The following is a 286,048-nucleotide window of genomic DNA, read 5'->3' as shown; positions in this document are numbered from 1 at the left end:
TGAAGATGCGTTATTCCAGAATAGCTAATTTTGGAATAACAACTCCAAAATAAACTATTCCAGAATAACTCTGTCATGTAGACATGCTCTTATTGGTCTTCCTGTGAAGGCTTCTCCCATTCTATTAGCTTGTCTGTCGTTCTCAACAATGGCTACATCTACATGAGAAGCCTCTGTTGACAGAAGTGACTGTTGAAAGAGATCTTTTGGCAAAACTTCCGTTGACACACTGCGCCCACACACAAAAGCAGATTGAAAAATCAATCTGCTCTGTTTACAGAGAGCAGCCACACTTCCCGGTCACTCTCTCAACAGAACGGCCAACTAGAAGCACGGTAGACAGGTTTGCCTGGTGTCCCAGAAGCCCTGTCTGTCAACAAAAGGGGCCTCAGAGCATCTACACAACTTTTTTGCCCACAGAAAGCTGTTGACAAAGGCATTATACCTGCATGCGGAGAGCTACAACACTGCCAGCAGATGTGCCGAGTTTTGTTGACAATTTTCAATAAATCACATTTTGCATGTAGATGCTCCGTGGGGTTTTCTGACAAAAGGCCAGTTTTGCTGGAAAAACCCTCTCACATAGACATAAACAATATATCCTCCTCTCTATGTATTTGATCCAAGACCCATCATGTCGATGGAATGATTCCTTTTGTTCAAGTCCTATGTCTCGTTCTTATTGTGTCTTCAATTGTCCCTTTCTTCCACCATTTCAACACATCAAAACACACCATATAGTCCCACCCCTCTTCTCCTTTGCGCTATGTCCTTTCCTCTCAAGTTCTTTGCAACATTGTTTTTTGTTCATCCATTTTTAAATGTCTTAAGTAATGTGCTACCATTTTTTGACAAAAGTTATTTCACAGTTTAATAGAGTGCAAATGGAAAGGAGCCTGGAGCCTGGCTGCTGCCTGGTTCTCAGCTCCCCTCCACTGGCTGGAGCCAGAAAATTGACCAAGGATTCTGCCCTGGTCAGTTTCCTGGCTCTGCAAGGGGAGGGGAGCTGGGAGCCAGGTTGCTGCCTGGTTCCCAGCTCCCTGCTGTTTGTGGGACCCAGGAAACTGACCGGCTGGTCAGTTTCTCAGGTCCCCCAAGTGGCAGGGAGCTGGGAACCAGGCAGCAGCCCAGTTATTGGCTGACCTGCACTGGTGGGAACAAGGAAACTGACCAGCCATGAGCTGGTCTGTTTCATGGGTCCCACAAGCAGTGGGAAGATGGGAACCAGGCTGGCTCCTGGTTCCCAGCACCCTGCTACTCTGGGACCCAGGAAACTGACCAGTCCTGGTGGGCTGATTAGTTTCCCAGATACTGCAAGCCCAGGGGAGCCTGTCTTCCCCTCTTCCCCCCAACGCACAAAAATTTCAGTTATGCAGGGGTTGCAAGAATACAACCCCCACGTAACTTGAGGGTTTACTGTATATGAAAGATTATGAGACTACACTGTCAAAAGGTCAACCTAAGAAGTAGCAAATATGAGCACATAGTTCCTATAATCTGAATCCCAGTCTGGCCCTTCGATTACATATCCATCCTTTCTGTATACTAGGTCCCTTCTAACCCACTCTAAACAAGTCTCTTTTTATAGTTTATATAAAAAACTCTTTAGTGTCATTTAATAAAACTTGATTTAATTTAGCTCTTTTGATCTTTCCTCATAAGTCAATCCTTCAAAACCATTAATCATTTTTATGGCTTTTCCTCTACATTACAATATTACATAAGTTATAGGACCAGAAGCAATGGCTTAAATTGCAACAAGGGAAGTTTGTGCAGCAGCAGTCAAAAAAGTAAACAGAATTCTGGGAATCAGTAAAGTAGGGTAGAAAACAAGACAAAGAAAATCATATTGCTGCTATATAAATCCATGGTACACCCACAATCGTGAATATTATGAACTGATGTGGTCACCTTATCTCAAAAAAGAGATGATCTTGGCATTGGAAAAAGTTCCAAAAAGGGTAACAAATATGACTAGGGGTTTGGAACTGCTGCTATATGAGGAGAGGTTTAAAAAGACGTGGGGTTTTTCAGCTTAGAAAAGAGTAGATGAGGTGGGGAACATGACAGAGGTCTACAAAATCATGACGGGTTTTGAGAAAGTAAATAAGAGAAAAGTTATTTACTTGTTTCCATCACAGAAGAACTGGGGGGGCACCAAACAAAATTAATAGGGTAGCATGTTTAAAACAAACAAAAAGAAGTATTTCTTCATGCAACGCACAGTCATGCTGTGGAACTCCTTGCCGGGGGATGTTGTGAAGACCGGGGTTCAGAAAAGACCTAGATAATTCATGAAGGGTAGGTCCATCAATGCCTATTAGCCAGAGTGCATAGAAATAGTGTCCCTAACCTCTGTTTGTCAGTAGCTGAAAATGGGTGACAGAGGAATCACTTGATGATTACCTGTTCATCAGTGTTTATTTCAATTTTTTTTTTTTTACCTCTGTGCTACACAACTGAGTCTGGACTGGAGATGCTATAGATCTGATGAAGTGGGTCTGTCCCACAGAAGCTCATCACCTGATAAATCATTATGTTAGTCTTTAAAGTGCTACATGACTGCTGTTTTGTTAGCAGACAGACTAACACAGCTTACCTTTCTGGTACTCTGGGACACCTGGCATTGACCACTGTTGGAAGTCAGGATACTGGGTTAAATGAACTTTTGGTCTGACCAAATATGTCCATTCTTATGTTCTTAGTTTGACATTAGGAAAAAGTTCTTAACCATCAGGGTGATCAGGTAGTGGAATAAATTCCCTAGGGAGGTTGTGGAATTTCCACCACTGGAGATTTTAAAGAGCAGGTTAGAGAAACACCCACTAGGGATGGTATAGATGGTGGTTGGTCCTGCCATGAATGCAAGATACTGGACTAAATAACCTCCCAAGGTCAATTCCAGTCCCATGATTATAAGATTATCAGCATCTTTCAATTACTGAAGTATTGCCAGGTACACACAGCGGTCAGTGAAAGTGTATTGACAGATTCTTTATTCTTTCCAATTTCATTAAACTTCATCTAATAAATTTTTGGAAATAAATGAAATTTTACATAAAAGGAGCAAAGCACATTCTGCTTGATGTGCCTTATGTATGATGTTTATGTGCACAAAGACAACTAAGATAGTATCGTGTTAATTCACAACTATATATTTAGAAAAAACAAACACTGTAAAGTGTATACTAACATATTATTGGGTTGCATACTTTTTAAATTATGTACAAGGTATGTAGCATATAAAATAGAAATATAAGACAAAATGCCAACCTCAGAACTTGATGCATGTTCAGGTAATGAGAGATTAGGGGCTTGGAATAACATTTCAAATATGATAATTTATTCTTATCATGTTCCTTCACAAAGATCCAGAGAGAAATCCCCAATCTTGTGGAAACCATATGCCTGTCCATTAACATAGTAATGCACTTCTTCCAGTGGAGCAAGCCTGCAAGTATGTGCAAGCCAGGATTTATAAGCAGGATATTTATTAGATTTTCAAACCTTGTTATGTCTCTTTTTGTGGATAATAAAGGTAAATTGATGCATTTCCATAAGCACTTGTCTACTGTGAGTTTGCTTATGTCCATGAGTATAAAAATATTAGGGAAATAAACTGATTGGTGCATCAGCCACCTGTCTTAATGCATTTCCTACTGCCTTCCAAAGGTTCTCAAAATGACAATACACATCATGTTCATCTCTGTGTTATCTGATACTGGACATCTGGCGCATGTTGATGAGGTCTCACCATGAAATATGGCACTTTTGGCCAATGCATAATAGGAATGGTGTAGCCATTTATAACACATATACAATGACTTGATTATTTAGAAACTACTGGATGGACAAAACATTTATTATTATATTGAAGATTTAAAACAGGGGTGGCCAACCCACAGTTCTCTAGACACATGCAGCTCTTTGAGCAGTTAAATACGGCTCCTCCCCGGAGCTGCACGTTGGGAGTGCAATCCACCACTCCGTGCACGTGCCCCAGTGCTTGGTGGGAGAAGCATGTGGTGGCGGTGGCGTCTCTGGTGAGTTGCCGGCGTTGAGTTGAGCAGGGGACAGGGCATGCCTGGCTCTGGGAGATGGGGAGAGCATTGAGTGACAGCAAGGAGCTGGGGGTTTCCTGGCTCTGGGGGCGGGGAGGAGGATTGGGTTAGAACAGAGGACTGGGGGTGCCTAGTTCTGGGGAGAGTTTAGGCATTGAGTCATGTATTATGTATTTATTTTTACCTATCTGTAGATAGATAGAAATAAATATAGAGTACGTGGCTCTTTGCACCCTATCCATGGCTCTTAATCCCTAAGTGGTTGGCCACCCCAATCTAAAACCTGGGTAGTCAATAGGTGGGCCTCAGGACAAATCCAGACAGCCAGATACTTTTGAACAGACCCCAAAATCTTTTCATTAACTTATTATTATTATTATTATTATTATTATTACTATTTCTCTGTATACTTGACTTGGACTGTATCTGAGCCAAGACACTTGATCCTGACAAAAAATTATTGATTACCCCTGTCTAATTATTTTGTCAGCTAAAGTGCTTTAGTAAGAATTGATTTACAATGGTACTGTTTTTTTCCTATTTGGAAAAAATAGGAGATAATTTTCCAAAAGTAACACAGGACATCCAACTTACTGTAATTACATAATCCATTCATGAGAATCAGAATAATTCTGTCCCAATTTTTCGCCAGGGACTATATGGCAACAGCTACACTAGAAGCATCTGTCTACAGAAGTTACTGTCAGAAGAGATGTTCAGACAAAACTTCTGTTAGCAGATCCCGTCTACACATAGAAGTGGATTGATCTTTTGATCCACTCTGTCACCAAAAGGGCCCCCCAGCATGTCTGCACAGCTTTTTTTGTTGAGAGTTTCTGTCAACAAAACGCATTTAGTGTGTAGACACTCTGGCTACGTCTACACGTGCACCCAACTTCGAAATAGCTTATTTCGATATTGCGACATCGAAATAGGCTATTTCGATGAATAACGTCTACACGTCCTCCAGGGCTGGCAACGTCGATGTTCAACTTCGACGTTGCTCAGCCCAACATCGAAATAGGCACAGCGAGGGAACGTCTACACGCCAAAGTAGCACACATCGAAATAAGGGAGCCAGGCACAGCTGCAGACAGGGTCACGGGGCGGACTCAACAGCAAGTCGCTCCCTTAAAGGGCCCCTCCCAGACACACTTTCATTAAACAGTGCAAGATACACAGAGCCAACAACTAGTTGCAGACCCTGCATATGCAGCACGGACCCCCAGCTGCAGCAGCAGCAGCCAGAAGCCCTGGGCTAAGGGCTGCTGCCCACGGTGACCACAGAGCCCCGCAAGGGCTGGAGAGAGAGTATCTCTCAACCCCCCAGCTGATGGCCGCCATGGAGGACCCCGCTATTTCGATGTTGCGGGATGCGGATCGTCTACACGTCCCTACTTCGATGTTGAACGTCGAAGTAGGGCGCTATTCCCATCCCCTCATGGGGTTAGCGACTTCGACGTCTCGCCGCCTAACGTCGATTTCAACTTCGAAATAGCGCCCAACACGTGTAGACGTGACGGGCGCTATTTCGAAGTTACTGCCGCTACTTCGAAGTAGCGTGCACGTGTAGACGCAGCTTCTGTGAGTTTTGTTTACACAACTCTCTAGGGAAGACTCATGCTGTACGTTTAAAAAAACTCATTTTTTGGTATGTTAATGACTTTTTAGGGCCAATATTCAGATGGGATTTTTTCTTTAAAAATTTCCACTGTTCCTGAACATTGCTTTAAATTCACCAACGGTTGCAGCAATGGGAGACCCAGTGAACTGGCCATCAGCATTTTAAGCATGATTTGACTGTGTCAGAGCAGGTTCACATGACACTGGGCTTAAAGTACCAATGTCTGCTGGACTTGTGGTAAGATGAGTAACAATGAGATATTTTAGGAAGAAATCCTGGTGTAATTAAAGGTTAGAAGTAAAACCCCTATTTACACAATTTCAACTTATGCACTACTTGGATTAAAGTGAGTCAAAATCGTGAGTGGTGGAGAGCTTGGAGCCAGGTGGCAGCCTGCCTCCCAGCTCCCCTCTGCTCCCAGCTCCCCTCTGCTTGCAGGAGCTGGGAACCAGGCTGCCACCTGGTTTGCACCTCCCCACCAGCCCCAGGAGCCAGGAAACTGATCAGCACAGCAGTTGGCTCCCCCAACTTACACATGGTTGCCCAGGAACTCAACCTACACGTAATTCAGGGGTTCACTGTATATCCGTAGCTAAGACATGAAGACTCATAATATCATCAGAAGGTGAAAAGAAAATGTCAGCACAATAGAAAAAAGGACTTGTGAATGCTCAGATATCTACAATGAAGATGAAGGAACAGTGGACAGTAAAGAAACTCAGGTGCCATTACTGAGGTTGTTCACAGAAACTAAAGTCACATCTCAAACATTTAAAAAAATAATTAGAAGATGCTCACAGAACAACAGAATAAACACAATCATTGCCATAAAATGTGCTGAGTAAGCAAGGCAGAAAATATAGACTAAGCCTCGCTCCACAGCTCACATGTAAATAAAGGGAGGCTATGAGCACACATCATCAGTGCCCCCCCCCAGGTTTATCAACGATGCTGCCCAGGTATGTGAAGGTATATGAGCACACAGCACAAACTTGAGCTGTTCCAAACAAAATCAAGAAACCAAAGTACATGAAGAGCAGAAATTCTGCATTTGAGGGTCTAGCGTGACCTAGATGAATTGGAGGATTGGGCCAAACAAAATCTGATGAAGTTCAACTGGGAGAAGTGCAGAGTCTTGTGTGTAGGTTGAAAGAATCCCATGCAGTGTTAGAGGCTGGGGACTGATTGGCTAAGTGGCGGTTCTACACAAAAGGATCTGGGTAAGACAGTGGACAAGAAGCTGTATGTGAGAAGGCTAATGGCATGTCAGGTTGCATTAGTGAGAGCACTACCAGCAGATCGAGAGAAGTGATTGTTCCCCTCTATTTGGCACTGGTGAAGCCACAGCTGTACTGTGACATGCAATTTTGTCCCCACTACAGAAGAGCTATAGATAAATTGGAGAGATCCCAGTGGGGGCAATGAAAATGATTAGGGGACTGGGGCACATGACTTATGAGGAAAGGCTGATGGATTTGTCTTATTTAGCCTACAGAAGAGAAGAGTAAGGGGGAATTTGATAGCAGCTTTATCTATAGGAGGGTTCTAAAGAAGATGGAGCCAGGCTATGCTCAGTGGTGGCAGATGACAGAACAAGAAGCAATGGTCTCAAGTTGCAGTAGGGGAGGTCTAAGTTGATTATGAGGAAAAACTATTTCACTAGGAGGGTCACAAAGTACTGGAATAGGTTACCTAGGGAGGTGGTGGAATCTCCAGCCCTAGAATTTTTTAAGGCCAGACTTGATAAAATTCTGGCTGGGGTGATTTACTTGGGGTTGATTCTGTTTTGACCAGGGAGTTGGACTAGATTACCTCCTGAAATATCTTGCAACATCTGATGATATATTTCAATATATTTCATATTCTTTGTGGAAATATGCTTAGGAATATGGATGTGCTTAACTCAAATAAGCTTTATGTAAAATATTGCATGTAAACGTGTCATTTTAAAGGTTAAAATCAGTTGAATGTGCCTATTGTATTTGCGTGTATCATTCCTACATTTGAAGTTAAAAATATGAATCGTAAATCTGATCTAGGCCTGCTAAGTGAGGGTAATTAGTGGTACTTAAGGAATTTAATGATCTAGTATTTGGGACAATGTTCTGTGACTATTTTTGCCTCTCCTATAAACAGAGACTATGACTGGTCCTGCAAAGACATGTGACCAAGCCACCGGATAGAGGAAACCGTTTTGCATTCTGTACTTTTTTACTCAAAGTGAGAAAAGTTTGAACTGAACACAAAGGATTCTCGCATCAGCAAAATATAAAGGCATGAAACCAAACAATAGGGGTCATTGCCAGATGCCAGGAGATCCCTAGTTACATCTAAAATGACTGCCAGAAACATCTAAGACTGAACAGGTAGAAAGATTGGACCCATGCTGGGAGGCTGCCTACCCTGTGAAGAAAAGGTGATTAGAACTAATGTTAGGGTAAGATATTGCATGTAGGAAGTTTCCTGGGGTATTAAGCTTAGCTGGAATGATTTGTTTTATTTTTGCTTAGTAACCTACTTTTACTTTATTTACTTACTTTACTTGCAATCTTTTAAATCCTATTTTTATACCTAACAGAATTACTTCTGTATACAGTACAGTCTCAATATTCACAAACCTACTGTTCACAAATTCAATTATTTGTGAGCAGCTGGAGCTGCCACTTCCCCGGGGCTCCACGCAGGAGCACCAGCAGCTGGGGGCTACCTTATTCCCAAAATTTAACATTCGCGAGGGTTCCCAGTATGGAACCCTCGTGAATGTTGAGACCCTACTTATTTACCAGCTGGGGGGAGAAGGATAACGGTTGTGCATCTCTAGCTTTCATTGATGAACGAGGCTAACAACTTTCTTAAACTTTATGCATAGTGAGATGGATTTATCTGGGATTTTCATCCCACTGGGTTTATGCATCTGAGTGCTGCATAAAGTCATTTTGCCCTTTCCTTGAGCTCAGTGGATTTCTGGTGTCTGTCTCACAATGCTGTGGGATGTGACCCCAATTCTACCATTGTTGCAGGACACCTGAGCCGTGTCTACACGTGCACGCTACTTCAAAGTAGCGGCACTAACTTCGAAATAGCACCCGTCACGGCTACACGTGTTGGGCGCTATTTCGATGTTAACATCGACGTTAAGCGGCAAGACGTCGAAGCCGCTAACCCCATGGGGGATAGGAATAGTGCCCTACTTCGACATTCAACGTCAAAGTAGGGACCGTGTAGTCATTGCGCATCCCGCAACATCGAAATTGCGGGGTCCTCCATGGCGGCCATCAGCTGAGGGGTTGAGAGACGCTCTCTCTCCAGCCCCTGCGGGGCTCTATGGTCACCGTGTGCAGCAACCTTTAGCCCAGGGCTTCTGGCTGCTGCTGCGGCAGCTGGGGATCCATGCTGCATGCACAGGGTCTGCAACCAGTTGTTGGCTCTGTGTATCTTGTGTTGTTTAGTGCAACTGTGTCTGGGAGGGGCCCTTTAAGGGAGTGGCTTGCTGTTGAGTCCGCCCTGTGACCCTGTCTGCAGCTGTGCCTGGCACCCTTATTTTGATGTGTGCTACTGTGGCATGTAGACGTTCCCTCGCAGCGCCTATTTCGATGTGGTGCTGCGCAACGTTGATGTTGAACGTCGACGTTGCCAGCCCTGGAGGACGTGTAGACGTTATTCATCGAAATAGCCTATTTCGATGTAGCGATCACGTGTAGACGTAGCCCTGAGGTTCTGGCTCAGCAGGAAAGGGCAGATAGGCATCCCCAGAGGGCAGATAGGCAAGTTCACTGGCATGATCGGCAAGTTCACTGGCATGATCAGCACACGGCTTACGGTCCCAAGTGGACCTCTGTGATTGAACCTGTCACACAACCCTCATATTTTACACTTCTAAGAGCTATAAGGATAGTTAACAGATTAGAAAATCTGTTTCCTCTTGTTAGATTCAAGGGTCACATCTACACTACAGTGATCTTTCAAAAGATGATCTTCTGGAAGATCTCTTCCAGAATTTCTTCTTTCGAAACAGCACATCTACAATCAAAAGAGCAATCAGCTCTTTCAATAGAGAGCACCCACACGGCCCCTGCTCTTTCGAAAGAACAGGCCAGGGATCGAAAAATCCAGCACTATGAGGACCACTCTTTCAAACAAAGGGCCTCCGGAGGGCCTATGCATGCTTTTTTCCAAAACAATCTTTTGGAAAAAGGTGCTCTTCCTCATGTGGGAGGGGAAGAGGGCCTCCAGAAGAAGCAAGGTGCTCTTTTGAAAGGGATTCGAAAGAGCGCATTTTGTGTGTGGGCACTCCGCTTGTTCTTTCGGAAGAGGGCCTGATTTTCTGAAAAGACTTACTAACGTAGACATGGCCAAGAAGCTCTATTTAGCTTAATAAAGAGAAGGTAAGGGGTGACTTGATAACCATGTGTAAGTCCCCACAAGGAGAACAAATATTTAATAATAGTCTCCTCAGTCTATCAGAGGTCGGTCTGACATGATCCAAAGGGTGGAAATTGAAGCTAGACAAATTCAAATTGAAATAAGGCATACATTTTTAACAATGAGAATAAGTAACCAGTGAACAATTTACCCAGCATTGTGATTCTCTATCCGTGACAATATTTAAAAGAAGATTGGAGATTATTCTAAGCACTATGTTCTAGGAATGACTTTGGGGAAGTTCTATGGCTGGTGTTCTACAGGAGAACAGGCTAGATCGTCACAGCAGTCCCTTCTGGCCTCAGAATTTATGAATGCCTAACAGTCTCCGCTGGTTAAGAGAGAAAACAAGTTGGAATGTGAATGAGGACTTTTAAATTTTTAATGCATCAAAAGAATGACTAGACTGATGGAGCAATCAATATGCAACACAATTCAAGTGACAGCATGATGAAAAACAAGGCACCGATGAATTAGTGGTTGAATAGTAGGTAATAAAGGAAGATTTGTCTGATCTTAAGGGAGACCGTAGACCAAAAAGGCATCCTCAGTACAGTCTCATACAGTTCTGAGAAGTGTCGGTGCTCTCTAGTGTAAAGAAGCTTTTGGAACAAATGCAGAGTAATGTTACTGCTGATAGAAAATAGGGATTGCAGTGATCATCTTTTCATTGCAGTAAAATGTAAATTAAATATTATTTAAAACTGTAGAACCATTGTTTGGGCCACATGATAATTTAAAAAAAATGCAGAGATGACTAGAAAGATGTAGAAGAACTAGCTAAAACTATTATCTTAAAGATACAATATACCTAAGCTTGGAACAGTAGTATTTTTATTGGTAAATGTCAGTAAACAAAATGCTACCAAACACAAACAGACAAAAAATATCTCAATTGATAATCAAACTGTACAGATAGGGAAAGTTAAAAATTGCTGCTTGAGAATACAGCATTAATTTAAGGATATTCACTTTGTGTAGTTTGATGTAGTGTTGACAACTTGTCTTTTTAATGGTGATGTAGTTTAGTAGTTATTTAATGACAGATTAAATATTGAATATTTTGTATCTCAAGGTGTTCTGTCATTAAATAACTGTTGTCAGACACTTATTATCTGACCTCTCTAAAATTCTGAGCTGTGAAAATTTAAATAGATTAAAAATAAAAAAAAAGTTTAAAAGTGAATATAATTCATCAAATTACAAGCTTAAGTATACCATAGGTAGAAAAAAATGCAGGTATTTTATGACTGTTACGTAGCTCCTACAGATGCAGATTTTCTATTTACCAATACCTCTCCCTGCACCAGCAAACTGGATACTGGCAGTTGACATAACTAATTTCAAGAGTATTCTTGGTCCCTTATTTTTTCCCAGGTAATGCGCATTGTTGATGCATGCAATGACGAAAGCACTGCTGTATTGCAAAGACTCTGAACTTGCTAGATTCCTGTCATTTACAAAAGACTTGGAATTGCATCACAGCCACACCATTACAAATTCCAAGGGCAGGTTTTATTACTGCATCTGGTAGCACAATATGCAGTGGGCTATTATTGATAGTGATCTATATGTGTATGTTCCCTCCTCCTGGAATGGCATGACAAAATTTTGACTGCTATGTGGAGATTGACAATAGGATTGCTACAAAAGGGGGCAGAGGGAGCTGATTCTGAACTATGATCTGCATATCAATCTTCAAACAAGTTCCTTTTAAGCTTTGCATGACTCTAGCATCTTATGAAGCGTTTTATAATATTCAGCTGCTTATTCCTGCATGTTTCTATGGTAATATCATGCCACCAATTTTACACTAATGTGTGAAGTTCAAAATCTGTTATAATCCCAGAACCATACTATTTCCTCTTTATAAAAATGAATCTGTGGTGATGGTAAGATGCAATCTGCTTTATAGCACCATACCTTGAAACAACTCACATTCAATGTTTATTCACTAGACTGAATTAAATTGAGCAAGGGGATGCAATGTAGGGGTTTTTAAATTCTATTTTTACCTTTGCTGCTTAAAGTGTTAGCAATGTAATGTAATGCAATGCAACGCAACATCTGCAATACTTTTGAAATGCATTTAATATTTATTTTGTTAGTCTTTATAGTGCTACTGGACTGACTTTTTGTTTTGATTTAATATGTAGTAGGTTGCTTTTAGAATAGCTATAGTATATACTAACGACTTTAGCATCCCCAGAAAACCAGCCAGCCAGCACCACCTGAACAACATGGTGTCATGGGTTCACAAGCTACTGCAACTTTTTAAATCTTTCCTTCCCCTTGCACTTCATAATTTTTACCACACATTGTCATTTACCCAGAGCTCTATTTTCAAAGCACAAGAACGTGGGAATAGCCACACTGGGTCAATCTAATGGTCCATCTAGCCCAGTATCGTGTGTTCCAACAGTGACCAATGCCAGGTACGTTAGAGGGAATGAACACAAGAGGCAGTCATTGAGTGATCCATCCACCATCATGTACGCCCACTTTCTAGCAAACAAGCTAGGGACAATCAGAGTATGGTGTTGCACCCCTGCCCATCCTGGCTAATAGTCCGTGAACTTTTCTAGGGGGGGGTTGGGTATTTTTTTGTTTGTTTTTTTAATCCTGTTATAGGTTTGACTTTCATGACATTCTTTGGCAAAGAGCTCCACAGTCTGACTCTGTCATATTAAAAAGTATTTCCTTTTGTTTCATTTAAACCTAGTGCCTATTAATTTCTTTGTGTGGCCCATAGTTACTGTGTTTTGAGGAGGAGTAAAAAACACTGCCATATCCACTTCCACCACATAAATCAAGATTTTATAGACATCTATCATATCCACTCTTAGTCATCTCTTCTCCAAGCTGCAAAGACTGAGGCTGGGTTTATACTGCAGAGTTAAGTCAATGTAAGGATGTGGACCTAACTTTGTGAATGTACACTCTACAGTGGTGTTCCTTCCCATCTGAGTTGCCCACTACATCAGCTTAATAACTCCACCTCCACAAGAGGTGTAGTGCTTGGCTCAATGTAATTAGGGTGATGGAATGTCTGAGTAGATAACATGTTACTATATCATCCATTGGCTGCCAATTCCCAATAGGCCTCATTGCTGGAGTCTGCTCCCACCCCCATGGCCAACACTCAGAGCAATTGTTTAATATTTCATATCCAGACATCAGCCTAGGGATGGGAAGCTTCAGCAGTGAGCCCCCCAAACTCCAGTTTCCAGTGCCCCACAATGCTGCACGTCAGATACTGCAAGCAGCTCTCACGAGGCTGTGCGCCACTGGCAGCAGGGTAATGTTGGACTCCAACAGCCCATTTAATACTGTGGTGCCCATAGGTAGACATAGCTTAAGACAACTTAATTAACAGGTCCCCAATAGTTTTAATCTCACGTCATACCAAAGCTGTTCTATACCCCTAATAATTGTTATTGACATTCTCTGTATCGTTTCCAATTCTAATACATTGTTTTAGATGGACCAGTCAAAGCTGCAGGCTGTGTTCAAGATGTGGGCATACCATAAATTTATACGGGGCAGTCTGGTATTTTCTCTCTGATTATCCATCCTTTTCTGAATGATTCTCAATATACTGTTAGCTTTCTTGACTGCCACTGTATATTGAAGAGACATTTTCAGAGAACTGTCCACAATGACTCCAAGAGCTCTTTCTTGAATGGTAACGGTTAATTTAGACCCCATCATTTCCAATGTATAGTTGTAATTACGTTTTCCAATGTACATTACACTGCATCTGTCAACATTGAATTTCATCTGCCATTTTGTTGCTCAGTCACACAGTTTAGTGAGATGCCTTTGTAATTCTTCCGCAATCTGCTTTGGACTTCGCTATCTTGAGTAATATTGCATCATCTGCAAATTTTGCCACCTCACTGTTTACTCTTTTTTTCCAGACCACTGATGAGTATGTTGAATAGCACTGGTTCTATGAGGGCACCACTATTTACCTTGCTCATTTCTGGAAATTGATCACATATTCCTAAACTTTGTTTCTTGTCTTTTAACCAGTTACTGATCCAAGAGTGGATATTCCCACTTATCCTATGCCAACTTGCTTTGCTCATGAACATCTGGTGAGCGGCCTTGTCAAAGGCTTCCTGAACAACTAAGTACTCTATATCACCCTTGTCCACATCTTTGTTGAGTCCTTCAAAGTATTCTTGTAAATTGGTGAGGCATGATTTCCCTTTACAAAACTATGTTGACTCTTCCCCAACAAATCATGTTCATTTATGTGTCTGATAATTCTGTTCTTCACTATAGTATCAACCAATTTCCTCCATATTGAAATTAAGCTGACCAGCCTGTAATTACGAGGATTGCCAGTGGACCCATTTTTAAAAATTGGCATCATATTAGCTATCCTTTGATCAACTGGTAAAGAAGCTGATTTAAATGATAGTTTATATGGCACAGTTAGCAGTTAGGCAATTTCAGATTTAAGTCCTTCAGAATTCTGGGCTGAAGATGATCTATTTCAAGTGATTTATTACTGTTTAATCTATCAGTTTATTCCAAAAGCTTCCCTAATGACATCTTGGTCTGGGATAGTTCCTCAGATTTGTCACCTAAAAAGAATGGCTCATACGTGGGATTGTCCCTCATATCCTCTCCAGTAAATATTGGTGAAAAAGAATTCATTTAGTTTTTTCCACAGTGGCCTAATCTTCTTTAAGTGCTCCTTTAGCACTTTGATGGCCCAGTGACCCCACTGATTTTTTTGGCAGTCTTCCTACTCTTGATGTGCTTAATTTTTTTCCAGTTTGTTTTTGAATCTTTTGCGAGTTCCTCTTCAAATTCATTTTTGAGCTGCCTAATTACACTTGACTTGCTGGAGTTGAGTCTGCTTTCTGTTTTCCTCAGTAGGATTTAACTTCCAATTTTTAAGGGAATCACTTCTCATGAACTGCTGATGGGCTTTATAAAAACCCTCTGCATCCTGCATCAGCCTTACCATTATTAGGACACTTGAGGGATCTACAGTCAAACTTAACCAGCTAAATTGTGATAAAATGTATTAACCCATATCTGCTCTAGTTTGAGGTCAGCTAATACATTTGCATTACGCCCAATCTTACTTTGACTTTCTTACCTAATTTTGTAAAACCCGTAGTAAACACCCAGGGAAATTTTGAGCTAACTGGTTTGCTCAGTATCACACAGGAACTTTTGGGCAGCAGTAGGGATAAAACATTTGTTCTGGGTATCATTCAACTTTCTGAACCATGGGGCCATCCTTACTTTTCTAGACGTGCCTGTCCTTTTCTGTAGAAGTTTTCAACTTCTAAAATGAATGTGTCAGGAGTCTAACAGACAGCCACTTCATTCACTGAAGAACTTTGATTCCTTTACTGAGCACAACCCAGCCTGTGCCTTGAATGAGACTGGGGTCCTGGCATTAAAAATAATGTTGAAATTAGAAACTGTATCATGCTTCTGACATACAAACAGCTGGCATGTTGCATGGGCAACCTTAACACTTGCATTTCCTATTGTCTAGCTGCTTGATTTTGCAATCCTACTGCTCTCAATACCCTGATGTATTCTTGCACGCACACTTCTAAGTTTTAAATTTAAATGAAAACCCAAACCCCCATGTTTGTCAGCATCCAGGTTTGAATATCCTTTTCATCCAGATCTTGCCAAAGGGCGGTCTAGCCCAAAGCTCAGAGCAGGGTCAAATGTGAGGCTGGGAGCAACAGCAGAGTTTCTAGTCAGTTTCCAAGCCAGCATGGACACCAAACATCAGACTCCAAGTCAGGAAGCAAAGTCCAAATCAAGCCAAGGTCAAAGTCAGGCATTCAAGAGCAGGAATGGTCATGGTGCACCTACAGGAGACCCACATTGTCACCCAGACATTTCCTTAACCACTGCTTGGGTTTCCATAATGCAGGGAGCCAGTCAGGAGCCATTAGGCTTCTTTCTGGCAGACGTCTAACAAGGGGACAGCCCATGGTTTCCGGTTAATGGGGCTCAAGCTGCTCACACGTGCTGCTAGGTAACTGTATGGAGACATCTGCTCCTTAGGGTTCTGTCGGCATGGGGTTCTAAACTCTCTAACCGTCACAATGTTTCAAGTATTCCATATAATATTTCTTCAGAACTTCTGCTACTTCAACTAAGGGATTAAGACCCTTAGCTAGCAGCAAGGTTATTATCCTATACGAACTAGCCCATAGAGAAGGACAGTGAAATTAGGAATTATTCTGCATAAATAGCCTCATCTTATAGGGAATATAAATGAATTCATGTCAGGTTCTTTCTGAGATGCAACATGATGAAGTGGATGAGGTTTGGATCAACCATAGGTAGGTCCTCTTCCCTTCTTGTGTAACTTCTCTGTGGGGCATAAGACTTGTTTATTAATAAGAGCTGTGAGAAATACAGAACTATTAGTACCACTCAGTAGAAGAATTGAATCAAATCTCAACTCCTGTGTTTCCAAGGCAGTAAACATCCCCGACAGATCATACATGTATTTTGATCCAGAAAGCAGGAGGTGGACGATACTCCATTTTGTCTGTGTCTCCTCTGAGGTTTAAATTCTTTGTGACATACTGGAGTTTTGCATGTGGAATATGAAAGGTTTCTGCATGCTGGCAAAAGTCAACCTGTACCACAACCTATAAATGGGGAATGGCAGCTTCTGAAATCTGAGAACTTGCCAACATCTGAACGAATTTTCATGAGGCCAGCCTATGACATCTCCCTGACTTTAGGACAACCCCATGCCAAATGTTAAGATCCTGCAGCAAACCCTGCAGGAACTGGAGTGCTTTAAAAAGAATGATTATTATGGAAAGAGTTAAGCGACCTAAAAATAGGGGTCACTGCTGTTTTTTTCCTACAATGCAGAGCACAAAACTGTATAACAGAAATGGTTGAATCATTCAAAAAGAAACTTCTGCTGGGCTGTGAGTGAGCTTGGAACATTACAGCCCAGCAGAAATTAATTTACCAAAGTTATGAACAACTGAAATGAGGTGAGAAGGTGCTAGAACAGAAACTGCATTTTGCCCTCAGCTATAACAGTAATTGTCATGATTATTATAATAAATGGCTGAGGCATGAATCAGATACCACCAGGTTTTTGAAACAGTTCAGCATCTAACATGTAGATGCCTAAATTACCAGCCAGAGTTTCCAAGGTCCTAAATTCTGAAGATAATCTTGTCCCACTTGAGTATGCTGAGCACTTTCAGTGCTTGGCTCGGGTACAGCAAATCTCAAATGCAAATCTAGGGGAGTGCCAAACAAGAGCCTGCACCATCACAGTGAAAGGTCAGACTGAGAAATTGTAACCAGGGGTCACATCTGTTGATGCATTAGGATTTGCTGCTGATTGGATGGACAGGTCTTAGTACAGAGCTTCCTATTCCTGTCTCATCCGTTGTCCGAGCAATGAATCTCATAAGCCTTTTGCTATCCAGACAAGTTCTGGGACCAAACTCCTACTCCCCAAAGCCAGTTTTCTGACCCATCTGAGCCCCTTGCCTGCTTGTTCATCACCTTTCTCCCCTGGACTGACTGCTGAACTGCTGAACCTGTCTGCACCTTAGCCAGCATAACCTGTTCACTCTCCAGACAAAACCCTCGCAACAATCTCTTGGTGAGACCACTGCACAGCAAGCACATCAACTTGCCACCTGGCTTCAACCCAGGTCTGCACTCCTTGGACCAGCCTGCTCATAGCAGGCACTGACACAAAATTTGGGAAAGAGTTTTATAGGTTGTAAGCTCTCAGACCAGAATTCTGTTTAGCAACGTATTACATGAGCCTCAAAATCAACAATTACATCCTCTGCTTATAGTCATACTTCAGAAATCTCTTGTGTTATCAATCTGAAGGAAAAGATAAAGAGACCAAAGTCTCCTGCCAATATAAATAACTAGCACTTTTCATTGTTATTTTCTGGTTACAACTTAGAATTTCATTAAACAAGTTGCAGTCTAATAATTAGCTGGAGACATGCAAATAATAACCCCAAAACGTTAGTTGTTTCTGAAGACATGAGTCATTGTTTAAAAAGATAAATCTATTAAAGTGTACTGGTATTAATTGGAAAGATGTAATAGTAATATGTCATTATGATTGTCGTCATGTATTGGGAAAAAAAAAAAGAAAACCCATCTCATGGAGCAGATTTCTTCCTTTGAAGAAGAATGATCTTTTGTATCTCAGAAGTTGGCAAAATCAATAAATATTTCCTGGAACATATAAATGACATTTACATATTTTATAGTGTCATATTGTAGTTTATTTACATCAAATTTCATTAGCCTGTTATATTTCCACCATGTAAAAATGATTATTTATCCCTTGATATAGTTCTCATTAGCTCACTGGTCATATAACTCACTGTCATAATTAGGCCCTTGAAATAGTTGTGCTATGCCTTTGTTTTATTGCGCTTATTTTTTTATTTTCTCCTGTTGTGGAATATGCCTCTTCTATATTAATAATTTACTTGCATTTGTCTTGTCATAAAAGAAGAACTTTCTGAACCAAAAAAAGTCATTCCATTTTATTTTATAATTTATGTCAGTTCTTCTGCTTTTTCCATCATGACAGTTTGCATTACATTCTCTCTAGGTCTCATAAATTATCAGGTCTTTTATTATTTCTCCCAATAATTCTATTTTAAATGAAATAAAGTCAACATGATACTTTCCTTCTTCAGAGCTTGAATATGTGTGATGCAATAAGCTAAAACAACTAGAAGAATTCATGTATCACATCTATCACAGCTATTCCTAAGGTGCCACTCAATTTTTTATCAAAACACTGTGGGAATTGGGGATTTTTTTTTTTAACCTGGCAATAGTATCATCCTTCTGGGGGGAAAAAAGTCTTTTGTATACTGAACATCAACCAGCATAAGGGCTGGTTGTACAGACATTTAATACGTGTCATAGATCATAAACAATTCAGACTCTCAGAATGAAAGGATTTTTATTTGCAATACTGTAAATAAGACAGTCACTGGTGGGGATTGCTTTATCACCAGAATATTTGTTGCCTGTAGGAATCAGTAGTAAATAACTGAGATATAGTTCTAGTTTTCTAATATAAAAAATGTTCCTGGACATCATTACTATGACTACAGTGTTCTTTAAAGTTCTGGAGCGTTCTTTTCAACCTCAAATTGAAATAAATGTGGGATGTTACAAATCAACTTCCTAGCAGATTTGCAGAATGCTGAATACATCAGCTAGACAAGAGTTATGGGCCAAATTCTGCTCCGCCAAGCTGCTTAGGAGAGTCATGGGGATGATCAAGGAACCATTTATGGGTCCCTCATCCTCTGCTCAGCCACAAATTCAAAGTATTTTTGCTAGCTGTGGATTGACAGTCTGTGACATTACTGGATTTTGGGATGAACATGCAAAACATAGTTGTAACAACTGGTCTATGTTTGTCCCAAATCTTGTGCTAAGTGTAGGGTGTCCATATCTTCCCCAGCCGAATATGAGACACGGGGAATGACCCCTGTCCTGACCAAAATGGGACGGATGATCACCCTATCTGGGGCCCCGGAAACAGGGCTGCCACCCCGCCAGCAAAACTCCTGTTTTCCCCGGGCTGTGGGTGTCAGCCAGGTCCACCGCAGAGGTCCAGCTCCCAGCAGTCCCAGCTGGGGGAAGCCGGGTGGCTCCGGCTCTAGCTCCAGCTCCACTGCAGCCACGGTTCACCCCACTCCACTCACCTGCCCGCAGCTCCAGCTCAAGCCTCCACCAGCCATGGAGCCAATGGCCCCACTCCCACTTTCCACCGCCCCGGATCTCGCTCCAGCCTCAGTGGCCTGGGTCAGCCCCCCATGGCTCCAGCTCCAACCCTGGCTCCTGCTCCAACCTCTGCTGCCCAGGCCTCGGATCCATCTCCACTGAAGCCCCGGCTCACTCCTCCCCCTGTGACTCTGGTCCCAACCCCAGTGGCCCTGCTCAAGTCCCTGGGCTCCTGCTACAACTCCAGTGGCCCCAGCTCTGCTCCAGCCCCCATGGGCGGAAGCCAGGCAGCAGCTAAGCCACCTCTTGGTCTGGCTCCCAGCTTCTGGCTCCCCGAGGTGGGGGAAGCTGGTGAACCACTAAAATACAGGGCATTTAGCCCTTTTTGCAAAATAAATCAGGACACCAGAATGGTGCCCAAAATATAGGTCTGTCCCACCGAAAATGGGACGCATGGTCACTTTGCCTAAGTGGGCCAAATGAGATGCCTATTGAAAGCTTATGATTTGCTGAATCTGTTTACACTGCTCATATGCTTGTATCATTTTTATATAAGTATTGGCTGTGCACTTGTATTTGAAATTTTTGTTTCTGGGAGACCTCAGTAGGAGGTATGGCAACCTATTGTGAAAGGGTTCCCAGCCAAGCAAAGCAGTACTTGACAGAGAAAGGGCCTTATCAGATTCCAGTCAATATCTGAGGGATTTGACTGTGAATGTGTAACTCAGCAGAGAAACAATGGAGATTGCCTAAAAAGGACTTTGACATGTGACCTGCCCGTGTGACAGGCTCCATCTCTGACCTGTTTCCACACAAGGAGAACAATGGAATTCCCTTCATGTGAGCAAGGGCATAAGAGGACCTTGAGGGCTCCATTATTTGTTTTCATTCCAGTTCATCACTTCAGGACCACCTTTGCTATGAGCTGAGTCCAGAAGGATTGATGACCCATAGTAACCAGGAAGTATTCCAGATCATGCTCAACCTTTTCTTTCTTTCTTTCAATTCATAAACTTTAGGTTTTAGATTCTAAAGCATTGGCACAGGGTGCTCTTTTGGATAATATCTGAGGCATATATGGGCCTGGGAATGTGGCTGGGACTGTCAGAAACTGTTCAAATTGAAGCTGAGTCTACACTGAGATAAATTCAGATTTCAAGGCTTTAGCTTGATATTAAAACACGACTGTCTTCACATGTTATATTGTTAACTTGATTTATTGAGCCATAATGCTGATTACAGAATACCAATATTACAAGACGGCTTATAGCATCTATCTTGAATTTAAAATCTCAAATTAAGGCTAGTGTGGACGCACCATGTCCTTAATTTGAATTTGTTAGCCTCCAGAAGTGTCCCGCACGTACCCCACAAAGCTACGCAGTGACCCTTCAAGTATGGCCACTTCATTGTGCGCTGCTGTCAGGTGTGTAGGAAGAAGGTCAAAGTAAGCCCATGAGGTTTGGATTGAATATGAATTGGAATTGGAATATAGTGGCCCAGCCCTGCAAATAAAAGGAGAGTCCATTATGAAAAAATCCCTTTGCCCATCACATCGCACCCCATCGTTAGCCCTGTACTGCAGTCATGAACTCTCAGGGTAGTGATCTGACAAGCACTTCTCAGGCTCACACAAGAGAGCCCCAGCTTGGACCCACCAGGAGATTCTGGATCTCATTGCCATTTGGGGAGACCAATCAGTTGCGAAGAGCCTTCGGGTGGCCAAGAGAAACGTGGCCATCTATGATCAGATGGTACACGAGATGGCAGTCAAAGGTTACTCCCAGGACTCTATACAATGCTGGGTGAAAATTAAAGAAATCCATCAGGCCTATCAAAAAGTCTGGGAAGTCAACCAGTGGTCGGACCAGTTCCACAGACCTGCCACTATTATCAACAGCTCCACGTGCTTTTAGGGAGCAACCCCACCATGGAATCCATACTTGTGGGGGCCCTGGTAGGGATTCCAGGTTAAGCACAGAAGAGCAGCATGGCCTGGAGGAAGAGGGCAACAGAGAGGATGAGGAAGGGAGCAACAAGCAGGGGACAGAGGAAGTTGTTCTGGACAGCCCTGACCTCTTCACCATAGATCTGGAACCTCCACGCCAGTCCCCAAGCCCTCTGGAGTAAGCAGTTCGGGTGAGTCTTTATTCTGCATGCTAGAAGCAGGTTAGCTCTGGGCATTTGCTTTTCATAACAAAGTTTTGTAACAAAGAAAATTCTAACCCTGGGAGTGAGGGGAAAGGTTAACATTTTTTTCTGTGGAACTAATCAATTAGAGGAAAAAATCTCCATATTGGCCACTTCCAGTCTTCTAATGCATTGAAGATACAGACCCAGATTTTTATTACCATATGCGCAAAATTTTATTTGCATGCCTGATTTGCACACACAACTATGGCAGTTATGCATGCAAATGTGCAGTCATAATGCTGAAAATCTAAGTTTTATAATGGCTGGACAATCTTGAAGTCTAGCTGATGAGTTTTGAGAGGTGCACTGTTGGAATGTGACTCCACACTGGTTTTATCATTACAGATTATAAAAAAGAGAAAAAAAAAATCTGGAGTTGTATCTGGAGGATTTGAAAAAATTCAACAAATGTGAATAACCAGGAAAGAAACTTGAATAACAGGTGTCCACATATACTCTATCAAGGTTATAGAGTGTTTTGGATCAGATGAGCTGCAATTTCCTTCAGCTATTTCCATCTGAGGGTTTCAGAACTAGATAACGGTGTGTATATTGGCTACATAGTCTTGTATAACATGCTTGCAGGCTCCAATAAGCAAGGACAGAAATACCCTCGCTCACTACACAGTTTACATGGCCTTGTACTCCACAGGCATACACACCAGATGGGACTTATCAGGTGGCCCTGACCGCTTTACTGGCTGCTGCTATCTCTAGCTGGAAACCAAGCAACATGGTAAACCCTGGCCCCTGCTTCAACTCTGTAGGAATGTTAAGAGTGTCACTGAGCCACTGTGCGCACAATCAATAAACAGCGAAAGGATAAAATCATTGCGAAGACCTGTCCCTGGTGAGTCTCACCAGTGACTTCAGCCTCCAGGGTGCCCCAGCTGGAGTCACATCCACTGCAGCCCTGGTGTGAGGCAATCGGGATGGGACTCCCCACGGTAGAGCAGGATGTAAGCATTCCAAGTGCCTTTTACTCCTGCTATGCACTGCTCAGTAGTGTTCGCTTGCTCATGTGTGCCCAGTCATAGCTGTGTAACCATTCGACAGCATTAACTCTATTGTAGCAGTGAAGCAGCAAGCTTAATAAAGGAAGCTATCCCTAATCGGCTCTGTGCTGAAGTGAATCCATAATCCTCTTTGAGCTGACACACAGTTGCTATACCTTCTAGTTTTCTGCAGAAAGCACCTTTGAACCTTGACCATCACTGGTCTCTGTATAGACGAGCAGTCATAACCAGTTCAATATGGCCGGACGTATCATGGAGACACAGATACACCCTCTGCTCTCTCATGGGGTCTTTTTTTTTTTCTTTTTAGCCAGTCTGGTTAACCTAAAATAAGGCCTTCGTTATTTGTGAGCTCAGACACATAACAGTGATGTATTCCATAATGTCCACTGACCCTGGGAGAGACTCTGGTGTCCTTACAAGCTGTGAGGAGTAACAGTGCCAACAGCCACCACAGGCCCTGGGGCAAGGCAAGAGTGAGCCCTGCGTCTGTTCCCCACAAGGGACAGGGCCAAGGCTGGAAGGGGCAGGGCCTAGGACAGTCAGCCCTTAGTGCCACCCAGAGGGCAGCGCTGGACTTCCCTCCACAGCCACCCGGAGTGGTGCTGCCGCAGCAGTTCAAAGAGATCCAGACCTCAGGCCACTGCTGCTGAAATAACAGTGGTGGTGGCCAGAGCTCTGGGGCCCTTTGAAACACCAGGCGCCTGTGCAACTACCCCCCCACTCTCCCTGTCCACGGGCCTGCTGAGAAGTATTCACCACTCACTACTGAATTGGAGTAATGGTGTCAACAAAGGGGCCAGTTTCTTCCTTTCCTGGGAGTCCTCGACTACCGCTCAAGTCCAGGTACCACCCCCACTCCATCCCTTTCCCCAGGTCCCCACCCTGCCTCTTCCCACCCCGCCCTACTTCTTCCTACCCAGAGCCATCCCCTTCCCTGAGTGTGACCCATCCCCACTCCCTCCCAGAGCCCCCTGTACAACATGGCTTAGCTGCTCACTGCAGGCAGAAGGAGTCAGGAAGGAGGAGGAACTGATCAATGAGGTCACTGGCAGGTGAGGTGGGGGGCTAGTTGCCACAGTCTAAATTCTTGGTCAAGGTACTGTCAAGGCCCACGCTCCAAAGAAAATAATCCAAAAAGTCAGTAAATAAAATAAATAAGAAGTAGTAGTAAATAAAAAGCTGTTGCAGTCTGGAATAGGCATTTTAAATGGAGGCTAGATAACAATGCAATGCTTGTATATATTGTTCCATAAAGCTATGAACATTTAATATATTCAGTTTTTACAGATGGTGCCTATTATGAAAGAGGAAAAGAGATGTAGCAATATATTAAACTGGAAGTAAGAAGTGTAAAGTTCTTATTTAAAGAAAATAATCTATTAAAATGGGAAATAGAGCATGGTCAGGAAAAAAAATACAGCGTTATCTTCCCGTAAATTCTGTGACTGGGATTATGTGTAAAGACAATTGAAACAAAAATAGGAGAGTCTTCTGGACAAGTCGTATTACATTTCAAAGAGAAAACTGCTCCTATTAAACAGCCATGTTTAGCTTTTCAAATGAAGAACAATTAAATTATACTTTTGGGAGCATTGAGTAATCACTTATAATTACTTTATTAAAACTCACAGCATGGCTTATGGCACCTAAAAATTAGAGCTTTGCTAGTCTCTACTGGCATTAGCAAGCTGCTAGAAAAAGAAATGTTTGCTTTCCTCTAAAGTGAATGTTTCAGATAAGGAATAGGTCATTCAGCTCAATGAAATTCATCCTTGTTAAAATAAATTTCTCCGAGAACAAGACCAGGTTGTTCCTTAAATGGCATCACACCCTTAGTTTTATCGGGTGTTCAGTTTGAAAGATTTCTGAGTAAAAGGTAACCGAGCTGCTTTCTGAAAAGCGTTATAAGTAAAAGTAATATCCTTCTTATTTAGTTTCCTTGCCTTATCTTTTATTTAACTCCACAAGCCTGGGTTGATGAAACTTCAGATCTGACATTAAATATGTTTGTAATTTTGGTAAAATGAGAATCTTTCCTTTAAGATGTCAGTGAATGTAAAGTTGCATTTTTCCCCCCATAGTCCTAAGATTTCTTTAATTTCTTTGAGCATTCTGTTGTCGTTAAAAGGATGGCCAAAACTGAACATAACGCTCTTCTGACCTTATTCTCATTTCATTAGATTGAGGATTTTCTATATTATAATCTACAAAATGCTGACTGTTGCACCTCATTTCATTGTATCCTGTAATAATAGTATTTCTTTCTTAGAGATGGTGGGACAGAATTCATCTGCATAGTTGTGCAAAATTTCTAGAAGTATTGCTGGTCACCTATTACCAATATTTTTACGCTACTCTTTAACTGCATTAGGATCTGTGAGCATGGGATAGAACAAAGTCAATGTGGGCAAACAAGAACAGGTTATGTACATTCTTTTCCAATTTTGAAATGTTCAGAAAAACTAGATGGATAAAATTAAAGCAGGCCAGGAAACTTCAACCTGCATAGAGCCAAATGCCGCAAGTTCTGCTGGAAGGATGGACGTCTTTGTCCCATGTTATAGTGACAGCTGCAGCATGCAGCTTTAATAATCACGTCTTCAATATCTCAGGCGAACAGATCAGACATCTTCTTCAACACCAGGCAAACTGATTTTTCCAACAAGGCTATTGTACTTCTTGCGGCCACTGGAAGGACAAACCAATTTTCCATTGACACTGATATCATTAGGCAACTTTTTGCAATATCCTTTTGGATGAGTGTCTACAGCAATGGGGAAACTTGCATTTGTTTGGGGAAGAGCAATTTGAATTTTGGTGTTATCTAAATTGGCATTTAAAAATAATTCACAAAACCCCACATCTCAAAAGAAAGGCCCATTTAGTAGAAGAAATAGGTTCCGGATCTTGAGGCACAGTATTGATTCTGAGCCCTACCCTTGGCAGCTTATAATAACTAACATGCACAACACATGTTCTTTATCTGCCAGACTAACCTGATAGCTTTCTTTGATAATATAACTGACCATAGAGGCACGGGAAATGTGGTAGAATTTGTTTATTTGCCCTTTGATAAGGAATTTGAGACAGGATCACAGGGGAAATTATTAGCTAAATTTAATCAGAGAATATTGGGATTAGTACAGGAACTGTGAGGGAATAAACAGGAGAGTATAGTGTATTGTGCTGAAAGAATTATCAGGAGGGAGGTAGGTTAATAGTGGAGTTCCTCAAAGCTTGGTCTTGGGACTGTTCCTATTTAATATCCTCATTGATGATCATGGCACAAAAAGTAGGAGTGTGCTAGTTTGTTGATTATGATGTTAGGAGATACAATCAATGCGGAGGTGGATAGGAATATTATACAGGAAAAACTGGATAACCTTGAGGACGAGAGTAATAGAAATAGGACGAAATTTAAAAGTACAAAGTGCGAGGTTATGCACTCAGGGACTAATAAAACAGGAGGCTTAGAAACGACATTAAGCTATGCCTACACTACAGAGATCCTTTAAAAAAGATGTTCTTCTGGAAGATCTCTTCCAACAAAATTCCTTTCAAAAGCATGTCTACAAGCAAAAAAACAGAGCAAAAGATCAATCCGCTATTTCAAAAGAGAACATCCATGCACCCTCTGCTCTTTTAAAAGAACAGGCCAGGGATCAAAAAATTTTGTGCCATGAGGACTCCTCTTTTGAAAGAAGGGCCCCGCAGAGTGTCTACATACACTTCCTCTCAAAAGAAGGCATTCTTCCTGAACCAGGAGTGGAAGAGGGCTTTTGAAAGGAGCCCTGCATTCTTTCAATTTACTTTCAAAAGAACACTTGTTGTGTGTAGCTGCTCCATGGGATCTTTTGAAAGAGCCACCTTCTTTTGAAAAATCCTTCGAAAGAACTTGCTAGTGTAGACACAGCCCATCTGGTATATTAGTTGACCACTGGGTGATTAATCTATGAGCCACTAATAAGATGCAACAATGAAAAAAAAGGCAAATACTATCCTATGGTGAATCAGGTAAGTAGTTTTTCAGAAGAGACAGAAATTATTAATACAATTGTACAGGCTGTAAAGAGGAATTCTGGGGGCTGGGGGGGACAGAAGAATCAGGTTGAGCTGGACAAGCAGAGAGCAGGAGAGAAATAGGTGATGAAATGACAATGAAGAAACATATGCACATACAGTGCCTTCTAGGCTAAGTATTGTACACATAAAAAGGAACACACAGTTTCTGCCTCAAAGAGCTTACGTGCTAAGAAGATTTAAAAAGTCCACGTTGCCTTGCCTTAAACAAGAAAACTATGCCTGGGCTTAAAATAATCTGAAGCAGTTATAGATCAACAGATATTTTGCCACGCTGCTCTTTTTATTAACAACAGAGGCAGGAACATATTACATCTCTGTGCACAAACTTGTTACTAGTGACTATGGGACAGTGGTTCCTACATTGATTCCAGTGGCTGTGAAAGAGGATTCTGTCTACAGCTGTCTTGCTCCCTGATCTGGCTGATATTGCTTGAAATGCTCATTTATAAAGCTGTTTTTCAAAGGCTTCGTGATCAGCAGTGCTCCCCTTATTGCCCTGGTGTCTGGCTGCTCATAATCATTGGCCAGGTGATCTGCCTCAGCCCTCCAGCCTGGCACAAAAATTTCCCCCTTGCTCTCACATAAATTATGGAGCACACAGCTAGCTGCTATCACGAGAGGAGCGTTCCTTTCACTGAAGTCTAACTGAGTCAGAATGCTCCTGAACCTGGCTTCTGCAGATCCAAATGCACACTCTACAACCATTTTTCACTTGCTCAGTCTACAGTTGAACTGCTCCTTCCGCAGTCCATGTTGTCTGTGTATGGCTTCATGAGCCACGAGACCAAGGATTACTGCTGGCATCTCCCAGAATTACTGTTGGCATGTCCAGGTCTCCAATGGCGATTTTCTGATCTGGGAAGAAAGTTCCATTCTGCAGCTTTCTGAACAGACCAGAGTTCCTAAAGATACATGTGTCATGCACCTTTCCTGACCATCCCATGTTAATGTCGGTGGAACGATCCTTACGATCCACTGACACCTGCCACACTATGGAGATATACCCCTTGAAATTTACGTAGTCTGTGGCAAGGTGGTCTGATGCCAAGATAGGGATGTGAGTTCCATCTATCACCCTGCCACAGCTAGGAAACCCTGTCACAGCAAAACCATCCACTATCTTGCACATTTCTCAGAGTCACCCTCTGTCATAGCAGTAGAGTGTTGATTGACGTGCCCACCTGGATGACAGCAGCCTCCAATATAGATTTGTCCACTCCAAACAATTTGTCCGCTGACCAGTAGCTGTCTGGCATTGCAAGCTTGCACAGAGCTATTGCCACATGCTTCTGAACAGTCAGAGCAGCATTCATTTTGGTATCACAGAATTTTAGAGTCAGAGAAAGCAATTCACAAAGTTCCATGAAAGTGAGCTCATGCCATGAGGAAGTTTTGTAGCCACTTCTGATTGTCCCATACCTGCAGAACAACGTATTCCCACCAGCCTGAGCTTTTTTTCACAGCACCAGAACCAGCATTCCACTGTGTACAAAGCATGAAGTGCAGCCAGCATCTCCCCTTTCCTCCTGTCCAGTGTTTCACATTTGTATATGTCCTTGACCTCCTCAGAGTCTTCATTACTCTAGCAGCTGCTTAAGTTTTGCACATATCCCAGCACAATGTGTGAAGTGCTCATAATACTTGCCACAACAGCTTGAAGCTGGACTGGTTCCATGCTAACCTTGCAATGGCACCTGCACGGAAACCCAGTGAGAAAAGGGTGCAAAAACATTTTTTTGCCATTGCTTTCCAAAGGGAGGGAGAGAACATACGTAAACTAAAGGAGGCCGACGACATACATCCAGAACCACCCACGACACTTTTTTGTCCCATCAGACACTGGGACAAAAACCCACAATGCAATGGGGCAGCAGGAGTTGTGAGATAGGTATCCACAGTGCATTGCTGACAAAGTCGAAGCTGTCAGCCCTAATTGGGACACACACTGTCGGCTTCATGTGACTTTACAAAATCGGGTGCTAAAAATAGAATTTAACAGATCAGACCCAATTTCCTAGTGTAGACATACCCTTATTCTTCTATCATACTAACATCACACACCACACAATAAAAATGATAAAAATCAAGTACTTGGATGCACTACCCTAGATCTAATGGGATTAAATTATGGACTGGCAAATCTAGGCATGAACTCTTAGACTATGAAATAGTCTCCCTAACGAAATAGTAGAAGAGCCTTTGCTTGGCACTTTCAAAATTAAGTTGGACAAAACACAGGATAGTTTATGTTGTAGGAATCAGTCCTAAAGGAACACAGACAAGGTTTTCTCCATCTCTGAATTTGATTGATATGTTTTGCTTTGCTTCTAATTTACATTTTGTAAATTATTGCTCCATAGTTATTATTCTGTTTGTGTCTCCAATGTACAAAGTCATACTTATTATCATGGGTCCCTAAATAATCAGGGTGGATAGCTGAAGTTCGAGGGAGCCAATAAAATTAAAATCTAGAGCAGCTGAACTGTGCTTTGATTACATTAGGAACTATAGTCTATGGATACCAATGAGATTGCTGACTGGAGAAATTAAATTTTGTTATGTGACGAATATAAAAATAAAGATTCTGACACTTAATACTCCTGATTCACACACCTCTGTGAATAACTGACAAAGATGGAGGCAACCAAACAGTTCTATGGGAACTTCAATAATTATGAGACACTTTTCTTCACTCAACTGTAAGCGTGTAAAACTGTTATATGGTGGTGGTGAAGACTGACACAAAAAGGCACTAATGGTGCTCAACACTTTGAATCTGATTTAAGACTTTTGTTTTCCATTTGAAATTCCAGGATCTCAAAGGCATGAAAACCTAATAAAATGAACTAGCATGCATCTAAAAACGAGGTAAAAAATTAGCAGAAAAAAAAAATCAGCAAAATCTATTCCTCTGCGAACAGCACACATGGTAGGCTGATCTCTCCAAGTGTTGTAAATATTTTTGTAGAACACAGGAAAAGTAGCAGAAATATTCTGCAAATCAGACAACTTATCAATGACAACAGTGATTCCAGATGACTAATTTGGATGGTGTCTAGGTCACATTGAAAACCTGTAAAAAAAGAAAAGGATGGGTAAATCAACATCAGTTCTAATGGGACTGCTCAGAAAACACACTCTCAGTGTTTCCATTGCAGTTGCACATTTAGCACCTGTTTTTCATATTAGTCTCATTTAAAAAAAATTAACCCTGCTTACTCTAATCAAAAGTCCAATTTGCTAGTTGGAAATGTAATTTTAGCGCTTTCGTCTCTTGAGAGAAACAGGCCTCGTCACCAAATGACCTCATTTACATGAAAAGAAACCATGAATCTTTTGTTAGTGAAAAAAATTGGGAAAATAATGAGGGAGAATAATGTATTCCATTGTTCAAATTTGAATACAGTAAAATTCATAGGCAATGACCCCTTTGGCTTATGTGACCTGGGCAGTCTCATCTCGGCCTCCTATCACCATAGGAATAAGTGACTCTAATCTATGTGTTGGCATTGCCTTGCCCTCGCTGCCATAGAAAAGACCGATTGATACCTTAGTCTGTTTCTCCTCCACTTTCCTCTTCTGTCTAACTGTAGCTGGGTCACAGTTTAAGCATCCTAGTCAGAGAAATTTCTGTACAAATTCTATATGAATCTTGTATAAGGAGGTTGTGGAATTTCCATTGCTGGAGATGCGTAAGAGCAGATCAGATAGATATCTATCAAGAATGGTCTAGACTGTGCTTGGTCCTGCTTGAATGCAGGGGACTGGACTCGATCTCTCGTGGTCCCTTCCAGTTCTAGTGTTCTATGGTAATGACTTATATAAATTGGATTTTCTTCCATGGGCAAAGACCCACTTCATTAGATGCATGAAAAATTATGCTCCAAAATACCTGTTAGACTATAAGGTGCTACCGGTCTCCTTGTTGTTTTTGAATGTATACTAACTCGCCTACCTCTGATACTTGGATTGTCTTGTTACTTTTCAAATTGCCCCGCAAAACTTAAAATCTGTCCTGACTCCAGGGCTTTGCATAAGTGTATCTGTGAATCTGGCAGAAAGGTGACTAAATGTGTTCCTCTAGGCCCATTCAAGAGCAATGAGGCATGCCTGCAAGCATGTGTGCTGACTCCATGTGTGCTTTGTGACTCAAGCACCCTCAGAAAAGAAACTGGTGGCGCTCAGCACACACTAGCCTTAGCAGTTTGGTTGGCTCTGAGGCTGGCTGCCAATCCGCTGTTCAGTAGCTGGTGGGAGGTGCTTAGGAGATGGTGGAAAGGAGCCAATAGGAGGCAAATGGAGGCATGGCCTTGAGGAAGGGGGTGGAGTGTGGGCAGGAAGGCAGGGCCTTGGGTTGGAGTAGCCATTGGGAAAAACAAAAGTCAGCATCTGTAACAAAAGTCAGCATTTGTGCTTGCAAGACTTGTTCTGCTGAAGGAGGAGGGCTTAAAGATGGATAAATCTGCTACAGGAAAGGACACTGAATGGGGTGGGGGAGGCTGCCCTACCTAAGGCAATCGACATAGGCTCAGCCAGAGGGAGACAGTAACAAGCCTAACCACTCCATGACCCAACTGCAAAGTATCATGCCTCATGTGTTAGCTCAGAACAGTTAGATGTATGATTTTACTGGTCAGAAGATGGCTTTCCTGCAGTATCCTACCCCTTCTGCATCTATCATCAGTGTTTAAAGTAGATAAGATGCAGGCAGGTTAGATTAAAAACAACCAAATTTTTATTGAATAACACAAGGAAACTAGAACTCTCTGTAATATAATAATGGCTTGGATGTTAGCACAGATGTCATTGTAGGGGGTGAACCCCAGAGTCATACAATAGGAACCAAGATAGTAGGGAAAACTATACCATGGCCTGGAGATACTGAAATGACACAGGGGAGGACACAGGAACACCAGGAACTGGATTCTAGGAATGTCTGGAATTGGCGAGTGAACTTCCCTCAGTCTCTTGTTTTCTATTCTTTATGCACCACCCTACGTGTGGTGTGCAGACAATCCCTATCTGGTTTTGTGAATGGAGGCAAGTTAAAGGGTCCTTCCTACGTGTTATTCTCTCTGGGTATGTATACACAGCAAAGGTTTTTTTTTAAATAAACAGCTGTTATTTCAAAAACAAAAACAAAAAGAACAAAAAACAAAAAACTAAGCTAGGCTGTGTGTACACTACAAAAACAACTTTGAAGTTGCTTACTTCGAAGTACAACTTCAAAATAAGCAATTTCGAAGTAGAGTGTCTATACACACCCTACCCTGAAGTTAAACTTCGAAGTAGGACACTACTCCATTCCTGGGAATGGAGTAAGGACTTCAAAGTTGGGCTCCCTAACTTCAAAGTTAATTTTGAAGTAAGGGAAAATGTGTGTAGATGCTCTGTTGTCTACTTCAAAGTAGCGCCTAACTTCAGAGTTGGTTCCTAGTGTAGATGCACCCCTAGTGTCTACACAAGGCAACCACTATTTCAAAATAATTTCAAAATAGAGATTGGCTTATTTTGAAATCTGTAAACTTCATTCTACGAGGAATAGAGCCTATTTCGAATTAGGTGCTGTTCAGACAGGGAATAGAACCTATTTTGAAATGAGTCATAGTGCGTCCAATGATGCTATTTTGAAACAGGTTCTACTGTGTGTAGATGCTGTATTTTGAAATAGGTAAGTGCTATTTCAAAATGCATTTTTTGTGTAGCAGCGTTATTTCAAAATAAGCTCTTCCAGAATAGCTTATTTCAAAATAACACTTCTGTGTAGACATACCCTCAGGCTCTAGCTCTCAGCAAGCCTCCTTCTCTGTGGGAGGTCTCCGTGTCCTACTGGGACTATCTGCTTGTACAGCATCCAGAGAGACAGAGCACTGTCAGAGTGACAGACACTCCAGAGAGTAGGCAGATTTGCTGTCACATGGAACTCCATGTCCCTCTCCCCTCCTCCATTTTGGTGCCAAACAGGAAAAAAGGCACCAAAAGCCTGGAGAAGGGGTACCAAGATAGAGGCCAAGGTGTCCTTTTGCCCATTCAAGATGGCATCACTCACCAAAATAGCAACCGTATAAATCAATCATGCATTTAACTCATTTCTCTCCAGCACATGAGGAGAGTCTGGAAGTGGACCCAGGAAGCTGGATCCAACTGGCTGACTCCAGAAGACTGCCTGAGTTGCTTCTTTTTAGCTTCTGGGTGACTCCACTTGCCCATAAGCGAGGAAAGCAGGGAGAGGACTTTTCTTTTTCCATTTTTCCTTTGTTTACTTCAAGAACCTCCTGGGTGTCTCCTCAGGGATGTGTGGGGAGAGAGAGAGAGAGAGAGACTGTACAAGAGCCTGAAGTGGGGTTCGGAGGGGACTTGTGGGGGAGGGAAGGTGCCTTCTTCTTGCATCATCCAACAAAGCTAAGCTATATTTTTTTTATATTTCAGTATTTTACACATAATAATATCTCTGTTTACCAGCAACACAGAGGCAGCAGGACACCTTTGAGGGTTTAAATTTTTGATAATGTCAAAATTGGGAGCAGTTTAATGCTTTGTTTGATGTATCAGAAACAAACACTTGAAAGCTGCATGTAGAAACAATAACAACTAGTGCTCACACTTCAAAGAGAAATGCCACCTCTTCAATTTTTGCCCACTGGCTGGGAAGTTCAAAATCCAAAACCCAGATTCCCTTGGCTTCAAGGTTTTTTGTGTTTTCAGTCAGAGGTTTAATCAAAGCTTTGGTTAGCTTTTCCATTAAAAGAGTAAAAGCTGAAAGGGCCCTGCAAGTGTTAGAAACTAAACTCAGAACATAGATGATAACATTAACTGGGTTTTGAATTTGAGGAGTGAGAAAGTTAAGCAAATGATTCTGAACGTAGACTATCAGCACACATGTCCTAATGGCAACATCTGCTAAAGCCTGGTGTACAGGCTTCTCATAGAAAAAGATAAAGCCTCCTCACCTTCAGTCATTTAAAACTGAACTAGATAGGCATTGAAAGATAGACTGCAGAGAACAATGCCTTCACTCGCAAATGGCCAAAATTTATTTTGACTTTAGTTTCTAGTATCATTTCCTCATTCTTCTATAGAACATATATTCCCTACTTTAAGAAGGTGATAAAATTAGAAAGATATTTTGGTAAAAGACACCATTTTTAAAAATAGGTTCAAATTTGAAGTGCTGGTGATGGAATGGAAACCACCAGAGGATAGAAAGGAGTAAAGAGACAGTTACACTGGTTGCATCTCTGCAAGAATTAATTAATTAAAATTGCTGCTCAGATAGAGGTCAAAGAAGCATAAGATGTTAAGGTATCAGGACAACCTGGCTGCATAAGAGGAGATTTCAGGTGAATGGGAGAAACCCTACAGAGTAGAAGGACCTTGTGAAGGCCAAGCCAAAATCTGTAGGTATAAGACTCTAATGTAACTAAAGAGGACACCAATGAGAGAATCTAGAAGTAGGCTAGAGTGGTCAAGAGACTTTTTTTTTTAACATTAGTTAAACTTCTGTTGCACCCAAGGGTCCTGGAGCTTAGGGCCCCATCCTGACTATCTGCATAACAATTAAACAGCCCCTTAGCCCAAACTCCAGGTGCCTAAGGCAGGTTGGCATGGCCCAGCTGCTGGTTATTTGCATTGTAGGCTTGTCGTTTGTTAGCTTTAAAAAGTATTAGGCAGTTTTACTCTGGCCATGTCTACACTACCACTTATTTCAGGAAAACTAAAGTATCTTGGGGTATGAAATAATTTGGTGCTGTCAGATTTGAGACAGTTTGTATTCATATTATATCTTTACCCTAAGCATCCTACAGTACTTGCTACTTCAAGGTATGTTATACATTTTAGATCAGTGCTGCCACATTCCAGAACTGGAAGACAAATTAATTTCTTGGTTTCTATATGGATATGATTAAAAAACACTGAAATAGCAGCTGACAGCTACTGGATTTGTGGGCAGCTGAGTGCCTGGATACTGTACTTTCCTCCAGATATCATAAGATTATTCACAAGCACTGTTGGTTTTTATAGAAAGCAAAAAATTTAAAAACTAAATATAAACAAGATATCAAAACACCAAAAATACATCAGCAAAACAAGGGCTCCAGTTCTGTTTTGAGGGCAGAATGGGGAATTCCTGCAGTGCAGGAGAGCTTCTTTGAGTAATGATGTACCACCTTCCTGCACAGCCTCTACTAAAGGGGCATGGCGCAAGCAAACTGGAGACGGAAGAGGAAGCATAATCTGGCCAGTCATTCAGGCTGTGAAGTAAACCTTACACAGCCATGCAAGGCTGCCTTAACGTACATCAGTAAGCCAGGGGATTGCTTTCATAGAATCATGGGGCTGGAAGAGACCTCAGGAGGTCAAGTCCACCCCCCACAAATAGAGCCACTGGGAAACCAGGCTCCTGCTGTTACCGCAGATCAGCAGAGAGGGGCTGACCATCCGTCCCGTTTGGCTGGGACAGTCCCCCATTTAAGGCAACTGCACCCAGGGCTTTTTTTTAAAAAAAAAAAAAAAAGCCAATTGTCCCTTATTTTCAGCTCCAGCGCTCCCCCTGCTGGCCAGCCGCGGTCAGTGCAGCTGCAACAATCTCCTGTTGCGACTGGCAGATGACTGCAGTGCAGGCGGCGGCCAGCAGGTGGCGCTGTCAAGCAGGGCTCAGAGATAGGCGCACAAAGCCAATCGGAGGTGAGGCAACCGTGTGTGTGACAGAGGGCGGGGGCGGTGTTCGTCACCCCTCCCCATGCACCCCCTAAAGCACCATTTCTCAATAGGGGTGGGGTCTGCCAGCCCTTTCAGGCTGTGGAGCTGAAGCCCTGATCCCGGTCACCCCTCTGCCCCCCCACTGAAGCTGAGACCTGCAGAGCTGAATGCCCAAGATGGTGACCCCATGGGGCTGAGGACAGGAGCAGAGGGCAGAAGCCCTGATCCCCAGTGTGCCCATCCCCACAGGCTGGAGTCCTGCTCCCCAGTGCACCACTTCGCCCACTCCCCACTATGCTCCTGGCTCCGGGCTGAAGCCCTGACCCCTGCTGTTCTCACACTCTCCTGCCAATGAAGCCGGGAGCTGCAGGACTGAATGCCTGAGCCCTGGAGACCCATGTGTGTTGTCTTCACAGTCATAACATGTGTCCCCACAAAAAACTCAAAAGTGCAGGACAGCCCCAGAAACTCCTCTCTCCCTGCCTCTGACCAGCTCCCAGTCCCTTTTCCCCACACAGCTGCAGGGGTGGGGAACCAGGGTCTATAGCTAACAGAGCCCTCAAAAAGCAGGGGCTGCAGGGGACCCCTCCTGTCACACAGACTCTGGTTAGCCTGTCCCTTCCCCCAAGCTATCCTCTGTCCACACACAATCTCTAGCTACACCTGCCTGCCCACAGCCCATAGCTACTTCCTGCCTCAACCTGAGCTACCCCCTGCCTGCACATAGCCCCTAGCTACCCCTTTCCCTGCATCCTGAGCTACGCCCTGCCTGCACATAGCCCCTAGCTACCTGTTTCTGAACCATGAGCTACCCCCTGGCCACATGTAGCCCCAAGCTACCCTCTGCCTGTTCCTGAGCTATCTCCTGCCTGCATCCTAAGCTACCCCTGCCCACACCCTGAGCTAGCTGCCTGTATGCACCCAGCCCCTAGCTACCCTTCCATGAGCCCTGAGCTGCCTGCACACATCCCCTACCTAGCTCCTGCTCACACACAGCCCCTAGCTAGTTCGTGCCTACACACAGCCCCGGCCCTTCTTCCTTCCACACCATGAGCTACCCCTCTCTGCATCCGGAGCTGTTTTCAGACTGTTTGAGCTGAGCCTCCCTGCCATCACAGCCAAGCCAGGCTGGGTGGTTGCTGGTGCGAATGGGGTGGAGGTGGCGCTGCCTCCCTGGTCCTGCCTTATAGAGCTGGCTTGAGTCCACTGGGCCCTGCCCCAAAATAGAAATCACAATACACCTATACCTGAGATTCCCCTCTGCCCAGACCCTCAAGGCGCCCTTGCTCCCCTGCTGGGCCCTGGAGCTTTTAAAACATGTTGGGAGCAGGGCCTCTCACAGGACCAGAGAGGCCGGGACCACTCCCAGCTTTTGGGAGGCTCATCTAAAAACAAAAAATGATGATGCATGAAAACAATATAAGATTCCAAAAAGAATGAGACAGAATTGGAATACTTTTTTTTTACATTTAACAGCTGGTTTTCTAGCCTATCAAATGCCAAAAAATTAACAAGTGTCAATCTGAGGTCCCCTTTGAGCTTGAGGTTAAAGTCAAATGGTGCTTCACACACACACACACCACTGCCTCCGATTGGCCAGGTGTCCTGTATTCATCGGAGAAATATGGCCACCCTCAGCAGGGAAGGCCACAGCAAGGGCTTCTCATGGATTTGAACCCAGGATCTCTCCCACTGAAAGTGAGAATTCCACCTTAGTTATAAAGGGGATTTCCCAGCCATCTTCGTCATGGTCAGTTTTATTCACCCTGAACAAGATTCTGTATCAACCCGTGGGGTCTGGACTGTAGCATGTCACCTTGCATCAAGTTGCAATCCCACTGCTTGATAGAAGCCAAGGGAGTGACCTCACTTTTCCTTGACCATTTCAAAGCACTTGTGAGGAAGGCATCTCACTCTAACAGGTTTCAGTGCACTAAAAAACACTGTTTAATTTCTCTGCAATACTTTTATGGCATCAGTAGATAATTTGAATTTTTTCTTAGCGGTGGACACACTAATTAGAACTATGAAGAGGTCTGTGTAAGTTTCAGATGGATTTATAATAAGAAACCACTGTCTTTGCTCCATATTTATGAATGTCTCTTATCAGTAAATTCATCATCTTCATATTAGTGAATAAATGTTAGGAAATTTGCATGAGCCTGATTCACAAAGTTCACATCTTTTAAAACTAGCAATTAATATTCCATCAGTTCTGGTAAAGTTTTATAATCATGTGTTACTTAATTCACAAAGGCAATATTATAATATTAGTAGAAGCACAGAGGCCATGTACATCTCATTCCCTATTCATCCAGTTTTGACTTATGGCTTCCCTGTGCATAAGTAGTTCATTTTTACAGAGAGCATAGACAAAGAGCAGAATATGGCAGGTGCTTTCTAAGAGACAAAGTGGCGAAGTAGCTGGGTTAGGTTTCTGCCGTAGATTTGTGCTCTAGTCCTTGTTGATTTACCTTCTCAGGCTTTGCTTATTCTAGAAGCTTGGGGTGTGATTTTCTCCCCTCTGATCCGATACATACTTGCACTGTTATTTATACTCATTCTAACAAGATAAAAGCAGCGTAATCATGGTATCACTGGTTGTGGTGGTGGAGACATAGCTGAGCTGTGCCAAATTCAAATGGTTTCAGGCAAGTTTGGGCTCAGCACGGCTCAAGAACAGTGGCAACCCTGCTATTTACATGCACCCCCTATTTCCATAACAGCTAGTGCACATAAGTATATGGGAGCAGGGTTGTGATAAGTGCAGGATTAATAGGGAGGATTAAAAGCGAGGCTAGAACGCATCCCCAGTGCTCATTAATTTAGGTTAACGTATATTCTAGAAAGGGGAGGACCCATTTTGTTTGTGAGCCATCCAAGGTTTGACTTGAGTTGTGAAATACTGGTGCACGTGCTGCCAGTATAGAACGTTGAGGGTTTTGACAGTGAGCCAAAAAACAAGATGTACTACTAACTAAATAAAGCACAGAAGAAATAATTATTTTGGACAGGTTATAACTCAATCAAGCCCAAACAGATTTTCTAGAGGCTAATAAAATGCACCCCAAGGACTATTCCCCTTCCAAGCTCTGTTGTAAATCAAGCAGCCACAACCTTAATATTGCTGACAGGTTTCAGAGAAGTAACTGTGTTACTCTTTCAGCAAACAACAGGAGTCCCAGTATCACCTTAAAGACTAACAAATTTATTAAGACATCAACTTTCACAAGCTACAGCACACTTCCTCAGATGCTTGATTCCACATGAAAGATAATCATGAAGTGTCTATAGTCAGCAACTGTTTCTAAACGAAAACATACAATTTCAGCATACTTTATCCTAAATAATCCAGTCCACAGTGAAAGCTGGGTGCCTCCATTAAAATTTGAAATTAAGTTTATATTTAATTTGGTAAGACACCAAAGAATCCCAAACTTGGACCTAGATCTTGAGAACGGCTAACTGAAATGTACATCTCTAACATTCTGAAACAAGCCCATGGGTCCATCTCTGAATTTTACAATAGCATTCCTATTATTAAGGCATCTGTTTTTGGGCTGTCTCTAAACATTTTTATCTTCATGTAATATAACTGAGGACCATGGTCATCATGAGGCATAGCTGATTTAAAAAATCACTGTGTCAAGTTTAAAAGAAGAGCTTGAAAAAGGTAGAATATAATTGGGATGGAAAAGTAAATAGTGCCATTTATAGGACTCTAAATTCTGTTGTAGCCTTGCATAAAAACCATCAACAATGAGGAAATAAAAGCAGAACTGAGAATTTAGATTTGGGCCAACGAACAGCCCACTATGGCAAATTATTTCTTCAGGGAGTATATTGTAAGTTGAAAGTAAATTAACAATAATTTGTTTCAAAGAGGGTATGACATTCACAGGATTAAAAAACATATCAGACCTCCAACAATAATATTTTGAAGTATCCTCTTGTAGGAGTAGTAGCAAAGGAAATGTCTTTAGAAGGGAGAATTATTTCAGATCTTAATTCTGCAACTGTGGAAGAAAACATTCAGCTCAAGTGATGGTTGCAAATGTATTTAAAGAAACTGCAGGTAAATTGTTTTGCACACATTTGTAGGGAGCACTGAATAATAATCTGTACAAGTTTGCAACAAAGGGCTAGTAAAAATTCTAGAACAACACAGCCTCAGAACAAATTAAGTAAAGGAGTATTTTACGCTCCTTACTCCTGTTTCCTTAGGTAGTAATATCTGTACTACACATCATTTTCTATAAATAAGCCTCCCATAAAACAAAAAATTAAGGGGTCAGGAATTCATTGATGCCCTAGCCGCTCACTTTTTAAAATTTGCCACATATTTGCCGCTTCTTCCCCTACTCTCACACTCCTCCTGCAAAAGATGGAAGATTTGATTTAACTTCACTTTTAGTTTATTAATTTTCAGCTCTTGTCTGCTAGTGAGATCCCTCCACCCCACTCCACACCCCAAGAAATTTATATATAAGTACCATGTCTCTATCAGTCTCTAACAACATTTGTGGCTATGGGGACAATTTCAATTATAATATCATACGATTCAAGAGGACTTGTCTGTATTAAATAGTAATAGGCTGTATAACATGATATTGCTGCTACTTTCTCAGCTGCTAGGTATTAGAATTAATAGTACAGTATATAAAGAATAACTTCAGAAGCTGTCCCTAGTTTGTGCCTCTTTTCAGAATGAGTAACATCCCATTTCAATTTTAGCTGCAAAATAAGAATCTTCCCACAAAAATGTCAACACACAATACAGAAGTAAAAATTAACTTGCTAGCCTGCGAAAAATCCATTTCTTATAGTTAATCAACCTGCCTTGAGTGCAGACTAGAAGAGTTCTCAAAGTCCCTTCTGGTCCTTTGATTCCATGATAATCTACCATAAAAAAAAATCAGAAACCTAACTTTCTTCTGACAGTAGCAACACAGGAAGAATAAATGAAGATTTGCTATCAGAAGAATGTCTTCTAGCAAGTATTAGTATTGCCTATTCCATTCATTTTTCTATTAACATCAGGATACTGTTGTACGTTGCTTTAAGATTACTTTTGAATGCCGGGCTGCATGGCCACATCCTGCTGTTGTGTGTTGAGCAGTGGTGCGGACAGCTGCTGCGGGCCAGAGGGCAAGGTGTGGGTCAGGGTCGGCCAAGGGCAGAAGGGGCATTGCTAAGGGCAGTGAGCCCTGCCCCACCCTCACACACGGCGCGCACGCGGCCCAGGACTCCACAGAATGTCAAAGGGGCCTGGAGCTCCAGCTGTTGCTGCTGCTACTGTGGTGGCTGGAGCTCTGGGTGCCTTTGAAGTGCCAGGCCTGGGGGCAATCGCCCCTTTGCGCTCCCCGTTGGCAGGCCTGGTGTTGGGTGTTTTTAAAAGGAATTCAGATAACAGTAAATATACCACAGGCACAACAAAGATCATTTTAGTACCGTGCAAATGCATACATGGAGCTTGACCATGGAAACTGCTGATCTCTGAAGGCAGCTATGTCACCTCTAGGGACACTGTAACATGCTCACATAACACCGACAGATCCCGCTCATCTGCAGGCAGATTAAACCTGGAATCTCTGGAACATGGTTTCCCAAAATGGGGGGGCGTTATCCCCAGGGAGGCGTGAAGCAATTTCAGGGGGTGTGTGAGGCGACCCAGCCCCCCAAATCATTCTCCTCACCTGAAGAAAGATCCGGCCTTTGCTTCCAGCTCTCAGCCCCTCCCATTTTATATGGATGACCCAGTGCAGCAGTTCTAAAAAGCAGGCACCTGACGAAGATCCACATGGAGCTAGCTGCCTCCTGCAAAGGGGATTGAGTGTGGGTTGAGGTGGGGAGGAGGCAGACGATGGGGTTAGATGTGGGGCTGGGGGTACCTGGCTCAGGTGAGGGGGATGGGGTAAAAGTGGGGGGCTGGTAGTGCCTGGCTTTGTGGGAGGGGAGGGGCTCAGGCAGGTGGCTCACAGGGCTTGTGAGGCTCAGGCGGCCGGCTGGCTTGCAGGACTCACAGGGCTTGGGTGCCAGGCCCTGGCATCACAGGGCTCAGGCTGGCCCCAGCAGCACAGGGCTTGGGCTGGCGGGCAGGCAGCTGGCCCTGGCAGCACAGGGCTTGGGCGGCTTAGGCTGGCAGGCAGCTGGCCCCAGTAGTACAGGGCTTGGGCTAGTGGCTCGGGTGGCTGGCCCACAGCTGGGGCGGGCAACTGGTGGGCAGGGAGGCAGCTGGTCCCAGCAGCTGCCAGCTTGGGCAGGCAGCTCAGGTCTCAGGTGGGTGGGTGGCAGCTGGCCAGCTAGGGCTGCACCAAGCAGCCAAGAAAAACTATTTGTATTTATTTTTAAATAACATTTTTATATCAAGTTTTTGTGTTTGTTTTAAATTATGAATTGAATTTTTTGTTGAAGGGCGGGGTCAGATGATGGTAAAGAAGAGGTGGGGGGTGAGGGCTTCTCAGAAATCAAAGGGGCAGGGCATGATGCCAAAAAGTTTGGGGATGTCTTAGCCACTCTCACATGAGCTAAACGCCAGCTGACTAGTAGCTAAGGCTGTAAAGCAGACGTGTTATTCCCTGTGTAAGAGGTTTGGGTGCCACTAGACGGGACAGTACGCCACAGCTAGCAGGTGTGTGACTTGCACTGAGTGAATACAAAGTTACTCTTGGTTCAGCTTCCTGCTTGCCTTGTAAAGGAGACTCACCCCACTGACATCTGTGCCACTGCAAGTGCTAAATGAGACGGGAGTGAGTTATGTGCAGCTGTCATTACCTTCCCCTTCCTCACACCCACTCAGCTCAGTGCTTTGGTAATGCACAGGCGAGAGTCCCTTCTTTCCACAAAGCACAGCACATCGTTCAAACCCCAGGGCTTATTATTCCCCCACTCCGTTCCTATCTGCTCTTAAGTCCTCCTCAGTAGATGACTGACACACCCCAGCTTGCGTGTTGTATAGGACGATCCTGCCCGTAGCCAAGGCGACTCAGGTGTTAAGACAGTGCAAGGTCAGAATGCCTACTGCCTATCTTCTGCTGCCCAGAGCTCAGCTTTCAGGGAGACCGCAGATGGGAGGACAGCTCGTCCACAACGGAGGATTTCCATGTGGCTTCAAGCAACGTACAGGACAAGAGCAGTTTCACGCTCTCTCTGGATGCTTCTGGGCACTCCCAGCTGAGTCTCAGCCCCTGCTGCTTTTGTGCGTGCCCAGACACAGCTAATTCTGGCACATCCCTTCCTTCTGCCCACCACCACTCTCAGTTTCTTTCAACAGAAAGAAGCCCATGGACATAATTATAAAGCCTCTGGCTCACGCATGAAGTGGACCCGGTTTGTACCTCCCCTAGTCAAATGCTGCAGGAGGAGGGAGTGGAGCCTCTCCCCCAGCACAGGCTGTGCTTCGCAGGCACCAGAGGTTACAGATCTCAGGAACTGACATGTCTGGGAAGTGAGACAAATTGGTGACGGGTGCAAATTTTTAACCCTGCCTGGGGGAAACCCACTTTGATTAGCTGCTTTCCTCACTTGCTTTCCTCCTGGGGAAATCAGCACTGAGGGCTGCTGCTACAGAGGGCAGCCAGAGTCTGCTCTCCCTGATCCCTGCAACATCCTTATCATAGGAGAAGGGGATGAGCAGAGAGAGCACAGCAGCTCAGGCTGACTAGGGCCTTCCTTCAGTCCTTCCTCTCTCACTGCAACACTTGCCCAGTATAGAGCCCAGGGAGCTGTGGTGGGGAGGTGAGGAGGTTGAGGGAAGAACAATTGAAGACAAAATTGATGGAAGGCCGATGGGCAGAGCTAATTGCTGGGGAAAATGATTCTGCTTTCATTCTCACCGACTAAGTCAGTCCCTGCCTCTATGGTTGTATGAATTTGAAGTGCTGTAACACCAAATGGCAAATCAAGAGGACTCAACATTTATCATTTTGGCACCTGATTTGTGCTTTTCGGACACTTACAATTGACAATGCCTGGCCATTTTCTTTGCCTTTTAGGTGTGGAGGGGTCACGCTTCCAAACTGTTCTCTGACACCCTCAGGCCACACACTTTTTTTTAAAAAGGAATGAAAGCTGAAATGTTCACAGTCCAGGATTCCAGGACCAGAGGCTTCAAGAACACCATTAACTGTCAGAAACGCATGGTACGACGGTGAGAGTTGATACAATCCGAGCATGTCAGCACCAGCACTACTTCTAGTATGGGCGCCCTGGTGCCAGCAGTATCCTCCTAGGAGTGCTCACGTCTGTCCCAAAGCCACATGAAGGGTTAGCCTAGCTGGCACAATGACGAATTGTACCATGACTGCTAGGGAGACAGAGACAGAAGAATGCTTAGGGGAAGAGTGGGCTCCAAGCCCCGGGTGAAAAGACTAGAGTGAATCCCAGGCCGAGGAGGAATTTCTCCTTCCCTGCTGCCCTCCCACCACTTTTTTTCCATTTATCTTATTTTGATTTCCATCTAAAACACCATCCCTTGAGAAGAGTCCTTTGTGGAGTGCACATGTATTTGTTTCTAAGACAGTGAAGGACACAGCAGAAAGGGGAGACAGCCCAAGATTTTCAGAAATAAGCACTTAACGTAAAGCCTTAGTGAAGTTCAGCCATGGCAGAGCCCGGCTCCACCACGCACACCGCAGGCTCCCTGCCCACCCAACACATTCTCTTTCCCTCTTGAGACCAGGAAGGGGTGGGGAGAAGTAGGTGCCATAGGCACCAGCAACTCCAGACACGTCAGCTCTTGCAGTCTAGAAATCATGTCTCTTGTGGTCAAGTCAAGTAAGCCTCACATCATGATCTCACCATCGAATGCTCAGATGGGAGGATTTTTTTTTTCTGCTGCAGATGGGTGGAAAAAAATGCTGACAGTGAGAGTTCTAAAAGTGAGGCTGACTTTGACTTGGAAAGCCACTTAGCTTCAGGGCTTCTTGTTGGCAGCTCCAGACCTGAGTGCAGCCAAGGCTCCCCTACCAAGTGGGGAGCAGACACCATTGCGGCCCCCTCCCACACCTGGGGAGGGTGAAGAATCATAAGAGGAACAAGGGTGTGGCTGGGAAGTCTGCACTCTGGCTTGAGAGCTACAGGGCAGCTACAGTGATGAGAGTGGAGGATGATGGGAAGAGGGCTGTATTGATGGTGGGTTCTGAGCAGATGGGTGAGGGCTGGAAGGTCAGTCAGGGTTGAAGAGGTGAGGGAACTGAACTGATGGGATCTCATGGATGGAAGTGAAGGGGACGGAACTGAGGGGGGCAAGGTGGTGACAGAACTGATGGAGCACAAGATTAATTGCTGGACAGGAGAGGGCAGATGTGGGCTGACCAAATCACCTTATCCACTACACGTGAGAGAGTGAGCAGCAATAATTGTCACATGCACACACCCTGAGACTGGGCAAAACAAGAGACTGGCCTGACAAACACAAGAACCCCTATGATTTGTGGAAGGCTGACTCATGATGTTTGAGCACTTGAGGTTAGCACTTCTTCAGTTCAAATCTCTAGCCTTGGCCTCAAGTGATCTTAGCTGACTGGAGAATCTGGTCTCTCATGTTAGCTTTCTTCTCCAGGCATTACGCTATGCGTTGCTCTGAACCACAGGAGGGGTGGCTGAGCTATTCCCCATGGGCCTGTTATATAAAATACATTCTGACCTTAGAGAATGGAACACGTTCCTTGACAAATAACTGCCACCCCAGTTATAGTTGAAAATACAGAGAAACTTGAGAAGGAAAAAAAAGTTACTATCACAGGCACTCTCCAGGGGCTTTTGTTTCTCTTTGCTTCAAAACAAAACACCACATAGACTAGCCCTAATATTTTTAGAAGTTCCACAAACATTTGAAAACACGGATGGTGACAGAACATTAATTAGGGAGGCCATATTTCCTTATGCTGAACACTTGTTAAAATTACTCTTATTCCAGCTAGTTCAATGACAATCAATCAGAGCCATGCGGGGGGAGGGGGGGAACACCATTCAAATTAACATCAAGTTGCCTGCGCCCTTGTTCAAAAAGAACACTGCATGGTTGTATTCTCTTTATTCACTTTCTTATATTTAAAGCTTCAGTGTTCACCCGGGAGGGGTGACATTCTCCCTTACAAAATAACCAGAAGTCCTGTGCCCACGAAAACTTATGCTCCAGAAAAATCTGTTAGTCTATAAGGCTAGTCATTGTTTTTGCAGGTACAGACGAACACAGCTACCTGTCCGATACTAATCTCCCCTACGTTCTCACACACAGAGAGGTGACACACACTCCCTCCTGTACGCCTCCCTGTAATACATGGCAGGTGACCGACTGATTCTTCTCTCCCTGCTCTGTGCTCTCCGCCCTTCATCCCTTATTTGGCCCCCAGGGTCAACCTGCCTCTCCTGGCATATGGTGCCACATCCTCCTGTAGCACTACATGGTGGGGAGAATGTAGGGTCAGACATCTCCCCCGCTCCCCAGATTTCTGCCAGGGATCACACCAGAAGGTGCCCAGCAGCATTCAGCCATCAGAGGGCAGGCAGAGCCCACCCCTGCAACACCATTCCCATAGGAGGAGAGGGGCAAGCAGAAAGAGCACAGCAGCTCAGGTTGACTAGCCCTTTCCCGCTCCTCCTCCTCCTCCTCCTCCTCCTCCATCACCTGCCCCCTGCAAACCCCCAGGAGCTGCACAAGGAGCAGAAGTGGGGATGTGGGGAGATTGTGAGGAGCTGCTTCCATCTGCCTGGCTCGCTTCCCCTACCCACCTCCTTCACCTGTGGCTAAAGCAGCTTTGCCTGTCCTGCCTGCGCAGTGTGGAAAGGCAGCCATCATCTCCTGGCTGCTGCGGGCCACCAACGTAATCCAGCTGCCTCCTGTCCTCTGGCCACAGCACAGTGGGGGAAGAAGGTGAGCGCTCAGAATGCATTGTGCACCAGGACTGAGGAAACCTGATTGCAGGGGCTTCAGCGAGCCTGGCCCAAGAAGTGGCTCAGCAGTGGAGGATGCCCAGGGGTCAGGGCAGCCCTGTGCTCCCTGGCAGTAGGAATCACTGTGGTGGGGCAGGGGAAGAGGGTGCTAAGCCTCTGCACTAGGGGCTGCTATGGAGCCTGCAGGGTTGGATCACAAAAAGCCTGTAAATTGTTTCCCCTGCCACCCTAGAGCTTAGCTCAGGGGTGGAGAGAGTGATATGTGCCTGCACTGTGTGGAGGCTTTGACACATAGGGAGCTCCACTTCTGCGGGCCGGCAGCCCAGGCTGGAGGATTTCAGGCTTTCCCGGAGTCAGGCACACCCCAAGGCAGGGGGGAAGGAAGCAGCCTGCTGCGTAGGCTGTGGGGAGTTGAGCTCTCCAACCAGAGGCTGGTTTGCTGCACAGCACCAAGAGCAGGACTCACCCACCTAGGGGATATGAAGAAGCAACGGGGCAAAGCAGGGAGAAGACAATGAGAGGGGGATCGTGTAAAGTGCTGATGAGTGTGCAGCAGAGGTAACACATAACCAGCCACCGCCTGATGCCTACCTACACTCACCCACTCCTGCAGCTTGCAGAGTGCAGAAACAGGATGGAGGACAGGGTCCTGCTGGCCGAGAACCAGCATGCAGCAGGACCGCGATGGGCCAGCAGGGGGCATGGCCAGCCCTACACGCTGCAGCTTTGCCTCACCCTACTGTTGGCCACTGAACCCCCACACTCACCTCTTGTTGGAAGGGGGGCAGCTGATGAACAGGGATCTGGCCAACGGGAGGTCCCGCCAGCAACGTTCCCTGTAAGCTGTGCACTTGTGTGGCCGTTTGGGAGAGATTCGAGGCGGCGTGTCTGATTAACAGAGTGCCCACAGGTGGGTTGTGTGTTTCAACTGGTGCTGCACAGTCACACTTGTCTCACTGCACATAAAAACTGTTCTGCACAGGCATGAAAAAATTCCACCCATGGATGAGAATGGCAGGCAAGGCTCCCTCTAGCCTATCCTGATCGGGGAAGAGACAGAACCTACAGGATAATTCGCCTATTTTGAAGAACAAGTCAGGACACCAGCCGGAGGACTTAAGCACAGGACATCTGGTCACCCTACTTTTAACACTGCAACCTGGGGAGTGGAAGGAAGGGGGAAGGATTAGAAACGCTGGTCATGTTTACATATAGGTACTCTAGCAGCATAGCTAGGACACTGCAGCTTGGCTGCTGTAATCCTGCCTGGTAGATGCAGACTGCAGCACCAGAAGGAGGTTTTCCATAGCTGCAGGAACTCAACTTCCCTGAGCAAAAGGAGAAGCACAAGCATTCCTCCATCAATCCAACTGCAGCTACAGTGGAGGTTATGTCCTCACAGGTACTGTGCTCAGGGGTGTGGCTTTTTCACTCTTCTTTTAGTCTGAGCTATGTCAAATAGCACCAGATTGACACTCACAGGTCATCAACAGGGTTGGAGCCTTTAGATCCACTGAACAGACCTTGGCCCAGTGAGCTATGTGATGAAAATGAGCTCAGTTTGCTGTTTAACGCCCCCCTCCCCCCCCCCGCACACACACACACCCTATCTCTAAAAAGAGCTTTACAGTTCCAGAGTCAAACACTCACAAAGTTAGGAAGTGCCAGAACTAAGTCTACTTCTGCAGCTTTAATTCAGCCATCTTAAAGTGTTACAATATACAGTAGGGTCTCAACATTTGTGAGGGGTCTGTGTTGGAAACCCTCACGAATGTTGACTTTCGCAAATATGGCAGCCCCCAGCTGCTGGCGCTCCCAGCTCAGGGTCCTGGGAGAAGTGGCCACTCGAGCCACTCACAAATAATTAAATTGGCAAACTGTAGGTTCATGAATATTGAGACTATACTGTAGTCTTGAATGACACGATCACATACTTTTCCCCCCTACAGGCCCTATCTTAATCAGTGCCCAGGATTGACCTGCTCTAAAGATGAATTAAGACCACGTAATGAAGGAGGCTGTTGTCTGAGGCAGAAAGTGTATGAGATATAGTGAACGAGCCAGGGGAAAGTCTCATGACTAAAAGAGTTGAATGGAGCCCTGGAGAGCTGCATACTAACCTTGCCTCTGCCACAGAGGCCTCATGCAATGTTGAGCAAGTCAGACTTTTCACAGGTGATAAACAATTGTGTGTGCTTAATTTTTTTGGTGCCTGACATGAGACCCGAGATGTGATTTATCATTTGTACAAGTGCCGAGCACTCACAACTTCATCTGAAATTAGAGAGAGCTACACTTGAATATGTAAAGTGTTATATAATGCTAAATACTCTGGAAGAAAAATCAGGTTGTAGGTTGTCAGACTGAGCTCTGAAAATTAGTGAATACCTTTACTTTAATCTCTTGCTGCTTTAGTTCCCCTTCTGTAAAATGATAATAATACCCTTTCACTTCAAAGGATGTTAAAATTAATTAATATTTTTGAAGCACTGGAATTCTATCTACAGTATATGAACAAATTAATAATACATTCCTGGTAACAGCATTTGAAAAGTGTGCAGTACATAAGGCCTATGGCCACACATTGAACAACACGTAAAAAGTAAAATATTGCCTAGCTGTTCATCAACTGAGCACCCTGCATCCTGAGTGAAGCTGGAGTCCTGTGGGGAAAAAACAGTCCAGTAAATTCCGTTTTAAACAGTATTCAAACAACCGGAATTCTCAATTAACCAGCATTCCATCCCACCCCAGCCTTCGACTCCACTTCCCCGTCTTACATTGGCGGCCTCCATGCTGAGCATGTGTGCAGTCAGCGGCTCCTCTGTTCTCTCGCCCAGTGGCCACTGCCCAGGGCAGCTCCCCACGCAGCCATGCGCAAGCAGTTCCCCGACACCCCCTTCAACAAGGTAACAGGGCAGTGGTTGAGCGGGAGCCAGCACTGGGGTGAGAGGGAGGAGGCTCTGAACTTTTTTATCCAGCATATTTTAACATCCAGCAACCTCCCAGTCCTGGGGCTGCCAGATATAAAAGAGCTAACTGTATGTGAGCACGTTGTTAAAGATCGTGTCATATGGCATAACACATAAATTAAGGTTGTACAGGAAACCTCTAACTCTGACAGTTCCTAATTTGAAGTGCCTCACTTTGCAACCTTAATTTTAATGTTGTGTGTGTGTGTGTGAGTGAGAAAGAACACACCATGTCATTATTTCTATGCCCAGTTTCCAATATTGATCCTATTCTCTTTTTTCATGTATACCAGTCTTGGAAAATAAGAGACATAGGAATTAGTGTCTCCTAGCACTATCCCATAATTTTATCAATTAACCACCATAATTTTTTCATGCAAGTGTATCAGAGTATTCCTAAATATTTTTGTACATGTTACTTTAAGGGTTTTGTGATGTCCTTTTCAGGTAGTGCAGAGGCAACTGCGTTCCCAGGTGTTGGTCCCAAGCTGTGTGCTCTCTGACCCAATAGAGCAGGGGTGAGCAAACTTTTCACATCAGGCCCCACTCTTCATCCCAGCAATTAGCAGGGCCCACCAACCTGTCTAACGTAAGCCAAACCGATGGACATTTTGGTCACATTCATATATTAAAAAAAAAAAAAAAGTCTTTTGGGGCACGGGTAAGGAAATAAGTCTGTAGAATGTAAAAACTTTATTAATCAGTATAGAAATGTGAATACACAGACATAACAGTAACATTTCAACATTATTAATGAGATGGATGAGCCTGACACACAGCAGCAATCATGCTGTGCCCCCCTTATGAAATTTCATGCCCCCCCGAGGGGGACAACCACCGTCCCCAGTTTCTTCACCTTTACAACAGAGGGATCCCAGTAACTGTAACCTGAAAGAAGTTCCTCTTTGAATGGGAAATCTGGTAATTGTTGACATTAGAAACTAAAGAAATAGATTTGCTTATAGTTATTTCATGGGAGAGGCTGAGGAATCTGGAGAGATCATCTGAAGTATAGTAAGTAAGGCCCCAGTGACATAAAAATGTTGCAGAAATTATGGATTCCACAATATTAAGCAATTTTGATAGCAGGAGCCCTGCTGGCCACAGGATCCCCACCCTCAGCCCCAGGCTACCTGCAGTGGAAAATTGAGGAAAAATAATAACAGACTTTATTACCTTAAATAAGCTCCATTAGTTACCTTTCCACAATTTTCCATGGCCTGTATGCAACTCAGCCGCAATTTTTTCCACATGCACTTCACATTTCAAGTAGGGCCTTAGAAATAAGGGATGGATGCAGGAAAGCAATGTGAAACAGGGACGTTTCTTGTCCTGAGTTCACATGAAGCCGTCATGCCCAGAACCAGGAAAAGCAATTAGCTGGTCAGGTTCCCCATAAAACCAAGACAAAAAACAAAAGCCCAGAGGGAAAAAAGCCACAGGCTTGGCAGGTCTGTCTTACCATGCAATGCTATTAACGTAACTTAAAATCTTGTCATTTACAGGGGTTCTGACTCTCACAAGTTTAAGGGGCAATAGTTTGCGTTTTTAATGAGTCAGCTGACTGTCTATTTGCATGAAGTTCTGAAGTGCTAGCTAGGGACTTCCCTGCCACATCTACAAGCTAAGCAAGAGCTACAGCACTTGACATTTCTGATATTAAAAGTGCCCGTGTACCTTATGCCTGTGACAAACATGGTTGCAACAACCTTGGACTGCAGAACAGCAGGTTTAGCTTTAGTACTTCAACACAGCTATCTGCCACCTGCAGAGAACCAGTTGAAGTTAGTACAGCACAATGTTTAGAATGCTGTTTTACTCAATGACTGATACACCACTTTGTATTGCACTGTGTTCTTATTGTCATTGTTTGGAAACAAGATCATTTGTTTTAATGACCTTCTGCCATCATCTGAAAACAATAGGTTTTGTGACTATACAGTGTGGTAAAATGAGGAGCTCATTGGTATTCCACAGAGTGGCTACAGTAGGTGCCTTATTGTTCCACTGACAGCATCTGATAGATGCTGCTTCAAGTGCACACAGATTTAAAAGAAATTAGCCTGATAGAAAAAAAATTGCAGTAACCAATTTTCAAGCTATCCCATACTGTTCTGTGTCACACAAAACATTATACCGTCCAAATTTAATATAGGGTAGGAGGAGGAGACTGCAATGACCCTAACATTGCACATACTGTGGCACCTGTCAAGTGTCATATCATGGTTGTTGAGCTACTGGTATGAAAACAGCTTCAACTTTAACAAGCATGATGACTTCAAGCATGTTGCACTGCAGTCAGTCTCAAGGCTGACACACTTCCTACACGTCTCAGTAATTGTAGGAATGACTAATTCAGTCATCATAATCCCCCTTCATTTATCTTTTAAAAGGTCTGGTGATCAAATCTGTGGCCTGCCAGTCAGATCCAGTTTGCTTCACATGTAAACCTAATTCCCATGACAAAAGATGATTCTGCAGAACACATTCTTTTATTTTAATATATTAAAAACAACATTTTGAAACAAGAACCCTAACTGATAAGAACCCAGATTCATATTTAGCCACTTAACTAGAAATGGTTTATTTGAAAAGCACTTACATCTGTAAAGTTTTGACTGCTGTTCTTAACCCTTATGGTGGGGAACCTTTTGAATGTGACCTCAGGTAACTCATTTTGCTCATTTGGCAAGCAGCCTGCAACTGCAGTGCAGTGGTATATCAAGTAATGGTCTAGTGTGTGGTTCACATTGATTGTTTTAGGGAAAAATTGACTGAAACCCTCAACAAACATCACATCCACCACAATCAATTCACTGTTGAGGGAACAGCTATGCAGTCCCTGAAATCCAACCACCGGATAGAGATCAAACCAACAGACAAAGGGGATGCCATCATAGTCCTTAGCTGCCATGACTACATTAATGAGACCAATCAACAACTCTGATACCATTTGTTATAAAGAACTCAAAGACGACCTCCAATCAAAATTCACCACAGAGTTTAAGGATATAAATAAAATTCTTCTTCAGACAGCTCCAAGAAAAACTCTTCAAATTCTTCCCTCACAAACCCTCCAGGAATTTTCTGCATGCATACCAAGATGCACAAATAAGGGAACCCAGGCAGACCCATCATATGGGACAAAGAGACTCTTACTGAAGGACTATCAGAGGTCCTAGAAACTATCCTCAAACTACACACAGCACAATTGAGCTAGTTGTACCTTATCTGCTTCAATCCGACGGCCAGAGACAAACACCTTACAAGATCTTTATCAAACATTCTTACAACGTAAATACCAACCTGGGGTAGCAAGGAAACAGAATGACAGATTCAGAAGTCACCTACATAAAGAAAGGCCCAACAAGGAAAAACAACAGAACACCACTAGTTATAACCTACCGCCTCCATCTTTAACTCCTCCAGTGCATCATTGACAATCTACAACCTATACTGGAAAAAAAACCCTCACTCTCACTGACTTTAGGAGACTGGCCAGTTCTCACCTACAGCCAGCCACCCAACCTGAACAAATACTCGCCAGCAGCCACACGCCACAAAAACCACTAACTCAGCAACAAATCCTGTTGCCAATTCTGTCCACATATCTATACAAGCGACACCATCACTATACCTAACCACATAAATCACATCAGCAGCTCATACACCTGCACATCCACTAACATGATATACGCCATCAAGTGCCAGCAGTGTCACTCTGCCATATATATATATATATTGGCCAAACTGGACAGCCTCTGAGCCAAAGAATAAATGGACACAAAGCAGACAACAGGAGTGGTAACACACATAATCCAGTAGGGGAACATTTTAACCACCTCAGGCGTTCAATAATGGATTTAAAAGTAGCTATGCTTCTACAAAGGAATTTTATCACTGGATTACAGAGGGAGACATCCGAAGTGGAGTTCATTTACAAATATAGCATCATCAATTTAGGCTTGAATAAAGACTAACTGGTTAACATACCACAAAGGCAATTTCTCTGCCTCTGATATTCACATTTCTACATAACTTGCTATGAATGAGACACATACAGCCTGACTTTATTTGCTTCATTAACAACTGGTCCTACAACTCACAGGTACTGCTTTTGCTGCTATATATATCCTGGATTCTGTAAGGTTATGTTTAGTCTGCGGGGTGCTATTTCAGGATACAAAGGTATCACCAGAGCTTTTTGCAGATCTCGAAATAGCACCGCTATTTTGAGTACACTATTCTGTTTCCACTAACCCCGTCATGAAAGGGGTAACAGAACTTTCAAAATAGCCCCTTATTCCAAAACTTCGGTGCTGACTGGATGGCGCCAAGTTCAGAATAAGGTATTTTGAAATAATATACACAATGTGCATTGTACAAATTGGGTAATTTTTTTTGAAATAACAATGCAGCCTAAAGGTAGCCCAATTTCAACTCAACTCATCTGATGAAGTGTGTTTTACTCATGAAAGCTTATGAACTAATAAATTTGTCAGTGTCTAAGGTGCCACAGGACTGCTTATTCTTTTTAATTCCTATCAAGTTCACAAATTCACTTTTTATGCAGTTATTCAATCTGTGATGCAAACTCCTACCTTAAACACATTAATGGCATGAAACTCAGTGTTCCTCTTGTGTCTTCATTACGTTATTAAAAAATCCATATTAAGAACGTAAGTTCACTGTTAATATTCTTATCTTCTATTATAAAGATAATTTATATTCAAAGAATCAATTTTCATAATTAAAATGTTTAATTATTTAAAAATCAAAGCACATGTATTAGCATTGCCCAGAAATCATTCCTTGGCAAATTAATTTATACTGGAAAAAAAATTGTATGCCCTGTCATGGTCATGTGGTGATCAATTCTTGTGCCTGGGAAAGTTCCTTTATTTATTTCAAAATTCCAATCTTGAATTTTCATAGAAGAATGTGGGATTAGAAACTGTTCAGAAAAAGACAGTACTTATACACAACAATTACTTCCTATGAAGAGTGAGTAAGACTTGGACCCAGACCAACAAGACCCTTTAAGTTCAGAGCTTCCACTAGTGGGCAATGGTTCCAAGGGTGGAGGATTTAAAAGACTGGACCCTTCATAGTCTAGCCAATTGCCCAGATTTTTCCAAGTTAACAACTATAGCTTCCATCAGAAATACAGGTAAATACAGCAGTAGTTCCCAACCTTTTCAGTACTTCAATGAGACTTGATAGCAGCTTTCAACTTCCTGAAAGAGGGCTCTAAAGAGGATGGAGAGAGACTGTTCTCAGGTGACAGGTGGCAAAACAAGAAGCAATGGTCTGAAGTTACAGAGGGAGAGGTGTAGGTTGGATATTAGGAAAAACTATTTCACCAGGAGGGTGGTGAAGCACTGGAATGTGTTACAAGAGAGGTGGTGGATTCTCCATCACTAGAGGTCTTTAAGTCCCAGCTTGAAAAGACCTGGCTGGGATGATTTAGTGGGGGTTGATTCTGCTTTAGGCAGGGGGCTGGACTAGATGATTTCCTGAGGTCCCTTCTAGCCCTAGAATTCTATGATTCTATAAGACAAAAATTCCACAACTCACCCACTTTTTCCCTTGTGTGACAACCCACCATGACAGGAGTAATGACGGAAAATTTCAGCAGTTACTTGATTACTTGTGGGGGAGCAGGCAGCTCCAGAGAACAGGTTCCGCTCCCCGCCAGCCCGTTTGAGCTGTGGTTGGTCAATTTTCCCTCCCCCTCCTCTTTGCAGAGACATGACAAGTGGGATGGGGGAAATGATCAACTTGTGCCAGCTGGGGGCTCAAGCCACAAGGCTGCCTGAGTCCCAGCTGGTGTGAGGTCATCAATTTCCCTCATGTAGCTGCTTTGCAAAGCCTCTGGGAAGGGAAATTGACCAGCCCCATACCAGCTGGGAATCAGGCAGTCTTGCTGCTTGAGCCTTCAGCTGGTGTGGGGGTCATCTAAGTGTGCAGTGAAATTTCATTAATACCCCCAGCCCTTGGCTCTGCAAAGACCTGGAAGGAGAGGAAGTTGATGAAATTTCCACAGCACATATACAGTTCTCTCAGCAACCCAGCATGCCACAGCACACATGTTAAAATCTACTGAAATACAATGTAATTCCACTGCAATAAATTGAGTTAGTTCTAGTTTATACAAATGAAAATTAGAGCAGAATTTTGCCCAATATGTTCAGAGTAAATAGCCAGGAAATTTCTTGGAGATGTTGGGTCTATTCTTCCAACTATGAGGTCTTCATACCTAATCAGTTCCAATTAGTTGCAGTGATGAGACTGGATGATTTCTGTCCTGGAAATTTTGAACTACTCAGGAGGACATAGCTCTGGGTTTTATGACACTTTTTTGCGTTTTGAAATATGTCATTTGAGTGGTCTTGGCATACCTGCCTCTGGTGGCACATAAAGTAGCTATTTAAAAGCATCCAGAGGCTTATGAGAGTAGAGATAGTAGGAGTATCACTTTAAATTAAAGTGGAATACATAAAAATGTGAAATTTCCCACTGATTCCATACATTTTCCCCTACGGGCTCTACTCGCTGTTTTTGATGAGCATATCATTATCCCACACACAGCTTTCACTTACTGTACTGTTGGTTAAATATTCTCTTTTTTGTGCAAATGTATCACTTAGCTTCTATATATAGTAAAGATTCTCAGATAAAATTACATCTGAAGTCCTCCCCCACACTGGACATAGAAAGCCACTTGGGGAAATTTAATCACTTACTGTTTTTCACCTGAATATAGTATTCAATTGCAGAACAGGATAAGTGCACCACATAGAGCTTCCTGAGAGTGAGGAGGGGCTGGTTTTTCTGTCATATAAATTGGAGATGGAAAATAAGAGCTCTTAATTCAGCCGTTTATCCTCCCAACAATAACCTTCTCTAAATCCACTCCAGTGTTTGGCATCTTTCTGGCAGAGCTGACTTGCCCAAAACTGAATTGCAATGCACTCAGAGGGATCTTATCAGAGCAATAAAGGGTGAGGATTACTGATAGGATCCATGAAAGAAATTAGATTTTGCAATGTTGACTGTCACGGTGCCTAACTCTTAGGTACTTAGGGAAAAGGAAAAAAACCACAGTAATGCTGCAATCCACAAACCAGAGGTAAGTTCCTAGGCCTGCGGAGTGCAATATGCTGTTCTTTTGCCACATGTGGTGAACGGGATAGTGCAGCGTGGCAAAGCAGCTCGTTAGAGCCACACACGTGGAGCGCCCTCCGCCCAGCTGCGCATGCACCTCACCACTTGGTGGGACAAGCGCACAGTGCCAGCGACAGAGGCAGCTCCTCCAGCGGCTCATTCAGGGAAGCGCAGCTCAGGGCAGTGTGAGGCGGCTTGCGCAGTTCCGGCGGTGGCGCCAGTGCGTCACTGGAAGTTTGCAGTGGGGGTGTGTGTGTGTGTCTGTCTGTCTCCTGGCCGGAAAGGGTGGAGGGGAGGATGCCTGGCTCAGAGGGCGGGTGGGGTGGCACTTGTTGGGCAGGGCAGTAGCTGGCCAGGACTGGGGGGTGGTTGGTGGCAATTCCTACATTTTGTTTGGGACACCACTGTCCTAGGCTCCATATAAAATGGACGGAGAGGAGAGGGGGGTTGCATTCCTCAGGATGCCTGCCACGAAAGCCATCACACTAGACAAAGAACAGCCTACAGAGCCAATGAGAGGGGTCTTTGCTAAGCCCCACCCCTCTCTCAGAGATAGGCACCTAAGTCCTGGCTGCAGGGAGGTGCTTATCTCTGTTTAGTACTACATGAAATGGAACCCCCATTTCCTTGAATCCATACCTGCCAAGTTCCCTCAAAATTATTCTTAACTTCCCTTGCCAGATGGTTTTCGCTTTTCACAACCCTTCCCCCAAAGGATACGCCTCAGACTTTTTCCAGCTCAAAATCCTACTATATAAATCAATAAAATTGAACTAGACACGGTTTGCCCCTCTCTCCAGAGAGAGGGGTTCACCCCACATCCACACAAGTTTCTCTCCAGCCTAAACCAAGGGAACTCATTAAGGGCCCTGTCCCTTCCCAGCACCTTATGCCAGGCTGTACCCGTAGTTCCCAGCAGCCTTGCAAAGTAATACTAGTAGTACTTCAGCCCTGAGTAGTTACAGTCTATACCAGTGTTTCTTAAACTTTTTGAGAACATGGAACACCAAACTATATTTCTATGCTGAACTCCTATGAAAATTCTTTAAAAAATTGTCAGAGCAAAAAAAAAAAAAAATCCCAAATGAACAGCAACATATGCAGCACAAACAAAATGAAGTTATTTAATCAGGTATCATAGCAATGAAGAAGCAACACTATCTGTTTTTAATAACAGAAAGTAGTATTTTCACTCACTTCTGGCTCCTTTACAGCAAATTCTTTCATATCCGGCATTCTATCATCCAGAACTCTCAAATAAAAGGCATTTTAACCATAAGTAAATTTTAGTTACATTTTCCATAAGTACAGTATAGTGAAAGTAAATACAAATGAATACAGTATAAGTTTACAGTGTACAATACTACTGTAGCTGGTAAATAAAGTATTCCGCATTCATTTTTGTTTCTTAATACCTAATCTTGTTTTTCTTTAGTGTTAGGCATTGCTGGGTGTACCTCTCTATTACCTAGAATATCTGAATATCCAGCAACCTCCTGGTCCCAGGGCTGTCGGATATGAACTTTTACTGTGAAAAGAAATGCAACTTACTCTGTTTACTCATATCAGTGGAAATAATAAAGTCAATAAGTCATTACACACCACGCACACATTAGCTGACATCAGTCAGCTGCACGTGTACCTCACATCATTGCTAGTTGCTATGCTGACGTATAGACAGGAGAGAAGAGGGGAGCCTAGCACAATATGAGTCAACCTTTCTGTGTTCCCAGACTACTACCGCTCTCATGAGCTGTAGAAATAAAATTAGGTTTCAATATTTTCCATTACTGTTATCATTGTAAAATGGTTATTTATTGTAGAACTTTGAATTATTTTTCCAAATGCTCATAGCACACCCGTGAGTTGTTCCCAGAACACCAGTGTTCCACAGAACATAGTTGAAGAGACACAGATCTATACCATCCCTGAACTTGGAACTTCAGTCTTGAGCCCTGAACAGAGATTGCAATCTGAAATTTCCTCCTAAGCGCCTGGCTGCCCTCTCGTGATCAATTCTTCACCTTCAGCAGCTTCAGTTTTCTCTCTTTCCCTGTTGTTTTCTGGCACAATGTATGGGGCCCCTCTACCTACCATAATTATCACATATTCAAAAAGGGGAGGCACACATAACTCCCCCACATACACACATACTGCACGGCCACACTATGTTCCCCTCAGCCAGTATGTATCCTTTAAAAGAGCTAACTTTTTTTTTCTGTGCTACCTTACTTTCCCCGTGCTCTCACCAATCATTTCAGGTTATATATTTGCACCTTGAGGCGCTCAGTTCATTATAAAGACTCTTTCTGTGTCATTGCTGGGGCACTGCAGGGGCAAATGCTCAACTGTTTCTTGGACTTTCCATGTGTCACACAACCCATCTTTGTGCTCGTTTGGTAAATAATTACTATTCAGGTCACAGTGTCTTGTTAGCACTCTAAATACAGTTACTTCTTGTTTATTATCGCTAGTAAGTATACTGTTATCGTCAAGCACAGGGCATATTTCACAGAGCCCTCATCCTTTTAGCTCTTTGGTCCATAATTTTTACCGTTCCTTCACAAGGTCCCTCTTCACCAAACTTTTGAAACCCATTATATCAACCTTCTCATTTAAGGCATGTTTCAATGCTTTATCTGCAGTTTCATTGCCCAGCATCTTGACATGCACTAGAATGCAGTCTTATGATATGCATATCCACTTGTACTGTCTCTTGTTGTTAATACCAATATTTCACTGAATAAGTCATTCCTGCTTTCTGAGACTCCCTTTCTAATTGTTATTATATGTGATAGAGTGTCAGATAAGATAACAGTCATAGTGGGGCATGCATCCCTTATCCAGGTCAGCGCCAACAAGATACCCACAAATGTGGCCATTATTATGGTGAAAAGCTCTGTGGTTGTTCCTCCTTGTCAGTCCCAGAGCAAGACCATGACCCCTTACTAGCACGTGGCTGCCCAACAAAAATAGGAGGGAATTAGAACTTTCAGGGCTCTGATTACCTTTAGCTGGACAGACCAATACAAGCCATCTTGGACTCTCAGGCCCTGTGGGCAGGGCTGAGTGAAAACACAGTCTCTGAGGCTCCGCCCTTCTGGCCAGTTGTCGAATTCTGGCCTTTTGGCAGGGCAGAGCAATAAACACCCTTGGGGGCTCTCACTCCCAGGCAGGATAAAGTAACAAACAGGCTAGCGAAGCAGTTCTCAAACTGGGTGTCCACAAGTCAGGCCAGAGGCAGCCAGTCCTATTGACCGGTTCTCCCCACGGTGAGTGCCTCCTGCATGCCTCAGAGCTGCAGTTCAGCAGTGTGCAGGAGGCACTGGGAGGGCAGGGGATGAAAGAGATGAGGAAGGGGGAGGTGGGCCATGGGTGAAAGAGATAGGGTGGGACAGTGGTTCTCAACTTATGGGTCGTGATCCTAAAGTGAATTGAGACCTGATTTTAATGGGGTTGCCAGGGCCAGCATTAGACTTGCTAGGATGAAGGGCTGAAACTGGAGCCCTAGCTCCATGGCTGGGACCACCTCAAGACCCATGTGTGGCAGTGGGACTTGGGCTGCAATTCCCTTTCTTTCCTCCGAAGGGGGACAGACTCATGCTCCAGCCCCCTCCCTCCACCCTCTTGGAATCATGTAGTAACTTTGTCGTCGGAGCAGGCCATGGTGTAATGAAGTTTGAGAACCCCTGGAGCGGGGCAGGGCCTGGGGCTGAGGGGTTAAGGTATGAGCACCCCTGGGAAAAATTAAAGCTGGTTTCTGGGTCTGTGAAAAATTTTTAATCAAAATGAGGATCCTTGGATTGCTGAAGTTTGAGAACTGTTAGACTAGGGAGCTCAGGCCCTTGGGCAAAGCAGAACAACAAACAGTTTTAAAGGGGCCTGACTCACAGGGTAGGGCGTAGCAATAGGCAGTCTTTGGCCTGATCTCCTGGTTCAGAGAGACATCCACAAAGTTTGAAAATCAAAGGAAGACAAATGCAGGCCCTGCATTCTAAGGTGGGTAGGTGGCTACCCCAGGGATGGAGTGGCCACAAGGGGTAGCAGTACCTGAACTCACCCTGCTCCACCAGATCCCAGACCAGAACCCTAACCATTGCAGATTGTTTTGCCACTCAGTCAACAGGGATCCATATAAAACATGCTAACTAGTATTCTGGCCACACAACTGGGCTATTGTCTGGTGTGTCTAGGCTACTTCCTACAACCCATGGCGGTGTGCCTCTGTCTTATTTTGAGCCATTGTCATTCATCCTAACCGCTCTCCCCCACACAGGCTAGCAGCGAGCAGCAGTCTCATCAGAGGTCCTTTACCCAACCAGAGGTCCTTCTGGGTCCTCAGCACTGATGAGCTCATCTTCAAGAATGTGTTTGTGCAGCAGGCATGACATGTCTGTCTCCTTCCCAGCTCCCCTCCGACTGAGCTGCAGGGCCTGGCTTTTAAACTTCCTATCATGCCCCTCAGCTTCTGAGGGAGGGGTAGGTGTGGCTGCTCTGACTCTTCTCGCTGGAGAATGGATGGTGCTACCTCTCCATCATTATCTGCAGGAGGCTACTCCCTCTTGCTACAAATGGCCACACAATTGGACAGTCTCACAGGACTCTTAATTCCAGATTCAGGGGTACAAAATGCTGTTCCCACTGTACTTGTGTTACCTCTAGAGCAGTGATTCCCAACCCAGGGTCAGTGGACCCCTGGGGGCCTGTAAGGTTACTGGAGGGGGGTCAGTGAAAAAAATCATAGTAAAGAAGTTTTAAATAAATTGCAAAAGGTACAGTCAATTATTTTTAAATTAGATGTCTTCCCATAGTCTTATTCATTGCTGTCTGGAAACCTATGTTGGGGTTTCTTTTTTCATTTAATGAAGTGTACATAGCAGCTAAAATTGGCCTTGATGGGGTCTATGAACAGTGTGGAGGGATGATTGGAAGTCCATACTAGTAAAAAGGTTGGGAACCACTGTTCTAGATCTCTCAATATAGATTTGGCAATACTGCCCCCATTTACCATATATAAACACAAGTCAATCTTATTTTATGGTTTTGCTCTTCCATTTTTCTAATCAAATTCCAAATCCACAGCTGTTGAGACAACCATCCACTTACAGTCTAATTTCCCTTGACTAACTATTTTAATTTCTTCTAGACTTTCCTTTTCACCCAAACTTCTGCACACCTTTGACCTGATTAGCATGTGGGAGTTTGTGGTGCTGTTGTTTCTTGTCTATTTCACCCCCAAATGTCTTCATATACTCATAGACTAACATATTTTGGAGCATAAGCTTTCTGACAAAGTGGGTCTTTGCCCACAAACGCTTATGCTCCAAAATATCTGTTAGTCTATAAGGTGCCACGGGACATCTTGTTATTTTTGAAGATACAGACTAACTTGGCTACTTCTCTGATACGTATACTAATTATTACTCTTATCTTCATTATTTCCATTAACTGTAGCTCAGAAGGTTTACTCTAATAATTGTATTCTTAAATACACACACACACACACACACACACACGTCTAGCTGCTGCCTGCAGCATAATCAATGAAGTTGTAATACTTGCACCTGTAGTTCACAGAGCTTGGGCTTGAATTGGCTCTAGTGGTGATTTAAAAGCTTAAGGCTTAGGATCTATAGTCTATACCTCATCCAACTAATTCTCTATACAGCATCAGTGTGTTCCTATTTGCACTCCAATTCTTCCCAGATTCCCAATGTGAGCAAATTCATCCTATCTTTCCATTTAGTTTTGATATTTCCCATATGACCATTCCAAGTTAGTTATGGAACAAAGAATGTAATATTTGGAACTACCAATATTTTTTCCTATATAGAAATGTGTTTTATTTTGACCAATCTTCCTTTTTGAAATGGTCATTCCCTTTTTTTTAAAGGTGAGACTTTAAATCTTCAAGTATATCCCATTCTGAAAGATCTGCGAGTGCTTCATCAGCTCTTTACACAGCTATCTTCAGCCCTCTATGTTTCACCCATATAATATATTGTAACCTTGTGTTCAGTTTTATAAGACTGAAATTTTGTACAAGGGACAACCTTCTGATAAAGTTGTACAAAGTATGCCATATGAGTTATCATTTGAAAACTCATAATCTACTGAACATTAATGTCCTGATAAAACGCACATAGCAACGTTATTGTTATAAGATTTTACTGTGTGAGATTTGAGACAGTCTCCAAATTTAAAAAGCAACCCAAACCAGCTCCCCAGAGACAACATAATCAAGTGGACTATTACAGAGCTGAGAAGCCATTCTTTAGCAGGAAGATGGTTTGAGAGGGAGAAATTTACATGTTGGCAATGGAATAGCTGGATGTTTCTGGGTAAGTAGACTGGCTGTCACCTGTACTCCAGCTGGAGATGGTTCTCAAAGAAGAGGGAGAGATACAGAAATGAGGAACAGAGAACACAGTTCTCCTCTCAGCTCTACTCATGACATCCACAAAGTTTGAAAATCAAAGGACGCATCCATGAGCTGATTAAAGGAATTCAGCCAGTACAAGCATAGGGTAAGAAAAACCTCTCTTTTGAATTCATTTAGCTTGTTAAGTTAGGCTTTAGTTTGAATTTTACCTTTTATTCTTTGCAACTAATTCTGACTTTTATGCCTCTTTACTTGTAATCCACTGATGGGCAACCTAGGCTAGTGAGTGGTCCATATCAGTGGCCACCCTTCATCTCAATGGGCTGAAAGATTGTAACCAGGACCATCTCCTGGTATAGAGTACTTCTGCTAGTTACTCTTTCATACCGAGAATTTGTGGGGTGCAACAACTGAACCATAGCAGTGCTTTGATTTGTACACTCCCTTTGCATCCACTCTTATGGTCCATGTTGTGTGCAATCAGCACATACCTCACTTCATGTGCCCTTGCTTTATGTGCATGTCACTTTAGCAATAGCAATAGGAAAAAACCAGTTATGCAGATGGAAATCAGCAAATCTGGCAGCCCTGCGTGGACAACGGCAAACAAAATGTCTCATAGGCCACACATAGAATCCCAATGGGCCACATGTGGGCAACTACTGTTGTAATCACTTAAAAAAAATCTACCTTTCTGTATATGATAAATTTGTTTATCTAAACCGGTGTGTTTTTGAACTGAAATGTCAGGAACCTCCATTTGAGATAACAAGGCTTGTGCACATTATTTTCTCTTAATAAAATAGAATGCATCTGACAAAGCAGGTCTTTGCCCACGACAACTTATGCTGCAGTATATCTGTTAGTCTGTGGGTGCCACAGGACTTCTTGTTTTAATGAAATTATGGACTTTCTATGAGTTTGTACTGCACAGAAGGAAAGGGCTGGACAGTGTAAGATGCACATTTTTGGAGACAAGTCTGGAACTGGGAATTTTCTGATCTCGCTGCAAGTAAAATCAGGAGCATCTGGTTGTAAGCACTCATATAATTCAACTGGGCGTGCTTTTTCATGCAACAGGCTCTGTGTGAACAGGCCAGGAGTGGGTGCTTTCAGCAAACTAGAGTAAAAGGCACCTCAGTTTGAGAGCTGAGGGGGACACAGCTGTACAAACAGTCCAGATGGCACTTTGGGGAATGTCACATCCCCAAATAGAGTAATATCTAGTCCTGCCTATAGCCTCTCCAGCACATCATTAATCCTAATGTTAAACTGGGGTGAGTTGATACTAACTACCCTACATTGGGGAGTATTAAAGTTTATAAATATTCGACAAAGCTGCCCCACACTGCCTTGTACAGGTCTACCACTTAAGAAGCCTCTGATCCATCAGAACATTCTGCTTCTTATTCTAATTGTGGCTAGTTTATATAGCGAGTGTGCCCTCTATAAAAGGCTACAGTGTGTCATATACTTTTTTAAAATGTCCAAAAAGACAGGTATCAAACTCTGTTTCTCATGGGTATTGGTATTTATTTCCAGTCTTATCATATGATCACCTGTGCATCTTTCCTTCTGGAAATCACTTAGTACAGTTTATAATTTCATACTTTTTGCTTATTTGTATGCCTTACTGCCTTCTTCAACTGCTTCTTTACAATTTCATTCCACCAGTGAACTGGATTTCTGAGCGCATGGCAATTCAATTTTTACATGGAGGTAGGTTGGCTGCTGCAGCTGCTACTACAACTTCCTTTAGTACATTACTGTGAAATTCCTCTAGATTATCACATATAAAATTGGCACATATACAAAGCGTGCTTATTCTTAAAAAGAGTCTCCAATTTGCTTTGCTAAAAATCCGGGTAGGAATTCCTTCACTGTTTTCAACATTGCCTTAGCCTTGATAGGAAATTAGTATAGGGAAGTGATTACTGTGCATTCCATCTTCTTCATAAATTTCCCGACTGCATTCATTTACAATATTGCTTGTTGCAATTCCCAGATCTAAAGATGAAAAGGTTTCAACCACTAAATTAAACATAGCAGGCATTCCAGCACTGAACAATACCAAGATGTGGATGTCAGTGAATTATTCTTGGCATTTGCTGTTATAATCACTTTTCCTGCTTCCATATAATTTATTATGGCTGTTAAGGTCTCCACAAGTAATATGCTCACCTTTGACATCCTCAACTAACTCTTCCAATTCTTGACTGTTTAATTTTTATGTGGATTGAAAACATGATATATTCATATAAAGATGCTATTATTCTGCATAGGATGCTGAACAGCATTATGTTCAATACTTAAATTGTGAACATCTATATCAAAGAAACTAAGGACCTTCCTTTTATAAACATACAGACTCCTCCTTCACTTGCTATGTCTCTGTTATATGATTACATCATATCCTGAAACTCTAAACATAAGGTTTCTCATTATGTTTCTCATACACAGATAACATCAGGTTTGTTTTCCATTTAAAACACTTTTCTTTAATTTGCAAACATGTTATTAAAACTATGGATGCTCCAGAAAAAAAACAAAACAATAAAATCACGTGGCGAAGACTCCATTTAAAACTGCATGAACAGAGTCTGTATACAGATGGCCTATATGCAAATAACATTCTGCTCTTTTGACCGTTTTTTTTATTCTTTCAGTCTTTTTCCATATCTGTAAAGTGCAGTTAATCAATTGTATCTTAAATGCTATAATTTTCTTTTTGCCTACAAGAAGTTCATCACCTATTCCCTTTATATTATTTTTCCTACCTTGAACTGTGCATTGTTGTACCAGTAGCTGTCTTTCTCCTCACTTGTATTTTCTTCCTTCTGCATATTTCTTTGTGATTCCTGTGAATATCTTTTGGTAGCTTCTGCATAGAATATTTTAGGTGTAGTTTTAATTTTCTGTATCTCTCTAATGTGTTCTGGTGCCACACACCCATTATATACTGCATTTTACTTATGCCAATAATTGCTATTTTTACTTCTTTTCTTTCTGTACAATTCATTTATGAGTGGGCAGCTTCCACATGCCTATACCTTTGACATGTATGGCATCTTACACCTCTTGAGAGCCTCCTAGTTACTAGATGGGGAGCTATAATCTATTTTACCTTGTTCCTGTTGTCCTCTGTAGGTTGCTGACCTTGTTAGGCATGTTTTCAGTGGCTCAAACCTGCCATCAAGTAAAAAGCCAGATGGATAAAGCCCTCCCTGAGGATGTCTTCTCTCCTCAGCCACTCCCAAGCTTCTTTAAGTTCAGCCCTCTACTGTGGCCTCTAATGAAACCATATCTCCTCTGAGCTTAGGCTAGAGGGGGAAGCCAGATTCCCCCCACCACCCCAAGTCAGAAATTCTGTAAAGAGCAGACACATCTACTGCATCTAGTCACTGCTGGTTTTTCCTGGACTTTTACCCACTGCAGTGGTATAAGGTCAGAGGGCTACAAGAAAGTAACGGAAATCAAGTATATTAGCTGCAAGTTAAACAAGTCCCTTTTTCCCTGGCTACCAAACAAGATCAACCCTAGTTTAATTAAGATACCTGGAGTCAATCAAGAACCTTCATTAAACAGTGGAGACAAATTAATTGAGAAACCTGGAGGCAATCTAGAACCTTCTAGAACCAGCTGATACCATTAGGTTGATTGGGACACCTATAGCCAATTAAGGACCAGCTGCAACTAATCAAAAGCCTCACCTTTAGTCAGTGTAGTAGCACATCCGGGCTACGTCTACACGTGCACCCAACTTCGAAATAGCTCATTTCGATGTTGCGACATCGAAATAGGCTATTTCGATGAATAACGTCTACAGTCCTCCAGGGCTGGCAACGTCGATGTTCAACTTCGACGTTGCTCAGCCCAACATCAAAATAGGCACAGCGAGGGAACGTCTACACGCCAAAGTAGCACACATCGAAATAAGGGAGCCAGGCACAGCTGCAGACAGGGTCACGGGGCGGACTCAACAGCAAGTCACTCCCTTAAAGGGCCCCTCCCAGACACACTTTCATTAAACAGTGCAAGATACACAGAGCCAACAACTAGTTGCAGACCCTGTATATGCAGCACGGACCCCCAGCTGCAGCAGCAGCAGCCAGAAGCCCTGGGCTAAGGGCTGCTGCCCACGGTGACCACAGAGCCCCGCAAGGGCTGGAGAGAGAGTATCTCTCAACCCCCCAGCTGATGGCCGCCATGGAGGACCCCGCTATTTCGATGTTGCGGGATGCGGATCGTCTACACGTCCCTACTTCGATGTTGAACGTCGAAGTAGGGCGCTATTCCCATCCCCTCATGGGGTTAGCGACTTCGACGTCTCGCCGCCTAACGTCGATTTCAACTTCAAAATAGTGCCCAACACGTGTAGACGTGACGGGCGCTATTTTGAAGTTACTGCCGCTACTTCGAAGTAGCGTGCACGTGTAGACGCAGCTCCGAAGTGGTAGGAGGAGGCTGTCCTGCATAAAAGCAGCAATTATAGAGATGCTGTCATGTACCAGGAGGGAACCCTGCTGGTACAGCGGCAAGAAGATCCCTTCCCAGAGAATTGTCTCTTCAGACTCCAGAAGTCCAAGGGAGAAAAACCCCTGAGAAAGGGGAAGGGACTGGTTAGGAAATCTAGACTCTTGCTTTCATGTCCAGACTGGACACTAAAGACCAAGGCCGTTTCTACACAGGCCCCTTCCTTAGGAAGTGACATGCTAATGCACAGAGTGAAAGATGCTAATGAGGTGTGGATGCAAATTCCCTGTGTCTCATTAGCATAATGTCACGTGATTTGGATTCCGGAAGACTGTTCTTCCAAACTCTAAAACGCCATGTAGAAGTGTGGCCCCGGGGTGGGGGTGGGGGGATGGCTTCCGGAAGGAAGTCCTTCTTCTGGAGGCCCCTTCTTCCCAAAAAGTTTTGGGAGGAAGGGGCCTCCAGAAGAAGGACTTCCTTCCGGAAGCCCCACTTGGGGCCTATGCTTCTACATGGTGTTTGGAGTCTAGAAGAATGGTCTTCTGGACTCCAAATCATGTGACATTATACTAATAAGGCATGCGGAATTTGCATCCATGCCTCATTAGCATCTTTCGCACTGTGTATTAGCATGCCATTTCCGAAGGAAGTGGCCTGCGTAGAAATGGCCTAAGAGATTTTCCCCATCCTTTTCCCCTTGTTCTGCCAATGATGAGAGTGGCTAAATCAGACTACGACATACCCCTGAAGTAAAGGGGTTAGACTGAGAACTCCTTTAATTTTATATCAAAACCATGGCTGGGGACAACAAAAAGCCCTGTGGCACCTTATAGACTAACAGAGATTTTGGAGCATAAACTTTTGTAGGCAAAGACCCACCTCATCAGATGCATGAGTGAGTCTAGAGGAGGGTGTAAATATATAGGTTCATGAAAAGAAGGGAGTCCCAGTCAAGAGGAGGGCCAGGGTTGACAAGGTCAGCTCAGTCACAGAGGGTGTGTCCACTATCAGCAGCTAATGTGGAGTTGTGAACATCAAGGGAAGAGAAACCAGGTCAACTGAGTCAGGGAGGATGTGGCCCATTATCAGTAGCTAATGTAGAGGTGTGAACATCAAGAGAGGAGAAACTGCTTTTGTAATGAGCCACTGAATCCCAGTCTTTGTTCAATCCCAGGACAATTTATTTAGGCACTTGACAGATTTAGAAGGCTATCATTAGGCTCCTATTTTTGAAAATCTAAACCCCCTTGCATGTGGGGCAGTGTGGAAGGTATGATTGAGTGGATTTGGGGAGATGACAAACAGGCAGAGAAAGGGTGGTAAAGGTGTCTGATAATGGGAGACTAATTTTGCTAATCTCAGCACCTAAAACCATAGATGCAAACACCAAAGGTTCAGAAAGAGCTCAGACTTGGTGCACTGAAACAAGGGAAGCCATGAGTGGGATCTGATAAGCTAAAATGATAAGCAAAGAGGCTGATGCTAAAAGCTACATGGTAAATACACTGAAGTGAGTTATGTGTGTCCGATATGAAAGAAAAACTGTTGAAGTAGCCAAAAGTGTCTGAGCTAGAATTTTAGCAGTCCAGAGAAGAGAGAAAAGTTTGGATTTTTGGAAATGTTATGAATAAAGCTAGTCAACTTGTTATAATTTTTAAATCCAAAATAACAGTTTGTGAAATTTGAGTTTTGGTTAAATTAAATGGTTTTAGTTCTTTTTTTTTTTTTTCAATGAAAACAGACGTTCTAATAGGAAAAAATGGGTACACACAGTGAAGCGTTAAAAAAGTACAAAAGAATTAATCCCTTTTTCTTCCAAAAATAATGAAACTTCATTTAGCATTTTTGTTGAAACATGGAAAAATACATTGACCATCCCAGACTTTACTTTGTTTTTGGAATTTTTCACAAAACACATGTACTGTTCTCCAGCTAGCTCTAATTGTGAAGAAAGCAGCAAAAGCTGGATACAAGCTGAATGTGTAGGGCATGAGCATGAAGGGAGCATAATATGACATAAAAGGCTACAAGGCTGAGTGCCAAGCAGTGTGATGGTGTTGTCAATAGTGACAGACAGTGGAGGGAGGAAGAGGATTTGGAATACATTGGGAATTCAGTTTGGCCCTATTAAATTTAGGCTGCTGGCAAGACATTCAGGAGATACCGGACATTCTAGGGTTGGCTACAATGCCACTTTCATGCCTCTGCAACCTTCCGCCTCTTGATCATACTAGAGGAGCCCTCCTATCCCCAGGCTGTGGGGATGTGGAAACAGCATTGAAACTGGTCTCTAATTTATGCTTATTGACATGGGGCTACAGAGAGGAGCTCTTGAAGGAGAGCAGGACATGCAACAACATAACCCAGAACATGCACTTGCTAAGTTTAGGAGAAGTGTGGGTGCAGGTCACCAAGTGGCAGGAAGGTGTTATGGGGGAGTCTGATGCTGGATGGCCAGAACTGTAAGTCACCTTGATACTTCTCTGCCTCAGCCAGAAAGAGTTTTCTGATGCTAACTTGAGTGACAGCTCCCTGCAATCCGTTGGACCCTGCAAATTTCCACTTTGCTTTGCAGGTAATGCTTGTTGCACTTCAGATTCTGAGCTATCTGGAAGAATGTGCCTCTGCAGTACCCAGCCCTTGTAACTGGACACACACAAATTACAAACTCTGCTAATTCCAAAGGAACAGGATACAGTAAGGTCTCAGAGTATGTGAATCCAGAGTACATGATCCCGCTTTTATGTGGCTGACCCCCAATTCATACTTTATGTAGTAAACCCTCCAGATATGCCCAGGTGCGGGGTGGGGAAGAGATCCCCCTGTCAAAGAGAAACAGCTGGCAGCAGCCAGCTCTTCCCAAGTGCCACTGGAGAGAGGGGGAGAAGGAGGGGGAGGGGGCACGGGGACTCTAGCCACTGTCACGTGCCCCAGCTCCAGCTACCGCTGCAGCCCCTGGCCCCAGCCCCCAGGAACCCAGCTCGACTCCACGCCCATCCCCTCGTGCAGCCCTAACCCACCCCAGGCTTAACGTCCCCTCTCCCCTCCCACACCCCAAGCCACTGGTTTACATGAATTTTGGGGTACTCAAGTTGCATGGAACACAACCCTCCTGTATCTTGGGGAATTACTGTACACACCTATTAGCTCTGCTGAGGATGTACTTTTTATTGTAGTATATTGCACTGATATGAACTTACAGTAAAACCAATAATAAATTAAATAATAAAGAACAGTCAGGTGATACTAAGCAAAGACAACAGAAACAGAAACAGAAACTTGTTACAAATAAAAGTATTATATATTTTCTTGTAACTAACACACTACACTTCTTGTCTAAGGCAATTTTCTCACCCAAATTCTCCCCCCAGATCACAAGCTCTGATGATCCAGGACCCAGCATTCACAAGTGAAAACATCTCTTTGATGGATCAGTGATGGATAATTGCCCTGTCTTTCCCCCTTCCTACATTCCAGTAAAACCTCTCAAATGTACGTTTTGAAGTTTATCCACACACCAGGCGAAGTTTCTGTCTTCCTCTCCACTCTGATTTGTTCTTTAGGGAGCAATTGTCTGTTAATTTGCTTTTCTTGTTACCTCAGTGTGTAAATATAATTCTCATTGTGTTTCGTTCACTCTGCTCCAGTTACATTCCAGACCCACGCCATGCTAAATTGCTTTGTATGGGACAAATTTGTTTACCAGCCCTACCTGGTTTCAAGGTTTGAGCATATTCTTAATATATGCACACTTTAATGCCTACACATGTGCACATTACCCAGTGATTATGGTGACCATCATTTATTCACGTGATCTCTTACACCACATTTATTGTAGGTAAATACCGTGACAGCAAGGTGTTACATGTGGTGAGTTTGTCAGGCTTTGTGAACATTGCTATCGCATGATCATAAGAACTTTCCTAGTGGACACTGAGGGGCCCCTAGAATCAGAGGGAGCAACACTTGAGTAGAATCTGTACACCTTATTGGAGCAAAGCACTCATCTGGCACATGAGCCTGATTTAAGTTCTCTGTCTAAACGCTGTAGGTGCTCTGGTATTATGTCCTTGTTCTTTCAGTCTCTGGGAAGTTAGTTAATATGTGGCTTTTCACTTCTGCCAGATCATTAATTATGAGGATAAAACGAGGCACAGCAGTGATCCTGGCAGCATGCTGGTGGATGCCTTCCAAAAACTAAATTGTTTTCTATTTACCATGGCCCATTGTTTACAGTCATTCACCCAGTTTCTAATCCATGTGACAGTGCTCATATACAAACCAATTTGAATACATTTTTCAAGGGACCCTGTATGACGTACTGCTTCAAAAGATTTATTGGAGTCTAAATACGCTGTTGCATTAAGAGTATTTTCATCTCCCACAAATACAATCTGATAAAAAAGTGGTCATATTTTGGGAAAAGAACTGTTGTATGAATAATTATATAGGTTGCTACTAATAATTCAATCTTCTAGCTGTCTGCAAAATGTTTTCCCTTAATATTTGTTCCACAGTTTTACCAAGAATTAGGAAATGTACAGATTGTCTGTATAAAAATAAGTTGCTGTACCACACTTGTTTCTCCCCTATCACCTCCAATTTTCTACACTACAACCACATACACTTTTTTCAAACATTCTATACCTTTCAAACCCCCTAAGTGTTAGGGTATAGAAATAAGAATTGTGGGATCCAACCTATTCTTCATTGACATATCTTTCACTCATGATCATTTCTGGTACACATTGGCTATGTCTACACTACCTCCCTACTTCGAAGGGAGGATGGTAAGTAGGGTGGTGGGAGATTATTAATGAAGTGCTGCGCTGCATTGTAGCCAGACAGAACCCTCCCTTTTCTCAACTCCATTTTGTTTCTCCTGGGTGCTTCAGAACACCAAACGGTTAACAGCTCAGCCCTGGAACGCCTGAGAGCACAGATGTGCTTATCTCAGATACAGTCTTTTGAATGCTCCAGAGCAAGAGACAACGGGCTAATAAACAGCCGAGCCTCAGACTGCCCTTGGTTAATTACCATCAGTTGATTCGCCTACACAAACGTCCCAGATGGAGGAAAAATCTCCAGCCCATAAAGAAAATAAAATGCCCTAAAATTATCTCCAGCCCACAGGTGTGAACCAGCCTTGTGAGAACTAGTGTCTCAGATGAGTTAATTCAATTGGCACCCTTTTAGATAAGGAAGAAGCGTACATGACCCAATGGGTATAAAGAAGGGCCTGGCAGACCACCTAATTGAGCTCCAATTACCTCTACCTGCTGGTCAGCAGGGTCATTGCCTCCCGAGGTCCTCGTTATTTATTGCTTCTTCCCGAGGGACTGAGTGAAACGCTGGCCAGGCCACATTGGTAATGCAGGGGTGAGAATAAGACCTGTCAAGTTTATTGCTTTTCTTTTGTTTTCTTTTGCACATTCAATAATAGATCTATGAATTGTTACATGCTAACTATTGGCAACTAAACAGCAAAGTGTAAACCTTGTAATCAAGTATAAAATCTTGTAAGCTTCCAACAAAGTGTATATATACATACATACATACATACATATATATATATATATATACACATACATATATATATATATATATCTTGTAACCATAAGAGCTTAACTCTTTTAGTTAAATAAACAAGTAATTGGTTAAGTGGTAACCTGACTCTTCCTGTTACTGTGCAAACCGAACACAAAACAAAGAACCCAGCTGCTTTTCAGCTGTAATTGTCTGGTCACTTTTGGGGCATATTGAGAGCTGAGCACTGAGTTGTGCTGCCGCCATGGAGCAGACTCGTGGGGCACCTGTCAGCCTCCCTGGCTGCCTGCTGCGAAGGGACCTCGTCCTAGCAGTTAATGACACGGATTTAGGGGCTCTCAGTACAACCTGTGGGGCACCCGTCAGCCTTCTTGGCTGCCCGCTGTGAAGGGACTCCATCCTAGCAGTTGAAGACACGAGTGTTAGGACCCTGGGGCATCTGTCAGCCTGCCCAGGCTGCCCGCTGCGAAGGGGCTGTCTGTCCTAGCAGTTAAAGACTCGGATGAAAATAAGGGCATAGGTGGTATCTCACCCGACCATCGGCTAACGTAAATTGGCATAGTTGGCAGGATTTTTTGTTATCGGTTTATAATACAGTAACATGAAGCCAGTCATGATAAGCACTGATTTCAGTAAGCTAGAAAAGAGTTTTGCCCAGGAAGCTTGGGACGACCGTAAGTGGGATAAGGAAATGTTAGAAGAGAACTGGGGTGATATAGAGGAACTGTGGTCACAGTTCTGTACATGGAGGAAGGCATGTAGGTTGAAGAAAGCAAAAGGGAAAGGAGCCTGTATTTGGCTATTAAAGAGTGCATTACAGGCAGCATGTAGGAGTCATTAGGAGATAGAAGTGGAGTTGGAAGAGGTACAGAAGGAAAGAGATGAGTTACAGCGGCGGAGCCAGAATTTAGACACCCAGGTACGCATGCTGAGCAAGGATGTGTGCCAACTAGAGCAGCGCCTGGTGCCACTGATAAAGAAGGAAGGAGCAGAGCAGAGAGCAAGGTTAGAGAGCAAACCTAGGAGCATTAATAGAGCTAAGGTAGAGGCTGCTCTCTGGCTAGACCCGGAGGAGCAGGATGGGGACATTTGGGATTCCTCAGAGGATGAGTGTTCCACCAACCTCTCCCATGAGATAGAGAACCCCCCATCCACATGAGACCTGTTGTTACATACCAAAAGGATCTCACCCCCGAGGAAGAGGAGGAAGTGGAGAATGCAGGCAATGGTAAGAAGGGGACTCGGCGGCCCACCCGAGTTACTACTCAGAGCTATGAGCCAGCCGAACTGAGAAAGATTCAGGAGGAGTTTGCCAAACAGCCTGGGGAAGGGGTAGTAGATTGTTTGGTCCGAATATGGGACACCGGAGCTGGCCATATGCAGTTGTCCTCCCGAGAATGTGGAAGGATTAACATGGGGGCAGGAATATTCTTCACCCCCAAAGACAAGGAAGGTCTGAAGTCTATCTGGACTTTTGCCTGTAGATGGGCACAGGGAATTCATCCCTCTGACCGAGGTGAACCCACTAGCACCCCTTGGACCAACGGGGATGGACTTAAAAGAGCCCTGCAGACCGTATCCACTATAGCCATGCTACAGAGTATTGGTTCTGATAAAGAGGAAGAAAAGAGCCCATGGGAGCAGATAGCTGTAACAGCAGATTTATGACCTATAATTAAGGGAGCTCCTGGATTTTATAAGGCTTTAGCAGTAGCTGTGAGAAACCAGGCTCAAGAGAACCAGATTACCTACCAGACCTTACCTGGGACTATGCTTAAGGACCTCAGAGAATGTGGGGAGGAGGAGGTATCCCAAACTAAAGCTAAGGTATGGAGCCCTGACAGGAGACCCTAGGGGTAAGCAAGGAGGCTTTAAGCCTAAACGGGAGATAACCCCTGAGGAAAAGGAATTGAGGACTATATTGTGGAAACAGTGCCTAGATCTCGGGTACACCAGAGGTCTGCTGCATGGGCTGCCAACTGGGAAGTCAAAAATCCTGGCAGCCTCAAAAGGCATTGAGCAAGGGAAGGCAGCACTAACGCCTAGTGCTCCTCCCGGCTGAGACACCCCTTACTCGCCACTGCAGCAGCAATTACATGAGCTGCTGCCCATAGTTGAAATCAACCAGGGAAACTGAATGGCGGGGGTCAAACCTCTCTCTGCATAAATGAACATAAACCAGCAGAGGAGGGACATGCCAGCAATGACCCCCAGATTTTAGTAACAGTTAATGATAAAACCACTGTGTCTTTTCTAGTAGACACTGGAGCCCAACTGTCCATGATTAAAAGAGAAAACTTTCTTGGTCCTCTACCTTCTGGTCGGAGAAATGTGCTAGTCACAGGGGTAAATGGCACTATTGTATCCTATCCCCTGGTTAAAGTGAAATTGGATATCCCTTTGAATCCCTACCGACAGCCCCGGAAACATGAAGTGATACTTGGGAATGCTAATATACTTGGCATGGACATTCTGAGGGGCAAGGAGGGAATCATTAACAGGGAAAGGTGGGCATTTGGTGCTGGCTGTAAACCTAATGCAACAGTTCTAGACAAGGGAAAAGCTCCCCTCTGCAGTGTCAATTTACTAGCCCGAGCTCCTCCCCTCCCACCATCAGCTGTGACTCATGTAAAACAGTACAGTGTTCCAGCTGAAGCTGTGACTCCTGTAATACAATTAATCAAAGACCTGGAGAAACGGGGAACATTAATTCGGACACACTCCCTGTATAATTCACCAGTGTGGCCAGTAAAGAAGCCTAATGGCAAATGGAGGCTCACTGTGGACTACCAGAAACTGAATGGGAACACTGGCCCCCTAACCGCAGCAGTGCCCAACACAGTGGACATTGTGACTAACGTACAGACCTGGAATAAACAGTGGCTAGCTGTACTGGACATGAAGGATATGTTTTTCATGGTCCCCCTACAGCCCTCAGATCAGGACAGATTTGCTTTTACTTGGAAAGGTGTACAATATACTTTTACTAGAATGCCACAAGGATTCAAGCATTCGCCCACTATATGCCACGGTGCATTTTCAAAAAACCCTAGATGGCTTAACTATGCCATCCAGTGTACAAATCCTACAGTATATAGACGACATACTGATTGGCGGGGATTCATGTGAGGAAATACAGGAGGCTATGGACAGGGTAAAGGCAGCATTAGAAAATCTTGGACTAGATTTACCCCCAGACAAGTCCCAAAATTCCTCTCATGAGGTTAAATTCCTAGGCACAGTCTGGATGGGAGGGTGAATATCTGTGCCTGACAAAACTGTATAGGAACTCAGCCAGGCACCATCACCCGAGGACAAAGCCCAATTGAGACAAATTTTAGGTACTTGGGGGTTTTGGAGAAAACGTGCCCAGCTTTGCTGTAATTGCCCGGCCACTGTATAACTTGTTAAAGAAAAGTGCCACCTGGGAATAGACCCCTGCACATGAGGAAGCATTAAGGCAGCTGATAAGTGAGATACATACTTATCAAGCCCTGGGTCCAATCCACCCCGATGCCCCATTCCACTTGCACCTTACTGTAGGATCAACAGGAATGTCATATGCCTTATGGCAAGAGAGTGACGCTGCACCCCGACGCCCCATTCAATCTGGTTCGAAGTCATGGCAGGGGTCACAGGCAAATTACACTCCACATGAGAAAGTGCTCCTGGCAGCCTACACGGCTTTAAGGCAAACTGAGAAACTAACCCAAACTCAGAATATAACTATTCACACTCCTCTCCCAATTATGAAACCCATATTGGAAGGGAAGGAGCTACCGTCAGGTGTAGCACAGAAAATGACAACCCAAAGATGGGCACTGTACGTACTCCACAGGGTAGGTGGTGCAGATACTGCACAAAACCCCACCATGATTAAAGAATCTCTGTGGAAGGTGGTACAACCAATGAATACCACCTACCCCCACAACCGTCTCCTGTTTGAGATGTCACTCCATTTGACCCCTCTCACCCCGAGGGCGTATGGTTCACTGATGGCAGTGCTAAACTGGTTAAGGGAAAGTGGACGGGAAAGGCTGCAGCAGTCCCAGCAGAGAACTCCGCCACACCCCTGACTATGGTATTGAAGGCTTCGCCCAACTCGCAGAGCTAGCAGCAATTAAGCTCACACGTGAGGCTGGGGCTCATACTATATACACTGATTCATATGCTGTGTGGGCAGGCACCACCCAGTGGATAACTAACTGGAAGAATAACAACTGGGAAATAGGAGGAAAGCCCGTATGGGGACTGGAATATTGGAAATGGCTCTATAATCATGCCACCCAGCAACCCCTAAACATAGGACATGTGTCAGCCCACCAAAAGAGCAACACTCCGGCTGCATAGCTAAATAACCTGGCTGATGCAGCAGCCCAGATCTTTACCACCCAGGTAGATTGGGAACGTTTATACATTTGGCTACATGAGGCTTGGTCACACAGGGAGTGATGAACTCGTACAGCAAGCCCATACCAGGGAGTGGCCTATTACCCACCAACAAGCCAGAGACCTGGTACAAGCCTGTGCCCTCTGTGCTGTAACCAGAAAGCACATAACTGAAGGACAACGATTTGCCAGACTAAGAGATGGAAAAACACTGTGGGCAACCTGGCAAGTCGATTACATTGGTCCATTACCCACCACTAGGCAAAGGTGGAAATATATCCTAACTGGGGTAGAAGTCATTTCAGGAATTGGGTTTGCTTATCCAACTCGACTGGCAACAGCACTGTCAACCATTATGGGCCTGAATCGCTTAACAGCAATCGCCCCAATACCCCAAGAAATCCAATCAGACAATGGCTCACACTTTAATAATAAGCTGGTGCAGGAGTGGGCCCTCCAAAACGGAGTTCAATGGGTCTTTCACCTCCCATACCTACCTCAATCCAATGGCATAATTGAACGATGGAACAGGCTATTAAAGCATCACTTAAAGCCCACTGATGGTACATGGGAGAGCAGACTGGACACTATAGTACAACAACTGAACAATCGGCAAACCCCTACGGGTAGCCCGATCAGTAAGGGATTCTTCCCTACAGTAAGAGCTTCTCTGGCTCAAACTGCATTGCTCAAGGATTCTAAGTATGCTCCTGGAGACACTGTTGTGATCAAACACCCTAGCCTGGGTGCACAAACATGTGTCCTCCAATCTTACAGAGGAAAATGTGTATGGACCACCTCAAACTCTGGACAAGTGCCAATAACAATCACTGAGGCTTGGATTGTATCCAAGACCGGCTGACTTTGTGCTTTCTTCCAGGGAACAAATGGCAATTACTACGTCAAGGTAGATGTATCTTATCTGTGTAGCTGACCTCAGCCTGGATAACAGCATGGCGCTTAAACTTGCTATGGTGCTACTGGTGATTACAGCAGTCTCTGCCGTACCTGAGCATCCCCTCAAGAACGCTATCCAGACCATCGCCTCTGCTGCTGGTGCCACGAACTGTTGGATGTGTACCCTGTTAAACTCCTCTACAGGACTGGGAGTTGAGTTTGTTCCGTTAAACCTGAATGACTGGTGGAACAAGAGCGACATCTTCAGATGGCGACCAGCCTGGTTTGATGACAGCAACCTCTACTACCATGACCTTCAAAATGACTCTGGGGAGAGGCCAAGAGGGTTGGCGTGACCACTGGCAACCTATGGTATGGGGCCAACCATTAGAGTATGTAACAGGAACCTCTTAAGAAATGTATCCTATTTCTTTTGAAAATGGTAATGGTACTGGACCCCACCCAGGGTGGCTGGAGAACCAGCAATGCACGCACATTTTAGCTTTTAATGACAAACTGGGAACCTGGGATGTCTACCCAACCCAGGGAGTACAGCCCATCAGGGGCACTTAACCTGTTCGGGACTTCTTGTTAATGCCTCCCTTAGAGGCATTCCTGTATACAGTAATGTTACCATTGTTCCCCTGAATTTTAGCCAGTACCCCAAGAGGAAAACCTGGTATAATAATTCTTTGTATATAATCCCCACTACTGGTCAAATCTACAACCCCACACTGGTAACTAGTAATACTTTGCTTCCAAACCAGTGTGCTAAAACAGATCTTTTTCCAGCAGACCAGGTCCTACAGGACCTACTGCTTGCTTCATATTGCATAGCCACTAACACCAGTTATTGTGTTACCCACCATACCCCAAAGCAAGAACCCACGGGACAAGGGTGGTATAAGGGACCCTATTCTCCCATCCTAAGGAAGGAACCAGGACTATTTTTCATCTGTGGAAGCAAAGCCGATAAGTATCTCCCAGTAAACTGGATTGGACGGTGCTCACTAGGGCATGCTGTCCCCGGGGGACTTACTGTGCACTCCCACATTACAGCTCCAGGTGTCACTAATCTTGGAAGCTTCCTGCATCTATCACCAAGAAGATGATCCACAAACCCCCTTGCAGAATGCCCTACAGGTTTTCACCAGTTTACCCATGCATTCCTGCTCTGGCTCGGAGTAGCTGAGCTCAAGAAAGCTATAGTGAATGTATCTGGGCAGGTAGAGGAAGCGCTAAACCACACTGCAGACACCCTAGGCTTACTCAATCAGCAAATTCAATCAGTGGCTCGTTTTGCCCTGCAAAACAGAATAGCCTTAGATGCGGTCTTAGCCCAACAGGGAGGGGTATGTGCGGTAATTAACCAATCTTGCTGGTTTTATGTAAATAACTCAGGAAAAATTGAATAAGATGTTGTTGCAATAAAAGGTGCAATTAAGGTTTTGCATACTGTCACTGAGGACGGAAGAGCTTCCTGGCTAGACTGGCTAGCCCAACAATTGGGACTTGCGTTAACTCCTTTCCTCCATTCTATCATAACCACTTTGTTAACCATTGTAATCGTTGTGATTGCTTGTTGGGTTATTCTGTGCATTGTTAAACGTTTAGTTAATGTAGCTGTATCCTCTGCACACATTAGATATATGGCATTGGAAAGCGATCCTAACCAATCCCTCAATTGTAAGTCACCTAATGAGGCCATCCCTATGGGCTGATTTTAGTTTCCTCCAGTGAGGGCAAGATGTGCTGGCATCACCACCACCTTGAGGTCTGGGACACAGTGAGGCGAATCAAGGGGGTGGAATGTAGCCGGACAGAACCCCTGCTTTTCTCAACTCCATCTTGTCTCTCCTGGGTGCTTCAGAACACCAAACGCTTAACAGCTCAGCCCTGGAATGCCCAAGAGCACAGATGTGCTTATCTCAGACAGTCGTTTGAATGCTCCAGAGCAAGAAACAAGGTAATAAACAGCTGAGACTCGGACTGCCCTTGGCTAACTACCAGCAGTTGATTCGCCTACACAAACGTCCCAGACAGAGGAAAAATGTCCGGCCCATAAAGAAAAAAGAAAAAGCCCTAAAATTATCTCCACCCCACAGCTGTAAACCAGCCTTGTGAGAACTAGTGTCTCAAATGAGTTAATTCAATTGGCACCCTTTTAGATAAGGAAGAAGCGTACATGACCCAATGGGTATAAGAAGGGCCTGGCAGACCCCCTAATTGACCTCCAATTACCTCCACCTGCCAGTCAGAAGGGTCATTGCCTCCCAAGGTCCTCGTTATTTATTGCTTCTGCCCGAGGGACTGAGTGAAACGCTGGCCAGGCCACATTGGTAATGCAGGGGTGAGAATAAGACCTGTCAAGTTTATTGCTTTCCTTTTGTTTTCTTTGTGCACATTCAATAATAGATCTATGAATTGTTACATGCTAGCTACTGGCAACTAAAGAACAGAGTGTAAACCTTGTAATCTTTGTAACAAAGCATAAAATCTTGTAAGCTTGCAACAAAGTGTGTGTGTATATATCTTGCAATATTGTAACCATAAGAGCTTAAGTCTCTTTTAGTTAAATAAACAAGTAATTGATTAAGTGGTAACCTGACTCTTCCTGTTACTGTGCAAACAAACAAAACAAAGAACCCAGCTGCTTTTCAGCTGTAATTGCCTGGTCACTGGTGGGGCGTATTGAGAGCTGACCGCTGAGTTGTGCTGCCTTCACGGAGCAGACTCTTGGGGCACCTGTCAGCCTCCCTGGCTGCCCGCTGCGACGGGACTTCATCCTAGCAGTTAAAGACAAGGGTGTAGGGGCTCTCAGTACAACCTGTGGGGCACCCGTCAGCCTTCTTGGCTGCCCACTGCAAAGGGACTCCGTCCTAGCTTTTGAATACTCGGGTGTTAGGACCCTGGGGCATCCATCAGCCTGCCCTGGCTGCCCGCTGCAAAGGGGCTGTCTGCCTCAGCAGTTAAAGACTCGGATGAAAATAAGGGCACAGGTGGTATCTCATCCAACCATCAGCTAACATGCATATGCAGCACTTCATTAACCTAATTCTCCCCTGCAGCAACTTCGAAGTGCTGGCTCACATGTAGCTGCAGCTAACCCACCCGTACTTCAAAGTCCCTTTACTCCTCAAAATTTTGAGCAAAGGGACTTCGAAGTGCCTGAGCAACTTTGAAGTACCAGCAGGTTAGCTGAGGCTACATGTGAGCTAGCCCGTCAAAGTTTAACACTTCGAAGTTGCAGTGGGGGAGAATTAGCTTAATGAAGTGCTGCATATGCAGCGGAGCACTTCACTAATAATCTCCCGCCACCCTACTTACCATCCTCCCTTTGAAATAGAGGGGTAGTGTAGACACAGCCAATCCCAAAGAAAGGGGGACATACCCTGAGTACAATCCAGACTGCCGAGTAGCTATGTCACTCCTGCGCTGTAACCATAGGCTCCTTATGATGCTTGCTGAACACGCTTCCCACCGGAGCCACCCACAAACACCCTTCCAGCATACAAGCCGGGCCCTGGTTATCTTTGTGCAACTGCAGCCTACCTGTCACACTGGGGATTACATTCTGGTTCTCACCAGACTTTTTAATGTTACAGGTGATCCCAATATTCCCCCACCCTCCTAGATTTTCACTCTGAAATATACATCCTGTACTGCCCAGGCCTCTCCTAGACAAAATAAGCTTGTATGAAGTCTGTCACTTTATTAGTATGAATAATATGCACAAATCTTGTTACCCCAAATGGAGTTTCCCAAAACCTCAATTCAAACACACTAAATTAGATAAAAACAAGTATACTGATGACAAAGTTTAAATAAATACATGTAATGACCAAGAAAAAGTCAGAAGTGGTTACAAGCAAAATAAAGAGATTAGGCACCAGTTGCACTTCAACAATTACACTAAATTCAAAGTGAAATATTTCTCACTACATGCTCAACAGTCTTACAGGCCACATTTCTTAGGCCAGAACCGCTTCTTTCTTTGTCACTTCCACTGAAGTGACTCAATGGGCACAAAAGAGGAACACCTTGGAGGATTTGCTCCTCCTTTTCATACTCCTGTCTCTCCTTTGAGAAGCATTTCCAGCCAGGAGCAAGACTATGCAGTCTGTTTCTCCACACTGTTTCTTTGCTGTTGTGTAGATTTTTTTGCCCCATCTCTTTTTTGCCAAAGGATGGCCACTTAACCACTTACGTTTTGGGTGTAAGGGAACTTCGAAGTTCTCTGGGTACTTCAAAGTGCCCACGGCTACACGGCTTGTTGGTGCTTCGAAGTTAGCAACTTCAAAGTTTGCGTGGTGAGAATTATACTAATGAGCTGCTGCATATGCAGCGTAGCACCTCATTGCTATTCACTCATCAGGCTCATTTACATGCCATCTTTGAAGGAGGGGGCTAGTGTAGAAGAGCCCAGCACGTTACTGGTCTACCAGCCTAGCTTACATCTGGGAGGAAGAATCAACACGCCCTTTTGTCTTTGACAAACTAATCTGGCCACTCACCGGACTTGTTTGGAAAACATAAGTTTCATGATTCAGCTTATTTATAACTTTACATATAAACATTGCTAGATGCATTTTTGACACTATTAAGCAATTAAATTATGAATTTTAATAGTATCTCACAAGACATATTTTTTAAACAAAGATTATTACAATAGAGCAGCGTTTCCCAAATGGTGTTCTGTGGAACCCCAGGGTTCTGCAAAAAATTCCATTACCAGAGCTAACTCCTCTGTGGCTCCCTGCCCTGCTGCCACTGAAACAGTAGAATTAAATGTAATTGGTTTAACAGCTAGTAGGGCAGAGCGAGGGATCCAGCCATTAAACCAACTGAATTTGGTTCCATTATTTCAGCGGGCACAGGAAGCCACACAGAGCCCCTCATTCCCCTTCTAGCTGAGCAGCCACACCCCTTCAGTAGGTGTGGCTTGAATCACCCCGCCAGTGGAACATCTCCACACCAGCCTTCCTTCTGCTGGGCACATGTGGCTGCCTGGCAAAGGCTCCCCAGCCAGTGCCACAGATGAGTTATTCCTGGGAGCTGGTCTGGGGCTGAGGAGGGGTAATCCTGGGGATGAGGAGGGCGAGTTTGGGGTTGAGGGGTTAAACCTGGAGATGGCAGGGTTTGGGGGACAAGGGGGATAGAGCTTGGGAATGGGGTTCTGCAAAATTCTTTCAAGTTTAAAAAGGTTCCATTGCCAAATGAAATTGGGAAACGCTGCAATAGTGTGTAGGAAGTTAATGCCAATACGTTTCTGTCAATTAGGTAAAAAACCACTTTGGAAAATACACCCCAAGAAAAAGATCATACTGAATACCTGTTTCCAAAATCTCAAGATTAAAGGCCCAAGCTTTATAAAGAACAGGCTGCTCTGCCCAGTCATTATGCTAAGGCTGTTACACAATTTATAACCACAGGAGAAACCTTGTGGTGGAAATTGAAGAACTCTTACTGGAGCTTGGCAGGTGATCTCTGTTATGCTTAGTAGCAGGGATTTTTATCCCCCAAATCAAATCTGAAGTATCCCTACAATAGTTTACCCAACACCCATCCACAGACTTACTGCAGGTCCCTGCTAGTTTGGCCAATTTACCAAGTCTAATGAGGTAACCAGAGGTGGACCGCCCAGGATTACCAGGGATTCTCTAATACTTTTGGAACAAACTAGATTTGTTCCCCTTTTGGAGAATAGGGATACACCCGCCACTCAAAAGTACTGACCCAGTCAGTATTCTTTCAAAACCAAAGGCTGTGTCTACATTACAAAAATAACTTTGAAGTTGTTTACTTCGAAGAACAACTTTGAAGCAAACAACTTCAAAGAAGAGCGTCTACATACACCCTACTTCAAAGTTCAACTTTGAAGTAGGGCACTACTCCATTCCCGGGAGTAAGGACTTTGAAGCTGGGCTCCCTACTTCGAAGTAAGGAAAAGTATGTGTAGACACTCTGCGGGCTACTTCAAAGTAGCCCCTTACTTCGAAGTAAGTTTGTAGTGTAGATGCAGCCAAAGCGTTTTATTTAAACTAATCTTTCCCTACTACAGTTAAACTTAAGTTGAAATCATAGACATAAATTTCTTAGCACAGGTGTACCCAAAACTAATATCATACAGTTAGAATGGCTAAAGTGATTATGTTCTTCGTATGGTAATCAATCACAGGACACTGGCAACAATCTTAACAAACTCTAAATTCGATGCTACAATACACCTGTCTTTATTATTCCAAGTGTGCACATTCATTAACCAACTTCTTTTCTATGTCTTGCACTATGGCTAGCATGCTTACTAACAGGATTTTCCTTCCTTCTGCTCTCTCTGAAGGATCCTTTTCTGCTTTGTCCAACTGCTGTTTCCCTCAGGTCTTCTTCCTTGCTGCTCTTCAGGTTCTTCTGATCTACTCCTAACCTGACTTTTGCCTGCCAGATTTCTGCCTTAAAAACAATTTTTGCCTGATTTGGATTAGTCTATTTTATGTTCCTACTGTATCTTCTATCACCCACATGACCTTATTTGATCTGATTGGTTCATACTTGCAAACCAATTATAGCTACTAAACGCCACATGGATTTGAGGTAAGTCCATCTGACTGGCCACTCCCTTTTTGAACTAAGAATACCCCATCTCTTTCCTAAAGTGACCTGTACGTAACCTCAGTTCAGGCTTTGACAACCACCACATTGATACTGATCACCTCGCTCAAAACAGCCCAGTGTCCCTTTTTGTTGTTGGTAGAAAGACAGTTTCATTGCACTTTTAATCCCTATGCCTTAAAACTTTCTAAACTACAAACCACAATCATATTGTTCCAATATATGTTTAATTCATGTTCCTTAATGTCATAATCTGCTAGCACTGCCCTATTTCTTACCAATTTAGCCAGCTTTATTCTAATTTTGTCCTTAAGTTCAGATAATGGTGGCAAGGCTGTGTTTTTAATGCTGTGCTCAGGAAAAAAATAACAAGCCACAAAACTCTGTATTGAGCTTCAGCTTCTTGTATTGTTTTAAATGTTTTCTCTATAATGCTTACGCCTTCAGAATAAGGCGGTTTCTTAAAAAAGGCTGAATGATAACTTATGAGTAATCATGCTGTTTATGGCATCTGATAAGAAAACCAAAGCAAGCCTGCTTAAGCAGTCTGACTTGCTGTGGAATTCACAATGCAACCACAGAGCTGTGCAGCTGGAAACACCCCAGTCAGGAAGGAGAGAGATGTGCATCTCCGCCTAAGAGAGTTCATGGCTAAGGAGCTGGGAGCTGAAAGTGGGTGTCCTTGCTGTACCACGGGGTGGGGAAAGGGAATGCTGGTCCAGATCTGCTGAACTGTAACATACAAGTGTAACCCTTCTGTTAACGCCAGATGCCTGCCAGAAGGGCCGGGTTCAACTCTTGTGGGGTTTTCCTATCAAGGATACAACCAACCGGCTCGAGCCCCCACCCAGTGGCCTGGGACAATTTCACCCCCGTGCTGGGTGCCTGTAAGGCGGTTCTCCCCCTCCCTCGCAAGCACAGAGTCTGAGATAGAAATGGCTTGTTTAATGACCGTAACCTACCCCAAGGTTACAGCGACAGATGCAGCATATCTCAGCACAGAAGAGACAAAACCCCTTTTACCCAGATACCATCCCCATATGCAGTAGAACCCAGTCTCTTGCTGGGGCTCTTGGCCCTTTTCCACACACACACAGTTACAGGGTGTACCCTCTGCGGTGCAGTCCCAAACTCAAAGCCCACAGATACATCACCAGGGCAATACTAGCTGTCCACTTGTCTGTAGCCTCCCCTTGCTGTCACCAGCCATCTGCCAGTCGCTGTCGTCTGCCGCTGCTCCTACCAGCCGCCCGCCGGTCGCTGTCGTCTACCGCCGCTCCTACCAGCCGCCCGCCGGTCGCTGTCGTCTACCATTGCCGCTGCTCCTACCCGCCGCCTGCCGTCATCTACCGCCGCTCCTACAGGCCGCCCGCTGGTCCTGCTGTTGTCCGCCGGTCCTAACCCCACTGCTTGGGACTGCCCTAAGGCAGAACCCAGTGATTTCAGCTCTGGGTGGCCTCAGCTGCCACTCCGTGATTTCAGCTCTCAGGATCTCTAGTGTGGGGTTTCACAAACACCCTAGTATCCAGCTCTATCTTTTAACAGGTGGGGAGGGTTAGTCAAGCCAGGCTTATAGCTATATGGCCAAGGCACTCAGCAAGCTGGCTCAACCAGTACCCCTCCCCTCTCTCTCACAATGCTTTAAACCAGGGAGCCCTGTGTAATCAATGTCTTACACAGCTAAGGCGACTGCCCTGTCCCCCACAACAACCCAGAGCATTGGTGAGATCTCACAACTCCCGCATTAAGTGTCAGCTTAAATTGTGATTTTACAACTACATGTTTACAATAGACCAAATCTCATAGCTTACTTGCTACCCATTAGGCTTTGCCTGAAAAGGTATCACACATGCACAACTTTTGCATTCTTATGCAGATGACCTCTGGGAGACTCATTCCTCCCAGCCTTCAGCAGCACTGCATTCCTTCTGCCACATTCCCTACATCCTCCCCGCAGCTGAGAATTTGACGTCCCGGCAAAACACTGTTTCGATTATAACATCCACATGAATTCCCCTCTAATGGCCTGAGAAAGCTCACTATGACTTCTACAAGTCTGTGTGCCAGATGTATTACATCCTCCCCAACTACTCCAGGTGCCTCATAAGTTAGTCTGTTTATGGGCTTTATGGCTCTATCTCGCCTATTGAGGATGGGGATAACAGGGGCAGGGTCCTCCTCTGGCAGCAGGGGCAAGTGGCATCCACCCAGGGACTCCCCCTCCACCCGCGTTGGTCCTTGTGTCTCTTGCTCACAGACTGGGATATCCTGGACAAAAATGTCTCCGTCAGCTAATGGGGGTGTATCTGCACATGCCTGGTTCTCCTCCAAACTGTCGGCAGTTGGGGCAGGTTCATCATCCCAGACTAGTCTTGTTGTGGAAGGAGGGTCCCCAGGCCGGGGCCTAAACACTTCTGCTCTGGGATTCAGTGCCAAAGGTGTTGCCCTTTCCCCAGGTTCCTGCAATAGACTCTGGGATCTGGTTCCCACTCTAGGGTGCTCCATGGGAATCTCATTCTCTTCAGAATCACTCTCGAAGGTGCTGTATAAGGGAAGATCATCTCCACTGCACCCACTGCCTGTGTTGGGTGATGGATGTGACCTTGCACCTGGTCGTATGTCATAGTCCATCTCTGCAGATGCACCAACCAACTCTCCCACAGGCAGTAGCAGATTCCTATGTACGGTCTTCATTGGCCCTGATCCGCTCTCAGGTTTAATCTTGTAAACAGGTAGGTCCTTAAGTCTTTCCACCACCAGGTAGGGTGTTGCCTTCCATCTATCGGCAATCTTGTGTTTACCAGCAACCCCTAGATTCCGCAGGAGAACTCGGTCCCCAGGTTGGAGCTCCTGAGGGCGCACTCTTGCATCATACCGGTGTTTGTTACGATCTGTGTTCCTGCGGGCAGCTGCCGTAGCCAAACAGTAGGCATCCCGCAGCTTTTCCTTTAGTCGGGAAACATACTGCAAATGTGTCTCATAGCCTTCCCCATCCCCTGACACCCCGAAACATAAGTCTATTGGTAGTCTGGGCTCTCGTCCAAACATTAGCAAATACGGGGTGGTTCCCGTAGCATCATTCTTTGTGGCATTGTAGGCATGCACCAAAAAAGCAACATGTTGACTCCAGGCCGCTTTCTGCTCCGGGCGCAATGTCCCCAGCATATCCAATAAGGTTCGGTTAAACCGTTCTGGCTGAGGGTCCCCTTGCGGGTGGTAAGGGGTTGTCCTGGACTTCTTTATTCCTGCCACTCTTAGCACCTCCTTTAAGAGTTGACTTTCAAAGTCTCGCCCTTGGTCAGAGTGTATCCGAGTTGGGAGTCCAAACACTGAGAAGTACTTTTCCCACAATACCCGTGCCACAGTGGTGGCTCTCTGGTCCCGTGTGGGGTAGGCCTGAGCGTATCGGGTAAAGTGATCAGTTACCACTAAGATGTTTCCAATATTCTTCCTATCCAGCTCCAGAGACAAGAAGTCAATGCATACCAGTTCCAAGGGTTTGCTGGTCATGATGCTCTGCAGATAGGCTGCTCTAGTGGGCAGAGTTTTGCGTTGAACACATCGAGCACACGTCTCACATTTCCTGCGTACATCCTCAGCCATCCGGGGCCAATAGAACCTATTACGGAGAAGCTCAAGTGTTCTTTCCATACCCAAATGTCCGAAATCATCATGCAGAGCCCTCATGGCCAGAACCCTGTACTCGGTTGGTAGTACCAGTTGTGTTCGTCGATTTTGCAATGGATCTACGGTGACCCGGTGCAGCACGCCTTGTATCAGTCTCAGTTTGTTCCATTCCCTTAGTAGTATTTTACTTCCTGGAGTGGAGGGAACAATGGTTCGAGGGTCTTGCCCCTCTCTTTTTGCGAGTAGGGTGTCACGGATGTCGGCATCTTGCAACTGGGCTTTTTGCCAGTCCGCTGCATTGAGCCTAGGCAATGGCGATTGATCCAACGCAATATAGTTCACAGAGGCCGACGGCACACTCTCGGGTGGTAAACCTAGAGTTTCAGCAATGCAACTCTCAGGGGCCTGGGGCTTCTGATAACTTCCATTGCAAATGGCTCTTACTCCATCTAGAGGAATCTGAGCAATCTCTGGTGGCTGTGGGCGTCGTGACAATGCATCGGTGTCAATGTTGCTTCTGCCCGATCGGTACTGTAGGCTGAACTCGTAGCTGGCCAAGGCAGCCACCCATCTCTGCCCAGTGGCGTCCAGCTTAGCACTTGTCAATACATATGTCAATGGATTGTTGTCTGTCCATACTTGGAACTTAGCACCATATAGGTAGTCACGAAACTTCTCAGTGATGGCCCACTTCAAGGCCAAGAACTCCAGCTTGTGGATCGGGTAACGGGTCTCACTGTCAGACAATCCTCGGCTAGCGAAGGCCACAGGCCTATGTTTGCCGTCCACGTCTTGGTATAACACCGCCCCTAACCCTTCCAAACTGGCATCTGTATGCAAGATAAAGGGTTTGTTTGGGTCAGCAAACACGAGGACTGGAGCATGAGTTAGGCAGTTAATGATCTCTCGGAAAGCTTTCTCACACCTCTCATCCCATTGTGATCCAAAAGGCTCTAGAGGGCCACGGCACTTCTGCCCTGGCAGTCTTGAGGGCCCCCTCTTACCCTTGGTCTTAGCCTTGCTCTTGTTGAGCGGGTATCCACGAGTGAGATAATTCAAAGGCTTGATAATGGACGCATAATGTTCCACGAATCTACGGTAATATCCACTAAATCCAAGAAAGGTTTTAAGCTCTCAGTAATTGTTGGGACGTGGCCATGTGACCAGTGCCTCTATTTTGTCTGGATCAGTACTCACACCTTCCTGGGACACCATGTGACCCACATACTTCACCGATGTTCTACAAAACTGGCATTTGTCAATAGAAAGTTTCAACCCATAGGCCTCCAACCGGTCGAGGACGTTAAGAAGTCTTTCTTCATGCTCCTCCAATGTTCTTCCGAATACGATCAGGTCATCCAAGTAAACCAAGACTTGCAGTAGGTTCATGTCTCCTACAACTTTCTCCATAAGACGCTGGAATGTGGCTGGTGCTCCGGAAATCCCTTGCGGCATGCGTTCGAACTGGTAGAACCCTAATGGGCAGATGAAGGCTGTCTTCTCTTTATCTTCTTCCCCCAAAGGAATCTGATAGTATCCACTTCGAAGGTCTAAAACTGAGAACCACTGGCTTCCTAGCAGGCAGTCTAAGGCATCTTGGATCCGAGGCATAGTGTACTGGTCAGTCACCGTACGGCTGTTTAGGGTGCGGTAATAAATACACATCCGGATTTTTCCATTCTTTTTACGGACCACAACAATGGGTGAAGCATTTGGGCTGCGGGACTCTGTAATGATGCCATTCTCTGCCAGCTCTTGAAGATGCTGTCGCACATCTTCCATCTCAGAAAGGGCGATCTTCCTAGATCTCTCCCGGAAGGGTCGAGAATCATGCAGCCTGATGTTATGTTCAACCCCTTTTGCACATCCCACATCCCACTCATGCAGTGAGAATACCTTTGTTCTCTTGCAAAGCTTTTCCCTTAACCGCGTCTTCCATTCCTCAGACAGTGGTGAATCTCCAAAGTCGAATTTTTCTGGATCTATCGTTGGGGCCGGAGTACCACACTGGGGCTTTACCACTGCATGGGGCTCAAAAAGGTCTGCTATCTTTTGCCCTCGCTTTACAACAATATCACGACTCGTCTCATTAGCGATTAGTATAGTCGCACCTCTTCCTGGGCTTCAGCGGGTAAGTCTATAACTCCACTGGGAACCAGCACTCCTTCAGGAAGGCCTCCATCAGCTGGTTGCTCTACCATAGCTAGAGTCCCTCCGCTGCTCTTTAGCCAGGTACTCCTAGTGAGCACCTCTTGCTCTGTCCTTGCAGGCACTACTATGGGAGTTGTGCCCGCATACCTCAGGGTACCATTGGTAGTTCAGGCAACTCCTGTTTAGAATTCTCAACTTTTTTGTAGGCTTCAGCACAAAGTGCATGAATCATCAGGGTGCTCAGGTATTGGTCCCCGGCCCGTCGTCTGCAATATTCTGCCAGTACTTTAAAGAGACTGGAGTTGGTCCCTATGAGCACCGACACGTCAGAGATCCCCTTGGGGTCAGGGCATATTAAGGCAACTGTGTCCACCTCCTCTCTTACCCCCGCTACATCTTCTGGGAACTCTAGGTGCACGATGATATACCCCTCATAGGGGTATTCATTCAGGCTGAGTCCACACAGGCCAAGACCTGTCAATGGCTGGATAGGCAGGTGCCCAAGCCTTTGTTGATAGAATGACTGGCATATGATCGTCACTTGAGACCCTGTATCAAGGACAGCTGTACATTCCACCCCTTCTATTTTCACATTGACTTCTGCTCTAGGTCCTATTAGTCCTCGTGCGAAAGCCGTGGGTCTGTCTCTTCTAGGGGAGCCCTCGCTTCCCAAGGGTGTGGGTGGCTCCTTTCCCAGACCCTGTAGCCGTTTCCTGACTTTTCCCAGGTGGCCCTCAGCTTTTGGTACACCAGTGTTGGATTTTCCTTATTTCGACATCTTGCTGCAGTGTGTCCTTCCTGACCACATTTGTAGCAGAAGAAGGATCCTATACTTGGCCGGCCTGCAGAAGTAGCTGTCCTGAGCTCAGTCTTATGGACCGCTGCTGCTAGCTGTTCACCACTCCCTGGTGCCTGGGCTGAACCTACAGCACCCCTCAGTTCGTCCACCTGCACCATCAGGTCTTGCACTCTTTGGGCAAGCTCCTCTCTACCGTTCACCATCAATGTTTTGGGGAGTTGCGAGGGGGCCGTGCTGCCATGTTTGGATGGTTGAGTGTCCCCGCTCTCACTGGTGGCCTGCCTTTCTTCCTCTTCTCGGATCCCTTTAATCAATCGAGAATAGCTGGGTGGGGCCGCCAGTCGTTCCCTTAACCAAAGGTGGAATAGGATTGGGTGCTGGTATTGCGCTCCCCTCACAATTTGGGACACTCGAGTTCGATCCATTTGCTCCGCTGTGATGGCTCTATGCAAAACAACTCTCTGCAGTAGTTTCTCCAGCCTCTGAACATAGGTTGATAACTTTTCGCCTCTCTGTTGTCTGGTGCTCAAGAATTTGCAATAAACTTCCTCCGAATCTTCAGTCCTCCCGAAGGCATGATTGAGAGCTTCTAAGCAGTCATTTGCACTAGCCTCCGGATTACCCAGCTTCAACGTGCGAATGACATCCAGTGCGGGACCCCGGAGACTCTCTATCAGTCGCCTTCTCTTCTCAGCTTCAGGTACTGCCCACTCTCGGAGCATTTCAGTGGTATGTTCTAACCAGGGTTCAAACGCTTCTTCCCCGGGTATTGGGACCGCACCACCCGAACATAAGCGTAACTTACGGTATGAACTAGATTCATGATGAGGTTGCAGGACCTTCTCCAATGCTTGTCCCAAAGCTTTGGCCCATACATCCATAGAAGGGCCAGGGGCCGATGGTTCAGCACTCAGTAGACTTGACACGTCAGCCATGGTCTTTCCTTCCTGTGCCAAAAAGGCTGTCATCTTCTCCTCAAATACAGCATGTGAAGCGGGGCCTGTTGCAAAGGCCTTGGCGATCACAACTTTCAAAGTGCCAGTGGGAATCTTTATCTCACTTGGGATCTGCAAAGAGTCCACAGCTACTGGCAATTCACATAGCACCACAAATGCTTTGTTGTCTACTTGAGGTCTACGCCCCCGTATGCGACACCTCGTTAGAGAATCAATGGCTTTTGTTAGAAGGGCCTCAATCGGGCCATCTTCCATACCCTCAGGTATCCCTAAAACTAATAGACAATTTCTAGGGTCAATACCCAACTCCTCACACCACTCTTCTAGCATATGGCCAGCCATGGTATAAACTCTAACTTATTCCGCAACAACAACTGCTTCTTACAATGTTATATATATATATATATATATATATATATATATATATATATATAATGTGTGCTTGTGAGGGGTACTACCCAGCAAAAGACATCCCGGACGAGCCCCCACTTATGTAACCCTTCTGTTAACGCCAGATGCCTGCCAGAAGGGCCGGGTTCAACTCTTGTGGGGTTTTCCTATCAAGGATACAACCAACTGGCTCGAGCCCCCACCCAGTGGCCTGGGACAATTTCACCCCCGTGCTGGGTGCCTGTAAGGCAGTTCTCCCCCTCCCTTGCAAGCACAGAGTCTGAGATAGAAATGGCTTGTTTAATGACCGTAACCTACCCCAAGGTTACAGCGACAGATGCAGCATATCTCAGCACAGAAGAGACAAAACCCCTTTTACCCAGATACCATCCCCATATGCAGTAGAACCCAGTCTCTTGCTGGGGCTCTTGGCCCTTTTCCACACACACACAGTTACAGGGTGTACCCTCTGCGGTGCAGTCCCAAACTCAAAGCCCACAGATACATCACCAGGGCAATACTAGCTGTCCACTTGTCTGTAGCCTCCCCTTGCTGTCACCAGCCGTCTGCCAGTCGCTGTCGTCTGCCGCTGCTCCTACCAGCCGCCCGCTGGTCGCCGTCGTCTACCGCCACCACCGCTCCTACCGGCCGCCCGCCGTCGTCTACCGCCGCTCCTACCAGCCGCCCGCTGTCATCTACCATTGCCACCGCTCCTACCGGCCACCTGCCGTCATCTACCGCCGCTCCTACAGGCCGCCCGCTGGTCCTGCTGTTGTCCGCCGGTCCTAACCCCACTGCTTGGGACTGCCCTAAGGCAGAACCCAGTGATTTCAGCTCTGGGTGGCCTCAGCTGCCACTCTGTGATTTCAGCTCTCAGTATCTCTAGTGTGGGGTTTCACAAACACCCTAGTATCCAGCTCTATCTTTTAACAGGTGGGGAGGGTTAGTCAAGCCAGGCTTATAGCTATATGGCCAAGGCATAGGCAGGGCCAAGGCACTCAGCAAGCTGGCTCAACCAGTACCCCTCCCCTCTCTCTCACAATGCTTTAAACCAGGGAGCCCTGTGTAATCAATGTCTTACACAGCTAAGGCGACTGCCCTGTCCCCCACAACAACCCAGAGCATTGGTGAGATCTCACAACTCCCGCATTAAGTGTCAGCTTAAATTGTGATTTTACAACTACATGTTTACAATAGACCAAATCTCATGGCTTACTTGCTACCCATTAGGCTTTGCCTGAAAAGGTATCACACATGCACACCTTTTGCACTCTTATGCAGATGACCTCTGGGAGACTCATTCCTCCCAGCCTTCAGCAGCACTGCATTCCTTCTGCCACATTCCCTACACAAGGAAGTAGGGTATAATAATATGAATGGCTTAAGTGCCAACAGCAGCAAAAGGAAGTACCTCAGAAGAGGAAAAAGCATAGACAAAAATCTTAATAGTTTTTTTCAAGAATAGAACAGCAAAAACACAAAGAAAAACTGGAATAAGGCCTGTGGGTTGACCTATGCAGAAGACAGCTGAATCCTGATAAAAACACAGCTAATAGACTTGGTATGTACTCAGAGGACATGAAAAGAAACAATGGCCTAGATTCACAGGGAACATCCATCCCACTGGTGGAGCGTCTGGAAAGTTGGTGAAAAGTTTGGATCGAACTCCTTGGAGTGAAACAGGTGGGAGGCTGAAAGAAATAGCAACAATCTAGCCAAATGCATTAGTGAAGCTAGGAAAGGTCCCAAGGTGAACCAACAGAAGATAACGCTGCACAGGTATCAACTGCATCTGGAAATCTGGCAGCATGCAGATCAAGAGCAATAGTGCCAGCATGAGAAAGAGAAGACACACCAGCATGACCACGGGAAGAGAAACTAACATCAACTCAAGTTGTGGAAACTGTGCCAGTACAACTGTAGTCCAATGAGTGAAATCAGACCCAAGATATCTATTTGAGTGGGTGATACAGACTGTAAATTCTTTACTCCCTTTAGGGAGGGAAACAGCACACATACGTTTCTAAATGTTTATGAAACAGGGTGTGAATTAAACCACATAGGGAAGGAGGATATGACATGGTACCAAGCTCCCCTACAGCCAAAGACAAAGTTTTAGACATTTTCACCCGTATGAACTGAGTACTATACAAATTATGAATGCTATAAAGAAGTTTACAGTGATACCTGAAGAGTACATGGCGCACTATTGGGGAGTTGAGAAAAAGCGGTCATAACCTATGATAAGATTTGAACTCACATAACTCCCACTTTAAGAGAAGGGGGAACTGTTTCAGTGGTTCATTGCAGTTTCACTGTCGCACCCATATCTACTTAAATATATTCTTCTCCTAAAGGTCTTCTTTTCCAGGAGGTCTAAATCCAGATCGAAGCCTGAAAAGACCCAGTGCTTTTACACCCCATTTTCAAAAACTTGTCGCTTCGGACAGGTTTATTATCCTTCCCCTCAATTATAAAAAGCACATCTCTGATAAAGGCAAGCCAGACCCATGTCTGGAGAAAAGAACATTTGTTTAACATGGCAGGGGAATGAAATGTGGGAAGATGTCATCAGAAACCCACAACTACTTGTGGGACATTTTTTCCCCATGGAGCACCAGTGGAAATAGCCAGAATGCTGCAGGACTCAGGGAAACGTGGGATAGGTTCCCACAATATGCTGCTGAAGCACTCAATTTAAGCTACTTGCCTGTGGCAGCAATAAGTCAATTTTGTGGAAAGCATGTGGGAAGGTGAGGATGCTCAAACATGAATTGATAAAATCCAGTGTTAATAAATCAATTTTGGCTCATAGTGTAGATGCAGCCTAAGAGGTCATGGGACAAGAAGAAAAATTCTGTCATGGCCCACTAACTGGTTTAAAAAGATAGGTAGAAATAAATGGTCGTTTTTCACAAGGAAGATAGATAGTGAGATCCCCCAAAGATCTGTGCTTCTACCAGTACTGCATAACACGTTAACTGATGACCTGGAAAATGAAATAAACAGTGAAATGGAAAATCTAGAGTTGAAACAAAATTAATAAAGATAAAGATAAATTCCTAAGCTGAATGTTAGTTACAGGACTAGCTTACAAAATTGGGTGCTTGGGCAACAAAATGGCAGAAAAAATTCAATAATGAAAAATGCAACACAAAATAATCCCAACACCACATTTAAAATTATGAGTTATAAATTAGCTAGTAGCATTCAAGAATGCTCTTGGAACCATATCAAATCAATACAATGGTTTTAATAAAAACAAGGGCATGATTTTTTTTCCACACAATGCACAAGTAACCAGTGGAATTGTCATGGGATATTGTGGCCAGAAATATAACAATCTTTAAAAAAAAACCCACAATAGATAAATTCATGGAAGATAGGTCCTCAAAAGGCTGTTAACTTTGTGCTCAGGACAACCCTAGACCTCCGACTACCATAAGCAAGGACAGATGGATCACTACCTGTAGCACTGTACCTTCAACTGTCAGAGACAGGATCCTGGGCTAGAGGGACCAATTATCTGAGCCAATATGGCTGTTAAGGTTGAAAGTCATTTTATAGAAGGAAGCCTTACTCCCTGTTGGCCAAAGAACTGCTACTTCTGGTGCAGCTGACCCCTCGAGGGACAAAGGAACACCATATACACTCCCTAGAATCTGCATGGGATGAGAGAATCTGAAGATCAAGTCTCAGTGCTTACTCAAAGATTTAAAGGTAACAAGGTTAAGAAAAGCACATAAGAGCTCAGCCCCAGAGGGTCTAAGGAAGGAAATCATACAGAATGTTTGTCAAATATGAAATTATAAAGGTATAAGAAACAACATCCAGGGAATAAATCTGTCCAGGAGATAATTCAAGAGTTCCCCAAGGATGCTGCTCAAGTACACTAGCTACACGCAATTCTTTAGGGGGCAGACATGTCAGATATGGCAATTTCCTGCAATATTTTGAAAACTATTATTTAATTACAAATATCTTCGTAGCTCCATTTTATTAAATGCACATATTATGCATTATTGCCTACTTGGATTATGAACAGACTGTGTTAAACATGGCAGACAAGAATGGAAATTTGGAACATTACATATGGAGCTCTAGGAAGTAGTTAATGCACGTTTTGCCAGTTATGCACAAACCCAGAGCTTTGAAGCTATGCCCTGAGGAGGGAACCATTGTCTACTAAATTACCTGTTCCCAGAATCTGAAGATCAAAGACCCAAAGCATTATAAAGAAAAAGGCTGATCTGCCCAGTCAGTATGCTTTTTTCTGAGCGGAGGCTATTATGAATGTATAACCACACAAAAACCTGAATGTAGTTTGAAGGACTAACTCACTCCTTTAGCACAGACTTTGTTGGAATGGGGCATGTAATTTCTGCTAAGATTATTAGCATGATGGCAAATTTTTTTAAATTGTTTTCTCCTTAAGAAAAATGTGCTCCATTAGCAAGAGCTATGTGGTAAGTCATAATGGCTACAATTAGAAGAGCCTTTGAAGAAAAGGCAAGGCATAGATGCTGGCTTGTTCAGGCAACGTGGCTTGGTGATATCATAGGACAGGCAGAAAACCCTGCAGAGCTTGGGAAAAACACCTAAGAAAGAGATGTTCTTGGAAACATATTATTGTTATTGACCCATAAACGCCAATAACAGAACGTCACAGGTCATTACCTATAGCCCCCAACTCAAACCACTGCAATGCATTATTAAAGACCTACAACCTATCCTTAATCAGGATGCCACACTCCAGAAGGCCCTAGGTGACAGGCCTGTTCTCTCCTACAGACAACCTCCCAACCTTATGAGGATGCTCACCAACAACCACAGTCTACACCACAGGAACACCAGTCGTGGAACTTTTCCTTGCAACAAGGCCCGTTGCCAGCTTTGTCCACATATCTCTTCTGGGCCGTGTCTACACTAGCCCCAAACTTCGAAATGGCCACGCAAATGGCCATTTCGAAGTTTACTAATGAAGCGCTGAAATGCATATTCAGCGCTTCATTTGCATGCGGGTGGCCGCGGCACTTCGAAATTGACGTGCCTTGCGGCTCGTCCCGAGGGGGCTCCTTTTCGAAAGGACCCCGCCTACTTTGAAGTCTCCTTATTCCCATCAGCTCATGGTAATAAGGGGACTTCGAAGTAGGCAGGGTCCTTTCGAAAAGGAGCGCCGTCGGGATGAGCCGCGTGGCGGCGAGGTGCGCCAATTTCAAAGTGCTGCGGCCGCCCGCATGCTAATGAAGCACTGAATATGCATTTGAGCGCTTCATTAGTAAACTTCAAAATGGCCATTTGCGTGGCCATTTCGAAGTTTGGGGCTAGTGTAGACGTAGCCCTGGAGATACCATCACTGGACCTAACCAGGTTATTCACAGAATCACAGGCACACATTCTCATGTTCCTCACCTAACATCATATATGCCACCATGTGCCAACAATGCCCAGATGCTTTGTATATAGGACAGACTTCAAAGTCTCTTAGACAAAGAATTAACGGGCATAAAACAGACATAAAAACACTCCTGATTCACAAACCTGTCAGCCAGCGCTTTAATGGAGTGGGCCATTCTGTTAATGACCTGAAAGTTTGAGTTTTACTGAAGAGGAGTTTTCACAACAGTTTGGAAGGTTTGAACTGGGATGGGAATTTTCTAGCTCATTATAGGGGCTTTTTTGTATACTTGGCTTTATCTAATTCTTGACTCTTCCTCCTGTCTACTCTCTGGTTTGTTCACCTTGATAAAACTTTTCTGATTTGTGAAACTGATTACTATTTTTGGTTCTCTGTGCCTTAAAATATTGAGTCTGTTCTGGTATGGCTATGATCTGAAGAAGAGGGTCTGTCCCACAGAAGTTCATCACCTAATAAATTATTATGTTAGTCTTTAAAGAGCTACTGAACTGCTTTTTTGTTTTGATAGTACATAGATGAGCACAGCTATCTCTCTGTTACTAAGAAAGAGAGGGAGAGATGCATCAGCAACAGGATGCCTTTGCATCCAGATGCCTAAACTGGTTGCCCCTGAAGGACCAGAAAGAGAATACAGATGCAGATGCCCTGACCTGTAAAAATTTCTATAAGCCATTGTTTAAAATGGGGGGTTTTAAATAATACTCTCCTCACCCTGCCACCCCCAAAACACTAAACAGAACCTCTCCTCAGCAGACAACTGAAGGAAACATAATGGATGCAGCTGTTTGAGAGTTACAATTAGCTAACATTTAGTCTAGTGACTTCCAGAACATAAACTCCAACCACATTTAAAAGCCATAACTCTGATTTGGAGCAGAAGGGGCGGTGCTCTTCCAAGCCCCCTTGAGATGCCCCACACAAGCCCTGCAGACACCAAACTACTGAGGTCAGGCTTTGCGGGGTTGTAGGGTCCGTTCTGCTGGAGGAAAGCCCGGGCTGAGCTCGGAGCACACTAGGCAGCTGCCTGGGACCCCACTTCGGGACTGGGCCCTGAGCGCCAGGGGAGCCGTAACTCCCTGGCTCCAGTCCACGCGCAGAGCACCCCCCCCACCGCCCCGGGGAGCGCAGGGCGGGCTGCTGAGGCGGGGCGCAGCTGGGCTTCCCCCCTCCGGTCCTCTGGCTCCCGAGAGCCGGAGACCAGCAGGCGCCAGCCACTCCCCTGCGCCGGGCGCCTTATAACGCCGGTGCCGCGCCCGGCCGAGCGCAGCCAGGCAGCCGCCACTCTCGCCACAGCACCGCTTCCTCCTCAGGGCTCTTCCGCCGGGGCCCCAGCGCCACCCCCGGTTGCCCAGGGAAACGCGCGAGCAGCCGAGCCCCGCGCCGCGGGAGCGACTGGCCACTCAACCCCCGCTTCACCGCTAGGGGGCCGACCTCGCGGCTCCTCTGCCAATTGGCTCGGCATCAACCCGTGACATTGTACTACATCCTGATTGGCTGCGGAGCCTCCCGCTTCCCCCACCTGACCCTGCCGGTCTCGCTGTGAGTGTGGACGCAAACGGAAGGGGAAAAAGCAGGGGGGGGGGGGGAGGACGCGCTGAGGAACCGGGTCGTTGGGCCCTCGCTGGGACCGGCCGCCGCAGAAGGAGGTAAATTGTCACCGCCGAAGCGGCGGGGCCGGGCCTGCGGGAACGCGACTCCCCGGGGAGGCCACGTGGGCCGGAGCGCGCCAGTGCCGGGTTTGTCTGGCTGCCGCGGTGGCCGGCCAGAGCCACCCCCCGCCCGCGGGCGATGTGTGAGCGGCGCCGCGAGTAGGCGAACCCCCCGCCCTCGGCCAGACGCGCGGGGCCTCCGGGAGGCGGGGGCCGCTCTCCTATTTGGGGCAGTGCCCCGGGGATTGCAGCGCCTGGCGCCGTTTGGGGGTCTCGGCCCTTCACATTCCAGCTGTACCGATTTTTCCGAGCCGCCCCGGGCCGGGTCTGCCTTAGAGTGATGGGCCCCAAATCTCGGCGCTGCTCTTTGTCATGGCTGCGGTTTTGTGTCTGGTCTAAATCGCGCATCTCCCTTCTGGGCAGGTTTCATCTCTTCGCGGTTTGTTTAATATCCCAAAACAAACCGGCAGTCCTGTGACGCTTTAAAGACTAACAGACTAATTTATTAGGCGATGAAGGTCTGAATTCTGTATTCTTTAATGAAGATCTGAAGATCGGGTCTGAAGAAGTGGGTCTGTGCCACGCAAGCTCATCACCTAATAAATTAGTCTGTTAGTCTTTAAAGTGCTACAGGACTGCTGCTGGTTTGTTTTGTGAAGATACTGACTAACCGTGGTACCTCTGTGTTTAGTATTAGGAATTGGCCAGATGCAGTAGAGGATTGGCCCTGGGGGCATTGGAGAGCTACTGTGCATGTTCAGTGGGAAAGTCAGCTGAGTGTTTTGGGCTCAGTATTCATGGAACACATGGGGACAACTTCTCCACAATGCAAAGTGTATACTTCACAATACTTTGTCAGCTTTTTAAACTGACAATGCACATGCTTATGCACAGACTTCAAATAATGTGCCTTAATAGTCTTATGATGTGTAAAATTACGTAGAAGCTTAAGTGTTTGCAGAAAGGGAGTTTCAGAGCTTGAATCTGTAGTTCCTGCCTTATGGTATTCCATTAAAGACAATGGGAATTAACACAGAAGTGACTACATTTACATGTAATTATTTGTAATAGCAGGTTTCAAAATGTTTATAGGCCTTGCTGCAATTTAAAATGTTAGGCAGCATATAAATACTGCATTTTGACACTGAAAAAACACTATTTTGCATAGAACAAAATGTTTCTGTCAATTTCTTGGTCAAAGGACCACAGACACTTTCAAACTTAAAATTACAAAGAAACTGGGTACAAATGTATCTGTCTTCAACTTTGGAGTGAAATGTGGCATAGCTCACAGAAACACTAAACAACCATTTATGGGAAAAATGGAAATTTATAATGTCAAAATGAAATTACAAGTAGAATGTAGAAACAAGTCTTAGTTTATGTGGAAAATTAATTCACACTAACTTTTACTAGGCATGTCATGATGTCTTAATGGTGAGTTTAGGATTTTGGTTTTACATTACTCGATCTTCAACACTACAGTCTTCCCCTCCCTACTGCAGTGCTGAGCTTGGTCAACACTATGCTACAGAACTTGTCTAAAAACATGTTGCATTAATTTAACTTTAAACTGTTGTTAAACCACTTGCATGTCTCACATGGTAGCCGTGTTAGTCTGTAGCTTTGCAGAAAAGAAGCAAATCCTGGAGCACCTTAAGGACTAACAGTTTTGTTTATTAGGGTGTTGTATGATGGTACTCCCTGGTTTATGCTGCCTTAGCTTACCTCTTGTAAAATTACCAACAAGCTAAACCAATATAAGCTGTGTTTTAACTCGTGATTGTACCTAAGCAAAAGTTAGACTTGGAAATTAAAAATATTACTCTTCTCATGGCACCTTTTCTGGTAATAATTTCGCTCAACTAAATTAACCACTGCATTGCACTACAGTCCATGTGTGCTGTCTTTTAATTTTTCTCTTGTCATTCATTTTTTTTTTTTTTTTTTTTACAGGAAGCTGCAATGGAGAATGAACTGCTGATGGCCTTTCTTTTGTCATTTTCCATATCATTCTGTGAAAGTCACCGTCATGAAGTAGAGCTGTCTACCATTGCACAGACCTCTGGGAAATTCATTCCAGATAAGTCAATTGGTGTCAACACTGATTTGGCAGCACTTACACAGAAGCATCACCTTCAAGAACTTTTCCATCGTTATGGAGAGAACAATACTTTGACTGCTGAAGGATTTAGAAAATTGCTGCAGAATTTAGGAATAGGTAAAGTGAAAAGGATCACTCTTGGCCACAGTCATGATCACCATCTTCATCATAACCACGTTACGCTAAGCAAAATCTTTGAGAGAACAGATTGCCCAAATAATGACTCTGGTGGTGTAAATAAGGATCCTAGCAATGGTCAAGCAAAGGAATTTCAAAGAGGAGAAAATGCTGAGCACAAGCAGAACTTCATGAGCAACAAAAACACTGTTACAGAAATTACTGCATCTATCAACGCAGCTAGTACAGCTAGCAATCCTGTATTACAGAATTCAGAAATTGAAGAACTGAAGCCTGTTGCTCGTATAAATCTAACAAGTCCCAATGCCATGAATGTTACAGAAAGCAGCAGTGTGAGTTTATCTGTTAATGGAAAAGCTAATGAATCACTTTTTACCCTAAGGGAATCCGAAAGAAGAAGTTACATGTATTCTAAATTTAAGAATCAAAATACACAAGAGGTGAGATTAGTCTTCTGTACTCATCTTGGGGACACATGCCTCTTAGAAGTATGTTTGCAAATTTTGATGCTCAAGTAATTGTGTATTTATGTGTGTGAGAAATACACGTGCACACAATTTCGCTATGCAATACTTTGGGAATGTTGCATTATTATCCATGTTGTGCCTGGGTACACAAGGATAGTTGTGCATTCTGGTTTGTACACTTGGTTGTAAATTTTTGATTTTTTTTTTTCTTCGTTTTTTCTTTTTAGGGGAATGTTTTCAGACTAGCTAACTTCTTACAAAAGTATCTGAAAGATTTTGATGCTTATTATACTAGCACAAGTTTTCTTACAATGTAGAAAATGATAGATGAATACAAATTTAAAAACCAATACTTAATACTCTTTGAAAGGTTAAAGTTTCTATAACCGTGCATATTGCTGAACTTATTCTAGGTAGGCTTACATTTTTCTGCTGGAAGTAAAAGACTAGGAAAGAGAGGAATTCATTCTGCTTAGAAATCAATGAGAGGCCTTGGAACTTAAATATGGATTTTATGGAAGCTTCATTATGTATGTTTATTAATCATCTTTAGGTAAATATAATCTGGTATGGGTGTCTTAAAGCTAGGATTCCTAAATTCTTCTCTCCACTCTCCATGTGGCATACTGCTCTTTGATTAGGCAAATAAGTCTCACTTACCTTACTTTCCGGCATTTTAAAATGGTGGAAAATAAACACCTTTATAAAAAAAAAAAATCCTATTCTCTCATGAAAACTGCTGTCTAAGCATTCTTTATTTCTGTCATTAGAGCTGTCTTAGATACTTGCAGCACTGTCCCTTAAAAATGATCCACCTCATTTCATTTCTTGTGCTACTCTGTGTTTTCTAGTTGGAGCATGGTTTTGAGAAGGTGAAGTTTAGGTGGGATGGACCTGAGTTCAGGACAAGCAGATGATCTGGGTGGATGATAAAGTCTGTGAGGCTTGAAACATGAAAGGGACATACAGTCACTGAAATTATTGAAGCTATTTTGACAATAAAATAAAATTAGCTGGAAATATGAAATGTAATGAATTAAAAAAAAAAAACAAACTTCACTGTCTAATGCTTTTTGCATCCATTTCAATGCAGACTAAGTTTCTTCTTAGCCCAACTTCCCTTCCTTCTTGGGGTAGGTCTGCACTACTTAAGCAGTACCTAAATTAATCTAAGTATGTGGTTGCTCAGCAGTGTGAAAAAGCTTTCTTCCTGGGTTCCTCCCAGTCTCTGAGTGATACATAGTTTCATGCTCTCCACACTGGCACTGTCTCCCCCACTGACATAACTTCTGCTTCTTGCTGAGGTGAAACAGTGATGCCAGTTGGAGAGTGTTCCTTCATGAGCATAGTTTGTCTGCATCATTACAGCTGTGCTGACATAGCACTGTAGTGTAAACTTGCCCTTAGTAAGGACAAGATAGCTGTCGTTTAGTGACATTTAACATAAAGTGTAAGGATTTTCCCCCAAAACCAAATCTTTCATTTTTGATTAGCAGTCCAACTAATTCTGAGGTAACTTACTTTTGTTAAAGTGGTATGTAAATATTAACCATTTACCTTCCACTGGAACTGGTGGCCAGATTATTAAAATCAAATTGTAAACAAAATACTTCTTTTAAGTGAGTGCCCAATCCTACTCTTTTTCTCAGGAAGTTGGAGAGGTTCCATAGAGAAACTTGAAATGAAAGAAAAATATTTTTTCTCGTTTTCTTAAAAGGGGAAAGGGATGCTCCTGGAACTACTGGCTTGTGTCGCTATATACGACCCACTGTACAGAGACCTTTTCCTACAGCCTTAACCTGCCACCATTAAGAGCTTTAAAATCAGCAGTGCTTCTTCGAAATCTCTTTACCCCACTTAAGGCAGCTAAGCTGAAAAATTCAGGGTGCATGTACACATAATCACAAGTTCTGAATTTACTGTTCAGTCATATCGTATTCTTCACAAGTAGAGTTGAAACAAGGCTGGCAACCCTACTAAATAGGAATTACTAGATTTTTAAAGACTGCAAGTAGTGCATTACAAAAGTAATTGCAGGAAAAAAAGTGTTCAGAACATGTCTTTTGATAGCAACACCATGGCTGAAAAAAATGTACTGCGAGCCTCTCATAAGAATGAGTTCTTCCCCCAGCATAAGAGGTCTTTCCTCAGTTAACAGACAGTTCTTGCATCCAGCTGGCAATGTTGTCTGATAACCCCTCCAGTCCAGAGGCTCAGGTTACAGGGCCCATGGAGCAAGAATTGTGCTGCTGTGCATTGTCCAACTAAGTTTAGAAATAATCCCTTCGGGCTGTGTGCAGTATGTACTGTAGACAAATGAAAGAGTTGAACCTTGAGGAAGACTGGATTTCAAAATCTTCAGTAATGGCACTTTTATTTGAGGTTAGAATATAGTGAATAGAATAGGTGTCACCAGTGTTTATGTGGCTTGCTGAAATATGACCTTTGGACTTCAGTGTACAGTCTGAGTGCTGGTGATACCATTTAAAGTTACTAATAGTCCTACTTACAGTAGTTTCATTAATAAGTAAATTAAGATGCAGAACTTTACCATTTAGGTAGCAGTTGGTAGCATTAGCTCATCTTTTGTTTACAGGCAGCATGGGTTTCTGCAAGCTTCAAGTTGCATATGGGATGAGGGGCTGGGGCTGAGCTCCTGACTTGCGTGCCAGTGAAAATTGGCTTGCGTACCACTCTTGGCACTCTTGCCAGAGGGGGGTGTTGACCCCTGGAATAGAAGCTGCTTCCTTCTACTGTGCACACAAATTTGAACTTAAGCAACAAAGGGTGTGAAGTTTTACTGATTTCAAATAAGCTTGTTACCAACCTTAACTCAAATTGGTTTGTCTACATTATTGAGGTGCTACTGAATTTTCAGTTGGTCTCTTGCACGTGATAGTAATGTGCTTACTAATCTTAAAACACGTTCTTTCTTTTTTCAGTGCTTCAATGTTTCTCAACTGATGCTGTCTCATGGAATAAGCACACAAGTATTGTTGACTGCAGCAGAATTCAGCTATCTCTGTCCAGCAATTATTAACCAGATTGATGGCAAATACTGCATAATCCATGCAGCTAGTGAAAAGGCTGAAAGCCCCCCAAAAAGCTCCTCTTTGCAAATAGGTAGGCTCTAATTTTTTAAAATTTTTAGAATGAATCTTGTCAACAATCACTCAAAACTACTTTTTAATAGTTAATATAATATTTAGATTCTAAACTCTTTTTTTTCTTTGCTACTTGATTCTCCCATGTGCTTGTACAAAGAGTTCTTTCTAGACATGGAAAGAACTTTTTTGCCTTGTCATGGGTGATTTCCTTAATTATCAACATTAAGTCAGTGTGTTAAAGAAAGGAATATTCAACAAGCATCATCTCATGTATTTTTTTTATTTCTCTTACCAGCTTGGATTGGTGGTTTGATCTCAATCTCCATCATCAGTTTTCTGTCTCTGTTGGGTGTTATATTGATACCTTTGATGAATCGTGTATTTTTCAAGTTTCTTCTAAGTTTCCTTGTGTCACTGGCTGTTGGGACACTGAGTGGAGATGCTTTTTTACATCTTCTTCCACATGTAAGTATATTTTCCTCATATTAAGTAATTCATCTTAACTTGAAAATATTAGCGAAATATGGCTTTGTTACTTTATTATCAATGTTAAGTGGTTTAGGAAGCCTACCAACAGTAGGTTTGGCTGCCTAACAAACTACTAGTTTGACATTAATGAATACTTGTAATAATGCAAAAGAAAAGATGCTCCATCTTCAAGTAATTTATATGAAAGCTGTAGTTGCCATTTGAACACTGCTTGTCATCACCTATACCCCAAACTCAAACACTTCCAGCACGCTATCGACAATCTACAAGCTATACTGGGACATGATGCTGCACTCTCACAGGCCCTGGGTGACAGACCTTTTCTTTCCTACACAGCAGCTATATTCCAAAATAAGCTGTTCTGGAAGAGTTAACCTGGAATATCTTATTTCAAAATAATGCTGCTACACATGCCCCTTCCTGTAGAATGGGCATGGTAACGAGCAGCCCAGAAAGATGCTATTAAGGCACAGATGTAAATTTCCCATACCTCATTAGCATATGGCCATGTGATTTAGAACCTGGAAGAAGCTCTTCCAGACTCCAAAATAGCTGTGTAGGTGTGCAGACTGCAGGGATCCTTCGAAAGGAAGCCCTCCTTCCAGAAGTCCTGTTTTCCTCAAGGAGGTTTTCCTTCGGGGTATCCCCACTGGCTGCATGTTTACACGGCTATTTTGGAGTCTAGAAGAGCTTCTTCCGGACTGCAAATCACATGGCCATATGTTAATGAGGTATGGGAAACTTACATCTGTGGCTCATTAGCATCTTCCGGGCTGCTCATTAGCATGCCCCGATGCGGCCCAAATGAATTTCAATATAGGACTTAGCTGTTTCGAAATACAGTGTCTACACATGTAGATCCTATTTCAAAATGGAGCCATTGGATGCAGTATGGCTTATTTTCAAAATAGGCTCCATTCCCTATCTTAACAGCACCTATTTCAAAGTAGCTATTTCAAAATAGGCACTATTCTTCACAGAATGAGGTTTACCAATTTTGAAATAAGCCAACTGCTATTTTGAAATTATTTCAAAATAGCAGTTGCGTTTGTGTAGGCACTTTGCCGCATAGATATGCCCTAAGCAAGTATTAAGATTTGTCTCTGGAGTCCATATAAATGAGTCACAGCACATTTTTTTTCCTTCTATTGTGCTGAAATTTATTCTGAATTTAGTGGAACTTGAATGTTTTCTTTTGAATCCCCCATAGTCTCATGGAAATCATCACCATCACCACGAGAAACCATCACTTGAACAGAATAAAGGTGCCCCATTCAAGCATCCTGTCTTTCGAAGTGTAGAAGAAACTGCTTATTTGGATTCCACATGGAAGGGCCTGACAGCCCTTGGAGGCCTGTATTTCATGTTTCTAGCTGAGCATTTGATCACTTTAATTAAGCAGTTTAAAGACAAGAAGAAGAAGGTAGGGAAATTACATTTTGAAGCTTCATTTAACTATGTAATATTGGTGTCTGTGGATATTAAAATTATGTCTTTGTAGAGAGCTGCTTGTTGATTAGATTTCAAAGCTAATGAGAAACGTTCTCGCAACTCAGTGTTTGCTTATCAGTCTACAGTAGCATACCTTTATCGATACTATCTTTGTTCTTTCAGAGTGATGTGTTTATATTCCTGAGAGAATTAACTGTTTCCTTTCACAAGCAGATTTCAGAGTCTGCATCTCTTAAGGGTTTTCTCTGAAGTTATAGTGAAAGACTGGCACTATTAGTAAGTGCCATCAACCCCCTACCATTTTCCTTCTTCTGCCCCCCAAAATCCCAAACTGGGATGGTTAGGTTAATCCTTACACTTACATCATTGGTGTTGTTATAAATATTGATATTTCACAAAATGGTGCCCACAACGGCAAGCAACATTGTGTAAATATGGGTGAGGCATATTATCAGGGTGGCAGGATCAGTCTCCATAACTAAATCTTCACCAGTTAGCTCTTAGCAAGATCATTCTGGGCAAATCGTTCCCAGGCGGAGCAGATTCATGGTTTTCGTCATGACTTAATGAGACATTTATTTAAAATTTTGAGTGTGTTTTAAACACTACAATAAAATAAATTGGCATTTTGTTATGCTTTACAGTAGAAAGTGAAACTATAAAATAAAGTGAAACTGTAGTTAGTGTGTTATTCTGCATAAATAATTGTGCCTGCTTATTCTGAAATATTTACTCTGTACCCTAGCTAATTCTTTGCTGTTTTTTTACTCTGCTTCTGCTGAACTTGTTGTATTCTTCCTGTTTATGCGTTCTTTGAGTATTTCCATGCTGCACTCTTGATTTTCATGTTGCATAATTTTATAAAAACACTTGTGTTGCTTGTGTATAGCCTGAAAAATAAGTAAAATATTTATAACTTCGGTGTTTTCTTTTGGAGTTAGAAAAAAACCGAAGATGCAGAAAGTAAGAAGTTTTCAGCAAATGAAGAAAAACTAGATGCAGATTATCGTAAGTCTCAATAATAGTAATACACAACTTTATCAATTGAAAGGATAAAGAATTTTTTCTATGCTGATGAAGGCTCATTGATCCTTTCACTGACTGTTGGCTGGATCATTATATAACTAGGTTAATTAAACTTTTTGCAAAACACAATCTTGGTGTGTGGATTGACCTTAAGTAAGTTGATATTTAACCTTTTTAGTGTTGATAGGAGTCTGAAATAGTCCATATTTTGAATTTTTTAGCTTCTATTCTTGTGACCCAGGATTGAGTACTGGAAATCAAAACTGTTCTGCTTAAACCCTCTGCAGAAGTTTAGGATGCTTATGTATCTACCAGTTTCTAGACTGCCTAATAGTAACTGCAAGCGATAGCAGCAGGAATTTTAAGAGTCCAAATGTCAAATTGCTTATATTTTCGTATCAGTCATGCTTATGTAATCCAAATGTCTGGGGACCTGATTTTCAGAAGGGCTGAGCACCCACGATTCTAGATTAAGTTAATTAGGGCTAGAAAAGCTGCAGGTATTCACTGTTTCTCAAAATCAGACCATTAACAAAAACACCTTAAAATTTCATGGAACAAGAGTGCCACCAAATGTCCAGATCTTCTGGTACAAGTTTACAGTAAAACATTGAGATTTTTGATTTTTTTGTAGGCTGCTTTTCAGTACTGTGTGTGCTCAGCTACTGAAATGTCCACTATGATTAAACCCTTGGATTGTAAGGTAGGAATAAACAGGATGTGTGGGTGTGTGCATTTGTGTGTGAATGCAATTAAGATTGAGGAATTTCATTCTGGGTCTTAAGCATTTTGGTCATACACACTAATTTTAGATTCAGCAAGAGTGAGATTAAAGCAATTCTGAGGTGAAAGTATTACAAAATGTCTTGCATTTTAATGTGATATTTGCTGAAGGGAGAATTCCTGTCAGATTTATCCAAGTACAGCAGTGTTCCGTTTGTGAACGAATATGTACATCCTTGGTGAAAGCCCACTGAGGCAGTGGATTGAAAGCATAGATGATATTGACCTGTGCCCCTATGCTTTGACCTCATTAGAGATTTTTAGATATGCCCTTATATGCCTCTGTTATTTCTGTTGTGGACTCAACACCCTCCTCTTGATTTTATTGCAAGGCTGAGCCATATAGTCAACCAAAAAAAAAAATCCTGAAAAAATGAGGTTTGGGGTTTATTTCTGTTCCTGTTTTTGGGTTTAGGTGAGTTAATTTCACTTTACTGCTTTAATTCATTTTTCAGGATCTTTAGTAGGTAAAACACTATCTCATAAATATTTCTTGGAGTCAAAATGCATGAACTGTTCTACCAAGTAAACAGTACCAAAATAGTCATAGTTTTGAAATGGAACTTTAAGTGTGAAGACATCTCAAATCACGTGGGTATATCTCCTGCAATCACATTATCTGGAGACAGCATTTCTTATCTGTAACTAACAGAAGACAGTGTTTCTGGCATTATACATTCTTTGGCTTTTTGATTACATTTTATTCTTTAATTTTCTGTCTCTTCTTTTCTTAAAGATCTCAGCCAGCTAACACTGACCAGAATACTAATATTTTCTATTTTATTAGTCAGTCCCCTAAACGCGCCTGAGGAAACATAATAGTTCATATGTTGGCTCAGTGTTGCATGCCTTGCATGATCCTATAGCCTGAAACAGAACTTTTCTGTATCTGAGATTTATCTGCATAGCTATTGCAAACAAATTCAGTTTTACTTCTCTCCATTTATAGTTTGTTTGGCTATATGGATCATATTTTTAAGAAACTTGTTCCCATTTGTGCTAAGGTTCATGTAGCTTTCATTTCAGAATTATATTGAAAATTTACTTTTTTTGGGGGGGGCGGGGGGCCGGGAGACTGAAAGAATGTGTGCACTTTTTTCGGAGTCAGACAGTGCAGGTGAAGAATTTAACAACTTCTACAATTACCACTTAGAGCAAATTCTTAATTTACCTCACCTAACTTGACATTAAATGTTGAGTACAACTTGTTGTGTCTCTGTATAATGTACTTTTTCTGTGCGTATGTCTGACTATTTTTTGAAATTTAGTCTTACAGATTTGCATGTAGCGATTAATTATATCTGTATCATCACAAAAAAGTGCCAGAATTGATCCTTATAATATAACTTGCTTTTTGTCGTTTATAATTCAGCCTGAAATTCACAAAAAGTACACACAATGTGATTTCAGATATTTTTTTCAAAACAAATTGTGCAAGTTAAAAAGTAAGAACTGTACACATTGCCATTTTAGAATACAGTTAAAAATCTAGCAAATTATTTAATATGTAATATGGTATAATCTATTTCTGTAAAAATAATATATATTATCAGCTGAAAAACTTTTGTGAATTCCTTTTTTTGGAAAAGGAGTCTTCAGAGACAAATTAGAAGTTAGTTTTTTTCTATAATTTTGTACAATTTTCTGTACAATTTCATGGTAAGCTTAGGGAAATTTCCAGTTAATTAAAAGGAAAATATTGTGGAAAGCTGTTCAAAAGGTTGCCATACTTAATAGTAACAGAGAGGAAGCCGTGCTAGTCTATACACTATCAAAACAAAAAGCAGTCAAGTAGCACTTCAAAGACTAGCAAAATAGTTTATTAGGTGAGCTTTCGTGGGACAGACCCACTTCTTCAGACCATAGCCAGACCAGAACAGACTCAATATTTACTTGGCTCAGTCTAATTCCTGACCTTCCCCCCGGACCCCTCCACTCTCTGATTTGTTCACCTTGATTATCTTTTTCTGATTTGTCCTCCTTGCTTACTTTTTTTGGTTCTCTGTTTCTTAAATATTGAGTCTGTTCTGGTCTGGCTATGGTCTGAAGAAGTGGGTCTGTCCCACAAAAGCTCACCTAATAAACTGTTTTGCTAGTCTTTGAAGTGCTACTTGACTGCTTTTTGTTTTGCCATACTTAGTCACACTTGAAGAGGGTGTCACCCTCCATTTTGAATTTCTGTTGTTCTTATTATAATGGTGTTGTAAGTGATAGTCTTATGTACCTTTATGTGGTCTTGTTTTCTTATTTACAAGGGCCTGAAGGTTACTTAGGGACAGACTCACAAGATCCATCACACTTCATTTCTCAGCAGCCTGTGGCACAAGAAGAAGAAGAAGAAGTCATGATAGCTCATTCCCATCAGGAAGAAGCTGACCATGAATATGTATCCAGAGGGTGTAGAAACAAATGTCATTCACATTTACATGACACTCTTGGACAGTCAGATCATCTGAGTCACCATCATCATGACTACCATCATATTCTGCATCACCACCATACCCAGAACCATCATCCACACAGTCACAGTCAGCGCTACTCACGTGAAGAGCTGCAGGATGCTGGGATAGCTACTCTAGCTTGGATGGTGATTATGGGTGATGGACTACACAACTTCAGTGATGGCTTAGCAATTGGTAAGTGTTTGTACAATTTTTTTGCCTTCTCATATCATAACAAAGTAAAATTGTTTCTCTGCTGTTACTTAACTTCTAGTGAGAGGATATCAGATAAAATAAATTTAGTTAGTATACGGCATGGGTCTTACAGAATCATAGAACTGGTCATCAAAATCAGTTCCCTGGCTCATGGCAGAACCAGGCACCATCTAGATGATTACTAACAGGTGTTTGTCTAATCTGCACGTAAAAGCTCCAGTGACAGAGATTTCTCAACGTCCCTAGCTAATTTTTATTCCAGTGCCTAACAACCCTGACAGTTAAGTTTAGGTTGGACTTTAGGAAAAACTTCCCTTACTGCAATGTAGGCCCATTGCTTCTTGTCCGAAAATCAGAGGTTAAGGGAAATAATTTTTATCCCTTCTCTTGGTAACACCCATTTGGGTACTTAAAAGTTGTTATCTTCCCCCCTCAGGCTTTGTCTATGCTAGACATAGAAGTCGACTGCTGCTATGCAGTTTTAGCTATGCCATTTGCATAGCTAAAATCAACTTATCGGTGGTCATCTTGGATGTCTGCCTACACAGAGGAAGGTCAGTGGGAGTGTTTCTCCCATCAACCTTTCTTATTCCTTACTGCTTGCGAGGCATTCCATGATTGACTTTGACCCTGGAAAGCACCGTTTGCACATGCACAAAATGAAACCCAGAAGATCACCCCTGAGTGGGTCAGTCTTCTGCAGTAGTGTGGATCTATCCTGTGTCTTCTCTTTTCCAGTCTAAACAAACCCATTTCTTTCAAGCTTCCTTCCTAGTTTGTTTTCTACATCTTTTAATAATTTTTGTTGCTCTTCTCTGGATCCTCTCCAATTTGTGCACATCCTTCTGGACATGTGGTGCCCAGCACTACATACAATATTCCAATTGAGGCATAATCAGTGCACAGTAGAGCAAAATAAATATCTTTCATATCTCACTTGCATCACTTCTGCTAATACATTTCTAATGATGTTTGGTTTTTTGCAACAGTGTTAGTGTTGACTTGTATTTAGCTTGACACTAAGACACCCGATTGTTCCTTCCTAAATTGAGTACAGGTTGGACCTCTCTGGTTGGCATCCTTGGGACTGCGGTCCCAAACCATGGAGTTTGTTGGACAAGAGAAGGTCTGTGTTCCCTGGCTGGCTGTCAGCCCAGATCAGGGTGCCCCTTCTGCCAGACTTCTGGCTCCTCCCCTCCAGGTCCTTTCTGGTTTTGCCAGACCACAGATGCTGCTGGACCAGAGAATCCAAGATTTCAGAGGTTCAGCCTGTATGTTGTATTTATCCTTTGTTGATTTTGAATGTATTTACCTCAGACCTGGAATCAGCAGCCTGGGCTGGAAAGCCAAAGGCCTTGCAGTGGTGAAGAAGTGGCTGGGCTGGGAGTGAGTCCAGAGCCAGGACGAGAGAGCAGCAGGGGACAAAATCCCTTGTCCAGCACCACCCAGTTCCTGAGAGTGCCAGACTACAGAGATGCAACTGTAATCTGAAAAGGGGATGGGTGTCCTCTTTTGTCCCACTTTATTTTTCCACTGGCCATTCCCACACCCCATATCTCCCATCAGAATGCCTCGTGGAGGTGACGACCTCCATTGTTCCAGTTTTCCATTGGGAAAACATGATCACCCCGGGCAGGAAAAGGTGTGTATCTGGACCACAGGCGGCTTGCTACCAGCAACCCTCTGTCTCGAAACACTTAGTTTTTATTGCTGTTGCAGAAAATAACATCCATTACTGCTGTGTGTAAACTCATTCTCCCATCTTAACATGTTGGTTGTTAGAAAGACAATATAGGTGAGGTTATATCTTTTATTGAACCGAGGTCTTATGTTGGTGAGAGACAAGCTTTTGTTCATCAGCCTTGCCAGAAGCTTTTAAAATCCCTAATCTTCGATGAGCCACTTGCAGCTCTGAGTGCTGCCACTGCTGACTCCTCTTGTGGCTTCCTGTATTGCCCCGGCTGAAATAATGAAACTAAATTAAAACCCATTCAGTTTAGTTCCATTCTTTCAGTGGGGGCAGCATAGGTAGCTGCAAGTGCTGCATGTGGGGGAAGTGAGTAGTGGGAGGGGGAGCCAAGTCATCCCCTGCTGGAGCCATCCAGCTGCAGTAAGGAGGAAGAGGTGGTGCCAGGGACTGCCTCCTGTAAGTGCAGTTTCCTTCTGTGCTGGGCCAGTGCCTCATCCTGGGCAGCATGGTGCCCCCCAACTCCTCCTTGCTCCGCATCAGCCACCAGAGCTTGGAGCTGCGTCCAGCGGTGCAAGGTCAGCTCCCTCGCAGCCCAGCCCAGCTCATCACCTGGCCCCAGGATCCATTGAGGTCAGCGCCGGCACCACTGGGTGGAGAGTGGCTGTGAAAGTGGCAGGCACTTTCTGGCCTGAGAAGTTTTGGGGGTACCCAGAGTGAGAGGACGGAAGGGTGGTGAGGGGACCCAGAACATGTGTTGGGGGAAAGCAGAGGGTAGGCAAGTCAGATGTGGATTCAGTGGGCAGGTTGGGGCAGGGTGGCTGAGGAGTGTTAAATCTGGGGATGGTGAATGAATTGGTGCTGATGGGTTAAGTCTGGGGATGTGGGGTGGAATAGGTGGTAAAGCTTGGGGACGGGGGCAGATTTGGGGGCTGAGATGGGTAAGGTTGGGAGATATGGGGGTAACAACTTTCTAACTGGTACAAATCGTGTGTGTATGCTGTTCTTAAAATAGGGGTTACAAAAGTACAGTTTGATGTTATTTCTTAAGGATCATCTCATATTCATGTGCATTGCAGCTCTTGAAGTATTGATTTCATAAATGAATATGAAAAAATGGCTCTTCTTGACATTTTGGTTTCAGACCCCTGCCCTAAGTAGATTTTAAACCAATATCTGCCTTTCAGTTTCATTCATGTGTACATTCATAAATTTTATGTAACGTAGTTATGGGTTAATATTGCTTTTGTGTTATCTTTCATCCACTTGACTTTTATTAAACCATAGTACAGGCATTGATGAAAGATATGCAAATAGAGCTTTGAATACATTCCACACTTCTCCTTCAAGAACTGATAAAATGCTCTCTTTCATAAACCGTGTCTTGAAAGTAGGCGTGGATGAGCCATGGAACATTGAGCTAAAACACAAAAAAATTGAGTTCTTAGACATGTTTGTTTGAGCCTTCGATTTGGAAGGTTTTATCGGGATAGTTCAAACATTTCTTGATACCCAGCAGGATTGACACAACCACAAAAATAACCCTTTACTCTGTTTCAGTCCTAGATCTATTTTACGAAATTTTGTCCTAAATAAAATTGGCTAATAAAAATCATGCTTTTAATCTTCAGCTACTTGAGTGAAGTGTGGGGTGAAGTTGCATTAAAGCACCAGTCCTCCTCCACCAGCCTTTTTTTTTTTTTTTTTTATTCAAGACCAGTGATAGCTTTTTGCTTTTTAAGAAAAAGTTCTACAGGAGATGGGCGTGAAACAGAAATTTCCAAGTTAAATTATTTTGTTATACCAAGTTGACTTGATGATGATGATGATGATTATCTATTCTAGGTTTAAAGTGTATGTGTATGTGTGTGTGCGTGCATGTGTCGCATGCATGCATGGAAGTTTCACTGTTTTGGGAGTTGAGCCTTTTCTGCTCTAACCTGATACCAACATATGCAGCAGCGTCTCTAAGCTTGGTTACTTAAAACTGTAACATTTTGGGTTTTGTGTCTTCTTACAGGTGCGGCCTTTACTGAAGGCTTATCTAGTGGATTAAGTACTTCTGTAGCTGTATTTTGCCATGAATTACCACATGAATTAGGTAAGACAGCACAATATTTTAGTAAATGATGCCTTGCTAGAAGTTGGGGAGGCATAAAGGGATAATGATTTATTTTATCAGTGGTTTATGGCATAGCAAACTTTTTTTTTTCTGATGTCTCAGAAGAAAAATAAATTTTCTAATAAAGATCAGAATTGTTTACTAAGGCTGTGATTACACTGTGATTTCCACCCCCCCCCCCCAAATTTATGCAATTTGCATAGTGCCAATTATTTTGAAATACCTTATTCCGAATGTGATGCCATCCAAACAGCACTGAAGTTCGGGGGAAAAAGGGGCTATTTTGAAAGTTCCATTACCCCACGTACGACAAGGGGGATAGCAGAACTGGAGTAGTGCGTCTGAAATAGCAGCAGCGCGAGAAGCTACAGGTGTACATCCTCAGTGTAAACATAGCATAAGCTGGTAGCTGAGCAAACTTCCAGTTTATTCAGTGAGTTTCTTTTTTCTGTTTTTGAAAAGGATTATAAAATTCATGAATGGATTTACTATTTAGGATTTTATTCGTAACTCTCAGAAGTTTAGTTTTTGTTGATCAGCTTTGCACATATTGGCATCCTGTGCCTATTTACATTGTGTTATATGCTCCTTAATTTTGTGACTTGTGTAAATTGTGTATCTTTCAACTGAGTAGGCACTTTGAAATTTGTTTCAGTCAAATATCTGCTTAACTTGATTTTTGTGTGGGCACAGGATAAAATGGAAGTGCTCAATTATTTGCTGAAAGGTGCTTAGGTCACAAATACCAAATTACAATTCACTTTCAAGTTTGAATAAATATTGATTTGGGGTTTTTCCCATTATTTAGCTCTAGTTCATATCTTGCAAAAATGCTCCTATCCAAAATCTAGCCTGGGGATATTGTTTGGGAATCCACGTTTAGAGTCTTTCTGGTCAGAGTAGATTAATCTGTTCCTGTCTTCTGCGTAACAGTGTAAGTAATACTAGGCAATAGGTTTGGGACCTGGTATTTGTCATGGAGGAGCCATTGGTAATTGAATTGGACATTTAATCTCTTTTTCTCTCAATAAAATGAGGTTTATCGTGTTTGTTTATTGCATTAACAGAGGCTGCCCATTGTTTGGAATGTCTCTGTGTGAATGATTTTAAGAAGCAATCTCCAGTCTGTCTTGGCTATAATTTTGCCTAGACATATGATTTTACAGGTTGTGGTGTGAAATGGTTACATAGAGATTTGTGGGGGTGGAATCATGTTTTCCAGAGAGAAATGGGTTTGCAAGCATATACTTGTGCCATAGATAAACATGACAAAAAGAACAATTTTCTTTCTAGTAGTTTGGAGTGTCATAAGGATATTTCCCGTCTCTTATCTATTTGAAATTAGCAGTGTTCTTAATCATTCTAGTGAAACTGAAAAGCGTAAGGTCATTTCTATAGAAATAAGTAAAGAAATCCTTAAGCAATGACTGGGCAACAGTATAAAGTGTTTAGAAAAGTCACTGGGTAAATGGTAAAGCCATAATGAGAATGCAGCACATAGCAAGTTTTTTCAAAATCCATTAAAGCCAGTTTGTGTTCAGTGATGTTGAATACTGCAGGATTCTTCGGATAAAAATTATATACATAATTAAATCACATAAGGCCAACACTGTGCGTTTTCGTTATTACTAAAGTAAACTAATCTCACGCACACGCACACACACACACCCCCCTCCTAGAACTGGAAGGGACTTTGGGAGGTCCTCTAGTCCAGTCCCCTGCCCTCTTGGCAGGACCAAGCACCATCCCTGACACTTATTTGCCCCAGTCCCTAAATGGCCTCCTCAAGGATTAAGCTCACAACCCTGGGTTTAGGAGGCCAATGCTCAAACCACTGAGCTGTCCCTCCCTCCTTATTGTGATCTCCTACAGGACTAAATTTTCATGCTATAGATTGCAATTATGAACGTGACTTATCTCCCTTAAACAACTTATTTTGTGGAAGAAAACAAACATTGGGCTCTTAAGTAGTTCAGTATATTCATTCTTAGTGGTACAAATGTTACTGTAACATGCAGTATTTACATGAGTATGTAAAAGGATTTTTTTCCTCCTCTTCCCCCACCCCCATAGGAGATTTTGCAGTACTTCTAAAAGCTGGCATGACTGTCAAGCAAGCTGTTCTTTATAATGCTCTGTCAGCTACATTAGCATATCTGGGGATGGCAACTGGAATTCTTATTGGTCACTATGCTGACAATGTTTCAATGTGGATATTTGCACTTACTGCCGGCTTGTTCATGTATGTGGCTCTTGTTGATATGGTAAGTATATAACTAGAACTACTTGCTGTTTATCTAAGTGAAATTCAAAACGAATACCAAAAATAGGTTTGCCATGAAATAGGAAGTGGGGTTCTTTCTTCTAAGAAAATATTGACCACATGTATTGTGCATTTTTTAACCTACAGACTTCCACCCTTAAATTAGTGTTGAAGTTTACTTCAGAACAATTATGGAACACAAACATTTAATTAGACATTAAGTATCCTATTGTGTGTTGTGTAATATGTTGGAAGTTCCTATTCAGATAACTTGAAATTTTATGCCAAACTGGATTATTGCTAGAATTTTTTTTTGTGCTTGATAATGCAAAATTCTTCTCTGGATACACATAACCACAGTGTAAAGGATCTTTTAAACACCTGAATGTTATTGCTTTGAGTAAAATTGTTCAGGTTCTTGATTTGCTCTATATAGAAGCTGTTGGTGGAACATCAAAGGATAATGTGTTAAATATTAAGGCAGAAACACTAGGGCCGCATCTCCACTAGAAAGTTCTTTTGGAAAATTTTTTGACAGAAGGAAGCTCTTTTGAAAGATCCCATGGAGTGTCTACACACAAAAAGTGTTCTTTTGAAAGTAAAGCAAAAGAATGCAACGCTCCTTTCAGAAGCGCTCTTCCACTGTTGTTTCAGGAAGAAGCACCCCTTTTCAAAAGCTTCTTTTGAAAGAAAATGTGTGTAGACGCTCCCCAGGCCCTTTTTATTTTTCAAAGAGCAGTGCTCCTGGGGTCTGATTTGTTTTCAATCCCTGGCCCGTTCTTTTGAAATAGCAGGGGCTGTGTGGAGGCTCTCTTTCAAAAGAGCAAACCACTCTTTTGATCTGCTTTTTTGTGCATGGACGCACTCTTTCAAAAGAAGTTCTTTCAGAAGAGATCTTCTGGAAGGGCTTCTTTCAAAAGATCTCTGTAATGTACATGTAGCTGTGATATATTATTTTTTTTTTTTTTTAAGAAAAAAAAAATTGAGGCGAGGCAGACATACATTTTCAGTTAGGTATTCCCCTGTTTCAGTTTGTTTGTTTCAGTTACTTTTAAATACCAGTTTATTAGTGATGAAGATGCTGTGGCTGGTGTATTGAATAATAGTGCAGTGGGCTGGCTCTATACTATTGGCATGATCCTGAGACATGCTGCAGACTTGCAAAAAAATCTTCAGCACCTCTCTGATTAAACCAATATGGTACTACAAAACTGGAAGTCTTTCTAATGAGCCGAAATAATGTGCAAACCTATTGTTTTCAGTTTCTGTAACTATACTGTTTGTTAAAATTAGATTAAATTCTTACTTTTAATTTGTATAAGTCAACTATGCACCAAGAATATTGTTAGAAAGCATTTGTATAATTCCTGAAAATAGATGGTGCTGATTGGACCTGTGCAACCTCACCACTTTCCCATTTATGATGAGCTATTTGGAGGCAGATTCTTGTGTCCTTCTGCAGGAGTAATAGCACTTTAGCGACACCACTTGTGTCGTAATGTCAGTGGGATTAATCAGAGATGTCACTTCACATGAGTGAAGGTGACCAAACAAATCAGGATGTTTTGAAGATGTTAATATATTTTTTATTATCATCATTTAGGTGCCTGAAATGCTCCACAATGATGCTAGTGATCATGGATGTAGCCGCTGGGGATATTTCCTGTTACAGAATGCTGGAATCTTACTAGGTTTTGGTATTATGTTAGTTATCTCTGTATTTGAACATAAAATTGTGTTCAGCATAAACCTATAAATTTGGTTACCTGATGTTGAATTGAAGATGTATAGATACATGGTTCTGCTTTTTTGTCCTCCCCATTAGCTACTGTAATTGAGCCCTAGGCTTTATAGACTAAGCATTTTTTTATTGATGTATTTTTTTTTTTTTTGTCCAGGAGTAAAGCTGAATGGTGTGAACTGTTTACACACACTGCTTTAATATTGTAAGAGGTACTATAGATAACTGCACTATTGAGAGTGCTACACTGTTACACTTGGTACAAGTGCCAAATCCATAAAGGATTATTACTTTTTTATTTTAAATTATTTTTTGTGAATTCATTTACTGCATGTAATATTTGTGATATTGTAGCATCTTGTACCTAAATGGTGCTTCCTGGTATAAACAAATGAAATGGCTGTGTTCTTACTGTAGTACAAAATGCAAAAATACAAAAAAAATTAGGAAACATATGATATAGTTAGTATTGTAAAACAAAATATTTGAAGAGTGAAGTGTAATGAATGGGTACAAATCAGACACCTACCTTATCCAGAGTGTATACAAGTTGCATCAAATATGGAAATTTCATAGTAAAGCTTGCTGCCATAATGAAGCAGGAAGAAACTATATGTAATGTAGGTACAAGAAAAATGACCAGAACTACAAGCTGAGGCAAAGGGAATAAGAAACAGTGACAGCTCTTTTTAGCTGGTGATGTGTTTCATGTAGTGACTTAAGATGTACTGTCGTAATATTTGCATCTATATTAAACCAAACAAGGTGAACGTATGTCTACAATACGAGATAAATTTGAATTTATTAATATCCATTTTGTAACGCTGGATTTTATAAAGTTGAATTTGACTATCCTCACCTCCCCATGTGCTCCTCACAAAGTTGACTTACTGCTGCCACACTCAATTGGCAAACATCGACTGTTCAATGCATTGTGGGAACCTATCCCACAGTTCCGTCATCTCCATAGCTTTCTGGGTATTTTTGCTGGTGCAGCCTGGGGGACAAAAATGTCCTGCAAATGGTTGTGGGCATTTGACAACATTTTCCTACCTTGCCTTGCCCTCATTCCCCTCCTGTAGAAAGCAAACTTCCATTTTTCCAGGCAGAAGAAAGGAAAACTAGGGCATCAGCAAAGAGTGCCAAATTAACAGTAAGCTCCTTTCTTCTATAACTGAATTGCTTTTTAAAACTATAACTGTAACTGAATTACGAAGATTTTATAAAAAGGAGCAGGTGTGTGTCTTCTCAGCTGGCCCTCCACCCACTATCCCTGCTCCCTTCAGTACATCTGAGCCCTGTAAATAATACAGGGACAATGCAAAGCTTGAAGAAAAAGTTAGATAAAGATTTTGAAAAAAGAGAGTTGCTGAGGGGAGGGTTTTTGGCTTCCCCGTTCATTATACAGATTCTGTGTACAGTCTGTCGTCTTAACTAGCCTTCCCCTCCGCTCTTCCCTCTGAGAAGGGGTTGAAAGTTAGAAGAAAGAGGATAGAAAAGACTAGGAAAAAAGATTTTTTTCCTTCCCTCTTCACTATACAGACATTGGCAACATAGGGTGGGATATGGGGCTTGCCAAATTTCAAGGCCAGTGTGGGATGGGTTGGTATATGGTATATGGGAAGTTAAATGCCCAAGTTGCTGTGGCCCCTGAAAATCTTTTTTGGTGGTAAAGTACAGGGCCCATGGTTTAAGGGCCATGTGACCTGTTCCCCCGCCCCCTCCCGGGGGTAGCCAGGCCCTGCAATTCATAGTCTTTGGGGGAGACCCCCCCGCCAGCAACAGCTAGCCAGTGTCCTTGTTGTGGCGGAAGGGGGTTTAGTGGGAGGGGCAGTTGAAGCAGTCCCCCTGGCAGCCTGTACAAATGTAAATTGCTGAGAAGAAGTTTCTTGGCCTCTCACACAAGCACAACTCCCCCAACAGCCTAGCTGCTACATCAAGTGGCAGGGCAGCAGCTAGTGCAAGGAAGTGCAGAAGAAAATACCAGGTGGTCAGCTAATAGAGACAGAACGGCGAACTCCCTGCTGGAACTCCCTGCTGGGGCTATTTGTAATGGGTAGGTACTTTCACAGCACTAATAGCAAAGAAGAGAAAGAGACATTTCTCGGGCTCTCATACAAACATGGCCCACAGCCACAGGCTTCCTGGTCCGAAATTGAAATTCATGCTCTTCCTGTTACCTAGTTCCTGCGCACCTGGGCTGTTTCTACACATGCCACTTTAAACAGCCTGAAATATGCTAATAAGGCATGTATGTAAATTCCCAGGACCTCATTAGCATAAGGTCACAAATGTGGCATGTAGAAACAGCCCTGGAGAGCAGCAGAGATGAAAGGAGCCAGAGCAGAGCGCTGTGGGACATTGTGGGGTACATACAGGATACCTCTCGAGGCTAATAAATTTGATTTAAAGACATGGCGCTTCCACCCTTGCTTTCGTTCGAACTTTTAGATTCGAACTTGACACTATGCCCACCTGGTTTCGGCAATGCTATGTTGATACTAGTGCTCCCTAAATTGAGCTAATGGTATTTACAGTGAAGACAGTCTTGTAATATCTGGCTAACTGCGTTAAATTCAAATGTATCTCATAGTGTAGACGCAGCCTGAGTGAAATCCTGGTTTTGTTGAAGCTAGTGGCAAGGTCCCGTTGGCTTCAGTGGGGCCTGGATAGAACTTAACTGCAAAATGCTGTTTCTGCTGCTACTGGTGTCTGACATCAACAAGACAAGATCAACAGGGTGTCTCCCTTGTAATTTTGAAAATGGTAATGTTTGGGAGATTTGTAAATGAAACTGCTACAAGATGCCCCAAAATGTTTATCTTAAATATTCTGAACTATGACATAGCACTAAGAATCTCTCTGCAGCTTTCTTAAATTATACAGTTCAGCATTTAAACCCATATGCAAAGGCATCTGGAAAGAATAAAGCAATTCAAAAACTTTGGCTCAGCCAAGCTATGAAATCATGCAGTCTTCTTACAATGGGGGTAGAAATGTGGGAGTGTATGTGCACAGAAAGGGTGATTTGTGGACATCAGCCCCACACAAGGCGCTATTTTTTTCATCAGCTTTTTTCCATCTTGTATTACAAAGCTGTAGCTGTTTTTTCCCTTTCTAGCTGTTCTGTGAGACTTGGAGAACTTGCATCTGCTCTCCATGTCACTATGGTCAATATTCCATAGTACGTACTGTTTAGTGCTGCTCCTGCCCTGTCTACTTTGTCTATGCTGCTCATTGGTGATGGATTTGTGTGTAGTGGGAAAGGGCCACCTATTTGGAGCAGGAAGACATCCTCTATATTAGCTTTGGCCCTCTGCAGGCTCCCATTATGTATTTCTCCATGGTTTTCCTTCCCTCCTTGGTGATAAAGATTGCTGAGGGCTTTTGATTTGAGCAGCATGTTCCAGTTCCTTTTAGCACATCTGGTTTACGCTTTTAAACTTAAACCTTACTTACTAAACAGTTGCATGATGAACAGTAACTGTACTTTCCGATCTCGTTACTGAACATGCTGATTTGTATGTAGTGGAAGGAAGAAAGGTTTGGTAAAGGCAGTTACAAATTCTGTCCTCCTTAAACCTCGGGTCCACCATCACTGACACCCTGTCGTTGGACACTGAGCTAAATAGGAGGATCGGAAAAGCGGCCACAACTCTGTCCAGACTCGGCAAGAGAGTGTGGAATAACAACAAGCTGTACACTCACACCAAAAGGCAAGTCTACAGAGCCTGCATCCTCAGCACCCTCCTTTACGGCAGCGAGACTTGGACCCTGTATGCCCGCCAGGAAAAGAGGCTGAACGTCTTCCGCTTGCGCCGCCTCAGGCGCATCCTTGGAATATCATGGAAGGACAGAGTGACCAACACCACCGTCCTTGAGCAAGCTGGACTCCCAACCATGCACACCCTCCTCAGGCAGCGTCGGCTCCGCTGGCTTGGCCACGTCCACAGGATGAATGATGGAAGGATTCCAAAAGACATCCTGTATGGTGAGCTAGCCTCTGGCAAAAGACCTCCCGGATGCCCCCAGTTGCACTACAAAGATGTCTGCAAGAGAGACCCTCAGAGAGGTAGACATCAAGCTGGACAACTGGGAAGAACTAGCAGACGACTGCGGCAGATGGAGGCAGGGGTTACGCAAGGGCCTTCAGAAGGGCGAGATGAGGATCAGACAGCTAGCAGAGGAGAAGCGAGCGCACAGAAAGCACAATAAGGACTTGCCAGACACCCACCACATCTGCAAGAGATGCAGCAAGGACTGTCACTCTCGTGTGGGTCTTCATAGTCACAGTAGACGCTGTAAATTAAGTCCTCAATTTAAACTATAAAGGGCGCGATCCATAGTCTATATGCAGACTGAAGGATGCCTACTATTTCCTCCTTAAACCTGAATAATGGAAAAAGTCATTGTGGTGATGCTGACTGAATACAAATTTGTTACCAGAGATAATTGGTTTAGTCCAAATATTTTCATTTAACAGAACATCAGTATTCTTTGTTACAATTGTCTGTGCATGCAGCTAGTATTTGTAATGTACTTGAAACGGAAATTCTGAACCTCATTATCCTTGATCTGCTAGCCAGCTTTCAGAGGTTAATGAAGGTAATAAAGTGGCTAAAAACGTGGTTTAATTTGAAACTATTTAGTGTTTCTGGGAAGAATCTGGGTTTTAAATGAAGAACCAAAACTTATACAGAGAGGTTTCAGTATCTTGTCCACAGCCATTTTGGACTGATGCTAAGTCTATGTATTTGCTAACTGTATATGTATTTAATGAGAACAACAAGAAGTCTTGTGGCACCTTATAGACCAACAGATACTTTGGAGCATAAGCTTCCATGGGCAAAGACCCGCTTCATCAGATGCCACAAGACTTCTTCTTGTTCTCGAAGCTACAGACTAACACAGCTACCTCTCTGATATGTATGTATTTAATGAGAATCTTTTCCTTTTAATTGGTGGTGGTTAGGCTTTTGTATGCATTATACGCTTTATGACACCCCCAATAAGCACTGATCTAAAATTCAATTCATTCCTTAAAGAGCCAGACGTCAGTATTAGAGAGAGAAGGTGAGTGAGGTAATACTTGTAGGTCCACTAAAAGATATTACCTCACTCACGTTGTCTCTCTGACTTTCCTGGGACCATCACTGCTATAACAATGCTGTAATTATATATCATTATTGATGTCTCAGTGTAATAGAGTGTAAAAATGAGGACCAGGCCTCATGGGCTCAGCATGGGTCAAAGGGCTGGCTTCTGCATTGGAACTACTACTTCTTCCGAAGAAAAGTCTCCCCAATTGTTGGCCTCTTCTGTGGTCTATGGGGCAAAAGCTTATCACCTCCCCCTACTGCCTCTTTCTACCAAGGGAGGAAAGGAGAGAGATGCATGCTCTCTAGCTCCACAGATAGGGTCTTTACATGTTTAAATCTTCCGAATCCAGCATGTTGTACTGGGATTTTCAAATACTTCTGGCAAGAGCTTTTCCTGTGCTCATCTCCATATTTTATTTAACATTACTATACAGTTCCCATCCTAAAACAGATGATGTGCCCCTGACCAACTCAATCCTTTCTGCATAATATATGCATACCCAAAAATGCCTTTTGATTGGCTGTTTTTTGCACTCTATACATAAAAGAAATCCTTTGGAAAACCTTAATTTTGTCTTCCAATTTTCCCCCTTGCTGCATTCCATCACTGGAGGCTGATGCAATTCTGCACTTTCACATTAATATTACAGTGGTGAAAATCACTGAAAGAGACCCTCCCTTGGTCTCCAGGTTGATCCTTTCTGCTCTGGGACTCTCTGGTCTGGCAACATCTATGGTGTGGCAGGATGACATGTTGCTGGACCAGCGAGCCCCAGCCACAAAGGTTGCCAGTGGCTGAGAGCTCAGCCGGATTGGTGGTAGGCAGCTGCAGGATCTCTGGCATGGGGACAGGAGGTCTGCTGGTCCAGGGATGTAGAGCTGCTGCCGGCTGAAGCAGGACCAGCCTGTAGTGGCATGACGTCCCCTGGTCCAGCAAACGCCCTTCTTTAGCTCCTGTGGGTGCCAGACTAGGGAGGTATAACCTTGTTTGAATTTCTTTAACTGAACATTTTGAGGCATGTTCTTGAGTGTTTGGGGTTTTTTTTGTTTTTTTTTTTTTAAGTCAGCAGCAATGTCATTAAATCTTTCCCGTGTTAGGGGGAAATCTTATCCTATACCAAAACTTGGCTTGCAAGAGACAATCCTGAGGTGTTTTAGGTGTAAGGAGGAATTTTCCCCTTTGATTCCATCCCAGTAGCAAAACTGCTTCATGGTGCTACAGCCATCTATGATCTCTTCGTATTTTACTGCCTCTAGCTCTTCCATGTGGTGCTGTTGCATCAGTTCTTTTCTCTTATCAAGTCCTCCTAACACCCCAACCCTGAATCTTATCCAAAAGGAATATGGGCTTGGGGATGCTGTCTGTGCCTTTAATGTTCACGCTGCTCCAGTTTTTGACTTGATGCATGCTCTCTTCCTCTTCACTTGGTCTCTCATACACATCCTTGGTGATGTCAATTTTTATGTTAACACATCTGATCCTTTAATAGCCCATCACTTTGTTTTCACCCTCCAGATTAAAATTGTGGCTTAGCCCTGTTGCGTTCTTTTAGATGTCTGCCCATCAACCAGAGCATAACATCTCCAAAATCAAGATCTTGTATTTCTGCGGAGCCCTCCCCTTTGTTTATCACCGTAGAATATCAGCCTAGTGCAGTGGTGCCTGCAGCCCATAGGCCACATGGCACATCAGGGTTCTGTGTGGGGCCTGGGAGACATTTTGTTTACGATTGCCCATGTGCAGGGTTGCCAAATTCTGCTGATTTCTGCCGGCACAGGTTTTTCCTACCACCATTTATTAAAGTGACACACACATACAGCAATAGCATGTGAAGTGAGGGGGTGTGCTAATGGTACACACCATTAACCATGAGAGCTGTGCACTGCCTCTGCCTCCAGATGACGCACCTTGTGAAGTCTAGATGTAGTACCCAGAGACTTCACGTGCCCCAGGTGAGGTCTCAGTGCCCCTGTGCAGGGCTTTAGACCCTGTGCTCACAGGTTCTATTCCTGGTGCCAGCAACTTGGGTTTGTCAGCGTTACAACTAGAGGTTCATCCGGCATGAACTGCTGGAAGGTCTCAGAAGCTCAGGACATGCTTCCTCAGCCCAGGGAAGCATGTAGTACCCAAGGCACTGAGGCCTCATCTGGGGTGAATGAAGTATCTGCTCTACAGCCTTGCCTGAGAGCCAGTTGGCCTTGAGCTCAGGTGGTAGAGTGCAGGGCTTTAGACTCTATGCTTGCAGGTTCTATCCCTGGTGCTGGCAACCCAGGCCTGTTAGCATTATATAGGTATGCAAACACAGTTAGCAAGACTACCCTATTCTAAGAGACCATCTTGGTTATGGCAGTCTTGTGGGCCCCTGAGATGGAAGGCCACTTATGGCCTACTCACTAGCATAGGTTGCCCCTCTGTGACCTAGTGTCTCCATTAACCTCCCTTTTGCTCAAGTTCATTGTTAGCCACAAAAATCTAGGGGAACCCCACCTGTACTCTACCAGGGGCCCAAGGGATAACCCCATAAATTTCGCTCTACCCCACTTTTCCTCAGGGCTCTACTGGTCTGCAGTACTTATTTTCACAGCTGTGTTCTTAGCAGCTGGTGACAAAATTTAACGGCTCATACATGGTCATCTGTGTTTCCTTCTCAAATCTTTTTTGCATTAGATCTCTCTTGCCCAAATGATAACTTATTTATCAAGGCTAGAAGACTTACACAGTATTGCTTGTGTCCTTTCGGGCAGGGGACTGGCACTGTGGGGAGTTCAGGAGTCAGGGCAGGGGCTTGGGGATTTTGGGGAGCTCAGGACAAGAGACGGGTGGGGAGGTGTAGGACTCAGGGTTGGGGGGGAGGAAGAGCTTAGGGAAGAGGGATGTTGGAGGTGCTGTAGTCTAGGATTTGTGGGGGAAGCTCCGGGCAGAAGGTGGGGTGGCTGCCAGCTGGCCTTAGAACCCACCTCTACCTTAATGCACATATGTGACTACAACTGGATGTCTAAATGTGTGATAAGTTGAAATGAGATAATTGTGGCTGAATGACTGAGCATTGTGCACATCCTGTTATGTTTGTTACCAACACCCCAGCTTGCTTGTTGGTCTTCTGTATCTCTAGCTTACATTTTAGCGTGTAAGCCTTGTGGGAAGGGACTGGTGTTTCTACAACACCTAACGTAATGGAGACAAGGCTTCTGCATGTTAGGTGCAAGTACGCTCTCAGTGTTTAATAAACCATCAATCTGAGAGCTGAAGCGTCCTTTGCTAGGGTTGTGTGTTGGCTCTGCTTGCCTTTGATGCATTGCTGGTGAATCCTCCAAATCATCTTCAGCAGCCCCAGGCAGGGAACTTATAGAGCTGAACTCTTGACTCCTCAGTCATTGACCTGCTCCATCCGTATGGCACAATGTAATAGTTCATCTTCCGTCAGTATCTTTGCTGAACTTGCCCTTGAGTGCCAAAAAAAAAAAAGGGCAACACAATATCTTCATTCTAAAAGTAGTCTGAAAATTGAACGTTATTCTAATAGTGCAGGCCTACTAAATACTTAAAGCACTTGGAATAGATCAGTCTATTGTTACCGTATAAATGATGGATATACTATCAGCAGACTTTAAGACTGGCGAAAGAGTCTGGATGGGTGATGTCAACTCGGAGAATATAGATCACTGTAACCCATTATTTTTCTCTCACTTTAGGCTTAATGTGCTGATGAGGAATACCCCTGCGAGTTCACGGAGCACCAGTGTTCTGTGGAATATAATTTAAGAAACACTGAGCTAGGGGATTCCTGGCAGCTTTTGCTCCAAGAATGGCCTGAGGCAGGGGTGATGTGAGGGACTCAGGGAGGCACGTGCACCCCTCAAATGCCAAGAATGGCCTGAGGTAGGTCCCCTCAAATGCCCTGGGCAGGAGAGGCAAAGCGCTAGCAGTAGCTAGCAGGGCCGGTCTTGGTGGCTCAGGGAAACTAGTGAGAAGGGGGGTCCACCCCCCACCCCCCGCAAGGGTCCAGCTCCTCTGCACTCACTGGCAGCAGTGGTTGAAGCGGAGAAACGGGACCTGGCTCATTCTGCTCTCCTGGCATGTTACTCTGGCGATGGCTGGGATTACCCTGCACTCACCAGTGGGAAGTGGAGTGACAGGGCTGGGGGAGCAGAGCGAGCTGGGGCAACATTGCTCCATTTCCTCATGCCACGGCCAGTGAGTGGGGGAAGGGAGATCCCCCCCAGTACCAGACCCTCAGCCCCACCAATCTCCTTGGTCGTATTGGTTGGAGGCAGAGCAATGGTGGGTGAGAGACAAGGAGAGGGTGGAGAGCTGGCACTTGGGGCAGAGGGGGGTTGTCCAGGCCCTTTGCCAGGCGGCATGGAAGGTCACCCAGTGGATGGCTCCCCAGCCACTGGCTCTCTGTGTCACCTCTGATCAGTTGCCTCTGCCCCAAGGAAAAGAGAACAGTGCACAGGAAACTGTGCAGGTCTGGGACTAAGCATCAGATTGTTTCTTCCACGGGATCCCGGGGGTATGACAAGAGGGGTCAGTGTCTGAGGAAGAGGGCCCCCACAGATGGTCTCTCGGAAGAAGGGGGGTCAGTTTATTGGCTGGGATGGGCCTCACCGGTGGGCTCTGGGGGTCTGACCCCGCCCCATTCCTCCCAGGTGGGTTTATGCAGGAAGAAGGGTGCAGAAAAACAAACAAGAACTGGATTGCTAATAAGGAGTTTCTTTAAAGCCACAGGACAATTAAGGTTGGCTAGGAGAAAGAGAGTTGGTTTCCTTTCCCATCACCATCAGAGTTGACATTGTAATTGCCATATTTGTCATAAAGATGCAATTTCATCTTGCTTAGATCAGTTCTCTATTCAGCATGCTTAGTGAATTGTTCCCATTGTGCTTAGTGAATTCCCCCGGGAGTCTACAACAGATGTAAAAATTTTAAGGCTTCCTTACATAAAGAGGTGTAAAGGAACCTTATTGCAAAGGATAGCATAGCCTTATAAAATGCTTATGGTACTTTAGTGATAAGAACTAATCTAAAATTTTGGACTGAAAAAAATTTCCTATCCAACTATGGTCCATAAACTGCTTGCTACTGACCTTTCTGGGCATGGTCAATTGTCAGTATAAATTGTGAGCCCTCACTTGCTCTTCAGTTGCCTATGATGTAACACTGAGCATATAGTTACATATATTTGTTGAAAATAACTAGCAGTAAAGGGTGAATAATAGCTATATTAGAAGGGGGTTGGAGATTTCCTCCAGTATTCACCAATCCCATTTTCCATCCATGGTACTGTAATTTAAATAAAACTACCAAAGTTTTGATTATATTGCATTATTTTAAGAATGAAATTTGCAGCATTTTAAAATATGTGGGCAGAATTTTTAATTTTTGGTGCAGAATTCCCACAGGAGTATAAGCTTAAAGGACAAGGAATACAACAGAGGCAAATAACGACTCCACTTCTCTCAGGAGTGGATCATCACAGGATTACAGAGAATAAATGAGAAATCCCTCCTATACACTGTAAGCTTTTTATCTACTGATTAAACCCAATTAGTATAAATCTGTCCTAAAGTTCAAAAAGCTGCTGGCCAGCGTAGGGGAGTAGGCAGACATTGTTTTAAGTTTTGTCCCACAATCAAGGCTTTTATGGCTTTCCCCCTTAGAAGTTACTGCAGCACAAACTCCCAGGCTGTAACTCCCTATAGAAGGAGTTAAGCTACTATGCAGTGACTACACCCAGCAAGTTGTCAAGGGGATGATGTGAATGCTGGTGTTCCGTGAACAACTTGCAAGTGTGCCATGAGCATTTGGAAAAAATGCACAGATGCTCTATATTTTCTGTTATTAAAACCAGATACAGTGTTACTTCTTCATTGCTGTGATACCTGATTTAATTCCTTCATTTTGTTTTTGCTGTATATGTTGCTGTTTGGTGGTTGTTTTGTTTTGTTTTTTTGGTCTGATAACAGTTTTTTAAGAAAATTTTCATGTGTGTTCCTCATAACAAATATTATTATTTGGTGTTCTTTGGCAGCTGAAGCTCTGGGCAGTTGCTCAGAACATATCCTGAACAATTATTACACTTATAATACTATACATTAGGGTGCAGCATACCTTTTTCTGGACAGCTATACAGAGTTAACTGAGAAGGTGGAATTTGGTGAAGCACTCAGAGAAACTTTAATATAAACAACAAAAACTGAAATAAGGGAAGGATCAAAGTTCATAAATAAAAGAATAAGATTAGTATTGAAATAGGGTCCCTGGTAATGTATTCACACTTACAGTCTTGTAACTAATGGAGATATTTGGAAACAATGGTAGAAAGAAAAGTAAATGGAGCTCATCAGAAGGGAAGTTCTGAGTCAGTTACCAGCTCAAGAACATAACAACCCCCTCCCCCCCCAAAAAAAAAGGGGAACTGTATGGCAATTAAAAGGGGAGGAATAGCTCAGTGGCTTGCAAGATGGTCTACTTAAACCCAGGGTTGTGAGCTCAATCCTTGAGGGGGACCATTTAGGGATCTGGGACAAATAGGTTTAAAAAAATAAGAAAAAAGGATGGTGCTTGGTCCCCCCAAGAGGGCAGGGGACTAGACTCAATGACCTCCCAAGGTCCCTTCCAGTTCCACAAGATGCGTATCTCCAGTTTGTTTGTTTTTTATGTCTACCCTTGTCATGTTAACAGGACAGAAATATACCCCATTTGACTCTTTACATTGATTATTATGTCAGTCCCTAAACATCTCCATATGTAGCCACTGAATGTCCATAATTAAGCAGTAAGTATAAATACTCATGATTTACAACACTCATTTCTTAATAATCCCTATAAGTAGATATGGTGTAGTGTCTTAAGATACAGCATAGCAACCTAATTGCTAAGCCTTCTCATCCTCACCCCAAACCTTTCTTTTTGCAAACTTTGGTCTTGTGCTATACACACGTCATTATTTGTCTCTCAGACTGAGTGTGCAAAATATCTACCTTTGGGTTATCTCCTGAGGCCTATACTATTCAGTTAAACTGGGGCCTTTAACAAGGGCTCATACTTGTACAACAGGTCTTTAACCACAGCAAGCCTAATAACCCAGTTATGCATTCCCCACTTGCTGTTGCTGCTTTCAGAGCTTCCATTAAACATGATTAGCAAAGGAATTATGGGTTACTCAAAATTATAAACCCTCTAAGACCAGGTCAGGAGTCAACAGGATAGAGTATGTCTGTCTGGCCAGCCTGTGTAGCCTCTGTTAGCAGCTAACTAGGTATTTTCCCAGGTAAAATGCAGTGGCTGACCAGGCTAAGGGAAGAGAAAAGACAGAATTTGTTAAGCTGTGCTGCTTGGATGAGGGTCTGGAAAAGATCGGACAGAAGACAGCTACTTCTGGGAACAGGGCAGCGGTGCTTTTCCTGAGTGCCCTGTAACAAGCAGTTGCTTGTAAGCTATTCAGTATCCTGGCTGTTCAAGAAAACTTAGTTTGAGAATAAAAAAATTGCACTAACCTTAACCTGCCTCTGCAACACTGAGTTCTGCCCCAGACAGAAAACTGGAGTGCAAGACCCCGGAGCTGATACTGGTCATCAAAAGTATTTGTCCTAGCACACAAAGGGGCAGAAGATATTCCTGCAAATACTCTTGAGGTGTTTCCGTCAGCCAAAGAGTTCTCCCTCCATTCCACCTTATGTGTATCGAGCCTTTGACAGCTCCTTCTCACTGAGGGAAAACAGAGGTTCAAAAAAATTATTGATAATTTTTCAGCAGTGGCTTCCCTTTCCTCTGGGTCAGTGCAGAACCAAGGTGCCAGCATAGTTTTAGGGGACATTGTGCTGCTGCAGATACTGTCAGACATGTTTTTGAAATACTGATATTCTGCTCATAATCATTAAAGATCCCATGTCACCTTCTGTGAGAATAGTAATTAGCCCGTTGTCCTGGAAAAAATAATTTTAGATAATTACTGTCTATGTACCTACAATTCCCATTCCTACTTCCTGACTTGAACCGCATTCTCGGAATCAGAACAGCTGCTAAACAGCTGCTGTATTTGAATACAGATGGTACATCCTCATTAGGAAAAACACAATTAAAGCAGGAGCTAATGCAGTAAAATTAGAATTGTACCAGAATCATAGCGTGGTCAAAGCAATCTGTAATTTTCACAAGTTAGCAGGATCATGTAAACAGGTGGCGCAAGCTTAGAGTTTACCTTGAGTTTTACCACCTGATGTGAAATCTACAAATTACCTTGCACATTTTACCATATGTTAGTTTCCATGTGTTAGCTAGCAAATAGTTTTAAAAAATACTTTTTTCTCAGTGAAGACAAGACCAGAAGAGTCTTTGTTTCAGTCACATTTGTATTCAATGGAAAACTGTAGAAATAATTGCTTCTGCTGAAATTTGCCAGTTCGCAAAGGGCCTTCTTTAAAGTGTGAGAGAGAAAATCCTAATAGTATTCTGAAGTTAGTGACCGTCCTTCTGTTTCATTAGTTTAATTTCTAGTAGAAGAGTTTTTTACTGACCTTAATAATAGATGTAAATGTAAATTAACTTTTTCTTCCTCCTTCATTTTTTCTTTTCAATCTAGCTGTCCTGCAGCTTGGATGTACATAAATCATTTCAGGCAAGCAATGAAAATTTCAGTAAAGGCTGTGGAGCATGAATGTATCACAGCAAGTTTGATGTTGTATTTCCAGAATCCAATTTATTTCCTGTTTTATTTTTCCCTTTTCTTCTCTCTTCTGAAGACACTCTGCTTTTGTAAATTGTGTCTCTTCCTTTCATTTCCATATTCCTTTCTTCACAGCATGAAGTCTGTCTCTTTCTCTGGTCTCTAAAATTCAACTTCTTTCTTCAAGAAATTGTATTGTAATAAAATTTCACTTGATGTATTAAGGACTGTAACCTTTGGTGTTAGCTTTTTATAGACCTTTGCTGAGCCAAGTAGATAAAAGGTGACAGATCATCTTGATCCATAAACCTGTTATGTAGAATTGCTAATAAAAACAAGAGAAGTCACAGTGAAAGGAAGTATCTGAGTTGTTTGTATAAGCTGAAGTACAGTGGTGGTATAACTTTCAAGAGGTTTTCACAAAGGACTCAGATTGGCATAAAAATGGACTGGGTAGTCACTAAAAGAGAAAAAATGCCTATGTTTGGACTATCATATTTTTTTCCAATTCGTCAGACTGCTGAAGCAGCAATGTTTGAATCTGCTACTTCAACACTGTAGAGGAATGCATTACTAACATTTTTAGGATCCTGGAAACCCTCACCTCAATCTCAGACAACACCTTTGCTGTGAAATCTGGAGGAAATTCTCCAATGTATCTAGATCACAAATGAACTAGTTAGAATGTCAGTCCATCAACTGGATTCTAAGCAACCTCTGGCCTTTAAGATTTCTCCTGTGCACTTCCTTATATATGACTATTTCACCACTATGTTCTTATTTTCCTATGGTTATTGTTGGTTTCTCTCTGTTTTACCTCAAGCTTGATCAGTTATATTCAGTTATATTCTGTGAAATCATGTACTAATGATAGCAGTAAGTGTGACAGACTAAGATGAAAATGAAGTCAAATGGCACCTGGACACACAAGCTGACACCTGAATCGTCTGTGTGAAAACCGGATGTGTGGCAATCCTACTGTATGCTGTGACTGTAGGTTATCCATACCCCACATGCACATCCTGTGATGGTACCTTACACCTACCCAGCGTGTGTGACTGCGCTAAATGTACTTCACATGCACATGCTGTGACAGTACCTTACATGTACAGCGAGGTAGACATGTTCCTCTATATTTTCCTCTATATTTTCACAAAACAAAAAAGTCATCATATTGTACTTTAAAGACTAACAAAATTAGTTAAATTAATAAATTATTTTAACAAAATAAAATTAATAAATTATTTTGTTAGTCTTTAAAGTGCTACATGACTGCTTTTTTGTTACGTGCCCAGTGTGTGTGACTGTTTACGGGTAACCCGTGTGCATGTTCTGTGATGGTACCTTTCACAAACCCAGCTTATGTGACTGCGTTACATATACCCATGAGCAAACTCTGTGATGATACAAGTGTTGAGTGTATGTGTCTGAGTTACATGTACCCTGTATACATATGCTGTGATGGTAGCTTACAAATACCTAGCGTGTGCGTGATTGTTATGTGTACCCCGTGAGAGCATTCTGTGATAGTACTTTGCATATACCCAGCGTATGTGACTGATATATATGTATCGCATATGCAGGTGCTGTGACTGTACCTCACAGACCCAGCATGTGTGGCCGTCTCATTCACCTGTGGGATGTGCTATGATGGTACCCCATATGGACCTAGTGTGCATGGCTGTGTTACACATGCCCCATGAACCTAGTATGTGTTACATGTAAGGTAAATATAAATAAATGGAGATACACATCTCATAGAACTGCAAGGGACTTCAGGAGGTCATCGATTCCAGTCCCCTGCCCTCTTGGCAGGACCAAGCACCATCCCTGCTTTTTTTTTTTCAATCTAGTTGCCCCAGATCCCTAAATGGACTCATCAAGGATGGTGCTTACAACCCTGGGTTCAGAAGGCTAGTGCTCAAACCACTGAGCTATCTGTCACATTCCCAGCATGTGTGACTGTATTACACATACCCTGTGTGTTATGTGCTGCGCAGGTACCTCACATGGACCCAGCATCTGTAGCTGTGTTACACATACCGCGTGTGCACGTGCTGTGATGGTACATCAGGTGAACCCAGCGAGTGTGGCAGTGTTATATGTACCCATGGGTGTGTGGTGACAGTACCACACATGTACCCAGCATGTGTGGCAGTGTTACATGTACCCGTCTGTGTGTGGGGATGGTACCTCATGTGCCCGGCATGTGTGGCCATGTTACATGTACCCGTGTGTGCGCTGACGGTATCTCATATGTACCCAGAGCGTGTGGATGCGTGTTATCTGTCCCCAGAACGTGCAGGGGCTGCATGTGCAGGGGACCCCGCCCTTGGGTGAGGGGCTGTTCTGGGCGGGTCTCTGCCGCGCACACCAGACCGGCGGGACGGGCGCTCCCCGCAGTCCGCTCCAACCAGCAGCCGCGGCCTGCTCCGTTGAGAAGACACGTGTTGACACGTCACCGCCCACCGCACGCGTCTCGCCGGGGCTCCTCCCTTCGCCGCCGGCCGGCCGGCCGGCCCGCCGCAATCCGGGAAGGGGCTCGCGCGCTGATTGGCTGGCGGGAACCCCGTGCCCGGCCAGGCGCGGGCGGGGAGTGGGTATGGCCGCCGCGCCGGGTGTGACAGAGCGGTACTTCACGCGCTGGTACAAGCCAGGTACTCGCCCCTCCCCCCGCGGCCGCGCCTCTCTCGCGCCCCTCAACCCCGCGGTTCGTCTGTCGTTGGCAAAGCCCGCCCCGCCCCGGCCGGGCTCGCTCGGCTGGGCGGCCCTGGCCGTGGGGGTGTCCGGCTGGTCTGTCCGCGCTTCCGTGGCTTAGCCTGGGCCCTCCCTGCCCAGGGGCCGCGCCGGTGGCTGCGGGAAAGCCCGGGCCAGGCCGCGCCGCGAAGCAGAGAGCCCCCTGCGCCTGGGATGGGTGCGTGGTGGCTACAGCTGGGGGTGGCGTTTGCTGTGTAGTGAACGTACCTCCCTGGGGGATACCGATGGGCAGCCGGGGCTGTGCGGTTTGGTACCCCTCGGGGTGCATCCGTGTGCCACCGGTGTAGTTAACGCAGCTTAAATTCCTATGGTCGCAGCCGTTATCCCCGTACGCAAGGGCCTAATACCAGTACGGCTTACTCCAGTAAATGGAAGCGAATAAACTTAAGCACTGTAAGGTGCTTTTGTGCCTGCCTGTGTCCACAATAGGGATTGCAGGTTTTAACTGTGGTAGTAAGAAAACAAACTCACTACTATGGTGAGACAGTTGCCTGTTTGCTGTTACAGATCCAGACTAACACGGCTACCCCTCTGATACTTGCCTCTTATGGTAACCATATTGTCTTAGGGGTTCCTTGGGCTTGTTTGCCTGCATATGTTCATTGACTGAACTCAATACCTTATCAAGCCCTACATTTCTATAATTCTTTTTTTTTATAGTAACAGAGAGGAAGCCATGCTAGGCTATACACTATCAAAACAAAAAGCAGTCAAGTAGCACTTTAAAGACTAGCAAAATAGTTTATTAGGTGAGCTTTCGTGGGACAGACTGTCCCATGAAAGCTCACCTAATAAACTATTTTGCTAGTCTTTAAAGTGCTACTTGACTGCTTCTTCTTTTTTTTATATGTGTGTGGCTAGTTCTACATTACAGCAGAAAGTCAACACAAGCTATGCAACTTCAGCTACATGAATAATATAACTGCAGTTGATGTATGTTAAATCAGATTACCCTGAGCTCAACACTGAGGCCAGTGGATAGGATAAACTCTTACATCAAAGTCCCTTCATCTAGGGGAGAGTAACAGAGTTGACAGTAGGATGATCTGTGGTCTCTTTGGCAGGTCTTCGCTAGACCTGCTAAATCGACTACATGTGGTAACAGAGAGGTAGCTGTGTTAGTCTGTACTCCAACAAAACAAAACAGCAGAAATGTAGCACTTTAAAGACTAACAAAATGATTTTTTCGGTGATGAGCTTTCATGGGACAGACCCGCTTCATCAGATTCGTTCATCGATTGCAGGTGGATCAGTCTTAGGCTGTGTCTACACTGTGAGATAAAACTGATTTTAAGTCAGTTAGCCTGATTTTTTCCAAGTGCCTGTCCTCACTGTAAATTCCATTAGCTTGATTTATGGAGCCATAAAATCAACATTATTGAAATCCTAAAATTGTAGTGAACTGACGGGTGTAGCGTTCAGTTTGAATTTAATATTCTGAATGAAGGTTAGTGAGGATGCGCTGTGTTTTTATATCAAATTTGTTAGCCTCCACAGATGTCCCATATGTGCCCCACAATGCACCACACTTCTTCCCTCTGGCCTCTTACATCTCCACTGCTCTCAGGTATGGAGGAATTAGGCAATAAGACTGTTACAGTTTGGCACCTGGAGGTCTGTGGCTATAGGGTCATGATAGGCTGAAAAATCTTCTTTCTTTTTCTTGGCTAGTAATGCAGTTGTGGGGTCTGTGATTCTGCGTATACCCTTGCTAGCTGTCTTTTTTTCCTGCCCTGTCTGGCACCAGCTGCTGATCCCCCATACCATGTGTCATCTAGGTTGTGGGTGGGGGACGTGCTTGTCTGGTAGGATGAGGAATTTCTTTTAAGCCGTTTACATGTTGTCCTGACCTCCACGTCACCTCCCTTCCCTCTCCCCAGAGGTGCCACACAGTGTGAAACATTCCCGTGCCCACCTGCATCACCTGGCTTGACCCTGAACTAATAAAAGGATGTGCTGTTCAAGGTGCCAGGCAGCTTGTGCGTGGTGAGGGTCATGCTTTTTGGGGGCTGGCTGTCACCCTGGATCTTTTAACTGCCCAAGGGAAATCTCCCTCAGTGGTCATGATTTTCAGGGCTGGCTGTAGCTGAGGGTCTTTTAGGTGGCCGTGGGAAGTCTCCCTCAGCAGTCGCGATTTTCAGGGCTGCCTGTAGCCACGGTTCTTTTATCCACCTTGGGGAAGTCTCCCTCGGTGGTTACGATTTTTGGGGCTGGCTGTAGCCAGGGTTCTTTTATCCACCCGAGGGAAGTCTCCCTCAGCAGTTATGGTTTTCGGGGCTGTCAGATGTCATGATTTTTGGGTGCTGGCTGTAAACAGGCATCTTTTAGCCACCCTGAGCCATGCATTTTTCAGTGAAGGTAATTAGTAGCTATACAGTTATCACAGTTCTCGAAGTAAGACTTGCAGGGGGAATATTCTTGTCCTAAAGTTCTTCTTTTGCAGGTCCAAAACTGGCTGTAGTCTGAGGTCTTTTAGCCGCCCTGAGCCGTAACTGTGAATGATTCATCCGAGTTTCAGTGTAGCACCTGTGTCTACCTAAACATACTTAACATGGTAGGGGAAAGAGGGGAGTGAAATGTGGGAAGATGGCATCATATACCCACATCTAGTTGTGGGGCCAGAATGCAATGGGGCTCAGGGAACTGTGGGATATGTTCCCACAATACACTGCTGCAGCAGCAGTAAGTCGATTTTGTGGGGAGCATGTGGGAAGGTGAAGATGCTCAAAATCGAATGGATAAAACCCAGTGTTAAGAAAGCAATTTTAATAATCGATTTTTATCTGCAGTATAGATGCAGCCTTAGAGACTGGATCTGGGCTGTAATGTACCAGTAGCTTTAGATTGCAGACAACTTCGGTGTGGAGGGCTGTCTCTTTTGCTGCTACTCAAATACAGAGCAAGTGCATTGAGGTGTTGGTCTGTGGTTGGAAAATACAAATAGTTAAAAACTGAAGTTAGATGGATACAAAAGCTTTTCATACGCTTTATTTCTTGGAGAATTCAGTGCCAAAACATTAACAATTCTGCACACAGTGTTTTAAAGTTCTGCAAAATATTTTGTCAAAATAACACTTTGTTCTAGTATTTTCACTTATGTTGGTAATTAATTCCCATCTACAGTGTTGGGGGGCACGTGCTCCCTCATGCCCTGTGCTCCCCAATCCCCATGTGTTGCCCTGGGTACAGGGACACACGTGGACAAGGCGTGGCTGACTGAGGCTGCTGGGACAAATGGGGATAGGGCAGATGGGCCTGACTGAATGGGAAGGGTAGGGGTCAGCCAGGTCTCCAGAAGAAAAGATATCACTAACTTCTGTGTCTCTGATCCAGTCTAGCTCATCTGAACCCCAGTCTGTGACTTCCAGCAGTCCTGAGTACCCTGCTTTGTTCACCACCACCATCCACGCCCTCCTCACCTGGACTCCTGGTCAAGGTGCTGTGAAGAAGGTGGACACTGCCCCCTCCTCCTCCCTCTCCATGGTTTGCTCCTCTGTCTCTGATCCTGTGTCTACACTAGCCCCTTCCTTTTGGAAGGGGCATGTTAATGAGCGGGTTTGAAATATGTTAATGAGGTGCTATGAATATGCAGTGCCTCGTTAGCATAATGAGGGCCGTGGTGATTCAAAAGTGCGGCTTTTCTAATCGTGCGCTGCCCGTGGAGACAGGAACCTTCTGAAAGGACCCCCCAGTTTTCGAAAGCCTTTTCTTCCAATCTGGTGTTAGGAAGAAGGGGCTTTCGAAAACTAGGGGGTCATTTCGGAAGGTCCCCATCTCCATGGGCGGCAAGTGATTCGAAAAGACACACTTTTGAATCACTGTGGCCACAGTTATGCTAATGAGGTGCTGCATACTCATGGAAGTGCCTCATTAGCATCTTTCAAACCCGTCCATTAACATGCCCCTTCTGAAAGGAAGGGGCTCGTGTAGACCCAGCCTGAGAGGTGCTTACTGTAAGCTGAGTGCTGAGAAATTCAGCTGCTGCCCAGCTGACTAGTAGAGCACCTTCAGCTACCCACAGTGGGGTAGTGTTTTTATTAATAGTGCACAACTGTGCATGTCTTGGTTCATAAACAAAACTTACTCTTCCCATGGATGGGAAAAATTAGAAGGAACATGGGTGCTGACCCTACTGCCCTCTCTTCTGGCACAACAGCAGCCCCTGGTGGGCAAAAATTATAATTGCAGCACTGTGGGGCGGAATGTATTTGTGCAGGGGACATGATTTCCCCAGGAGTAACTCTAGTTAGTGTCAAGTATCGTAGGGGTAGCCGTGTTAGTCTGGATCTGTAACAGCAATGAAGGGTCCTGTGGCACCTTATAGACTAACAGAAAAGTTTTGAGCATGAGCTTTCGTGAGCACAGACTGAGTCTCTGCTCACGAAAGCTCATGCTCAAAACTTTTCTGTTAGTCTATAAGGTGCCACAGGACCCTTCATTCTAGTTAGTGTGTAGACTTTGACAATGATCTTCCTGGTGTACGAATGTTTAAACTGTTAACCTGAAGCTTGTGGCTTACCAGTATGTTTATTAGTTAACCAGCTCTCGCCAGTGGTAGACACTTGTGCCAGGCTGGAGCAGCTTTGGCTGGCTGCAGAAAGGGCTGTGGGACCCTGTGGCTGTGGCAGGGCTAGATATCAGGCCCTAAGTTAACTGGCTAACTGCTAGCATTTAACTATTCTACCATCCCTGTGCTGATGTAAGCATTGTAAGATGAGTTCTTCAAAATCATGTTTTCTGTTTGGTGCATATGTAATTAACAAGCATTGTGTACGTGATGGAGGAAGCTATACTGGAAGGTGGAGTAGGCACACGCAATCATTGCTTTTCTATGGGGGGAGCTATTTAGGAATAGCTGTGAGTGCATTTTTCCCAGTTAGTTTTGGAGCTGGCTTAAACTAAATCAAAAGAGGAACTGTATTCCTGGATAAGTGTGTCCATAAGCGGAATTATTCTGGAATAACTATTTTGCTTTAAATTGGCACCTGCTTTATTCCAGAGCAACTTTCCTGTGTAGATCAGCCCTGTGGATTGAAGATACTTGGGTGGGATTCTTCAGTCTGCTCCTTTTAGCAGCCTAACTACTAACTCTAGCTTTTTGAAAGTTCTGGGCCTTCAGTTGATGATTCACAGCAGACCAAAAAGTAACATGTGCAAAGAAAGATACAAACTGGAGGGGATTGTTGTGGTTGTGTGCTTATGTGGTGATGGACCTTGAGGAAGCATGGAAGAGAAGTTAGTTAAGACTGCCCTCAAGATAGATAATATGTAGGAAAGGACGGAGTCAACAGAAAGGAATGAAGAAAGGTGAAGGGGATTGGGAAGAAAAAGGGAAGACATTCAGCGCATACACAACTTCCTGTGTTCTTCCACACCTTTCTGCAGAAAAACTATCCTGGCTTCAAGGTGTGAGAGAGACCTTAACTGGGAATATTTTGAAGAAATTAATTCCATGGGTTAAAAAAAGGAAAAACATCAATTGTAAGCAATGCAAGAAGATGATGCAAAGATAAAACATCATAAGTAAAACTGCTTATTGGGAAAAAATTATCTGGATAGTGATGTGGTTATGGTTGAGTGGATCAACTGGTTAGTGACTTAAATAATGCATTTGCAGTGCCTCATTCTTCAAGATCCGTGCTATGCCTTTTAGTAGAAATGTGATTTGACAAGTAGTTCTCAAGCTGTTTGCTGTGTTGGATGTTGCTAGGGAAAAAAAAGGTTAATTTAGCTAACCCTTAATGGCTTGTTTAATTAGTTAACTAGGCTTAGAATCTATAAGCGGCAGTAAGAGAAATCTGAAGTTGCTACTGCCATTTTTTAATTTTATATTATGTAATACATGCAAGCCCCTTATTTTGGAAAGTCATGGTCACAGACCACAGTGGAGGTTCCATAAGTCCATTCTCTATTTTACTTCAGCATAACTCAGCTTTTCCAAGGGAACCCCATCCTGGTGGGATTTTTGCTACACTCAGCTGCCAATGGGCCACATTTTGTCATAGGCAGTCCCATCATATCATTTCCTCTTATTGTGCTGTTCATCAGTCTCAAAGCAGTTTACAAAAAAGTGAAGTATTACTCCTGTTCTACAGATGGGGAAACTGAGGCACAGAGCTCATTCACAAACCTCCATTGAAATCTGTAGGAATCTTCTTTATGAAATGTTTCTCCATACTGAAATTGATGTGTGTTCGTGTTTTTATCTTAGTGTAGTGATTGGTTTTGGTTCTTTTTTTTTTTTTTTTTTTTTTTTTAACAGATGTTAAGGGTAATCCATGTGAGGACCACTGTATATTGCAACATTCTAATAGGTAAGTCAAATTTGATTCTTAAGTTTTTAGGATATTTGTTTTTCACCCCTAGTCTCAAAACAAAAACTTGAATAGAGAGCTCAAGTTTTCTACACAGAAAGCATATTATTTAGAACAAGCACCATAGTTCTTTAATAGCTTCTTTATTAGCACTTCATTTACCTTAAGTACACAGCTAAGTAAATGAGACTCAATTTGTATTTTAATATTACAAAATCTGGTATGAATAGTATTTTTGACTTTTTTTCCTGTGTGTTTATTGAAACATGTCCATTAATTGTAAAAATTTAGAGTATGTAAAAGTGAAATTGATCAGTATAGTGAAATGCAAATTACTAGATCTGCTTTTAGTTTTAATTTCTGACAGTTGCAGTAATACAGTAAAATCCCTCTTATCTGGCATTCATTCTATCGAAAATCTCAATTAACCGGCATCATCTCCTGCCAGTTCCACCCCAGGTTCTCCTGGCTGGGGCTGCCCCTGCATCCAGGGATGCTGCTGCCAGCTCTCAGCCCCTGGCACATGGCTGGACTTTTACATAGTGTTGTGTTTGGTGAAACAGGCTTAAGAGCCTCTCACCTTAAGTTGGGGGTTGTTGGTCTGGGCTGGTTTAGCAGCTGAGAAGTCTGGGTTTGCTTGTGTGGCTTCTGGCTGGCAGAGATGCTGTTGTTGCTGGTTGGATTTGACTTAGTGAGAAGGAAACCCTAGCCTGGGGCTGTAAGTGGCCCAGATTTTAAAGGTACCCTGGATTGATTTCTCTAGCTGTGTCCAGAAACCCCATCCTGTTACAGCTCAGGGCTGCTAGAGTTCCCCTGGCCCTGGCAGAGCGCCACTCCCTTGCCCTGGGGCTGCCAGCAGAGTTCCCCCGCACATGGGGCTGCTGGCTTTCCCCTACCCTGGCCGACTCCAAGCCCCATGCCGCAGACAGAGCCCTGTGCCCCAGCATTCCCCCACACTGGCTGGCTCCCAATCCTGACTGCTAGTGTTTCCCTGCGCTGGCCCACTGCATTCCCCCATGCTCCAGGCCTGCTGGCTCCCAGTCCTGCCGGCAGAGTCCCCAGACCCAGCTGGCTCTCAGCCCTGGGCCTGCTGGCAGAGCTCTGCACCCTGGCGGAATTCACCCAGCCCCAGGGTTTCCACAGTTCCCAGAGCTTGGCACCCTGTCCAGCTCCCTGGGGCTGGAGCTGCTGGTGGGGCTCTGCACCCCAGCCTGCTCTCAGGGTTTCCTGCTGGGGATCCCCAGCCACCTCTCTTCTAAGCAGCAAATTTGAATATCTGGCAACCTCCTGAGGTTGCCGGCTATGAAAGAGTTTACTGTATGTATCTTGTTTTATAATAAATAAATAAATAAATAAAAATAAAATAAAAAATACTTCAATAGTATGTGAATATATTATAGCTTTTACATTTGGTGGGTATAAAATTCCTATTCTGACTCCAGTTGATAGCATTTATGCCAACTGTTTAATGAATTATTTTGCAACACAAATCTCACTTTGCAAGTGAGCCTATTTCCAGAGCCTATTCGTGGGATACATTCAAGTCTGGACAATCACAGCCACTACTCCACAGATCTCAGCTGGGAGGTGTCACCGGAAGACAACTTTCCAACCAGACATTTACATCCATCAACTGACTCCACCCCTGCAGCTTAGGAATTCAAGGAATCCTTATGCTGCACCAAAGAGAATTCCCCTAGGAGTGTACTTGAGCCCTGCGTATTGACCTGCCTTGCAACAGGCAGACTTTTGGAGAAATGACTATTCTTTGGATGCTATTTGAGAAGGTGGATCCCTCTTAAACTTCAAAGGTGCTCTTCCTATGGGAACTGTAGTTGCTTAGTCTGCTTCCAGACCCTATGGCTTTGGCAGTATTTCTGTATTCTTTCCCTGGTTTCTCTAGTTCCTTGGTGCACTGAAGTAACTTCTTACTACTCTGCCTTTCTCTGACCCTTTTAGCTACGTAGCTGAAGTTGCTTTTGAGTTGTCAGTGCCTCTTTCTGATGAAGAGGGAAGGTGATGTCACCACTAGGGCTCATGTCTGTGACCATTGTGTGTGTTGTCTTTGACAAACATCTGAGGAGATCGACATTTATTCACATTGATGGCTTCTTTGGCAGCATTGCCTTCTCAGCATGGTGTGCATAAGTGTGTGCCTTGAAGTGTAACATTCTCCATGCAAAGGATTAGATTTGGTGCAGCTGTTGTATAGATTATTTTTTCTGTCATTGGCTTTCTTGTCTAAAGTTCATGCTCAAATGGCTCAGGTAGTTTAGCTGAACCCCTTTAAATTCCCTTGGCCATCTTTATAGGATCCATACAAACAGTAGCTCATGTGTGTTATAGTTGAATCAGTGAACTTACAGATCTGTCCTGCTTGTACGTTGTTCATCTCCCTGCAACACTTTGTGTAAAAGAATATGTTTCTAGCAGTTTAAGCAAAGATCTTCCATAAACACTAGTTCTCAACTCTGAGTGGCACTGCTTAGACTTGGTCAACAGTGCAGAGTTAGGTCACTAAACTGCCTTATGTGGGTCTTGTAAGTGTCTATACTACAAGGTGTTCACACTGATGTAAGTTTCCCATTACACTGAATTAACTACACCTCCCTGAGAGGCATAGTGCGTGCTTTGATGTAGTTAAAAGTGTGTGTAGACATTGCATTGCTTGCATTGCCTGTCAGCCCAGCATGGTGCTTACAGCAGCAGCCCCCTCCTTAGGGGCAAAGGAGAAGGTGTCAGAGCTCCTGCTGTGAGCCCAGCCTTGAAATACACATTCTTGTCAGTTTCATAACTGCTGTTATTTCACATTTCATCTTCAGCTCCATCAGTGCCAAGATGAGGGACTCGTAGCAGGAGCCCAAGATTAAAGACTTCCTGCTGTGAAGTTAAGTTCTGTGCTGGGAGTGGTGGCTGGTCCAGCAGTGAGCCCCTTGTGGTTGTCAGTGCCCCACACTCCAGCTCTTGGTGAAGATGCACGTCACCTGCAGAAGGAGACTAGTGTGGACATCAACAGTGGATTTAATTGCTGCAGAGACTGTAGATCGATAAAACTTACATTGATCGAATTTTGTAGTGTAGCTCCTTATGTACTTCCTAACAGCAGGGCTGCACGTATTCTGTGGCACCAGCCATTTCTCTTGTTCTTCAATACCAGTCAGTCAGCCTGGAAGTAATGATGGCATCAGTCTGTCTTCCCACTGCTTTTTGCGTTGTACTCACTTCACAGGTTCATTTATTTCTTTAACCTTTTTCTTGTGTGTGCATCCAGCACATTCTCAGTCTGTTCCTATTTCTAGTTCCTTGCACTCTGGGTTTGTATCACAATATATGGTGTATTTCCCAGGCTGTTTGTGAGGCCTGTCCAAAGCATTTCAGTTGTCTGTCTTGCATCTTGTAACGGTCCATTTCTTGTCTCAGCAGTTTTCTTAAACTTATTTTATTTTCTGCTGTCATGAAACTCAGCCAGTTCATTTCTGCTGTTATCTTTTGTTCTTCATACTCAAAACATTCCAAGCAATATTGGCATGGCACTGTGTCTCATACTCATTTTTGTTTTTATTGAAATGTTATTAGCCTTCCAGATCTTGCAGCTTTTCTGAGTATAGTAGTTGCTAATTTGATTCTTGTCATCTTTATAATTTCCATTCTTTGATGATAGCTCTCCGAAGTACATACTTTCCCCTTTGTTCTAGTTCTTTATCTGACTTTGATCTTTACCTTTTCTTTGTATATCCCAATTGGCATAATTTTTGTAATCTGTAAATTTATCTTAAATTTGAATTTTCTGCTTTCCTTGTATATCTTCTACAAATTCTCTGTTAATCCTCCTTGGACAGTGGTATCAGGTCAATACCATCTGCTAAGCAAAGGTCATGCTCTGCTGTCCCATATAACTCCTTTTTAATCTCTGTGCCAGGGTGCACAAAATTTCATAAAGAGGGGTGCAGCACAATTGGGTGCTGGGTGTCAGGCTCATCCATCTCATTAAAATGTTGTGAATACACGTAAAACATGTACGTATTTCATTTATCTACCAATAACGTTTTTACATTCTACATACTTTTCTAACACATACCCAAAGGGTTCTTTTTGTGTGAATGTATCCAAATTTTGGTTTACATTAAACAGGTGTGTATGGGGGGAGGGGCAGAGATAGGGGGCTGCTAATTGCAGGGACAAAAAGTGCGGCCCAGTTTAAAAAGTTTGCTCACCTCTGCTCTATGCTATGGCCATTACTACTTCCAATATCATGCTCACAAATCTGGGAACAGCATGCATTCTTGTGGTCATTGTCTGTTCTCCCCACACTTACTGACTTGTAGATTTCTACTATCAGTTTGAATTCTCAGAGATACCATATGTTCAGAAGATTTGCCATAAACCTGCCATATACTATTAGAAGCTTATATGATGTTTATACAGTATGAACTTGATTATCTGGCATTCCTGCTTTATGGGGATTACTGGATAATATGTTCTGCTTTGTTGAGCAGGGCTGCTGGCCCTGCTCCATGGGCCCCAGCCTGGCCACAGGCCCTGCTGGTGCTGGTCCCGTGGTTGCTGGCTGATGCTAATTAAGAGAAATTACTGGTTACCCAAGTGCTGGATACTTTTACTGTAAAATGTTGTAGCATACTTGGTTGAGTTTTGCTTATTTCTTTAGTTGTCTGATCACAATTAGCTGAGCTATTGTAGTTCATCTTGATTGAAGTCTGGCTTGTTCCTCTGGATGTGCTGTTTCCACATTATCACTTCATTGTCCTCTAGATTGGTACTTTTATCACTCTCCCCCATTTGTGTAGCATTTTTCTTTCGTCTGTGAATCTTGTTGAATCTCTACAGTTATGTCATTTCCCAGAGCTTTTTCTTTTTTCAAACTCTCTGTCAAGAGCTTTGCTATTTCTTTTGAAATTTCCAGCACCTGCTTTCCCTTGTTTATACTGGGATGCGTCTTCAGGAATGTTTCATCCACTGCCTGCTGCACATGACATAGTTCTTCAACATATTCTTTAGGATGTTCAGTCATTCTTAATTATTTGCCCATGCGTGTCTCACTGCTGACAACTTCTACTCATGTCCCTTGTTCATTTCTCTTATTTTGTGATAAAATGCGCTTCTTCACATATTCTGCTACTGCTTTTTATTGTTTGCTTATTCAGTTGTTTTGTTTTATGGTCAATCTGTTGTACTCAGGTTCTAGATTTGCAAGTTTTCGGTTCTGTAGCCTAACCCTTGTTTAGCAACTCTCATATTCCCATTTTTTGCACTGTTCCATGCCTCTTCAATATTAATTGTTTTTAAACCAGAAACACATTTTTCTGCATGGCATTACTGTATTCTTTCTTGCTAGATGGCTCTTTTTTTTCTAAAGTGTCAGATCTTAGTTCTTAGCACTTTTTTGGTTACTCTCAACTTATGTAATGCCTTCACTAACTTATGATCTGACCTGATGATGTCATCAGATGATCTGTATGATAACACTTAATTTCCACTTGGCTTCACAAATATGAAGTCTTACATTCTTCATTTGCAAATCAGGTAATATGCAAGTCCATTTTCTCTGCAGCTTTCTTTGTTGAAATAGATGGGTTCATGAGATTTTTGCTTAGGCTATTAATCTTCTCTCTTTTTTGTTTTCTTCAGAGTCCGAATCTGCCTGTTTTTTCAGCCAGGGAATTCCAATCTGATCCTGTTTCAGCATTTAAAATCTGCCATTAACCATTAGACATCTTGTCTTGAAACTTACTGTATTGCTCTCATCAAATCAAAGGGCAGAAGCCACTGTGCTCATCTAGCCTAACCTCTTATATAAGACACGCCATACATAGAACTTCCCCTGGATAAGTCCCTAGATTATAACATTGTCTTTCTTCCCAGGGCATTGCTAACATCACACACATATTTGCACTAGCAGGATTGCACTGCATTGGCATCAGCCTCCCCAATTCCATAAAATGCCTTTTTGTTATTTCCTAGCCACAACACTGACCTATTTGGAAATAACTTTGATGTAAGATTTTATTTTTAAAGAGGGATTTTAGCTGTGCTCTTGAGGCAGCCCCCACTTCCCATCCTGGTTCTACTCCCACAGTGTTGTCCAAGTGACCCAGCACAGGAAACATATCTTGCTGACTTTAGTATCTGAATGCTTTGTCAGCACTTTCACAGACAAAAACCTCAAGTGTCATCTGTGGCACTGTTTACACTAGCATTTGCCACAGCAAAGCTTTGGTCATCTGGGTTTTCTTAAGCACATGTGAATGACAACAGCTTTGTTGCTCAGATGCCAGTGTAGACAAAAACTGACTCTGTTTTCTGTGTAATGAGGAAGGGTACACTAAACCCAGTCCTCTTTTGTGAAGAAAAGCAGTGAGATGATGCTTTTGTCTGTGCAAACAAAACAATGTGCCACACTACAGTACAACAATAAATATTGAAATGTCTGGTATTGTGAAAAGACACTTTATGCAGTGGTGCAATTAGGAAGTTTCCACGGCCAAGAGGGAGATGAATGTTCACATTTCTACTGCAGGAATCACTGTTTCAGGCTCCCTCTGCAGTCAGGCAGGTGTTGCAATAGGGGCTTACATATGACTCATTTTTAAGGTTGTCTTTGAAATCTTAAGGGATAAAACCACTTTTTAAAAACAAAAGATGAGCATAATAGTATGAGGATTTCAACTTTAGGCATGATGTTAAACAGCTGATTCACTTTTAGTATGTGCACATTACTACTATGAGGTGATAATGCCTACATCACATTTTGACTTAACCTGCCTGTAAATATTGATTGTACACCATAGTCTACAGCAGGGGTCAGCAACCTTTCCGAGGTAGAGTGCAGAAATTTGACCTCTATGTATGGGCCAAGTGTCAGTGATACTTTTTAAAGTCACTAACAGTTCTACATACAACAGCTTCATTAATAAATAAAGAGGCAGAGCTTTACTATTTAGGTGCTGGTTGGTAGCATTAGCTGGTCTTTTGATAATTCTCATGTAGCATGGATTTGAGGAAACTCCCAGCTGTATGGGGCAGGAGCAGGGCTGAGCTCCTGCCTCACCTGCCAATGAAAATCAGCACTCACGCTGGGAGTTCCTGACCGCTGGTCTAGAGGGTCTCCCATTTCCAACGTATTTTTGATACAAAGATGTGTTTGTAACATTAAATTCACTCTTAGGAGACTAAAAGTCTGCTTGATTCTCATTTGAGAAACAGCTCCTTTATGATGAAGCTTACTCAGCTCCTCAAACTGCTTTTTCTGAAAGGGTAACAAAACACTTAACTAATTAAAGGAAATTCACATTTCTAGACCTTTACCTACTAGTTTGCTGTCATGTCATAGCCTTGATGCCTCTGAGGCTTTTACTGAATTGTCTTAGTCTACTAGTCATCGTTTGAGAGTTTTCTAGAACTCAAAGCTAACTTTAAAATACATCTTTAAATTCAGTGTTTGTGTAACACAAGGAAATACTTCACAGAGGTGATACTGTCACTCAGAGAACTATGCTGTCGCATTTGAAGAAAAGACCATTTAAAACTTAAAATGTAAGATTAAAAATAGCATAGATTACCTACATGTCAGACATCGGCATTGCAGTCACCATTCCTTGACTGTAGCTGAATAGATCCCTCAGGTGAGTAAGTTTTCTCCTGCTGTCAGAGTTTGAGCTATTTTACTCTTAAATGACCTATGAATTTTCCGATTTGTGGTTATTCTTATGTAGCATTTGTATAAAACTTGCTCATTTTGGAAGCAGAGAGACAGCTTTAGCTCTCTATTTTGCAATTTAAATCTGACATTTGAAAATAAAGCATGCATGCTTACTGGATTGTGTATCTGTGATGGTAGAGCAGCCATTTCCAATTAATGGTACCATGGTGTAGTCCCACAAATTTAACAGTGAGTTTCACATATGAAAGTGAGGATTGAGTTTGGCCCTCTAGTTATAATTTAAAAATTTAGGAGGGGGCAATGGATATATAAAACTTCTGTCACTGAAGCAAGCAGGTATAGTTGACATACTGATTGCATGTTAACTTGGATGACCGGCAGCCAGGTGGCTACACTCAGGTCTTTACAGCCAAATAGCAAAGCCACATCTGAATTACTCTCTCTGCAGAGGTGCTAAGATTTCTGGAGGTTTACCTCCTTGTCTTGTGCCCTGTAATAAGCTGAGCATTTGATCCTTTTCAAGTGAACTGGGGGAAGGTATGGGAGGACTGCAGTATTTCAGTGATTTAGCTTAAGTGGTCAAAGGAGGCAGGAGAGTGATTCTCTTTAGGCTAAGGTTTTATTTAGCCTGCAGTCCCAGATGAGCCAAGCAATGTGTATTGAACTTTCCACTAAAGTTGGGTTTTATTCGTGATGGGAAAAAGCCTCATTAGAGCCTCAGTAAAGGATGTAGTGAAGATATATGCCCTAGAGAGCAGCTGAGTAAGAAAAAGATTGCCTTCCATAGAACTAACCCATGCACAGAAACAGTTATTAGTTTTATTGCAAAGCTAGACAATCCCAGGGATGAATTCTAAGTACAGTAGGTAACTGTAGCTTTTCTTGCAGAATCTGTGTCATCACGCTGGCAGAAGCTCATCCTCTTCTTCAAAATGGAAAAACAATTAAGAGTATTAATTACCAAATCAGTGCTAACTGTAGTAGACTTCAGAATAAGGTCTCTGGAAAATCAAAGCGGGTATGGCTTTTTTAATCTAATTTGTCAGCTTGCGTTTAACTCCCTGAAGTGCTTGCTTCTAATGGTAACAAAAAAAGATCTGCTGTGTCAGAGGACAAAGTGAGTTTCTTACCAAAAAAAGGAAAAAGTTTACCATTGACAGAGTTTCAGCTTCTCCAAGCTTACTAAATCAAAGAGCTCCATCGTTAACAGAGAGGTAGCCATGTTAGTCTGTATTGTATCAGAACAAAAAAGCAGTCATACAGCACTTTAAAGACTAACAAAATAATTTATTAGGTGATGAGCTAATCATGGGACAGACCCACTTCTTCAGACCTGTAGCCTTACCTTATATAATGAGTCTGGTAAGGCTACAGATTTGGAGAAGTGGGTCTGTCCTATGAAAGCTCATCACTTAATAAAGTATTTTGTTAGTCTTTAAAGTGCTACATGACTGCTTTTTTGTTTTGATAGCTCCAACATTAGTTTCTATACAAGGCAGCCTGAGTCCTACATGGTGTGGGGTTCCTCAGTGACCCATCCCTTGTCAAAGAGCTACTGAAAAGGGAATTTGATGAAATTTTACAGCACACTTACAGTTCTCAGGGCACACCTGTGTGTCATAGCATGTGGGTTGAAAACCAGTGAAATAAGGATGTAAAATCATGTTAAATTAGTTAACCACTTAAATGCTAGACTCAACTGGTTTAACCTGTTAAATGGGTAGGGAGGCTGCAGACTGGGGCTGCTCTGGCCCAGTTGGAACAACCCCCTGCCTTGGGCAGGGGGATGCTACAGCCCCTATCAGTTAGCTGGTTAAATGTTAACATCCTTAGTGTTTACAATAGCAGAAAATGTCTAGAAAATTCTCTACCATAGATAGGTATCAAGCATTCAAAGATGACACTTCTAAGCCCTAGCAATTTAAAAATAAAAAAGCCTCTTCAACATCAAGCATGTTATGAACATGAAAACTGCCATTTTGTTTAAAATATGCATATAGCAAATTTATAGATTGTCTAAAGATGGTTACATTTGTTTGAACGTATCATTTCATTCACTAAAAGCAGTGTGGATACTTTTCACTTTTGGTTATGTTGATTAGAACCAAATTTAAACTAAACCCATTTTGGCTAAAGTAAGCTGCTGGAGGTGTGTGTAGGCAACTCATGAGGGTTGCTCTACAAACAAAGTAGAACAAAATAAAGATCTTCAGTTTAGTGTGAGACTGTCTGTTCCCATGTACTTGTCCACATAGTTCATTTGCACTATCTTAGTGGATTATTTGATGTCTACATTGCAGATGACTTCAGATTGTCACATGGAAAAACGAGAGACCTGTACGATCAAAAGACTTTTAAAAGAATCTCAAAAATAGTAGATAAGTGACTGCTTTGTACTGCTGCTTGTAAAAAGTTTCAGAATTCTCTCACTATATACTGAGAATGCTATAAAGAAATCAACTTCTTTTAAGCTCATAGGAATTCTTTGTTTTACGTGCAGGGTGCTCAGTTTCTAACAGAACTTGCCCCTCTGTGCAGGATATCTTGTTCCAATGGAGAAGAATATACTGTTTATAGGTAAGTAATTCATTCTTTTGTATTTTGATTGCAAAGTTTGGTTTTTACAAGACTGAAATTTCTCTACAGTTGTATAAGAGGGCGGTTAATGGAAGTTAATGAAAATATCCTGGATAATCCAGCAATTCTGCAAGAAAAGGTAAGAATTTTACTTCTTCCTTCCCCCAACCCTTTCATTTCTCTGCTATATTATGGTTTTTATTTTGTAGCCATCTACTGAGGGATACATTGCAGTGGTATTACCCAAATTTGAAGAAAGCAAGACCGTAACGCACGGACTTCTGACACAGAAGGAATATGAGGAAGTTTTGTTGAAACGTTCTAATTCCACTTAATGAAGCTTTGTTTTTAACTGATGACATAAGATGTCTGAACTATACTTGAAGTAGCTTCAGAATTAAGTATTGCGTAGATAACACTTAAAATCATCTACTTCCAGTATGTCCCATAATGCAAGAGTTGTAACACTGTACAGACAATGTGGGGAACTCAAAATTACTTCTTTAAGTTTTATAGGTTTGTTTAATGTATTTTAAAAGTGAACAATAAACAGCCATTTAATTTCATAAATAAACCATTTAATATCTTCTGTATCTTTCTGGACAAGTGCAGTGTAGCAAAAATAACTATCTTTCTAGGGCTTAATGACATAAGTGAAAAACCTTAGTTTCCCCTATTTTTAGTGCCCCAGGACATTTTACATCGGCACTTAAAATGAAGACCATTTCCGACCCAGATTCATTCTCATTTGCTACTGTTGAGCATTTCAAATGTCATCTCTTTGGTGCTGCAAAGCCAGCATCTCTATTGTGATGTCCATTGCAAGTGAGGGATCCACAAAGAACTACTGGTAAGGGTATTTAATTTTTGTGGGCCATCATCCTCTTAAGACCTGAAGCCTGCCCCTTGCATACTTGACTGTTCTCAAAATAGTAAAACAAGAAACCCCCCCCCCCCAAGTTAAAGAAACAATAAAACAAGGGTATATAACAAGATAAAATAAGGCATGTGTACAAAGAGAGCCATCAGCTCCAGCTTTTAAATGTTTCACTTTTAAATGTGTGGTTGTACAGTCAACTAATGCCCTTTGTACCAGTGTTTGGTCGTAACTGCTAGCAGAATATCTTTTCTAAGCTCTAAATCTTGCACCATAAAATTCTACTTTATGAAACTTAAATATGCCATATAGTTTAAATGAAGTCTTCAGCAGTTTCATATCCATTCTACTAAGTTTCAATAGTAAATCAAAAGCAGCAGCAAGATCTTATCACTAAAAAGATTATAAACACAAATAATTCTTAATTATTAGCTCACTGGAAATATAAAACATTTTTGGAGGATGAAAGTCATTAGTTTCAGATTGACAGCCATGACATTAATTTAAATGTAACTACCCTAAAACAATTGGCACTGGTGTTGCAAAGCAGCAGGCGCTTTTCCATCATTTTTTTTCATTACAGAAGTATTTCATAGCAACATTCGGTGCTTCAGGCCTGAACCTTCCAGATTATCTTCCTGTTACTGGCCAACAATGAGACTGACAAACTTCCACATGCAACGCACATCCCCTAAAACTATCCAGTTTCTCTGCATAAATGTCTAGTAGCAGCATCTTTGGGTGAAACTTTCACTAAGATGTTCAGACATGTTAATTACAAAAATAACAGCATTAATGTTGAACCAAGGAGACACATTCACCTTATAAAAATACAGAACAGTTAAACTGACTGATGTTGCAATTGTTACTGTTAAGTACCATGACATCTATTAGATATGAGAAGGTCACAACAGCTTTAATTCAAATAACCTGCTTTATCTTTCACAAAAGAGAACAATTTTGAAACATTAGCCAGTTTGCAATATCTACATGAAATTCTTCCATTCCTAACTACAATTATTTGCTCTCTAAAAATGTCAGATTTGCTACGTGATGTTCCAAGTATTTAATTCCAAAGGCATCAGTTTTCCCTTCCATGCTTCCTTCATTTGTATTTGTTTGTAAGCTGTTCTCTCTCCATGGATAAGGTGATCTAAGCCAACCATTGCCAGTTGCACACTGTAAAAAAACAAACATTTCTCAGCTTTGTAATTTTTTTTCCTCATTGCCGCATATGGATCATTAACTCACCTTTCTCAGTAACTTGTAGCTGAGTGGGAGAACTTGGGATAATATGGTCATCACACCCTTTGTTTTCCGAATGCATGTGTCAACCTAAAACAGAACACATGTAAAATCGTAATTAGATGGGAATATCATACATTAATCCTTTATAATATGAACTGATTCTTCCTTTTAGAACTAAGCCTGTTCACACTTTTACTGAATGCATCTGTAGGGCACAGATTCAGCTTGAGTTATTAATAGTATATCTTTGAGATTTTCTTTGTTCTGTATTGGAAAATGAAGCATTAGTTGTCTTGTACACTTTACTGAAGGAAGAATTTATTTGTAAAAGGAATATGACTGCCAATCTGTGGAGGTGGATGGTTTACCTCCTTTCACAAAACAGGAAAGGACCAATCAGAATTCAGAGCTTTCCAGTACCATCCAAGAGCTATCTAGCTCCCTTGAGGTTTTTTCTTTACACTTGAAGGATGCAATTGGAGGTGACAGATGTTTTCAGTGATTCCATGTTAGCCTACAGCTAGCATCTGTCCTATAACAACTGGTAAGAGTGTGCACTGAACACCCAGGCTGCAGTTCTGTGTGACTAATATGCTCTCTAAGAACATGAAAGAATGATTACTGAGCTTGCAATTCCTGTAGTCACTTTTATGTGTGTGTTCTCCACACATCGTGCACTTTTAGCACACTTGTGCTTGACATTGGATTCTTCTGAATAGTAGGGTCCAGGCCACATTGTGACCTCTTGGTTCCCATAACCTGGAACAAAGGGTAGAGGACAGGGCATAGAGTGCGTGAATAACATCTCAAAGCAGCTCAGGGAACTGTAAATCACTCCTTCTTCAAATGATTTTCTCCCCACTTCCAGGCTTGATAAGCAACAGGCAAGCTAGTTATTCCAGCACATAGGTGAGCAGAAGTCTATGTGAACAGTATTTCTAGAACAACCCTGCCAAAATCAGAGCCCAGTATAAAAGTTTGCAACAGGAATAATGAGTGATGAATGTGTGGACTGAGATCCATATTTCTGCTCTTCGTATCAGATAACCTAAGCAGGCTACCTGAGCCTTGGTGGAATAAGCCCCAGTACATTTAGGTATAGGTTGAACTTCTCTGGTCTTGTATGATTTTAGTTAGCCACATGTCCAAATATCATGGGTATGGCCACGTTCCTCACAGTCCCATAGTCTGTTTACTCCCCAGTCCTGGCTCTGTGTTCTGTGCTGTTGTTTAAATGTCTTCTAAGAGCCCTGTAAGCAGTGGAAGTGTTTGTAGTGCTACTAGACAATACTGACCTCCTGTTGTGTGGCAGATTTCTAGGTTTGTTACTGGTTGAGGTCTGAGGATGCCACAGAAGTTAAACCTTTACATCTAGCCTACATTCTAAAAATTAACAGTCAGATCTACTTAAACCATCTCTGAACTTGTATGAACTGTGCATTAACCTTTTCAGCAAATGCCAAAAAGTGTGTAATATCTTATATGACAGGGACTCTTATCATGAGAGACCACATATGAACACTAAGCAAAGATCTTGGAGGGTATTTATCAAAAAAGGTTATGTGAGGTGTTTACAGAAAGCTTCTAACTTGTCAAGGCTCAATCATTGTGAGATGTGTATATTTGAGGAGCAAGGTTTTTATGTTGAACGTATGCTTCAAGGACTTGGACTAAAGTAAAATTTAGTCACTAGGAGGGCTTAGTCATGGCCCATTTGGGCAAGAAAGAATTATTACCCTAACCTATCTGCATGGACCATTTGCGACTGTGGGAGTCATTCCTATAGAGATGATCAGCTAACAAATTCCAGCCCCCTGCCCACGAGCAGCTGTGTGATTGAAGAACTGCAAGCACTTTACCACCTCATGACAAAGCTGGAGCAGCTCCTCCCTGCTGATTCATCACATAGTACATTGTAGGGGGCACTGTCAGAATATATTAATTGGTGTGCCCCAGATCTGTGTGCAGTATAGCTGGCATGCACTGTAAATGGTATGAAGCTCCAGGATACTGGTAATTGCTTCAGGTGTAACTGAACTGTAGTTGAAGGGTGAGAATGGAGAGAGAGACAGAGACAATGTCACCCTGATCTACTCTACACTGGAAATGAAATGGACTTTTTCTGTGTTTACTTGAGTCTGAGAAAACCCAGAACAGGGAGCAGGAATGAGACAGGAAGATCTCACTGAGATACCAGCAGCAGTCACTGGGGTAGGGAAAAGATCTGTGTTATCAAAGGTAGGCTGCCCCTAACCAACAGCACATTTGTAAATATTTGTGGTGTTCTGTAAGGCTGAAGGGGAGCACCTTGTACTGACTGGTTCAGACCTAAAGTGAACCTCAGAAACCTGAGGGGTGTGTGTGTATCTGTCTTTGTGAAGTCAGAATTCTTCATAGCAAGAGCTATGAACCAGTCACCTTTGTTCGGGGAATACTGCTGGCAGTGTGACCATTCTGAACCTTGAACTGCAGGCAGAGATGGAGCTCTCTGAGGTGTAAAAGGCATATCCAGCCTCCTTTTTTGGGACATGAAGGAATATTGCTGGAAAGGAACTAGTTCTGTGATTCTCAGATGAATGGAAGAGGAATTCTAGGGTGAAGCCAGTCTCATACCACGAATCTATACATTAGTCATTAGCATCTGCCAGCCTTGGGAGAAATATTAGAACCACCAGACTGGGTAGTGGAGACTCGAGGCAGTGGACATGGCATCTGGAGTGGTTTGCAGTTCTCAAACATCCTGGTCAAAGGCATTTCTCAGTGGTCAGAAGTGGGGGGAATGTGTGATGGTTGTGGTGGTTTATGACTCCTCGGGTGGTAAAATAGTTGGAGTACCGATGTGGAGTACTGTCTTATTTGCTCCTTGGTGATGCACTGTGGATCCCCAGTGAGCAGAGTGGAGTCCTTCAATGAATGCAATGGTATTTGTTTTCTCAGCGTACAGTTCCCTTTAAAGGGTAAATGGCAAAAGTTGAAGCCAGACAAATTCAGAAATAAGGTGGATTTTTAATAGGAGTAGTCAAAGGTCGTGGTGGAGTCCCCATCACTGAATTTTTCAAGGTTGGATTTTTTTTAAATAATCTGATTTATTTGGGAAGTTCCATGATCTGTGTCGCATAGAATCTTACAGCAGATGATTACAATGGACCCTTTAAGTCTTGGAATCTCTGAAATCCTCTTCTGTAGATTTGATTTCCCTGTGGAATCAGGGAAAAAAGTTAATGCTCAGAGGCCTGACAGCAGGCACTGTAACTGATCAAGAGGCTGTGTACACTGGATAAATTGTGGCATGACAATCCATATACCCTCTCCAGTGTGTGAAATTGGGGTCTGTCCTCCTGTGGAAGTTTCAGTAAATTCTGCAAATTCACAATAATTCCCAAAACCATATTTAAGCATTAACACAAGACAGTTATATTGCAAACTGTCTGCTTAAAACCTCTCAACTGAACAAGTCCCATGTTTGGCTTCCTTAGCAGAAGGGGCGGCTCTTGGTTGATGTTGGCTGCTCATTTCAGTGGCAGCATGGACTACTAAGGTATGCAAATGGCAATTCTGCTCCCTTGCCTGTATGAAATAGTTTTCTGTCCTTCATGAGGTGGAGGTATGTGCGCCAGATGACTAAGATAGCATCAACAACGGGAAGTGCTGTGTTGCTAAGCAGAATGTTTGGAAGCTTATGAAAATGTTTCTTGAAGCTCCCCTTGGCTAGATGGCATCCTCCATACAGGTAGAGTCCTCCTAAGCAGAGAGTCTCAGATGCCCATGGTTACTTATTGGCACATTGCAGTACATCAGTGCAGGTGTTCAGTATTACTTCTGTTAGTACACTGGATGGTCCAACTCCTGCTGAAGATGCCAATGAAGCTGACAGTTCATGACACTCCCCTGCCCATATACCCATCATGTGATCCAGAGGGAACAGGACCCCTGGTTTAGTTAGACTAAGTTTCTGGGTGTCAGACTTCAGGATGGGAAGACTGTCATGACCAAGATTCCATACTTGAAAACCTGGTTCAGGGATGTCTATCTAAAACAGCCGTGGGAAATCTTTTTTGGGTCAGAGGGCCACTAACATGCAGAAAAATCATATGTGGGAAGGCAATAGGGCTCAGGGCTTCCCCAGGGCCTGATTAACCCTTTTGGGGACCTGGGGCTAGTAAAGCCTAGGAGCCCTCCAAAAAGCTAAGGTGGGGCCAAAAATGAGGAGGGGTCCTATGTGCAGGAGGGGACTGCTGGGGAGGGGATGGGGCAGGGGGGTGCAGGGTCTTGGTGGGAGCCCAAGCCTCCATTAAATTAATCCTCCCCTCAATTTTTAATATTTAAGGGGGAGGGGGTGTCACACTGAATTTGCTCTCAGAATGAATGTGTCCAGTCTACGTACTTGGCTGTGATCTAGAGTGTGCTGCAGTGATGGGTTCATATAACTATAAATAATTAGAGATACACTCATCCCTCGCTATACGAGCATAATTGGTTCCTAACTTTTTGCTCGTGGGATAAAACTTGTAAGAGGGACACTGAATTCCTATTAAGATTGTGTAACAGTCTCTGATTGGCTCCAAGTGCTCAGAGTGGCAGCAGATGGTGCTGCTTTTAAAAGGTAAGTGAACCTGGGATTGTGTGGGGGTTAAAGGCTGGGGGCAGTTTGGGGACATGAGTGGGTGGGAGGATTAAAAGATGGTGGTGGGTTGGGTGGGGTGGCGGGGTTCAGGCTGCTGCAGGTTGGGTCTGTGAGGCCAGTGGTGGGGAAGGTTAAGCCTGCAACAGTTTTGGTCTGAGGGGCCAGCAGGGTTAGGCTGCAGGGGTTTGGGCACGCAGAAGGGGGGTGCGGTGTTAAGTTGCTGTGGTTGGGTGTATGGGGGTCAGTGGGGGGTTAAGTTGCTGCGGTTTGGGTCTGCAGGGCCAGGCTGTGGGGTGGGAGCAAGAATTGTGTGTGTGGGGGGGGAGTTCACTCATCCAGTGAGCAAAAGGTCAGTATGTGTGTCCCTCATTTAAGCGAGTACTCATAAATAAAAGTACTTCTTTAATGAGGGATGAGCATAGTAACAATTTGCAAATGACACAGTTCCTATTTCACTTCTGATTATTTTAGCAGAAACAGCTGGCCAATGTGTTTTTTTCCCCACAGTACCTAACTATCTCTGGTACCTAAGTGCCAACAGCATCTACTTTCCTGGATGCAGTGCCAGAAGCTGTAATTTTCTACACACGTATTTATTACATTGGGGGAAAAAAAAACAAAAGCCCCAACATTAAGAATATAGTAAAATAAACAATATTAATACAAACCACTTGCAAGGTAAGTGAAGCTTTACATACTCTGCAGCAAAGTAGACTTTAATTCTCCACTAAGGCGATGGCAATTCAGGAAATTTTGCAGTTGATGCATATGCTTTTTAAATGAAGGCTTTAAATACCAAAATGAACAATACAGATTGTTCAGCAGCCCCTCTTATTTTGATACAGTAAACCTCCAATGTGCAATTTCGAGTTGCGCTTGACTTGCATTAACATGAGTTAAGCGCAACTTGAAGCTGCTCTGTAGCTGTCTGCTTGCCCAGCTCCCCCAGCTGGGGGAAGGTGGGCTGGCGGCCATGTTACTGTGAATTCTCCTTGGCTTCCCCAGCTGGGAGAAGCTGCTGCTGGCTCCCAGAGTGTTGGGGAGCCATGAACCAAGTGTGGTTCCTGGCTCCCCACTGCTGTCAGGAGCTAGAAAACTGATCAGCAATGTTCTGGTCAGTCTCCTGGCTCCCCAGTGTTGTGCCTGACTGCAAACCCTGTGTAAGTTGGGGGTCTACTATTTGTTTCCTACACATTACTGGTGTGATTTTTGTTTTTTAATTGCTTGTTTTCACTGAACCATGGTACTTGGTGGCTACAAATGAAAGCAATATTGCAAGTTGATTATCTTCAGCAGTATCTTTCACAGATTCAAAGGGCAGAAGGGATCGCTGTGCTCATCTACTCTTACTTCCTGTATGACACAGGCCACAGTACTTCTCAAAGATAATTTATGGAGCATTACTTGTTTAAAAAAGAAAATCAATAATGACTTAATTTGTCAGTGCTGGGCAATCCGCCATGACTCTTAGTAAGCTGTTCCAATGGATAATTTCTTACAATTAGAAATATGTCTGATTCCATCTCAATGTAGCTAGCTTCAGCTTTCTGCTATCGGATCATGTTATAGCCATAGTCAGTAGGACAGAAAGTCAAGGGGAGATTCTAGAGACACGTCCAGGCTGGTGACTCTCCTAACGAGAGCCAACTTAGCATGAAGGTAGTGTACAGAATTGGAAGACTGAGGGGAAAAAAACTTAAGCTCTATTGAAGAGTATAGATGGAGCTTTTAAAGTAGAGTCCAGAATAGAATTGCCTCTAATGGCCAAAGTTTTTTCTGGAATATTTCAGAACAGCAGAATCCAAAGGATGGCATCGCCTATTCTCAATTTAAGATCTGCACTTATCAGGAGATCTCACAATTCAGTCTCCTCAAGGGTTAGTGCCTATTTCCTTCATCTGCCATTAGTGAAGACTATCTTTTTACCCTCTGCACGGTAAGTGGCATAATCTGACCACTGTTCAAAGTGGAGAAAAACAATTAAGGGGACGTCATTTGGAAATTGTGTCCTATTTTTCATAGCAGACTGACAAGAAATATGGGGGGGGGGAACACCTTAAGACGGTTGAAAAAATCAACATTGGTGGTGCCTGCAGCAGGGAGATGCATAAATGATTTACAGTTGTTTACTTAGGAGTTGCTAGCTAAGGTTCTAGATTCAGTGTGAGGCAAATTAATTGAAGTTGTCAGAGGAATTGTGCTCAGACAAGTTTTTGGAACCAAGAACTGTCTTAGGCCTTGACAAGGGGGAACTAAATAGTTCTTCCTTTCTGTAGCCTCTTGCTTTTTATGACTTTGTCCACACTGGAAATTTGGCAATGTATCTGGACCAGTGCAAATTGTAAGAACAGTGCCAATTTGCAGGTAGAGCTTACCCCAGTTTCAAGCAGAGATAAGCTCCATTAGTACAATTCTTGACTTTGTTGATACTTATGATTTGGAACAATGCAGGTACATCTGTGGCTGTCCACTAATAGCTAGAATTGAAGCCAGTCCCCAGTGTGGATAAAGCCAAATGACAGGAGAGCACCCATGTATGCATCAGTGAAGGCAGTGAGGAAAAATACTGGTTAGAAATGACTATGCAAGGGGATTGATCGCCCACTACAGGAGAACTGAAAGCAAGAGGTACCATATCTTTTCTGAAAAATTCTCTTCAACATGTTAAACTGCAGCAAATGTTTCAGAGTACAGGTTGAACGTCCTATCTGGGATTCTCCCATTCAGCAACATCTGTAATTCAGCATGATTTTAGTTAGCCAGACAGCCACTTGTCATAAGCGTGGCCTAGCTTCCTGTAGGCCTATAAAATTTGTTTGTAGCCACCAGTCTGGTTCAGTGCTCTGTGCTGTTCAGCTGTAATTTATCCCTAAATGTCTCCTAAGAGCCCAGTAAGCCATGGAAGTGTTGGTAATGCTGCTAGACAACGCTGACCTCCTGTGGTTTGGCAAATTATTTCATTTGGAACCAGACAGGTACTGAGGGTGCCTGACTAGAGAGGTTCAACCTGTACAGTTAGAGTCAACTCTCCAGAGCTAATGGGTAGAATGGCTTCTTTGAAATAAGACAAATTCTTCTGCTTCTCTATATTTTGGCTATTTTATATCTTCTCCCCCTGCAACAGGCTTAAATTTTAAACAGAGTAGTCTTGTTAGGACACGTAAGTTGGAGGAACTACTGCTATTCCTTCTGAGTTAGACAGCACAACTGGTGCATTAATGGGATGGAGTTCATATCCTGGCATGAGATCCCCTCAGCAGCAGCAGCAGCAGCAGCAGCAGCAGCAGCAGCAGCAGCAGCAGCACTGTTTTGTGATGAAAGAAAAAGCCCTACTAAAATGCACCAGCTCTAAATCAGCAATTTTGATTTTTTGGGCAAATAAATGTTGAAATATGCAAGTAATCAGATTTCAAAACAAGGCTTGCATATGTCTAGAATATTAGGGAGTTTTAAATCTTACCTTTGTAAAAGTAGCATTTTTCCCCTGAACAGTGGTTTTAGCTGTTATCTGAAGTTGCTGGCACACAGGGATCAGCTTGTCAATCTCGAGCAGAAGCAAAGGTTTGTGGTCATCTTCCAGCTGCAATTCATTTTGAGATGTTAAACCAGGGGTCAGCAACCCTTGGCACATGTGCCAAGAGCAACACATAAGCTGATTTTCATTGTCAGCCAAGGCTGGACCACATCCCCGCCCTTCCTTCCCCAAGAAGCTGAGAGCCTGTTCAAAGCCATGGTTCTTGTGGATGAACAAAAGACCAGCTAATCGTACCAAACACCACCTAAACAGTAAAGCTCTGCATCTTAATTTATTTACAGTAGACCCCTGGCTTATGCAGGTTTGCCTAAGTCAAATTTCCTGGGCAAGGCAAGGAAGCCAGGAAACTGACAAGGGCTCCAGCTAGTGGAGGAGAGCCAGGGACCAGGTGGTGGAATGGCTCCCCTCTGCTGGCAGGATCTGGGACACTGACCAGCACTTCACTGGTCAGATTCCTGGCTCCCACCAGTGGTGGGGAGCCAGAGATGGCTCCTCCCTTGCTTCCCACAGCTGGGAGAATCCGTGCTGGGTAGACAGCTGTGGCAGTGCAGCTTCTCCCAGCTGGATAAGCTGGGGAGAAGCTGCAGTACCATGGTTGTCTCTCTCCCAGCTTGGGGAGCCAGTCAGCAGACAGCTGCAGAGTGGGTTTGAGTTGTGCTTAACTCATGTTAACACAAGTTCAGTGCAACTCAAAGCCGCGCAGTTCAGGGGTTTACTGATTAATGAAGATGTTGTAAGTAGGACTGTTAATGCCTTCAAAAAAGTATCACTGGCACTTGGAGCATACAGAAGTCAAATTTCAGAACTCTGCCTCAGAAAGATTGCTGACCCCTGCCTTAAATCAGTCAGTGGTACAATCACAGAACATATATGTAAGTGACAAGTTAAGCCAAAGAACCCAGGCTTCTACATAAACGTAAGAAAGAAAGTGGGCAAGTAAATAATCACTTGTACCATTTATTAGTCATACGTTACCTGATTAGAAAAAGCAGTGAGAACTGAAGCAAGCTTTATGCCTTCTGTAGCAAAAACCTGTTACAGAAATAGTTATTTGAGTTTATTTTGCAAATACAATGGATATTTTAAGAACAATTGACCAGTGGCTCTCAAATGTTCCAGGCTACTGTACCCCTTTTTAGAGTCTGATTATGTTGCATGCACCCAAGCTTCACCTCACTTAAAAACTACTTGCTTACAAAAATATTATAGCACGCTATTAATAAAAATACTTAATTCATGTAGTTAAAATAATTCAGTTGCAATATAAATACTGAACTTACATTTCAGTATGCAGTACACAGAGTGGAATAACAAGCCCTGGTATGAAATTTAGGTTTTGTACTGACAGTATTAATGCTTTCTAAGTAGCCCATTGTGTGACAAAGGTTATAAAACCAGGCAAATATCAAGAATTGAGGTACCCCAGAGTACACACACTCCTGGTTGTGAACCACTGCAACAGACTGCTACTTAGTATTACAATAAAGCAATGTGCTAGAATATTAGACGCAGAGGGAAATATTTCTTTGCCATGCTCTGGCAACATTTAAAATTATATTCAGCTCCTGAATTTTGTAGACAATTTTGAAATTACACAATAGAGGATAATGACATTTTTCTCAGATAATTTTCTTTTCTTTCCACTCAGAAGCTTCAGAACATGGATGTGGAGTGATGAGATTTCATTTTAACTTAGTGGTTTCCAACTTTTCTTTGCTGAAATCTCTTTCAAGGATGTGACAGATGGGTGCCTCCTGCTTCTCCTTTGTTCCAGTATGCAGCCCTGAGAATTGCTACCACCACCCACGCAGCTTCCATCTCCAAAATTCATTTTCTATCCCATGTCCTGTAATGCTATATTCTCTTGCATCCCTCATCTTTTCTATTATTTACACTCTTTTGCTTTCCCCCTTCATCCTGCTCAAACAGCAGCTGCATGCTGCTCAGGGAAGGATGGAACATCACTCACAGCTGAGCTGAAAGTCACACCAGAGAAATCTGTGCCTGATTCTGCAGAATGTGAGGGGCCTTTTAAGGATCCACCTAAGCAGCAACACATTTCATAGTAGTGCATGTAGGATCTGGGTTGTACAGCCTACCCCATACCTCCTTGGGACTAATCTGGAATCCTAGACCATTAATCAGTAGCAAGAGCCCCTTAGCAAGCTTATTTGTACTGAAATTTTACACCTTTTTTAACCCAGTATCCAAAATATAGAATGCCAAAGCTTGATGAACATTGTCTTTATATTTTAATAGTGGTTGAACCTCTCTAATCCAGAACACTCATCAGGTAGCATCCATAATCTGTCATGATTTTAGTTAGCCAGATGACCAGTTATCATGGGTGTGGCCAAATTTCCCATGGTAACAAAGTGTGTTTGCAGCCACCAGTCCTGGCTTCCAGTGGTTTGTGCTGTTATTTAGCCGTAACTTATGCCTAAACACCTTTTAAGAGCCCAGTAAGAAGGGTAAATTTTGGTAATGCTGCTAGACAATATTAATTCCTGTGATCTGGCAAAGTCTCTAGTTAGGCACTGGCTAGGTCCTGAGGGTTCTGGACTGCAGATTCAACCTGTAGTAGTCCCTCAAGCTAATTCAGTGGTTTTCAACCAGCGTGCCATGAGAACTGTCCAAGTGTGCTGTGAAATTTTGTCAATTTCCCCTTGCTATGGCTCTTTGCAGAGCCACTGTGAAGGGAAATGCTGATCCTGCAGGAACCCATTCACACTGGGATGCAGCTGAAATGCTGCTTCCTGGCCCAAAAGAGCTGGTGGGGAGTCCGTCTTACCCCCTGCTGTGGCAAGGGGGAGAGCGAGAGCCTGCTGGAGCTAGGAGACAGTTTAAATGCTGCATCCCTAGCATGGTGTTGAGCAGATTTTGAAAATATGTCGGTGCTTGCTGTCTAAGACAGCGTATTGTGATGGAACAGAAACTTTAATGCATTTGATCCTTGTTTAGCTCATATGCACTACTGTGTTGCAAACCTCTCTGGTAAGACTGTAACCGTAGTAAATGTAACTAAATGTGATGTTTATGAGCAATTGATTCAGCTGAAAAAAGCGGGTGGGCCTTGGAGACAAATGTACCATGTTACTGAAAAGGTTGGGAACCACTGAGCTAACTGTTTGTATATAGGACTGCTGGTTCTCAGAAGAAACACCACCTTAGTTATGGAACATGTGACAAAGACCTCAACTGCAAAACTTCAAGTTGTTCTGTAAGTCTGATATATGAACACCACAAACTGGCTATTAACAGCATCTTAAGACAGTTTACTAATTCCCATTTTCTCAATGTAAATGACCTCTGCTTGGTGAAATAAATCCTGTGTAGTCTTCAGCAGCCCTTCTCCTCTGCAACAGACAATAAAAACAGAATTAATACCATGTAAAGACTTGGTGACATAAAATACACAAGGTGAATCAAAGGTAGCTCACATCCATCTTTTCCATATAATATACACGCTTTTTCTCCTAGTAGAACGTAGCCAAATTTAGCCATTGTATCGAGCCAGTCTGGTTATCTGTCAACAGGACTGGAAGGTTTGAGTACAGTCCTCTGCTATCTGGGCAATCCCCATCATGTCTAATCTCTTTAACAAGTGATCCAGTTAGGTTGTTTGCCCCACAGCTCCTACGGTGTAGCTGTTCCAGAACCTCACTTCTCTCATGGTTAGAAACTTAAATTTCCAGATCAAATTTATTCTTGGCCAGTTTTAAACTTTTTTTTCTTATGCCACTACTGTCCTTTGATCTAACAACGCTTCACCTTTCCTCGTGTTTACCTTCCTGACCTATAACCCTCAGTGTATAGCAGAAATTCTTGTTTTAAGTCCCTAAGTGTATGACCTTGTACTATTAAATCTCATCTCATTTCTACTATTTCAGTGCTCAAGGTCACCTTGTCCCCCCTGTATAAAACTCTCTCTGCTATGCTGCTGATTACTCCCAACTTTGCATCACCAGATTGTATTAGCACACTCCTTTCCATGCCCCCATCCCAAGACCAAACATAACCTCGCTCTTGCCACATAGTTCCAATTTCAGCACAGTCTGTTGACATCTCCTCTGTAGGCAAACCACCTCTTAATTCTTAAACAAATCTCTATCTACTTCAGTATTATTAGTGATTTCCCCTGTGGTACTACATTATCAAATAGTCGAGTGAAATCCAGATAGCTCTAATGTAACATTTCTTTGGTGTAAAAAATCCAAACCAAACCACCATGTGTCTTATTAAAAAAAAAAGTCTATCATATTACTCTTGGCCAATTTATCTTTGGTAAACCCATTTTGCATTATAGCCCATTTACCTCCATGCTTTTTTTCCTGATCACATACTCTTCGGGACAGATTAATGTGTCTGAGGTTCTCTGAATAATTTTCTTAAATATAGGCTCTATGTTTGCTAGTCATATACCATCCCATATTGGACAGATTAAAAATTCTTGTTATTGGACTTGCAATATCATGTGTCAGTTCTTTTAGTATTCTGGGATAGAAGTTATCACATCTCCCTACCCGGAATACAGTAATCTCTTAGGGTTTCACTTCCACCTTGACTGTAGTAATTTCCATTTCTATACACACATTCCCATTAGCAGTCATGCTTTTGCCTTGTTGTGGTGAGAGGTATGAGTAACTGCTTTGATCACAGACCTTCTACTTAACATAGCTATTAGGTTAAGTTAATCAGAAATTCCCTCCCACCTAAGAAAAAAGGGGGCAGTAAGCCCACACAGAAGTTTGCACTATGCGGACTTTTGCAGATATATAGGTGTTTGTGGGCAGAACACACAAACTGAGAACAAACAGAAAATAGAGAGCTGAATGTAAAAAGCAAGATAAACCAAACAGTTCAGTCAAGCACAGTGACCAGAGGAAAAAAGGCTGACAAACATGCTTTTAGTTATTCTTGATCTCTATCTCATCTTCCTTGCATAGTGGTTCTAATTCATTTCTTGTTCTCTATTTATTTATTTATATAGTAAAAAGATTCTTTCCCTATTTGTTTTAATTTCATTTGTTTCAATTTGATTTGCTTCAAGAAAATATTCCATTATATAAATAAAATCCAATAATTGACATTAAAGTTACATGTTTAAACAAACCAGGGAAAGCAAATATTAAAAGGTTCTCAAAATGTTAACCTGCTTGCTCTGTTATAAATGTATGTTTTTCAATATCCTAACTAGGAATAATTTTCTGTCAGTTATGACCTTTCAGATTTTTTTCAGGCTAGCTGCAATTTCTTCTCCCACCCAAAAAGGGGGAGATGATTACATTTAAATATCCTGTAATATGTAAAGTCTGAAGCAATTTTTGTCATTTGTGTTTAGCGGTAAGCAAAATGTCACAAGATGCAGAAGCAGTTTTTTCATTCTTCAATAATTTCAATAGCTGTAAAAAAATTTTTCTCATACTAAAACTAATGAAAAAATCACATCTAGACATCTCTGCAAAATGAAAAAACGTTAGGAAGTTACAAATATTGGAAAATGGGGTTATTATGAAATCCCTGCTGCAACCTCAATTGCAGCTTTCACAATTTTTAAAAACCGAATGTTGCTAACCTTTTTATAAGACAGAAAATCTGAAGTTAAAGAAGGATTAACTTCAATGTGACTTTTTTGCTTTTTAAAAACTGTTACAAAGATCATTTGAATGTCAATGTCAAGGCTTGGGTTGTTTTAAACATAAGCACTGGCATCTTCAAAGCTGATTAAGGGAGTTAGTTCCACAATTACTGTTTGCCTTTCAAGTGGGAATTGTGTGATTCTCTTAGTCAGCTTTGAAAATGTCACTATGGTATGTTAAAAAAAAAAAAAAACCATGCCACAGAAAGTCCTAAAACAGCTGCTTGCGAACAAAATAACATCCAGATGTAGAAAAGCTTACCAAGCTGTTTACTGATTAATTATTATACACGAGAATACAAAATGAGGAGGCAGCTGGATAGAACTCAATTACAGGTCCCTATAATGTTCGCTCTCTCAAAGCCAAAACTCCCACTCATTCCTTAAGTTCCACAAATACTTTTACGTTACTTTATTCAGAGTAATTACCTGGTAAATAAGTACATGGAGTGGGCCATGCTGGATATACTTCGTCCATAGCTCACAATCTCATTTTCCTGGTCCTGCCATTTCTCAGTCTCAGAGTCTACATCAGAGGTGAGCAAATGCAGTTCTAATCCAAGTTTTCCAAGTTTTGCTTGTTCCTGTACATGATAAGCTTATTGCATTTTTTCCACTTATCACATTCTTTATACAAATGAACAAATAATTAAAAGGTTTAATAGTAAATAGAGGAAAGCATCTTACCTCACTATCGAGTTTGACCGGCTTTAATGCTTTCAGATTTGCATTATGTTTCTGTTTCAAACAACAACAACAAAAGCTTTACAAAGGGCATTGGCAGTCAATTTAGTAACAAATCAATGAGTAAAATATAAGTTAATCTTTAAGAAGTTCTTTGTAGAATATGATTTTAGTAGCTAAGTCAGAGGCCTATGTGCTCCCTATGAGAGATTTTTCTGTGAGGAATGGGAAACTGGTTTCCTACTTGGGGTTTGTTTTGAAGCATTACTTGTGGAATGTGTGTCCAAGGTTCTGCCCTTGGAACTTCAGAAGATTCAGCTTGATCCCATAGGTTCCCTCCTTCATGGCAGCCTGACTCACTCAGAAGCGAAGAGGTCCTTGTTGCTAGCTGCCTCTCTGTTACCCCTCAGGTGATTGTGAAGATGTAGAGAGAATCTGCTATTTGTTGACTCAATCAGCAATTTCGCAGGATTCCCAACTGAAAGCCACAAATGCAAGAGGGCATGCTGCATCCACTGGCAATATTCAGATCCTTACTGACTGCAATGACTGGAGACCAACACAGGAAAGTTCAGTAGAGCTGCTATTTTCACTCCACTGACTTGCTCTCTTTTATAAATGTCTTAGGGTATGTATATTGATTTTGCCACGTCTTCACACACCCGACAAAATCGATGCCTGATCGTAGCGTGCCACCCTCCACTAAGGAGGGTGGCACGCTACGATCAGGCATCGATTTTGTCGGGTGTGTGAAGACCGATCTCATTGGGCTTGGCCATTGACCGGGATATTCCATGTTGACACGTAGAGTAAGGGATGTCGACACAAGCCCAAAGGGGCCCAAACTACACCAGGGAAGAAAGTCGATCCTGATATGTTGATTCTAGCTATGCAAATGGTGTAACTAGAGTTGTGTATCTGGGATTGACTTTGATTCCCAGGCCTTATTATGGGCTAGATTCTTATACTCTTGTTCAGGCTGTGTAACATCTGACCCTGACTCCATCATGACTGATCCTGTTGACTTCAAAGCCCAAAGTCTACCACCGGGGGGCGGGGAGGGAGGCATGTAACTCAGCTTTGTGGGAACCTCTGTGGCATGGAGATCCAGGCCCCTGCCCTGATTCCCAGGCCCTAAGACTGGCCCCGCACTTGTGCCCCCCTCAAACTATCTTGCGTCTTCCAAGTTGAGAAGCACTGATCCTGGCAGAGCTCTGCATAGCCTCAGGGACAGATGTGCCCGTAGTTGAGATCCACGATTGTAAAGCCTCTGGGCACAGGACAGCCTCAAGCGTGCTTGAGGTTTTGGAGCACTAATGGAATACTCTTACTGATCTACTGCCACAATTTGCTACCCAGTGTTGTTTAACTTCCACTTGCCAAAATTCCCAAAAGCTTATAAAAATGTATGAATGTCTGTCCAAAACAACTTTCAGGGGTATTAGTTATAAAGAATGGATCTAATTATTCATATAAACTAGCAATGTGGAGAAGATTGTATTGGTAGCCAATAATCCACCAAAGAACTTACGAATTCACAGTATGGAATTGGCATTTGTTTCATGTAATATATTTTACAAGTACATTAGATTCTGTTTTTTATCAGCTTCTCAGCTCCCAAGAAAAAGCTGCCATTATCTGAAAGTTGCCAATAAGCATAAGGCAGGCTTACAGGGTTTCAGCCAAGGAACGTGTTTTAACTGTACCCTTTTACCAGGTTACTGCTTTGCTCTTTTCCAAGACTGTACCACAGTTCAAAAACACAGATCACACAAAGTTAAACATGTTGTACATCTAAAAGGGAAACATAGTTCTGCAATAGTATAGTGAGCCCTTCCTGTAGGAGGAGGTATTTAGAGCACTACGTAACAGAATAGGCTCCAATAAAGTTATATTAAGATGATTAACACAAATGTGCATATAGGAGAATATTACATTATACGCCAATGTTAACAATTACAAATGACTTATTTTCTGTTACTATTCTTCATTAGGGATTTTGCTGGCTCCACTAACCTTGCTGAAGTACCACCTTTGGGAGCCAGCCCATCATCCAAGGATAAGATGATATTGCTATCTGCACATCTATGTCATGCACCAAAACAGCATGCTTTTTTTTTTTGTAGATCTGGGCACCAGTATGCCATTCATAAGTAAAGAAAAGAAAGTCTTCATCAAATAGCAGAGCAATATGACGTTGGTGTCAGGTTCAGGATAGCTGCTCAAGACTGATTTCTCCTTCTCACAGATGCTGATTTATAAGGATTTGTCTGTTAGGGAAGACTCTGGCAAGTTGTGGCAATTCAAAGGTGTGACATTCAGTCCCATTGTTTTACAATTTAAGACTAGAAGGAACATTGGATCTTGTCTGACCCATCTATCACAACTCATTAATTTTCAGCCAAAGACTTTTGTCTAACTAAAGCTATAATGTACTTAGACTTCCAGAAAGCCTTTGACAGAGTCCCTCACCACAGGCTCTTAAGTCAGCTGACATGGTATAAGAGGGAAAAGTCCTCTTACGGATTGAGAACTGGTTCTCATGGACTGAGAACTAGTTAAAAGAAAGGAAACCAAGGGTAGGACAAAATGGCATATTTTCGGAATGGAGAAGGGTAACTAGTGGTGTCCTGCAGAGGTCTGTACTGGGTCCAATCCTATTCAACATATTCATAAATGATCTGGAAAAAGGGGTAAATAGTGAGATGGCAAAATTTGCAGATGATACCAAACTGCTCAAGATAAGTTCAGAGCAGGATGTGAAGTGCTTCAAAAGGATCCCACAAAACTAGATGAATAGGCAACAAAATGGCAAGTGAATTTTAATGCTGATAAATGCAAAGTAATGCATATTGAGAAACATAATCCCAAATATACATACAAAATGACAGGGACTAAATTATCTATTCCCACTCGAGAGATCTTGGAGTCACTGTGGATCGTTCTCTGAAAACATCCACTCAATCTGCTGCAGCAGTCAAAAGGCAAATAAAATGTAAGGAATCATTAAAAATGGACAGTGAATAAGAGCAGAGTATCCTACTGCCTCTATATAAATCCATGCTACGCTCACATCTTGAATACGGTGTGCAGATGTTATTGCCTCATCTAAAAAAAAATCTTGGCATTGGAAAAGGTTCAGAAAAGGGCAACAAAAATGATTAAGTTTGGAATGTCTGCCATACGAGGAGAGATTAAAAAGTCTGGGACTTTTCATCTTAAAGAAGAGAAGACTACGAGGGACACGACAGCGGTCTATAAAATCATGGCTGGTGTTGAGAAAGTAAATAAGGAAGAGTTATTTACTTGTTCCCATAACACAGGAACTAGGAGTCACCAACTGAAATTAACAGGCAGCAGGTATAAACAAACAAAAGGCAGTATTTCTTCACACAATGCACTATCAGCCTGTGAAACTGTTTGACAGAGAATGTTGTAAAGACCAGGACTTTGATAGGGCTCAAAAAAAGAGCTAGATAAATATATGGAGGTTAGGTCTATTAACAGGTTATTTGCCAGGATGGGTACAAATGGTGTCCCTAGCCTCTTTTCAGAAGCTGGAAATGAGGGAGGTGGAGGTTTCTTGATAATTACTTGTTCTATTCATTCCTCTGGGGCACCTGGCATTGGCCACTGTCAGAAAACTGGGTACTGGGCTAGATGGGCCTTTGGTCTGACCCAGTATGGCCGTTGTTATCTAACTAATTTCTGACCAAAGACTTTAGTCTAAAGTATTCAGTCCTCAGGAGGTTAACCTACGTGCCTTAGAGAGAACAGGGGAGACAAATATGTCACCAATGCTTAAGGCCCCAGTAAAGGAAGGGACTTCATTAAGCGAGAAATGTCCAGATGATCCAAGCTGCAAAGTGAATGCACTTGAATTTCACACCTGTATTTAATTATTGTTAACTATTTAACAAGAGGGGACAATTTTCACAGCGAGGCCACCCCGTGACATTTGGTAAATTGTCACAGGCCACATACTTCTACTATATTAACAGAAGGAATACAGGATCTGGGAAGGAGTGTGGGTGCAGGAGGAGATTCTGATTTAGGGAAGGGGTTGTGGTGTGGAGGGGGGCAAATTACGTGCAGGCTCTGGATGGGAGGTGGCTCCCAGTACATGAGGGATCATATGGGTTGCATGTCTGCTGTGACCCCACACTGCTCCTGGAAGCAGGCAGCCAGTATTTACAAGCTGTCAACTCCTGCAAATACTGCCCTTACAGTTTCTATTGGCCACTTTCTAGCCAATGAGAGCTGTGAGGATGGTGCTGGGGGTGGAGGCAGCATGCAGACCCATTAGGGTGTAGAAACATGCCAGCAGCAGCTGGCCACTTTTGGGAGTAGCATGGTGCGTCAAAAGCCTGCCTGAGTAGTCCATGGGATTTTTAGCAGCCTGGAGATCATAGGGGACAGCCAAAGAGCTGCAGGTGGCTTTCAAGCCACAGGTAGCAGAGCCTGGTAAATTACCAAGAGTCATAGTGAGCCTGACACAAATGTTAGTCAGGCTGGATCCAGCCCCTGGGCCACATTTTGCTCACCCCTGATTTCGCTTAAGTGAGCTAAGGGCTCTCTACTTGTGCATGAGATCATCCACACAGGGGTTAATGCACTTGAACATCATCTCTTTGTTTAATTATTGTTAACTTTCCTGAACAGCCACACCTTAAGTCATATAGCTAGTAATACGATCTACATGTAGGTGAAGCATGCTACTTGAAGGATCTAACCTTCTCAGACATGGGAGTCCCAGCCAGGATGCAGAATTTTGCTTGCATCTTAATACCACGTCCTATCTCTTTTAGATACGTAGGAGTCTTAACATTTCACATAGATCTGCGCTGGTGTTATTGACCATAATTTCATTCTATTACTGCACATATTATCAATTGCAAAGGGAGAGGAGGTGGTGACGAGTTTCTGAAGCATGTAGCGGTATTCTACTACAAATTAGAGCTGTCTGAAAAAACATTGTGTTGTAAGGGAATTATGAGATTTTGAAATTTGATTTCATCCTTAATCAGGGCAGAAACAGTCTCTGAATTTTTCATGAAATAAAATACTCCAGAAGCGTTCTGTTTCAATGTCATCATGCTGATTATTACAATCAATCATATATATATAAAAGATTAAATGTTTTGACTTATATTATAAAATAGTCAAAACAAAGTTGGAAATGGAGTTACTTATCTGTAAGCAGAAGTTCTTTGGGATGTGTGGTCCCTAACTGTATTTCACGTTCCACATGCGCCAGTTTAGAAAGTCTAACAGCATTGTTCATTGGCCCACACACTCGGCAGTCCTACTCATGCTTCAGACTGAGCATATAAGTAGTAGTGAGGACTGAGCCTCTCCACTTATTGCAAATCAAGAAGGAGCTGAAGCAAAGGAGTGAGAACGCAGATAGTGGAGTATGTCTAGAAATCACACATCCCAACAAATTTCAACTTACAGTAAACAGCACTCCATTTCTTCTAGAGTGCTGGTCCCTATACGTACTCCACATGTGGTTGACTGACAAGTGTTTAGACTGGAGGGGGAAGTGGAGCTCTGAACCCTCTAGCTCCTAACCTTCCTTACAGAACCAGAGCAAACTCCAGGAGTGCCACTCCAGGGTGGGGTGGCACTTGGGATCTGGGTCCACCTTACTCCACTGGAGCCTGATCCAGGGCCCTAATGTTGATGGAGTGGTCTGACACTGGGGATTCTGGTCACAACATGTTGACCATGCCTCAGGCTGAGCTACAGCCTGACTACATCTGGCTGTTGTGTGCCACTTCCTCCCCTCCCCTTGGGGTGTACTTCGATCAGCAGGGTGTTGTCACCTATGAACAGGTGGCCATGTATGGTGACAGCAGAACACATCTATGAAGGGTATGGCTGTGGCTTATATATGTGCCTTTGATGGCTTGTCGTCTGGACCAGGGCAGAAATCCCCAAAAAGCATAGGAGCTGATGCTGAGTCCCTAACACTTGTTGAAAGACTCATCTGATTTCCCACTCAACTAATCTGCCTCATCAAAAACAGGTCCTGCATTGTGTACTGAACCTTCCTGAAAAGTGAAGCTAAGATCCATGGCTCCTCACCATGCCAGTGGCCAAGCCTCTGGATTTAGTGTCTGGAACAGTTTGAAGGGAAGTCTATGCGAAACATGCCCTCTTCTATGAAAGACTGAAATTGGGCTCCAGCCACAAGGGAAGGTTGTCCTTAAAGTCTGACAGCTTGAAGTAACTGTTAAAATCATAGTTTGCTAACAAGGCCCAACAGTTAATGATCTGAGTTAAGAGCAGGAAGTCATTTTTCCCCCCAGGTGTCCATCCTCTTTAAACCCATGTCAGCTGGCATGGTCTTGGGATGCTTCAGAGTCTCTCTCTCTCTCTCTCTCTGTAGCTGCATCTACAGTCTCAGAACTGTTGCCAGGCAAAGACAAGAAATGTAGCCCCTTTGGCAGGTACAAAATAGTGTTTCACAGCCCTCTTAGGCATGGATGCATGAGTATGCAGTGTGCCAGACCAACTTGTTTGGCTCTCTGATATCTTAATAAACTATGAGTGCCACCTTGCTTAGACCTACAGGGTGCAGAATATCCAAGAGCTGATGTCTGGAGACTCAGTGGTACCTGGAAGTTACTGAGTATCTCTGAAGTACCCCCTGGTACTGCCTATGGCACAGTAGAGATGGTAAGGATGGAGCGACGCCCTTGTCTCTACATAAAACTAAGATTCTTATTGGTACTCTTGGTTTCTGCAGATCCAGGTCAACATCTGCTTCTTTGTACTCTGATAGATCTGGTAGGTGCCAGGTAGAAGTGTGGCTGAATTAGCTCCATGATATCTACCACAGAGGTTCCAAGGGCCCCACAAAGGCTACACAGAAGGATCAACTGGGTGGGGGGTGGGAAGCAATAGTCCCTCGGAAGTCCTATTTTGGAAGATGGCATTCAGAGCTCGGACTGTTTATCAGGACTGAGTTTACTATGAAGAGATAATGAAAGAGTCAGGGTGCCCAACTCATCCACATCTAAAAACTCCTCTGTCTGCACTGCTGGGGCTAATGGTTATAGAAGGACATTTAAAAGAACAATTAATAAAATGAAGCTAGAATTGTGAAATAAACAAAGGCATATTTTATCATGACTTACCCAGGATTTTTTAAAATGGTGACTCATTTACTGACAAATTCACTAAAAATACTTTAACTGACAAAGGGCCATGCTGTCAAGGTTATGCATCAAAAAGGTTTTACTGTCTGTATCTTTACAAGGCAGTTAATACCCAAGCAATACGCAAGTTTTAGAGAGTCAGTTATCAACAGATGTACAACAACAAAAGAACCCACAAAACTTACCCCTGGCCTGGGAAGTGATAGGTAAGCCCGCTTCTCTCCTAAGAACAATACAAGAATATTTGTATGTGGATTTTAAAGAACACTTCTGGTTTCACACTACCCTCACTTTAAAATGGTAAAAAAATTATTTACCTGTAATCCTCTTTGACGCTCACTCAGAATTTCCACTCTTTATCTTGTGCTTCCAGAGACAAACAGCCAGAAGCACCCCTAGTGTTTAGATTTCTCCCCTCAGTCAGGGATAGATGAGCACAAGCCCCTTCCCTTCCACTCCATTCTGATTCCTAGTGCCTCTAACACCCTTCCAGTGAATTCTGAAATAGCTAGGAACCAGAACTACTTGAAACGGGGGAAAAAAAAGAAACAAAAACAAAACACCAAACAACTCCCATCATTCCTGCTAAAACCAAGGAGAAGACAGGCAAAGGGACTGACAAAAAATAATAATAAAAATCAAAACCCTGCCTCAAAATCAGACATACACAAACTGAGATGGGCATGTGAGTGGAAATCCTTCAGTGTATCATCTGCAAAGTACTATTATGAGTCTATAATTCCTTTCTTTAAAAAGGTACTATCGTCACAGGTTACCCACTCCTGGAAATATTAAAAAGACTATCTAGAGACTGTACATCTTAATATACAAATAACTAATGAACATGCAATACAGGGGCGCACAGGCACACACATAATATGCCATATGAAGAACACATGATAATATGATCTGTTTTACTGGCTTGAATCTGGAATTGCTACATCACTCAGCAGCTGTAAAGCCAGCTGTAAATTATGCAGGCTGGTCTCAAGTAAGTGCCAATAAAACCCTTATGATGGAGACAAATAAGCTACCCTAATAGTGCAGACTTCTTCAGCTCCATGGGCACGTGACTACCATAACATGCATCCATGCTCTCTTGACTCACAGTAGGTGCAGCGGGAGAAGAGCAATATTCACTGGACACTAAGTACTGACCATTTGCACTACAGAAGGCATTAGGTGACGTACAAGGTTTCTATCTTCGGGAAATAGAAAAACTTGAATCCATTTCAATAAAGTTAAGAGCTCTGCTGACCTGAGTTGCATGTACTAAAAAGGTAGCCCAATAACATGGAGACCGAGATGAAACGAACAAAAACAGGACATACGTCAGGACTTGCAATGGGTTTGGTTAAAAATTAATGACAGTGAGAAGGTGGAAAACACAAGACAACCTCGTGAAATATTATACGTACGATAGTCCCTCAATTTACGCGAGGGTTCTGTTCCCATGCGCCATCACGTAACTTGAATTTCGTGTAAGTTGGGAAGTGTCTCCCCCCACCACCCCCATTGGAACGCACGTTCTGCAGCCAGGGAAGCAGCAGGAGCACCTGAAGCTCCTTTTAGAAGGTAAGTCCTGGGTTGGGGGGGCAATTGGGGAGGGCTAATCCTGGTGGTGGGTTGGGGCCATGGGAGGGGAGCAGGGGGGTTAAGCCTGGGATGGGTTAGGGCTGCAGGGGGCGGAGGGTGGAGTTGAGCCACAGCCACATGCGAGGGCTGGGTGGTTGAACCAAGGCAGGGGGTTTGAGCTAGAGGCACACGCAGGGGTGGTGAGCCAGGCTGCGGGGAGTTTGAACCAGGGCAGGAGCGGGGGTTGAGCTGGAGCCACATGTGAGGGGTGGGGACCCAGAGCCGGGTGCAGGGGTGGGAGGTGAGCTGAAGTCGTGAGTGGGGCTGGGGAGGGGGGGGGGTGTTGAACCAGGGCCATGCAGTGAGGGGGGTAGCAGGATTTTGAGTTGCACTTAACTGGCATTAATGCAAGTTAAGCACAACTTGAAATTATGCATTTTGAGGGTTTACCGTACATCCCACTCATGCATTCGCACCGTAATAGACTTTGGGAGTCCCAAAGAACTCTGACCCTGAAAACTCAATCACTTCAAGTGGTCACTGCAAATTTTATCTATTAGGAGCTAGATCCATGCATCAGCAGACTGGCTAAGCCGTCTAGAAATAATACCCACTGGGGACCCCTCATGTCATTTGAATTTTTGAAGTGACAACGTAAATTGTAAAAATGGGCAAAAGGCAACACAACTGTCCTGAATTCCAAATGCAGCAGAGTACAGATCTAGAAAGCACACCTGGTCCTGCACCAGACCTAACTCAAAAAATCTTTCTGCATTTGTAAATAATTAGTATTTGTTTTATTATAGTTCTTGTAATTTTAGGGAGCTTTAGTGAGAAAACACTTAGCTAGTACTTGAGGCCCTTACAATGCTTTTTTTGTGCACTTTTTTGTGCTAGTGACAGATCTGGCTCTCAGGTTACACCTCTCACTCAGCTATTTTTGTCTCAGATGCAACACTCCGGAAACGGTGTGCTCCTTCTCATGTTAGTCCATTTGTAAAACCTACATTCTGACAGCAAGAAAAGAGGAAGAAAAAGCCTCCAGGTAATCTTATTGCGTTGGCAGCAAATCTGTAAAATTCAGCCACTCTCTGTTTCACAGGTTCTAGGCAGGACCAATGAAATCGTCTCTGGCTCGCCGCAAATCTTTAAGAGTTAAGACAAAGTATCTAAAATTGGCACTGACATCTGAAACTGGAAGCAAGACATATTCAACAAGTGAAGTTCTAACCAGCAGACCCAAAGGCCAGACAGAACACAGAAAAAATATATTACCTATATCATTGCTTTACTCCCATTCAATTTCCATTATGTATGAAGGGCCAACCAACATCTGAGTTTTCTCCTCCTAAATATAAGTCGGCTTAAGTTCCAAATATCAAGAATTCAACAGATCGTCCAGTTCAGAAGTAAAACCTGGCTCTTCTACCTCAGTACAATGGCAAGAAGATGAATCTAAGCCGTCTCTTGCAAAGAAAAGGAAACAGTTTAAATCTCCTCCTTCCAGATTCCTGAATAGGATTCAGCTGCAGAAGCCAGATCAGAGTCCCTCATCAAGACTGATGACTGGCTTTTTAACAAGGAACAGATGAAGGCACTGGTCTCAAGAAACCAGAGACGCAAGGATCTTCTGCTTCTCAAGTCAAAAATGTGGACATGTTTTTGATGACCTTCATCAGTTTCAGGAGAGAATGACTGCTAAAATGAACCCTCTTACAGTAATACAAGAGACCACCCACCTGGATTTTGATAGTCTAATTTTTTCCAACTACTCAGAAGTGTGTGGCTAACACGTGCTGCAGGGCCCTCTTATTATACCATGTGGGTGAGTGTTTGAGTACACCTGGATTTGCATGTGTCCTTGCGTTCTTAAGAAAAGCATCTACCTCTGACTACAAGAGCATCCTCTCCCACATTTTCCTCCTCTGTGTGTGTGTGTGTGTGTGTGGGGGGGGGGGGGGGGGGGGGGAGAGTTTCAAACCAACCTGTGTTTGACTGGGGAAAACTAACTCAAACTATATGTTTGTAAGTGAACTGTAAAGATTTCGGTCATGACCTAACAGTGACATCACAACTGTATTTAAAATTGCCATCTGTCATCATTATCACAGTAATGTAAGAGAAGTGCAAGAGAAAACCTAAGTTTTCTTCACGACACATGGCTAATAAAACTGAATGTTTACATCCTGAATGGTTATCAAGTAGTAAAATTTTGAAACCACCAAATACTCGAAAACACAGCTCTGGGTAAAGTAACAAAAATGCTGCCATTGGCATGACAAGGCGACTTGGAGGGCAAGGCATACATATACACTCAGAGCTAGCTGGCTGGTCAGAGCTTGATCCCAAGAAGCTTCAACGTTCCATGCAGACAACTTCCTATTTATTTCCACAGTTGGGCCAAGATATTAAAACTAGGGGGGGTGGGGTGGGGGGGAGGAGCAAGTGGAAGAGGAGACTACTGCATGATCCTAACTCAGAGAATCACCTTCACTGGGGCAGTTCTGGACTTGCTACAAAGCAGGCACACCGACTGGAGGACAAAAGATACTTCAAAATACGCAAGGCTAGAAATACTGACAGATAACTCACGTCAACCACTGATGTTTTTTCATAGAGTGAGTGGCTTCAAGACTGAGACCCCTGAAGCAGAGGTAGTGCAGTAAACATCCCCACTGTAGGTGACACGCTTCTCCTACTGATACTCCAAAAGTTGTCAACGATTTCCACTGGGGGAATTAATGGAACAATATCATTGGCTTGTCTACACTACCACCCTCCTTCGAAGGAAGGATGGTAATTAGGGTGTTGGGAGTTTACTAATGAAGTGCTGCCGTGCATACTCAGCACTTCATTAAGCAAATTCCCCCCCTTGCAGCAACTTTGAAGTTTTAAGGAGTTTTGAGGAGTAAAGGGACTTCGAAGTTGCCCCAGCACTTCAAAGTACCGGCAGGTGAGCTGTGGCTAGACACGTGCCAGTACTTCGAAGTTTAAAACTTCAAAGTTGCCATGGGGGGAATTTGTTTAATGAAGTGCTGCATATACAGTACAACACTTGATTAGTAAGCTCCCAAACACCCTAATTACCATCCTTCCTTCGAAGGAAGGTGGTAGGGTAGACACAGCCTATGAAGAATGTCGCTTTCATTAAAAATGATTGTCTAGGATTCCTCAAGGCTCATCAAACTAACTTTGGGAACCAAAGATGCTTGAACACCTGCAAACAGTGAGATGCTCCCTTAAGTCCTTCCTCTCCACTGTTCAAAGAAATGTAGTAAAAATGGTCGCAGAAAACACCAGAACCATTCATTTATGTGAACATGCAAGTAAAAATTCACTCCCAGCAAGTCTGCCAAAAAAAAAAAAAAGTCCCATAGCTTATCTGGCACAGAAAAACATCCTGGTGGACCAGCTCAGCCAAAATCTTCAAGACAAACTGTCTTTGCTGGTCCCTGACTTTCTTCAGAACTAAGTTGTTCAGTTCAAATTCAAAAGATCTTGCTAGGTCAGAGAACATCTTTCATTTGTTTAAAAAGTCTCTGATTACACAGCTGTGGACAAAAGCTCTCTCCAGCCACAGACTCAGTCTCAGTCTTGCTCTATTTATTATATCACTCACCCCAATATTGTCCATATCTTCCGTAAAAGGTGCGCCTTATGGCCATCTGAGCTCACAATCCAGAAGTAGGAAACGGGAGAAAGTTTGGTCATCTTGTAGTGACATGCTGCATTAATGGACTAAACATAAATACAATTCTGGTGAAAGACCCAAATTCTCACTTGGGACATAAACTCAGTGTTCCTGGGGGTAGTGAAACCCTGTTTGGGGCCCACAGCTCATTGCTTTAACAAATATGGAAAAGATGAGCAAACTCCAGGATCTTATGGTTGACCTTCTTTCACAATCTTCAGTACATGGTAAAATGGTCCTTCACCTACAACCAGCATTCCTCCCTACAGTAGTGGCTGCTCAAAGTGGTAAACTTACTACAAGCCAGCCAGTTTTCTTTCCTAAACCACACTTCCATAAGGAGAAGTCAAGTTACCTACACTAGATGTGAAATGAGCACCAGGACACTGTTTACTTAAACACATCAAAAGAAAATCATTCAGGTGTTTCATTGCCCCAGCATCAATCCGAGCAGATTAAGCTCTGCAAAACAAGCGTGTTATACATTAGCAAACACTTGGGATGACACCATGTGCCAAGCTGTCTGATTAAAGGGGCCACAGCGCTATGGACAAAGCAGGTACAAAGCACAAGGAAAGAAAATCAGAGAAGCTTCAAGCACGGCAGCATTAATTTTCCTTGTTCATAATTAACAAATACTAAGGTCTCCTTGGTGCTATGAATACAATTTCAAAGGGACTAACTGAAAACCTTTGACATAAGAGGAAAAGGGAACATGGGCGCATTGAGACTGGCTGAGCCCCAAACAAAAATGGAAGCTCTTCATGTGCGTGAGCGCACACTCTCTCTCTCTCTCTCTCTCTCTCTCTCACACACACACACACACACACACACACACACGGAACTGAGTGGCAGGAGAGTGTAAACAAAAGAAAGGGAAACAGCAGCAGTCACCAGAAGAGAACAAAACCAACATACAGCTCAAGCGAGGAGGAACATCTTGCGGACTGTATTCAGAAACCAGGAAGAATCTAGACAAAAACTGGGCACTGGCAACTGGAAAAGGAACACAAGTGACACACTCAGCTCCCAGTGCTTACAGGGGCAAAATGCTAAGAGCTAGAGGAGTTCTCAGCCTGTCTTGTAGTGGAAGCTGAAGATCTACAAGTGGGAATCCGGAGTGCATTTTGTTGCCGAAGTAGCTGCAGGTGAGAATATGCTCTAAAAAGAGCCACCAGATACAAAATCTTGTCTTCCAAAGGTGAAATTCTTGAAGCCCACGATAAGTCACCATTGACAAGGGAATCACGCACATCCATTTATTCATGCATTTTATATTTATAATGTTAATGTTCTGTGTATGCACAAAATGTTTTATATTTACATATATTTAATCATTTTGGGATCCAGCTTCTTATTAAACTATCAAAAAGAATATGTGCCACATCTCAATTCTCCTCCATCTTCATTTGTGCCACTCTAGCCCTCTCTTTTTACTGATATATTTTCCTCTTTTCCATTTGTTATTTGACCCTTCCTCTCTTCTTCCATCTTGCTTGTTATCTTTCCTTCTAATTGTTCTACCCTCATTTTCTCATGGTCTCCCTCCTTTTCCCTTTGTCCTCTCCTCACCTTCCTGTCTCATCACATGCCTTCTCAGTATTACAGTTCAATCTTTTCCCTGTCCTTCCCCAAGCTACTACACCTTTGCTTTTCTTCTCTACCCCTCCCGCCGCTCAAATCCTAACATCTAATCTAAGCTTTCAGAAATCACTTGGAGAGAGGAGGACGGGGATGTAGGGGACCACTAAAGGGGAAGATACTCTTTTAGCACTTCACCAGACCTGGGGAGCTGTCAGAAAATTCTTATTTACACACCACAGAGCAAGAGACTGAAAAGGGGGAATATGCTTTTAGTTCACTTGCTCCCTTTTCCTCAATGAGAAAGAAATCTGACTGCAATGGTTGGATCAGACACTGTTCTAGAGCAACAGCAGGCAGATTCAGCTCAACTCTCCTTCACTCAGACAACTGGTAGGGACAGTCCGGGAGACCAATACAGTAATTCTCTCATGAGCTACTTACCTTGCAGCCCTGTGAAAGTCTGTTTACCATAAAAGCAACTAGCAAAATTTAATGAAGTTGTAAACTAAAATCACTCATTTCAGTGGAGTTGAGTTGCATTTTCCTCTCTTCAGAGTGAATCTGGCTCTTTACTTTTGAAGGTTTTCTATTTAGTCTATGTCAATTACTACATTTCATTTTGCATAGTGCGTAGCTCACTGATATTTTTAATTAATGCTGAAACCAATGCTAACCAACAGATAAGAAAAAACACACTTTGAATCAGTATCTTAGAAATGCTTACTTTATTCCATGTACCACAAATATTTTGGTTGCCCTTCAGTGTATGTCAACAGTAAAGGCTTTTACATAATGGTTCTACCATACTCTCCATATCAAATCCAAACGTTTTAGAGGGATAATACAAAACTAGATTATTTTAAAAACTCTTGAGTTTCTGAATTAAGGAGAAAAGGCACTATCTTACTACATTTTTATCTTCTATTATACAGACTCCTCATAACAGCAACACATTCGTCAGATATGTACAAAGGACAATAAAATAAAACTTTACCAACCACAGCCTTAGAATAATAGTATAATTTGCAAAGGAAAAGAGGTCATATACTAATACAGGTTGAATGTCTCTCATCCAGCATCCTTGAGACCTGACCAGTGCCGGACAAGAGAATTTGCCAGATGATGGGAAGTCAATATTTTCTAGCACATTAACAACACTTACACTGCTTACTGGACTCTCAGAAGACATTTAGAGGTAAATTACAACACACTGAGAGCTTGGAGTGATGACCGTAAGCACACTTTATGGGACCACAAGAGACTTGGCCACACTCATGATAAGTGGTTGTTCAGCTAACTAAAGTCATGCCAAATTATGGATTTGCCAGATGACAGAGTTCTGGATTAGAGAAGTTCAACCTGTATAAAGTTATCAAGCCCTACATTGTGACAAAATCTCATGAAAGCATTCACAAATTCTGTCATTGCATCCCATATGATGATTAAATATTGAGGCTCATTTTCAGGCTATCATCAACTTGTGCCTAGAAAACACTGTAATGCTGAAACTGGTAAAGTGATTTGTAAGGTTGTGTCTGGTACCTCGACACTAAAAGCAAGCAGCACTTGAAAATCAAGTACCCTGATTATCAGATACCACAGTCAAATTAAGTGAAACATAACAGAGAATACAGAGAGGGGTCCCACACTTATTTTATTCTTTTATCAGGATCTTTTTTTAAAAAAAAGTAGGTTCCCCCCGCCTTCATTTTCAAATAGCCAGGCAAAAGTCAAAAGGCTCCGCATTACCCCTCAGCAAGCTAAGCCACGGTAGAAAGGAGCAGCATGTACACTGCTCAACAGGCAGCACCTGAAGACATGCTAATATAGTGCCTCCAGGCTGCTACGAACAGCTGGAAATAGAGCCCTTGCTGCAGCTGTGTAACAGGTATAGCCAACATCCACCACAGCCCTGCTGATGCACAGTATCAGGTCTTTAACATTGCTGGCCAATGCCATCCACCTACTTCTCCCAACTTTGGAGTCAGGCAACCGTACAATGGCTATCTGATGCACAGCTGCACGAAGCAGGGCGACAGCATAGTCTCCTTGTCAGCATGTCCGGGGCAGCAACCACAGTTTGGCCCCAAATGCCATGGTGCATATTAAGTGCAAGGTGATGAGCACCCATATGGCTTTTGTAAGCCACTGCCTATGAAGACTATAGAACAAGTAACTGCTAGGAACACGGCATGCTGGGGACATCCTCTAACTTACCTCAAAATCCATATCTGTTTTCATAATTGATGAGTACATGTTTGGCTGCAGAACAGCACTGCTCTGCTCTAACACGTACAACATAACAAAACAAGCCCTACACTTTTCCCCCCATTCCCATGAGGTAACCTGAAACCATTTTCTAACTACATAAGACACCAGAAGATTTGTAAAACAGAAGTAGCTAGGTGGCTCTGCACACTGCCCCTGACCAAGCTGCTGGCCCCACAGCACCCACTGGCCAGGAGCTGTGACCAGTGGAAGCTGTGGGGTCAGTGCCTGCAGGTGAAGAGCATGCTATTGCCACCCAGCCATGTCTCCGCCAAAAGCAGCAGGGACAGGTCACTGCTTGTGGGGAGCCGACCCAGGTGAGTGCCCCCCCCCCCCCCCCCCGGATCCAGCAGCCTGAAACCCCTCCCATGCTCCAATTCCCTCCTGGAGACCATGACCTGCTCTGTGCCCCCTCCCACGCTCCAAGCCCCTTGTGGCCACTCCTCTGCCTAAGAGCAGCAGGGATGTATTGCCACTTCCAGGGAGCCATGCAGACCCAAGTAGGGAGCCTGTCAGCCCCATGCTAACTGAACTATAAACTGGGCTTTCTATGAAGATCAGAAATGCTGGTTTGTAGAGAACCAGGTAGCACAGCTTATACTTTAGTTAGCATTTGACGTAATATAATTTAACATTACAGCATAACAGCATCATTTTGCTACTGAAGAAAACGGGGGCTTGGGGCACAACTATCCCAAACTATTTTGAATTTCTTGATAAATGGTCTCAAAAGTTTTGGTAATCGTTACCTGCAGAAGTGTCTTCGGTTACAACCCTTACCTTCAGTCTAAAAGTGTCTTCTTCATAAGTCATATTGTAACACATGTTTTTTCTATTTGATTTTTCAAGAGCACAAATAACCCGCATTTGCCATTAACCTACATACGTATTTCTTGCTGAAATTCCAAAAAAAAAAAAACAAACAAAAAAACCCCCCAAATTCCCTTAACGCACAGAATGTTAACAGCCCCAATTTAGGGACTGAGCTTGTGCTCTCAACTCACACAAGACTCAGTGAAAGCTGAGGGCTCTCACTTCCCTGCAAGGCCCTTACATAGGATCTCATGCCCAGTGAATTGTTACATCTAGAAACACAGTTCTGGAACAAGATGAGGAACAGGTAGAACATGAACACAAATTACCCACTGTTATCATATTCCTAAATATGCAACGCCACATGCTATCTACTTAGCAAATAGTCAAAGTTTTACTTTATTTTAATTCATACTTCATAAAACATCATGGGTAATATGCGACTTTGCACCAACACACAACAATTTTCAGAGGAACTCCTTGTAGTAGAAGTTCCTCATAACACAAGAATGAAGGTTTACTAGTTTGACACTTTTAAAGAATCCTACTCTTAGTGGCAAAGATGAAGTACTGCACAAAATGATAATCTGTCTGCCCTGGTTCAGAACACACAGGATAGATGAGATATGAAAAAATGTTAAATTCCATTTGGAATGGAAATCCGTCAACTACTTTTAATTCCTGTGTTCATCTACTCTTTAAAACAGATCACTGCATTTCCCTGAGTATTTTTTTTAAACACAAAACAGATGAAATATATTTAGGCTTGGAAGTATTAGATTTTATCAGTAAATATAGATTTTGACATACGTATACATACAGACAAAACTTACTTCCATGAATGATAACTGGAATATATAGCTAGATGAAGTAAAATTTAAGAAAATGATGCTAGAGAACTTCCTAATGTTTGAATTAAGGAGAATTACTTTGTATATTTTGACACACGACGTGACAATTTGTGTTTAACACTTATGAAGCTTTAACTTTTAAATCTCAGTGGTCTCCTGTCATTAAATAATTTGTCTAAACCTCATCCCCACACACACCCTAATTTGCGGAAACAGTGAAAGTTTAAAATCAAAAAAATTTTGGAAGTGCTTAAAAGTAAACAGCAATATTATTCATTAAAATTATATTGAAAATAGCATTCTGCCAAGCGTAAATATATGGCATGTTATATTACTAATATATTTTAACCTGAAAAATGACAAACATTTATATGCATGAAAATTATATGCCACGCTGCACGAAAGACAATTTTTTTGGAAAAAAATATTAAAATTACATAAAAATAAATATCAGATTTTCTTAAAATTCACAAAAATACCAAAATGGGAGAAAACACAGATTTTTTTTTCCTCAAAGTTTCACTGCTGTATTCTACATGTTGTACAAATACCAGTTAACTTACCAACCAGAGAAAACATCCCAAGATTGTGTAGAGTCATCAGAGATTCCATCCAGGAGAAAGGACAGCAGTTCAAAAATCAAAGAGCTACATTCACTACATTATGAAGTGAATAGAATTCAAGCTGATAGTACAGAATTAAAATAAATATTTATTTTCTGGGGATACTGATCAACAAAAAGCCTATCAGAAAGGAAAAGATTTTGAAAACCTCAAAGACTGAACTTCAAAAATAAAAATGAAATGCTAATCCTAATCATGCTAAGTCCCTATGACAATACTATATTTGTCATACAATTCAAAGTTACTGTCTGCTTGCAATTTAGGATAACTTGTATTGCTATCACTCAATGACTTTGTAGGTCAAGACAACAGATGGATATGAAAACCATGTAACTCCTAACCATATAGGCTCTGTTCCTGCAAAGATTTAGGACATGCTCAGTTTTAGGCACAGTGAGGAGCTCCATCTGAATTCAGTGGGACTATTCACATACCATGAAGCTAAGCACATGCACATGTTTTTACAAGATCTAGGCCTTACCTTTAATTTTTAAGATCATGTGTTTTGTATTTTATTTAGCAGATCAGAAAATTAAACTTCCACTAAGTTCTTCTATAAAACCAACATACTAAACAGATAAAATACCTAGATATCAAGTTACATTAAAAAAAGGAAAATTTTTTAATCCATCTGCAGAAAACAGGATATTTACTAGACTGCAGCTTAGTACAACAAATCAAATACTTGGAATGCACTTGTGTTACAATGAAGAGCACTCTTACCTCGTCTTCCCTCAAACACGTCATTGATTTCTTTCAACAGCATGGACATGTCACTCAGCTGGGATTCCCAAGCCTCACAGAACACATCAAGATTTTCTTTTGCAATCTTACTAGAACGGTGTAATGTTAAAGTTTCTGCAGCAGAAATTATCTGAAGAAAACACAATAATTGATCAACAAACGTTAAGAAACCCATCGTCATGTAATGTTATAGGCTCATGTGCAAACACTTCCACAGACAAAACAAGATACAAAGTCATCATTAAGAAAGGATTAATATTTTTCTCTTTAGCAACACTATGCATTCCACTTAGGTGTGCGCGCACATCCCGCATGCCAGGGCCAGAGAGTTTTGGGCTGCAGTACGTGTAGGGGGACAGTGCTCATGCCTCATGGCCACAGCCCTTACCATAGCTATCTGTGGCAGTGTCACCCCAATCCGTATCCATTCCATGAGGCAGGACTCAAAGTCTACCCAAACAAGGATTGCTGGACCATCCTACCACAACTTTCATCCATTCTAGAAGATGCAATAATGGCAGGCAAATAGACGGATCAATAGGATCTGGTCTAAATGTTACGGATGTTATCACTGCCAGGAATGCAGTTTTCTGACCCAAAAGCGAAAGGGAAAGATCCCACTAGCTCAAACGAGCCACCTGCACCAAGTTAATATTCCACAGAAAACTAGCTCTCAGATTGGAGGATGGAGACCAAAGGAGCCTATTTAAGAATCTTGCTACCCTAGTACTGGAGAAAATTGATTTTCTCCAGATGAGGAATGAAACGCTGCTGTTGCTGCCAACGTACTCTGAATGAGCTACATACAAAGCCCCATGAAAGTGCAGCAAGTACTCCAAGAGGTAGTGAACAGAAACCAGTATCAGTTGAACTCTGTGGGCCAATCAACCTCCACACCAAAAACTGTTTCCATTTAACTGACTAGGCCACTGTGGGAAACAGTATCGTACGGTTGAGAAGGACTGGTTGAACACATTTCCTCCACATTTAGCTACAAAACAAGCCATGCCATGAGATGCAGGGAGCTGAGCATGGGATATAAAGTGCTATCACGCTCCTGATGAGTAGATCAGGATGGAGAGGAAGGAGTACAGGGGGCTGAAACAACAACACAAGAAAGTTATACAACAAATACTAACTTGGCCATGATGGGACACTGAGAATGAGTTTGACCTGATCCACTTTTGCGGGAGGATGACCTGTAGAAAGAGCAGGAGAAAAAAGTGCCTAGAGAACAGATGGCAAGCTGAGACAGAAGGCGTAGGACAGAAAATTAGGACCCAGGTCCCCATCAGCAGAACACATGACATTTCCTGTCATCCTTTGCAGCAACTAGGCTGATCGTCAGAATGCCCCAAGCAACGAAGATGACCCAGAGGATGCTTGTTTTCAGAGACCACACGACTCAGGGAAAAATTCCTGCTGAGCTAGTCCTATCAGCACAATGCTCTCCTTGATGGAGAACTCCCAAAACCAGACTGCCTGCTGGCAGAGCATCCTGGAGTTTGCTCCCCGTCGTCTGTTCATGTAATATATTGTGGTGGTATTGCTGGTAAGCATATCAACCATGAGTCCCTGAGGACAGAACAGCATGGCATGTACTATATATGGCCCAAAGCTCCACCACATTGACAGGAAGCAAGGATTCCTGCTCTGACCAGACTTCAAACTTTCAGTGTCCCCAGCCCATCCAGGAAGTGTCGGTGACAGGAGACCTGGCCAAAAATGGTCAAACAAAGGCAACACTCTGTTGAACATTTTCTGGAAGTTTCTACCACTGCAAAGAGTCCAGTACCAGTGGATGCATAGAGTCCAATCGGTCCAAGGACTGAAGAGTCAGATAGTAAATTGTCCTGGGCCACATTTGAAGAGGGTGAGGCAGCAACCGTGGAAACTGTCCGCTTGCATAGAGGTGGTCCAAGAACCTCTGGCACATTTGAACTATGATAGAAGGCTGAGACAAAGGCAGGGAATTGTTTGAAAATGGCAAAAAATGTTCTTGAATTTGGACAATATAAGAGGGCTCCAGTGAACTGCATTTTCTGAGCAGAAACCAAAGGTGACTTCTCAGGGTTTATAAGACGACCCAGATGGTTGAGGAAACAGTGTAGTGTCAATGTAAGAAAGGACTTCCTCTCCAGACCTGCCTCTCAGTAACCAGATATCCAATATAGGGAGATGTAGATTCCTTTCTATCTGAGGTATGCCATCACCCCAACCATGGCAGCTGGTCAAAACCCCAGCAGCAGCAGAGAAGCTGCAGGGAAGCACCATATATTGAAAATGTTGCTCTGCTGCAACGAACTGAAGGGATTTTCTGCATGTCGACAAAACTGCCACAGAAAAGTAGGCATCCTGAAGGCCCAGAGCAGCCAGCTAGTCATTCCAAGGCAAAGCAGGGTGGACAGGCAATAGAGCGACCATTCAGAACCTAGTGTATCTAAGATATTTGACACGGCCATGAAGATCTCACCTATATACAAACTAGAAAAGTCACTACAAAATAAAGAGGTTGTAAAGTTAGAAACTACCCAGACCTTGGACTCCAGCCAGGGCAATAAGGAACTGGGAGGGGTGGTGTCATGGAAACAAACCCTTATATAACCACAAAAAGGCGCTATGGCCACAAGGTGAGACTGCTTGCCCTTTATCCATACTGCTAGCTAGCCAAAACTCTCTGGCTTTGGTGCACTGGGTATGCTCACACCTAAATGAAGTACATGGTTACATCTACTCAGAGAACAGATTGTTCAGCATCTGTAGTTAACACATAAGTTTGAAAACTTGTCTCTCACTGGCAGAAGTTGCGTCCAAGTTGGTAAAGACATTACCTCACCCATTTTGTGGTCTCTAATATAATTAATAGCTAATAATAAACACTTAGCACTTTGAAGGGAAACTATTTGTGCTTTACAAGGTTGTCTGTGGGCAGCCATATAGATAAATACACAGTGAATGCAAAATTAGGTGACTATTGCTACACTTAAGTAAGGATGTAGTGCTTGGTGCAGTACTGTTCTACATAAAATACATACAGTTACCTATGCATACACTCATGTGACAACAAAGCAGAATTTATCCACAGGTACTCATAAATCAGTCAATGTTTGTAAAATACACTTTAATAAAAAGCACTAACTACAATTAGTATTATCTAACACTGATTACATAATATTTACATAATAATTGCATAATATTAATTACATCATATTGTTAAGCCCCTAAAATAGCTATGTTTACATGTGTAGTAAAAGGCATAATTCTGTATCTGGGTAAGCACGCTGGTGTTCCTTTTTACAGGAATAAGTTTTAGGCATTAAAAAGGGCCAGTGAAGGCCTATGTACCAAAGCAGTACTATTTAAATGGTCAAAACAAGAATTAAATTATTAATGAGTAAGGCCTGACCTAGGCCAGCAGGCTTTCATAAGCCAGAGGCAGAGCGACCAGGGGAGCGAAACGGACAGGGGGCTGCAGACAGGGGAGTTTAAGGAGAAGTTTAACAGAGGGGGGCCTACGATGGTTAGGAAGACCCGCAACACCTGTGCCAGCACTCCTCCTGTCTCCTCCACCTGTGCCTGCAGCCAGACAAACTGCCTGACTATGGATGCCTCTGCCCAGATCCTGGTGTGGTTTTGCAAGGACCATACTTACAATTCTCACTTACTGATATCCAGGCTGGCAGGAGCATCCAGTGTGAAAGGTGCCTGCTGCTGGAATCTCTCAGGCAGCAGGTGGGAGAGCTACAGGAGGAGGTGGCTAGGTTGAGGAGTATCCGAACCCATGAACAATTCCTGGACAGTATTCATGTGGAGACAGCTGAGGTACCTGTTGCAGTACACAGAACTGCTGACCCACCACTGGTGGAGGAGCAGATGGCTCAGGGCAGACACTGGCAGCAGGTTACTTCTGGCAGCAGGCAGTGCTCCACCCCTGCTTCCAACCCTCCCACTGTGGTACTAGGAAACCGTTATGCTCCACTTGATACAGGAGACAAGCAATCACCCCGTACAGCAGAGGAGAAGCCTTGTACCCCCAAGGCTGGGAGGTCAGCTGCCACCACTGCGAGGAGGAAACAGAGTGGTGGTGGTTGGCGATTCTCTTCTGAGGGAGACAGAGGTGCCCATCTGTCACCCTGACATTTCATCTCAGGAGGTGTGCTGCCTACTGGGGCCCGTATCCGAGACATTACGGAGATGTTGTCAAGGATTATCCGGCCCTCTGACTACTACCCCATGCTACTCATCCATGTGGGCACTAATAATACTGTGAGGTGTGACACTGAGCAGATCAAGAGGGATTACAGGGCTCCGAGAGTACGGGTGAAGGAGTCTGGGGCACAGGTGGTGTTCTCTTCAATCCTTCCTGTCAAAGGTAGGGCCCAGGCAGAGACAGGTGCATCCTGGAGGTGAATGCCTGGCTGCGTAAATGGTGTCACCAGGAGGGCTTTGGCTTCCTTGACCATGGGATGCTATTCCAGGAAGGATGGCTAAGAAGAGATGGCATTCACCTTTCGAGGAGAGGAAAGACCCTATTTGGGCACAGACTGGCTAACCTAGTGAGGAGGGCTTTAAACTAGGTTTGATGGGGACAGGGGAGCAATGCCCACACGTAAGTAGAGAAGATGGAGACCTGGGAGATAGGTCGGAAATGGGAGGTAGCATGGGTTATAATGGCAGAGAAAAAGGAGGGTCAGGGCAAAACTGGGAGGCAAGATCAAATCAACATCTTAGATGCCTATATACAAATGCAAGAAGTATGGGTAACATGCAGGAAGAACTGGAAGTGCTAACAAATAAATACAACTATGACATTGTTGGCATCACAGAAACTTGGTGGGATAATACACATGATTGGATTGTTGGTATGGAAGAGTACAGCTCAGGAAGGATAGACGGGGAAAAAGGGAGGAGGTGTTGCCTTATATATTAAAAAAGTACACATTTGGACTGAGGTGGAGATGGACATAGGAAATGGATGTGTTCAGAGCCTCTGGATTAAGCTAAAAGGGGTAAAAACCAAGGGTGATGTCCTGCTAGGAGTCTACTACAGGCCACCTACCCAGGTGGAAGAGGTGGATGACGCTTTTTGTAAACAGCTAACAAAATCATCCAGGGCCCAGGATTTGGAGGTGATGGGGGACTTCAACTATCCAGATATATGCTGGGAAACTAACACAGAGACACACAGACTATCCGATAAGTTCTTGGATTGCATTGGACACAATTTTTTATTTCAGAAGGTTGAAAAACCTACTGGGGGGAAGCTGTCCCAGATGTGATTTTAACAAACAGGGAGGAACTGATGGAGAATCTGAAAGTGGAAGGCAGCTTGGGTGAAAGTGATCGTGAAATCATAGGGTTCACAATTTTAAGGAAGGGTTGAAGGGAGAACAGCAAAACAGAGACAATGGATTTCAGGAAGGTGGATTTTGGTAAACTCAGAGAGCTGGTAGGTAGGGTCCCATGGGAAGCAAGACTGAGGGGAAAAACAGCAGAGGAGAGTTGGCAGTTTTTCAAAGGGACATTATTAAGGGCCCAAAAGTGAGCTATTCCGCTGCGTAGGAAAGATAGAAAATGTGGCAAAAAACCGCCTTGGTTTAACCAGGAGATCTTGCATGATCTCAAAATAAAAAAGGAATCATATAAAAACTGGAAACTAGGACAAATTACAACGCATATATATAGGCAAACAACACAGGAATGCAGGGGCAAGATCAGAAAGGCAAAGGCACAAAATGAGGTCAAATTAGCCATAAAGGAAACAAGAAGACCTTTTATAAATACATTAAAAGCAAGAGAAAGACCAAGGATAGGGCAGGCCCACTGCTCTGTGAGGAGGGAGAAACAGTAATGGGAAACTTGGAAATGGCAGAGATGCTTAATGACTTTTTTGTTTTGGTCTTCACTGAAAAGTCTGAAGAAGGAATGCCTAACATAGTGAATGCCAGTGGGAAAGGGGTATGTTTAGAAGATATAATAAAAAAAGACCAAGTTAAAAATCACTTAGGAAAGTTAGGTGTCTGCAAGTCACCAAGGCCTGATGAAATTCATCCTAGAGTACTCAAGGAGCTGATGGAGGAGGTATCTGAGCCATCAGCTATCATCTTTGGAAAATCATGTAAGACAGGAGAGATTCCAGAAGACTGGAAAAATGCAAACATAGTGCCCATCTATAAAAAGGGGAATAAGAACAATGCAGGAAACTACATACCAGTCCGTTTAACTTCTGTGCCCGGAAAGATAATGGAACAAGTAATTAAGGAAGTCATCTGTAAATGCTTGGAAGGTGGTAAGCTGATAGGGAACAGCCAGCATGCATTTGCAAAGAATAAATCATGTCAAACCAATCTGATAGCTTTCTCTGACAGGATAACGAGCACTGTGGATAAGGGAGAAGCAGTGGATGTGGTATACCTAGATTTAGTCAGGCATTTGATATGGTCTCACATGATATTCTTATCAAAAACTAGGCAAATACAGCTTAGATGCAGCTACTATAAGGTGGGTGCAAAACTGACTGGATAACTGTACTCAGAGAGTAGTTATTAATGGTTCTCAATCCTGCTGGAAAGGTGTAACAAGTGGGGTTCCGCAGGGTTCTGTATTGGGACTAGTTCTGTTCAATATCTTCATCAAGGATTTAGATATTGGCATAGAAAGTACGCTTATTAAGTTTGCAGATGATACCAAGCTAGGAGGGGTTGCAACTGCTTTGGAGGATAGGGTCAAAATGATCTGGACAAATTGGAGAAATGGTCTGAAGTAAACAGGATGAAGTTTTATAAAGACAAACGCAAAGTGCTCCACTTAGGAAGGAACAATCAGTTTCACACATACAGAATGGGAAGCGACTGCCTAAGAAGCAGTATGGCAGAAAAGGATCTAGGGGTTATAGTGGACCACAAATTAAATCGGAGTCAACAGTGTGATGCTGTTGCAAAAAAACATGATTCTGGGATGCATTAACAGGTATGTTGTGAACAAGACACAAGAAGTCATTCTTCCACTGTACTCTTCGCTGGTTAGGCCTCAGTTGGAGTACTGTGTCCAGTTCTGGGCGCCGCGTTACAAGAAAGATGTGAAGAAACTGGAAAGGGTCCAGAAAAGAGCAACAAGAATGATCAAAGGTCTAGAGAACATGACCTATGAAGAAAGGCTGAAAGAATTGGGGTTGTTTAGTTTGCAAAAAGAAGATTAAGGGGGGACATGATAGCGGTTTTCAGGTATCTAAAAGAGTGCCATAAGGAGGAGGGAGAAAACTTGTTCTTGGCCTCTGAGGATAGAGAAAGAAGCGATGGGCTTCAACTGCAGCAAGGGAGGTTTAGGTTGGACATTAGGAAAAAGTTCCTAACTGTCAGGGTGGTCAAACACTGGAATAAATTACCTAGGGAGGTTGCAGAATCTCCATCTCTGGAGATATTTAAGAACAGGTTAGATAGATGTCTCTCAGGGATGGTTTAGACAGTACTTGGTCCTGCCAGGAGGTCAGGGGGCTTTACTCGATGACCTCTCACGGTCCCTTCCAGTCCTAGCATTCTATGGTTCTATCAGCTTTACATTGGTCCTCCACACAGGGGCAAAAATTGCCCTACATAAATGAAAGTGATTGGTCAGATGTTTGGGAGAGTTATGGTCATCATGCGCTGCACTTCTATCAACACTCCAGCAAACAGCCTATAGGTGATAGCCCTAGTGATCCTGCAGTCATAAAGGGCCTCAGACCACCCAATCTCTTTGCTGCTGGCATGGTGGGAAGAGCAGTGCGTAGTCACTGAAAAGGAAGCCATTGTGAGGACACCCAAATTCTACATCTGTCCTGGATGAGCATTCATTCTCATATAGCAGTTACAAGCCAGTACAACTTAAAGCAGTCCTTGAACCTACAGCACTTTCCAGAAAAGCAAACAGGCTGCACGTGGATTTTATGCTAGGTTTGCACACTCTTCCAAATTGCTCAGAGCATAAATCAAGATATACCAGAAGATCTAGCTTGGACCCCTTTCTAGAAATATTTACACTGCCTCCCAGTTTTAATACTCTTGATACACTTCTTCGTTAACTGAACTAGCATCCCTCTAACAGCACATGCTGTGTTTTAAATCTTAGCACGTGTCCTTTTTATCAAATTCTATTTAAAACTGATCAAATGAAAGACAGGCATACCTGTGGGCCAGTGACTTGAAAGGTGTCTTCTGCATGTATGCAAGTAATTTCAAGTGGCTCTGTTCCAGAAACATGCCTCAACAAACGACATGTCTAAGAGAAAAAAAAACCTTTGAAAACCTAAATAATACTATAAATAACACATATTAAAGGGTAAACAGCAGCAATTTTTTTTTCTTTTCATTGCTGAGGAAAGATGCAAACCCATCAGATACAATACATTTTTCAGAAATTGCCCCTGGACTCGCATTACTGAATTATTTGAATTATTGGGTCATTTAATGCCAGCAAGAGGTTCAAGTGAATTCAAACAATTACAAAAATAAAATCTCTTTTTCCCTTTACTTTTTCTTCCTCTTTGTCCTTCTAAATGTCAGGAAATTTTTAACGAAAGAATTTGAACACACTCCAGTATAACCATCTGACCTTCAAGTCAGTTAATGACAGAACTGTAGGGAATCTTGAGAGATTAAGTCCAACTCCCTACAGTCATGACAGGACAAAGCAAAGTCTAGATCAGTGTTTCTTAAACTGTGTTCCACGGACCACTGGTGTTCCATGAACAACTTGGAGGTTTGCCACCAGAGTCTGACACTTTTCTGATACCATACACTGATGGTCTATATTTTCTGTTATTAAAACCAGATACAATGTTACTTCCTAATTTTGTTTTTGCTATATATGTTGCTAGGTTGTTTTTTTTTTTTAAAACAGCAATTTTTAAAAAGAAAATTTTCTGCATAAAAATATTGTTTGGTGTTCCGTGGTCTCAAAAAGTTAAAGAAATACTGCTTTAGACCCTCCTTGATAGATGTTTGTCCCACCTGCTCTTAAAAATCTCCAATGACATAAATTACAAAACCTCCCTAGGCCATTTATTCTAGTGCCTAACCACCCTGACCGTTAGAAAGTTTTTACGAATATCCAACCTCTCTTGCTACAACTTAAACCCACTAATCTCTGACGACAGGACAAGGAGACAGAGACAAATTTTTCTCCCTCTTCCCTTTAACATCCTTTTAGATACTTGAAAGTTATCTCCCCTCTCAGTCTCCTCCTTCCAGACTAAGGAAACCATATTCTTTCCATCTTCCCTCATAGGTCATGTTTTCAAGACCTTAATCCTTTTTATTTTCTTCTCTGGACTTGTTCCAGTTTGTCCACCTCGTTTCTAAGATACAGCACCCAGAACTGGACAATATTCCAGCTGAGGCCTAATTAGCACAGAGCAGAGACAAAGAATTGCTTCACGCACCTTACAACACTCCTGTTACTACATCCCAGAATGATGTCTGCTTTTTTTGCAAGAGGATCACACTGCTGAAAGTTACCAGACCTCACAGTAGTAACCTGATCATGTTTTTATATATATATATATATTAGTGTTTCTCGTAGCAACTCCAACATCTACACTGCTTGTCACTTTCCATGCTAACAATTCGTGTGGCTTTTGTCACACATGAGAACTGAACTCTATCCCCAGTCTATGACAAAGACTGTATGATACGGAGGAAATCACAACCCAAAATATTGGAATGTGGCCACTAGCGTGTGTTCCTAATTTTCTGTGCACCTAGTTTGAGATTTGTAAGGCCAGATTTGCACAAGTGCTGAGCACTAAACTGCAAATGAAGTTAAATTGAAGTTATGGCCTCTCTGAACCTCTGCCAGGAGGAAGAGTTGTCTTTAGACATGAGTTCAGTGTTGTGCGTTATGGGGCTCGCAAGTTCTAATCCCAGCTCTGCTCAATTAAGTGTGACCTCAGCAAAATATACATCAATTTTCTCCATCTGCTACATGGTGTTAATAAATGTTCCCTTACTTCAGAAGAAATGTGTAAATAAATTCATTAATATTCACAAGGCCCTCAAAATCTACAATGATGAGGACACTAAAAAAAGCCAATGAGCAATTAATAAATACTTGTGTATTCACTGCAGGCTTTGGACAGTGTGCTATAATTATGGCAAATGCCACATATTGCATTATGGGGATAAAAATACTGAACAGCTGTCTCATTCCCAGAATGCTGTCCATCCTGTGAACTGAAAGAGGTAGGAGATTGGTGGAAAATACAGTCTTTAAGTACACAATCACACGATTAATACAAATGCACAATGGGGAAGAATTAAGGTGGTAAATGTAATCTTATTAACTCTGGCATTTCCTAACTTTCAAACACTTGACTATGGAATAAACATTCTTACAATGTGTTTATTCGTATGTAGTACCACCGTTTGTGTTATTTAAAAAAATGAACAGTTTACAGGGTATGCAATATCAACACATTGAAATATGGCCCTCACAGTAATATTTCCTGAGGGCTGTTTAAATTTTAAATATAATAGTTTGATGCTGTATTACATAAGTTTTTGCATTTAATCTATTTTAGCCAACATTTCTAGTCCAGTCAATGGGATTGTATAGAGTGGTATCCAAGGACAGCATTTGTCCATATGTTCTTCAAAGAAAACCAAAGTAAAGGAAAAAATTCTAGTGTTCATTTCTACAATGATTTCATACTGTACATTCACAGTTGAAGAAATATGAAAGATTAGGAAACTTGGCAACTAAAATTGAGGAGAAATTGTAGCACAAGAGTACTACAGGTTACTTATTGAAGCAGTAGTCAAAGTACAGTCCTCTGTAGACACATAAATAACCTATGCTAAACTCAGGAAAAAAATTTATTTCGGCAAGAAACTTGGTGACTACCAGTCACATGGAAAACTTCAACTTCAAAGTTCAGTTCATTTTGACTTATCTTCGAGTAACGCACAGTCCAACTGATTTAGAAACAATTGTTTAAAAGAAAGAATTTGTTGATCTACCCTGAGTAAAACGTATTTATTTTTAGGTATTGAAATACAAAAACTCACCTAGGGACCGAGGAGGAACACACAAACTATCAGCCCAAAAAGAGAACTTCTGAGAAAGTTACAAACCCATTTCACTTGTTTTATGACTGAAATGGAGTGCTCACCCCTAGCCAGCTCACTCTCTCACACACAGAGCTCTACCTTTCAGTTTGGTATGTTGATGAGGAGCAGGATTAATCTAAATGCCACATTTGGAAATTATTCCAGTGCTTCAGATACAGATACAACAGAAGCAGATGTTGAAGTGGAACTCACAGACAGAGTACTTACTTACCACTTATTTAAGTTCTTCAAGTGTATTTCCTTTGCACTTTCACCACTGTGGGATGTATCCACATGCACTGTACAACATCAAAACCTTTAAAAAAGTAATGCTTGTAGAATGCCACATGAGCATGTCTAGAGCAGCACCCAACATCCAAGACCAAGGTTACATAAAGGATGTGTGTGCCTAAATGCATCAGTACCTTCCGCCTTGCCTCAGAGTTCAAAATTTAAGGCAGAACTCTTAGAAAGACAAGCACCTTCTCACATCTATAGAATGCTTTGTTGAAGTGAAGCTCCTGAATTCCCATTTAGCAATTTGCAAGATTTTAAGTGAATTGAGCACCTAAAAATTCCCACTGAACTCAATGGAAGCTGTTTAATACTCTTGAAAAAGTGGGCTCATGTTTAAATTGTGATTTAAGAGCATAACTTTAAGCTCCTATTTACAAAAATCTTTGCCCCAATACACAGTCACAGAGGGACCCAAAATTTAGGCAATGAGGTTCCTGTGCCCAGAGCAGGCAGTAACAGGAACAGCACAGGTGAAGCCGTGGACCCAACTCAATAACAGTGGACCCACATGTTTGGTGCACTATGGAAGTTCATGCTTCAATCAGATAGGATATTCTCGGACACAGTGGAGTCCAATGGCACCAGAGATATGTTGTCTTTCATGGTTCAACCTGTACACACTGAAGAACAGCTCATATTGATACATTTAATATAAAAAGTGCCAGAACCTATTTGAAAATAAAACTGTTAACTCACCTCAACAAGCTGCTCTTTCTGCTCTGATAGCTTACAAGTGTATTCTGCCACAGCTTCTAGATTTCCTTCTGCACCTGAGACTTTTAATGAATTCAAAACCATGTGATCTGCATGGTATCTTAGCAGATCAGCTGTCAATGATGTGGCTGCATGGTGAAGCTTCAGCAGCAGGAAGGAAAAGAAAAAAAAAGCATTAAAACAAAAGTAACATGTAAATCTAACCTACAATAAAAATACATTAGTCACAGATTCAGAAGATGACAAAAAGACAGGAACTGGGGGAAAAAAAAGGGGGGGAAAAAGGGCAATTTGCAAAGAATTATTTATACCTCTGGGGCTTTATTCTACAAGTTCTATTCAGATACACATACAGTAAAACTCACTCTACTCTCAAAAAAGCTGACTATTCAAACTTTTTGTGGGCAGACAGCAAAGCAGTTGGGACAGGACAGGGGATAAGGATGTTGCATTGCATACCCTTAGCCATTACTGCAACAGACCCTCCACTGCACCTTCTGCATAAGATACTGGGGCCACCAGCTCTGTGTGAACAAGGATCAGTAAGCACCTCTTTTTCCCAAACTCATTGTGGCCTACTGATAACACTGGAAGGCTTTTTCCACTAGGTACCACAGGTGCACAGGTAGAGCCAGATTAAGGCACAGATTCTGCGGAGTTTCTAGTATCCCAGCACCTAGAGTCTCAGAACATCAGAACCTCAGCTTTCTTGAAAGAATCTCACCCTTAATGCTGCAAAGAAAAGCTTGGAAGTGTGGCCAGGTTGGGATCTAATATAAGACTAGAAATAAATAAATAAAAACAATAGCCCACATCACCTTCTTTCACAGTGGGGGTGGGGGGAAGAAAGCAACATGACTGGTGTTCAGGGGAGGAAATTCCCCCCAAAATTCCTCTTATAATCCCAGAAGCAGGGACAGCTCTCCAATATGGTACTGGGCTGTAGCCAGACAGAACCCCCCTTTTTTCTCTGCTTCATCTTGTCTCTCCTGGGTGCTTCAGCGCACCAAAGCGTTAAAAGAAACAGCTCAGCCCTGGAATGCCTGAGAGCAGTCTTTAGAACGCTCCAGAGCAAGAGACAATGGGCTAATAAACAGCCGAGCCTCGGACTGCCCTTGGTTAACTACCAGCAGTTGATTTACCTCCACAAACATCCCAGACGGAGGAAAAATCTCCAGCCCATAAAGAAGGAATGCCCCAAAAATTATCTCCATCCCACAGGTGTGAACCAGCCTTGTGAGAACTAGTGTCTCAGACGAGTTAATTCAACTGGCACCCTTTTAGATAAGGAAGAAGCGTATGTGACCCAATGGGTATAATAAATAAGGGCCTAGCAGACCCCCCAGTTGAGCTCCAATTAACCCTACCTGCCGGTCAGGAGGGTCATTGCCTCCCGAGGTCCTTGTTATTTATTGCTTCTTCCTGAGGGATTGAGTGAATGCTGGCGATGCCACGTTGGTAATGCAGGGGTGAGAATAAGACCTGTGAAGTGTATTGCTTTTCTTTTGTTTTCTTTGTGCACATTCAATAATAGATCTATGAATTCTTACATGCTAGCTATTGGCAACTAAAGAACAGAGTGTAAACCTTGTAATCTTCGTAACAAAGTACAAATCTTGTAAGCTTGCAACAAAGTATATATCTTGTAATCTTGTAACCATAACAGCTTAAGTCTTTTAGTTAAACAAGTAATTGGTTAAGTGGTAACCTGACTCTTCTTGTTACTGTGCAAACCGAACACAAAACAAAGAACCCAGCTGCTTTTCAGCTGTAATAGCCTGGTCACTGGTGGGGCGTATTGAGAGCTGAGCGCCGAGTCGTGCTGCCTCCACGGAGCAGACTCTTTGGGTACCTGTCAGCCTCCCTGGCTGCCCGCTGCAAAGGGACCTCGTCTTAGCAGTTAAAGACAAGGGTGTAGGGGCTCTCAGTACAACCTGTGGGGCACCCGTCAGCCTTCTTGGCTGCCCGCTGCGAAGGAACTCTGTCCTAGCAGTTGAAGACTCGGGTGTTAGGACCCTGGGGCATCCATCAGCCTGCCCAGGCTGCCCGCTGCGAAGGGGCTGTCTGTCCTAGCAGTTAAAGACTCGGATGAAAATAAGGGCATAGGTGGTATCTCACCCGACCATCAGCTAACATGGGCCAACCTTGTAGATAGCTGAGTATCGATGGTAATGCCAAGGCCATCTATCTTGAGGACCTGCAACTCCAAACCAGCTCCACTGGCATTACAGTACTAGGGATACTCCCAGATGTAGGTACGGTACTGCCACTTGTCATACTGTGAGTCTTGCAATCCAATAAAACCCCAAGATACGCAGGGGTTACATTCCTGCAACCCCTGCAAAACTCAAATTTTTGCTCAAGTTGGGAAGGGGAGCCAAGACCAGCTGGCCCCTTGGTTCCCAGCTCCCCACCACTTGTGGAACCTCAGAAACTGACCAACCCGCCTATTTGTCCCAGATCCCTAAATGGCCCCCCCTTGAGGATTGAGCTCACAACCCTGAGTTTAGCAGGCCAATGCTCAAGCCACTGAGCTATCCCTCCTGCTCCAGCAGGACTTCTCACCATCTCTGACTTTTATTTAAAAAAAATCTAACTTGCCCCAAATGGCACCTTCAAGAATTGAACTCACAAGCCTGGGTTTACAAAGCCAACACTCTAACCCATGAGCTATCCCTCCCACAACAAATTACATAATTTAAACTTTTAAGCCATTGTCAACTTTTGGGGGCCTGTCTCAAGATCTAATGTTTGGCACTGGCAATACTGCAGTTGTCCTATAGGCCCAGCCATGAATGGGTGAAGGAAAAAGGAGGGACTTGCATGGTGGATAATACAATCCCAGGCTACTTTATCTATTCCTGGGGCAATGCACATCCTCTCCATGCCCACCCGCAACCCTTTTCTCTGGAGGCCTTACACCTATGAGAGGCTTGGATGGGGTCCACAGGAGAGGTGTGCAGTCGTGCGGAAAACAGAGCTGCAGCATGTCTCAAACATTAACAAACTTAAAAATGGATGGATATTTTCAGCTTGCTGTACATCCTGTAAAATTACTGTATAAGTAAACTGAAAATATACACTATAAACTTTTTTTTAATACAAAGATGTTAATCTTTCTGTAACTGTCATCTACATGAAAAATAAACAGGATACTAAAATCAAACAGAAGTCTGATAATTTGACTTCAGTTTTTCTTATTTATCATAGTAATGCTGCAGTCTTCGTTATATAAATCTGCTGAATATTACAAATAACATGCTTGAACAACCACAAAACAATCTATGGAATTGCAAATTAAATGGAACAACAGTTCAAGTAGCAATCCTCATTAGAAACACACCACCCTCATTTTATTATTAGAAAGTACTAACATTACTTATTGGCAAATCGAAGCAAGCAGAGTTGTAGCACCTTAAAGACTAACAATTTTATTTATTGGGCACAGTGGGTCTTACCCATGAAAGCTCATTACTTAAATAAAATTGCTGGTCTTTAAGATGTTACAAGACTGCTTGCTTTGTTTTGTGACAATACAGACTAACACAGCCGCTCCTCAGATTGTTTACTGGCAATTGTAAAAGTTTGGTTTTCATTTTTTGCCTTTTTATTAGTACATTCACATGTCCTGTAGTAATTTTATTTGCCTACCTAAATTAGTGCCAGGTTTTCAATCAACTGCAATATTAATTTCTTATGGTAAAGGATTATGTAACATTGCCTGTGCTATCAATGTTCCTATGTTCCAACCCAGAGTTGGTTGCATTGCAGTAATTAATGTATAATCATTCTCACAAACATGCTGTTTGTATCACAGGAGGAACTGGCAGCATGCCATAATCTCTAAACATTCTAAGGCCAGACCCCAACTGCTGCTGTTCCAATCACCTAACTTTAAATACAATTTCAGAAGACAAGCAAAAGTTTATCTTTTTTCCCAAAGAAACTTCTGTATTGAGTTTCTAGAACAATCTTTAAACAATGGAGATATTATAGCTTCTGGAAAAAAAAAAGATTCTTTCATAACTGAAAATGTTAAGCAACCTTAATATAGGGGTTGCTGCCAGGTTCTAAAACCCCCCAGAAGAAGAAATCTGGATGCTGATGGAACAGTTTATAGATGCAGGAGCTGGGGAACAGGGTCAGATTTCTCAAACACACCCAGAATTTGGCCCCAGAGGACCAATTTCTCCCATCCAACCCTACATTCCTTCAAAAGTTCAGGATAAGAAACCCTAGAGCACAAACAGCTAGACAGTATACAATAGCCTTACAGCATCACAGAAAATTAGGGTTGGAAGAGACCACAGGAGGTCTTCAAGTCCAAACCCTCCTCAAAGCAGGACCAACTCCAACTAAACTACCTCAGCTAGGATCCAGTTCTACTGAGAGGTGTTAAACCTACAGCCTTCACAAACTCATTATTAAGCAAGCCTTCAAACCATGCTGAGAAGCTGCAATAGTGAATGTAGAACACGTTTACTTTATCAAGCCTACTGAAACCCAGTTAACACCACTGCCTCTGAATTTGCCGTATCTTTGATCCTGGATACACTGTGAATAAAATAGGGCTTCTCATGAAAAGGTTACCCACTGGATAAGTGTTTTATATACCCTCTTTTAGTGGTTGGTTTATAGAGGATAAAGAAAGGTTACTCACCGTAGTAACGGTGGTTCTTCGAGATGTGTCCCCGTGGGTGCTCCACATTAGCTGTCGGGCTCGCCCGGTGCCGCAGATCGGATCTTCCAAGCAGTTTCTGCCGGACCGCGCATGCGCCGGTGCGCGCCGCTCCCTTGCGCGCTCCTGGCCACGTGCGCGATCCGGTCCCCGCCAGTTCCTTGACCAACCGCCTCGGATGCTCCTGCAAAACACTAAACAGAGATCCGAAGCGGGGAGGATGGGCGGGTAGTGGAGCACCCACGGGGACACATCTCAAAGAACCAACGTTACTACGGTGAGTAACCTTTCTTTCTTCTTCGAGTGTTCCCGTGGGTGCTCCACAGTAGGTGACTACCCAGCAGTAACCCAAGATAGGAGGTGGGTAATCGGATTATGTGCAGCTTGTCCCCGAGAGGACCGCTGTCGACAGACGGGTATCCTCTTGGAATACCCTGTGAAGGGCGTAATGTTTGGCAAACGTGTCATAGGATGACCAGGTCGCCGCTCTGCAAATGTCTTTCAGCGCAACGCCCTTGAAAAAGGCTGTTGATGCCGCCACTGCCCTAGTAGAGTGAGCCCTGGGCGTGGCCAGTAAAGGAGTCTATTTGAGTTCATAGCACATTTTTATGCAGGATACAATGTGCTTCGAGATTCTCTGCGAAGAGAGACCTTCTCCTTTCGATTTGGGAGCGAGAGAGACTAGGAGTCTATCCGTTTTCCGGAAGGACTTGGTCCTGTCTATATAGAAGGCTAGCGCCCTCCTCACGTCCAGGAGGTGTAGGCGCGCCTCTTTGTTAGAGTTATGAGGCTTTGGATAAAACGAGGGTAAAACAATAGGTTCGTTAATATGAAACTCAGAAGAAACTTTAGGAACAAAGGCTGGATGCAGCCGTATGGTTACCGTCTCCTTGGAAAAAACAGTGCAGAGTGGTGTTGCCATAATTGCCGCAAGCTCGCTCACCCTGCGAGCTGACGTGATTGCGAGAAGAAAGGTCGTCTTTATCGTAAGGAGGCGGAGGGAAACCGTGGCCAAAGGCTCGAACGGTGGTCCCATTAGCACATTAAGCACCAGGTCCAAGTTCCACGAAGGTGGAAGTGGTTTCCAAGGGGGGTATAGGTTTACCAACCCTTTGAGGAACCTGGTAACCATGGGATGGGCGAACACTGTGTGCCCTTCCTCTTCATGTCTGAATGCTGAAATGGTGGCAAGGTGGATCTTTAATGAGGATAGTGAGAGTCCTCCTCTCTTGAGGTCCACTAAATACTCTAATATTACAGATATAGGCACCGAAAGGGGGGCCAGCTGTTTGGTAGAACACCATGCCATGAAGCGAGTCCATTTCTGCTTGTAGGTCTTCCTGGTGGAAGTCCTCCTGCTACTTTCTAGGACTTCTTGCACTTCTTCCGTACATGTGCTCTCGAGGGAGCTGAGCCATGGATTAACCACGCTTGTAGTCGCAGGCCTTGGGGGTGCGGATGCACTATGGACCCCTGGGCTTGTGAGAGCAGATCCGGCGCCACCGGAAGGGGCATCGGTGGACGGTCCAACACGCGCAGGAGTAGGGGGAACCATTGCTGTCGATCCCACGCTGGGACTATCAGGATAATTCGGGCTCCTTCCCTCCTGGCTTTCTGCAAGACTGTGTGGATGAGCACTGTGGGACAAAAAGCGTAAAGCAGGGGGACCCTCCAGGAGATCGCGAATGCATTCCCCAGGGACCCCCGTCCTAGTCCCGCCCTGGAGCAGAATCGTGGGCACTTCTTGTTGTGTTGAGCAGCAAACAGGTCTATCTGGGGAAAGCCCCATGCGTGAAAAATCGGTCGTAGCAGATCGGGATGGATCTGCCACTCGTGCGTGACTGCGAAACGCCTGCTCAACTGGTCTGCCTTCACGTTGTGAGCGCCTGGTAGGTACGAGGCTTTCAAGGTTATATTGTTGGCGATGCACCAGTTCCACAACCGGACTGCTTCCGCACATAAGGCACGGGACCGAGCTCCTCCATGCCGATTTATATAAAACATGGTGGAGGTATTGTCTGTACTGATCCCGACTACTTTGCCTTGTATACGGTCTCGAAAGTGTCTGCAGGCGTTGAACACTGCTCTGAGCTCCAGTATATTTATGTGCAGTGACTGCTCTATGGAGGACCACAGCCCTTGAGTCACCTCTTCGCCCATGTGTGCTCCCCACCCTATGAGGGAGGCATCTGTAGTAAGAAAAACCAATATTTGTGGTTGGTGGAAGGGTACCCCTGTTAGCAAGTTCTTGGGGTTTACCCACCATTGCAGGGATTTGCGCACCTCTGTTGTGGGCGACACCACCCTGTGAATGGTGTGTGCTGCCAGTTTGTATACGCTCGCCAGCCAGTGCTGCATGCTGCGCATGTGTAACCTGGCGTTCTGTACTACGAACGTCGCCGCTGCCATGTGGCCCAGCAGCTGTAAGCACGTCAGGACCGGCACCGTAGGGCTGAAGGTGATGACTTGCACGAGGGAGCCGATGGCCCGAAAGCGTGTCTCTGGTAGATACGCTCTCGCTGTAATAGAATTTATGCGTGCCCCTATGAACTCTATGTCCTGTGTGGGGTTTATCTTTGGTTTTGCCAGATTGATAACCAGGCCAAGCGAAGAGAACGTGCCTGCTGTGACGCGTATCATGCGTAGTACCTCCTCCTTCGAGACCCCTTTGAGTAGGCAGTCGTCCAGATACGGAAATATAAATACCCCGTCTGTGCAGGTAGGCTGACACCACTGCCAAGGGCTTGGTGAAGACCCTGGGGGCCGAGGAGAGACCAAACGGTAGGATCTTGTATTGAAAATGTTCTTTGCCTACCATGAACCAGAGGAATCGTCGGTGAGCCAGATGGATAGTTATGTGAAAATACGCGTCTTGTAAGTCGAGGGCTGCGAACCAATCTCCATCATCTAGTGCCGTAAGGATGGAGGCGATTGTGATCATCCGAAAGTGTTGCTTGCGCAGGTACCGGTTGAGGCCTCGAAGATCTAAGATGGGCCTCCAGCCTCCTGTCTTTTTCTCCGTGAGGAAGTACCTCGAGTAGAACCCTTTCCCTTGCAATTGCTCCGGCACTCTTTCCACTGTCCCTATGAGCATGAGATGGTCTACCTTCTGCTTGAGCCTCGCTACGTGGGAGGCCTCCTGGAGGTCGGGCTTGGATGGAGGTCGTGGCAGTGGGAGTGACTGGAAGGGGATGGCGTACCCCGTGGCTATGATCTCCAGCACCCATTTGTCTGTGGTGATCCTTTGCCACTGGTCGTAGCATGGTCGGAGGCGATGGTGGAATAACCGCTTCGGATGACCTTGTGCGATGGTAGTGATGGCGCAGCCCTGGATCTGTGTGTCAAACTTGTGGCCTTTGGCCCTGCCCCGAGGACGCACAGCTCTGTTGGGAACGTCGCCTGGGAGTTCTGTACTGCTGGTGCTGTTCATGTCGCCCTTGCTCGTAACCCCTGTGGTACTGGGGACGCTGTTGCTGGTACCGTCTTTGTTGAGGGTAGTACTTTTTCCTTCTATATGGAGGGGTGTAAATCCCCAGGGTCCTAAGTGTGGCTCTTGAATCTTTACTGGAATGAAGGACCGAGTCAGTTGATTCAGCAAACAGCTTCTGCGAGTCGAAGGGAAGATCGACTATCTTTGCCTGCAGATCCCTCGGTATACCCGAAGTCTGGAGCCAGGACTCCCTTCTCATCACCACTGCCGTAGCTGTGGAGCATGATGCTGTGTCCCCAACATCCAGGGCGATGTGAACTCCCGTCCTCGAGGCCGTGTAGCCTTCTTGCACGATGGCCTTGAGCACCGGTTTCTTTTCCTCTGGAAGCGAGTCCATGAGGGAGGTTAACCTAGTGTAGTTGTCGAAATTATGGTTCGCTAGACGCGCTGCGTAATTTGCCATTCGCAACAGTAGAGTGGAGGAGGAGTAGACCTTTCTGCCCAACAGCTCTAGCTTCTTGGCATCTTTGTCTGTTCCCCCTGTCTTGAATTGAGATGTCTTTGATCTTTGTTGCGACGACTCCACCACCAAGGAATTTGGTTGTGGGTGGCTGAACAGGAACTCCATGCCCTTCGCCGGCACGAAGTATTTCTTATCCGCTTTCTTGTGGACAGGCGGAATAGTCGCGGGGGTTTGCCATATCATAGTGGCGGACTCCAAGATTGCTTCGTCAAGCGGTATTGCTATTTTGGAGGAGGCCGGAGGTCTCAGATTTTTGAGGAACTTATGGTGTTTCTCTTGCACCTCTGCTGTCTGGATGCCTTGCATGAAGGCCACCCTTTTAAACAGCTCTTGAAACTCTTTGAGATCGTCCGGAGGATGGACGTCCCCCGGGGCCGTAGCCTCGTCCAGGGAGGAGAGCGAGGAACCACTAGGATACGCCTCTCTGGACCCTTCCGGTTCCTGTTGGTGATGGTACATCTGCTCGCTGGAAGCTTGCAAGGGAAAATCTCGGGGTTCCATAACCAGTTCCCCCTGAGATACTTGAGTCTCTGTCCCTGTTCGTGATTGCCCTCGGGGATACGGGACCGTCTGTGGGGATCTTTCCCTGGTAGACTGCCGGTGGTGTCTATGCCCCGCGTGATAGGGGCGACCATGGCAGCATGGGCACTGTTCTTGGGAAGGTGACCTGGACCACTCCCTTGGTGCATACCCTCTGCGTCTGGGGGAGCGAGATCGTCGAGAGACCTGGAACACTGAAGAGAGCAATTTGTGATAGTACTCCAGCGGCTCAAACCCCAAGAAGGGTGAAGGTGGTCCCAGCCAGGGCGAGGCTGGTTGTAAAAATGGAGACGGGGGCTCCGGGTAGGCTAGGGGGGACCCCTGCCTTCTAGTTGGAGTCTGCAGCATGAGCGGAGGGCTGAGAGAAAGCAACTCTGCAGCCCTGTCTGGAGAGGGGCTGCGGCGCCTTGTTTTGTGTGCAGCCTTCCCCATCCCTTGAGGGGGTGGCTCCGCCCCCTGACGTGCAGGGGATCTCAGCCCTGTCCGCGCCGCGCTCGGCACGCTCATGGGCGGTGCCGCACGGGCAGTGTCCTCTGGTGCCTGCAGGCTGCGTGCCTGCACGCTCTGCACCGTCGGTTCCCTGGGGGTCGGTGCCGCTGCCTGCGGTGCCGCCGGTACCGACACTTGTTTAGCCGCCGCCCTGCCTGCAGTGCAGGGCGGCTGTTTGATTATCGGAGGCTGAGCCGCCTCCACGTGGCTCTCCGTGCCACCGCCGATCAGCTGTTGCTACGGCTGGGGGCTGTGCGCTCCTCCCGTCCCACTCGCTGTTGCTGCCGGCAGGGATCGGGCTGGGGAGACTTTCCTCCGTTTTTGCGCTGATGGAGTGAGGGAGGCGGCTTTCCTTTTATGGGCCCCGGAGGGTCCTTCCTGCTCCGGCACGTCTGGCTGGAGGGCCTTGTCGAATAGCAGCATTTTAAGCCGCATCTCCCTGTCCTTCCTTGCTCTGGCTGTTAATTTTGCACAGAAGGAGCATTTCTGCGTGACATGGGACTCCCCAAGGCACCTTATGCAGTGACTGTGCCCATCAGACGCCGGCATTGCCTCTCGGCAAGACTCACATTTCTTGAATCCTGAAGAGGACATTGTTGGTGAGTCTTTTAGTTGTTAATGTGGTACTTAGCACCTTCTCTGTGCTGTTTTCCCCCTCTCCGATAGCCTGCCGCGGCAGGAGGGCTAATGGCCCTAGGCTCCTGGCCTCCAGTGCTCCGCTTGTTACTAAGACTGGACTGAATGCCATCCCGCTTGTTGTTTCTTGTTTTTGTATTTTTTTTTTTTTTTTTGAAAATAACAACTGGCTAATTTAACAATAGACTAAGAACTTGAAAACTTTAAGAAAAACAGTTAAAACCACTGAATACGCTAACTTGGCCGTAGCCTAGTCGGATTCCGTCTGCAGCCGACGGCGGTTAAGAGGAACTGGCAGGGACCGGATCGCGCACGTGGCCAGGAGCGCGCAAGGGAGCGGCGCGCACCGGCGCATGCCCGGTCCGGCAGAAACTGCTTGGAAGATCCGATCTGCGGCGCCGGGCGAGCCCGACACCTAATGTGGAGCACCCACGGGGACACTCGAAGAAGAACTATGCTGCTGCTGCGTATGTGGTAGGAGTCTGTACTGCAATGTCGAAAGGTTAAGGGTTTAAACTCTGTTGACATTACATTAGTACTAAACAATTTTTTTTACTTTTTTTTAGAACAAACAACAGAAATATTAAAAACTGCTTTATAGGAAAGTTATTTCAGGTTGTAATGTCAAGCATTTCCTGTGCATAAGGAAATGAAAAATTCTGCTTTCAATGCAGAATTTGAATTGTGTGCAATAAACAAGGCATAAGACCATCCACTGAATGGATAAACAATAATACCAAACAGTTGCCTCATTCAACGGAGCATCATCCACCTTGTGCACTGAAGGCGGTAAACATGTCATGGGGAAAAATAAAACAGTGTATGGCCATTTAATTGAAGATTGAATCATTGTATTTATTTATGCATAGAGAAATCAAATTAAGATTTCCTGAACAACCTAAATTCTCACACTTCTAGCTTTCAAGGTCTTGACTTAGCACCTAAAAAGCTATTTTAAAGTAGTTTTTGTATGTAGCAGTATTTGGAGTGTTTTTGCATTCTTCAAGATAAAAACCACACGGGATGTCAGATACTGTTATGAATAATTGCAGTTCCTACACTAATGAGGTTGGTATACAATTTCTTCTAAGATTTTTAGATCTCATTTTAACAATATCTATTGTAGCAAGGTACCTGAAAAAACATTTTTGAAAGGCACATATTCAATATATTTCATAGTGAAAATAATTTTTTTCAGTTGCAAAATGCAAAAATGTAAAGGAACTGCAAAAGCCATTTGTTCAATTTTCACAACTACATGTGGCTCCTGTAACAATTACCAGTCAACGTAACTCCTGGTTTCTTAAAAACCTGTGATGAAAGTATTACCTTTTATATTACAAATTGTTATCAGAGTTATGCAAGCATCCAATAGCAAAATCTGGCACTATAATGGCAGATTATATCATGTAGTTATAGCTGTCTTGTCCCCAGGATATGAAAGACACAAGTTAGATGAGGTAAAATCTCTAAGGGGCAACTTCTCTTGGTAGAAGGTACAAGCTTCCAAGCTACAGACAGCTCTGCTTCATATCTGAGGAAGGAAGCAGTGTGTCAGAGCTAAATATAAATTGGGACACAAGCTGGTCCACTAAAAGGTATTACCTCACCTTTCTTGCTTGTCTACGGATTGTATATCTGTTTTTGAAAATGTACAACCTGTTCCAGCCTGTTGACGGAGTTTTTAATTGATTTCTACCGCAGCACAGGCCCCATATTTGGGAAATTCACTACCGATCAGATTGTAACATTTTATATTTTGGGGGGAGCATTATGCAACGCCCCTTCCCTCATTTACATACAGTTATGATCTTGCATATAAAATATCAGGGGAAAGGCTATGATCTGGTGAAAGACTGTTCTGTCTAAACATGTAATTAGTGCATATGAAATTTGAAGATTGTGTTGGATGGATGTCAGGAAAACATGCTGTGAGTTGGGGAACGGGCCTGAAATTAGCTCCCCAGCAACAATGGCAAAAAAAGTAACCAAAGCCCTGGCAGATGTCAAACAATTATCAATAACAATGGTCCAGCAAGGGAGTTACAAGACAATAAGTCACCTGCATAAGGACACAGTAAGGGAATGGTTCAACCTTGCGTTTGATCTCAGCAATGCCCACCAGGCATGCCTGGAGTTGTGTTCTCCAAGAACATGGGACTGAGAACAAAAAAAGGAAATGCAGGCCCCCATGCTTGGCCTTTCTCCTCCTGCTTCAAGCAACAGGACACTCAGAAGACTCCAAAAGAGAAGAATGGCCCGATTTAAGGGACAAACCTGTATCTCAAGGACAACTATATCCAGTGGGATAAGAAAAACTCCTTAATCGAGTTGCTGTCCAGTCTAATAGGATACAGAGTTTACATTGCAGACTTGCATTTTGTGCTAGTGAGAACTTTGACTTTTTCCCTATCACTTTTAGGCTACGTCTACACGTGCACCCAACTTCGAAATAGCTTATTTCGATGTTGCGACATCGAAATAGGCTATTTCGATGAATAACGTCTACACGTCCTCCAGGGCTGGCAACGTCGATGTTCAACTTCGACGTTGCTCAGCCCAACATCGAAATAGGCACAGCGAGGGAACGTCTACACGCCAAAGTAGCACACATCGAAATAAGGGAGCCAGGCACAGCTGCAGACAGGGTCACGGGGCGGACTCAACAGCAAGTCGCTCCCTTAAAGGGCCCCTCCCAGACACACTTTCATTAAACAGTGCAAGATACACAGAGCCAACAACTAGTTGCAGACCCTGTATATGCAGCACGGACCCCCAGCTGCAGCAGCAGCCAGAAGCCCTGGGCTAAGGGCTGCTGCCCACGGTGACCACAGAGCCCCGCAAGGGCTGGAGAGAGAGTATCTCTCAACCCCCCAGCTGATGGCCGCCATGGAGGACCCCGCTATTTCGATGTTGCGGGACGCGGATCGTCTACACATCCCTACTTCGATGTTGAACGTCGAAGTAGGGCGCTATTCCCATCCGCTCATGGGGTTAGCGACTTCGACGTCTCGCCGCCTAACGTCGATTTCAACTTCAAAATAGCGCCCAACACGTGTAGACGTGACGGGCGCTATTTCGAAGTTACTGCCGCTACTTCGAAGTAGCGTGCACGTGTAGACACAGCCATAGTCACTTAAAATCTCTCTTTTGCAGTCAATAAACTTGTTTTGCTCTTTGTCTTTACCAGTGAATTTGCCTTAAGTGTTCAGTATCTGCCCACGTTTACAGACTCCACTCTTCATGGATGAGCTGGTAAACCAATTAATCAATCTACACTGCTCATCCTGGGCAGGGCAAGATGGTATATTTCCCAAGGTATAAGGCTGGGAGAAGTGGGGATGTTGCTGGTACCTTTCTCTGTGTGGGGCTCTGGGAGCATTTATGCAATACAGTTTGGTGTGGGGCACCACAAGCTCTTGTGTTGATGATAACTCCTGAAGAGGTTTGTTGGTTGTCACCAGAAAGGCATCGTGGAGAGACAACCCGGGCTGGCGAGAGTTAGATGGAGTCCCATAGTGTCAGGCTGCACCCTAGGGATTTCATCACACAGATCCTGCAGCATTTACTTACATCAACAGTCCTTACTCTTAGAAATGTATAAGATGTATACTTAAGCTGATGTGTGTGCCTTTGCACAGGCAGGTCCTTATTTTACTTTGTAAGTATGAATATAAAAGATTCAAAATCATTTTCTTGTTGGATTTATAGAAGCTGTACTTACTTCTCTTCTGAGTTCATTCATACACTGACACATTTTTAGTATGGATATTTCCAAGTCTTCTGTGATATCCTTTGTCTTCTGGTTTTGCTACAAAAAGACAAAGATGTACAAATTATCCCAGGCTGTATTAATACAGTAATTCACTTCTAAGTACAGCATTTTCTTTTCTTTTCTCTAAATGCACAAAAAACAAATTAGTTTATATTAATAATTCATTACTACCGAACCTATTGATTCATCTCTGAATCAAAAGTCTATCCAGAAAACCCAGACCGTCAACTTTATTTTCATTCAAAAATTATTCTTCCGTTTTGAACACTGTGTCTGTCTGAGCAAAAAGAGGGTCTTTTAAATTCCGTATCAGATATCAAATCTTTATAGCTGTGCAACTGTAAGACAGCTACAATCCTTCCAGGTTTTAGATGCCAAATTCTACAAAAACCCTCACTGTTCAAAATAACGTTTGTCATTTTAATTCAAGAGCAGTGTTCCCTCTAAGCGGCGCCCAGCAGAGAGCCAGGTGCCACCCAGCTCATGTGGCAGAATGCCCAAAGCTGTCCACTGCTGGCAGCACGTGTTTCTATTGGTGGCCTGCATCTGCACATGCTTTGGTGCACGCAACAAAATTTATCACACACATGGATGGAAAAAACTTTGAAGGAACCTTGTTCAAGAAGCTTAATAAATAACAGAATAGGATAAATCATTTTCTATGTGCTACAAATGTCATAAGTTTATATAATATTAGAGCTGCTGCTCTAAATCCTTCATTCCATTTACACAAAACCAATTATTTCATCTTTGGAATGCATATATTTGTGAAACAAGACAACCTGCACAGGACAGGTAAAGCTGGATGTACACTGAGGAAAACAAAGATAGGAGCTAGAAAGCTTCTCCTGCTCCACAACTTGATGAGGAAAATAATTACTCTAATTAAAGGCATCAACACAAGGTGGATGTGGTCAGATTCAAACCTTGTCTTGACTCACTAGCTTTACAAGTACAGAGAGATGAACAACACAGATTCTGGATTGTGGTGTGGCATAATTTTTCAAAGGAATACCAGTCCAGTCTAATTTTTCTTTCAAAACACATCTTAAGCCAATATTCCTGATTGTTCCATGTCTACTGAATTTCTTTATACTTTCTCTCAATTGTCCTCCCCAGAAATGTATTCTACAATATCAGGGGCTCAACTAAAAAAAGAGTCTCAGGAAAGTCTAAACTCTTACAGTACTCAGCAGATTTGCAGGAAAGAGAGAGAGGTATCTCTGTTTCAAGTCCCTTTCACTGGAAATTGTCAGTACCAACAACACTGAGATCTTTGGAGGTAACCTAGTAGCATGAGATGGCAGTTTTTGGCAGACAGTACCTTTAAGAAAGAAGCCTCAACCCTCTAGACGAAAGTGGTCTTAGTGCAGAGTGGCATGACTACTCTTTTCTACTCGTGTACATCTTTATGGATGGTTTCAGAGCACTGGAAGCACCAGTCAGCACTGGGCTATATTCCCTATGAGCATCAAATGCACACTCCTCTTCTGGGGCAGGGAATCTCACCCAGTTCCAAGGGAGAGGGAGAAGCAGTCCTTTTCTTGCAAGACCAGCGCAGTGATGTCTCTTTATGAGGGCATTTCTCCTTACTCTCTCTGTTTCACTCTCTTATTGAGTCCTTAGGCCTGATGCAGGAGCCTGATTGGGGAAGCGCAGTTGTTGGATAGGCACTGCCTGGAGGCCACAGCTGATGTGACAGGACAGGGGAGCAGGATGTGATAGGGGCTTTATGGAGAGCTCCATTAGACATCAGTGGAGTCTAAACCCCCATGACTTCCTAGTGAGAAGATGAAACAGGCAACAGATCTCACGCTGCAGAGGTATCTGATTACGCAGGGCAGTACAAGCAGCTTTAATATTGGCCACTCACTGTGAAGACCAGAGGGCAGGCCAGGCTGGGTTTGAAGCCTGGAACTCTAGACTGAGTAAGTGCCCTAACAGTAGGGAAAGCCCCTGATTCTCACGATCACTAAACTAACTGCTACGAAAACTAATTTTCATGTCAAAGTTTGATCTAATATTTGAAGGCTATGGATCTAGCGCAGCTCCGTCTCAAACCACAGGCAACAGAAAAGATCCATAGAGGCAATTGGTTTGTGCCGCCCCTTTATGCCCTCAGCTGGAAGTACAAGGAGGCACAGGGCATATATGCAGACAAACAGATTCTGCCCTTTCAAGAAACTTCTAACCCCAGGAGCACAGAGACCAAACAATGCTACAGTGACGACCCTGCTCTCCCCCTCAACCCCCCGAACACCACTTAAAGCAGAAGCAAAAATGTACAAGGGATACAATTCCTCTTGGGCTTTGGTGCATAACAAGTCACCCGTCTGAAAAGAAATCCTAACCCAAAGAGACTGCATGTGGATCACGTGCTAGAAGGGCCAAATGTATGGTGTCAAGGCACACAACACAATAGGCTCCTTAGACCTCAACCTCACCTTCTGCAGGAAGTAGATTTCAAATAAATGAGTCAGTCTGCAATTCTCAGAACTACTGTTTCAGGATCTCTGCAGATGCAAGCAGGCAATTATACTGCTGACATTTTAAAGCTTTTCTTGGTACCCAGGATTAAATTTAAAAAAAAAGCCAGAGCGTCTGATCTCATCATGTGACTCCAAAATCAGGACTAAGGGCCTACAAGGCACATGCCTGGCCAGCCCTGGAAGCGGCAAATACACCCAGCCCTGGAAGCGGCAAATACAAGGATGGAATATACCACAGCTCCCATATTTAATGGGAAATCAATACTATCAGACACAAGATGAGTCCCTTCTGCCCAGATATACAGGGGCAATGGATCCTAGATAGAAAGTCTGTTAGATTTAACTCCTTACAGCCACCCCTTCCTGAAGTCAAGAGGAAGCATGGAGACTGAGGGGGGAAAGTCTACAAAATATCCCCACCACAGACCATGTGAAGCACCTGTGTCCTGTACGAATAAATGCCTAAGAATGGAAGCTTTCTGAACTGCCGTTGGGGTTTAGTGACTACTAACAGAGGGCTAAGTAAAGCTTCATCTTGCTTAGGACTCCCCAGAAGCACCTGTGGGAGGTCTTTAAACCATGCAGAAACAGAGGAGAGAGAAAAGACCTTTTTATCTCTTGCCCCAGGACCAAAGCATTTAACTTTGCCTTTTCCTGGGACACAGAAAGCTTACTCAGATCTGTGGTTTAATTGAGCACTGGATCCAGGAATGTGTCAAAAAGACTGCCAATTCTCAGCTGTTGCCTGGAACAAGCCAAGACTGAGAGGTACAGCATAAGCCCTGAAATAACCCAATGAATTTAATTATACATCTGTATAGTTCCAGTACTTGGGTTCTTGAATCAAGTGGATTTATAAAAGGACCGTAGACCAATACATCTCCTAGCTACTATGGCACAAAGGAAATGAGGACAATCTTGTTTTATCACAAGTACCAATGATGAAAATTCTGGCCTTTTTTTTTTTTTTTTTTTTAAATCTAATAGAGTTGAAGAAGGGAAGAACAGTTGAAGATTTCTGAACAGTCTCTTAAAGCCCTCTAGTGTCAAGAGCTTTGTTGAACATCTAGCTACTACTCAACAATTCCTGACACTGCTGGTTTTAAGGGACAGTGTCATACACAGGACAGAAGTCAGATCTGTCTCCGAGCAATGACAAAGGAGAACGTTACAATGAATAGCATTTTGACAAAAGGTGTTCTGCAGAATACTCTCAGAAAACGTATACCCTCTCTGTGTATCCTTAAGGCCAATACACAGCTGTAATTCTTGAGGAGGAGAAATAAAGCAGGAAATGGCTACCCACAGAGATGCACATACGGGGCCATAAAAGGACAAAGCCCAGTAGCAAGTATTTCAGGCATTAAGTATGGCCTGTAGCTGATACTCCTAACATATGTCGGCAAGGACCGACCACTCAGAATTAAAATTGTTTCACTAATAACACTGACAGAGGATACTAAAATCCCCTTTCATATTCTTCCTTTTTAAAGCATCTTTACTAGGCAAGTCTTCTCATGAGCAGGCTATCTCCTCAACACCTGACTCATAACAGACAGTTAGTTGCCCCTGATATTCAAGGTGTTCAGTAGTTTATAAGCTCATTAAACTACACTACTAATGAACACAACTCGGAACTCCCGACTACAGACTGAATTACCCAGGCAGGAGACAGAGGAATGAGGCCTCTCCTTCCTCAGTATATGGGACTCTGAAAGCTCCCCTTAGTGGCTTTTAGCTCTGGGAAGATACCTTAAAGAAGACAGACTGCATTCAGACCAGTTATACATATTTGAAGAGGCAGAGGCCTACTGTCTGAAGCCTAGAGTCACACGAGATAGTGACAGCAGACAGGGAACAAACATCAGCAGCAAAGGCTCTTTCCAATTGCAGTTCCCAGAGAAAGAATAACTGAAGAGCCAACGACTGAAAAATAACCATTGGAGCAGCATCCCACTAAGAGCATGTCTTCGCTTCTGCAAAGATCAACCTGGTGAGGGTCAATCTTCCAAAGCTCATCTCTCTCTCTCTGGCGTTGGCAGTCGACCCCTGTACTCCTTGCTACTGCGAGGATTAAGGGTGGTTGAAGGGAGAACCCCTCTGTTGACCTTCCTTAGTTACAACAATCAAACAAGTCAATTTCCAATATGTCGATTCTAGCTACGCACTCACCATAGCTAGAACTGCATGTCTGAAAATCAATTAATTTTCCTAGTACAGACCAAGCCTAAGAAATATGAACATCTCTGGGCAGACAAGTACCCAGTGAGGATCATCCTGGGAGCTGGGGATTACGGGTGTAGAATGAAGAACTACCAGACTCAGGTCCACTGTGCAAGTTGAGTGTGTTTGGTCTGATGGCTTAGCAAAATCCAGGCTCAACAGCCAGGGGATGGAGGGAGGCAAAGCGGGCAAGCCCCACGGCTCAGCAATTCAAAATGGCTCTCAGTTGCAGCCACTGCTACTGCAGCAGGGGTTGGAGCTCCAGGCCCTATACATAGCCACCAAAGCAGAGAGCGCTGGACAGTGCTAAGGACTGACGCCCACCTCAAATGGGAGGGCCAAATCCAAACGTCCCAGTCAGGGAGCCATAGCTGAAACCCCAGGATTTCAACCCCAGGCTGGGGGCCTGTAATTGAGCTTCCCCATCCCCTATCCACACTCAGCCCTCAGACCTGGGATCAACTCCAGCCCTGAGCACTGGAGCTCTGGCAGAAGTCTAAACCAGCTGCGGTGACACCATAAAACGAGGTTGCAACCTACTTTGGGGTCCTGGTCCACTATGCTAGTGTATTCTTCGACGCCCTAGTAGGAGTCACATACACTCCTGGTTCAAAAGCTTTAGATATCTGTCCATCATTTTTTTTCTAAACAAACATTAAATAAGGCTTCTAACTGGACAACAGATTAACCCATTATTTTCTGAAGTGTGGGACACACTGCCTGGGAAAGGGTGGAGTAATAACCTGGGAAGGAGCCAGGCCTCTTAATTATTCTCCACAGCTTCAGCTTCCATTAAAAATGCCAGTTTCTATTTGTTAAGATTAGGAAGAGAACAAAACCCAAACACAAGTGATGCCTGCCCCATTGAGCAGAAACTCATTCTGATTAGACTTTCAACATCACCTCAGGGGCTGACAGGGTTGCACAACTGTTTTCATATGCCTGAAAGGGAATTTAGCTTTCAAAAGTTGTGAACATTCTGGATTAATCTGTACACTGAATTTCAGTGAAACAAAATAAAATTGAGCTTCTTTACCAATTTAAAAACTCCACAAGGGAAAAAAGTATTTTTAAACACTAAAAATACTGGAAAAATAAGACACATGACTAAGTGTTCTATTAGTACGTTTTAATATATTCTGCTGGTTAGCACATTCTTTTTAATTAAAAAGCTAATCCTCTTTTTTTTGAAAGAGGGAAAATAAGTATCTCACTAACTCAACAGTATTTTTTTTAATCAATTAAGGAATAACAACTGGCTCCGAAAGGAGAGCCATGCAAAAGTTCACAAGGATGGCAGCCAGAATTGAGAGCATTACATGGACAGAAAAAAAGCAGGACTAAAACAATAGAACATTACAATATTCTAAAGACTGCCACAGTGATGTAGAGAACTGGGGTGGAGGTCACCACAATAAGTGCTTGTTGCTATACTAAACACAATTCTGTGGCTGTGTCTACACGTGCCCCAAACTTCGAAATGGCCATTTGCATGGCCATTTCGAAGTTTACTAATGAAGCGCTGAAATGCATATTCAGCGCTTCATTAGCATGCGGGCGGCAGCGGCGCTTCGAAATTGACGAGCCTTGCCGCCGCGCGGCGCGTCCAGACGGGGCTCCTTTTCGAAAGGACGCCACCTTCTTCGAAGTCCCCTTATTCCCATCATGGGAATAAGGGGACTTCGAAGTAGGCGGGGCCCTTTCGAAAAGGAGCCCCGTCTGGACGCGCCGCGCGGCGGCAAGGCTCGTCAATTTCGAAGCGCCGCTGCCGCCCGCATGCTAATGAAGCGCTGAATATGCATTTCAGCGCTTCATTAGTAAACTTCGAAATGGCCATTTGCATGGCCATTTCGAAGTTTGGGGCACGTGTAGACACAGCCCGTTTTCTTAAAAGAAAAGAGGAAATGAGAAAGGGGCTAAAAAAATTGTTCTTTCAAAAGTATAGATGAAAAGATTTACTTTGCTAAAAAGCTCTTACAGCTTGCATCCACACTGACACCAGCTGCTCTAGTTCCACTTTAGCCTGCTTTGACTGCTCCAAGATGCGTTCTCTATGCTCATGGCTGGTGTAGGCAGAATCAGTAAAATCTTCTGTGTGTTCCAGAATGAGTTCCAGCATTGTAGAAAGATTCTCCTTAGACAGAACATAAAGATTCTCCCGAAGACCTTCCACCTTATTCTGAAAAGGATAAAATTCAATTCCCTGTGAATTATTCATGTAAACGTTGATAGTGGATGTGTCGTGCATTTTCTCCCACCTTTCAGCTTTCCTTTAGCCTACTGTTAGGCACTTTCTGCCAATGAACAATTATTTTTTTTACCCACCACTATCCATTTTGTTTCTTCACCCATTAGCACCATGAACAACATAATTTGTCTCACTATTGAAACAAACTGCAAAAGTTATGACTATTTCAATACTTTTTGTACAGTGGCTATTGTGAAACAACGTGGCATTCACATTTTGGGAAGCTTTTTTTTTTTTTTTTTTTTTTAAAAACACACCTTCCGCATTAAAAAAAAATTATAAAAATGTTACATACAGATAAAAGCAGATATTCTTGGGCAGCCACATCATCGTAATTTTGACCAAATTTTAGGTTGGGAACATAGGGGGAGGGAAAAAAAATAAGAATATCACAACCTCCAGGTACTGGATATATTAAAAAAAAAAATCAAAGTAAAGAGGCAAAGGGCCAGAAGAGCCTCTCATCCACTGCCGTCCTGAGGAATAAATCTTGGGCAGGACAGTCTGTCAAGTGTTCAGTTAATACATCCATTTAATCAGAAACATGTTCACAGTGGGAGGTGATAACCAATGGAATTTTACCAGCCCAAGACTAAATGAACAGAAGAAATGACTTTGGAGTGACTTCAAAACGATTTTGTTCTATTACGCCCTTTCACAGAAGGGTGGTGATGTTAGCATTTATTACCAATTACCACCTAGGAGCTTGTTTAGCACAGTCCCTGATGAGAGAAACTCTGGCTGAGACATTACAGGTAGATCTACACAGCACCCTAATGCCCAGATCTGTGTGACCAATGTGTGCAAACTGGCCTTTCTACCTCTGTACTTGACTCTTCAGAATGCACTGGGAACGCGGGTCTCACAGCCATGCTGGTGTACCCACACTGCAGTAAGCAGTCACAACTTCACAAGGTTAGCTTTTGTGGACGTATGGACTATTATATCCCAGCATTTTTAGCACTCCTGCCAGGGCTCGATTCCGAAAGTGCTGTGGGAAAACTTGTCTGTCTGTCCCACAGGAGTTAATTAGTACTTTAGCACATCAACACAGCATACAAATCTATACATATTTTGAGCTGCATGCCTGCATTTTGGAAGTGGCTGAAATGTTAGCACAATTATAATACTGTCCTTATCCTTACCTTGAATTCTTTGATGCTAGCATATATACACATGGGGGGCATTTCATTCTCTCCACTGGGTCTAGAGTCCGTTACAATCTCTATTACCTGCTCCAAAGATAATCTCATTCGGTGAAACACTCCTTCTTTGTTTAAACGAGCAGATTCACAGTCAGGATGCCTCAGACATGTCTTTAAAAATAAAATGATCATATTATCCAAAAGTCCACACATATTACAACACAATAAATACTCCTGCCTATGTCCCACCTAAAGGAAAAAAACTGTCACATTATTACAAATTCCTTCAATTAACTTAACTTAACTACACACAACAACACTTTTAGTGTTACTTATACAAAACCCTCTCCTCAACATCATTTTACATTCAGATTTCTCTTGTTGCAATCTTTATAAATACAGATGGGGAAACAGGGTTACCTTATTCTGCAGCTACTATAATCTGTGGTCCACCAACATTGAGTGAAGTATGTGAAGTCTTACCTTTGAAGCAGTGAGAAGCATCATGGTGCATTTTTCAAGAACAGCCCTCGCTGCGGCCATTCTAGCTTTTTTCGTTTCATCCTTTAAGTCCTACGTAAAGGAAATTTAAAAAAAAAAACCCTGAATATTCTTGGATGATAGCTAAAGAAATCACATACTTAAAGACAATGAAAATAAAAAGTTTGCTTTTTCTTTAAGCTGCTTTATGATGTGTGAGCCTTGAAATATTAGTCCATTCCCACCAGACAACTTCTTGGAAATCTGGAGCACATTCAGAATTATGATATCAAAAGGTACAAATGAATGAAACTAGAGCACCTGAACAGGAAACATTTTAGATCAGACCATTCCTAAACCGTATTTTGTTTCTGGTAACATCCACTTGAGTCAAACTGCTAGAAGAAAAGATCTCTGATATATTTATTTTCCTAGACCCTCCAGCTACATCCTAAGAAAACTCTTACTCCTTAAGTTTACTCGTCCAAAAGGAGCCCTCTTGAAATGCAAGACCTGACATTCTAATGTAAAAATCAAATGAAAAATCCAACCCAAAATAAAATTGTGTGAAAGAGAGAGAGCTGGATCAAGAGAGGGAGAAATCAAATCCTCAGTGCTTCATAAAGCAAATAAAAAAGTGTAACCTCAGCACTTTATTGTTAAACCGCCTTTGAAAAAACTTGCTAAAATAAAGAATGAGACGTTTTTGTAAAGACGCTATAAATTTCTTCTTCTTTTAAAACCAATAGTATTATATAACCACAACCTTGGTGGTTAAAATAGTAAACTTGTAAAGTTTTACTTGATGAAACACCCAATATTAGATCTCGGAAATCTGAACACCTACATCCTATTACAGTAGTTCAGGATGCTGATGCCAACTACCACAATCTCACCTGTAGGCCCAGGGAACTGCTTTTTTGCCCTTCATTTCCACTATGCCTATTTTCATGGGTTTATTCATCTCTCCATCAAGAATTCTCTGGTTTTTTTTTTCCTTCTCTTCCTGTAATAGGCTCAGAATATTACCAAAATTGTATGTCCTTTCCTTTGGGGTCTTCAGGAAGGCCCTCTCAGCTGTTCCCTCCCACCTGTGCTAGTTGGGCATCACATTTTCTTCCATAAGTGGACAACTACCTTCCCGGAGGCTGTTCCACTTAAGAGGCCCAGTCAGCAATAACTGAGACTCCAGCCCTATTTCCGTTTCTGGGCTCTACTTCAATCTATAAAATGTCTATGTTAATACTGTCCAGCACATAAGGAGTTTAGTGCCACCATGATGAAGTCTAACCATTAGGATTTACCGGCCCCAGGACACATTTTCCACTACATAGCTTGAACACTGCTCTACAGCACCAGTACTAAATGGGCCTGTCTACAAGGCTAACTCACATACTGGACTCCAGGTTCATCACAGGACATACAAGACTGCATCCCAGATGCTTTCAGGCCTGGCTAAGGCCTAGACACAGTCTTCCCAAACAAATCACTGTGTCTCCTGAGGTACTACACTATCTCAGGCTGTGAAAACATCTCAACGAACGGGAATCCCATTTTCACGTCTGCTGCCTCTGAAAATTCTCACAAAAACACCTGGCTCATGGTGCAGGGTGGGGGGACAAGCAAGGTGCCAGAACACAGGGTAAATGGCCCTCACAAGAGATCATTCCACGTCAGTGTCCTGGAAGTAGAAGTAGTGTGCTATGCATGTCATCACTTCCTTAATGACACAGGAGGACCTCCTCCCAGCATAATGCTGGACAATAGGACAGCTATGTACTACCTGAACCAGCAAAGGGGAGCAAGATCCCAATCCTTATTTGCAGAAGCATCAAGACTGTGAAACTGGTGTTGCTGACATCACTTAGGAAGCTCTGAGGTTTACCTACTTGGCCTTTAGAAAAGCAACTGCAGACTCCATGAGGAGGAGCTCCCATCATGGCCACAAGTGGGAGCTTAACAGTTCCTACTTCCACAGAATCAGTCACACCTGGGACTTCCTGAATGCAAACCTCTTTGCAAACTCAACCAATGTGAAACGTTGCCTTTCCTGGTCCAAGAAAGGATAGAGCCACAGCTCCTTGGGAGACACCTTGCTGGTACCTTGGTCCTGCATCCCACTTTATGTCTACACACCTCAGGACCTCAATCAAACTGAAGCAAGAAAGGGCAATGGCTATCCTGACTGCATTTGAGGCTCAAATAAATGTAGAGCTCAAATCTGATTCACCGCTGTGTGGTGACACCTCTCTGCCTTCTCTCTTTTGGGGTGGGGGTAATGGGAAGGGGACTATCCTGTCACAGAGTTCCAGGATCCATAACCATTCCAAGGTCTCATCTCTGAATGTGAAAGTAGGGCTCACAGTGGTCTTGGGGCACTGTTAGCCGGTGGCCGAGTAATATGCGGTGAGGTATTCCCCTGGGTCCTAAACAACCCAGTTTTTTACTGCTAGAGCAGGGAGCTCCTAGCACTCTCACCTATGGCCAGGCTGTGGTAACCAAACGGTTAAAGTCCCTTTTATTGTGCCGGCTGTGTTGCAGTGACAGAGACTAACAGCAGTCAGGCTTAGATCTTAACTAGTTACAAGTTTATTTAAGCTACAGTTATAAGTGTGCGGTTACAAAAGGCTATTGTCTACTTCTTATATGCGCTAGCAAAGTACAGGTGTTAACAGGTTACGTTACAATCCAATACAAAGATATCTGTTACCATCTAACACAATGATATCTTGATACAACGACATCTAGTTACAGAGCTCTAATTCTTTAACTGTGCACACCAAAAAAAGGAGACCTTGCATGGGTATATCTTACCCTCCTTGCGTCTCTCGATACGAGCCTAGCCAAGCCGGATCCGTCACTCAATTCCACGGAAAGACGAATACGAGGTTGGGCATCCCCAGTTGCGGACCTCGGGAGGCAATCACCTGACCCGACCAGCAGGTAGTTGGTGGAAATGCACTCAGAGTTAGAGTTCTGCTGGGCCCACCTTTATACCCCCTTAGGTTACGTATTCTCTTTCTTATCTATGGTGCCAGATTGTACTGGTCTGTCTTTTGTGACGCCAGTTTTTACAAGGGTAATTCTTACTTAATTTGCACTTGTAAGACAGGAGATAAGCAATTTGGGAGTACAGGACATTCTTTTGCAGGGGCAGAGATTTCCTCTTCTGGGATGGTGTGTGTGTGCATCAAATCCATCAATGCCAGCTAGGGTGATTTCCTGAGGTCCCCCCCCTTGTTGACAGTTTGGCCTGTTAGCCTTTTATCTGTACTTTCTGTTTCTCAGGGTCACGATGAGCTAGCACATCTGGGCCTCAATGAGAGACATCAAAGACTGTGCTGTCAGCAGCTGTTTCCGTGCCCTGTGTGCTTGTGAGGCACCTCAGTGGCGGGGGGGGGGGGGGGAAGACAGCGAGCAAGCTGGCTTGCAAGGGGGAGACTTTGTCTGGCTACAGGCATGGATTCTAAGTACTCGGCTAACATAACCATAAGACTCATCTGCAAAAGTGGATCCATTTTCATTCCATGTGCTGCACTACTCTTTGCAAACCACAAAGCTCCACTCTCAGTGATCCTATATTACCTGTTGGAGCTAAAAGGCACCAGCTCTGTTAATGGCATCAACTAGATTACACCTGGCTGTCACGACAGCCTTCAACTCACTTAACCCAAGGGTTTTCATCTTTGCCCATCTAATCATGGAAACATGCCTTATGGGTTTATACAGTTTATTTCCTTGTATCCAGAACTCTGCACCCCATGGGACCTCAAACTGGTCTTCACCACTTTGAAGAAAACCCCATTTGAGCCAATGGCTACCTGCTCACGCTCCTACCTCTCCTTCAAAACTTCATTTTTGATCTCCATCTACTTGGCCAAAAGAATGGGTAATCTAAGAGTATTCCAGCAGACCTACTATACGCCATCTTCTGCTGTGACCAGGGCATGCTGTGCCTCCATCCTCAATTCCTTTTTGAAGTCTGGGTGAAATTTCCTGTCACCCAAGAGATACATTTACCAGTATTTTATCCTAAGCCCCACACCTAAAGGGAGGAAGCTAATCTCCACAAATTCAATTTCAGACGTGTCACCATCTACCTTAACACACCTAAGATCTTTAAGGCTTCTCTGGACTTTGTATATTCTTTGCCAAGATGATGAATAAATGGCCAATTTGCACTCAAACTGACATTACCAGGATACAGTCTGGCTCAAACAATAGCTATGTCCCCTCAGTGCTCTAACCCACACATGCCTTTTACTCTGTTTTGCTGTGGGACCTACCACTTGCACACACACAGCTTCTAGCACTCAAGTTATTCCCAGTTATACCGTGTGAGTGCTATTGCCAGACACTAATGAATTACACTACAGAGCAACACCAGCAAATTCTCAGTCTCAGACTTTCTCCCAGCAATGTGCATCTTGTATTGCCCAGCCCCCACAAGCTCATAGTCTGTCATTTTGTTAATAGAGAACAGTATGTACAAATCCTATTATACCAAATTAAGTTTTCCCAAGTACTTCAATCCAGACACACTGTCTTAGGTAAAACAAAATAAAAACAACAAAAAAGTCCCTACATTCACCCTCTTTATAGGACTATGATGAATTCTGCTCAAAGTAAGCACAATGGCTTTCATATGGTATCGTAACTGCCTATGAAGCTTCCGGGATACAAGGTCATTGGAGTAACAGCTCACTTCACTATGGCTCAGTCCTCTTTGGCAGCCTTTTTTTAAGATGCTGCCACAGCAGAAATCTGCAGGCTGCAAACTGGTCCTCAGTTCACACGCTTGCCAAACACTACACGATCGTCCCTGAGTTCAGAGGGGGCCACACTCTTTGGTGATGCAGTCCTCTGAACTGCCTTGAATTTGCCTCCTGAGCACCCGCCTCCACACCGATATACTGCACGGAACACTCCTCTGCTGAGGTGCTTGCAGGCACATACATTCCAAGGAGAGGTTACTTACCTGTACAGTAAGTGCCTCAAATTGTTCTGTCTCTGTGGGTACTCAACCTTCCTGCTCTCCTTCCCATCTGCTGTGAAAGAATTGGATAGGCCATGGGGTCAAGACTCCTCACATGAGTTCACCTTGGACCATGAGGTCCCCACTACTCACCAATGCAGAGGTGAGCACGTGGGGATGCTGCTATTTACAACCTCCAGTGGAACGAGCACAAGCCCACACACCTCCTGTGGTGGAATAACACAAGGACAAAACACCCTGAACTCAAGTTACTGTACAGGTAAGTAACCTCTCTTCCTTTTTTCCAGCTGTTCAGTTGCACTCAAGAAGAGAAGGAAGTTTTAGGAATACTGTGGGACAGCAACAAAGATTCTCCCTTTCAGAGCTCAGAAGCCTGAGTCTGTATCAAACATACTCAGGGATTTTTTTTTTTTTTTTTAAAAACATAGCTGTTAACCAGCTTAGCTCTACTGAAAAATGTATCCACAAAGAACATATGAAAATCAATATCTTTGTAATTCTGACTCTCTGATGTTATCCCGCAGGATTCTCCCTTTTTGTCTCAGCCCCCAAATGTTAAAACAAGCAGAGCTATCAATTCTGCAAAGATTTTTGTGAGGATAAAAGAGCCACCATCACCTCTCTGTAAGAGCCATCATTCTCAGCTTATGGCCAGGTACCACCACAAAGCTTCATCACCCTGGGAAAATTTCTAGATAATTCCTGATTTAACAGGAAATGAAGACTACTCTGATATACTAAGCACTGAATCAGATGGAAACCTAGAAATAAGAGAGAGATAAGCAGGCTGCAAAAGAAACCATTCACTAACCAGGTAACAAAATTGGCTGGCAGGCTTCTAAATTTGCTAGAGTCAAGCTCAGTAGTCACTATCACAACTCTTCAAAGTTTAACTGCTCTGTATATAAATTTTTTCCTGTTTCACAGCATGGAACTGAGATAAAGGTGTCAAATTCCTAAAAATATTGCTATATTTAGGGATTTTAATTTCACTCTGTTCTCAGTTTTCAGGGTTCATTTATATATGCAAATTCTAAACTTGCATTTTTCTAGTTATCAATATTTAGTAAACATTATGCATATACTGCCCTGTCAATATGCAAAATATGAAAGCAATGTCTAAAAAAATAAGGAAGTTAAAAATTAGAAACACTTAAAGGCAGAAAACAATTCTTAAGAGAGAAATGTTGTGATGCTTACCCAAAAGCTACTTCTACTGTGTACTCACTTTGCTTGTATGTTCCACCAGGACTCTATCACTCATATAAAAGTTAAAAAAGCAGTAAAGTAGCACTTTCTGCTTTCTTGTTTTGATAGTATATAGACTAGCATGGCTTTCTCTCAGTTTCTAATCATCATATAAAAGTTACATAAACAGCTTTGTCCTGTCTTTAAGTAGCAGATGAGAAAGAGTACACCTTTAAAAAAATCTGTATTGCTTTTCAATTGGCAACCACTCTCCTTCACACAGTGTGTGTGTTAAATCCATTGCTAATGTCAAACTATTGATGAGGGACCCAACTTTTTAACTGCATCCGTACCCACAGACTTCTGACTTAAGCAGGCCTCCCTGTGGACCATAAGGGATTGCCAAAGTGGATCCCTTTGCAAGATCTAGCCGTAAAAATATTTACTACTATGTTTAGTATTCTACAATAATCTTCACAAATCAAATAATGTTCAATAGTCCAAACACTATATACTTTTCTGAAAAGAAGAAATGTAAATACTATGAAACTAGTTTTCACTAGGCTTCCCAAAAAAAGATTTCATACTTAATCATAATCAGCCTTGATCATGGTAGTACTTAAGCAAGTGTTGAGGTTCAGTGAAAAGAAGAGGAAAACAAGTGCTTTATGACAATATTGTATTTTATCAGCCAGAAGTTATGGGCTTGGTGCAAGGATTACTGAGTGAAATTAATTGGTCTGAGTTAGGCAGATGGTCACATAAATCGTCATAAATGGTCCCTTCTGGTCTTGAAATTATTAAACAAATACAGAACACAATGTCAATCCCCTAGAACATGTTAACAGAAGCCATGCCTTGTTTCTCCTAGATAGCCTCATTTCATCCGAAGAACAATGAACAAACCTGAAATTTTGCACACACGCCTAGTGTGACTGATCATAATGAAAACACCAAGAGTGTTGCTTCCCCTTGCTAAAACTACCAGGTTACAGCATACTGAAGCTCAAGATGATCACTTCAGGAAACTGGCCTGGCTTCCTTATGTTCCTCCAAAATAGTTACCAATGGATTAGCATAGAACCAAACATCAGTAATCAGGCAACACTAAGAGACTTGAAACGTTGCAATAACTTCAGCAAGAAATATACGCAAACAGATCACAGTTTTGGTTTGATCTGGGCCATATTTAGCTCTTGTGTGTCACTGACTGGGGAAATACCTTTCACTACACAAGGTCACTACCACTGACATTTAGAAGAAAAGAAAAAGCTTTAGTTCCCACATTGGAGTTTCCTGTATTTGTAGCATGATGGAGGCTGGGTTTTATTGTTTTTTTTTGTTTTTTTTTTTTTGAGAAAACTGTGCCTTGGGGTGGGTGAGATCGTGCTCATCTGTGTTACACACAAGGCATTAAGTAACAAGAACATGGAGTTAAGCACTAGTTTTGGCAGTATTCACATGATAAAATACTGGCAAATGCCCCATACTTTTGAGAGTGATTCATTAAGACTGGTCTGTCTCAGTGAGAAGTGGGACAAGGAAACATCTGCAGGATAATGATACAAGTATTCATTGTTTTTTGTAGCCACACCACCAGAGTCATTCTTCTTTAAAAAAGAACCCAAATCCTACTGTTGAATAAAGCTGTAAGTCACTTACTTGCAGTAAACTTTGAAGCTTTTCATCAGTACTTACATTTTGTCGGTCTCCAGTTAAATGGGCAAACTCCACCATTTCATTTCCAAACTGACTGAATATTTGAACAAACTCTTGAAAACTATTCACTTTCTCTAGCTGTTCCATTGTTGCAAGAACCTGTAATATTTTGAAGAAAAATTAATTAGGATGGCTATTTGTAACCTGTAAAACTGAAGCAGTAAGATTAAAAAAGAGGAATTTTGCTAAAAGCATAAAAGTTTTTGCAGAAACTTCTGAAGCAGATTTTCATACATTTACACATTAAACTACATTTCATCTATTAATGAAGAATAATTTATTTTCTTAAATTTCCCATTTGAAAAAGCTTTGCAAAAAACTCCTGCTTATTCAGTAAACAGAGACGCAGAAAATTTGACTAATAAAATGCTATTACTTGAGAGATGGAATACTTGGATTACATAGGTAAGTTGTGTAATCAAAGACCATTATTTATGGTGCTGTAAAGGAAACGAGATGGTAAAAAGCTTTTGTCTTGTAGCTGAAAACATGTTTTAATCACTCTGTTTCATTCAAAATATGAGGTCCATTTGTTCTGAAAGCCACCAAGAATAAACACTTAATACTATCACTCTTCTCAGAACAAAACCATTTACTTTTTCTACCAATATCTAAAAAAGTAAGTTTTAGAAGACCCCCGTTTACCTACTACAAACAGAATTTTCAAAGTCCAAGAGCCTATTTCAGCCCCACAGCTGTCAGCTTCTGTCCTATGGGAGCTCTGGAGTTTATGGCTATGGACTTGAGCCCCACAGCTTCTGGCTTTATTGCAGTGGGGAGGGGAGGAATGTGTGGCCATGCTGGGGTTCAGTCCAGCAATTCCAAGCTTTACGCTCATGGAGAACAGTGGGGCTTGGAGCTCCACGCATGGGGCCCGTTGAGAACTGCTGAACTACACTTCAGGGCATAATTTTACAGAATCACAAAAAACATAGGGCTGGAAGGGACCTTGAAAAATAGAAGTCCAGACCCCTGAGCTGTGGCAAGACCACGAAACCCCAAGCCACGGGTCCCCAAGCTTTTTATGTCACCCGTCCCTTCTGAAACCTGACAAAACTGCCCACCTCAGAGAAGAGTGGTCACGGCTAGGGACATCAGCAGAACAGGGCTGAGTGACATCCCGCCACACTGCCGCCCCCCCCCGAATGTTCCTCTGTGCCATTGAGGGAGGAGTGGGGCACAACCTACAGTTGGGGGAATCACTGCGACCCTGAAGAGTAGTTGTCCAACCCAGTCTTAAAAACCTCCAATGACCAGGGATTCCATAAGGACTTAGAAGCCTATTCCAGAGCTTAAGTACTCTCCTACGTAGCCAGTTCTTCCCAATATCAATTCTATATTTTACTTATTGCAGATTAAGCCCTACCTCCTCCTCCTACATTGAGTGGACATGGAGAACAACTGACTACAGTCCTACTTATAATTGTCCTTAGCATATTTAAAGGCTTATCAGTTCCCTCTTCAGGCTTCTTTTCTTAAGATTACACATGTCTAGAGGTTTTGTTTTTTTAACCTTTCCTTACAGGTCACAGTTTCTGAACATCGTTTATCATTTTTGCTGCTCTCCCTTGGACTCTCTCCAATTCATATCTTTCCTTATGTGTGGTGCCCAGGACTTGACAGAGTACTCTAGCTGAAGCCTCCTAAGCGTGGAGTTAAGCAGCACGCTACCTCCCACATCGCACATACAAGCGTCCTGTTAAAACAGCCCAGAGTGACATTAGCCTTTTTTGGCAACTGCATCACACTGATAACTCACTGTCATGATTCACTGTAAGTCCAAGGCTTTTCCCAGCTGGACCAGTTATTCCCTATTTTGTAGTTGTGGATATGAAGTAGTTTGTTCTTGTCTTTATTGATTTTTTAATCTTGTTGAATTCAGTCCATTTCTCCAAATTGCCAAGCTCATTTTTGAACTTCAGTCCTGTCCCCCCAAAAAGAGCTTACCCCTTTCCCATGTTAGCATCATCCACCAATTCTACAAATACTCCAATTCCGTTAATGAAAATATTGACCAGTACCTGACTCAATGGGATTCCACTAGCTATGGCCCACCAGTTAGAAAGCAAACAATTTGAAAGAGGTTTTATCATCTTAACTAGTTGTCTGTCTACTTTATAGCAGTTTAACAGACTATATTTCCCTAGTTTGCTTATGAGAATGTCATTTGGAATTGTATGAAAAGCTTTACTGAAAATTAATATCTATCCAGTGCACTGCTTCCCTCCTAGGCCAATGACTTTGTTAAAGAAAGCAATCAGGTTGGTGTGGCACGATTTGTTCTTGAAAAACACATGTTAAATAGCCCTTATAATCCTACATCCTCTATTAAACAAACAGTTTGGAAGCATCTAATGTGTCCAAATATCTGTCTGATGTTTTTCATCAGACCCTACCACTTTGAATATACCTAATTTAGCTAAATGTTCTTTGAATAGCCGTCCTCTCTCTGTTTTGGGTTGTGTTCTTCCCCTTTGATGTTGTTAATAATTGTGCTGCATATCTGGTCAATTTTTAGAGAAGACTGGAGCAAAATAGACATTAAACACCTCATCCATCTAGATATCATCAACTTTCAGCTTTCCTTCCCCATCAATGTGAAGACCTACACTTTTATTCATCTTTCTCTTACTCCACGCATATTGAATGTATCCAAACTCCCTCACTTGTACTCCCAGAGCTCTGCAATCATTTTTGATCTGCTCAGGGTGATGCCTCACAATATCACTAGTGCCTACATGGATGAGTAGAACAGGGTAGGAGCCAGAGGGCTGGATGCTCTTTGATAATCCCCCTAAACATACCAGATATAGAGCCGTGGCAGGCAGCATACCCGCTGGGATGTCAACTTCCTACATACTACAATCAGCTTCAACAATGGAACCTTAAGGACAGCCATATACAATAACAGGGATGTTAACATAGTAGCCAGTCAAACGATAACGCTTAACTGGTTAACTGTTTTAGTTTAGGTCCTGCCACCTGGCTCCGCTGTGGCAATGGGGTCCTCTCCTGTAGCTGCTGTGAGGTCCAGCTGCCAGCCCTGCCATGGCGTTCTGCTGCCCAGCCTGCTGGCCCCTCTACAGCCATTCCTGCCCAGAACCCCCATCAGAGTTCACTGGCAACGGACAGTTAACCACTTAGTATTCCTATACAAAAAATACCTAACAGCCACCATTACCTCCACCAATCCAGCAATGCCCCACCCATGCACACCAAGAAATCTTATGTTTATAGCCAGGCACTCACACCACAGAACTTTGCTCTGAAGAGAGGCCTGAGATACACACTTAAACCCACTTTCACCAAACAAAGATGCTGGGTGAAGGAAGTAGACTACATGGTGGAATAGGCTAACCAAATACCACAGAAGAGCCAGCCTCGTTATGGCAGGGAACTAGAGAAACATTGACCCCACACCTCTAGCTGTGACATATCACCCCACACTAAACATATGCAGGGTATTATTAGGGCTCTTCATTTTCAGTTTTTATTTACTTGTTCCTGGAATTTTATCCGTGCTTATTAACATAGCAAAACAGATGTGAAAAATCAGTCCAAAAAAGCTACAGTAGAAGCTTGATTATCTTGCAACCCTGGGAAACTGGGGTTACCGGATAATCAAATTTTCTGAGTAGTCAAGCAGGGCCACTGGCCAGGCAACAAGTCCCTCTCTGCCAGCCCTGGGCAGCTGGTTCCAGAAGTGCAGCTGCTACTGTGGCAGCTGTCCTGGCAGAGCTGCCAGCCCCCTGGCAGCGAGCAACTACCCCCACAGCAGCCAGGCGGCCAGTGGCAGAGCGCATGCCGATTAGTTGAAAGTGTCAGTTATCCAAATGCCGAATAACACGGCTTTTGCTGTATTACTTTTTTTAGGTAAATACTGGAGTTTATTTTGGTGGAAAGAAAGATGAGGGAAGTATTCAGTAGATTAATGTTGTGAATTCTGTTCATCAATGCGATTTCTTGCAGAACTAAAACAGAACTCACAACACAGCGCCATCTCTGAATGTAAGACGACGTCTCTCTAGTGCCCCCCACAAAATACCCCTCATTTGAATAAAGTTTGTTGTTATAGATGCAAACCTACAAGCTCTATAAAGACTTACATTTAATAATTGGGACACACCATTTGCAGCACATACACTCAACTTCATCCTTCTCTCCTGCTTTTATTTTTTTAAAAGCTTTTGAATACTCCCTTGCATTCTGAAGGATGGTCTGACACATATTTTCATTTTCATTCCATTTTAGCATTTCAGATCTTTAAACCATGATCTGCTAACAAAGTATCAGCAACCTTCAACATGTGGCCCATCCGGGTAATCTGCTCGCAGGCCGTAAGACATTTTGTTTATTTCGACCATCTGCAGGCACAATCCCTCTCCGCTCCCAGTGGCTACATTTCACTGTTCCTGGCCAAGGGGAGCTGTCGGAAGCAGCCTGGGGCACACAGTGTTAACAGCTGGGTATCTGATGGGCAACAGATTTATCAGTGTGTTCAGAAGTACATGCACTTCAGAGTTCGCATGAATGCCTGTTTGTTTCTTGTGTAAATCTTCTAGACTAATATGTAGCCTTGCTTCAAAAGGCAGCTTTGCGTGTGTGCACACACACAAACTAACATATTAACACAATACTTACATCACTTGCAACGTAATAAAACAAGTTATGTTTATATATTTGACTGATAAGTGTGAAAAAGTAGGATGCAAAGCAGAAAGAAATGAATAATACTTTTGTAAAACCCTGGGTGCTTTTTTTTTTTTCAATTGTAAAAAATCCATTTAGACTGAAATCTAAGGGGTTTAGGTATCAAACTTTAAAATCCATATTTGATAGTGCCCACAACCTGCAATTTTTTTCCCTGAACATCCTTCTTCTGACCTCCAAAACAACCTCTGAACCCTGTGATGCTCAAAAGAAGCATCTAGGGCATCTACTAGGGCATCACAAGAAGTGTCTGACTCTGGTACAGACAAGGATGCAAAACCAGCATCTGGAGTCGTATCTTCACTGCTACAGGACCAACACCGCTCCCAAAAAAACCCCTCAAGAGTTAGGGGCCCTGCACATGCCTGCCACAGCATCTGGTGCACCTCTTCCAGTGCACAAAAAGCACCAAAAAGAACAACTATGTGATGAAGCCACACAATCACTACACACTCAAACCAGAGAACAGCAATTCAAGACAAGCGCACCCAGTACTTTGTTTTTCACATTTGATCACTCCATAAATGACCTCTGTCCCTGTCCTCAAAGGAAAGTGTCTCAACACCTTCAGAAGACAAACCTGGGAGCTTAACTGCCCACTTTATTTGGAGTGATATTCAATAATACACGTGAATCCCTTACGCTTAACTATTTGTCCCACCTTGTATTCAATTGCAACTCTGGTTACGTTTCCTCACCCATGAGAAAGAGCTCTGTGAAAGCCAAAAGCTTTCACTGGACCAATTTCTGTGGCTCCAATAAAAAAAAATATTACCTCTTCTACCTTGTGTGTCTCAAAATATTTATTTTAATCTAAAAAGCAGATATGAACTCTCTTATTAGCATTCCTCTCCATTCATCCACCCATGCTCAGCTTAGGAGCCTCCTGAGCTCTTCATACTTCTGACATGTTGAAGATGTGTTCTTTGCCTTGCTGCTGACAGGTAGTGCAAACAGGTTTTAAAATGTCCTACTGGATCTAACAAAGGAAATTTTCACTGGTTATTCCACCAGGAGCTATCTTGTGCACGCAACAGGAAATATAAAAGCCATTTTTTTTCCAGGGCCAAAGCAGATGAACTCTAAAGCTACGTCTAGTCTGCAGGCTCCTGCCATGAGACCGGAGGTCTCCTGACAGAAGTCTGCTGCATCCAAACACGCCTACTTTTGTGAGACCACTCTCAGGAAAGCGCAAGTGTTCTGCTGACATCCCTTGTATACTTCATGCCACAAAACTGAAGGGATGTCTCTGCAGAGGGGCTTTTCCCAACATTTGGCCTCGTGTGGCCAAGCCAAATGTTCAGAAACCCTCCCCTGAAAGAGCTGTTGGCAGGAGATGTGCAAATTGCACTCTGCAATTTGCAGAGAACGGTTGGCAAAAGATATGCAGTTTAGACACAGGCTAATACACCACCTCATTTTTCTCTTCATAACACAGCACCTCAAGATGACAGCGGTCTTTTGACAATGCTCAAAGTTACCAAAATTACTTCAGACACTTACCCACCAACAACATTTTACACACTGGATAGATAAATGTTGCCACAAGGCATAAATTTTAACTATTTTGTTTTACATCCCCCCCGATTCCCAAGAAGTGCCACATATATAGTCATATTGACAGACAAGAGAATGTAAAGTGGAATATGTAAGACAAGTTATTTGCAAATGTGCTTAAAGTCTCTCAATTCAGTATTTCCTGAAATAAAGAAACTAAGATTTTTTATACAAGTTTCAGATTCTTCTCTTAAACAAATACAGTTAAAACTTACAGAAAAAAACACAGTGCTTTAATACTAAGTGCAATGCAAAGTATTATTTCATTTTGTATCAAACACTCTTGTATCTCCAGCAAAGATAGTTAGAAATAACAAAAAGACACTCAATACCTTGTTTCTGGAAGCTATAATTTGCTTAATAACTATTCTGTCTGCCAGCACCAGCACTTTTGTCACTGAAGAGAGCAGCAATCTTGCTGCTTTTACTACTCCTGTTTTGTCTGTAAAAATTGTTATCCGGCCATCAGATTCTGGATGATCCAAGTTAGCTACATCTGTAAGTTGTGCAATTGTTTCACCTAAAAAAGAAAAACAAATAATTTTTGTGGTTGTGAAACAGGAAAATGCTAGGAACAAAAAAAAATCCTAACTTACAAGGGATAAGCAGTACATGCTGCTGGCTCCCTTTCATCTCATTTCCTACTACTAATTACAGACAACTCTGTCTCCTCATTTCTGCTTCCAGATGCTTGATATTTACTCCTTCTCTCCCACAAAAATTACCAACAATTAGTTTTCCCCTCAAGAACTTTTAGATTTAACTTTCTTCTGGAAAAATGAGAGCCAAAATTGCTCTCACATGTTTTTAAACGGCAAAAATTCAATTCATGCAAGCACTGGGACAGAACAGAAAAACCCCCATTTATTCCTGACTGCAATTCCCACAAGCTGGTTTGTAGATTTCATTTTACTGAAATTCTCAACTGTAAGAATAAGCAGCCTCCCCCCACCCCCAACTGAATTTTTAAATAGCCAATAAAATAATTTTGTATCTGTTGGGCTCCTGGGGAAAGACTGCAATAACATTGCTTTGTACAGATTTTAGGAAAACAATAAAAATCCAAAGAAAAAGACAGAAGAAGAAAGAAAAAGAATGACAAAAAAGGTGTTATAAATTGAATAATGTAAAATTTAGCTACACACTGTGTCCAGTTATTTACAGCAATCTTCTCCAAGAGCTAAGAGAATAAGGTCTTGTTTATATCCCTGTAACACCAGTTCACCCAGAGTGTACAATGGACTATGAAGAAGTCTAAAGTTTCTTAAGGACTAGCAAAATGCTAGTCTTTAAAGTGCTACTTGACTACTTTTTGTTTTGACAGTGTATAGACTAGCACGGCTCCCTCTCTGCTTCTAAAGTTTCTGTATCACTAAACAAAAGTTACCGGATTCAAATGTTTTTAAATATGTTCTAAGTTACTAACCTTGAGAAAACAGCTTTGAACACCAATCATTTACTACATTACCCATATGCTTTAAACGAGTAACTTCTGTGCTTTAAGAACACACACAAAAGCTTAATGCCAAGTACGAGGTATGAAGCTGGAACATCTAGTACTGTTCGCACCCCTTCCCAAGTCCACCGTCTCGGGACGACCACATGACCATTTTGGCCAGGACACTCTCCTTTTTAAGCCCTGTCCGCAAGGTGCCAACTTTTCTTTTTCCCCACCCAAAAACTGGGCATTTGTTCCTGCTAACTAATCATCACTTGGCACAAGCAAACAGGACAAATGCCCAGTTTTCAAATTGTGGAGTGCAGAAAACACATTCAGCATTGAGCTGCAACAGTCTGGGTGGGGGGAAGACAGTCTACACCCCACCCCTGCAGGCTGGGCAGAGCCAGTCTCTGCTCCCCACCAGAAACTGCTTACATGCTATGCTGGGAATCCTGTGAGAACCCAGCTGACATACTTCCTCTACACCCTGCCCCTCCAGTCAGAGACCAATGGAGCAGCACATGCACATTCTATAGCCTAATTAGAGGGCGGTGCTGTTGAGACTCTTTTTCAAACTCTTCTTCTGTCTTCACATTGTCCTGTGTATTGCCCCATTTCTGAGGCAGTGGAAGAGCCAGTCTGGCCACAGAGACAAAACTCTTGAGCCCTGGCCTACTGAGCAACACAGATTTGCTAAATGCCAAACAGACCCTGCAGAATCTGCTTGTGCTAGGGCACCAAGCACAGCTCCCTGCAGAACATCCCAACCCAGCCCCATGCTACTGCCCAAGTGGTCCCTCGTACCCCAGCCTTGTTTCCACTCCATTCCGCTCTCCCCCGTGGCCAGACCCTAGAGCCCTCTCTAGCTCCTTTCTCCCCACAGCCCACCTCCAGTTACTTGCATCTTCTCTCCCGGCACCTCCGCAAGGTAGCTATCTGCGGTCCCCTTGGCTTTGTCTGCTACATGAAGCCTCTTTCCTGACGTCCTGCTCTCCCAGTCCCCACTGGTAGCTGGACCGTAACCCAAGAACCTCACCACCTTGCTCTGAGCTCAAAAGCATGCTCTCACACATGCAGTGCTTTGCTGTCAAAACCCATTCCTCTTCCCTTCTGCCTCCAGCTCAAATAACGTCTGAACACGTTACCTGAAGCGAGGGAGGCATGTACATACTGCCTCAGTGCGTTTACGAGTACAAATAATGTCTTACAGGTTGCACCTCCCTGGTCAAGCACCCTCAGGGCCTTGGTGGTCCTGAAGGAAAAATTTTGCCAGGCCAAGGGAGGTTAATACCCCACCCACCAGTCCCTGGCTGCTCCTCTGGCTGCAGATCCCCAGCCATGGCCCACCACCACAGCTGGCTCCCTGGACCCTCCCACGGGAGTGCCGGAGGATGGCAGCATTCCAGGGCCCTGCAGGGCTGCCAGGAGGCCAGCCCTGCTTGCCCTCCTACCCCAGCTCTCTGGTCCAGGAACATCCCTGGCCCTTGCTGGATGAGGGATGTTGCTGGAACTTCGAATGTTGGTTTTAGAAGGTGCAACCTGCAGTACTTACTGAGAGACTGTTTGTGCAGCCTTTTAAACTGAATACCAAAGCAAACAGTTAAATTATTTTACATCAACTAGTCTGTAGTTTGCCAAACACTAACAGGAAAGCATCTGTGTATTTGTCATGCCTCAAGCAGACTGAAACACGAGCAGCTGAGTTCACAAAAAGTCTATGAGGGGTACAGCAGAACGCTGATTTTGCCAGAAAGTAACAAATATTAACGAAATGGGTTGTGCTGGGAAATTGCTCTGCATGTGAACGCCAGTTGCAATGGTTCTTAATTCTGCTCAGAAGAATTCATGTTTACTTGCAGAAGCCAATGAAGATGGAAAGAAGCCTGAAAAATCTTTTTATTGAATTGCAATTATGTAATGCAAAAACATGAGTTCATACAACATTATGCACCGGCTGCAGCACCACATAATTCTCTAACAGATGACTGATCTCCACAATCACCTGCACTCATGCACGCAGAACACATTACACAAGTTTATGGTGAAAGTGTGTTTTTGCCAACAAAATGCCTTCATTTCAGAAAGTGATGTTCTCTAATCAAATCCTGAAAAACATGGTACTGTTTATTAGTGAAATCTCTCAAGCAAACATCCCAGGAGGAAACAAATACAATCGTGAAAGCAGTATGTCAACTGTAAATTGCAGTGGCTTCCTCTGCAGCATTTAATGACTATTTTCACCATGAGACATGGTGAAAGAATGGCTCCTTATCTTACAGGAATTGTGGTTGAGATGCCTTGCCCACACAGATTTCACTCTTGGTGTGCACATACCTCATGCGCCTGAATTCAGATTATTTAAGCCAGCAGTGAATAACAGGGCTCTGCATGCAAGCATGAAGGGCAAAAAGGCCCAAGTGTCAGTCCCAAATCCAGGGAATGTAGCATGGAATCTAGGCAGCACTGAATGCAAAGACCATGATAGCTACTGAATGGCAAGTCACTGTTCTTGCTTCAAATGACAGTCCACGTGGCTTCCACTCTTGGTGACTGACTAGGAGCTGCCTATTTACTTGCAGGTGGGTGGTCTGACTCCTATTTAATGACTGCTGGGCAGACCTACCAAAACAGGCTTCCAATCTGCAAGTCTCCACTGAGAAAAGAGCATCCTGTAAACGTGTAGATTAAACTTCCCATACCTGCCCTACAAATTCTGAAACAGGGAAATTCCTCAAAGAGGCAGCAGAGGCTGCCTGAACTCTAGTGGAATGACCTCTAATGCAGGTAGCTGGATCTCACCGGGTTAACATATCACATGTCCTTAGAGCTGCAGGCCCAGATCTTATCTCCACTACTAAGTGATATAGGTATACCTACGCCAGCTTAGAAGTGTGGAGAAAGACAAATACAACTACTCCACCAAAGCCTACAGTATAGGCTGCAACTATGCCAACAAAAGAGTGCTTCTGCTGTTTTAGCTAACATTGTTGAGGTGTTTCCATGCTGCACAAGGGCGCCTTCCATCAGATTACATTAATTTTACTTTAGAGAGACATGCAAGCATAGGCTCTGTAGCGTATAAATGACTGCAGGTATAGCCTGACTTAGATAAGCTGTGTGGGGACATAGGATGCCCTCTAATTCCATCAGAAAAGGCCACAAATACCCTGAGTGTGTCCCTAAGGCTATGTCTACACTAGGACACTACGTCAAAGTAGCCTATTTCCAAGTCAGAACGTCGAGTGTGTCTGGGAGGGGCCCTTTAAGGGAGTGCCTTGCAGCTGCTCCTCCCAGGTACACTCAGCCTGCCCCACGCAAGCAGCCCTGCGTTGGTGATACAAGCCTCGCAGACCTCAAACCCGCAGACATGGACATCCAGCAGCAGCTGGAAGCCCTCCCAGCCGCCTCCCGCGGAGCAGGCGCCGTTCTAGATGCTGCCTAGGCAGCCGCCCAGCAGCTTCTGGAATGGGGGCCCTTCCCAGGAGCACCAGGAACGCCCCCGGCCATCGGGCCCCCACCCCCCGCCCCACCAGGTGCCCCGCCAACTCTGGAGCTACCCCTCCAGCACCGAGTGGTGGGAGCACCTGGTTATGGGGGAGTGGGACAACGACCAGTGGCTGCGGAACTTCCGTGTGAGCCGGCAGACCTTCATGGAGCTCTGCCAGTGGCTCCCCCCGCACTCAGACACCAGGACACGCGGATGCGGCGCACCCTCCCCGTGGAGAAGAGAGTCACAATAGCTGTCTGGAAGCTAGCCACTCCAGACAGCTACCGCTCCGTGGGACAGCAGTTTGGAGTGGGAAAGGCCACAGTCGGGGCTGTCCTCATGGAGGTAAGGAGGCCTGGGGCTGAACCCCCTGGGGAAGGGAGCCTGGGTGAGGGGGTCACACTCTGAAAACCCTCACAGGCGCGCGTGTTCCCTCCCCACAGGTGGTGCGTGCACTCAATGCCCTGCTGCTGAAGAGGGTCATCCCAGCTGGGGACCTGGATGCGGCCGTCAAGGAATTCGCCTCCATGGGATTCCCCAACTGCTTTGGAGCCCTTCATGGGACCCACATCCCCACCTGTGGCCCAGACCACAGTGGTGGCCGCTATATCAACAGGAAGGGCTACCACTCTATGGTCCTGCAGGCCATGGTCGACAGCTGTGGCCGCTTCCAGGACATCTATGTGGGCTGGCCTGGCTCTACCCACAATGCCCGCGTTTTCCGGAATTCAGGACTATGCCACCGACTGCAGGCAGGGACCTACATCCCCCAGAAGGAGATCCCTGTGGGGGATACCACCACCATACTCCTCTGCCTTGTGGGGGATACGCCCCTATACAGGCCACCTCACTGACAGCCAGGAGCGCTACAACGCCCGACTCAACCATGCCCAACAAGTGGTCAAGCGAGCCTTCGGGTGCCTGAAAGGCCGCTGGTGTTGCCTCCTGGAACGCCTAGACCTGGGCCTCCCAAACATCCCACAGGTTGTGGGGGCCTGCTGCACACTCCACAACCTGGTGGAAAGCAAGGGGGAGGCCTTTGTGCGGGGCTTGGCACAGGAGGCCGCAACAGCCTACCCCTCACCCAGCCACTGCCCCGAGCCGCGAGGCCCACCAGGACGGGTTCCGGGTCCGGGAGGCCCTAAAGGAGTACTTTGACCAGGGGGCCCAGCGAGTGACCCCCCCCCGGCCATCCCTGCATCCCACCCCAGCACCCACACGGGACGCAGGTTTTTGAAAAATAAAACTATCATTATTTACAGCAACAAAAATGTCACCTCTTTTCGGCATATAATATTAGCAAATAAAACAGATTCAATGAAAATAATAACTATATACAAGTGGGGACGTCTCTAATAAACTATGTACAAAGGGGTCAACTATAAATAACTATATATAGGGTGGGGACAACTATGTACGGGGGGAGATGTGGGCAGGCCACACATCAGCCCATCATTCTGGGGTAGGGGTGGAAGGGCGCGAGCCCTGCTGCATTCGGCTGGCTGGTCCCCCTCTCAGCCGGGGTCCCTGGCGAGGCCGGGAGGACGGCGAGGTATGGCCAAGGCAGGTCCTCGGCCCTGGGTGGCTCCTGCCCTGAGGAGCTAGTAGGTGGGGCGGCAGGCAGGACATCAGCAGGCGGGGAGGGCAACATGGAGGACATCAGGGGGGCGGGGGCAGACGGGCCACCAGCTCCTCAAAAGGTGTCGGCCACCCGGTTGAAGGTGGCCATAAACTCCCGCCAGGCCTCCCGCTCCTCAAATTGGAGCCTCCGCTCCATGAGGTCCACCTGTCGCTGGAGGGCCGCAGCCACCTCGGGGTCATATGTGGTGCGGCGGTGGCGGGCCTGTCCCGGGGCAGGCGGTGACCCTGGGCCTTGGTGTTCCGGTGTTCTCAGAGGGCTGTCTGGGACCACAGATGGTGCAGCTGCAGAAACAGGTGGAAAGGGGCAAAGGGAGGCCATGAGTACCCAGCCTTGACCCGTGGCCCACCCCCACAAGGGCCTGTGTCCCCCACATCCATCCCCCATTGGTGCATGCAGTGATCCTGTGGGTGGCCCCTTCCAGTGGTCCGCCCCTCTCCCCTCCCACCAGGGGTGGGGCATGGCACTGTCCATGGGTGGAGGTGCTGCTGGGCACTGGTGGCTGTGGCACCGTCCCTGGGCCGTGGTGTGCCCGGGCCATGGCAGGCTGGGGTGTTGTGGGGATGTGTGGGGCCCCCGCCCCATGCTCCGGGGGTCTGTGCCCTGTGGGGTACGTACCTGACGGTGCACTGCCAAGATCAGGAGATGCCCATCTAGTGGACACCCGGCTGGAACTGCAGGATGGGATGTCCAGCACGAGCTCCCCCTACTCGCTGGACCACTCGGTGGCGGGGGTGGAGGGTCCTGGCTCTAGCCCTGGGGGGAGGCAGCGCTGGCCTCTGGACCTGACCCTGGCTCCAAGGCCGGCTGGGGCTCGTCGGCCGTGGTGTCAAGGGTGCCTGGGGGCAGGAGGTGCCCCGGGGGCCCAGGATAGCCCTGAGCTCCCGGTAATAGGGACAAGCAGTGGGGGCGGCCCCAGACCGGCTGGCCAAGTCCCAGGCCTGGGTGTAACCCTGCCACAACTCCTTGACCTTACTCCTGACGTGGTCAGGAATGCGGGCAGGGTGACCCCGGGCAGCCAGGCCCTCAGCCAGCCAAGCAAATGCCTCTGCATTCCGCCACTTGCTCCCCATGATGTGCAGCACCTCCTCCTCCCCCCAGAGCCCCAGCAGGCCACGGAGCTCAGGGTCAGTCCAGGAGGGGCCCCGCTTCCTACCCCGCCGGCTGGAGGCCTGGGAACCCTGGGATGGCCCAGAGAGGGAGCTCTGGGGGCGCTCAGGAGGCTGGCTGGCTGCCATGGTGTCCACCTGACCTGTGCACGGGCACCTCGTGACATGGCTGCTGCCTGAATGGCATCAGCTTCCTGCTACAGGGTTTCCGGGTCTGTGCGGCTTTAAGAACCGCTGGGCGCAGAGATCATAGAGCCCCACAGGGGCTGGACCACATATCTCAACCCCTCAGCTGATGGCCGCCACGGCAGACCCCGCTATTTCGAAGTAGCAGGACACGGATCGTCTACACACACCCTACTTCAATGTTCAACGTCGAAGTAGGGCGCTATTCCCATCTTCTGATGGGAATAGTGATTTCGACATCTCGCCGCTTAACGTCGATTTGAACTTCGAAATAGCATACTGCACACGTAGATGCGACGTGTCTGTACTAATCCCGACGACTTTGCCTTGTATGTGGTCTTGAAAGTGTTTGCAGGCGTTGAACACTGCTCTGAGCTCCAGTAAGTTGATGTGTAGTGACTGTTCCGTGGGTGACCACAGTCCTTGAGTCACCTCTTCGCCCATGTGCGCTCCCCACCCTATGAGGGAGGCATCTGTAGTGAGAAAAACCGATATTTGCGGCTGGTGGAAGGGTACCCCTGTTAGCAAGTTCCCGGGGTTTACCCACCATTGCAGGGATTTGCGCACCCCGGCTGTGGGCGACACCACCTTGTGAACGGTGTGTAATGCCGGTTTGTATACACTCGCCAGCCAGTGCTGCATGCTGCGCATGTGTAACCTGGCGTTCTGCACTACAAACGTCGCCGCTGCCATGTGGCCCAGCAGCTGCAGGCACGGCAAGACCGGCACCGTAGGGCTGAAGGTGATGACTTGCACGAGGGAACCGATGGCTCGAAAGCGAGCCTCTGGTAGGTATACTCTCGCTGCAACCGAGTTTATGCGAGCCCCTATGAACTCTATGTCCTGTGTGGGGTCTATTTGTGATTTTGCCAGATTGATAACCAGGCCAAGTGAGGAGAACGTGTTTGCTGTGACGCGTATCATGCGCAGAACCTCTCCTTTCGAGGCCCCTTTGAGCAGGCAGTCGTCCAGATACGGGAAAATGAATACCCCCTGTCTGTGCAGGTAGGCTGACACCACTGCCAAGGTCTTGGTGAAGACTCTGGGGGCCAAGGAGAGGCCAAACGGTAGGACCTTGTATTGGAAGTGTTCGTTGCCCACCATGAACCGGAGGAATCGCCGGTGAGCCGGATGGATGGTTATGTGGAAGTACGCGTCTTGTAAATCGAGGGCTGCGAACCAGTCTCCATCGTCCAGAGCTGTAAGGATGGAAGCGATCGTGGTCATCCGAAAACGTTGCTTGCGCAGGTACCTGTTGAGGCCGCGAAGGTCTAAGATGGGCCTCCAGCCTCCTGTCTTTTTCTCCGTGAGGAAATACCTGGAGTAGAACCCTTTCCCATGCAGTTGCTCCGGCACTCTTTCCACCGCCCCTATGAGCATGAGATGGTCCACCTCCTGCCTGAGCCTCGCTACGTGGGAGGCCTCCTGGAGGTGGGGCTTGGGTGGAGGTCGTGACGGTGGGAGCGACTGGAAGGGGATGGCGTACCCCGTGGCTATGATCTCCAGCACCCATTTGTCTGTGGTGATCCTTTGCCACTGGTCGTAGAATGGTCGGAGGCGATGGTGAAATAGCTGCTTCGGATGACCGTGTGCGATGGTAGTGATGGCGCAGCCCTGGATCTGTATGTCAAACTTGTGGCCTTTGGCCCCGCCCCGAGGACGCCCGGCTCTGTTGTGAGCGTCGCCTGGGAGTTCTGTACTGCTGGTGCTGTTGATGTCGCCCTTGCTCGTAACCCCTGTGATACTGGGGGCGCTGTTGCTGGTACTGGTACCGCCTTTGCTGAAGGTAGTACCTTTTCTTTGTGTATGGGGGGGTGTAAATCCCCAGGGTCCTGAGTGTGGCTCTTGAATCTTTACTGGAATGAAGGACCGAGTCAGTTGATTCAGCAAACAGCTTCTGCGAGTCGAAGGGAAGGTCAACTATCTTCGCCTGCAGATCCCTCGGTATACCCAAGGTCTGGAGCCAGGACTCCCTTCGCATCACCACTGCGGTTGCTGTGGAACGTGCTGCCGTGTCCGCAACGTCCAAAGCAATCTGAACTCCCATCCTAGCAGCCGCGTAGCCTTCTTGCACTATGGCCTTGAGGACCGGCTTTTTGTCCTCTGGAAGCGAGTCCATGAGGGAAGTTAACCTGGAATAGTTGTCAAAATTATGGTTCGCTAAGTGCGCTGCGTAATTTGCCATTCGCAACGTTAAAGTGGAGGAGGAGTAGACCTTTCTGCCGAACAGCTCTAGCTTCTTGGCATCTTTGTCCGTTCCCCCTGTTTTAAATTGAGATGTTTTTGATCTTTGTTGCGAGGACTCCACCACCAGGGAGTTTGGCTGTGGGTGGCTAAACAGGAACTCCATGCCCTTCGCCGGCACGAAGTATTTCGTATCCGCTCTCTTTTGGACAGGCGGAATAGTTGCAGGGGTCTGCCATATCGTAGTGGCAGACTCTAAGATCGCTTCATCAAGCGGTATTGCTACTCTGGAAGAGGCCGGAGGTCTCAAATTTTTGAGGAGCTTATGGTGTTTCTCTTGCACCTCTGCTGTCTGGATGCCTTGCGTGAAGGCCACCCTCTTAAACAGCTCCTGAAACTGTTTGAGATCGTCCGTAGGATGGACGTCCCCCAGGTCCGTAGCCTCGTCCGGGGAAGAGAGTGAGGAACCGCTGGGGTACATCTCTCTGGACCCTTCCGGTTCCTGCTGGTGATGGTACACCCTCTCGCTAGAGGTTTGCGAGGGAAAAATCTCAGGGTTCCATGACCAGTCCCCCTTGAGATGCTTGAGTCTCTGTCCCCAGTCGCAATTGCCCTCGGGGGTACGAGATAGTTTGTGGGGATCTTTCCCTAGTAGATTGCCGATGGTGTGTATGCCCCGCGTGGTAGGGGCGACCATGGCAGTATAGGCACTGTTCTTGGGAGGGTGACCTAGACCACTCCCTTGGTGTGTACCCTCTGCGTCTGGGGGAGGGAGATCGTCGAGACACTGGAGAGAGCGACTTCGCATAATAGTCCAGTGGTTCAAACCCCAGGAAGGGTGAAGGTGGTGCCATCCAGGGTGAGGCTGGTTGCAAAAATGGAGAAGGGGGCTCCGGGTAGGCTAGGGGGGACCCCTGCCTTCTGGTTGGAGTCTGCAACGTAAGCGGACGGCTGTGAGAAAGCAGCTCCACAGCCCTGTCCGGAGAGGGGCTGCAATGCCTCCTCTTGTGTGCAGCCTTCCCCCTCCCTGGAGGAGGTGACTCCGCCCCCTGACGCACGGGGGATCCCGGCCCCGTCGGCACCGTGCTAGGCACGCTCGAAGGCGGTGCCGCACGTGCGGTGTCCTTCTGCGCCTGCGTGCCTGCACGCTCTGCACCGCCGGTTCCGCCAGGGTCGGTGCCGCTGCCTGCAGTGCTGCCGGTGCCGGCGCTTGTTTAGCCGCCGCCCTGCCTGCGGTGCAGGGTGGCTGGCTGATCATCGGAGGCTGAGCCATTTGCACGTGGCTCTCCGTGCCGCCGCCGATCAGCTGTTGCTGCGGCTGGGGGCTGCGTGCTCCTCCCGTTCCGCTCACTGTTGCTGCCGGCAGGGATCGGGCTGGAGAGACTTTCCTCCGTTTCTGCGCTGATGGAGTGAGGGAGGCAGCTTTCCTTTTAAGGGCCCCGGAGGGTCCCTCCTGCTGCGGCCGCTCCGGCATGTCTGGCTGGAGGGCCTTATCAAGAAGCAGCATTTTAATGCGCATCTCCCTGTCTCTCCGTGCTCTTGTCGTTAATTTTGCACAGAAGGCGCATTTTTGTGCCACATGGGACTCCCCCAGGCACCTTATGCATAGGCTGTGCCCATCGGACACTGGCATCGCCTCTCGGCAGGACTCACATTTTTTAAAGCCTGAAGAGGACATTGTTGGTGAGTCTCTGAGTTTTATTAAGTGCGTACTTAGCACCTTCTTTGTGCTGTTTTCCCCGTCCGATGGCCTGCCTCAGCAGGAGGGCTGATGGCCGTAGCTCCTGGCCTCCGGAGCTTGTTACTGGGACTGGCTGAAGCTGTCCCGCTCGTAGTTAGTTTGTTTGCTGTTTGTTCATTTTTTTTTTTGCAAAATAACAACCAGCTAACTCATAGTAGCCTAAGTATCTGAAAAAACTTGAAAGAAAAACAGATAAAGTCGTTGAATACGCTACTTGGCCTTAGCCTAGTCGGATTCCGTCTGCAGCCGACGGCGGTTAAGAGGAACTGGCGGGGACCGGATCGCGCACGTGGCCAGGAGCGCGCAAGGGAGCGGCGTGCGCCGGCGCATGCGCGGTCCGGCAGAAACTGCTTGGAAGATCCGATCTGCGGCGCCGGGCAAGCCCGTCACCTATTGTGGAGCACCCACGGGGACACTCGAAGAAGCAGCATACATTAGCCCCAGTGTCCAGTGCATACAATAGGCATCTGTTACATAGCCACCCTAGACCAAACGTGAGAACCAAGAATACCCAAAGAGCACGCGATCACAACAGAATCTTTCAAGCAGCGAGGGCTTCATCCGTTACAAAGGTAAATGAAGGTCCACAATTGTAACCTAGACCTCACACCAAGGGTAGCAGCCACAATGAGCTCCTCATAGCTATTAATGACGCTATTATGAGCCTCATAAATATGAGCTGTTAATGTGTTACTGCACCACAGCTCATTCCACCACAGCTCAGGACACCCTTCTGCAAATTGCAGGAAAGCAAGTCTGCCCTCTTCCATAACAGACTTCACCTCTTCTTGTTGCTCCTTACAGGATTGGTCTACAGAGAAATAGCCTATAAACTGAGACAGCCGGTCCAATGATAGTCATATTTGCAGAGGAGAGACTGATAGCTAGCCTCATCTAGTGCTACCTGATGTCAATACTTCATGACTAAACATGTCCAACTTCTTCAGATCATTCTTGCCTGATGCAGACTTAGGAGTATCTCTGTTTTGGCTTCTCCTGAACTCGGTGGTACATGTAACCAAAATATTTAGCTCCCTTACAGATATCTGGTACCACCTCTCATTTAACTGCATTTTTTGCAGGTTCCATGAGCGGTGGCAGACAGGATGTTCTAGAATTTGTCCCATTTCTATCACATTACCTCCAGGATTACATCCAAGGTCTCCGCTATGTGCTTCATGAGGTCCTGGAAATATGCAAAGCTAATGAAGCAAGCAAAGGTGATTTTACTTCCTCATCTGGAGATGACAAGGAGAAAGCAGTAGGGATGAGTTCTTCACTTGGCCCCTGATTCTCTCCTTTCCCTATTCTCTCTTGATTCTCCATTATCTGAAACTGCACATGCTCACTTGTTGAGATGTGCCTTGCCTATTTGGAATGGCTGATTTAGCCAGAGAAAAAGTGGATGAGGCAAACTTTCCGGAAAAAAGCTGCATGCCTCAAGTTGTTCAGTAGGACCATGGTTGGAAAGGGTATTAATACTGAACCTGGAGACACATGTGGGTATCCAAGTTGGAGAATTCTTACGTTCCCAAGGTCTTTCTGCTACCTTTCACGGACCCCTCTTTAGAATCTTTCCCTGACTTCCCGTGCATAGCCCAGAAAATGGACAGATCTGAGATGTGATCATGCAATGCCCAGCAGAGAGTACATTTCCTCCAAGGAGTAAATTCTGTTGGGCGTGCCCTGTCTCAGTGTGGGTCAGAGGGTGCGCCAAGGATAGTTCCTTAATTTGATGTGCTAGTAGTTCTGAAGCTGGTGGTTTGGAGACATCATTACCCTCAATCTCTCAAAAGAGAGAGGACTCCAGGACCCAGATCACCAATAAGTCACATGGCACGACATATAGTTTAGGTACCAAGATGGTTCGTTCCATAGTAAAAGGTATAGCAGATAGTCTGCACGAAGGTAGAAGGTCCTGGGAATACCAAGAACTCTTTGACACGGTCAATACTAAGGAGGGAGTTGGTACCAAGGGCAGCAAAGTCCCCGATTCAGCAAGTACAACGTATGGTGTCTTAGAGTTTGGTACTGGGTCACAGGAAAGGGCCCTTCTGAGGCTTCAGGCCTGCAAAAAGAATGGACTCAAGGCAAGTCATGAGTATATGACATGACGGAATCTCAGCTTGCCAAGCACCAATGACCCAAGCCTTGGATCACTTCTGGAGAAGTGCTCCATTCTGCCTGTCTGAAGATGTCGGTGCTGATGTAGTACCAGATGAATGGGGTTTTGAGAAAACATGGCTCAGGATCTCAGGGTAGAATCAGGCCTCCCAAGAACATTAACAGTAAATGACTGACTGTATGGCTGAAGCTCAGTTTTAGTTTTCCTCTCAGTAACTGGAGGGAGTTTGCATTGATTTTTCAGGGAATAGTTTCAGGCAGGCTTTCCTTACTCAGAGTGAATTTGGACAAAGAGCAACTGACAGAACATTGCTACAGGATATATCCTTCTCCAGGGCAGAGCAGACATCAGAGTGCCTGTTAACAGGCACCAAAGCACTTCAGGAGAAACAAGTCTTTAATCTCTTGTCTTTGCTTGTGCCATCATGCTGGCCACCCTGTAACAAGGCGTAGGTGCTCTACCCAAACAATTCTCGGTAAAAATTCTCACTTTTTTTTTTTTTTTGGGGTGGGGGGGGACGCAGACAGACAACTAACCTAATTAACCATGCCCAGTGTGCTCACTGCCAAGTGGTACAGAGGAACTGATGGACTGCTGCTCCTCTGGTGTTATTCACACCCCAATGGATACAGGATTCTTTTGGAAGTAATTATATGCTCATCAGTGACAAGAGCACAAAGAATGGAATCCATACGAACACTTATATGGGAATAAATAACACTTTCAAACTTAGACTACTTTTGGGTATTTTAATTCTGAAGGTCGTGAAACTGGTTGCCAGTGACGACAGTGCTCACTGCCTGAATTTTTTTAATCATTAACTGAAGTAATGCTTCATGTTGCATTAAGAAAGTGTTGTCTATAAAGGGCTTTCACATATTGTATCTGGATTTTTGTCAAAGTTTTAAAACTCTACACAACATTTCACAGTTAGCATCGAAATCATTTTGGTTTTAGTGACAAATTTTGCTGCTTTGGATAAATGGGAAAAATTATGAAAAAATACAAGTTCAATATTGAATTATGGTTTTGCTCTTTACTTAGAGTAGCATTGTTAAAACTGAAACAAACAATACCCTACAAACAGGACCTTTAATATAAGAGATTAAAAACACTATTAACCAGTATGGTTCTATACTCAAAAGAATTACAAATTGCAATAAGGGAAAGTTTTTAAGTTTTATTTGTGAAGCCTCAACCAAGTATAAACCAATATTTTTAAAAAAAAAAAAAATTTAGTTAACCAATTTCTCTCTTTAAAGATGCTCTTATCAAAACTACAAATATACACCCTCCAATTTTAAACTAGAGAAAATTACTGGAAGGAATGGGAGATCAGGTTGATTTGCCTTTGGTTATTCTGAAAGTACATTTAAAAACCAACTTTAGAGTTCTTTGGGAGAGAGGATTGTCAGGGAGAGGGGGATTTTGTTTGGTTGGTTTTTTGTTTTTTGTTTTTTTTTAAGTTAAGAAGGGAAGTCACTCTTCTTCTGACATACTGCGCTACAAAATAAAGCACACAACAAGAATGCCATTATCTGCCAACTGTAGACATAATGGTGGAAATTTAAACAGCAGGGGATGTGAGTGCACTGGTAACAAAACAGGTACAGTCAACCTCCAAAATACACAGCTTCAAGTTGTGCATAACTCGCTTTAACCTGAGTTAAGCACAACTTAAAGCTGGTCTGCGACTGTCAGCCTGCCGAGCTGCCCCCAAGGAAGGCAGGGAGAAGCGGCCACCAGGGCTGGTCAGTTTCCCAAGTCCTGCAAGCCGCTCCCCACCCTGACTTGGATGAAAATCTGAGTTATGCAACCCCCACATAACTCAAGGTTTTACTGCATTGTTCACTGAACAGGTTTTTAATAACTCCAAAAATAATATTTAATGGCTGCAGTAATGAACGTAACGGATTCAATTTATTTTCAGTGTCACGTATAGCAAAGCAACATAAATAGCAGATTTCTTAAACCACATACCTGCTCGCTTTGCCTCAATGCAAGCAATACTCATTTCCTCTTTCAATTCTCGATTTTCATTGGCTATAGCTTCTCCTACTTTAACAAATCTTCCAACTGCCAGGTTAACTGCTTGGCCCACCCGCTGAATTGCTTGCAGCGTCTTGTCTGACCGCTTTAGTTTATCCTTATGGTTAATAAGCGTAGTTATCTATAATCAAAGAAGTTAATTGTTAAAGATGGCAGGTTAGTCAACATTTGAACTTGAAAACCACTTACAAGTTTTCAAATACACCTGGGGCTACAACTTAAATTTTATTAGCAAGCACACTATCGCACCGAGGCTCACAAAGCTGCTTGTTAAATATTTCTGGAATCAAATTCAAAAGTAAATGTTTTAAAAGCAGCCTTGCATTCTCTCTTCAGCTCTGAACTCATACCCTCTTCTCATAAAAGATTAAAGATTGACTCCAGTTTTGTAAACTGCACATATACTAATGAGAGCTGGAATACTAAAAATAAACCATTCTAAGTCACTTGACAGGCCAAGAATACTTCAAGTTGTTGTGTAATTCTAGACCGACCACCATTGTTTCAGTTTGCCCATACATTCCCAAGTCCTGCCACCTTTCCATTCTGACTGACCTTTTAGAACTTATGAGTTCTAACCAAAAGCTGCATCTGACAAATAAGGGGAAAAAAGCAATGTTCAGAAATAATACACCTGATCTGTGCAAGTACTCAATCAAACCTTGATGCTCACAAATTTGCCCAGCCAAAGTATTTATGTAATCAATACTGGAGCTAAATTACATTTTGAAGGACTTTCTCCACCTCACATGACCTCATAGTTATGTTTTTTAAAATTACTCTTAGATGAGACTCAATTTTGGACCCATTAGCCTTGATTCAAAACAGGTTTTAATTCTCCACACTGAAGAAAAAAAAAAGTAAGGGGAATTAGGCAGTCTATCAACCTCCCCTACCTACTGTTTTAAAAAAGCCAATTATGCAGAACTTTTTCCATCTATAAGAAAATACTTCGGGGCATTTGAGATTTGTGCAAAGGGATGTTCCCACCCCAGTCTAGCAAAAACAAATCTTTCTGGATGCCAAAATTTCCCTCCAGTTATGGCAGGACTGATGCTTTCTCATGTTTTCCCCACAATCAAACCTTTCTTTCTCTCTTCATGTCCCCAGACAAGAGAATCATAGAACATGAGGACTGGAAGGGACCTCGAGAGTCCATCGACTCCAGCCCCCTGCCCCAATGGCAGGGCCAAGCACTATCTAAACCATCCCTGATAGACATCTATCTACCCTGTTCTTAAATATCTCCAGCGATGGAGATTCCACAACCTCCCTTGGCAATTTATTCCACTGTTTGACCACCCTGACAGTTAGGATTTTTTTCCTAATGTCCAACCTAAACCTCCCTTGCTGCAGTTACCTCTTGTTCTATCCTCAGAGGCCAAGAACAACAAGTTTTCTCCTTCCTCCTTATGACTCCCTTTTAGATATCTGAAAACCACTATCACGTCTCCCCTCAGTCTTTTCTTTTCCAAACTAAACAAGCCCAATTCTTTCAACCTTTTTTCATAGGTCACATTCTCTAGACCTTTAATCATTCTTGTTGCTCTTTTCTGGACCCTCTCTAGTTTCTCCACATCTTTTTTGAACTGTGGTGCCCAGAACTGGACACAATACTCCAGCTGAGGCCTAACCAGCACAGAGTAGAGTGGAAGAATGACTTCTCATGTCTTGTTCACAACACACCTGTTAATGCATCCCAGAATCATGTTTGCTTTTTTTGCAACAGCATCACACTGTTGACTCATATTTAGCTTGTGGTCCACTATAATCCCTAGACCCTTTCTGCTGTAGTCATTCCCAGACAGTCTCTTCCCATTCTGTATGTGTGAAACTGATTGTTCCTTCCCAAGTGGAACGCTTTGCATTTGTCCTTGTTAAACTTCATCCTGTTTACCTCAGACCATTTCTCCAATTTATCCAGATCATTTTGAATTATGACCCTATCCTCCAAAGCAGTTGCAACCCCTCCCAACTTGGTATCATCTGCAAACTCAATAAGCGTACTTTCTATGCCAATATCTAAATCATTGATGAAGACATTGAACAGAACCAGTCCTAACACAGACCCCTGCGGAACCCCACTTGTTATACTTTTCCAGCAGGATTGAGAATCATTAAGAACTACTCTCTGGGTACGGTTATCCAGCCAGTTATGCACCCACCTTATAGTAGCCTCATCTAAGTTGTATTTGCCTAGTTTTTTGATAAGAATATCATGAGAGACCATATCAAATGCTTTACTAAAGTCGAGGTATACCACATCTACCGCTTCTCCCCTATCCACAAGGCTCGTTATGCTATCAAAGAAAGCTATCAGATTAGTTTGACAAGATTTATTCTTTACAAACCCATGCTGGCTGTTTCCTATTACCTTACCACCTTCCAAGTGCTTGCAGATGATTTCTTTAATTACCTGCTCCATTATCTTTTCTGGCACTGAAGTTAAGCTGACTGGCCTGTAGTTTCCTGGGTTATTCTTATTCCCCTTTTTATAGATGGGCACTAACTGCACTGCAGGAAACTAACTTTTGCAGGAGTGTAAAATAATTAAACACACATTTGTATGAAATATTAACAAATTTCAATATTCCAGTCAAACTCCTAAGTTGATCAATTCATTTCACAATGCACAAAAATTCCAGGCAACGCTACACTGAAACTGAGCAAAATAATCTTGATGGAAAATTTCCTTTACCTGATTAATTTATTTTTAAAGATCCTCTGCCAGTTCAGATACTGGTAGCAGAGGGAAATAGTGCATAAACCCTTTTTGGTGAGGTCATTCCAAACATAAGGACCTAGCTGGTTCAATAAGCTTAGTTAACACCTCTAAGAACAATTTCAAAGTTAAAAAACAATCAAAAAAACAAAAAAAGATGATTTTAAGCTTAGATTGAAACTACCTAAAATGATGTTATCCTGAAAAAAGTGGAGTATGAACGGACATGAATGTCCTGAAATAAAGCAAGAAACAATTCTCAGTTTCCCTTTTATCATCTATGCTAATCTTGATGCTTGGGACCTTCCACAGTACATTACAGACATCCAGCAGAGGGACCACCAACCTAAAGTGGCCTGGACATCAGTGGTGAGCAACCTGTGGTCCACTGGGGCTCCAGCTGCAGACGGTGGACCCCTGACTGCCTCCCTCCCTCATGCACCTCTTGCGCAATGGGGTGCTGGAGCTCAGCACTTCCTTGCTCCTTCCCCTCCCTCTTAGCACCTTTGGAGCGCACCAGTGGCCTGACTTGTGTTCTGTTCTTGCTCCTTCCCCTCCCTCCCAGAGCCAGAATACCAAGAATCAGCTGATTCACAGTGTTCCAGCTCTGGGAGGGTCGGGGAGGAGCAGGAACAGAACACAAGTCAGGCCACTGGTACACTCCAAAGGTGCTAGGAGGGTGGGGAAGGAGCAAGGAAATGCTGGGCTCTGGTTCCCTGGTGTGCTAGAAATGCATTGGGGGGGAGGGAGGGGTCGCAAGTGGAACCCCAGTGGGCTGTGGGCTACTGAGGTGAAGTAGGGCCACACATACAGCCCACCCACTATTAGTGGTTGCCCGTCACTGCTATATGTCCACTCTAACATCTGAAAAAGATGTGACGTGCTACAGTTGTTGCTTTACAAGTTACCAGCAGAGCTGCCTGAGCACTCTTACCATGACAAATCCAATAATTCCATAAAATAAGCCTTCAATGCTTCTGACAGTTTTTACTAAAATACACCCCGAGAGGATACATTATCCAATTATACAAGGTAGACTTGTTTGCTGTTTGCCCTTTCTTAGAGCCTTGATGCAGAGTGAAAAGTATCCACACTTGCAAGACAGAGATAATTCTGAAAAATTATCATATCCAAGCACTTTTTGCTGTTCCTTGGCATTATGACGAAGAGGAAGAGTTATATTTTGGTCCAAATGAAACAAAACAGGAAGTTTTTTTACAAAATATACAGCAATGTCTTGAGCATGAGTTTGGATAAATACACACTTTTTTACAAAAATATCAAATTAAGATTTTTGTTATTTACAATTTAAAGAAATATTTTAAATTAAATTTGAAATTATGACAACCAATGTTAAAGCCTTTTAAAAGAAGTCAAAACAACTGAACTGATACAAGTCACTGGCTAAGCACTCGGAACCAGAGTTTAAATGATGTACCAATTTTTAACAGTAGTAACCTGCTCTGCACCTGCAGATGAGGATATCTTCACTACAGTTATTCAACTAGTTCAAGCCAAAGACTAGTTCAATGCTGAAAAACCAACTGGGAGACAAGAACAAGAGACCTTCTTTTCCTCTTTCTAGGAATAAAAACTAGGTATGAAACAAAAAGCTCTATTTGCTGTAAAATCGTGAATGGACATGACCAGAAACAGGAAGTTTACTTCACTAAATACACATAATACTTTCTTTGTTCAATAAATGAGTTTTAAATACAAACATGATACACTTTTTATTTCTTGTGTATTCAACACCTTTACGTTTTAACTAATGAACAATATTAAAATGATTTTTGTGCATTTTCCATCCAAATCAATCACTTCATTCCCTTCAAGAAAACGACATTATACTTACCAGTTCACTGAGATGAACATACTTCAAGTAATAACTTGGCCTTAAACCAGCTTTGGATGACCTAGGCTAGTAAGCAGGCTGCAAGTGTCAGGGGGCCCACAATACTGTCGTAACGAAGATGGTCTCCCAGGATAGGATAGTTTTACTAGCTGAGCAGGGAGCATGCGACTGGGTGCATGCAAACAGGGTGGTTGCTAACAGGAGGGAGTTTTGAGAGGGGCTCTCCTGGGGAAGGAGGGGGCAAACTACAGCACCTGTGGGTAAGTGGCTCTCTGGAGTGTGGGGGTGCCTGGGTTTGGCGGTTCTGGGCCTGGGTTTGTCTGTGTATTTGGTGTTTGGAGTGCTGAGCTGTCTGTCTGTTTGTTTGAAAGGCCATGTGCTCAGGCTGGCCTTGTGCTCAGGCCGCGTGCCGATTGGCTGAGCGGTAGTCAGAGGGAGGGACTCTCTCAGGTAGGCCAGAGCTCTAAAGCCCTGCTGGCAAGTGACCAAGGAGCATGCGACTGGGTGCATGCCAACAGGGTGGTTGCTAACAGGAGGGAGTTTTGAGAGGGAGCTTAGAGGGAGCTAGTTACTACTTCAGGTGTAAGAGACAGCATCATCCCCAACTGCTGGCTGGAGCTGAGGGACCCGCTGCAGCATGAGGAGTGGGGTGGGGGAGCGAGATCGAGGGATGTCAGTGGTGGGCAAGTGGTTTGGGGGCGTCTGGTACGGCTGTGAGGATGGCAGCACCCACGGAGGCTGCTTGTGGCGTGCTGGCCCAGATTGCATGGCTTCCAGGCCCAGTCCTGCGCTCCCTGCATGCACACGCCTCACCAGATCTGTGGGGCTCCAGGGACAGCTGTAGCCAGATGAAGAGTTGGTAGCTTTGGCTGGGACCCAGGGTGCGGCTGGGCTGCGAGATCAGCACCTTCCTGGAGGACGTGGGGCTGCAGCAGCATGTGGCCAGGTGTGGAGAGGCCAGGGGAAGGGGGATCTGGGGGCAAGGAGAACTGATAGGGGACAGTGTGGTGCAGTCGGGACACATGGGAGTGGATGGGGGAAAAGGGGACAGGGAGGGAAGATCTGGGGGTGATGGTAGCCGATGAGAGGCAGAGGGGTGGGGAGGAGGGTCCCGGGGAGGCAAAGTGGTCATCATGGGCACCTTTGGGGACATGTGGCACCAGGGAGCTGCAAGAAGTAGTGGGACCGTACCCACGTTCTCCATGCCCCACTGCCTTGTGGGTTATCCTGGAATGGAGCAAGGCTAAGGGAGTAAACCCTGACAGAAAATCCAGAGGGGAGTCCTAAGGCGGTTCTGTGCCAACTTGTGTCATTGACCCGGCAACTCCTGCAGCTGAGCTGGTACAGGACGTAGAGGTTATCCTCTCCTTTGGACTATATTAGTAAAGCTGAGAGGGGAACACTGGTGTCTGGGCAGCCCAGGGTCCCAATAATCGCCCAAGCTCGCGCCTGGAGAGGTACTCCAGCATCGCTAACAGCGATGAACCAACACGGGAGGTAACAGATACCGGTTATAAGCTCTTGCTCGACTGGCGTAGAGAACGAGCGCCAGTGGTTGCCTCCGACGGTGGGAGAGATCGCCGCATCACACTGGACGGTCACCGCCCGCCTCAAGCTGGGCAGCCCCCAGCCAATAGGGTACTGTCCCACCACAGTTCACCTGCCTCACTGGGTGCGTGAGGCTTCAGGTTCCCAAACCTGACAAGTGACCTGAAAGCTGAGCACCACGCAAATTAATAAGAAAATCAACAGGAAAAGGAGACCATCGAAGTTTCAAGCCTGCTTGCTGGAATGTGAGGACCATGCTGACAGGTGTGACTTAAGATCTTCAGGACACCAGCGACACCCAAAAGACCGCTGTCATCAATGAGGAACGGAAGAGGCTCCAAGTTGACATTGCTGCTTTGCAAGAGACACGTCTCTCAGATTCGGGATCTCTAAAGGAAAAGGACTACACCTTTTTCTGGCAGGGTAAAGCCCGAGAAGAACCCAGGGAGCATGGTGTTGGCTTCGCCATCAGAAACACCCTTCTACAAATGGTGGAATTAGTCATGGGTGGATCAGAAAGACTCCTTCAGGTCATACTTCAAACTCGCGCCGGTCCTGTCCACCTGATCAGCGCTTACGCTCCAACCCTGTACGCCGCACTGGAAGTAAAAGACAAGTTTTATGAAGTGCTTAGTGCTGCCACAGCGCAAATACCTGCTCGTGAACAACTGTACATTCTGGGCGACTTCAATGCGAGAGTTGGAGCCGATAGTGATTCGTGGCCTTCCTGCTTAGGCCACTTTGGTGTGGGGAAAAATGAATGAAAATGGTCAGCGTCTTCTCTAACTTTGCACGTACCACAATCTGTGCATCCCAGACACATTTTTCAAACCAAGCTACAGCATAGAGTGTCATGGAGGCACTCACACTCAAAACACTAGCATCAACTAGACGTGGTCATCGCTAGACGTGATAACCTCAAAAACGTCCTTCTGACACGCAGCTATCATAGTGCTGACTGCGACACAGATCACTCAGTTTGCTCCAAACTCAAGGTGATTCCCAAGAAGCTGCACTGCTCTAAACCAACTGGAAGGCCCTGCATCGATGCCAGAAAGACAGCTAACTCAGAAAGAGCTGAAAAGTTCAGAGCGACCCTGGAGAAGAATCTGCCCAGCAACCCTGGGGGTGCCGATGTGACATCCAGATGGCAGCATCTGAGGGACACAATGTACAACACAGCCTTGTCGGTGTTTGGAAGAAGAGCTAGAAACACAAATGACTGGTTCAAAGCTAACTCTGACGAGATGATTCCAGCCATCGAAAAAAAGCGCGCTGCGCTCCTGGAGTACAAACGTTCGCCGAGCCAGAATACCCTGCAAGCGCTCAGAGCAGCCAGAAAAACAGTACAGCAGACGGCCAGGCGCTGTGCCAACAACTACTGGCTCGAGCTATGCAGCACAATCCAGACCAGTGCTGACTTTGGTAACCTCAGGGGAATGTACGAGAGCACCAAGAAGGCATTAGGACCCACCCAGAACAAGATGGCACCTCTGAAATCGAAATCTGCTGAAGTCATCACTGACAAAGCCAAACAGATGGAGTGCTAGGTCGAGCACTACTCCAAGCTGTACTCACGCGAGAACATTGTGGTCGACTCAGCCCTCGATGCCATCGAACTCTTACCAGTAATGGACAAACTGGACCAGGAACCAACTGTGGATGAACTGAAGAAAGCCATCGACAACACTGCAGTAGGAAAGGCCCCGGGCCAGGATGGTATACCACCAGAGGTAATCAAGTGTGCCACAGACACTCTCCTGGAACCCCTACATGAGCTACTGTGCCTGTGCTGGAGAGAGGGAGAGGTTCCACAGGACATGCGTGACGCTAACATCATAACCTTGTATAAGAACAAAGGAGACAGAAGCAACTGCAACAATTACCGTGGAATCTCCCTCCTAAGCATCACTGGTAAACTGTTCGCTCGCGTCATCCTCAACAGACTCCAGAAGATTGCTGAGAGGGTGTACCCCAAATCGCAGTGCGGATTCCATGCAGAGAGATCTACTGTCAACATGGTCTTCTCTCTGAGGCAGCTGCAGGAGAAATGCAGGGAGCAGAGGAAGCCACTCTATATTGCCTTCATTGACCTAACCAAGGCCTTCGACTTGGTCAGCAGGGATGGACTGTTCAAACTGCTCCACAAGACAGGATGTCTGCCACGGTTACTCAAGATGATCCAGTCTTTCCACGAACACATGAGAGGAACCGTCCAATACAATGGCACATTATCGGATGCTTTCAGCATCAGGAGCAGCGTCAAACAAGGATGCGTCCTTGCTCCAACACTGTTCGGGATCTTCTTCGCACTCCTCCTTAAACACGTCTTTGGATCTTCAACAGAGGGCATCTTTTTGCACACAAGCTCTGACCGGAAACTGTTTAATCTTGCAAGGCTGAAAGCTAAATCTAAGGTGCAGGAAGTCCTCATCAGAGATATGCTGTTTGCAGATGACGCTGCTGTAGTGTCACACACACAAGACCAGCTTCAGAAGCTGCTGGATCAGTTCTCCAAAGCATGCAAGGACTTTGGGCTCTCCATCAGCCTAAAGACGACAAATGTACTTGCTCAGGACGTTGCTGTTTCTCCATCAATCAGCACTGACAATGTTAGAGGTCGTCCACGAGTTCGTTTACCTCGGGTCCACCATCACTGACACCCTGTCCTTGGAGACTGAGCTAAATAGGAGGATCGGTAAAGCAGCCACCACTCTATCCAGACTCAGCGAGAGAGTGTGGAATAACAACAAGCTGTACACTCACACCAAAATGCAAGTCTACAGAGCCTGCATCCTCAGCACCCTCCTTTACAGCAGCAAGACTTGGACCCTGTACGCCCTCCAGGAAAAAGAGGCTGAACGTCTTCCACTTGCGCTGCCTCAGGCGCATCCTTGGAATATCATGGAAGGACACAGTGTCCAACACCGCCGTCCTCGAGCAAGCTGGAATCCCAACCATGCACACCCTCCTCAGGCAGTGTCAGCTCCGCTGGCTTGGCCACGTCCACAGGATGAATGATGGAAGGATCCCAAAAGACATCCTGTATGGCGAGCTAGCCTCTGGCAAAAGACCTCCCGGACGACCCCAGCTGCGCTACAAAGATGTTTGCAAGAGAGACCTCAGGGAAGCAGACATCAAGTCAGACAGCTTGGAGGAGCTGGCAGACGATTGCAGCAGATGGAGGCAGGAACTATACAAGCGCCTTCGGAAGGGTGAGTTGAGGATCAGACAGCTAGCAAAGGAGAAGCGAGCCCACAGAAAGCACAGCAAGGACCTGCCAGACACCCATTACATATGCAACAGATGCAGCAAGGACTGTCAGTCTTGCATAGGTCTTCACAGTCACAGCCGATGCTGCAAATGAGAATGCCAAATGGAACTACAAAGGGCGCGATCCATAGTCTATGTAGACTGAAGGATGCTACTCACTAACTAACTAGCTGAGCTTCTGTGTCTGGACCACATAGGGTGAGGTAACTGAACCATAGCTGTACTTTGACCGACTATGAGAGCTGTGCGCTCCCTCTGCATCCCAAGTTGTGTGCTGACTGCACACGTCTCAGTTTACATGCCCTTGCTTTACATGCACGTCACTTTAGCCATACCTGTAGGAAAAAATCTCTGCAGATGGAACCAAGTGTAACCTGGTATCCAAACTCCTTCCCTGAGCCTGAGCCCCACACTCCCTCCTGCAGTTTGAACCCAAGCCCCTTCTTTACTCCAAATGTTTCACCCTCCCTCCTGGAGCCTGCACCTCCAGCTGGAGCCCTCACTCAACCTTCCGCCCCAGCTTGAATCCCCCATTTCTAGCCCCACCCTGGAGGCCACAAACACAGCCTAGAGCACATACCCTCCTCCCACACCCCATCCTGCCTAAGCCTGGAGTACCCTCACTCTGAGCTAACCAGAATGTACCAGGCATTAGAGATAACATCACAGGTAATCAGGACCTGTTGTTGCAGGAGACCTTTTGGCATAAGAAGCCAGAATTCAGGTTCTACAACCACACTCATCAGGCTTGGATACTGTGGCTAGCTCAAAGTGAGCACATTCAAGATCCCCATGGACCTAGGTCTCATTTGGAGCACCTAGGACCATAACACAAAACAAGCATGGCAGGCTGAAATCCCACATGAAGGGCACAACATCTATGCCTGATAGTCATGTTCCATGTACATACAGAAGCAACTAGATTTTGCATAATGAGAATAAACATTTACAGATTCTAAAATCTAAACCAACTTTTTTTAAGCAGATAAAATTGGTTAATGGGTTAAAACAGAGCACTGAAACTAAACTGAAGGAATTTTTGTTGAAGGAAGGTTCATATTTCTTGAACAATCAACCAACTTGATTTACATGAAAATAATTAACAGGGAGGAGGGAGAAGACTTTCAGTCTCAAAAGATAAACTGAGCAGATGCAAATTACAGCATATTCTGGAAACCTTCCATTTTAATTACTGATACATTATCATCCTCTTTTTATCAGCAAACAATAAAACAAATACATATGAATAAGATTTTTTTCCATGCATTTTATTGAGTAAAGCCAGGAGGATGACAAGATCAACTAGTTTGGCCTCTTGCACATGAAAAACCATTACATTTCACCAATATTAAGCCCAGTGCATTTAGTCTCTAAAGGACTGCAATGCTTTGATCTAACTGAACTGTTGCGTACCACATGCAAATGACAAGAGAGACCCAGGTGCCACCAAATATTTAAGGTGCCTGCAACAGCAATGAATTGAGAAGGTGGGTGTTGCAGAGTGAATCAAGCTTTTGCGGCCCCTGCCGGAGGCCCTGCTGCTCTTCTACAACCAGCCTCAGAAAGCAGCACAGTGAGAGAAGAGCAGCAAAAGTAGTCCCTCAAGACCTACCTAGAGAGAGCAGCCATCTTGGGACCTACATCTCCAAGGGCTAGAAAAGCTAACAATAGTCCGTAAGACTCCAGCACACTCAACTAAAAGGAGCTGCAAGGCCTTAGCAGGTCAGTTCTTGTCTGGGACCAGAGCAGAAGGGTATTCCACCCTGTCCAAAGGAACCAGAGAAGTAGCCAGACCTTAAGTTTGACTGAACTTACACTGGAATTGGAGAGGGAGAAGAACCCAAGGGCACTGGCCCTGGCATGGGGCTAGAGATAAAAGGGCCTGGTAGGAACAGGCACAGGGCAATTGCAGCAGAGAACTGAAGTAAAAGGTATGTGGCTGCTTCATAAAGGGGCCCTGGATGGGATCAGGTTCCTCTACTGGTCCCAGGTAAAATGGCATAAACCTCAAGAGCGAGCACTGCTTGTTTGAGAGCCTGAAAATTAAAGGGATAAATTAATAGGGTCCAGAGTCAGGGCAGAGGACCCTAGCGAAGGCAAAGACACAGCTGTGTTTGCTGGACTCTTTCTACCGAGAATGTGTTCATTCAGATTTGGCCAGAGGGCTAAACCACTCAACATCTGCTGACAGCTGAGAGGGGGCACTGGAGAAAAAAGCACTGCAATATCACATCCAGGTGCTAGGAGGGGCTCCCGAGGGGACTGCTGCAGCACAATGGGATATGGCCAGATGGTCCCAGCAGCCACACCCTAGGCTGCAAAAGAAGTCTAAAGAAAGAAGGTTCCTGCCCCTCTGAACCGAGGAAAAATTCTTTCATAACCCCAAATCTTGAAATTTGTAAGCAACAACATGCCGCCCAGATACCTAAGAACGAGAATTCTCTAACCACCCCGGAGGGGTCCACCCTGTCCAGTGGTCTGTCTCCAGCAGCAGGCAATCTCTGCTGCTTTACCGCAGGGGTCAGCAACCCCCCCAGCATAGGTCCCAAGAGCGGCACATGAGCTGATTTTCATTGGCTTGCTAAGCCAGAGCTCAGCCCCATGCCTCCTCCCCCATGCAGCCAGGAGCTTGTTCAAAGCCATGCCACCTGTCGATTAACAGAGAGGTGCATAAAGTGCGGGGGCAAGCCCCCCAGAGGGGAAGTGACATTTTGTACAGGGGTCACAGTAGAATCAGCTCTCTCCCCTGTCCCTGTGCACTGCTTCCACTGCCTCACAAGCCTCTTTCTCCCACGCATCCTCTGCCATCGCTGTTGCCAAGGGAATTCCCCCGCCGCCGCTGGGCCAATCAGAATGGGAAGAGGCCCTGCTCGTTTTGGGAGTAAGGGGATTTCGAAGCTGGCCATGTGTTTCGAAGCGCCTGCAGCTAGACTGCCGGTCAGCACTTCAAAGGTAGCAGCTTCGAAATTCACAAGGCTGCCGTTATGCAAGTGAGGCTCTGCATATGTACGACAGCACCCCGTTTGCATTTTTGAATGCTCATAATTTACATGCCCCTTACGAAAGGGAGGGATAGTATGGCCACAGACATATGGAATAGTACTATTTCAAAATAAGACACAACGGTGTTCACTAGTACTATTTCAAAATAGGTACATGTCTGGACGTGCTATTTCAAAACACATTCGTGTGTGTAGCTGTGGTATTGTGAAATAAACTATTTCAGAACAGTTATACAGGAATGCATTATTTTGATATAATGCTGCTGTGTAGACATAGCCTCAGTGACATTTAAAATTATCACCAGCACTCAGATTGACATAGAGGTCAAAAAGTCAAATTTCGGGACTCCACCTCAGAAAGGTTGCTGACCCCTGCCCTTCAGAGAAAGGAAAAAAAAAAAAACACCTTACAATGTATCCAGCCAATTGTGCATCATGGTGGAAAAAATCCTTCATCCTACAAGTGATCAGTTAAAGCCCTGGGGCATGAGATTTAATTATGCTCACTGTCTTAATGCACAGCTGAAAGCGTCTGAGATAAACTGAACTCAAAACTATGATGAAAACTATTTTTCTCTTGAATTGCACTTAAGTTCTCTAGCACATATTTACAACCTAGATACAGGCTGGACCTTCCTGGTCCACCAACCTTGGGATGTCACCTGGTCAGAATAAGGCTATGTCCACACCATGAGAAAAATTCGATTTTTAATAAATTCAATTTTTAACCTTGTTCTTACGAATTCAAATTTAAATGTACACAAACCTTCTTGAAATTTGACCCATTATTTTTCCACATTGAATTTCTGCGTCCACATTGCCCTTTGCAAGTTCGACAGCACGAGCAGTGCATTGTGGGTACCTATCCCACAGTGCCTTAGTCACAGTTGCTTGCAGGACTATGCTTAGACCAGGAGACATCAATTACAGCCCCTCTCCTGCTAGCCTCTGGGTGCCCTCAGGGGCTCCCAGCCTCCGCTCCTGCTAGCAGAGCCACAGAGGTTGTCTGACCAGAGAGCCCCAGATGAGAGAGGTTCAACCTATATTACAGTATGTTTCTAAAGACAATGCAAGCAGAAGAGTATACTTTTCACCTTCAGTTTGAAATTACATACACACTGGTTATTTTTTGCATTTTTAGTAATGTGGACACCATCTTAAGGTGGCATAAGAACTTCTCAAGATAAGGACAGAGACAGGATTAGGAAACAGGACTTAAGGTTATGCAGGTGACTCAGCATGGGCCAGCATATATTTATTTAGATAACTAAATATGTTTTGGCACTGTTTTCCAACATATGTCTGTTCTGGGAAGCAAGTATCTGCATGTAAATATGTGAGAGATGACATTACTGACTTCTCAGACACTGTATAAATTGGATTTATACGCTTGGCTTTACCTTTGTATCCCAAGGCTTTTACATATAAATACAATCATACATATTCAGTATCACCCTGAAAGAACAAGTATACATGGAATTAATTGCCAGTCTCAGAATGGAAAGAATCCCACATTTCATTTCAAATAATTGTATAGTATAGTGACATTATTCTAATTACACTAAAAACTTTACTACTACAACTGAATGCAGACTGGGGAAAAAACACTGGAAGTCGCAGTTGTGTTTTTTCAAACTATATGAAAAATATTTGTATGGGTTTGGCAGCAAAGTTACTTACAGCAATCTAGGATATAATTTCAACTTTGTCACCACTGTTGGGCTTCTTATTCTGTGTTGCTCAATCTCCACATGTGCTCTGAAGAAAACAAGAGTCTAGAAAGACTGGCTTCCTCACCATGAACATGTGTTAACAGCTTGTGGCTGCATCTAAACTATGACAAATTCAAACTTAAGGCAGTTAGCTCAATATTATCATGTTACTCAATTTAGGGAGCACTAACAGCAATACTACAATATCATAGTCACCTGTTGGGTATAACTTCAAGCTTGAATTCAAAAATTTGATTAAAGGCCAGTGTGGAAATGCCACACCTTAAAATCAAATTTATTAGCCTCCAGAGGTGTCCCGTATGTAACCACAATGCCCCTCAGTGCTCTGGTTTGGCCGCTGCTCTCCAGGTGCACAGGAATTAGGTAACAGGAAGACCATAAATTTCAAACCAGGAGCAGCAAGTCTGTGGTTGTGTGATCAGGTTTGTATGAGAGCCTGAGAAATGTCTTTTTTTTTTTTGTGCTATTAGCGCCATGAGCGCATCTGCCCATTACAAATAGCCCCAGCACAGAGTTCGTGGTTCTGTCACTATACTTGTTGTTTCTGCCCCGGTCCCACCGCACCATGTGGCAAAAGGCTATTGTAGGGATCATGTTGCCTAAGAGGCCAAGAAACTTCTCCTCAGCCGTTTACATTTGTGTGTGAACCCCCTTCCCTCCCACACAGGCAGCACGCAGTCTGGGTCTTTCCCATGCTCAGCCACATCATGTGGGTAGATCCCAACCCATTAAAAGGGCATGCCTGCCGTTCAGGGCTGACCATGCTGCCAGGCATCACCACGTCCTACCTTGTGTGCATTTCGGACTCCAAGGGCAGGAAAGAATTTCAGGGGCCTGCTGCCACCGGGGGGAAGTCTCCCCCCAGCGACTATGATATTTGGAGGCTTGCTGCCGCCAGGGGGAAGTCTTCCCCAGCTCAAATAGCTGGGGGACTACTACAACTTTTCAACTGGTTCTGCAGCTGCAGACCACAGCACCACACCACCAAAAATATTTTCGGTGGTTTGCTGTCCATTACAGACACCTGCTGTTACAAAATCTTTTTACTAATATTTCCTATTTGTCTTCATAAACACAGGGGGAGGGCCGGTTGAGATTCCTGTTTCCGTTATAACTTCAGCATGGGATATTTCACTGACATTACCTGACTTGGCAATGTCTGTGCAGTTAAGAGGGAAGACAAAGATCTTTTTTCCTAGCTTTTTCTATCATCTTCTAACTTTGAGAATGCAGTCTGTCCCTTTGTTATTTTCAGGGATCAGATGCAATCACAGGAAGGGGACACTCAGTGGATGGCCAGTTGAGAAAGCAGCCTGTGCACAGAAGCCTTACAGTGCACTGGAAAGCCAAAGATGCTCCCCTCAGCAACTCTCTTTTTTTCAAAAATGTTACTATCTTTTCAGGGTCCCTGTATTATTTTACTGCAACAGTTGATGTTTGCCAATTGAGTGTGGCAGCAGTAAGTTGACTTTGTGAGGAGCACCTGGGGAGGTGAGGATAGTCAAAATCAAATTTATAAATTCCAGAATTACAAAATCGATATTAATACATTTGAACTTATCTTGTAGTGTACACACAGCCTATAAGTTAACCATCAAATAAGAGTCAGGTATTCATCAGCAACCATGTGCAGAGGGTAAGCGAAGCATTCTGAAAACAAAAATTTGTAATATGGAATTATAATAAATAGTTTATTACTTTTAAGAGATATTCTGTCAGAAAGAAAGGCTCTTTGGTAGGATAGAAAAAGAAGGAAGGAATGTCCCTAAGATGTTCAGTTAAATCCCTCCCAAGCTCATTCCAAACCGAAAGGTGCTTTCCAGCGCCCAAGTTGAGAAGGAGATTCCACGACGCAAAGGAGTAACATCTCCCCAGCTGCTGAGGATCAAGAAAAAAGTAGTGGGATAAGAAAATACAATCCTCATTTGTTTGCAGGGAGGGTGATATAGTAACTATGATGGTTCTCATATACTGAAGAGGGAAGAATGTTTGATGAAGTTTCTTCAGTTTTGAGGAGGGTTGGCAGGGACTTTGTGGGTTGAAGGAAATAATACCTAAACAGCAGTTATCACATTGCTGACATCTCAATGTCAGTCAAAAACTGAACCATCCATTAAAATACACAGTAAACAAAATACTACTCAAGTTGGAAATACTTTGTTGGTGTAATTTATATAATTAAATACAGATTACCATCTGATACAGTATATTCTTTTATTTAAAGCTACGAGTGCTGTTTGTGGTAATGATGAGTGTCACAGAAGACTAAACTAGTTATGGAAATGATGGCAAAAAGAGCTGGAGAAGGCTGACACTGAAATATTAAGCAGTAAACATTATTTACTCTGGAATTTTTTTTTATTTCAAGTTGAATTGCACCAAATGTAAAATAGTATAATTAGAAGAAAAGTTCTGCAGGAACAGATTAAATCTGTTTCAATATCCTGTTACTTCAGAAAGTACAACTGTGTGATGGACAAGAACAAATGACCCAGGGAAGTATTTTAGCCAAGCATCATTCTCCCTTCTTGAAACCTCAGGAAAGTGAAAGTGATTTTACTGATAGTTATGTACATTCACTGTTGTTTTAGAGAAAGACGAAACTGAAGGTAGATGCCATTTAAGAGCAAATGACCCCAGTCAAGGGCCATCCCTCAAAAAGAGGGAAAATGAAAATTTAAATTTCAAGAACTAGAAGCTTTTAATTAAAATAAAGTAGGGTAAAGGGATTTTTACAGAATACTGAACTTGAAATGACAAGACAATGTCAGTAGAAATCCACCTGAGAGACTCCGTGTATGATCCAGTATGCAAAAAAACTGGGTTGGATTGCTTAATGACAGGTATTACCTTTTCTACAGTTCTGATAACCACTCATCCTCACTTTCTAAGACTAGCTGAGTAGATAAAGAAACCCAGTTCCCTCACCTTCAGTGAAGTAGTTGCCCTCCTTAGAAGTGTCAGTGAAAGCCCATCTATGACCCATGAGTCATCTTCTCTGATCACTCACCTGCAGAGCTGACAGCTTTAAACCTCTCTTCCACAGAGATCTGGAAACCTGAACTGTTTAGAGAGAAGGGAAGAGGAGCAACAAAGGAAGGAAAGCGAAAAACATTTGTCAGTCCTCCCCTGGGTTCACAAGTGGCCTACCTAAGCACACTTCTACTATGACCACAGTAGTCAAGGGGTCAAAGATCTTGTTCACGAGCTAAGCTTCCTGGATTCTACAAAGCCAAAGTCAACTCAAAAATTGTTTCCAGTGGATCGGTCATGACTTCTCTGACACCTAGCACAGATCCAGGGGGAGACAGGCTTACTGAAGTTAATCTTAGAGAAGAATACGTTGTATAACTTTGCATCTTCTACTCATAGGTATTTATGGAAAAGCAGTGCTCGTGGAGGAAAGCAGTCACTATGCACCAAGTATCTTTGTTCACCTTCATTAGTGAGGCTACTCAGATGAAAAGGTTATCCTGAAAAAGCATGAATGTCATTTCACTAAAGGCTACAAGTGATAGTTGTGACCAAGGATGTAATAAACAGAAGATCAAATGGAAGGGTATGATTCATGAAGTAAACCCTCAGCCATCTGCACAACAAGAACATATCCTTTCTGATTTTCCAAGATGCGAAGTCTCTTGGGATTGAAAGAAATTATCTAGTCTCAGTTTGCAATTTGACATACCTAAATTTGTACACACCCTGAGGCTAAGATTTTTTGGGGGGGCTGACAAAAGAAAAAAGGCCTGAATGTTCACCTGAAAAACCTCACTGAGATAAACAATGAATTCTTCAACAACTCTCTATTTAAGGGAGCTTGAGCAAAACAGATCCTCAGGTGGTGTCTGAGCTCTGGTGAGAAGCCCTCTTACACTGTTTCTACAGACGCCCCTCTGAGACTCTGGAGATCCAAAGATATCAGGAGGTTGTCTCTTTTCAGTAGATTTTACCAGGGACTAGAAGTTTTGCAATTTGTTGTTTATGAGCAGCCATGGAAAAATGATGTCTTCTGACTCCCTTTCCTCCAGTTGTCTAATAATTTCTCAATGCATTATAGCCACAAAAATAGGTTGTGCCCATCACTGGGTCTATAATCTTCTCATTCACAAGGGCCTTATCACTTATATTTTAATTCCCTTTTAAGTGCATGAGACCCCATTGAGCACGGACAGCATTAAGTGATCATTCTATGACCTGGTTCTAAAACATATTTATAGCTACCGCACATGACATAAGCTGCCACATATCATCGTGTAATTTTTTATTCAATGAATTCTCTAAGCCATACCCCCGCCTCCAGCCTGCTCCTGACCCACCCCAACCCCTCCACTGCTGCCACCAGCCCACTTATGTAGCTTACCTACCACCTAGGTCCCTCAACCCCAGCCCACTCTTAAGCCCTACTTCCACCCAGGCCTTACACTTGCTCCTTGGCAGCCCCTCCCATACACTGAATCCTGAAGCCCCCATTTTTGGTCCCATCCTGGGTTCCCAGAAAAGTTAATCTGGCCTGGTAGAAGCCCTGAACCTAAGTCTCCCCTTCTCCACCCCCCTGCCTGCGGTGCTAGAGCATGAGAGGAGTAAGGTTTCTCAGGTCAGGACCCACATCAGTAAGGGATTTTTTTTTTTTTTGGCTTCTCACTTTTATGTGGCCCTCAAATGATTCTTCTTGTGGTCAGGGGCCCTCAACCCAAAATAGGCTCCCCACTGCCGCTGTAAGATTTTTATTCCTGCTTCAGCAAAACCTTCAAAATATCTTTCTAGGGTGATTAAAGGCTCATTTTCATTCCGTTTAGTACACCTTGAACACAAGTTCTCATACTGGTTTGCACTCTTCCTCTTCTACACCAAGTTGTTTTACACTAAACATGTCAAGAAACCTGCCTAATATAAAAGTAGGGAACTGAGGCATCACCTATAGGACAAAAGATGTGTAAATATTTCAATAAGTTTGCACTATAAAGTCAACTGTTCCGCTAAATTAGATGGCAACTGCAGAGAACTTAGTATGTGGGCTTTTGACGCAAGCTCCTCAACAACTATGGAAAGATTAGTGCATTCATTTAGAAACAAACACACATCAGTTTCAAATATTCCAAGAACGGGAATGTGCAGAAGTTAACAAAAATAATTCCCAATGTGCACATCCAGATAATTAAATACATGTATAGCTAAATAACTCATTTCTTGCTACCTCTGTTGCATAAATACAGCAGGGCAAGCAAGTGACCACATACCAGGAATCTAGTTGTCTCAAAGAGCAACTGCTTGTAAGGAAACACCCTAAATTCCCCTTGACTACACCAATCCTGATTCTGACAAGCTAACTGACAATACAAACATTCTAAGCGCCAAGCTAGAGCTATAAATAAGCACCTGTTATCCAAGTCCACAAGCCAAAAAAAAATCTCTCTCCCCAATCCATTGACCATTTTCATATATTCACACTCATGAAAGATTGGTAGTTAGCAAAAAATATATATATATATATGTACAGATTCTGATTTCAAGCGAAGTGCTTGAGACCAACTTGACACTCATTCAATGGAGAATTTTAAAAATACGTATCTATACTGGCGATACCATCACTGGACCTAACCAGGTTATTCACAGAATCATGGGCATATTCTCATGTTCCTCAACTAACATCATATATGCCATCATGCGTCAACAATGCCGAGATGCTTTGTATATTGGACAGACTTCAAACTCTCTTAGACAAAGGGTTAATGGGCACAAAACAGACAACAAAACATTCCTGATCCACAAACCAGTTAGTCTACATTTTAATGGAGTGGGCCATTCTGTTAATGACTTACAAGTTTGTCTCTTATTGAAGAAGTAGAGGTAGCCATGAGATAGCCTTATTAGTCAGAGAGGTAGCCGTGTTAGTCTGTAGCTTTGAGAACGACAAAAAAATCTTGTGACACCTTACAGACTAACAGATATTTTGGAGCATAAGCAGCATATTTTGGAGCATAAGCATGAAAGCTTATGCTCCAAAATATCTGTTAGTCTATAAGGTGTCACAAGAATTTTTGTTTTTATTGAAGAAGAATTTTCACTCTGCTTTGCAAAGAGAAACCGCTGAACTCTCTTTCATATTCAAATTCAACACATTAACACGTGGTTTGAACTGGGATGCAAATTTTCTGGGACACCATGGGGCTCTTTTGCATACTTGGCTTTATCTAATTCTTAACTCTCCCCCCGCCTGCCCCTCTGCTCTCTGATTTGCTCACCTTGATAATTTTTTTCTAATTTGTCAACCTTGATTACTGATTTTGGTTCTCTATGCCTTAAATATTGAGTCTGTTCTGGTACGGCTATGATCTGAAGAAGTGGGTCTGTCCCACAAAAGCTCGCCTAATAAATTATTTTGTTAGTCTTTTAAAGTGCTACTTGACTGCTTTTTTGTTTTGATATTTAAATAGATGTCACATTGAAGTATCAATCAAATCTTTATCTACAGAGGAGCATCCTAAGAAAAACCATGCACTCCATTGCATTTGCTCTATTTTAAACATTTGCACACATTAGGAGATTAACTATTTCACTTGCTACATGCATTCAGTTTCTAAATTGCTACAAAACAGATAATATATTGCATTCATTCTATGCCACACAAAATAATCCTTTGCGAGAAAATTGACCACAGAATAATTTTGGTCATTGAATACAGCCTGGGTTTTGCACAAAAAGAGATCAAGATTTGCTTCCTATTTACCAGCTACTGAACTCAAAGAATTTATATTAACAAAAGTTAAATATTAATTAGCTGCAAATTTGATTATTCTACGTTCAAAATCAAGATAAGTGCTGTTTATTCTCATAATATTTTGCAGGGATGGAACAGTTCTACAGGTAAAGGCTTGAGAACAAATTCTTGCCATCCTTATCACTAAATACCACCTGAATCTGAAAGTACCCCACTGAATCACCACTATTTGTAGAGTAAAGTATTTCTCAGACAACAAACAGAGCTGCAGGCTTGTCACAGTGAGAAATGTCACAGACTATTATTTTCATGTTTGTTCATGGATTGTCTGTGACTCTGTGCACCTGATATTAAATGAACTCACCTCCCCCTGCCCCGCAGCAGCACTTGTCCAAAATGGCTGGGCCAGCTACCAACTCTGGGCATTGCAACAGGGTTGCAGTGCTGCTCAGGTTTGAGGGAACCATCCACATCTGACCGTGGAAGCCAGTCTATGTATGGTCTGAGTGCCACTGATACTTTTTAAAGTCACTAATAGTCCTACTTACATCAGCTTCATTAATAAATAAAGATGCAGAGCTTTACCGTTTAGGTGGTGGTTGGTAGCATAAGCTGGCCTTTTTTTAAGTCACAGGTGGCATGGCTTTGAACAAGCTCCCAGCTCCATGGGGGAGGAGAGGTGTGGCTGATCTCCCAACATGCATGCCAATGAAAATCAGCTCAGGTACCACTCTTGGCACCCTTGCTGGGGGTTGCTGACCCCTGAGCTACACCCACTCTCACTGGACAGGATGGGCTTGCTCTCCAGCACCCTTCTGTCATGTCTGCCCCTCTTCATTTATCTCCATATTTTAATTTAAAAAAAAAAAACAAAAAAAAAAAAACCACACAAAAAATCCACAAGCTTCTGTGACTACTCCATGACTGATAAAAATAATGCCAATATACGTCCACATCCCTCATAGTGAGCTAGTATGACAAAAAATAACCTTTACTTAATAAGAATATAAATTGCAAGTGTAAACAAACCCACACGAACAACTAAAGGTTCAGTTTTTCTACTGCAACTTTATTTTAATGAACTAATTGATTCTGTCTGTAATAATGTATACATAAAACTCCATCTTGGGCCATTGTCAGTGCCTAATCTGCTTAAAACCATCTGTTAATGCAATTAAACATAGTGAGAAAACATGCAGTAAGTCAAATGTATTTTTTCAGATACTCAACTGAAAAACAGTAGCCCTTCTCCCTGGGCATGCAGTCAAAAGAACCTCGTCCTGTTACATGATGTTCCTGTAGGAAATACTAAATTTAACAAGCTCTGCTGAGCCATTAGTCAGATCACAGGAATGAATTTAATCTGAAATATTTGTAACTAGATTCTATTGGCAGGGAGCAATTGGCTTCAGCTAAATCAATGTTAATTAAATTTGCCTTCCTCCGGTGACTTATAACACTGTTTACTGCAATGCATTTGTCAAAGTAAAGACTATTAGAAAATAAAACTTGGAAGTGCAGCATGAAAAGCACAGTACACTAGTAAAGTCAAGTACAACACCAAATTCATTAACACAAAAACTTTATTGGAACAGAGTCTCAGAAAACTACAACTATGCTATTGTAATAATTCTGTGCTTTACCTCTAATGGAATAGCTGATTCCCATTTCATGCTAGTATATCAGTACTCATATAAGTTCCTGACAAGATACAAAAAACTTGCACTTAAACTCCTAGTTCCATGACTCATCTCCAAGCTGTCCTGCCACCCAGCCTGGGATTCCACTCTGTAGTGAGTTATCTGGGTGGGGGGGCACTGGGAACAGGAGGGTGTGAGGAGGTTAGTGAATGAGCAGATGCACTGTGGATCTCAACATGTGGCCCACTAAGATAAATAAGTTTGGAACCACTGACAGAGAATTGGAGGTGACAGCACAAACAGATCACACATTTCTTTGTTCAAATAAGTGAAGACATTTTGGATGAAGCAAGTCAGAATTCATAATCATCTTTGTGACTCAACAAGTAACAGAATAACCAGCTGATGTTTGGTGTAATTCTGAAGATAAAATTTAAGGCATTTTGGATAACGCTGCATAAACAAAAATTAAACATGCATTAGCCTGCTGCAGCCACATTGTAAGACTAATTTCATGGTTTGAAGAATTACTGAATATCTTGAATTTGAACTAATGGCAAATTGTGGATTGCTGGTTTTAGGAATGGCTCATCACCTTTGACACAGCAAACAAGAGTGGTTCCCCACTGATTGTGTTGTGCTGGCTTGTGGATTTATATTTTGAATATGATGCTCCTCCTACAGATCAAGGCGTTTACCAAAGCTTGCTCCAACTTTTTACTCTGCAGGTTTAGAAAAATCTGGGTTCTCACATCCTGTCCCTGTAGCTAAAATGTTGTCCATAGTCTGGTCACTTTCCATCCTGGTCAGCCACATAACCCCTTTTTCCTCAGCCTTGTTGACAGCTATTTCACTTAATTCCATTCTTTTCAAAGTGTAGCTGCTAAAATCTTCCTCTGGCATTTATCAAACACTGTCATTCAACACGTGCATCCCTCCACTGGCTCCCCTGCTTCCCTAACGCAATATTTAAAAATTCTCATTCTTGTGATCAGTGTCTTGCTCACTTCCACCACAACCTACCTCCTCGACCGTGTTTCATGTTGTATTTTTCCCAGCCCCATTTGATCCAATAACAAAGAAAGCCTTGATGAAACCTGTGTCCTTCCACTGTACACAAGATACAGGATGCAGACTATTACATAAATCAGTGATGAGGGTCTCTTCTGGAATATTCTGTGCAATACAGTAGTCCCTCGAGTTACACGAGAGTTCCATTCCCATGTACCCTCACATACCTTGAACTTCACGTAAGTTGGGAGGGGGGGGATGGCTTCCCCTCCCCCCAGCGGAATACACATTCTGCAGCCAGGGAAGCAACGGGAGTGCCTATAGCTCCTTTTGAAAGGTAAATCCTGGGTTGGGAGAGTTAAGCCTAGCAGTGGGGCGGGGGGCAGAGCAGGGGATTAAGCCTGGGGTGGGTTAGGGCTTCAGGAGGGCTGCAGGAGTGAAATGGAGCCAGGCCAGAGCTAGGCACGTGGAGGAGTGGAGCTGAACTGGGGCTGCGCGTGGAAGGATTGAACAGGGGCTGTGTGGAGCATGGGGTGGGGGAGTTTCAACCGGGGCTGCGCGTGGAGGAAGGGGGTAGATCCAGGGCATGGGAAGCAGGATTCTGAGTTGCACCTAAAACTCACATTAATACGAGTTAAGCGCAACTCGAAATCACGCATTTCCAGTGATTACTGTACCTGTCACTATATCTGAAGAGATACTGCAAAATTAGAGGGAGTTAAGAGAAGGACTGACAAAAATAACTAGAAGCACATAACAGCAACGAAGGGTCGTGTGGCACCTTATAGACTAAGGGAAAAGTTTTGAGCATGAGCTTTTGTGAGCACAGACTCACTTCATCTGATGAAGAGAGTCTGTGCTCACGAAAGCTCATGCTCAAAACTTTTCTGTTAATCTATAAGGTGCCACAGGACCCTTCGTTGCTGTTACAGATCCAGACTAACATAGCTACGCCTCCGATACTAGAAGCACAAAAACGCTCCTGTGAAAATTAGGATTATTCATCTTTCTAAGATAAGCAAGTGAGGAAAATCAGGCCTGCCGACAGGGGAGGCAAAGGAGACAGTTATCTTGGGGCCTGGGATTTCAAAGTGGCCCAGGGATCCAGGCACCACTGCTGGGGAGGGGAGAGGGGAGTTAAGCCACCTGAGAGTGACAGGGGGGCTATATGGGGCAGGAGGGGAGGGGAGGGTAAGACACTGGAAGCAGGAGAGGGCAGTTTGTGGCTGCTGTGGGGGCTAGTCATCTGGTAACAGGTCGGGGGGGGGGGGAGGTTTGGAGCTGCCAGGGGTCAAGCTGCCTAGCAGCCGGGGGGGGGTGGTTTGGGACTTGAGTTCTGGCGGGGGGAAGTCTGGCGCTTGAGTTTTGGCACCCTTTCTTCTAGAAGAAAACCACTGTAAAATAATAAATGTAAAGAGAAGCTAGATGAGGGGGTTCTGTTCTTTCAGCTTCATCATGTAAGAGGAAAAGGACATTCAATGAAATTTAAAGGGCACCAAATTTGAAGCCGATGAAGAAGTAGTGTCATATAATACATACTAAGAGAATGGAACACTTTGCCACAAAACATTTTTGAGACTAAGAATTTAGCAAGATTGTTTTATTGGAACCATATATGGATAACTGACTTTAGAAAGCATATTAAACCTCATACTTCAATGCTTAAACTGATCTCTACTGGACATCTGGATGAGCTCTAATGCGAAAGGTATATTATCCCATATCCACTTAATAATATCTAGTTCTCGTGTGGTACTGTCCAAGAGTAGAGCTCAAAGTGCTTGGGTAAATCCTCTTTCATACAAAGGGAAGCAAAGGCACAGAGCTGAAGCTGAGCTGCCAGGCCAGTGGCAGAGCTAGGAAGACAGCACAGATCTCCCAAGTCCCAGCTCAGTACTCTAGCAACAGAGCTACGCTGCCTTGCAAGGCTTCTTGCACATTCCTCTTAAGCATCTGAAAATGGCCACACGTGAAGGCAATACTAGATTACATGAACTTGCAGGCCTGATCTTATGCTCCTGTCTTTTTGTGACCTGCCATGCTGCTCATTCTTAGTCCATGAAGCCTCCTCTGTCTTCACTTAGATTATTTTAAAAGATACTCTTCTACAAGGCTTGCCAAAAACCTATAATGGAAAAGGCAAACACATACTCTTTTTTCCCCCTCCTTCCCCTGCACTTTATACACCCTGGATTCCAACTGTCTACTCCAAAATTTGAAGAAGCGGTAATAAACTAATAAACTTGTTAGTCTTTAAAGTACCACAGGAGTGAGAGTTAATTACATACTTGAAAAAGTAGTTCTGCTTCTGCAGAAGTTAACACATGCCCAGCAAAAAAAAATTCTATTTGCCCTGAGGCTGTAAATTTTTCAATACCTGTTCAAAAGCATCACTTCTAAACTGTTGGCTCTGAAAACCAGACTATTACGTGACCACTCCCAAGGGTGTGGAAGTCTGAGACACAGGGTGGAAAGACTGGAGGATATGGTTAAAACAATATAGTGAAAATGCAGGCTTTGTTTTGTCAGGCTTTGATTAGTGAACAAAACTAAAACAGTTGCTACCTTTCAAAAGGACAGTAAAGCAGGATGTCATGTTTAGGCTTGCAATATTTGTAAAAAACTTACTAAGACATCAAGAAAAAGTTCTATTAATTCTAATGGCAACTGAAATTAATCTGAACAAATAAGAATTCCCCTCAATGTTGGCCACATTTCAACATTTACGAGTCCAAGCGACCTTTTATATTTTTCACTTAGAGTAGTACCTTGATTTAATAGTGGAACTTTGTGAGAAAAAAACTCTTAAAATACTAAATTAATAATAGCTAGATTTTGTAGCAGATGTCAATCAAGAATAGGTTTAACACAAAACAAGAGATTGTCTACATAGTCCTTTGCCCCGGTTTAAAAATTAACTCCGTTAAACCAGTATAATGTGTGTTCACATAAGACTTCAGTAAAGGAAAATTTGAAGTTAAACTGATCGGACAATACTTTGTTTCCTTGTTGTTTCTCTCTGCTGCAATAATACCTTAAATATTTCTGAAAATTTGAGCTTTACAGGATGCTTGTGATCCTGGTAAGGATTTTTTTAAACTCTAATTTGATCTAACTGAAGTCTTAAAAAATGATTGACAAAGTAGTAACAGAGAGTAAGCCGTGCTAGTCTATACGCTATCAAAACAAAAAGCAGTCAAGTAGCACTTTAAAGACCAGCAAAATAGTTGATTAGGTGAGCTTTCGTGGGACAGACCCACTTCTTCAGACCATATCCAGACCAGAACAGACTCAATATTTAAGACACAGAGAACCAAAAACAGTAAGCAAGGAGGACAAATCAGAAAAAGGTAATCAAGGTGAGCAAATCAGAGAGTGGAGCCCCTATAGGGGCTCGTCTGCATACTTAACTCAATCTAATTCTTGATCTTCCCCCCCACCCCTCCACTCTCTGATTTGCTCACCTTGATTACCTTTTTCTGATTTGTCCTCCTTGCTTACTGTTTTTGGTTCTCTGTGTCTTAAATATCGAGTCTGTTCTGGTCTGGATATGGTCTGAAGAAGTGGGTCTGTCCCATGAAAGCTCACCTAATCAACTATTTTGCTGGTCTTTAAAGTGCTACTTGACTGCTTTTTGTTTTGATTGACAAAGTAGTGACAAAGCTCCCATATTACATAACTGAAAGCTTTACCATACTCCCTGGTGAAAAACTAATAAAAAATAAGTAGAGCCCTGCAGATACAAAATTCATATCTTCCTCTACAAGAGAATCACAAAAATGACACAAAAGGTACAAGCCAGCTACCCACAATCTTGCAGGATTCTAGATACAAAATTTCTACCTGCAAAAAAGTGAGCCGTAACTTTCCACATCCATATCTGCAGCTATGAATACCAGTGGCTATCTGCAGATTAGCTGCACTCTAAAAACAAGGCTACCAAAAAAGATGTCATTTTTCAGCATCTAAGGAACAGAACAAGTTAATGGTTAACATTGTATGCCAACTGAACAACACAAACTCAACTCTCTAGAAAGAAAACGCACAACCTGCATCCTACCATCAATCTCAGCCTTTACTATTCCACACAAGAAATACATGTTCTGGATACCACAGTACAAATCACCAATGGCCACAATGACACCTGCACTTACCTACATGCCTGACTGCTATACTTACCTACATGCCTCCAGCTTCAGTCCAGCATACACCATACAGTCCATTCTTTATAGTCAAGCCCTTAGATACAATTGCATCTGCTCTGATCCTACTGACAGAGACCAAAACAACAAGACCTCTACCATGCATTCATAAAACCCATATTGACAGGACCAGACAAATACCCAGAAACTTCAAGATAGGCCCCAGAAGATCAATAACAGAACTCCACTAGTCATCACCTATAGCCCCCAACTCAAACCCCTCAAACGCATCATTAAAACCTACAACCTACTCTGGATCATGATGCTACACTCCAGAAGGTCCTAAGTGACAGGCCTGTCATTTCCTATGGACAACCTCCTAACCTAAGAAAGATTCTCACCAGCAATCACATTACTACTAATCCTGGAACTTTTCCTTGCAACAAACCCCACTGCCAGCTTTGTCCAATGTTAGTTACAAGATCAAAGGCACATTTTCATGCACTTCCAGCAACATTATATATGCCATTATGTGCCAACAATGCCCTGCCACTATGTACATTGGTCAGAATGGGCAAAACTGTCACCAAAGAATAAATGGACACAGAGCAGACATCAAGAAACTCAATACATATAAGCCAGTCAGTGAACACTTCAACCGAGTGTGCCATTCCATTAAAGACCTGAGACTTTGTGTCCTGGAGAAAAGAGAATTTAAAAATAGATCAGAGTGAGAAATTTGCAAGTTGGAATTCATATTCAAATTTGACAACACATGGTATGAACACAGAAATCAATTACCTCACGCTTTACAAGGTCTGCTTCCCTTCCTTTGATGCTCATAACTATCTCAGGCAGGACAATTAAATCCCCCTCCCCTTCAGTTTTATGTATTCAATCCATCAGCTTTTATTGCAATTTTTTTCCCCCTCTGTACTTTTTTTTAAACTTTTTTTTTTGGGGTTCTCCATACTTATAGATGCCAGTCTGCATCAGAAATACGATTAATCTGATGAAATGGGTCTGTCCCACGAAAGCTCATCACCAAATAAATCATTTTGTTAGTCTTTAAAGTGCTATATTTCTTCTGTTTTGTTTTGTTTTTTACAAGTGTATTGTACGTACATAGAAAAACTTTAAACTGTTGATGCTGGTACGAAACTTGAAAAGTACAAATGAGAGAAGTATAAAACCAATCATACATTTGCTATTAATATGAAACGGTCTATGATATGCATAGTCAATCAAGGAAAACATAATTAATTGATGAAAACTGTACTTGACAGTCTACATATATTAAAAAAGTGCTGTCTAACACTGAGCTTTTAAAAAATTCTATAAATTTAATAAGCAATTCTGGTTTCAGGAGCAATCTGAGACTAAACTTGAATGTAACTATCAGACTTGGCAACAACCGGGGTTAGAGTTAAGAGAGTTGACATTGGGAAAACATTAACAGCTATATTTCCATGAGCGCCCACAGCTCAGCAACTCCCTTTTTGGGAAAGGGGACAAAGAAGGGTGTTCTGAATTAGAGATGTAAAATCCCGCTTTGTTGGCTAACCAGTTAAATGTCAGGTTTAACCAATTAAGCAGGAAAGGGGGGCAGCTGGGGAGGTTGCTCCAGCCCAGTACCCCTGCCACAGACAGCTCTGCTACTCTGGCAGTTGCAGGCACACCATGGTGAGGGGGCGCTCCAGCAGAGCTGGAGCAGTCCTGCTACCCTTCCCCATTCCAGACCACTGAGGACAGGGCTATTCCAGACCAGCCAGAGCTCCCCTGCCCACAACAACCCCGTGGGGATGGAGCAACCACCTGCCCCCATGAGTGACTGAGGCTGCTGTAGTCTGTACCCCTTAATTGGTTACAGTTTAACATACCTACGCTTAATGATTCTGAAAATCTGGACACAAAAGTTTCAAAGTGTTATTCAAACATGCATAACATTGCATTTGTGCTTTACGCAGACATTAATGGCATTCATGCTTCCCAAGTTAAAACTTCTACTTGTCTTGAGGTAGTGCTATCTTCACAGTATTGAGTGTTTTTAGAATAAACTGAATTATCCTAATTGAAAGTGTATTACGGAAAAAAAAATGTGAACTCATACAAAACTTCCAAATTTTAAGGCTGATTTTAAATGCACAATAAACACTGTAGTCAAACTCTCCAGGCAAAAAAATCAACTTACTCTATGGTTCTTCAAAAGCACTCAGGAGCAGAAACAGGTCACAGTTAAACACATGCAGAGGCTTTGCACCAATGCAAATATTTCTCTGCAGATACACCAATGAGACCTTCTATGTAAGCTGCCTGATTAGAATGCTTTAACATGCAATCAGTGCATTTCTCTCACTGACATTTTCCCTTTCAACCCTCAGATATTTACTCAAAATACTACTGCTTCCAACCTAGAGTTAAGCATAAATTATTTTGGCTAAAAAGCTCCATTTTAGAAGTGAGCACAAAGGATAGACAGGAGTACATTTAGCACGAAGAACAAACAACTACAGCATTTGCCAGTTTTCACTTGCATCCACTAGTCCAGGAAACTTCCTAACGTACTTCTGATGTACAAGCTATAACTCATCTAAATTTTCTAGGTACCCAAAACTCTTCGGACTTGCATCTGATTGAAGCGACTGATCTTCTTGGAAGTTGTACTGCCAGACTATGGACTTACAAAGAGAGCATAAGAAACCCATCAGGAACTCGCTTGCTACCCACCCCAACCCTACAAGTTATTCTCTCCGCACGCAACGCAGCACTGCGCCCCAGGAGCGCGCTGAGCTGCACCTTTTCTAAGCCCAGTTACCAAGGTCCAGCTTGGGTGTGAAGAGAAGCGCCAAGATTCAGGCACCAGTGCAGGTCACGGCGTATGCACCAACCCGGCGCCTCCCCCGCCCCCGCGAAGTTAACCCGACTCCCCGCAGCACAGCAACCAGCGTGTCCAGGTCCCGGGGCTGGAAGCCGGCCATAACTAAGACCCCCCCCCCCCCCCGCCCCACTCCACCCAGCGGGGACAGCCGCGCTCCCAGCCCGCCCGCCTCCATCGCCTGACTCGGGGCTTCACAACTTCCCGCTCGCAGCCCGGCCGCGCTGAACCTGGCCGAGCGGCGCCGCGCAGCCCTTATGTAACCCGCCCCCCGCCGGGCACAGGCTGGGCTTTCGCCCCACACGGGAGCGGGGCCCCTTTGGGCGGTGGGGGGGGAGCCGGAGCCTGGCCCGGGGAGCTGGGGCTGGGTTCGGGGGAGGAGGGAGTTCCCCTGAGCCGAGCGCGGTGCAGCCCGAGCTGGGGGCTCCCCAGTCCACTCCCGCCCGGGCGCCGCCCGCGCAAACTTCTCCGGGCGGCTCGGCGGGATTTCTACCTGCGACACCAGCGGCACCAGCGTCTGCTCCACCGAGCGCGTGCGGATCTCCAGCGCCGCCTCCGCGCCCAGCGCAGCGGACGAGGAGGAGGAGGAGACGCTGCTGCTGCTGCACGGGGACGTGGCCATGGCGGGAGCCAGAGCCGCAGCCGGAGGAGCCCCGCAGCGCGCGCGTCTCCCGCCAGCCGACCCCGCTGCGGCCCCGGGGCCCGCCCCCGCCCGCAGCCCCGCCCCCCGGCCCGGCGGCTCGCCCGAGCTGGGGGGCCGGGCGGGCGGTGCGCATCGCCCCCCAGCGGGGCCGGCCCGCAGGCACCTACCCGGCCGGGGCACGTCCCCGCGGGCGGCCTGCCGCCCCCTCCCGCGACCCCAGCTATGGCTGCCGGCGCCTCCGCGCGTTTGCCCACCACGGCCCCTGCCAGCCCCCCGGCGCTGCGCTAGGGGAGCGGAGCACTCTCGCCCGCCACGTGCTGCTGCCCCCGGGCAGCTCCCCCGGGCCTGGAACGCCTCTGGGCGGGTTCCCCTCCGCAGGGCGGCAGGCCCGGCTCCCCGGGAAGCAGGGGGAGGTCGCTGCAAGGCAAAGCGATCCCCTCAGCCCCTGGGGAACTGTCTGCCACCTGTCTGTCTGAGAGAGAAAGAGAGAGGCGAGGGAACTGCTGTCGCTGCAGAAGCTGAGCCCCGGAGGGTAGTGTCGCTGATGGTTGGCAGGCCTGGGAGGTGCAGCTGACAACTTTTTTTTTGCGGCGGCGGCGGCGGGGGGCGTTAGGGACAAAGAACCTGAAACCTCAGAGGTACTGGTGAGGTGGGAGCCAGAGAGCCAGCTAGCCCCAAAGCTTGTTTGTCCTCAGGGCAAGGATGGGCCTGAGATTCACATGTTTTATCTTCTTTCACAGAGACTAACAAAACCAAGGGAGAAATACCCCCATGG

At 43.9% G+C, this 286,048-nt stretch overlaps 3 protein-coding genes across 7 annotated transcripts; 2 read left to right on the top strand and 1 right to left on the bottom strand.

Annotated features, from left to right (window-relative positions):
• Positions 1 to 100,007: 100,007 nt before the first annotated feature.
• Positions 100,008 to 124,842, top strand: SLC39A6 (solute carrier family 39 member 6). Of its 2 annotated transcripts, none has more exons than XM_074987913.1 (10): positions 100,008 to 100,068; positions 102,135 to 102,860; positions 105,830 to 106,010; positions 106,290 to 106,459; positions 107,694 to 107,906; positions 108,877 to 108,943; positions 112,000 to 112,380; positions 116,109 to 116,189; positions 118,284 to 118,474; positions 120,077 to 124,842. In XM_074987913.1, exons 2-10 carry the CDS (start codon positions 102,144 to 102,146, stop codon positions 120,227 to 120,229), a joined length of 2,154 nt encoding a protein of 717 aa, XP_074844014.1. In that variant the 5' UTR covers positions 100,008 to 100,068; positions 102,135 to 102,143; the 3' UTR covers positions 120,230 to 124,842. The 2 variants fall into 2 exon arrangements, with proteins under 2 accessions (XP_074844014.1, XP_074844013.1); XM_074987912.1 differs by lacking the exon at positions 100,008 to 100,068 and adding an exon at positions 100,132 to 100,175.
• An 11,694-nt stretch (positions 124,843 to 136,536) lies between these two features.
• ABITRAM (actin binding transcription modulator) lies at positions 136,537 to 153,655 on the top strand. Its single transcript, XM_074987911.1, has 6 exons — positions 136,537 to 136,639; positions 143,002 to 143,053; positions 151,620 to 151,749; positions 153,232 to 153,308; positions 153,378 to 153,447; positions 153,518 to 153,655. Exons 1-6 carry the CDS (start codon positions 136,585 to 136,587, stop codon positions 153,641 to 153,643), a joined length of 510 nt encoding a protein of 169 aa, XP_074844012.1. The 5' UTR covers positions 136,537 to 136,584; the 3' UTR covers positions 153,644 to 153,655.
• Positions 153,656 to 155,202: 1,547 nt separating this feature from the next.
• Positions 155,203 to 285,421, bottom strand: CTNNAL1 (catenin alpha like 1). 4 transcript variants are annotated; one of them, XM_074987907.1, is made up of 19 exons: positions 285,124 to 285,335; positions 254,043 to 254,232; positions 238,483 to 238,670; positions 231,863 to 231,982; positions 223,984 to 224,073; positions 223,501 to 223,671; positions 222,086 to 222,286; positions 215,345 to 215,431; positions 201,307 to 201,465; positions 197,393 to 197,485; positions 189,209 to 189,359; positions 177,266 to 177,303; positions 169,918 to 169,968; positions 169,660 to 169,814; positions 166,900 to 166,948; positions 164,568 to 164,624; positions 163,518 to 163,637; positions 155,437 to 155,520; positions 155,203 to 155,364 (listed from the first exon to the last, which is right to left on the bottom strand). In XM_074987907.1, the coding sequence occupies exons 1-19, from the start codon at positions 285,250 to 285,252 to the stop codon at positions 155,203 to 155,205; spliced, it is 2,295 nt and encodes a 764-aa protein (XP_074844008.1). In that variant the 5' UTR covers positions 285,253 to 285,335. The 4 variants fall into 4 exon arrangements, with proteins under 4 accessions (XP_074844008.1, XP_074844011.1, XP_074844009.1 ...); XM_074987910.1 differs by lacking the exon at positions 285,124 to 285,335 and adding an exon at positions 284,552 to 284,646; XM_074987908.1 differs by lacking the exon at positions 254,043 to 254,232 and having other exon boundaries at positions 285,124 to 285,421.
• Between the last annotated feature and the right edge of the window lie 627 nt (positions 285,422 to 286,048).

Source organism: Carettochelys insculpta, chromosome 2, assembly GCF_033958435.1.
Source record: "Carettochelys insculpta isolate YL-2023 chromosome 2, ASM3395843v1, whole genome shotgun sequence".
Lineage (NCBI taxonomy): Eukaryota > Metazoa > Chordata > Testudines > Carettochelyidae > Carettochelys > Carettochelys insculpta.
The sequence above is the reverse complement of the archived record's forward strand: the minus strand, read 5'-3'. Positions and strand labels throughout refer to the sequence as shown.

What these genes read in the sequence shown, in the direction of transcription:
- ABITRAM (XM_074987911.1), top strand. Translation starts at nt 136,585, where the DNA reads ATGGCCGCCGCGCCGGGTGTGACAGAGCGGTACTTCACGCGCTGGTAC. An exon ending in TCTCTGGAAAATCAAAGCGG is followed by an intron (nt 151,750 to 153,231) that starts GTATGGCTTTTT and finishes TTTTACGTGCAG; the next exon opens with GGTGCTCAGTTTCTAACAGA. An exon ending in CAGCAATTCTGCAAGAAAAG is followed by an intron (nt 153,448 to 153,517) that starts GTAAGAATTTTA and finishes TTTATTTTGTAG; the next exon opens with CCATCTACTGAGGGATACAT.
- SLC39A6 (XM_074987913.1), top strand. Translation starts at nt 102,144, where the DNA reads ATGGAGAATGAACTGCTGATGGCCTTTCTTTTGTCATTTTCCATATCA. An exon ending in TGAATTACCACATGAATTAG is followed by an intron (nt 116,190 to 118,283) that starts GTAAGACAGCAC and finishes CCACCCCCATAG; the next exon opens with GAGATTTTGCAGTACTTCTA. An exon ending in ATGTGGCTCTTGTTGATATG is followed by an intron (nt 118,475 to 120,076) that starts GTAAGTATATAA and finishes ATCATCATTTAG; the next exon opens with GTGCCTGAAATGCTCCACAA.
- CTNNAL1 (XM_074987907.1), bottom strand. Translation starts at nt 285,252, where the DNA reads ATGGCCACGTCCCCGTGCAGCAGCAGCAGCGTCTCCTCCTCCTCCTCG. An exon ending in TTATAGCTTCCAGAAACAAG is followed by an intron (nt 231,983 to 238,482) that starts GTATTGAGTGTC and finishes AAAATATTACAG; the next exon opens with GTTCTTGCAACAATGGAACA. An exon ending in TGTCAGTGTGGATGCAAGCT is followed by an intron (nt 215,432 to 222,085) that starts GTAAGAGCTTTT and finishes GTCTTTTTGTAG; the next exon opens with CAAAACCAGAAGACAAAGGA.